We start from the raw sequence: 254250 nt of genomic DNA, 5'->3' as shown, positions 1-254250 counted from the left end.
AGCAATGGAGAGAGCATAGGCTGAATCTATTTTTAGGGAAATTTTGCCGGCACATGATGTTATTGAGAACTATGCAAGTCGTGATCTAGGCTACCATTTAAATACCGGGAAAAAAAGACCGTAGGGTCTCTCCCTACGGGATTTTCAAAAGGCCTCCACACAGATAAAGTCGCGGGCCAACGCTAGTAAGTACCTTCTTACTTGCCTGCCTATGAAATACATAGGTACAACTTACAAACTATACTTTTTTGTTATATAAGTTAATAAAAGATATTCACTGGGGCTTGGCCGTGGACGTAACATATTATCATGTGACTAGTGATATTATAATTTCAATTTTATGGAAAGAAGCTCGTGTGTAGGCAGAATTCCAGAGCCTAGCCGCTTTCTCCGTTCGTTCGTTTACCTAAGCATTTCAACTGTTTATTATTTCGATTATGTGTATAATTTTCATATTGATAAAATTTTCGTCAATGAATATTCACAATGTATAAGCAAATAGGCATAAATAACGAGTTATATGAAAGGCAGTATATATAAATAATTAATGAAGTAATTAAATAGATACAGCTTACCTATACTTTTAAGAGGGATCTCTCCGTCACTCGTTTCATACAATCGTAGTTCCAATTTCATTTGAATATTAAGCAACCAAAGTCCATGAAATTTTGCAGACATATTCTAGAAACTAATATCTATGTCTGTGGTTTTCCAGATTTCTGTTAAAATATTCGGTGTCAAAGTTACGCGGTCTTAAAAATTTTCATACAAATCTTTGAACCCCTGTAATTTAAAAACTACACATTTTTAGAAAAATCTAAAACACCACAGACACAGATATTAGTTTCTAGAATATGTCTGCAAAATTTCATGGACTTTGGTTGCTTAATATTCAAATGAAATTGGAACTACGATTGTATGAAACGAGTGGAAACGAGTGACGGAGAGAGCCCTGTTAATAATTATGACTCTATGCCTATGAAGTATGAACTTATTAGGATGAGACATTTAAAAATATATCAAACCCGAAGCCAATTATATTGTTTACGATACAAAATATACTTTAACCACTACCGCTGCCGGGGATACCTACTCTGTCAAATATAATTTAAAGGTAAGTAATTAGTTATTATTTAATATACAAAATACATATATTTTCACCACTACTTCAGGGGTACTCAGTCAAATATGATTAATAGGTAAGTAGGTATAATAATAATAATAATAATATAAGCCTTTTATTACTGAAAATAAAATTTACATTTTAAAATACAATATTATGTAAGTTATACATGCTTTTTAGGTAAGTTTACATAATTCGAATTTTTAATTTTATAATTACAGTAGCAACAAATATATGTATAATATTTCTTTCCATTTTTGTTTTCTTAGTGAACACAATTTATTACTATAACAATAACTTCTTAATTTAAATTTTGATTTTTAATCACAATTTATTCTAAATAAAAACTGTTTTTTAATGGAAAAGCTCATTACACCTATATCAATCACATGGTAGGTATACCACCTATTAAATTCCAGCAACTCACACATCAGTTGGAATTGAAATTGATAACGAGACAAGGCGTGAACTAATTCAAAGCACCTTATATTCGTGTGATAGGCTTCGAAGGCGTGATCGATTACCTCTTAAGACAATGATTACAAGACAACGCAACGATTGCAAAGGCTTGCGGTTAACACCTGTCTCCTTTCCTATATGTTTTAGCTGTAAGTTAAGACTCTTACCTAATACAAAGATATACATACATAATATTATAAGACACTATAATTATTTATCCTGCTATACTATTACAACTAATGTATACCTACTGATTGGATTCAGTGGTGAAGTCATTGATACATTCAACTGCAGTTCCTTCCTAATTTGATTTTTTTCGCCATGATTTGGCATGAATCATATTTATTGGGCCGTATCGATATTTTTTTAAAACGAGTCCCTCTCAATAATAATGCTTTTTACAGTAAAGACGTGTACCTAACTAATGTATTTACTGAGATAAAATGAATTAAATTTTTTTTAAAGGTGTCGGCGCATAGGAATATAAGTATACTAGGTAAAGAAAACAAGATACAAAGTTTAAAGCGACCTAGCATACAAAACGCGGCTTTATTTCTTGAAGCGATCCCCCCAGGCACCCTAGAAGGTAACTGCCTATCAGGCTATCAATTCGTTAAGGCCCCATAGTGATTTAACCTGCTTCGTGACCTGTTCACAAAATAAAGAGATCGTATCTGTTATAATTATTATGGACTCAGTTATGGCTTAGCACTCTGCACGACACAAGTTATGTAGTTTTTACGAGTCAATCTCATAATAATTATTGTAAGTCCTGCCGCAGGTTACTATGCTATCACACTAATATTATAAAGGAGAAAGTTTGTATGTGTGTGTGTGTGTGTGTGTGTGTGTGTGTGTGTGTGTGTGTGTGTATGTTTGTTACTCCTTCACGCAAAAACTACTGAACGGATTGGGCTGAAATTTAGAATGGAGATAGATTATACCCTGGATTAGCACATAGGCTACTTTTTATCCGGGAAAATCAAAGAGTTCCCACGGGAATTTTAAAAAACCTACATCCACGCGAACGAAGTCGCGGGTATCAGCTAGTTATAATATAAAAAGAGAAATTGACTGACTGGTGTATCAAGACCCCAAGATGCAGATAAAATCAAACCATTCGGTTTAAAAACTCGAGTTTTTGCATGTAAACCTACTCTATAACCTATACTCCATGTAGAAGAAGACACCACTAAGAACGAGATTTTTTAAATTCCAACAGGATTCTTAAAAACCTAAATCCACAAGCAGTAGGCACAAAGTCGAGGCAAAAAGCTAGTGCATGTACGCCGTACGGATACCATAAGATAGTTACCTAAATTATAAATCTCAAAACTTTCGCCAAAAAATTATAAGAGATGAACCTAGCAATCATCATCAATAATAATATCTTGCGACTACATTAATGTAATCATTTATGTGGGTAGGTACAGTTATATTATAATAAATAAATTAAAGCCCCTGGCCGGCGGAGTACCTAAGCTTTGAACTAAACGGTCTGGATAATTTAGGTGATTGGAGAATCGGACCAATCTGATCATATTTGAATCTACGAACATTTAAATAATCGACTATAACTAAACTTCCGGTTAGTTAAAAAGTTTGTTCAGATTGTGTTGTGTGGCCGCCCTTAGGCTGAAATCTTCAGAGCGTAGGTATTTTCACTTTGCTTGGACTTTGTTTCAGCTAAAATGAGACAGATTTATGCCAGCAATATAACGCTGTCTCGTTTTAACAATGTTATACGAATAAGTCTGAGCCAAGTCAAAGGACGCTATAGAACTCAGCCTTGGATTAATCATAAAATCGTGTGAGTCAGCCCTAAGTTTTACAACTAATTGATAAATACCCATGCGTACCCATGCTTTTGAATTACAAAATAGTCATAAAGTGACGCCCATCAGCTGACTAGTTCACCTTTGAATCACTGCGGCCAACTTGTCATAGGATTTATCACCTGACATTATAAGAACAAGTTCATTACTTGATATCACTTGAATATACTCGTACATCATAGATCATGGTGTGTTAATTGAGATTTTTATTACTTAGCAAGATTGTGTAATCACTCTTATTAGGACACTTTCATTAATGCTCTGATTAAGTAATTACCCAATCCAATTACGGTGTTTTAGGCAGGTTTAGGTAATTTACGTTCGAACTTTTGCGCAAACCTAGTTTTTATATAAGAGTTGATACTTAGCATAAAATGCAATTTAATTGCGAACTTATAATAGTGGATGCGTACCTAATAATATTTTATTTATGAGACTGTAATCAATAAAACCGGTCAAGTGCGTGTCGGGCTAAGCGCAGTGTAGGGTTCTGTATCTAGGGGTGCCAGCCAGGTAACCTCCCAGTGTGGCTGGGTGCTGCTGGTCCTTTTGGAGTCGTCCGAGGGGAAGAGCAGTATTCGGGCCGGTGCGCCCCTGTAACATCTCTAACTAATATTATAAAGGCGAAAGTTTGTATGTGTGTGTGTGTGTGTGTGTGTGTATGTTTGTTACTCCTTCACGCAAAAACTACTGGACGGATTGGGCTGAAATTTAGAATGGCAATAGATTATACCCTGGATTAGCACATAGGCTACTTTTTATCCCGGAAAATCAAAGAGTTCCCACGGGAATTTTAAAAAACCTACATCCACGCGAACGAAGTCGCGGGTATCAGCTAGTCTCTAATAAAATTTATCTTCGGGGATATTGTTGGCTCTTGAATCTAATTCAACAAAAATTAGCACTTTAGAGCTTAATAATTATTTCGCAAAATAATCCCTGAATCAAAATAGGTTTTCACACTACCTCATGTGCCCACAACATTAGATAGACGAGAAAAAAAAATTGACCCCACTTTACGAATAGGAGAGGCGAGGCACTCAAAACAAAAAAAAAATCTAGATTTTATTTTAGCGCTTTTTATTTTATTTTACCACGTTTTATTATTTTTATGTGCGTGATTAATACATACATACCCATGTCAAATTATAGCTTTCTAGTAAGTAGTTTCTAGTAAGTAGTTTATAGAGCTAAGCCGCGGACGGGCAGACAGACATGGCGAAACTATAATTATTATTGTTCCTTGTTTACTAATACGGAACCCTAAAAACGACAGATAATTCCTGGTTGTCAAATTGATAAATCGAAGACCAGTATAACACGTAACCTCTCAGAACGGAAAGTACTTTAGTTAGAAAGGTACGATCACGAGGAGCATTAATTTCACCCGCCATATCCGTAGCGACTTCCTTTCACGTCATTTCACGTACGATATCATGATTCATGCGATATGTATGGCTCTAACTAAGACTCTAATCTGACGTAGTCCAGTTTAAATTACCTACTACGTTGGTAGGCTTATGTAATTTTACTCTTAGGCGTCTAATTTACTATCAGGAAATTACTGGGAAGAACCAAAGTAACTACATAAAAGAAAATTCCGGTTTTATTTTGGTTCAAAAATTGATACCTACAATGATTCACTAATCTCAATACCTTACCGTATCTCTACATGCCACTCTTGCATTCATCAATTTACTAGTTTGTAAAACATAGCCTACGTCCATCTGAAATAATGTGGCACCTTTCAAATAGTGAAAGAATTTTTTAAATAAGTACGTGCAGTTGTTTCGGAGAATACTTGCAAAATTTTTGCTCTTTCTTTATATCTAGTATTATAGCTTTATTAATAAAAATGATTGAATGAATGGGATGTTGAAATATATGCGATACAAAACATTTTATAATTTTAATTGTTATTTCTTTTGTTCTACTTAATCAATAGGTCTCGTCACAGCTTCGCTTGTATGTCAGAATTAAAAGATAAGGCAGATATTAATTGGTGATACATAAACTTCAAAATATGACATGGCAAAAATTGTTGTGGTTTATTGTGAAACAATTTGACACAAAGGGTTCAACTTACAAGCCAACCTAACATTGCCCAATTCTCAACAGATTAGGCTAAATCTATCTAGGTATCTAAAACGGGTGCCTATTCGATCTTATCCGATGTCGGCGCAGAAACAAATAAGTTATCATGTTCGTTATCCACACGTATACGGTGCTGATTCGACCCTGGCCAGGTTTTGACAGCAACGCTTGTAAAGAAATCGTGCTGATTCTATCGATGTTTGGCCCATGAAAGACTCTTACTTCACTTCACTCTAAGCAAAACAAAAGAAACCAAAAGCTGCGGCTATTGCACACCATCGATTTGGAATACGAGTATCTAATATCATAGGTACCTTCATTACGTAGATATAAACTATGATTTATCAGTAACTAGATGATGTCCGCGACTTCGTTCGCTAGGTTTTAGGTTTCAATAAAAATTCGTTTGACCACTTTGAATTACCGGGATAAAAAGTAGCCTATGTCCGTCCCCGGCCCCAACGATGTAAGCTATCTTTGTATCGTTTGTAAAAATTGATGAAACGAATGTGCCGTGTATAGCTAGCAGACAGACAGACAGATACACTTTCACGTTTATATTTTATAACCGACAGTTTCTAAATCCCATCAGTTTTGGTGGCCTGGTCCTGCAGCACCAGGATTGAGGAGTTGGAATCCAAATTTTTTACGAAACAATGTCGCAAAGTGCTTCTATCGATTTAAAAAAAAATTACGCAAATCGGTTCAGAAATCTCGGAGATTTCGGTGTATATAGGTAGAAAAACTCCCTTTTTGAAAGTCGGTTAAAAAAGTAGCCTATGTTACTTCCTGGTCAATCCTCTACTTGTCTGTGAAAATCCCGTCAAAATTGGTTTAGCCGTTGCGAAGATTAGCCTTTCCAAACAGACAGACAGACAGACAGACAAAAATTTTAAAACCGGGTGATTCAGTTATGGTATCGTTCAAATAACCATATGAGCTTAATATGAGGTAGTTATTTCGAAATTACAGACAGACACTTAAATTTTATTTATTAGTAAGATACCTAATATTAGTATGGATAACGCGCGTGTCTAAAAAAAATGAGTCCTGGACTATAAAATATTATGTAACATTTTCAGCCTAGCTTAGAATAGGTAGGTACATCTAGTGAACGATTACGACAGGTGGGATGTTCAAGCGTTTTCCCGCTTAGTGTGCGGTTACCCTTTTTCACGTGAGACTTTTATTCGAGCCTAGCATTTTAGCAAGCCTAATAACTTAGTTATGCTATTAGGTAACATTTTTACGCGAATCGGAAGTTAAAGGAGGTTAAATTTAATTGAGGAAATGAGCTTTTTAGTAATTGTACCAAACTTTTGCCACATAATTAGAGTTTTAGTAGGTAATTTATTTTAGACTTTTATTAATTTCATTTAAGTGTTTTAGTGTTTCAGTAATTTATTTCAGTACTAAATAAAATTCACACAATTTGTACTTTCTACCTAGGCGGTCCCAGAATGAATTGGCCTAGCTATGAAATAGTTAAGAAAATGAGATGAAACCAATTTTATTTTCCTATATAATCTCCACTAATATAAACAAACTTTTAAAACCTGCGAACTAACATCTCTAAACCTTCATAAAAGTGATTGCAATCTTTGTCTTCAAAATGACTAAAAACAGCCGCCTGCAACTCTTCGTCGTTTGAAAATTTCTTTCCCCCTAAGCCCCGCTTTAAATTTGGGAACAAATAATAGTCCAACGGGGCCAGGCCTGGACTATACGGTGAATGTTCCAGCTTCGTGAACGTTTTCTCCACAAAAATCTAAAAATTCGGTGCACAGCGCATTCGCTCCTGTCTTTGCACAGCTGAAAGAAGTTTCGGAACTCACCTTGCACTAACTTTTTTCATATGAAGATAGTCATGGATTGCACGATGGGTGGTACTTTTAGAGAGCCTAAATCTAGCTGCAATTACTCTGATCTTCAAACGGCGGCCACTTAAAACCTCCTCTCCCATTAGAGCAATAGTTTCAGGAGAAAGCACTTCCACCAGTCGACCGTCATGGCCGATGTCTTCGACGGTTTCTCCCCCGAGGCAAAACTCTTTCACCCAGTTTCTTACTGTGCTGTACGAGGGGAAAGACTCCTTGTATACACCACCTAATCAATCTTTTATTTGAGCGGGAGATAAGCCTTCTTTAAACAGAAACTTTGTGACGCTTCGGTATTCGGTTTGCGACCTTTTCGAAAAACACGCGACTCTTGATGTTCAAAACACTGCTGAGCTGATACTACGCTTTACATGTCGATGCATGTTAGTATATAAAGTAACACGATAAACGTACTGTTCGATATAACATAACATGTATCGATATGTTGCTTAGAACTATATCAGGCCAATTCATTCTGGGACCGCCCACGTAAGTAGGTTTTGCATCTATCACCTGAAAAGTAGGTAGGTATTATTAAGTTTCTGTTCGTATACCTTATTACCTACAATTTTTTCAAGAATCTACTTAATTTCTATATTCCTTCAAGAAAAATCCTTCCATACTAATAATAGTACAAATGCAAAAGTGTGACTGTCTGTCTGTTACCTTTTCCAATTTTCCGCTGAACCGATTTTGACGTTTGGCCGTTCAACTTTGTGAAAATTTCTGATTTGACGTTTGGTACAGTTAAACTTTGTAAAAATTTCTCACAAATTTTAAAAAAAACCTAAATCCATGTAGACGAAGTCGCGGACATCATAATATGCCTATTAGGAATCTTTTAGGAATCTACGAAACAGATTGCCTCCCGGAGACGAATAATGGCTACTTTTTATCCCGGAAAATCAAAGAGTTTCCACGGAATTTCTAAGGCCTGACAAAGTCGACGATCAAGGCAAAGTAAGATCGTTTCGATTCGTTGAAAGTCGCGGGCATCGTCTAGTAACTTATAATTAGGAATCCTTGTAAATGTGTTTGAGTTAAAATCACTTTGACCTGAAAATCCCTAATTGAATTGAATGTATGGGCTGGGCCGTAGTGCCTAGTGTGGCTAAATGCAGAGCGTACAAGCTCATTTAGTCCATTACACGTTATGTTTTAATTTGCAGCGGCAGGCGTCCGAGCACGTTCGAGAGCGCATTCTTCACATTTTCTAACACGACCGTATTTGTAGCATCTAGACAAAAATGTAATGAATTTCAAGTCATAATTTATTGTCTTGGTTGATGACCTTCATAGCGCAGTGGTAAGCGCTGTGGTCTTATTAGTGCGAGGTCCCGGGTTCGGTTCCCGGCAAGGTTTGGAGTTATATAATTTCTACATCACTGGTCTGGTCTGGTGGGAGGCTTGGGCCGTGGCTAGTTACCACATTGCCGGCAAAGCCGTGCCGCCAAATGGTTTAGGGTAACGGTATGATGCCGTGTAGAAACCAAAGAAGTAGTATGGGTTTAATAAAAAAATTAATTTAATAAGTTAAGTTTCTTTCAAAAAGTGCCCTTCCAGGCTAGCCTACTGCCATCTTAGACTGCATCATCACTTACTGCTAGGAGAGATTGCAATCAAGGGCTAACTTGTATCTGAATAAAAAATACTAACTACTTAGTTATTTTGTTCAATTTATCCGTCAATAATGTTGCATTATCTTCAGCTAACTACCTAATTGCGTCCTATATCTTTATCAATCGAAAAGTGGTAGATTTTCATCAATCTACCACTTTATCTATAGGTATATCTACCTACTACTAGATATACGGAATCATTTAAAATATAATAAAAAGTAACTGACTGACTGATGGCGGGATTTTTAAGAAAATAACCTAATCCTACGGAGACGAAGTGGCACGCACAAGCTAGCTAATAGATGTAATAGTGCACGTGACTGGCAATTTTCAACTACATCCAAATATTCGATCGGACCCATTAATTTTTCTTGTAAAAACTCGCAAGTTATTTTAGAATACAATATTGTAAGTTATATAATATACTTATAAGAAATAATATTAGAATATAAGAATATAATATTATAAGTATTTCTGAGTGGCCCCGATTCAGAGCTTTCTATAAATATACGAGGTACGAATATTACTAATGCATACTTACTTAAGTGCAGTTACCTACATATTATGCCTAGCTTATCAGCTTAGAGAAACCTGCTGCTCTTAGTAGATGATTGATTGGCATAAGATGCCATCTAGTGACGAAGACATCTGTCACTCGAAGTCTTTAGAATCAAAGCCATAATCTGACGAGAAAGATCCCACGCGTACAGCCTAACTTTTAGGGTGCCTGTCCACGAAAGTGAGACGAGACGGTGAAAGTGGAGCGAGACGTCATATCATCTCTCAAAATATATTAGTCGAAGCAAGCAAGTTTCCTCTCCTTTTCATTCCGTTTCAGTTTTGATAGGTACCCTACAGCTGTAGGTAATAACAAACCGAGAACTACAAGAAGCGCGGGAATCAAAATTATATGTCAGGCGAGTAAGTCCTATGGACTATGAAACGACTCTGCCGTGGTGATATATCCCGGTCCAAGGGCCTGAAAACATCACCAAAGCATGACATCAGAGTCGTAGTTCTACGGCGCATTGCTGCTGAAGGTGATGTACCTATCTACCTATGTATCTTTCACGTCGCGAACGGGTGCGATCAGCGGCGTTACATACTTTTTGCCATTCGCCGCGCCTTGCTATTTGCTAAGCCTAAACTACTCGAATTTACTATAAAGCAGAATTTGTTGTGTGCAAGGCGACAATTTACATGTTGGCTCACAGGAACAACCTAGCAAATACTTACATTTTCACTGTCATCAGGACTTGATTAGGCCTTGTGTTTGCAAAGCTGTCCCAATTATGTAATTGCACCAAATAGCCAAAGCTAACTAGGTGCGCCCGCTTACGCACATGTACGTGCCTATCAAGTATTTTATGGTCAGTTGTTCGCGAGTAGCTCCTAGCCAAATCATGAGCTATAAAATTATTAAGATGACCAAAAATTTAATCTTAAAAGTGCAGGACTTTTTGTTGTAGCTGAAACTATAATCCTACTTAATATTATTATAAACGTGAAAGTTTGTATATATGGATGGATGTATGGATGTCTCTTTCACGCAAAAACTACTGGATGGCTTTGGATGAAATTTGGAATTTTTATCCCGGAAAATTAATTAGTTCCCATAGGACTTTTAAAAACCTAAATCCACGGGAACGAAGTTGCAGGCATCAGCTAGTAGGTAATTTAATAAGTAAGTACTTAGTACATTATTTATTCAAACTTATATAAAATTATACATTTGACAATGTGTGTTTTATATTATTATTTCAGCTATGTGTCCAGCTGCAGGTGAGACTGTTTCAGCTATAATAAAAATAATATGGAACTGTCCTACAAAATCTAAGATAATTGTTTTCCTTGCTTGTATTGGGGCTATAAAAATTATATAGGGCTTGACCTTAGCAGAACGGATACACAACTCATAATATGGCTCTAATGCTGGTAAAATAATATGTAGGAAATTGGAGCCTATGATTTTTATCAGAGTGTACCTAGATATGAAGGTTCATAATTTAACAGTAAAATAGGTTCATTATAAAGAAAGATATACATATACCTAATAGGTCTGTAAGCGCAATGCACATGGGGGGTGGACTGAAAAATATTTTTTAACTTTTTAATATGCTTAAAAACTTAACCGTACTACGGCCTATAGGTGGATTACCAATATAACATTAGTTATATGGAGTACATAGTTCTAAGTAGGTAGAAAAGGTGACTGACAGACTGATCTATAAACGAGCAGTTAAAACTACTGGATGGATCGGGCTGTTTGCCATTCAGATCATTCACAATGACGTGACATCTGCTAAGAATAGATTTGAGAAATCAACCCCTAAGGGGGTAAAATAGAGGTTTGAAATTTGTGTACTTCACATGGATAAAGTCGCGGGCATAATAATTTGCATAGTAGGTAGGTCCTAGGTACTGTTGTTGCGAAAATCCAATAGACAGAGCGCAATGAAAGCCAAGTGAGCTAACCAGTAATTTAACGGTATCGATTTATTATACCGATTCTAATCGTGACCAGAGAAGATTCGCTAATTTTAATGTTACAGATTTATATTGCGCAAACGCTTCAACCGAAGCATGGCAATAAAGTTAAACTAGATCACTCCCTTCTCTTCTGAACTTCACGACAACTACTAAGAATGTAACTTACATGGTAAAGTCAAGGAACCTCAATATACTTACACTTTGAAAAAGATATGTCATTCGCTATTTGCTTCTATAAGATATAACCATACTAATAATTTATAGTTTTACTCAGTAAAGTCTACGCGTGCTTGACATAAATATGTAAGTGCATGAAATCATATAAATAGATATGAATAGATTTATTATTATAACTATGACCACGTTGTAACAAAATTGTATACAGTAGATTTACTTCGGTAGTTAATTTCACGAGGCAAATATTATGCGGGATAACAAAAATTACTCTTACTGGACTGGATTAAAGTGCCATAGCTCTACAACATTTTAATAAAATAAGGTACCTATTTAAAATATATGCCTAATAGAATAAAAGGTGGATAAAAAATTTAAGAAATCTCCGCCTTGCTAACTTCAGCAAAAGTATGGGTAGCTTTTGCTGAAGTCAGCAATGGGTAAGTATTTATTAAATGTATACCTACATTTCCCACAAAGAGATCCAGAGAGAGAGTATCTATCAATTCCTAACTTAAATTACTTGAAAAGTCCTATTAAAAATAAGCGTAGATAGTTCATTTATTTAAGCTTTCGAAGTCACAACGAAAAGATAATTACTATATTTAGTTATAATAATATAATATAGTAAACTTGGTTAAAAATAAAAATAAACCTTAATTACTAGATAGTTTATGTAATGTAAAAAACCTACATAGCTGATGCCCGCGACATCGTTTCCGTGGATTTAGGATATTTTAAAAATCCCGTGGAACTCATTGATTTTCGGGAATAAAAAGTAGCCTATGTGTTAATCCAAAGTATAATCTATCTCCATTGCAAATTTCAGCCAAATCGGTCGACTAGTTTTTGCGTGAAAGTGTAACAAACTACATCTCGCGTTTATAATGTTAGTAGGATTATGTAACGAAGTATAATAATACTAGCCGATGCCCGCGACTTCGCCCGCGTGGATTTAGGTTTTTCGAAATCCCGTGGGAACTCTTTGATTTTCCGGGATAAAAAGTAGCCTATGTGCTAATCCAGGATATTATCTATCTCCATTCCAAATTTCAGCCAAATCCGTCCCGTAGTTTTTACGTGAAGGAGTAACAAACATACCCACACACACACACACACACACACACACACACACACACACATACAAACTTTCGCCTTTATAATATTAGTGTGATAGTGTGATATGGCATTTTAAATTCGCAAATAGAATGGCCTGGCATCCCTGCTAGAGCGGCCGGCCTTCGCAGTCACATGACTGCGAGCTTCATGATCCACTTTTCATAACTCCCACCAGCGAGGTTGCCCTTCATCAAGCGCTCTATCACTTCGTAACATCTTTGCACATCTATCTTACTGTAATGTGTTGCTATTAAGACAAGTGTTCGTAACGCCTAACACATGTTACACATTCGGTGGATGTCTTAATAAATATCGAAATGCTTCTAACGAAAAGTGACAGAGGTGACTTGGAGGAATGGGATTAGCTATTCGTAAACAAAGGTATTATTATAATACTAGATGATGCCAGTGACTTCGTCCGCTTGGATTTAGGTTTTTGAAATCCCGTGGGAACTCTTTGATTTTCCGGGATAAAAAATAGCCTATGTGCTAATCCTGGATATTATCTATCTCCATTCCAAACAGCCAAATCCGTCCAGTAGTTTTTGCGTGAAGGAGTAACAAACATACACACACACACACACATACAAACTTTCACCTTTATAATATTAGTGTGAATACTCCAGATTGGCAAAGCCCATACAATGGTCTTTTAAAAAGTGAAGACAAAGTTGTACGTTTGTTTGTGCGGCACATAATGTGTAGTAGCGACTCAGAGTAGGTACATAAATATTGGCGTACGCACCTTTTGACATCTTCGATCGAGCGTGCTTCAAAAATTGAAGAATGGTTGCCAATAAACTGCAACTCATGATAATATTATTATTTTAGTAGAAACTACAGTAGAAACAAAAACCATAACAGGAAGGTATATACGTACTAATACGTGATGATTAAGATTGACTTTACCTTTTTGTTTCGAGTTTTGCTATCCTAAAACTTAGGTAGTCTACTAACCAACTAATTTGGTGGTAAGTCACAACAAACTTTTTATGATGACCAATATTTTTAACTCAGCATGTTAACTCTCAATTTAGCGTTGTAACATTCAGCAGAACAATATTTTAAATCTAGGCTCTTCATTATTGTCAAGGTCGAGTTAAGGCAAATTCAATTGAACACATGTTGCTATGTTGCTCTAAATTGCTCAACTGTGATTTGGAGATAACTAGGTATGACGAGAATCACTCTATCGACAACTTGTTGACAAGTAAATAACGCAACCACACAGCAAAAAGTAGCTTGAGGTCGTAGACACAAAGAAAGAATGCTGACAGGTTTATTGCTGAAATTAAATTTGAGACATTTAATCTAAGGCGATCATACCTCTAACTACCTAACTACCTACACATCGTTATGATCTACATTAAAATTACTATATGATACTTCGAAAGATCGAATCAATATAATAATATGTAGGTACATACTTACCAGGGTAGCTATAGGTACGCGTTTAGGTGAAGAACTTTTAAGGTTTCAAACGCCTATTAATGTTTATTCATGTAATGATGGCTTCAATAGAACAAATCGATATTTATAGTTTGTCGTAAAATAGAACATATAATTTAGTGCCAGGCCTGTACGAATAGAGGCGTTGGGACATGTACCATATTTGAAATGCACATCCTTATATGTCTCTGGTTTCGAGACCCAGACTTGTAGGTATATTTTTTGTGACACTCTTATTGGTATCAACACTGTATGAAAAGACATACAGTAGTCCGACGCCTTGGATTTCATGATAAATGACGAACACGAAGACATTCAGCACAGGGCCCTAAAACTAGTAAGCCCAGGTCGCTTCTTCGTCCCACACTAATTAGGCACCGCACGATTGCTCTATTGGTGTGGCTCCACTGGCGAACATTCGGCAAACATTCGTTGATGGGGCCGGTGTATAATTTGATATTCACAAAACATTTGCCAAACATTCGTGTTGAGGCGGCAGTTTGGCCCGCATCAAAGAAAATTAGTCTAAGATCCAGCTACTTGAATCTGCAGGTACCGACCTGTTTTTAGATAAGCTTATTTTTTAAGTGATAAAATGATTACAGCAAGGTTGCCTGGCTTTAGCCGCAATTATCTTTGTCTAACGTGCCCAAACTCGAAACATTCGCGCAGTGGAGCCCCACGGTATCTACTTAGACGGTTTCGTTGAACCTCTGTATGTAATATCATATCCTTACTTTGTGGTATCGGTCACATACTGGTACTGGTAAATTAACATTGCTAGCACAACCTTAGAGCTAGTCCAAATAAAAATCATTTAGACGTAATAAGTAACTGCCAAGGTATTTAACTTGATAATTCGCGCTATTTTTTAATTAAAACAATACTATTTTAAAGTTCGTTAAGCTTTAAAGGTAATCTGTCATTTCGCAATAGTTTTACTTCGATCAGTTTTTGCTTGAATTTATTGCCGTAAAATATTTTCCTATTAAGTACCTAATACAGCGTACGTATTGTAAGGTATTTTATATATTTTTAATTGTGTGTATAAATGGTCATGTTTCCTCTATCACATTTCGTTTTATTGCACTATTAATTGACGTCCGCGACTTCATCCACGTGGATTTAGTTTTTAGAAATCACACTGGAATCTTTGATTTTCGGGATAAGAAGTACTTAACCCATTATAGCCTAGCGGTGCCACTTGACACCCAATTTCATATGTTTAGTTTTTTGCGCCCTGCTCTTGTAATAAGAAGTAAAATCAAGTGGTTTGTTGTTTATGCCATGCTTGAGAGAGGTAGAAATCACTTCATTTAGTTTGTTTTGACCCATACGCTTTTTGTGACCTGTACGAGCGTCGGTAAATCAGTGTTGTAAAATATCTGCCAATAATGGATGCAGTGTTCAAGTAAGTGGACCATATTTTAAATTATTTTGAGTAATGTAATACTTTTAAGCATTTAAACTTGATGCCAAGCCTTTCATTGACTTGCTCATACAATAAAACTGTTGTATATTGTTTTACTTTTTTGTTTTTAACATGTTAAAAGATACGGGTGCCGTACGGAACCGCTAGGTCGTTATCGTGTCTTTTCATATTATGTATACTACAAATCTAAATTATGTATCTTTATGTGTTACCATGTGTAATGGCATTTTTGTTTCAACAGGGGTTGTACATTACATGAGGCACTTGCCATACTTGAAGAAGACGACGAACTCGAGCCTCAGTTGCTTTATATTGAACCTCCAGACCCTGCAATCCTATTTGACGAAGATTCGGCCGACGAAGATGAGGGTGGTTTCATAAATAATCTCACAGGTCGGCAACTCAATGCTAGATGTGAAGTGGTACTGGCATCTAGATCTGAGCCACGAGGTGCTGGCCGTCCATCAGCTTCCAAAACATCCAGAACTGGCAATCGAGTCTCTGACAGCATACGTTATGACGGCAGGAATCATTTATTGGTACCCGGTGGGTCACGACGCAAGTGTGGGTTAGAGTCTTGCCATAGTCAGACTAGGCTGCAGTTCAATAAATGCAACGTGGGGCTCTGTGCGGCCTGCAACCTACAGTTTCACACAAACAATACGTAATTTCATGGAAATAAATATAAATGTTCATATAATATACTGGAACTTTTAATCAATTTTTAACCTTAAAATATAAAAGACTATATCCCTTAATAATTTTTATCAAATTGTGTTAAAATATTTAGGGAACAATCAGTTAAAAGGAATTTATGAGACATTTTGAAAAGACAAGATATTAGCCTAGCGGTGCCAGGCGGCATCCATGGTTATTTCCAGAAGTAAGGCTTGAACCAAAATTCTATTGATCAGATATGACTAAGAGGGTACATAAGAACAACATATCAAAGAAAAACTCAATTCTGAGACCTTAAAATAATTCAGGCTATAATGGGTTAACCTATGTCACTCTCCACATCTTTATGAGCTGTTTAACAAAATTGAGCTGTGCAAGTTTATAAACCTGCCAAGTGCGAGTTCTTCCAAGCACCAAGGGTTCTTTTCCTTGGAAAAATAGTGATATAATGACCTAGCCGATTTGGCTGTTTTCAATGGAGATAGCTTATATACCCTGAGTTCCCAAATGATTTAAAAAAAATCACGTGGAAGAAGTCACAGGCATCATCTAGTAATTAGTAATGGCTGTCCAAACTAATTCACTTATCATAAACTACGTTTATTCTACGATAATGAAATATCTCATAATTGAATAACTCAGCAACATTACAAAATTACTTGAACAACGTGGGCGTTAGGAACACTATTATAAATAACACACGCAGATTGCAATAGCCATGTTCAGACAACGTATACTAACAATTAATTTCGCTTTTTGTTAGCATTATTACCGAACCAGGTTTATCAACGAATATTTAATACCTAAGTTTATTTACTGGATCAGAGGTACAAGGATAATTAAAGGTTTGGACACATACAACGTGCAAGTTTGAATTTGGGATAGCTACGTATTGGTGGGATAGAAATAGAAAGATTTTCAAATAGACTTTTACAAGTCCTTCTGAATCGTCAAATGAATTAGATGACTGGTTCTACTGAGAACAACCAACAAGAAACCATGTGGATCAGTTGCTTTTTTAAGAAAAAATATTATGTCATGTACCTATAAGTAATTGCAGTCCCGCGCACTAAGCACAGCTCTCTAGTGCTTAGTGCGTAGAAGCAAGTCAAAAACACATTCGTTGATGCTGCGATCCGATTTCTCCCGTGTAAGGATAGCTTAAGAAATCTGCACGAAACAATTTAGAGGATATAAAATCAACTGCAGCTGTGGTTAAGAAAAAGGCCCACGTTCGCAGTTCGGTCCAATTTCATACTACTTACTTCAGGAATTCCGTTTGAATCAAACCGGATCGATATTATACTGACCGCTGGCGCAGGATTTTGAAATAGTGTATCTATGTGCGAATAAGTACTATTCCAATGAATAAATAGTCTACCATGAAGAAGTCTAAGTCACATAAAGTATTTCCATTGTAAATATAATATATCTAGGTACTTGCCCGTCCAGTATCTAAGGATGCTATAAGTTTGTTCGTATCCATAAGTCTTATTTCGTTAAGAGTATTATTATATTATTGTTAATTTAATTTTTGTTTGTACTTTATTATTCATGATTTATATAAAATAAATTTATTTTGTTTGTATTTTTTTATTGATTTATTTTATTTATTATTATTATTAGATTATGATGGGGCTTACATAAACTTAGTTACTTAATACTTTTTATTCCGGGAAATCAAAAAGTTGCCACGGGGCTTAGAAAAAACTAAATCCACGCGAGCATCATTATAATATTTAAATTATTTAATTTAGACATCAGTTATTACGTCTTACTTTAATAAGAATCAAGATATCACACATTCGTAACCGAAAAGCCTGATTGAATAAATTGATTTTGATTACAAGAAATTTCGTAAGCTTTTCGTAATCTCTGACGCAATCGTGATTACTTTAATTTTATGCCGAGTCATCGCATTATCGTATGTGATGTGACAGTATTCAAAAACCGTAATAAATATTTGGTTTACCACGTTATACATTTTCCATAAACAAAATTAAATCTTATGCAACTAGTATACGGCGCCGTCTATAGAAACGCTTGACTTAATATTATGTTTCATCCATACCGCGTTAGTTAACAGGGCTCTCTCCGTCACTCGTTTCATACAATCGTAGTTCCAATTTCATTTGAATATTAAGCAACCAAAGTCCATGAAATTTTGCAGACATATTCTAGAAACTAATATCTATGTCTGTGGTTTTCCAGATTTCTGTTAAAATATTCGGTTTCAAAGTTACGCGGTCTTAAAAAATTTCAGACAAATCTTTGAGCTCCTGTAATTTTAAAACTACAAATTTAAAAAAAAATCTAAAACACCACAGACACAGATATTAGTTTCTAGAATATATCTGCAAAATTTCATGGACTTTGGTTGCTTAATATTCAAATGAAATTGGAACTACGATTGTATGAAACGAGTGACGGAGAGAGCCCTGTTAAGCGTGGGGCTTTATTTCCGGAAATTCGGTTTTGGTCTATCTCTAGAGTTTCGCAAGTTTACAGGAGCCCTACCCGTACTCCTACCAGGTACCTCCCCATGCCACGTATCAGCCATCGCGACTTCTATAAAAACCTCGTCTGTAGAGTGTAGATACTAATCATGTAGTTTTTACGACATCTGTATAAACCGCGTCTAGTCTAATGCTAGCAACAAGACCCGCTGACAATTGCGTCAGTTCCGCAGACCATTGATAAATAATACCATGTAGTGCTCGAAGGCTAAATTCTCACGGCATCGAATTAAGGAAGGTTAAAGTCGAAGTAGGTACCTAATTGCGGCGTTGAAGTTTACGTAATACTTTTACTTTTAAGCCACAAATATTCCAAGCCTGCGCGAGAAACTTGATACGGACGCCAAAATTGTACTCAGATCTCAATTTTGAATGTAATAGTCGCTCTATCGCTTCTCGGTCATCATGTTAGTCAAAGAGACCGACTATAACTGTTTATATTTACACCAAGTCGAATCAATTATGAGGCTTTTTGAATACTGACTTATTCGTATTTTGTATGGAATATGGGCCTATACTTACCTCCATTAATTATTATTATAATCCCTATCATTATGCGATTAATGGAAGAGGTATAACCCACAGCAATGAGAAATATGATGCCAAAATATTGTTTTGTTTTATGAGAACCACCCACAGTAGTAGGTATACTGAAGATGATTGATTTACTTTAAATACACAGTCACAATAATATTTTTAAACAGGTAGTAAATATTTCACAAGTTTTAAAAATGATAAATATTAATTAAATAGATTATTATAATTTTTGTGACGGACAAAAAACATAAAAATAGCCTAAAAATAAAAAAAAATATTATTATCATTAATATAGCTTACATTTCAATAGTAGGCTGTTGTGAATCCGATTCACGATTGTTTAAACGATATAACTAAGTTTTTATGTTCAGTAAAAACTAAAATAAATTGTTAAACATACTATAATAACGTGTTATACAATTGTTATAATTCTCAGTGGTTAATATTACATTAGACTATTTTTGTGGTCTCTCAGTCTACAAGATTACCAAAAGCAAAACTGCTTCACTTCCATTTTACGAGAGACAATCTTGCTCATGTTTGGAACTGCTTAAGTGCTCAGAGGGAAAGACAAGCATAACAAAAGGTTCTTAAGTCTCGACCCGCGCTGGGTTCATCTTGCATAACATCGACGTTCTTGCTTATTAGTACGTTACTGTTTCACAATTTAAATATTCTCTTGCTAAAGCGATTGCAGAAAATGGACCAATAAAAATATAACAAAAAGCAAACTGTTGACGTAAATTTGGACGCTACCATTTTCCTTGACAAGTGGTAGTTACTCGTACTTATAATGAATTTGTACATTGATGTTTTGTTTGTATTTTGACCAAAGTAAGTTTCATTTGAAATCGGTGATGATATAAAAGTAAATTATTAAGACACATAATTGGAATGTTTTGAAATTTAATTTAAGTATCTAGTTTTATTTTATCATATCATCAGGAAAACTTGTGCCACTTATGATTTGTCTATCACCGGTTCGGAGTGCTGATTCTATTGAGAAGAGTTGGCAAAAAACTTGCTCTTTTTTCTGAAGATTGAATGTTACAATATCTAGGTATATATACTGCATATTAAGCATAGTAAATAGATATGTTTTCCAAACAGGGTGGTAGAGTTTTGATTCATCATTCAGTCACAAATTGGACTACATAAAATACATATTATTATTTTTGAATTTGAATGTCAAATACCACAGTCTTGGCAAAAAGCAAACAGAACTTTTAGAAACTAGTTTTGTGAACTGTACAGTTTTGTGAACTAATCAAGATTGCGTTATCGACTTTACTGGTTTAATAATAATTAATAATTTAGGCATTATTTAAATCCAAGTCATTTCCATTTTTGGCACGTAAAGTGCGAAATTTCAATACTTGTTACTGTTATTTAATTGGGTTATTAATTTTCAAACAACTCTCACAGTTATTTAACTATGAGCAAACAATCCGCCTACGTATGTAAATATTTCAAACTTGCACAAACTTTAATAGCAATAGCTACAGACCGTTTATCATTTCATTATAATTAATAGATAGTTTTGCGTGGTGTTTTGTGTTTGCACGTGTGAAAAACTGTGTTTTAAGGTAAGATATACTTCCTTTCTATATTATCTTAATCTTCATATTATCAATTTGTCGATGTTTGTGGTAGAAACCAAGTTTAACTCGCATTATTCTGGCGTATACGACGTCTCAATATTATGCACTTGACTTTTTATTGTTACACACGTGACTTTTTATTGTTACTATTTGTACTTAACAACGAATATCAATTCTTGTCCCCAACATAAATATCACTAAATAAAACAGTAAAATAATTTGATTTTCATAATATCATCATTAAATCCAATCAGTCGATATTTAGAGTTGCGTTTCTATCCGGTTGCTTGAATGTGACGATCAAGGAACCACACAGTCTTTGCCTTGTCATCAAAACACAAGGGTCCGCGAAGCTTTTACGTAATGAAAGCTCCATCAATGCGCACGAAATATTTTGCTTCCTCATTTCTAATGTTATCCGCCAAGGTATAGTCCTTCTCACGTCCTTCTCTATTGATAAAACGCTTATTGAGGCCTCGGTCCGCCTATTTAATGCAGAAATTATAAATTAAGTATCTATACCACAATTTGTTTGAGACCGAATTTTATCCGATTTTAGATAATCACCGTTTTTTTGTACTTATAGACTATTTGTTAATTTTATCGGTCGTTGGTTGGTATCAGTTGGTATAGCCTTCCTTTTCTGTACGGTAAAAGTTGTTTTTATAAATCAATTATTTAATATTAATAAAATAATCATGAATATTGAAACCTTAAGGTAGATTTGCGAAAACAAATTAAAAATATTTTAAAGTCGTCATAAAATCATAAATAATAGAGATTTATTTTCTAAAACAAATTAAAGATAACTTAATATTTACATTTTTATTACTTTAGAACTTTTAAACTAACAAACTATATCAACTTACTCGAAAGTTTAGAGTGCTAGATGATGCCCGTGACTTCAACCGCGTAAGTTTTAGTTTTTTTCAAAAAACCGGCCAAGTGCGAGTCAGACTCGCGCACCTAAGGTTCCCACCTCGGGTATTTTTTCCGACATTTCGCACGGTAAATCAAAAACATTTATGCATAAAATTTAATAAAAATCTGTTTTAGAATTCACCTTTCATAATATGATACCCCACTTGGTGTAGTTATCTTACTTTGAAAATTGAAAATACTAATTATTATTTGTTCATGAAAATATTATAATTTGTTAAATTCACGGTTATCAGCTGTTTTCTTTTACTTATGCTACAAGACCTACCTACCTGCCAAACATGATTCTAAGTCAATGGGAAGTACCCGATAGGTTTTCTTAACAGACACGATAGACGGCTAGACGGACAGACGGACAGACAGACAGACAAACAGATAGATGGACAACAAAGTGATCCTATAAGGGTTCCGTTTTTCCTTTTGAGGTACTGAACTCTAAAAATCCCATGGGACTTTCCGGGATAAAATTAGCCTATGTCCTTCCCTGGGATAAGCCGTGCAGCACCAGCAGACAGACAAACTTTCGCATTTACAATATTAGTATGGATTTGGATTTTTCGACAATTTCTTTGGTCTGAATATCTTTGCTCGGTTATAGAACTACAGTTGTGCAAGAGCATTGTCCCACGCCGCCCATTTCGGAGCTATCTCACATTTTATTGTGGCTATCTGAACAATGCCCGAGTACACGTGATGTCATCAAGTAGGTACCTACCTAATTCGCTAACTTCGTTGAGCAAATAATGGTTATGCAAAAAGCTGCTAAATGTAGGAAATGTCTACGCTCCAGTTTCGGAGATTCATCACTATGATATATCTTTAATTACCTACTGAATTAACTAGTTAACGGCTATTAATATAACAAAGTTTTGAGGTCCCGCAATAATAAAATGGAACTGTTTTTTGTTATAGTGTTCACACACTAAACTAGAGATTTTTTCCGCGTCTTTATTTTCGTACCTTCTTTAAGATTTATGGATCCCAATAGATATTCTCGTAATTCTTTCTTAGTGGGGTCTATGAATTAGCACGTCCCCAACGCTCTATATAGGTACAAGCGAACTGATTTGATTACCTGTTACTACTACCGAAGCACCGGTATGTCCGCACACGATTTTTGTGTGTGTGGGTAATGACTGAGGTCTGACTGAAGACTATTGAGTGGGACAAGGAAAACGCTATACGTAAGTAACATCAGTTGGTCCTTCTTTTTCGGGCGATAAGGTGAGAACCGAGTGATGCCAGTGCAGCAGTACCAGTAGCCATACCATTACGTTTCGAACGACTTATAAATTGGCGAAGGAAGTTAGTGTCGCTTCTTTACACAGTAGGTAACAATAAGGCTGAGATCTATAGAGCGCACTTCGATTAGACTTAAGACGCTGTTAAAACAGGACAGCGTTATACCGCTGGCATAAATCTGTCTCGTTTTAACTGAAACTTAAGTCTAAGCAAAGTAAAAGTGCGCTCTATAGATTTCAACCTTAGTATTCTGTGGTAATAGAGAGACCTGACATGTTAATAAACCCGGCAGTTCGAGCTGTAGATAGGTACATTGATGTGTCAGCTTAACAGATTCTCATTTTTTAATATCTATAGATAGATAGTTTTCATAGGTTCCAGTAGGCTCAAAGCTGGTACCATCTTTTCAAAACTTTTGTACATTGACCAGACATGATTCTGTACGAATATTATGTAGAGCTTCATTAAAAAGCACTTACAAAAAACGAGCTCTTGCACTACATACATAAGATTCTGAGACTGTTATAGTTGCAACTTCCAGTTTTGTCAGAATCAAAACATGTTATTCGACTACCTACAACTTTCAATTAGGAGTGCCAACACAGCACAATGCACTCTCTACGGCAAATGAAACAACGAACCAACATTTCAACTTAGCCAATCGACAATAATATGAGTCATACCTATTCCTATTAGCTATTACCGTATAGTTAAACTAGCTGATGTCCGCAACTTCATCCGCGTGGATTTAGGTTTTTTAAATCCAGCGGGAACTCTTCGATTTTCCTGGATAAAAAGTAGCTATGTCATTCTCCAGGACTTTAAAAATCTATGCAAAAAATCATGTCAATTGATCTCCATTCCGGCGTGGTTGAAGGACAAACCAACTGACAAACACATTATCTCATTTATAATATGTGTAGTGAGATATGGTTAAATAAATAACAATAATCAGAAAGTATCTCTAAAAACAAAGTAGTAATCCGCATTTGTGCTTATAAGTCATAAACTTTTTGCTGGATATCAATGCCATTCCATGCGGGTTTCTCCGTCATTGAGAACATTTCAAGAGAAAGTACAAAGGTGGATATATTAAACGTAGTAACACATTCAGTCTATGTATACGAGTAGAATAGATAATCCCACGCTAAGTATAGGTTATAAGGACGTGTAAGTAGAGAGATTTAGGTGATCTTATTATATACTTACTATGTAATATCATTTGCCAATCCATATCCATACTTAATGTCATAAATGCGAAAGTAGGTCTGTCTGTCTGTCTGCTACCTTTACACTGCCCAACAGTTTAAATGATTTTGATAAAGTACAGAGTAAGCTTACATATCCCGGGGAAGGACATAGGCTACTTTTTCTCCCGGAAAATCAGAGTTCCCAGGAGGCCCATCTGTTTAACTGATTTATATGAAAGGTACAGATATAGCTTACAATCCGGAAACTGACATATTAGACACCTTTTTACCCTGGGAAATCAAAGAGCTCTTACGGGATTTTTGAAAAACCTAAATCCACGCGGACAGAGTCGCGGGCGTCATCTAGTAAAACATAATTCGATGATATGTTTTACAAATAGTTGCTTTTTAGAGCTCCGTCTCGTTTATGGCGTGTTATACTGACATGATTATACGACACAAAAAAGTAATAAAACCAGGTGATTATTTTCAACCATTTAGCAACCTTCGAATGAATTGGGTTCGCTATTGGTATATGATTAACCCTACTGATGCAGATTTTAAACACTCCAAACTACTTAAAATTTATCTTATAACATCAATAACGTCGAACCGACCGTCCCACTGGACTTCATATTCATTATTGTTATTATTATTACAACCGGGGGCGATTTAAATTTCAATTTACACAACTTTTAGGTATACGTCGGTTTTCTTACTTTCCAGACACATAAATATTTATACTTAACTCTTCACTTAGTTTTTACTTTATATATTTTGGGTTATTTTGTATTATTAAAGACAAAAGACCTAAATACCTTTGCGCTTTCAATGTGCCTAAGTGAACGGCCACGTTCGTTAAAAAACTACATTCTGAGGCGGGTTAATTCAAATGACTCGTACACGAACGCAAGTAGACCGAGGTCGATATACTCGTATATTAGGCTCTTAAGCGTCGGTTTGTCTTATCAAGCCTGTCGCAATCTTTGTAGCTCCTGGCTATCATTAATTATGAAATCAATAAGCTAACGAACATTCCACGCCTTAAACGTTATTCAACTATTTGCTCAATTAGATTTTTTAAAGTACATATTATATAATTAAATCATCAACAAATCAATACGCAATGAACCCTTATAAGCATAACTATAGCATTTGTTAAAAGAATTAAACGCAGTCTTTACGTGCAATTAGATTCAATAATTAATTTTGCGCGTTTTTCATACTTACCCATGTTATGTAGGTAGACACTTAGGTAGACCAAAAGACTAAGTCAGTTGTGAAAACTTTAAAATAAACTTTTATATAGATAACCAAGAAATACCCTTACTTACTTATATAGAAACTTCACCTATAAATATTTTTGACTATTATTTATATTATTTCAACTTGTAGGACTGATTTAGTAGGTAAAAACCAATAACCAAGTTACTTACTTACCAATAATGTTACAAATTACAAATTCCGCTTATTAGAAAACAAAGAATATTTTCAGGATTTTTCCCATTCCAGTTTAAAAAAAATGACTTTATAAAACATTATTTATGTATACTTAGCTACAATTAATTAGAATTGGCGAAAGTAGATGTATGGCCTTAGAGCTATTTATACAAAAAATTCAATAACACATCGTTAGTTACAAAACTGACCTAGTTTCATGAAGTCATTAAGCTCAGATGACTTGTAAAACAATTAACACGTGTTAGGACATTCAAGGCTCATATTATTATTCATTTAATACAAGCAGGTAGATATGCTTTAAAGACTTTCACAGAGAGTCATGGAGGCGCCTGACGCTTCCTGGAGTCATTTGACTTTTGTCAGTTGATTTGAAAATAACTCCTTATATTAAAAGTGAAGGGAATAGATGGTGCCGGAAGAGCGTACCACGTCTTGGAGGTTCAAATTAGAAACGAGGAAGCAATCCCTTCTTAATTTCGACTAACGACTTCCAAACTAACGAAAAAAACGACTAACGAGGATCCTATTCGACATGTAAAAACCCTTATAAAATGAAACTAACATTTTAATTGAGACAGAGATTTATTTAATTAACATGAATATTAGACTTTCATTATATACATACGAAATAGTGTCACAACTGGTTGATTTAATTCGTTATTTGTTGCCCATATTTTTAATTTTAAAATACCTAATTCAACAATACAATTTAAATATATTGGTGTCATTTCAAATATTTTAACTAATCCTGTATATTTTAATTAAATCTGATAAGCTATAATATAATAAATTATAGCAATCTTTCAAAGCCTTAATTATAGTCAAAGTATTTTATGGTTGTAGAATGTCTTAACGATCGATTACACACCCGTACGAATGCCAGTGCTATGTGAGATACCTATTTGTTATGTACTTTAAATAAATCGTTCTTACTTACGGCATGCACTTCAAAATACCTAAAAAACAGGCATAGTCTCAATAATTCAATGAACCCTTTCTGTGATTACCCGGATTTCTTAGTCATCTTAAGCATGCAGCACTCAGTAAGCGTTTGTAATATATGAATCAGTCAATCATTCAGTTTGACCTAACATATATTGCTATACAAATAAAATATACTCGTGTGGACTACTGATACTAACCAATAAACTTTCACGTCGCCGTTGTATACAAGATCATTATGAAAATGCATTCTGCTGATCGATACCGGAAAAGCTACATCATCATTACAATCTCAATTGTTGTAACTGGCTGAATTTAAGGTACTCTAGTTGAAACTAAGGTACTGTTGTTAGCTGCAAACTACAGCCTCCTGGTGATCGTCACAATATTAATTTACTAGATTTATAACACAATTTTGTCGTTTCTAACTTTTCCAATACACATATCCGTATACACATATCCGTATACATAGGAAGTTACCTACAAAAATAAAACATGTCCTATACAGCAAATATAATACAAGATTAAGTAGGTCGCCTACTTGGCTTATCTATATTATGGAGCAATTTTAAATTTAATTATGCGTAAGCAGAATCTATAGATATCTGACGCGATAATCAACTCGATATGAGAGCAATTAGTGATTTGAACTTTATTAAATAAACATGCAACAAATAGGGTGACTTCACAATAATCGTACGGGCTCAAGCACCTGCCTTATGCGGCGTAGAGTATAGTTAGGGCGTAATTTATCTTGGCAGAAAAATCGCGAGGCACGTCTGTCTACACCAACCAAAAATTTTACTTATGGAGCTGCCGTGCGAGCCAGTGTAATGTGAAATGTGAGGAACCATCTGTCGTATTCATCATCATCACCAACCTGTCGCCGGCCAGGTCTCTCAGAATGAAAAGAGTTTGACCGTGGCCCACTGACACTGGCCAAGTGCGGCTTTGCAGACTTCACACACATATATTATAAGAGAACTTTCAGGCATGCAGGTTTACTCACGATGATTTCCTTCTCTGTTAAAGCATGCGATATTTAATTGTTAAAAACACACACACACACACATTACCCCGAAAAGATAGAGGCCCCTCAACCCCTTGAATAGGAGACCGATGTCTTAACCACTCAGGGTATCTTTCGTGTTAGTCCCATACAAAAACTAATTGCAAAAATTAATTTCCCTTGAAACAATTTTAAACCTTATATGCATTTGTGATTATTTATTGAAACTTTTATAACACACTGTGCGGTATTGTACGACAGTTGTTCACTTTGCCTTTCTCAGCAGCAAACTATTACTTATATCAATAACTCAAATTTAAAAAAACCCCGACAAAAACCTCTATAAGAAAACTAAAAAAGAGCTGCACCAATTTTCTTCGATTATAGCTAAGAACACTCTCAATCAAGCCACCTTTCAAACAAAAAAAACTACATTAAAATCGGTTCATTAGTTTAGGAGCTACGATGCCACAGACAGATACACACGTCAAACTTATAACTCCTCTTTTTGGGTCGGGGGTTAAAAATAAGTGTGGAATCGTGAATGAGTACTTTTTGACGACCAACAGCATGTTATAATCGTGTTCATCATAGATGTGAGCAGTTGGTTTTATACAATTTACATATTACCTGTGATATCTTTATTGTTTAAATAAATGTTGCCAGCTGCTGGTAATTACAGCACGTACTTTATCCAAATAAAAACATGCTAAAAACATAGACAAAGTTCTATTTTTGTGATGAAGCCGAAATTGCGAGAGAAAATTAACTATTAAAATTCACAAAAACCCGTTACCGAAAATGAATTTCAGTGTACTGCAACTCGCTTTATGAATTTGTACAAAAACGATGAAAAACCACACGGAACAAAATTTATTTTGGTTTCATTGTTAATGAAGTCATAATAGTTTGATTTGTTTGTTTTTTTTTTAAATATAAAAACAAAATCTATCATCCTATTATACTTCAAGAGTAATAATAATTAATTGAGTATAATATATTTATTTAGACTTATTTTATATATGAAATAGAAGTTGTGAAACAAGTCTAAATAAATTAGGAAGACCCACGCACTACAAGTAAGCTTGACTTTTCCAATACACATCTAGGTGTAGCCACCTAGGTCTTTATTGCACAATTTTCTTAATCAACAATGTTGTTTCAGTATCATTTAATGAAGCGTGATATTACTTTTAACCACTAAATTTTCAAATCTAATTAGAAATGTTAAGCAACGAAAGTAAAGTAATAGTAAAGTTTGATTAAATACTTATTACTTTACTTTCCTTTGCGTAAAACAAACTTAAGAGTCGTTCTGAATTTGTTAAATAATTTGTTTATGATTCATAGAGGTTATTAAAAGCTTTACAGAATGTGAGAGTAAATAAGTATATTAGTACCAAAAGGTTTTTAAGTAAATTTTTATCTCTACTTTTTAAAAAAATATAATTTACATAAAACGTGTACTTCAATTTAATGATAACTACTTGATCTTGATTGTGTATGCCTAAGTGCTTGCCACATTGTTTTTTGGTTTAACGGATTTAATCTTTGCTTTGCATATCATTAATTAAGCGCGTACCTATTTTGATGGATTTATTACAACACATTGGCTGACAGTGGGTTTGATAACAATCACACTAAGTAGGGATAATAAGTTATTGTATTTAGTAAGTATAATAAGTTAGCAAAGCATATGAAATAGAAATAGAGTGAATGGACAGTTCACATATTATTAAGTACCTAGTCTATTTAAATTATTATGATTTAAATAAAAAATATAACTTTAACATATGATATTTACCTACGATATGAGCTGAAATACTGACATACCTACCGAATTGAGCAGACCGATTCCTAGTGGCCTCGTCACACCCAGCCATAAACCAAACATTGGATCGACAAAAATATTTATTAGACAATAATAAAAAATACTAAATAGCATTTAAATATTTAATTGCCTTCTCTAATGACACAACGAGAAAGCCCATCGGCAATAATCAAGCTAGATACGCGTAAATTACGCACCAAGGATATTTATACCGATATGTCAGTTCAAATTAATTCTAAAACGGAACCCGTCTATCACTCTGCAATACCAAAGAGACTGAAATATTTAGGACAGCTTTGGCGGTCTTTTAGGATGTAACGCGCATAAAAAGTGTGAATACAGTTGCAGTTGTTGCGAAAAATACGAGCGTTGCATTTTCGATTCTCGTTGAGTAAAATTGGTGCTTTACTTGCACAACCTTATTTGTAAATGAACAAGAAATTATTCGACTCGCTCACATAATCGCCTGTGATGTCGACGTCATGGGTTTCGATTCACTAGATTTCGATCAGTCGCCGATGAACCGATAGATGTGTTGAAAAGAATGATGACATTTCTCATTAAATGTAGTTACACTCTGCACAAGCTTTACACTTGGCTGGTTATGTATAAAGAAATGAAACAGTTTCATTTCTATTCTTAATTTAATGTAATTTTGACAGTTTTTCTAAAAAATTGCTAAACTTTACATAATTGAATAACTATATCACAAAATAGGTGTAGTACTTTCATCTATCGACTTTCGGGGTATTGCATACCTACAATAGGAACAAGATTAAACTAAAAGAGAAATAAATAATTACAATAGGTATTCTTATTTGAATATGACTCATTCGGTAGTTTTTTACACAATATTGCCGTTATTATATTATTATAGTAACAATATTAGACATGTTTCAAAACAGATCTGAAATTAATAATTTATAATGCTAAACCTTCCCTCCCATATTATGTAGGTACCCATAGTTTACATACATAAGCAACAAAAAAAATATTCGTAAGTAGTACGATATATTACAGTACGTGTGACTAAAGTAGGCTATTATTAGAATACACGTATATGTATGGGTAAGTTTCTTAAATAGTCAGTAAACTGAACTACTTAAGTGCCGGTTAAGCTTTGATCAAGAATGGGATTAAGTGACGCAGTGCTATGAAATATGACAATATTGATGTTATAAGAACAGTTCCCTGGCTATCTAAGTTCTGTTATAAATAAATAAGCTATTCAAATGGCTTGACATCCCGTTTATTTGTACTGTTAATTAACAAGTAAGTGTTACTTTACGTAGAACGATAGGTATACTGGATTTATGGCATAACAACCGTTTCTGAGGTTCTTGAGCTTTCATTGTAGGTAGTAGTTGGCATTCAAATAAACTTTTATTTCGATATTGTAAGTCGTAGTCATTTCGAACTTTAAGTCGTTCAAAGTACACCGTAATCTATACAGTCATATGACTCGATGATGTAACAAGGCGAACTCGAAATGGCCTAGGAAATATTTTTTTTCTTTTTACAATTAAAATAAATAATTACCACATAAATCTCTCTTAATTATTATTGCCACACGTGATTTATAGAAAAGTGGTTTGAAATAAATGGGTAAATATTCTACTAATTACATAGCATCAAATCAATCTCTAAATGAGAACCAATTTATTAAGTCCCTCGTTTAACAAGTACCAACATAGCCTAGTAACTTATATGCAGTGATATACGTATGTGTACTTTTATTAAAGTGCTAAGTTACATACTGTGTTCCGTTTGTAGGTAAAGCAAACATTGTTATATTTACAAAATTAATTTTATTTATTTATTTTTTATTTGTACCAGAAAGTTGTAACAATATAAATAAAAAGAAAGAAAAAGTGGACAGGGAAACACGTATCTCTCTATAAGAGATCTCTACCAGTGACCCTTGGCAGTGCGAGAGGTTGTATAGGGAGTAGAATAGATACAGCACAGATAGACAGACATTCAGTTTGTAGGCTAAGAGCAATGCAGGGCAGAAAGGAGGCAAATGCAACGATTACAAGTACAATATACAAATTGCAGGTTCGTTTAACGTCTTGTATAATACAATGTATGAATGGACTCTGTATGAAGCGTAGAGCGAAAACCAGTATTATAATAATTGACCTAGGTGCTGTTGACGACAAGAATACGAAATATCTCAAATGAACATATTATGACAAGTACGCTGGAAGAGGTGTGCTATACAAAATAATAGTTATTTTTTGACCAATTCGAAGCGCTCCACTGAGAGTACCTACCGGGAATTAAAATTCACACTCTGTGTCAAATGGTCTTCGGATTGACACTTCGTTGACAGATTTCTCATTAATTTTAAGTTCCGAATAAGTACGCTCACATGACGCTCACTGCTATTATCAGCGCTAAAATGGCAATAATCAAGTTCCTCAGCAATAGCAAGTCCATCGTACTTGTATTAGTATAGAGGTCAGTGATACGAAACCCTTATTATGAGCGACTTATCCGATAGACAGACCAAGATCACAATACACAAAAAAAAAGAAAGGAAGGCCTTTGTGCATTTGCCCAGTACCTAGTATAACTTTGATAAATGATATAAATGTCATAGACAAACAAAAGTGTTGCTTAATGCTGATTGCTGACTCATAAAAATATAATAAGATTCTTAGCTTAATAATAATATAATTATCATGGTCTGAAAAACATGAACGATGTAAAAGAAATGTAACCTTGACCAACTAATATTAACTCTTACATTTTAAGTAGGTGGTTTTCGCAAACTGCTTAAAGTCTTTGAATTTGTACGTTTATCTTCAAGTTACGTGTGTTTTGAATTGCAATGAAAAAATTTACTATTTATGTCTTACATTCACTTTTACACCAAAACTTGTTTTCTAAATTGGTAAATCAGAATCAATTTTAATTTGTTTTGTTACAAAAATTTGAATTTTAAATCAATAATGGCATTATGTTTCTCATTAGAAAGTATGTTTAGTCCAAAAGTAGCTGGTATACCTACTTGTTTGTATAACAGCGTTTACACTACCGTGAGTTATGTTCATAATAAATAATACATATGTAACTTTGAGAAACAAATGAGAATCCTTATAGGATCCCGCGTGTGACTGACTATCTGTATGTCCGTCTGTCACAGCTAATTAATGTTCTCTGAATCTACTAGACCGCCTAAGTTGAAATTTAGTGCACATAAAAATTACTGTATGAACACGGATGTGAATTACTGATAGTATTTTTGCTTAAGGATTACAGGAAAACTCGTCGTAAAATAACATAATGAATCTCTCAATATCGTATGTAAAACTCCACGTCTAACTAACTAAACATCTAATTTCATAATGCACGCATTACGAAATTAGATGTTCACACGTGCAATTGATAATGAAATTAATTTATATTATTAAATCAGTGGCAACTAATTTAATAATATAAATTCCGCTTAAGAACACCTTTTGATGAAGTTTCTCTCGTTAATTTTAGATACATTTATCTGAAATTGCGGAACTGGCAGAATTTGCAAGCAACTGTTAATGCAATCTAGTAATCTGTATGTACCAGTGGCGAAGGGTGGAGATCTGAAAAAGGGAAGCCGGAGCAAAAAAAGTTCTGACCTAACAGAATATCAGCACCGTCGTCACTGATGTTTCTATGGTGCTTAAAGACCCAATTTTACCATTAATAATATAAAAAGCACTGACATTTTGAAAACCTCTGTGGCTTTGAAAAAATCTTTTAATGTAGCTGTGAAATACATCCATGCTTGCTTGCTTTATTAAATACGACCCATAACCCACACGGAATTGAAAACTATAATCATTTTAGTCTTTAGTTTAACACATACCTACACTAAACAAACTGAAACTAAATCACCGTTAACTTACACTTATTAGGTAGTTATTAAAAATCACTAACCCCAATTTATTATATATCAAAATCAAAGAATCACTAAACTTTAAATTCAAGCACGCATGTATGTTTCACGTAGGTAAACGAATGTATTAAATCACCCTTAAAAACAAAATATTAAAATAGTAGTATAAATAAATTTTTAATTTGGAGGTACGATAAGCCGGTGAGCATCGGCTTATGAACCATATTTATCTGACCTGTCAGAGAGACGAATTCGTATTCGTTCCGGGGCCACTTTAATTGGTGGTTCCATATTGGCGACCCGTAGAGTGAGACAGACTTAGTTCGCTTCATAGGGAAATGAAAGAGATGGAATGCTAAGTAGTAAGCCGGGATGGTTACGGGTTATCGAAGCTATTTTCTATTGATGATAGATTTTCCCTGACACTTATAAATTTTTAGGCGTCTTTGGTACGGTAGCATCATTCACTCTGGTAGCCTGCATGATAATAATCGAACTTTTGCCCTACATTTGTCACTAAGTACGTAGTGAGTTGTTACGTTATATTATACAAATTCTTAAAGGGAAGCCGATTGGAATCGGGTTACATGGACATTTCGCCACTGGTATGTACGTATGTATATTGTATAATATACATTATTGCACTACAAAACATAAATGAGATTAATGAAAACTTAAAGGCGGTCTTATCGCTAAATAGCGATCTCGTCCAGACAACCTTAACGCTAGGGAGAAAACGAACAAATGGAAATATAGTAGTATTTAAAATTATTTAGAAATTTCCTTAACACTATCATAATCGTCATATAAATAGTTTCTCTCGTGTTTGATTCTGTTACAATAGTTCTATGAAAGATTGTTGGCAATTTGGTATATGATTTACAATGGGCCGGCAGCCACGCCGGGGTCGTCACGTGCTGCTTTCTTGTTGTCTTCATGAGCGCTCGCCGTATCTGCCGCAGTGTTATCGCCGACGCTGCAGCGACAGCACGTCCTTCTGGTTCCGATGATGGTGGTGTTGTAAACTGACGTGTTACAGTGATAGTGTTATAAACTATTTGTGTTTTGTTCATCGGGTTCATGATGTTTTCGAGGTAAACCTTTGGATACTTTTTTATACATATTTTTTTATTTACACATATATTTTAAACAAAATCGAATAATATTTTATTAATTTTTGTAATATTACTGGTTAATAATACATAATTACATACTTTACAACTTAAATGAGCTTTTAAATAATAGAATGTCTTATACAACTCGAGTAGAATAAAAAATAAACATTAAAAAAATTAATTAAACCTTGTATGAAATAAAGAAATATTGAATAATAATAGCAAGTCATTGTAGTTAAAAATTCAAACATAATATTGGTAATTAAAATTAGTATTGTCAAGCGCTACTCGCAAACTCGTTGAACTCTTTTGTACGAGTACGATGATCTCCGTAGCGGCTACGCGTCTACAAACGTAGCACTTAGATTTCGACGCTTTGAACTGATTAATAATATTTATTTGAATATATTTCATATCGTAATAATATTAATAATGCTAAGTCCAGCCCCATATACATTCCGTCCCTTGAACCAAGACGCATTTCCAAAAGTATAGAGCTTAAATAACTGAATACCTGCGTTGGAAACTTAATTGGCGTAATAGCTTATTTGCATTAGTTTTTCTGTATATAATTAAACTGTACATTTTCCTATGCTTAAAATAAAATATTAGCTTATACCTGCGACTTCGTCCGCGTGGACTACTCAAATTTCAATACTGAGGGAGTAACTCTTAGAGGTTGAATTTTCAAAAATTCTTTTTTAGTAGATGTCTGTATCATAATGGCTATCGACGTGATAAATTTCAGCCCGACCCGTCTAGCAGTTTGAGCTGTGCTTTGAGGGATCAGTCAGTCAGTCAGTCTCACCTTTGACTTAAGAGGAGACTTGTCAACGAGCCCCCGTCGATTTCCTACGTATGATATTATTGTTCTTATCTCTATCTGCCCTGGTTCGTGCATTCTCGGTTCCTAGATCGGTACTTTTGTGATAACCAATTCAAATTGCTGTGATTGGCTGAATTTACCATGTTCTTGCTGCGACAGTGAGTTTGAGCCACTAGCGGAACAATGTTAGCCGGTCAGAAATGATTGCAATTAGTCAACCTGTTTGACGTCCGTGTTCTGTTTTCGATTACAAAAAAGCAAAAATTGTTGTTGCAATCATCAATTTTAGCAAATAGTGAAAGAGAGTCGGCCAATCAGAGGTCACAACTACCGCCACACTTTCTGTCAAACTTTGGCAGTAGGCCTGCCGAGTAATGAAAACAATTAATTTTTCATTCTGTCTAGGAAGTAGGGTTGCCACCTGCCTCTTTTTGATTTACAAGCTACCACCATCAAAAATACGGGGTTTAGATTTGTTTACGGGAGACATTGTTTCTTATTTATTGTTGTATTATTGTATTGTTTATTATTGTATTTGAAGAAATAGGCGGTGGTTCTCTCTGAAAGCTTATTAAGATATTTCAGTTTATTTGTATGTTTTGTATTTTTTCTCTGTATGTTGCCGGGTCTTGATTGGTGAACTGTGTTTGCAATGTGGTTTTAAATAAAAGATTATTTATTTATTTCAATAGCTTTTAAAAACTCTTCATTTTGTAAAACAAAATGTTATACATTTCATGCATACAATCTTTGCATGTTAACTTAAAATTACATTTAACTTGTAATTCCACCTTCAAAGTATCAATACCATGGCCGTAGCCAGGAATTGATTTCGGGAGAGGTTTTATCAGGGCCGGAACTGAATCCTGTCATGAGGAAAAACACGTTCGCTCAACTTTATGGGCTAATTACCTGGTTAGTTGAATTTCGCCTTTCAATTTGATAGTGGAATAAAATACAACAATGAAAAAGCGCAGCGCAGTGAGCGTAAGTGTTTTTGGTTCAATACAGAAAAAATTAAGTGAAAGGGAAACGAGTTTAGCCATAGCAAGATACTTCTTTACCAAAATTTTGATACTTACTATTCAGAGGTAACTTGCACCCCAGAAACGAACATAAGCTTTTTATCCCGGAAAATCCCCCACGGAATTTTTAAAAACCTAAATTCATGCAGACGAAATTGCGGGGCATACACCAAGTAATACAAATTCAAAACGCGAGTGAAGCGAGCGCGAAATGTTTGATATATTTCCAAAAAAAAATTGGTAAGCAAATGCAAGAAATAGTGTAAGGTATTATTTTAGGTTTAGGTTTTTGACGGTCTCCCAGGCGCAGTGGCCATTTCTAAATTTCTGGTCTGGTGGGAGGCTTAGGTCATTGCTAGTTATATGGTTAGTATGGCCCTACCGGCCAAGAAATTAGACTGCACTATTACCACTAGGAGAGATTAAAGTCAAGGGCTAACTTGTATAAAAAAAGGCTTAGATCCTAAAACCAACCTCCGCCTCTTTGGCTACGGCCATGATCAAAATCGAGTGGGTTTCGGCTACGCAGGTATTATTCTACGCATTGTCGCACAAGGAAAATATGTATTCTTTCTACTGGACATAACGTCAGCGTTTGGTTTCGCAAGCCAGCCCGGCTGAATTTGTAAAAAACCGGCCAAGTGCGAGTCAGACTCACGCACCGAGGGTTCCGTATTCGGGTATTTTTTTTCGACATTTTACACAAGAAATCAAAACTGTTATGCATTAAAAAAAATAAGCATAAAAATAAATAAAAATCTGTCTTAGAATGTACTGGTAAAGTCCTTTCATATAATAACCCACTTGATTTAATATTTAGTTACTTTGAAAATTGAAAATACTAATATTGGTTCATGAACACATGACAGACGAAGAGACGGACAGATGGACAGACAGACAGACGGACAGACGGAAAGACAGACAGACGGACAGACAGACAGACAGCGAATTGATCCTATTTCCTTTTTGCTTTTGAGGTACGGAACCCTAAAAATATTTAGTTTTATTTGCCCCATATTTTATTTTCATAATTACGGGTTTCTGTATCCTGAAATACCAACCAGTAACCAGTAAAATACGGGGCCTCTGGCAACCCTACTCGGAAATCACTGTCACATTCAAGTTAATGTCAAATATTTTGTTTTCGATTACAGAAAGCTGCATCAATCATTATTACAATATTTTATTTGTTGTGATTGGCTGAATTTTTGAGTTTCAGCCAATAAACAGACTGTTTGCCAATTAAACGTCATAACAATATAAATGCCAGAAAGTTTAACCAAATAAAACAAACTTAATGAGAACTTAGTGAGAATGCAAACGGCACACAATTTATAATACATATTATGTTAGTCGTATATAATAGATATTATAGTAGTCGTTCACTTTGGTAATAGTCAGATTGTCATCAGTAAAATTGATATTGGTTGATGTATCGTAAATTATTGTTTCGGTGACAAATATTTTTATAATCTATTTATCTTTGAACAGAATGGAATAGAATGAAATGGAATGGAATACAATGATAAATTTTTATTCCTGTAAACTTTTAGGTAAACTTCAAACTGTTTTTGAATGGTCAGAAAAATTTACCACTGGTTCGGAATGCCATTCCTACGATTTCTAGGGTTTCGTACCTCAAAACGAAAAACAGAACTCTTATAGGATCACTTTGTTGTCTATCTGTCTGTCTGTTGTGTGTGTCAAGAAAACCTCTAGGGTACTTCCCGTTGACTCAAAACCATGAAATTTGGCAGGTAACCTAACTGCGTAATTTTGGCTAGTTTTTTTAATCGATAAAGAAAGTTTGCGACATTGTTCAATAAAAAATTTGGATTCCAACTCCTCAATCCTGATGTTGCAGGGGACCTGACTACTAAAGCTAATGGGATTTAAAAAGTGTCGATTATTAATTGATATTGAAGGTATCTATACCAAGTAAATACTTTGTCGTTGACCTCAACCCTGATGCTGTAAGAAATTGCATTCCTAAATCCTGGTGATCCCTCGGGATTTGAAAAGGATCATCCGTTTAAATGTTCTTACGTGATACAGAAACAAGTTGCATCCCGGGGACGGGCTATTACGGAGAGGCAACTTTTGTTCTGGGAAATGAAAGGATCGGGATTTTCAAAAACCTAAATCCACGCGAGCAAAGCTGTGGGCATTAGCTAGTTGTAAATATATTTAAAAGCTACTATAAGATAATAAATAAGGTACTTATTTCCTTATATTTTTATTGTATGGCAGCGCGCGGTTTTAAATTATAAATTGCACGTCCTGTCCTTTTCTGTAATACATTTTTTCTCAATATCTATCGCTTTATCTCATAGCAAGAGTCCGTAAGACATAATACAGTGAATATAGGCAAAATATACAATTTTTGCAGTTTCCACGTCAGTACCTGTCGAATTTTTCTAACAGTGTAAGCAGCAGAGTTGAGTTTACCATCAAGTGTTGATATGTGGGTGTTCCATAGAAGCTTTGCATCTAACATTATACCGAGAAACACGGGGTTCTCCTTTATTTTAACATATGATTATTAATCAATGAATTTATGTCATTTAAGGTCCTGGTATTGGGCAGTGTGAATTGAACACACTTAGATTTCTTTGCATTTGGAATTGATTTGGAAGTAAATTGTTAGCAATAAATCAGAGAGTGACCTGTGATATGGCATTACATATAGTATACATTGTCAAAAATTATAATATTAAAGCTGTGCGTATTGCGTGAGGAATTGCGTATTGCGTGAGGAATAGGTGCAACTTGCAGGGTTTGATGCATGCGCTATTGTCAGCAAACATGAGACATATTTTTATCTACAGGCAACGTCTGAGTAGGTAACGCATACGTCTAACGCAAGTTGAAATGTACCAGTGTATTTAGTTAGACCTATCGACAAGTTTAGAGTCGGGTGTAGTTTAAATGTGGCCCGTGTGTTTAGACCAGTTTAGACTGTCAGTTTCCGCCCCCCGTCACCGTCGGGGGTTGGTCGTCCCCCGCACCTCACCACCCCTCTTGCAGAAATCGAGACAGCACGAAATTTTCAAGATTTCTGGGTGTAATTTCTGGTTTTCGTAGTTCCAACATAATTATAACAATATAAAATATATAACGATAATTTTTTTACTGCATGATATTCATTAAATTTTCTAGGTCTGTGGTTTTTCCAAATTTCATTAAATTGCTTCGTTGTCTAGAAAAACGAGCACAAAGTTGGGCCTTTTTTTAAAGAAAAATACAAATCTTTGAACCCCTGTAATTTTAAAACTACATATTTTTAGAAAAATCTAAAACACCACAGACACAGATATTAGTTTCTAGACTATGTCTGCAAAATTTCATGGACTTTGGTTGCTTAATATTCAAATGAAATGGGAACTACGATTGTATGGAGTAAGTGACGGAGAGAGCCCTGTTAAACGTAAGCACATGAAAAAAAAGATTGACTTTATTTAAATTTAAGTATAATTTTGTTCCTCACTACGCTATTCTAGACCTTTTAAAAGAAAATTTGTAAATAGTCATCGAATGTCCCAAAGTCAAAATCATAATCAAAATCTTAAAATTTCAAAATTCTGAAGGTGGTCATTTGTCATCAGCTTTTGAGGATTTACCTGATTACAAAGATATTCAAAGTTCTCATTACCTACATCATTCACTGTACCTTGCTAGGTGATTTGGGTTTGTCTAAACAAAAGTTTACCCCGTTAAAATAAAGCTTGCTGTCCAATTTATTAAAAAAAAAATTACTCAACACAAGTTGAAGTTTATCTGTACCTTTGCTTTCAATAACAGGTAATTCCTCCATCTTCTCAACCAGTTTAAACTAGATACTATCTATATAAGATTATATGTAATTACATATCCCTTTTAATAGACAGCGAAAGTGGAGTACATGCTAACATGTCTCAGGTCAAAGGTAAGCAATTATAACGCTGCAAAGGAAATGAGACTTTATTTGATGAAATTAAGATCGACTACAGAAACAAACTTAGGATGACATAACCAGTTATGTTTATGTTATTGTTGTGACTCTGAAGCAATTTCATAGTCATAAAAAAGCACGACAGACCAATTTGAATGTAATCGCGATTCAGTTTTACGCTTCTTTTCGAGATATGAATCAGGAAAATGATTTGTAGAGGTAAAATCTTTTGTAGTACTAACAAAACCTTTTGTGTGACCTAAATAAGAGATGAGACTGAAACTGAGACATACATGTTTCAGGCTTTCGAAAAATTTTGCTCCCGAAGGGGTTAAATAGGGGATGAGAGTTTTATCCATAAAGGTTGGTAATAGCTTTCGGTTAGAAATAAAGAAATTTGGCTTCAGATTTTTAGGAAAATTCCACCCAAAACGATTAAATAAGTGAGTCGATCATTTTTCAAGTTATAGTAGGTACATCAAATTGATACTTGGCTTTCGTTTAAAAATTTACGAATGTGTGTTTTAGAATTTCAGGAAATTCCACCCATAAGAGGATTAAAGGGAATAAAAGTTTGGAATTCTGTTTTAAATTATTATATCCAAAACAATACTATTTAATGATTTACAACGTGATGGTGATGAATGATTTACAATGTGCCGCTACTTAATGAGCAGTTATTTTTTACCATGCATGCATTATCTATTCAAGAGTCATCGTGTAAATAGCATTCATAATAAGCAAGTGGGCTTTTTGCCCTGATTGTATTAAATGAGGATTAACACATCATTTTGTTAATGGTTTTGCAATCGCACCAAGATTATGAAACTTACATTCATTCATACTAATATTATAAATAAGTCTGTCTGTTACCTTTTCAGGGTTTATCAACTTATGCAATTTTGACGAGGTACAAAGATATAGCATGCATCTTGATACATATAATTCTTTTAAACCCGGAGTATCAAATAAATCCCACGTGAATTTCAAACGCATATATGTACGTAGACGTAGTCGGGGCATCATCTTATAATAATATTTAAAAGAATAAACTAAGGGGCTTACATAATATAAAATGCACAGCTCAAATGCTAGGTCTAAAAACCTAAAATTTAGAGCATAGGTCCTCTCTTAATCATATCAACCCCCCAAATAATAAATGATTTTTCAGAATTTCCATCTGAATGAAGCCTATATCCATTGTCAGTTCATACTTCATGTTTATTGTTAAGATTTCTCTAATTAAAGTTAACCAAATAATAAAATATAATACACAAGTTATTATTAATTTTATGTAATAAGCATTAAGTGATAAGACTAATGTGAAATGCTTTAAGCTTTAATCTGATGTACCTACTATTACGTAAATGCTAGAAAGTTAGCACTCTCAATTTATTTAAACACTAGGTAGTCATTTCCTTGTAGCTGTATAACAAAAGTTCAAAAAAGGCTCAAAATTTTGATATCTTCATTTATTTTCAGTGATAATGACAAGAAATAATTTCAGTTTACAAAATAAATCGAATAGATATTTGATCAATAATATTATGGAGACTGTAGAGTTTTTTCATATTATAAACGTGATTTATGTGTATCATTAAGATAGCAAAAGAACAAAATACTTTAAATAAGAAGCGTTCGGAGTCAACGATCACTGGGTTAATAGACCCTAAAATATTCCACACCAATAAATGTTTATTTCAAAAATCATGGTTGATAAAAGGAAAATTATGACTCCGCGATGAATAGGAATTAGGAAATACGATAGGTTTACGATACGATTATTGAAAAAAGCGTAAATCCATACCACATAACATTATTAATGTGGAAATGTGTCTATTCGTCTGTTTGTCTGCTTATTTTTCCTGCCCCATCCGTTAATCAGAGTTTGATGAAATTGGTATTTGCAGAGATAGCTTCCTTGCATCCTAGGGAAGAACATACGGATTTTCGAAAAAAATAAGTCACACAAATGAATTGCGTCATCAATCCTCATACGTATGGCTAAGGTTTGGAATATTCTTCCGCGATCTGTGTTTTCTACAAATTACAATCCGGGTATCTTTAAAACAAAAGTGAATAGGCATCTTCTAGGTGAACGCGTCCCATCTTAGGCCACATCATCACTTTCCATCAGGTGTGATTGTGGTAAAGCGCTTGCCTATAATGAATAAAAAAATGAAGTCGCGGGAATCATCTATTTTGATACATTTAAATATCACTTTCTTTAACGGTGAAGGAAAAAATCGTTCTCGAGTTCTCCATAATGTTCTCAATGGTGTGCAAAGTCTGCCAATCCGCGTTTGACCAGCGTGGTAGACTATGGACAAATCCTACTCATTCTGAGAGGACACCCGTGCTCAGTAGTGCGCCAGAAATCGGTTGATCATGAAGTGCATAATTTAATTTAGTTAGTCACCTGATTAAAATCCAAAGTATTGCCAAGGTCAAAGTGTTACAAAATAAGAGTAGCATTAGGCTATCAAATCTCGAACATTTCACAAATGTGGTAAAGCGAGTACAAAAACGTCCACTGTGACACAAATTGCTGATCCAGTATGCATACTGCACTAACTGTATGTTTTTATATCCAACCAACGCTAACATTGATATAAGCTCAACAAGCTGACATCTAAAATATACAATGTTGTTTTGAGTTTACCTTTTTGTAATTCCATTACCAGTTAGCCCTTGACTGAAATATCGCCTGGTAGTAAGTGATGATGTTATCAAGATTGAGGCGGGCTAACTTAGGAAGAGTATGGCAATGTAATTAAATCCATACCCCTTACCGGTTTATGCACTGCGTCGTATCGGAACGCTAAGTCGCTTAATGGCACGGCTTTGCCGGTAGGGCGATGACTAGCTGCCCCACCAGACCAAACCAGACCATAGACAATACAGAAATTATAAATTCCCAAATTGTCCCTGCAGGGAATCGAATCTGAGACGTCCCACAGCGATCACCACTGCACTACACATTTCTAATATATCTATTATATACATATCACATATTATATTATTCAAAATAGTTACGTAAATAGAATACGCTTGCCCAGATGATATTCAATATTGCGTTAAATTCATATGTTCGTTCATTTAGTATAGAAAACAAAAATGGTATAGTGCGCACCATACCAATTTATAGATCACAACTGAAGAAGATACTATGCTAATAAGAGAAATAGTTATCGTCCTAAATAATATATATAATAAATTTTGTACTGAGCAGTATATGTAGACTATGGGATGGTATGGATCATTTCAGTTGCGTTGTAACCCCCGAAACCTAAATCAGTATAATAGACCTAGAATATTTATAACTAAATTATGTATGAATTTTAAATCTTTACTTCAAAATAGGCTTTACTAAAATAGGCAACACAAATTATATAGTGACGTAATACTAAAGCGGTTTTAATAAACATTTCAATGTAACACATAAATCACGGCAGTTTAATAACATTGCAACGCCAGCTGTACCCACAACCAATACTTAATAATTTATAATACAAACCAACGAGTATGGGTCACGATATAGGAATATGTTACAGAAACTCGTAGGACCTAAATTAAGACTAGATAGATAAGCTGATAGTAATTCATTGAACATAGTTAAACTTTAAATTCAACCACGTTCTATATTTGTCAGAATCATATTTTTCTCAAACATATAATAAAAAAAATATGGACTAAAATATCAATTAAATTTTTGATTTGTTAAAACAAGATAGATAAGTATGAGTCCAAATTGTCCAAAAATGTAATATTTCCAATTTTTATAACATTAATGTTGTGAAATATGCATGAATTTCGAAATATTAAGCACTCCATAAAATTATAGTTTTACCATACAAGCGATTCTGAATCAATTTACCTTGTTATGTTTGCAAAATTATCCACTTGGGTAATGTAATTACTTGGTACAGACTGAAGTAAATTATAATGAAGTAAGCCGTTATAACTTTAAAAATTGACCAAGTGCACTCCGCACCAAATTCGTCAGTCGCGCCACGCAAAAGGCACCTCTCTTTTTTAACATTTTGGTACAGAACCTTAAAACTGCATGTATATTCTTATGATTTTTAAAAGATTGTATATTTACCAAATGAAAAAAAGCCGACAGCATTCAAACCTGGGACGTTTATAGCAAGGTTGTTAAAGTAATTTATTATTAAGTTAATATTTTTATGATTAATGAATCTACCTATGTAATTCCGTTGACAGCGTTGACATTATCCTTTTTTAACAGTACAAAAAAACGAATGACGCCTCGATGTTAGGCGGAAAATATTGATACGTGGGAACACTTGCTTTAACGGTGAAGGAAAACATCGTGAGGAGTCCTGACAGCCTAAGAGTTCTCTATAATGTCTCAAAGGGGGGTGAAGTCTGCCAATTCACAAGCCAGCGTAAAGGATATAGTTTTTAAAGAATTTTTGTGCACTGTTGTAAACAAATTTAAAAAAAAAAATTGTCCAAAACCGTTTTCATTGACTCGTGAGACCCGTGCTCAGCGATAGCTCGGGCTGGCGATATTAGTTGATCATATTGATGACGATGGTGTACATATACATATTATGGTAAATAATAATATGGGATTATTTAAAATACACACTATTATCATTTAATACAATAAATTGCAAGGCAGGCAGGTGTGTAATGATTTCTTATAGTGCGTAGACCAGTCAAGACCGTAGATATATTTTCTAATAGCGTATGTTACACAAACTTATACTTAATTCATTAATACCAGATAAATATACTGGTACAATATCATACAGAACAAACGTAAGTAGACATACTACTCACTTAAGATTCAACCTCGGATAACTGTGTGTTAATTTTTCCATACAAATTTAATGGAACGGAAGGATATATAGGTACCTATCTAGAAGTCACTATAAAATATTGCTTCCATAAATGGTTTTATCTGTCGATGAATATGTACAAATAATCATCCTACTAAGTAGTTCGTGATGTTCGTCAGTTAATTTGCATCTTTTTAACCCCCGACCCAAAAAGAGGAGTTTTATAAGTTTGACGTGTGTATCTATCTGTGGCATCGTAGCTCCTAATCTAATGAACCGATTTTAATTCAATTTTTTTCTTTGAAAGGTGGCTTGATCGAGTATGTTCTTAGCTATCATCCAAGAAAATCAGTTCAGCCGTTTGAAAGTTATCAGCTCTTTTCTAGTTACTGTAACCTTCACTTGTCGGGGGTGTTATAAATTTTTTATTTAAACTTGTTCACAGGATTCGATGGTTGATTGTGTTAAGTCTTAAGACGTTTGGAGGACACATGATACCTACGTAATCATTCCAAAACTTACTGTTTTCTTTGACAGAATGACAAGTGAATCGTGATTGAATACCTCGGAAAGGATTCTATTACACGGTCATACGATATGCGATATCGCGAACCTGTATCCGGGAAATATTGATGGTATTGATAGTATCGCAATGTATAGGTACAGTTGTTCTTGAAAATCGTAAATCCAGTACATAATTTTAGTCCTTGAACTTTCACGGCGAACTAAACTTGTCAACTACACTTTTAAGATAAACGATATTGAGTAATAAAATAATTTTAAAAAGTGAAAGGCTGAAAACATAACTGATGACATTCTAAGACGAGGTCATCCAGTCTATATTCTAACGGAAATCGATGGCTAACCGTACTCATAGTATTAAAACTAATCAATGTATCCTGTATCTTTAAATAAGTAATTAATCTGTTAGTTATGGCAATAACGCTTTAATTTTTGTACAGAATTGATTACCTAAAAATAATTTGAATTCATAAGGCGCATACACACCCATTAAAAACCGCAACCCTTCAACAATAGAAAAAGAGCTCGTCGCATACAGGTATATCCAACGGTAGGATATTTTGAAAACATTTTGAACATAATAATTTGTTTGAGATATTTATGTTTACTGCTTTAGTAAAAAATATCTAAAACAAAATTAAACACACGTGAGACAAATACTACAAAAGTTTTAAAATTAGAAAATAAACCCCTGCGTATCCTGCATGCCAATTCACATCACAATATGACAAAGGGATTCTTAATTTAAATTTTTTTCGAGCACGAATTGCTCATGAAGTGGACAACCGTTGAACACGTTTACATCAACTTCATACACGGTGTTACCAGAACGCTAGCAAAAAAAGACAGGTGATAGTACTGATGATAGGTACCATAAATAAAACTAAGAAAAAGAGTAAAAATCCTATATTAATTAAAAGTTCACAATATAATACATATAAAACATCTGGCTGATGCTAGAGGTCAACGAATTTTCCGCAATTAGATTACTCAAAGTCACTGCCGCATCGTAGGTGAGGCACTCACCCGAGTTTTACACGCTATACAATGCGGGTTTAAAAAATACTAAATCACTAAAACTATAAGATAAGGCAAATGGTTATTGGCATTGGATTGTGTTAAGGTAGTATATTAATAACGCTAAGTGTTGGTTACACCCTGTACCTATACTACATACAAATATGTAGATGGTTAGAATAAAGTAGTATCTCTTGATATTTAATAATAGGGAACGGTTTCGCGCTTAAATTGCTAACCACGCGCAATACTTAGCCGACAAGTTTTGCAACGGTCAGGTGCAAGCTGTCGTTAGTACTGCTGGGTGCAATAAATTTTGGAGCAAAAAACCCTACGAGGAAACTAAGTCACACCGCGGGTTTATATACTTGTTTACTCCAAAAGGGATACTTTACCTTATTCACTTCCACTGCTGATTTATTTAAAACTAGAGGATGCCCGCGACTTCGTCGACGTGGATTTAGATTTTTATAGATCCCGTGGGAACTCTTAATCAAACGATTTTCCAGCATAAAAAGTTGCCTATTTCGATTACAGGGACGCAAGCTACTTTGGTACCAAGCATACAAATCGGTTAAGTGGATGGGTCTTTAGGAATCCCGCGGGAAGTTTTTGATTTTCCGGGATAAAAAGTAGTCTCTGTCACTCATCAAGGTGTTGAACTAAAACCGAGTAAAAAATCAGGTCAATTCGTTGCTACGCCACGGCGTAATTGAAGGACAAACCAAAAACTAACAAACAAACACACTTTCGCATTTATATGGGTAGTAATTGAACTGCAATGTGCGTACGCGTAGGTAAAAGGTGTATGTGAGGCGGGAAATAGCAGATATTTTTGCAGACTCAGTGTCTATACTCAGGTACTAGTGCTGGTAATGCGGAAACTTCGACATATTGTATAAGACAATCATCTCGATTTTAATTAATCGGACTCAAATAAAATTAATGAGACAGAAAAGTAACCTTATTTTATTCGAGTGCACGAAACAAGTTTTTAAGCCCGTTATATGTGAAGTGCGGAAGGAAGTTCCAATTCTGTTGGAATAAAGAACTATAATAATAATTTATTGGTGTAAATACATGTTTTATGCTGATCACACAATCCTTACAAGACACATGAGTCGCACGCGTCTCTTCTGATGCAACTGACGTCAGTCGCGTCTTTACCCGACTACGGCAAAGCCAAACGGGTTATAATTTTAGCAATCTATGTGTGTATACTGTATGTATATATGTTTTTACAAGATTAAGCAACTTCGTCTATACACTATACAAATTTCAAATCCCTATTTAACCCCCTGATGTCTAATTTTCAAAAATCCTTTCTTAGCGGATGTCCACGTCATAAAAGCTAAATGCATGCACAGCCTGATCCGTTGGTCCAGTAGCTGTGCGTTGTTAGGTCCGTCAGTCAGTCACTTTTTCCTTTTATATATTTAAATATGTGTTTCACCATAGTACCTAACCTATTGTGCCGATTTTGATGAATGAGGTGTCAATCTTTTTTTATTATGATTTGTGTGACATAGGGTACATTTTATGCAAAATAATCAAGCGTAAATATAGTAATTAAGTATAATATTATTAAAATAACACCAAGCACAAAACTAAGTATATTTCAACGTTTATTATATGGAGTAGGTAGGCAGGTAGGTACTTAGTCGGGTTTGAGTTTTGAACTTTATCTTGTAATGAAAAAAAAGGTTATGAGAGTGCACCTACATCGTGCGGTATCTTGTAATGTGTAATCAGCTTAAGCTCTCAAATATTTTAAACGTGACCTTAAAATCGTAGATTTATGATTAATTTAAAAAACGATTACTCCAGTTCTTTTTCTTATTAAATTAACTGATGTTGCCAATTTAATTATAGCGACCGGACATTTTGCAATAACTTTGAAGTTGTTAATTAATAGTTACCGTACTCGTAATTTGATTCACTATTTTGAAAATGGATTCGTGTTATATACATATTCATAACGCTTAATTTTTGAATCAGTATTGCATACAGACCTTATGAATACGTTGATGATGCCCACGACGTCGTCCACGTGGATTTAGTTTTTTTTTAATCTCGTGAGAACTGATTGATTTTCGGGGGAAAACTCTCGTAAATATTCGCTCCTGGGATGCAAGCCATCTCTGTATCAAATTGCGTCAAAATTGGTCAAACATACATGCCGTGAAAAGCTAGCAAGCAGACAAACAGACAGGCAGTACGACAGACAGACAGGCAGCAAGACAGACACAAACTCTATTTAATACTAGTATGGATATGGATCAATGGAATGGATGGAAGTATATAACAAAAAAAGCAAAAAAGAGATATTCACCGTTAAACTAATTGTTCATTTTGGCAGACCTCTGAGCTTTTCCAAAAAAGAATTTGGTTTGAATTAAGATATTATATCGTTGTAATTACGTAACATAGAAATAGATAATAGAACTCAGCAGGTGGTAATTACCTTGGCGTATCGAATTTATACAAACACAAAATTCATTTTGATTACGCAATAGTTATTAAATATTGGCCAAGAAGAAGTGCAATTGACCCCGATCGGATGCTCCGCATCTAGCAATAGTGTTTATAATAATTATGACAATATTCTCGCAACCGACTCCAAACTCTAGTATGAGTTTATTTTCGTTTATATTACAGATATATACAGATACTCTACATTTTACACATTTTCATTGTTGGAACCTAACAGTATAACATCAGAGTAAAATAGTCTTAAAGCACTTAATACTTTATAGTACCTTTCAGGTATGGAAGCTTACTCCGCAAAGATTTTTAAATAAATAGCAACTTTTGTTACCAGGCAATAAAGCGCTATCAACTTGCAAAACGTTGCGGCTTGAAATTTAATAAACACCTCTCTTTCTATGGTGTATACTCTCTCTCTCTCTCTCTCTCTGTGATAAGAGATGTGTGTGGTGAGAGCTACGCAAGTGTTAGTTAAAAAAAGAATTATGGACAAACTCGAGCCTCAAAATAAGGGGTCGAAACAAGCTTATTTTACTTTGTAGTCATGATATTTCGATACTCTAAATCAACAAACGTTGTCGAGATTTACAATCTCGTACGAAGCCTACCGATATTGATACCAAATCTATACTAATAAATAAAATTGGAGTGTCTGTCTGTAATTTCGAAATAACTACCTCATATTAAGCTCATATGGTTATTTGAACGATACCATAACTGAATCACACGTTTTTAAAAATTTTGTCTGTCTGTCTGTCTGTCTGTCTGTTTGAAAAGGCTAATCTTCGGAACGGCTGAACCGATTTTGACGGGATTTTCACAGACAAGTAGAGGATTGACCAGAGAGTAAGATAGACTACTTTTTTAACCGACTTTCAAAAAGGGCGTTGTGTTTTTCTACCTATGTACACCGAAATCTCCGAGATTTCTGAACCGATTTGCGTAATTTTTTTTAATCGATAAAGGAACAACTTTGTGACATTGGTTCTTAAATAAATTAGATTCCAACTCCTCAATCCTGATGCTGCAGGGGATCACACCATCAATATTGATGGGATTTAGAAACTGTCGGTTATAAATTCGGGACGGGCTTTTACGGATAGGCTACTTTTGTCCTGGGAAATCAAAAGTTCCGACGGGATTTCAGACCCTAAATCCACGCGGGCGAAGCTGCGGGCATCAGCTAGTTATTAATATAATTTAATGCTATATCAACGCTACGAGCGATCGAAGCTTTTGTACTACGTATTACGTAACTTGTATTACGAAGACATAAACGCGCGCTAGGCGCCTCTTGGTAGAGAGAAGTTGGAAAATTGCTTTTTTGCTAAGTATACTAATTATTACCTTTTATTTTTGGTTAATCCATAGGATTTTGTAAATATTTATGATCAAAGAAGTTTGTATTCTCGTGACTATTAAAATATGTAAGCAGATTTTTTTGTAAATGCATAACGTACTCTTAAACAAAGAGTCCCAAATAGATTTTTCTGTTATTCTTTTTTCTGAAAAGAACGTAGAGAAACAGAAGAATGAAATCTGATTTATTTGATTTTTTTTAATTCTACATAGATATAGATCTTGTAGGAAATATATATAAATAAAGAAAGGAAATCTGTAAATTTTGGCTGGTTTTTAAAAGCAAGGTTAAATACTTTTTATTGCTGAAAAAAAAACAATTTAGTTGGTTAATAAATACCACTACACCAGTTTTTGACCCATTACGTACTGGCGACAGTTTCTATCTAAGTATTGCAACGATAGATATAAGCATAAAGTTCGATAATGTTATGCGCTTGCAAAATGGACACACCCATTTCTTGACCGCACAGATACTGAATTATTGTAGGAATTTATTGCCAACGAAGTTATTCGTAATGCAACGATAGATTAAACTCTAGTAATAAATTTGTGTACTATTTTCTTGTGATGGCATCATATATTGTAACAAATGTGTTTGCCATTTTCTTGTTTTACAATCATCTATCAAAGTAAATAATTGTGAGCGTAGATCACTAACTAACAAATCACTATAGTTTCTCTACCTGAAAATGATCGATTAAATAACTTTTAGTCCAACTTAACAGGGCTCTCTCCGTCACTCGTTTCATACAATCGTAGTTCCAATTTCATTTGAATATTAAGCAACGAAAGTCCATGAAATTTTGCAGACATAATCTAGAAACTAATATCTGTGTCTGTGGTGTTTTAGATTTTTCTAAAAATATGTAGTTTTAAAATTACAGGGGCTCAAAGATTTGTATGAAAATTTTTAAGACCGCGTAACTTTGATACCTAATATTTTAACAGAAATCTGGAAAACCACAGACATAGATATTAGTTTTTAGAATACGTCTGCAAAATTTCATGGACTTTGGTTGCTTAATATTCAAATGAAATTGGAACTACGATTGTATGAAACGAGTGATGGAGAGAGCCCTCTTAAGAGTATTTTAAGTTATTACATTGTATCGTTTTGAGCTTGCGCACGTTTGCGAGGTTAACTGCACGGTCACGATGGTCGCGAGAAAGCTGTCGTGGATATTTCACTGATTCTATCAACTTCGAATTGGATAAATTGGTTTCTGTTATTAATTTGTGACGTGATGTAACTACAGTTTATTGAATATAGGTACTTATTCTAACTTGGAATTCGTTTTATTTCTAAATTTTCCGCCCAGTTTCCATTCCATCAGCCACAGTCCGCTGCTGAACTTATGCTTTTTCAGAGCACGTCACCGAAAACGGTCCACCGCCTTCTTCATCCACTACTACTTACTTCTTCAGGTCAGGTCGTCTATATATCTATAGGTACATGAGTTTCATGTAGTCCTGGCACGTAAACTAAGACAGCCCGTATATTATAGAGGTCAAATAGGGAATCTGCCGCTCCTATAATAATATAACAGATTTAGACATAGATATTTTTGATCATAGATTTAATAACTTTGTTAGAAAAGTAGTTTAGAAAATTAAGTAAAATAATAGAATATTGGTGCTCACATTGTTATTTCATCGAATTCTTAGGTTATTATTTAGATCGAGTATCAAGTGTTTATATTAAATTTACTTTATTAATATTAAGTAATAACTAAGCGTGCCTTAAAAACCATGGTCATGTTGTGCGACCATATAGGATTGCAATAAGGTCAAAATGTAGCAATTTAAGAATTAGGTGTAAGTTATTATTGTAATCTGTTTTGGTCGTCAATAAATAAATAAATAAATAAATAAATAAATCTTTTAATTTGGTATAAATTGCAAGTATGGCTAGGAATATTTTAATCTATACTCTATACTAATAAATAAAATTGGAGTGTCTGTCTGTAATTTCGAAATAACTACCTGATATAAAGCTCATATGGTTATTTGAACGATACCATAACCGAATCACACTTTTTTAAAATTTTTGTCTGTCTGTCTGTCTGTCTGTCTGTCTGTCTGTCTGTTTGAAAAGGCTAATCTTCGGAACGGCTGAACCGATTTTGACGGGACTTTCACAGACAAGTAGAGGATTCATCAGGGTGTAAAATAGGCTACTTTTTTAACCGACTTTCAAAAAAGGAGTTGTGTTTTTCTACCTATGTATACCGAAATCTCCGAGATTTCTGAACCGATTTGAGTAATTTTTTTTTAATCGATAGAGGAACTTTGCGACATTGCCCTATAAAAAATTTAGATTCCAACTCCTCAATCCTGATGCTGCAGGGGATCTGATCACCAAAGTCGATGGGATTTAGAAACTGTCGTCGGTTATAACTTGATATTGAAGGTATATTTACCAAGTAAAGACTTTGTCGCGCGGTACGGATAAACTACTTTTGTCCTGGGAACTCAAAAGTTCCCACGGGATTTCTAAAAACCTATATCCACACGGGCGAAGCTGCGGGCATCAGCTAGTTTGGTATATAATGGATGTTTTTCTTTGTTTTCAGAGCGCTCTTAGTAGCGCTATGTATCGTGTATGCAACGTCGCTGACGCCACTAGCTCCGCTCGGCGCCACAGCTGATGACGACTGCGCGCTCTACCTCACGGGGCCAGGCCGCTCCTCCGCCTATGACTACAGTCTCAACTTACTGAAGGGAAACTTGTGAGTACTTTCTGTTTTTCTATTACTATCCTCAATATGATCAACCCATCACCGGCCCCCTACTGAGCACGGGTCTCCCCTCAAAACGGATTTGGCCATAGCCTATAACGCTGGCCAATTACGGATTGGCAGACTACAGACACCTTTGAGTACAGTCAGCAACTAACCTAAGTTTGCTCCCGCCAGTACCTACAAGCGACTATGGTGCAAACCTAGATTTGTTGCTGACTGTACATTAAGGAGAACTTGCAGGTGTGTAGGCTTCCTCATATTTTCGTTTTACCGCTGAAACACTGAAATGAGAGTTGCGTACCTGGAATCGAAAGTCAAAACTTAGACCCCCGATTAGGAGGCCAATGTGTAGGTATATTATGTATAGAGTATATAGACCAATAGGCTATTACCGCTTTTAAATTAGCCAACCTTAGTAATTAAATATCGAATAACTAAAACGCATGTACACGAAGTGACAGCTGAAATGCCGATGTCAGGGCTCCGTGATAGGCCCAATGTCGCCGGCAGTAAGAGCGTGGGACATAATTACCATTGCATCATATACCCTGCAAACTTGACACACTTACTAACACTCATTACTATCACTTTCTTTATCTCACGCTGAACTCGGTCACGTTTTTGTTTCTCCGTTTATAAAGTGCCTACTTTATCTCTTTTTATCTCCGGTATTAATCAAATTGTGTGTGTGTATTATTGCACTAAATACGAGAATTTACGTATTTTATTTGAATAATTTAAAGCAAAAATTAAATATGTTACTATAATTAGTAGAAATAATTCGATTTATTAACCCCTACTAGCATGGATTAATCGCACCCGTGCCGAAGTAAATTTTTATCTGTAATTCCATATTAACTGTAATAAAACTCAAAAAAAAAATTGAAATCCATAGTAATACTAGTTTTTGCGGCCCATTCGCTTAACCGATTTTGACGAAATTTTGTGCAAAGATAGCTTATATCCCGAGAACGAATACGTACATGCTACTTTTTATCTTGGGAAAGTGAAGAGTTCCCATGAAATTATAAAAAACGTAAACCCACGCGAACAAAGTCGCGGACATCAGCTAGTAATAGAATAATCGCCACTATTTGCATATTTTACCCAGCGAGGTCATCGATCTCCGATTGGCTTAAATTCCTACTGTCTTCGATTTCTTTATGTTAGTAACCCAGTTTTTTGTTTTCTATTTCCGGTCACATGAGAGATTACCATAAATATTGTGTAAATGAAGATGAGTCGCTAAACGCGTACTGAATTGCTGTTGTTAGAAATCACTACATATGTAAATTCAGTCCACTTCGTCTGTCTGTTAGAAACGCTAAATCCAAAAAAAATGCTGGATTTTTTTTTACATAAATCGCCAATAGATCAGATTCCTGTTACAACAATATCCTAAGTTTAGGCTGCTTTTTAAGTAATGATGAAATTGCTTTCATTAGAACTAATTGAAATTTTAAAAAATATTGGTGCATTCTTTCATTCTTGGTGGTTGAATTTATTATGACGTAATTTATTATAAGTAGGTAAGTACGTCATTTCTATCTAACTTCTATTCTATTCTAACAACTCATACCTGTTGTAAAACTACAACTAACAAACTTTGTGAAAAATGTATACTTCCTGCTTAAATAAGTAGTGAGAACCATGAACCGGTCAGACTGCGCGGTAAGGATTCTCATGGTTGTAGACGTCTAGACTGTTATGTAAATACTAAGTGGAAATCAGGTTTATTTGTGCAACATCATAGCTTCATAGTGCAATTTCTCGCTAGTTGCATATTATTTCGCTTAAATAAAAATCAAACCTTAATATATAACGTTAAAAAATGATTATTATTTATAATACAAAAGACAAATAAAAGAAGACCATAGGCTGTGATAATATATTGTAAATCATTTTTAAATAAAAAATTGCGGAACGGCAGTATTCGTACAGATTTTCTGATTTGTGTTTTTAATATTTTGACTTTGTGAACGGTAGGTACTCCTTTTTTTTACAAATAGAAAGAAACGAAAAGTGCCGCGGCCGCCCAAGAACAACTTTCTGATAATAATTATTTTGGAATAATATTTATTAATGCCAGAGTACTTCCTGATCTTTCAAAAACCTTAGAGATGGAAGTTCTTACTTATTGGAGATGAAAATAATGTTATGTACAATTAATATACTAGTACATATTATTATACGAAAGTTGCTGTATTGTCATAACACTAAATTTAGATTTAACGGGTGGGCGTTTATAGCGAACTCACAAAGTTGAGGTCATCATAATGGCTAGAAAGTGGAGGAGGTTAGCGTAAAGGCGTTTATAAATTATTTATACAAAATCACCGTTTAGATAGCTAATGCGTTTAGGAACGGTATGTTCGATGATCGCTTGTGAAATACCTATGGCCATGAATATAGGTAGCAACCGGTGACCCCGCCGTACAAACGAAGGAAGCACAACTATCGACCCACTATCGACCAAATCTCTGTAATTACACGTCACGCACACAAACTCAACATAAATTCTACGAAACTGGCCACTTAACACCTTCCGATACGCATTTGACACAACGTAGTGATTATATTTTTTTGTTTGACACTTCAATGAAATAATTTAATTTTAAATCGTATCGTAATCGTGCTGTGCAAATTACACAACTTCAAATTGAAGTCTAGGGTTGTCAGAAAATAAATGGGGTAATTTTGCCTAAAAATGAGCAATTTTTTTTTCATTATATTTAGACAAATTTATATTTTATTTTTGATGACAATCATAATATAACTAAGCGAAAAAGGCTGTTTTGTTAATTAAAAGATTTTAAATTGATATTGAAATTTAACTAAAACAAAACTTATTACTAAATTGTAGTACATTTAATATACCAGTCTCCGTCATAATAGCTGCATGCCAAATTTATCATGAAGTACCTAGGTACCTACGTAATTGGTGTAAGTACGTTGGACAGATAAAAACATACGTTTTTATCTGTCCAACGTACTTACCATGTTGTCTTCTATGTTTTTTGTAAATGTATATGTTTGTGTGTGCAATAAAGAAATAAAAAAATAGGTAATCAAAATCTTACTACATTAATAATATTATTTAGTTATAGTTAGTCCATGATAGGTAGTAGGCACCCACCAAAACAACCTTAGCGACGAACGGAGGACTCGTCACGCGTGATGTGGTCAAAGATGGGACGCTATACGGATAGCTAGAATATTTATCTTTATTTAGGTATTTTTTAAGGTCATAAATGTCAGAAAACACAAGACAAATAAAATATGAACCCATTTTGAATAAATAACTTTGAATTTGGCTTAGAGAAAAAAAAACCGCTACCCAAGAGCCGCTTTGTGTAATTTGGTAAGAGATCTACGATATAGGGATGTAAACTTGCCCGGTGTATAACACCAAAAGTAGTGAATAGTCTACTAACCCTGCGAGATACGCTAAATAAAATCGCTAACTGGTACATACTTGGATTATTATTAAATATTTTTAGTGAATATATTGCGTTTTTACATTTGACTTTTTAACTTTTTTATTTTTAACTGTCAGGATACGATTATATAGTAAACATGGTGATGGGCACCCTGTTAAGCAGAGATTTTCAATAAGGCCAGAGGCCCTATACTGTAATTAATCAAAATTATGTAAAAACAGAGTAGGTAAATTTTAATACGTTGCAATCGATAAATTATTATTTTCTAGCATCGAACATCCATCGATTTGTAACTATCATAATAAAGACTAATCTAATGAGATCTCATTTTAAATAATCATCGTGAAAGGGAAAAATAGGGAAAAATAGGAAAATAGGCAAATTTTCATATGTGAATGGTATCATTCCATAACGCACACATACTCATCAACTGACAGTTCCCCTGCTTCATGTGACTTTTCGGAGCATACCATCCTGAGTATTTATTCATCCAAGATAGGTAGATGCGGCACTTCATAGTAACAATATGTTCCAAAGAACATCAGTGTTCGCACTCCTGTCAATCGAAACTCACTTTAGACGCGGTCCGTTTGTAAAAATGAAACTTGCGCTATAACTCTAAATTATATTCACGTTATCATATTTGAGTAGGTATAGGAAGCTTTAGTACATACCTAACTATAGTCTACTCTAATTTATCTACTTATCCTGAGTTTGATAGCAGACAGACAGGATAGTGCTTTCAAAGCGCGCTGGCTGTCTGCATTAGTTTGTATGTATATTAATTATTTTAACTAACATAAAATAAGTTCCTTACTTACACGTATTATTTGTACTAACTTAGATTAAGATAGTTAAGCTAACATAATATTCTGGGCCTTTGTTTTCTGACTAAATAAAGATACTCGTATTATTATAATAAGATTGACGGAAGTGCGGATACCGATGTTCGTAGGAGTATGTTGTTACTATAAAGCGCCACATCTAGTGAAACATGTATATCGCTGCCTATGGCGGTAATGTCGGTCGTGTGGACATAGTACATACGTTTAGAGGGCCGACCCGTTAGATGCACAAAACACTACTTAGTCGAGTAATCATCCAATAGGTAAACATAAACTTGTACTCGTGCAAAAACATTGTAGGGAATAATTCCGATATACTTGAATAAAATTGATTAAAAGTTATCTGGAGAACTTCATCCAAATATATTATTATTCACATATTATTCAGTAAATATATTAATCACGTCGAAAATAAAATCGTGACATTGATGAATTTGTATAAATTAACCAATTCAATGCTATTTAAACGTGTTGTTGATAAAAGTTGGATAAAAACTGACATTATTAACCATGTGGATAATAGATAAGTACGCTTTTTAATCACACTAGGCTATTTGTAGTACGACCACATTGCTTAATTTTACAGAGCAAGATTCCGGAAACGCCAGACCTTACTTATTTGCTGAGAAACAAAATGTGTGGGATAGAGTAATGTTATTATGTTCTATTCACGTGCGCATATATTATAGCACATATCTGCTAACTGGTGTCGTGGGCCAATTTATTAGGTATCAGCTGCTAAAGGCACCTATGTAAAAACATTACTCACTTTTCTTAAGCTCACGAAAAAATAACATATACCTAATAATATTACTTATAGAAGTAATCTTACTTATAGAAGTAATATTATTATATGTTATATTTTCGCGAGCTTTAAAGAGTCTAGTGAAAATGACCGCCCAAGGAAAGTATCTGGCAGTATTGAATTATTCCAAACTTTCTGTATAACATACATAAAAATTTACACTCAGACTTAAGTCGTAATTTGTAGGTATATAATAATATTTAGGAAATATACATAAAATCATAATGTTTTTAGGTACCTACCTTTAAAAATTGATACACACTATACACACTAACTCTACCCTACCACACACATTTCATTTCTCAAACAATAAGTAACGTCTGGCGACACTAGGTTTTTGGACCATTATGTAGATACATTATTAATTATTACAGTTCACACGCCCTGACCGATTGACGTTCCACTGAAACGGAAATGTGAGAATCTTGTAAAACGGTGCCGTATAAAATGCGTTGTGCGAGTCAGTGTGAATGCGGTTTTAAGTACAAAACCGATTTTCATTTGTTAAAATAACCTTCATCATCATCATATGATCAACCCAAACCCGCGGACTACTGAGCACAGGTCTCCTCTCAGAGTGAGAAAGGTTTGGCCATAGTCTACCACGCTGGCCAAGTGTCTATTGGCAGACTTCACTTTAAGGACATTATAGAGAACTCTCAGGCATCATCAGGCAGGCAGTTTTAATTGCTTAAAACACATACAACTCCTAAAAATTTGCGATGCGTTGGCAGGATTGAACCCGGAACCACTCAACTGAAAGCCCGATGTCTTATCCGCCAGGCTTTCACCGCTTTTTCAACCATGCCTACCTTTTACTTTGTTTCATCATACGGAAGTAAAACCTGCGGCTATCATTGTTTTAAAACTGGGTTAATGTACAGCTGTGGTCTGTTTGTTAAAAAATTGAGAGATCAAATCTCAGATGTTATCTGAATAGGTAAATAATATGTAGGTATACCATGTTGAGAAGTTTTCAAGACCGTATCTAATTAGTTGAACCAAAAGTATGGGTATTATTATGTTCAATTCTTTGTCTGCCTATAAACTCAACAATTTACTAATAGGTATATTATTAAAAATACGAAATTGTATCTGTTTGTCTGCTATCTTTTTAAGACCCATCTGCTTAATCTAGTACTTGCGTCCCAAAAAAGGACGTGGGCTACATTTTAGCCCGGTAAATTACAAACCCACGAAAATCTTAAAAACCTAAATCCACGTGAGCGAAGGTCAGGGTATCATCAGTTAGGATTTTTTTTTTATGAGTACAATTAAACACTCCTAAACCCAGCTTTACACAATTTAGTTTCATGAAAATCATATAATATGTATCTACCTACTTATTCTATGTTTACGTCATTTACTTTTAACTGCTGATAGCGATAGTACTATGATACATACTATAATTTTTGCCTTAGTTTACTTAAAAGCTAAGCAAGTAGCTTCATGCTGAAATGCGTACCTAAGAAACGCACTATACGGCCCACTGCGAACTGACGATGAAATTATGACACGAGGGAAAACCTAACTCCAGAAGGTCTAAAGCACCGGACGAATCGCATTGCTTACGCGTTTGTCCGAGAACAGTCCTGCGATTTGTTTATCTTTTAAGTAACTAAGGAAAATAGTAATAAGGATGATTAACATAAGCTAAGGAGAAAACGTGAGATAACTTCGACCGTTTCCTACAGGTACTAGTTCACGTTAAACCGGTCAATCTGATGTGGATAATAAGTGTGCGGTAAGCGAAAGGATTTTTGAAAGTGAGCGTGAATCCTGCGCTTACTGATCGAGTTGCCTAATCTATCGTGCACGGCGGTCCACAGACGAAAGCATTGTTGATTCGTATTACGACATAAAGAGTTTTAAAAAGAGTACATAGGTTTATGTATGAATCTGTATCCACAGCTGATACATTTTTTAGTATCTAATCTAGTAGAACATTTTTTAGTTCTATATTTTTGTCGGTGTGTATTTTCAGTCGAAAAAAAATTGCATTTTACAGAAAAATATTTAGGTATACATCAGCAGATATTGGCATTGGCAGTCTCCCAATCCGCACTTGGCCAACGTGGTATATTTCGATTTTGAATGCATGTTTGATAAGTTTTTGTTTTTGTTCCAGTGCATACGATGGCCAACACACTTGCATAACATATGAAGCCATAAATCAAGCTTACCTCGATGCCAGAAACAGAATTTGTAAGTAATCTTTACACACTTAATTTTAATAATAACGTTCACCCACGGCCTTGTTGGAAAAGTTGTACAATATTGTGCAATATTCCGAAAAGTCAGAAAAATCGCATACAAAAATCACAATACTGTTACGCTGTTTTTGTACGGGAAATCTTTTTCCTGTCGAGCTAAGAAAAATGTCTAGGTCATATTTTATGCAATTAGGTATAATTATGAATTTATTGGAGTTTAACTTATTTTTAGGGTTCCGTACCTCAAAAGGAAAAACGGAACCCTTATAGGATCACTTTGTTGTCTGTCCGTCTGTCCGTCGTGTCTGTCAAGAAACCTATAGGGTACTTCCCGTTGACCCAGAATCATGAAATTTGGCAGGTAGGTAGGTGTTATAGCACAAGTACAGGAATAAATCTGAGATCCGTGAATTTGTGGTCACATCATTAAAAAAAAATTAAAATATGTTTCAATTTTCAAAATAAGATAATTATACCAAGTATATCATATGAAAGGGTTTTACCTGGACATTCTAAAACAGCTTTTTATTTATTTTTATGCATAATAGTTTTTGGTTTATAGTGCAAAATGTTGCACAAAATACCCGAGTACGGAACCCTCAGTGCGTGAGTCTGACTCGCACTTGGCCGGTTTTTTTATTATTGTAACGTAATTCATATAAAAATGTACATAAATAATGGCAGGCAGTACCCTTGCCATTAAATACGTTTGTAATAATAATGTTAATTTTGGCTAATATATACAAAAGGGACTAGGGAATTTCTTCAAAGTTTACGTTCGGGCTTTTGGGTAGGTACAGTCAGCAACAAAACTAGGTTTAGTTACAAGAGACTATGGACGGGTGCAAACGGGTGACTTTATTGTACCACAGTGTGAATACATACAGTGAGATGAGGCCTTTAATGTTTGGGGACAAGCCAGCTGCATAGCCTTAACTTTTAACACCTACATAGTACATAGGTACCTACCTGAACGACAGATCTGCTACTGAGCAAATATAGTTAGGTTTGGCGACTTCTGCCGGTCGGTTTATTCCTTCCTCCGTCTCACACCTGTGATTGCTTTGTCTCTAAGACAGAGACAAGTTATCACTTGAGGCCGTGGTAGTACATATACCTAATATGAGCCCAGATATATAAAAATACTCGTTATTGCAATGTCATTGCAATCCGGCGGCAAAACAAGTAACTATTTTTTACGAATTAACGGTTAAGTAAATTATGTCTCATTATTTCGTAAGTATATTTTAAGTGATTGCATATGACCTGATAACATTTTACGTCCAGACTCGTTGATATTTTTATGTTTTATATTTATATAGGTATAAGTTATTTTATTATCAATTAATATTACATTTTTTCTGCTCAACAGTGGTTTCACAGCCAAAGGGCGACTGGAAAGCTGAAGACTTCGCAAGTGTTGGAGAACTTATTCTGGACATCTCAATTAGTTTAGCACGAACGTAAGTTTATTATTTTATTTAAATCCTAAACTGGAACCAAGAACTAATAAATATAATACTTCTCTATCTGCACCGTTTTTCTCATTGCTGAGGGTCCTTTCCATTACTCGTGTAGGTACTTTTTAGAGGTTTAAAAAAACGTCGGATGCTTTATGTGCTTATTCCTAGACACAACGACGCGCCGTTCGGCAAAATTAAATGAGTGACAAATGATAACAAAAATAAATCAAATATATTAATGTAAATATTCATATCGTAAAATAATTGAAATTCTGCAACAGCTAGACGTGTGACTACAGCATAAGCAATTATAATTAATACTAATGAATAAAATAACTAAATAATCTCAGTGTTAATCACGATACACCAAGTGTGACTTGACATTTGGAAGTCCAAAACCAAAACACTGGCCTTGTCACTGCTAGTCTAAATCTATTTCGTTCAACACGGATCGTTGATAGAGAATGATTAGTGCAAAATTACGACCACAAGGGCCAAGGCTGACCCGCCTTTGAATCCGTTCTTTTGTTTTCTAGATGTGATCATTCACTGCCATGGTCCGAGCACGACGCGGATAGAAACCAAATAAAACAATTTTATATTCACCAATTAATATCTGTCATTCCATATAAAAGCTCTCATATAATATTACCTTTATAAAATAGGCGTTAATGAATCATTGACTAGTTTTTACACGGTTCGATTAAAATATATATTATTTGGTAACTAGTTTTTATCAATTTAACTGCATTGATTAATTCATAGAGCTTAACTTTTATTATTAAATACATACGTATTGGAGTTGTAACGTGGAACTATACTTTCTGCTCTAGCAAGATAGGTAGATACCTAAGCAGAAAGGATTTCAAATTGTATTTAATAAATTATTTAAGTAGTTTGTAAGTTTTATATAGCTATTATGTGGTTCTTATCTGATTAGTGATCACGTACCTATAGCTCAAACATAAAAGTAATGAAGAGACTGAATAAACAGTATCTTCATTTCAAATTTTCTTTAGCTATATTATCGTAAAAGTTACTTTATGGAAGTAGAAAATACGTCCGATACGTCATGTTTATCTCGAAATTAATATGACATCTTCTGACATAATAATAAAAATAAAATGATGAAACTAATTTTCTTTCCGCATGTAGTGACTGGTAAACGGTATAGTTAATAAACATATATTTATAGTAATCTAAGTAATAAATAGTAAAAGCGCATATTGTGAAAGAACATAAAATTCTTACGACCAAGGTTTCGTAGATTGGTAAACAACACAAGAGGAGTGATCTATTGTACCTATGTTCCATTAAGTTATCATTGCGTATCATCGTGAAGGTCACTTGTACCACCGAAACACTGAATTGTTATCGCTTGTAATGATTGACAGATTTGGGTCTTGTATTGTTGGAGTATTGGCATGATACTCTACCTCACAACTAGAGACCCTTGTAAGACCCTCAATCCGCAATGTTTTGAGAAAAGTACCCACAGAGAATAACAATTTGCTCGTGCTCATGAACTGTCTCTAATAAACCCTTCTCTAATAATATATATTATGTGTATTAAGCACCTGGTATGTGGCTAATGTTACCCTACCAGGCTTACCTACGAGTAGGTACCTAAGTCACATTAAGGCTTTTAACGCTGGTGCTACATTACGCGACAATACTGGCAATCCAAGCAACAAATGTAAATAGTAACATTGTATTACATTATGTGATATTGTTTCAATAACATACTGGTTGCTCTGGCGTAAAACGGCCTTAAGAATTAAAAAAAATGGCACATAACATAAGAAAACACGTGTTACCTAATTTAATTGAAAGTATTTTGTGCCTTTCTAAGCCTTACACGAAAGTGTACAGTAAGTTTTGAATTTAGACTAATTAATTATCAAAAAGTAAAATATTTATTTACATAAAATTAACATTAAGAAACCATTTTATGCATTCCAGTTTTATTTCCACTTCATAAAAATCTAAATTGAAACCGTTAAATAGAATAATTAGAAAATTTTATTGCTAAAAAGTTGCTAAGCATAAATTGGAAATGTAAAAAATACTTACGAGATTATGTTAAACAGTTTGTCCTTGCTACATTATCCTCCCTACCCTGCTACATTTTGAAATTTTTAAAGAGGTGCCCGTTATTTATTACCTTAACACTCTAATAACACTGACCAATACGTACTTAGTTATTTTATTATGTTTCTAATTATAAAAACACTAAGTACCTAGATGATGGACCCGACTTCGTCGGCGTGGATTTAAGAATCCCGAGGGAACTCTTTGATTTCCGGGATAATAAGTAATAGCCTATATGTCAGGCCTCAGGATGTAAGCTACCTCTATACCAAATTTCATTAAAATCGGTTAAATTATTGGGTCGTGGAAAGCTAGCAGACAGACAGACGGATAGACAGACAGACAAACAGACAGACACACTTTCGTATTTATAATATAAAGTATATATATATATTTTTTTAATTAAAGATTAAAAACATAAACTCAATCATCTTATCTTCGTTAGGCACCGAAAACCTTGATCTACATTCCAAACTTATTGTCTTTGACCTCGATAATGAAAAAAAAATGTTTAAAATTGGACCTTATTCGCATACGAAAGTAAATTGGACCGGACCGGACTGCATAGCTCACATGCATATAACGGCTCGTTACGGTGATTCATTGGACAGCCAAGTTCTCAACTTCCATTTTACCCAATTTGGCCAAAGTTATGGGTCTGGTATTAAAATGTATCTAAGTTCTATACCTACACACATTTTGTACTTGTTCTTTTACGTGTGAAAGATTTCAACGCCCTGCACACCACAAACTCGCAAATCCTGCCGTACAATTTCGAAAAAAAACAGCTAACTACAAAAACATATTTGTGAGTTATAAGTACGCGACAGGTCGAGATAACAATCGGGGTATGAGGCGGGGGCGGGGGGACGCACCGCACACCCGCACGTTACCCGCGCTATCCCGCAACGGGTTAGCGCGGGGGCTGTGCGCATTGCCATCTCTACCTTGTCGCGTACTAAGTATAGGTATCGTCAAAAAACATGGGAATTCAGAAAACTTATGATGCTGCGTAGGACCAAACTAAAAACCTTAGTCCTACGTAAATACCTAGTAAATATTATTCTTATTTAGATACATCAGTTTTTGAAAATTTGCTTGTTTTTGGTGGCAGCTCACTTGTTTTTAAAGTTTAAACCGCGTTTTAGAAATAGGTGAGAGAACTATCTTTTAAAAAGTAAATACTTAATAATAATTTTAGTACTTACTATAAATTAATAAATTAATTAAAGACTTGTAAAGGCTAGCTGAACGGAATACGGATTCATGCCTTCATATTTTACTGCCACTATGAACCTTGACATTTTAAACAATGTTAATTTATTATTAATTACTTTTGTTCTTCACTAGGATTTGTAGATCAAAACGATAGCTGCTAAATTGAATTTCATCATAAAGTTTTGAATTTATTATAGTCAAATAATAACCTTTATAAATGATGCGTGGACAACAACCCCCACCCTGCCAGCCACAACTTATAATTTCCCATGAAAGGAAATTGTTAACCATGTTATCGGCTTGGATGAATAAATACTCGTTATCGGGGCAACATTTCAAGATTTCCATTTTTACCCGACTGCGGCAAAGCCTAAGGGAAGGGTCATGATTTTAGCAGTCTATGTATGTATGTTTGTGTCCAGATTCTGTGTGTTCCACTGTCGTGACTAAACTACTTGACCGATTTTGATGAATGAGGTTTCAATTGATTCGTTGTAAAGGTCCAGGTGACATAGGCTATACTTTACACGAAAATAATTGACCTAACGAATGTTATATCAAAAAAGTGAGGGTTTCCAAAAAAATTTATCACGAGTTCATGAATATAAATGTATAACAATATTAAAATATACCTAGCGAAAGAAAAACAAAGATGATCGTCGTAGTCGGGTTTTAGTTTTCAACTTTATCTTGTTGTACGATGCAGATGGCAGCCGAAACGCATAATTAACGTATTTTGCGCAACATTACCGATGTATGTCGGGCTTAATCCTACCATTTACAAAAATAATCATTTTTGTTGCAATTAGTTCCATCTCAAAGCGTTTTTCCACTTATTTCTAATGTACTAAATTATAAGAGTAGTAGCTTATGCCCGCGATTCATCCGTGTGGACTACACAAATAGCAAACCCCTATTTTACTGTCTTAGGGTTTAAATTTTCAAAAATACCATCTTAGCGAATATCTAAGTCGTAATAGGTAACTGCATGCCAAATTCTAGCCCGAGCCTTCCAGTAGTTTGAGCTGTGTATTGATAGATCAGTAAAGTCAGTCAGTCAGTTACCTTTTCCTTTTATATATTTAGATTTTTGTAAATGGGTCGAGAGGAATATTTAATAAAGTACGTTTGCCTAACGTCAATTTCTTTACAGGTATGGCCTAACATACGAAGAAATCGAAAAAGGTCTACCTCTGATCGACACGTCTCGCACGCTGATTCGCGAAGTATGTCCGCCGGTGTTCTCCCACGTGGAGTGTCGCGCCGGCAAGTACCGCCGCCTTGATGGACTCTGCAACAACCTGAAACACCCCACGTGGGGTGCTACCATGGCTCCATTCCAACGGTAATTTTTTTTAAATAAAAATAGCGAGCAAACGAGCCGGCGAGTATCATCAGTTAAGGTATATGAGACGGGTCTGCCCGCGAAATTCAAATTGAATTTGGTTTTTCGCAATTTGTAAACTAATACGACAAAGGCTTATGGCACATTAATTGCGCCAATAGCAGTATCATCCTCACAGGTTTATATAAAAATCTTTACTTGAAAGAGTCCAGTTTAAGAAATTATATATTAAGTTATAGTATTGACTAATATATATTATATATTATATATATAAGTAATAGTATCGACTAATTTTTGAGTAACTCGTGTCAAACTCATTATTTTGACTAATTTCAGTAAGTAAAGATTTTTGTGTAATCCTGTGAAGATGATACTACCATTGTCGGAATTAGAATGCCTTAAGCCTACTTTGTCGACTCGTCTCAGTGATTACCACCGCCCATGAACATTTGCAGCACCTACCAGAGGAACCGCCAATGCGTTACCGGTCTTTGGAATTTATATTTACCTGTATCAGAGACTAAACATAATAATTCTGACAGATCTTGTTATAGCAATTCTAAATAATATTTTTTCACAACCAGAGATATATTTTTTCTTCACTTTATTAATATTAATAATAATTTGTCATTTTCAAGGTTAATCGGCCCTCTATTCTCCGACGGCATAAACGCCCCTCGAATATCCCACTCCGGGCACGACCTGCCTCTATCCCGCGTGGTGTCCCGAACAATGCACCCCGATGATGGTTTCCACGACCACGCCGGTACTGTCATGGTGATCGCTTGGGGACAATTCATGGACCACGACTATACCTTAACAGGAACTCCACTTGGTAAGTCCTCTCATATCATAATATGATCCTGGACCTATACCGACTGCAATAGATGATAGCCGTGACGTCATCCATTTGGAATTAATTTTTAAAAATCCTGTGGAAATCTGTAGCCTATGATCATCCCCGGGATGCAAGTTATATAATGTCGCTTTAACGGGTAGGCTGTGAAAAGCAGACAAACACTTCTGCATTTTTAATATTAGACCATACTATCACGCTGGAAGTATGGAGTATCGAAAGGTGGACTAGAAAAGATTTTTCTTTAAAAAAGCGTCGCTTTTCCAGATCCGGTTCACCGCAACGATCCTGAGGAATGCTGCAAGCGACCACTGCACCTCAAGCACCCGTACTGCAATGAGATAATCGTGCCGGACGATGACTACTTCTACCGGCTGTTCGGAGTCAAGTGCATCGACTTCGTGAGAGGATTCCCTTCGCCGAGACCCGGCTGCCGTCTGGGTAAGCACTTTTAGCTTTTTTTATAGAATGTCGCATCATCATCATCATGATCGATTCACCGCCAGGTCACTACTTAACGCAGGTCTCCTCTCAGAATGAGAAGAGTTTAGGCTATAGTCTACCACGCTGGCCAAGTGCGGATTGGCAGACTTCACACACCTTTGCGAATATTATGGAGGACTCTCATGCATGCAGGTTTCCTCGCGATGTTTTCCTTCACTGTCAAAACAGTGATATTTAATTGCTTAAAACGCACATAACTCCGAATAACCAGAAGTGCGTGTCCGGGATCGAACCCACATCTCCCGTGGCATCGTAGAATGTTTACGTAATTGCAATGTCAATATTCGCCCCCGGCGGCCAATCTCCAAAGAGATAAGCCATCTGCGCGGGAAATATTAGGTATAGTACGCAAGTAGGTTTGTGGGCTTTCAATTGCAACTCAAACTGCAATTGGAATAGTCCCTCATTCTCATAGTCTGATGGGCCAGAAATCCGACACGACCCGAGAGAGATGAGGCGCAGGACCAACGACTTGACGTGCTCTCAGAAGCACGTGGGTGAAACACCGTCTACTTTATAACTCCGAGATAGTATCTACTGAGAAATTTTAAAGAAAAATCTTATTCAACTTGACCAGCGGTGGACTGGCCTAAACCCTTTCCATTCTGAGACGAGATCCGTGCTCATCAGTGAATGAGTGGGTTGAGATGATAATAATAAAAGCTTTTCCAAAAGTCAAAACTCAAAACACACATAGATTTAAGATTTTAAAAATCCCGTAGGAACTTCCGGGATAAAAATAGCCTATGTTACTCTCTGTTCTTTCAATTATTATTATTTCTATGCCAAAAATGAGGATTGGTTGCGTAGTGAGGGTGTGAAGGAAGGGCAAAAAAACAAACACATTTTCGCATTTATACTAGTATACTTAAATTATAACCAACCAAGGTTCCATGATAGTCATTTGTTTTGAAATTTCAAGTTGCAATGTGTAAATAAATAATTAGTAGGTATGTTTATCAAATAAGTCAAATCATAATAAATGATCTGCAGAACAATAAGCAATGTGAAATAAAATCACACATGATGTTCAAACAGCTAGGTAGGTACTCAGTATTTCAAAATCTGAATGTACGACCACAGACCGGCAATCGATCACTTGCGGTTGTTTGCATTTTATACGTTCGCACTGTATGATACATGACACCTTACATTGTTCCGCAATACCAATCATCTAAGATTTAAATGATATTGTGTCAGTACAAACTTCCCATGAATTAGGACCGAACAGCATTACTTACACATTACAAAAGTGCCTTCACTTTACTGTATATTCTGAATTGGGATTGATGATTACGTCAAAAATAAATTATTTCTTAGGAATTATTAAATAGAGGGTCTTCCAAAATTCGTAAAATCCCCGTCCGCTGTTTTGAGTTTGCTAACCATTTTTAATTATGGATTTAACTGAAAATAGTACCTATTCGTCTCGTACTTACACTTTATACTTTTATTAACAGAGTCGGTCTGAGATCCGTAGAGCGAACTTGTCTTTGCTCAGACTTAAAAGTCAGAGTTAAAATGAGGTAGATTTATGTAGAGATATAAATCTGTCTCGTTTCAACTGTGTCTTAAAGTATAAACAAAGTCAGAGTGCTCTCTTTAAGTTTCAATCTTATACTGATGAAGCTTTCAAGTGAAAGCTCATTGCAGGCACTCTATATCCAGCTTTGCTGATTTCAAGAACAGGGATCAGAAGAAATATTTTTTGTTTACGCTATATTTCATAAGTGGGCATAATGTCGGTTACAAAATGCGGACCACTTCCTTTAGAGCTTTTTTTTTCAATTTAAATTTTAAACTAGTTATCATAAGATCTTCATAATTTTAGAATGTATTAAAAAAGCAATCACGATTACGTGAGTGTTTATGAAATACTTATTCTATTTATATGTGTTATAGTATATCCATACAGTCACTCCATTCTCTATACTTACCTACATACAATTTAATGTTTTGTGACCGGTTCTTGACCTGTTCATCTGCCGAGTGAGAGGCGAAAGCAGTTCGTTACGTGTATAGATCCCTTGCGTAATGTAGTGCAAAAATTATACCGACCGATAAAACTACGTATATAAACAACACTATAAAAAACCTCTCACTTTTATTATAATCTAGATGAAACCTCCGACTTTGTCCACATGGATTAAAGATTATTGAAAATTACGAGCATTAATTATTATTATTAATTGAGCTGGCAGCTACCTCGGACAAAGAATTAGTCTAGCTGTTCAAAGGGGGAACGCTGCCAGTATCTTCGGAACCTTGCCTAAAGAGACTCCTTTTAATAATATATTTTAGTTATTATATTGTATTTTTTAAGGTTTTCAGTTTTAGGTTCATTGTTTTAGTAAAATATTTTTTCCTGGATAGAAGAATTGTACCGATTTTTATTTAAAGTTAGAGCAATAAAATTTTTGAATTATTGAAAATCACGTGGAAATTCTTTTAACTTCCGGGATAAAAAGTAGCCATCTGTCTCCGAGATGCAAGCTATACCTGACTCTGTACCAAATCGATGATGCCCATGGCTTCGTCCATGTGGATTCAGGTTTTTTTTAAATCCCGGGGAAACCCTTTGATTTTCCGTGATAAAAGTAGGCTATGTCTGTCCCCGGGATGCAAGCTACGTCTGTACCTTTAGTCAAAATCGGTTTAACGGATGGACCGTGAATAGCTATCAGACAGACCGACACACTTTCGTATATAATATTAATATGGATGTTGCTTTAATAATCTGGGCGGGTCCTAGATTTGAAAGCTTAAATATTTACTTATGATTCACTTACACCGGATATCTATCAATCAATGTTTTCTAATTTTTACTAGGCATTTTGAAGTCGGACAAGATTGAAACTTGTAACACACACGAAGTTTGAACTATTCATAAATAATTAAATATTAGTACTAATCTCTGCTCATTATGTAGGTATGTAGGTACATAATAGGAATGGAAAGATAGGAAAATTATGTATTAAGTAAAGTTTGGTTTACAGTTAAGTATGCAAATCTACTACCTATACCTATATATTTATTATTTGTGTACATGTATCCTTTAGGCAGAGAGGGAGGCTCTAAGATAGGTGTAAGAATACTTTAAGTAATAGTCCAATTTTTCCAGGTTCAAGAATTCCCTTCAATACCTTAACCGGAGTCATCGATGGGAACACCGTGTATGGTGTTACTGAAAAATTCGCTAGGTAATATTAAAATAGTTCATGAAATTGTCTATAAGCAAGGTAAGTGAGGGCGTACTCGATTCCTTTACCAACCTGAATACCGGTTCTTTAGGTAATCCGAACCCTTTGTAGCTACCTGATATTGCAATGAAAAAATAAGCGAAGTCTCTACTAGTAAACTGCCAGAAATCACCTCTGGCAAGTCACTTGCACTGTGTAAATACTCACAAAAAGGAAAATTTTGCGGGTTTTGTAATACCTACTAAAACTTGCAGAAATTAACTTGCTGTTAATGTTTATACAATGCAAGTGACTTACCAGAGCTGATGCAAGTTTTTTTGCTAGGGGATAATGTATCTACTTACTAGCAAAAAAACTTTACGATCTATTGGACCAAAAGTGTCAGAATAAAAAGCTTGACTTATACAAATAATATTTATAATAAAACCATTTTCTTTGCCTTTTAGAAAATTACGTACCGGATATGGCGGTCTTTTACGTATGAATCCTGTGTTTAAGGAGTATGGTCTTAAAGACCTGTTACCTCTTAAATTGGACATCCCTGATGAAGGATGTACGAGACCTAATAAGAATATGTACTGCTTCGAAGCTGGTAAGTTAAAAGATGATCCAGAATCTCTTAGTTGCTATTTCAGCTAAAATGCTAGGTATGTTGTATCTACAGAAATAGAAAAAGATTTTTTTATACAAATAAACTTTTACAAGCGCTTTTGTATTGAATCGTCAAAAAAATCTACCTCAGGTTCGCAATCCCATTGCTGTCGAGAAGAACTCGCAAGAAATTCAGTGGTTGCTCTTTTCAAATACTCAATTTGCAATGATATGTCCTAGTACTTAAGTAATTGCAATCCCGCGCACTGCTAAAGCGAGTCAAATTCACGCTTTTGTATCATTTACATAAAAAAATATATAATCTGCAATTGTTTGATATGTTTTTTTAGGAGCTTGCTTTTTAAACTCGTGTGAAGGTCATAATATACTTATACGTAAATTCCAGGTGAAATCAGAGTAAACGAGCAACTGGTCCTCACAGTGATGCACACTTTAATGGCTCGTGAACACAACAGGGTGGCAGAAGCTCTGGCCCACGTGAACCCCCACTGGGACGATGAAACCTTATTCCAGGAAGCTAGACGCATCAACATCGCTGAAATACAGCATATCACTTACAACGAATTCCTGCCTATTCTGCTCGGAAAAGACGTTATGGAAAAATTCGGTTTAGTCCTCGCAAAAGAGGTATGAATTTTTTATACATACCCATATTAGTTTGTTACATTGATTAGTTTATTATACGCACATAGACTGCTGCCTTTTGGCTTTGCAGTTTTATGTTAATTAAAAAAGAAGAAAAAGAAGTAGATTCGTTACATACATATCTAAAGTGAAGATTTAAAACTACGATACTTGAGTCACATATCTTGTAGGGCGCTGTATTTTTTACTCTCGTGCGTTTTTATCTTCTGAAAGACTCATCACCGAGCACAAATTTTACACCCCATGTAATATGAACGTAACATGTCTATATTATGGTGTAATGTAATTAGGGTACTACTTAAACCCTAACGTTTTCCTTATAAATCAATCAATAAAATTGTACCTGTCGTATTTGTAGGGTTACTGGGACGGTTATGACAAGGAAGTGAATCCAGACGTGATTGCATCTTTCGCATCGGCGGCTTACCGGTTCGGACACTCTCTTTTGCCTACTGCCGTAGAAAGATGGTCCAAGGCTCACAAATTCATTGGTAAGAAACTAATCAAAACTATCATCACTTATAGTGACATCAGACGGTTCATTCGAACAGAATGATCACTCAAGTAATTGTCCCATTTTGATAGTCACTTTCGATTCATTTTGCGTTTCAGACATTTCACTTCGAGTGAAGGATATCACTTCTGTATTTCATTGGGTACCTACCCCAATGAAATAGAGAAATGAATGAAAAATTAACCATCATAATATAAATCACCATAAGGACTTTCTCATATTTAAAATTATTTTTTTGCAGCATCAAAACGCTTATCAGACCTGATCCGAAGACCATATGATTTGTACAGAGCCGGTGTTCTTGATGAATATGTAATGGGACTAATGAATCAAGTGGCCCAAGCCATGGATGACTCTATCACCCAAGAGGTCACAAATCATCTGTTCAAGAAAGTAGGAGCCCGTTTTGGAATGGACTTGGTGTCATTTAATATGCAACGAGGTCGAGAATTCGGTATTCCTGGCTATATGGAATTTAGAAAGTTCTGCGGTCTGTCTGGTGCTAATACGTTCCAAGATTTATTCGGATCAATGCCCAATGAAACTATTCGCAAATACGAGTCCATTTTTGAGCACCCGATCGACGTGGATCTATGGTCTGGTGGAGTTTCCGAAAGACCTTTACGAGGATCAATGTTGGGACCAACTTTCGCTTGCATTATCGCTACCCAGTTCTCTTACTCAAGAAGAGGTGATAGATTCTGGTAAGTTGAAAGAAGAATTGTACCTATCTTCTGTAAATTCTAGACCTAGTGATACATAGAACGGAGATTAAATTCTTTCAACCGAATCTATTCTGAGCTGCCAGCTTGAATGCGATCTAGGAAATCACAACTGCTTTCTTTTCCGCGTCTAGGGACACCATAGGTCTGAAAAGCTTCCATTTGGAAACATCGTGACGAGAGTTCTGCAGAGTTCACTATAATATTCTCAAAGGCTTTGGAGTCTGCCACTTGGCCAGCGTGGCCAGATGAAGTGGGTATGACCTAAACCCCTCTCAACTTGACAGACAGAGTTCAGTAGCTGGTTGATGATGATTGATGATGATGACTCAGATTTTGATATTCAACTTAAATGAAATTCATGTTGAATCATACAAAACCACTGCGTATAGGATCTCTTTCGTGTGACAGCAATTTAATTATTTTATTTTACTTTATTGAAATTTTGCTGATACAAATTTTTCATTATATTTCAGGTTCGAGCTACCAAACCAGCCTTCATCGTTCACTCCCGAACAGTTAGTTGAAATCAGGAAGTCTCGTCTCGCTCGTGTTATTTGCGATAATACCGACATCATTGACACAGTACAACTTTATCCTATGGTGCTACCAGATCATGAATTGTGAGTTACAATAGACTTTTCATTGTATACTACCTGCTTTCTTTAAAATACCTACTCCTTTTCTAATCCTGCGTGAACTCTTTCCCGGAATAAATGTACCCAATACGTGTTAAGTCAGAGTATAAGCTATCCCCGTTCCCAATCTCTCCAAAATTGGTTCAGTTATAGTGGCGTGAAGGAGTAACTAACTCCAAAGTAAGTAGGTACATGATCGTATTAACATCACGCATACGAAATGAACGTTTTCCAGGTTGAAATTTTAAAATCATAAAGTAAATAACATTGCTTCAACAAGTAAACTTTATGATAGTGTGGATCCTCTAGAACCCAGATACAGCTTGAATCGCAATTGACCAGGCTCACGAAGTCGTGAGCAAAGCCCAGAATTTGACAATCTTTTTGATATGCTAAAACAATGTAACATTCCAAATATCTCGTATTTCTTTCAGAAACCCTCGGGTACCGTGTAGAAGTGGCATCATCCCTTCGATGGACTTTAGTAAATGGGCTGACCCGGTACCATTACTGGGTGGTGTTAAAGAATATGTGAGTAGCTTTACGTACAATCCGTTCCACGGCAAGAAGTAGTAGCACCAGCACCAAACCCCACAGTAAAACTAGATGTAGCTAGCGGAAGTAGTTAAGTATTGAAATGCTTGTCATTAACTTGTCCTGTCTTTACATGAAGGGCCTATTACCTCAGCACCAATCTGGTGATCATCGCAATCGTTGGTTTTAGTTCAATCTATGGCATCACATGAACGACGAGAAAGCGACTAGTTATTGACTATTTTCTTGCTCAAGCAATTTACAGTCGATACGATTCCATGTCAGTAAAAGGGATAAAATATGTGAATAAGTAGTTGATCGTCGAATGCGCACGCTATCAATGAGATCAATGAGAACTCTCTCACCACTGATTTGTCGCAGCGACAAGAGCTATTTAAAGAAGAACTCGCTCAGCAACGTGCTCTTGGCGGTCAAAATAGTAGGCGGCACTAATAGCGATTACTCGTTCGCATACTTGCTCATGGCCCAGCAACAAACCTACTACACACTCAACCACACTAACAACTACACACTTGCTTCTCGTTGTTCACCAACTCGTTTCTAGTTTTTAGTTCAACTTTATTCTCGCTAATCGTTGGCGATCGAACTACTTATGCCTGAAGCTGTAGACACATTACTGTGTTGTGGTGTGTTGCAACTTGCAAACGATCTACCAATCCAAACGCGCCTCAGGCGTCCACAATGATTGCGATTATCACATTGATCCAATGACCTTCTAAACAAAGGTCATTGCATTGATCAGATAAAAATTTGGTGCTAGGACGACTGGTCTGTAAATATTAGTAAAATAGATCAATTGAGCATTTTGTAAATAGCATACAAGAACTTAAATAACGATGTAAAGAAAGGACATGTGCTCAATAATTCATTTGTTTTGTAAATTTCCACTAAGTGATCATTAATTAGGTAGTTGTAGATTGCAAAAATTCGCGTTATTTCTACTTGTATAGGTACCTTGTACTGAGTTTACAAAAGTAGGTATGTAACGTAACTATAATGACAGGAATAAGTTACTTACTCGAGAACTTACCTTTTTCACTGTATATAATCATTTTGTCATTAATAAGTAAAAGTACTACCTAAGTCAAAAGTTCTACTCTTACTTTTGTATACTTTTAATAATTTAGTTTTATATTTCTTTATTGTTTGGTCCGTATAATTTATTAGATTCATTATATTTTATGTCAATTCTGAAGGTACCTACACAAATCTTTGAACTTTTAACTGATGGGTCTAAAACGATTGTCCTTTTTGGAATATTTCTTTCGGAAAAGATACCATTACTTTTAAACTTGTCAGTTAAGATATTTGAATAATTAAATAGCCTCTAATAATAATAATATGACTAGTACAGCGTTTTGCTCGGGGATGCACCTTATGTAAGAATAGTCACCCATATTATGACTGTTGCCATATTTTTGTAGATTAGGTACCAGTAAATTGCCGGTCCTTACCGTATTAGTAGGTAGGTGTATCAATTATGTAAATACTCATTTAAAGAACTATGTTTCGTAGCTAATGGTTTTATAAATTACAATTTGTAGGTATCAGTCATTGTAAATCGTCACGTATAGTCATCACATTAAATATAAGTAATAGTAACTAAATAAGTAAGCACCTATGGGTATAAAAATATACCTAAGTAGACTAACTTGATAATATTTTGTTGCAATAATTGTAATTTTTATTTATTCTGTAGCTAGATTAGTATGTAGTGTAGTGTAGTGTAGTTGTAGTTTATGTATCGCATGGTAACGTGTTTTATATTGTAAATAAAAGTATGAATGAAAATAATACTTTGTTTTTTTTTTCACATAAAGCACACCCTGAATCACAGTATGAAGCACCAAATTTTAAATATCTTCTAATTTCAAGCGTGTTAATTTTACAGCGTGATCTTATTTCCCAGATGACAGATGCATTTACGTCTACTGGCGCCACGTATCAAAATAACCAGACGGACCAGATTTGTAATAATATAAATGAAAACTGTGTTTCTCAAAATACAAATTCACTAGATCATCACAATAAGAGTGGCTCCACCATTTCAACGAAAGTTATGGAAGTGGATCACTTATGTTTGCATGCTGAAACTTGCATAAATGGAACTTCGAAACAGGACGAAGGCCTAGTCAACCAATTAAAAGAAAATACTATGTCGAAATATGTTAACAAAAAGGGTGATGATGGAAAGCCCTTAGAAAAATTAAAAGGTCATTTCAAGAATAGTTTGAAAAGGAAAAAGAGATCATTCAATAGGAATATTGAAGACAATGGCAATACAAATGTGCCTGGAGTTTATGATGTGATTAAAGCTCAAAATATAGAAAGAGGAGAGTTAAACTTACCAAAACTTGATACAAGAGAAATCATAAAGAACTCCGATATCGCTGACTTTAACATTGAGACTCTGCATAAGAGTGATAAGCCTGATCAAAATAAATTTCAAAAAGGGGAAAAAAGTTTTTTTAGCTCAATAAATAATAACCAATACTTTCCCAATTCTAAAGAAAAAGATCCAAATAACGAAAATGTATCATACCAAGATGATAAATATGGAACGTTTATACAAGATAAAATTCATGATGACCTTTCGCAAGAAAATCAAAGAGGACAAAGCCCTACATCCCAAACACAGAAACATCGTTACCTTAGTAATACCGACAGAAAACATTATTTACCTGAAACTACAGAACTTACTCACGAAAATGAGGAAACCAATACAAAAGAAGATAAAACTCAGGAAAGTTCTTCAGATCAAGATGAAAATGATGACAGATCTAACGAAAACTATCAAAGGGGTGACAGGATTAATCAAAATGCAAAAGCTCCAAATAATATTTTATCTAGAGGAAATATAAGATATTATAAAGACGGAAAAAATAAGAATCATATCTCTAAGCCTAAGAAACTAAATGACGAAAGTACTGAAGATGATTCACTGGAAAATATTAATGAAAATAGCTCATCGCTTGAAGAAGATGACGACGATCACGACGAAAAGTTTAAAGAAGTCAAAAAATTTGATGTAAATAGGGAGCGAAAACTAAAACCGATTTCACAGAGCTGGAAACAAGAATATCACGATGATAATGGAAAACGTACAGACAATGACAATTTATCATATCAAGAAGGTGAAAATGATGAGAGATCTGATGAAAATTTGCGTGAACAAAACGAAAGATATTATGATAATAATAAAAGCCATTTACCCGCATTTAGAAAACCTAATGAATACAATGATAAAACAAATAAAGGGAAAGATACAGAAAATAAATATGAAAACGATGAAGATAACGATCAGTCTCTTGGAAATTTCAAGAAAGATAAACAAACTACTGATGATATACTAGGGAGACATAATCAAAAATACAATGAGAATAGAAATAAATATTTCTTATCCGGGCTTAAAGATCTTGATGAGGATAATGATGAAAATTATGAAAAAGAAGATGATAATCCCAAAGAAAATTTCAAAAATGATAGAAATTTATATGGCCAGCCACAACCACCCAACAGTGTATTACAAAAATCAAATCAACCATATTTAAATGATAAAAATAATAAATATCAACCAATAAGATCAGCAAAACTTGCCAAAGATAATAATGAAAGGCAAGACAATTACAAAGAAAATCAAAATAGTGAAGATATAGATGAACCTGTAGAAAATTTTAAAAATGATAGACGCATACATGAAAATAAACAACCTGAAAATTTATTACAACCACAAAATCAATTATATTCTAACAAGAACAATAAATATCCCGTACTAGAATCTAAAAAATCTAATGAGGGAAGTAGTGAAAATTATGAAAGAGAAAGTAAAAATAAAGAAAATGGATATGATGAAGACAGTAGAGAACCTGTTAAAAACTATAACAGAAATGAGGGTTTACTTAGAACTACTGAAGAAACGCCTTCACAAAGCTATAGGTTTATAGATTTTGAGAGAGAAAATAGCGAGGAAAACGACGGTGGCCTAAAATATTCTAATCAGCCGATAAATAGCTACAGTGGAAATACTGGCAGAACGGATATTCGTACTAAACCTAATATTGATAGTAGTAAACAACAACTTTCAACGCCTGATAGATCAATTCCTGGCAATACAAAATTCAAAGAAAACTTTGGTGATAATAGACATAAAGAAACTGAAATAATAAACGATAATTATGAAAAAAACTCTAAAATACAACAAACTCTCGATAAACCCAAAGCTATTCAAGAAGTTGATTTCAGTGATTTTAGTTACGATAGGTTCAGAGGAGTAAGTGATGAAGAGAAACAGGAGCCCGCTAAGGACTCGTATGAAAACTATGAAACTGATTCCTTAGCTACAACTACTTCCACTCGTAAACCAAAAACCAAGAAAAAAATAAAAAGTAAAACTGCCAAAATCAAAAAGCCTAAAAATAATAATAAGAATGATCACATCAATAGAGGTAGAGCGAAACCTGTAATAGAGTTAAATAATGAAAATAATAGTGAAGAAAAGCAAAAAAATTCAAATGAAAACCTTAGCGGTGATTTTGAAACCACGATTCCAAATAGAAAAGCCAATGTTAAACAACAATTTGAGAAAATACCTTTAAATTACAATCACGCAGATTCTAATATAAATGATAATAATCCTTCTAGTGAGAATATTGAATCTGAGGGTACACTTGATACTTTATCTCCACCAAGCAACAAATATGATGACCATTTATACAATAGATTCGGCGATGTAAGTATTAAATTACCTGAAATTAAACTTCCAGAAGACATTTTGGTGTATGCCCAAGAAGCTCAGGGAAACAACAAGGATAAATTGAAAACTAATTATGTCAAATATCCTAATGATGATAATGCACAGTATTCAAAGAATCCCTTGCCTCAGGGAAATCCTGAAAATGTTTATCAACATTATGTTCCTACAGATACAGCGCAATATTCCGAACAACCAAAACCTAAAGATGGTAAACCTGCTGAGGAATACGATTTTTTCGCTTCATACATCAATAAACCTCATGAAGAAAGTAATATTGATGACACAAGCAACAAAAGTGACATTGAAGATGGCGAAGATTTATATGAAAGGTTTGTTCGAGAGAGATTCGGTAAGAAAGACTCTTATAAGGAAAGGTCTGAAAAGATACAAGAGAAGAATTCACAAGAGAATAAGCCCACAACAAAAAATAAAGAACTATATGAAAATATACAAAAGGCAATAAAAAAGGCTGAAAAGGTCCAAAAAGAAGCAGCGAAGAGTAAAGATCCTAAAGCTAGCTATCTGTGGACCTTAGAATATGGAGAAAAATTATAAGAATCGTTAAATTAATAGGTAGTTTTAATTCTTTGTATTATGTAGACGTAGCATAATATAAGTAGTGTATTGTCGCGGGCAACATCTCGTAGGTACGTAGGTGCCTATCCAATAAAAAAGAAATAGATATACGTTACAGTATACGCATCTAAAGCGAAGATTTAAGATACATTTGGGTCACTGTTGTCTCTCGTGCCTTTTGTAATGTACCCGAATTTTATACACCATGTACTAAATATAACTAATATTATGAACGCATGACGCAATTACCCTGGTAATGAGCCGCTAATCGCTATTTTCCGAAGCTCGTAGGTGTCAAAAGTTGCGTAAACCCCGCGCCAATTAATTATATTTTATCTTCATGTAAAGTTATGAACGTATCAATTATGGGTAATAATGGGTATAATAACATTGATGTAGGTACCTACCTAATATTCTGCATATACTTAAGTAATTTTTTATGTGATAATTTTCTACGATTGCCTACTTATTTTTGTGAATTTATGTTCCTATTGATAGTTAATGAAGGTACCTATATAATATACAGCGACGTAGCGTATAATTACCCATGTCATACCTACTTGCTGACTTGTATAGTACCGTCTACACTGCGGTGATTATAAACTACTAATACCTACCTAGTTATTTAATTTAATTAATAAAAATTTGACTGAACTTATCAATATATTTTAATTTAATGTAATTTTATTTTTGCACTTTAAGCAAACCTATTCAACTGTGTTCCAATCCATTGCCCCACCAAATTAATATGATACTACCTATCTGTCACCCATAATTTGCATACCTTATAGTACCTGGCGGAGTATGTGAAGGATCTTTGGTTGTTTATAGAGCGTACCGTACTTTGACTTTGCTCACACTTAAGTCTCAGTTAAAACGAAATAGATTTATGCCAGTAATATGATAGTATCTCGTTTTAATTGTCTTTAGTCCGAGCGTCTGAGCGAAGACAACGTGCGCTCTATAATAGATCTCAGCCTATACACAAGGATATTAATTGTATTAGTAGTATTGTTGTATTATTGTAATTGTTTTAAATGGGCCACTCACATCAAGGTTAAAAGTTCAAAACAAAAATCTGACTGGTTTATCCAGCACCCTACATCCCACATCTCAAGCTCCCTAATAGCATGTCAAGCTCGTATATAATCTAAGAATCGTCTCATTGTCATTTATCAACTTAAAAAAGTAGACAACGTACGCGTTCGCGCGGTTTTGTGCGGAAAGTTTGTGCCGCATGACAAAGTTGCGTTCGAAGTTCGAACTTCCCGCTACTTTCCAGAGACACCAACCAAAAAAGAAGACCAGAGACATAGATATAGATTATACAAGAATTATACTAGGTCTGTGGCAAAAAAAGCCATCAAAAAACTTTAAAAGAACTCTATTATCTATGAATAAGTTCACGAACACACTATCAATACCCGAAGAATGTTACGATTATTACCGATTTTATCACATTTTGAGGTGGGGAAAAAAATAAGGTTGGTCACCCTGTACGAGTCATGTCATTTGTCAATGTCACTGGTGACCAATCGTGAGATGAAAATTATTACGATTTGTTAATTTTTAGTGATTTTTTGTCCCAACTACCAAGTGCGATAACCACGCGATAACTTTGTGAATAAATAGGTCGCTATAAAAAGCAACAACACAACATCTGCTTTAAGTCTTAACGAATAATTTTATTAAAATGGCTGAAGAAATTCAAAAGAAACTACAAAAAGAGTTCGAACTGTTCAACAATCTAAAAAAAGAATATCATAAGGCAGTTGCACAGAAACAACAATTAGATAGCCAAATGAATGAAAATAAAGCTGTAAAAGAAGAATTAAGTTTATTAAAAAAGGATGCCGAAGTCTACAAACTCATCGGTCCAGTTTTAGTGAAACAAGACTTGGAAGAAGCAAGACAGAATGTGGCAAAACGCTTAGAATACATTAGTAAAGAGATCAAGAGGTCAGATGGAAACATTTCAGCGTTAGAAAATAAGCAAGAAGCTGTCCACGAAAACCTAAACAAACTCAAAACGAATCTTGATAACTTAAAGATAGCTGCATAAGAAAGTACTAAAATCTCTACCTATTTCTATTAATACATGACTTTTGAGAAATTACGCGATGCTTTTCTCTTTTTGCTTTATTGAAAAAATTTACATTTTGAACAATTTTTGCTAATACGATTAAAATTAACAATTTTAACAGTTTTTAATACTAGTAAGTATTGGATCATACTAAAACAAACTCGGTACAAGTTCCCTGATAAGAGCCATCAGTTGAGAGATAATCATCCAGACGTGGAGGGAAGGTTGACAGCATAGGCGGACAGACATGTTAAGAAAAGTTTTGCTGTGAAAAACTGAATTTGATCATTTAATACCAAAAAGCATTGCTTTTAAGAACAAATTTATAATTTATAAAACTAATAAAATCTGAATTTAAATTTTTGATTTTTATTACCTCCCTTAAAATATGCCAAAATAAAATTCTATTCTTAGGCTGTGCTGTGTTGTGTGAAACCACACATCAGATTCTAAATACCAGAGTACCACTTTGCAGCTTGATTTGTTTGCTCATTGTTTTTCAGTGGGCTCTGACCAGTTATTTGCAGCCATAACATTACACACAGCCCTATTTGGTTAATAATAATCATTAGTTACATGAGTCAGTGAGTTGTACATAAGATTGTGGTTTGTGGGTACTGCAAAAATAAAATTAGGCTGAGATCTAAGGAGCACACAGTCCGCTCAAACTGTTTCAGTTAAAGCAGGAGGCTCCAACATCCAAGCCTGAGCAAAGTCAAAGTACTCTCCATAGATCTCAGCTTTAGTGTGCAGTGTTGCATTGTGAAATCAGAGGCATGACCCAGTATATTATGATGGGTCGACCACTTAGTGAAACTGGAAAGGCCCAAGTTGAATGTTAGGGTGGCAAGCCGTCATGTTAGTACCATAGACCATAGAATTTGTCTGGTGTGAAAACCACAAATGTGTGCAAAGTTTTCTGGACTCCTAGGTTGTCACAACCTACTTGGCCGGACTACAGACACTATAATCATATAAAAATTAAAAAATACAATAAAAATTTATTTGTTTCAAATATTTTGTTTATTCATAAACTCTTAACATTAATGGCACATTTCAGCAAAATTTAAAAACAATAAATGGAATGTTACTGAAAAATTTTAACCCTACACTTAGTAATAGTAGTAGGATAAAAGATTTTTTTATAATGATTTAATCTGTTTGCTTTTTCTCAAATAAATGCAGTCCTATGAACTATAAAATATAATGTAAAATTCTATTTTTATAACAATATGTATAATTTGATTAACTACTATAATTATATTTCTATCAGAATATATCAGACACAACATAACAGAATCAGTCAGTTATTGGACTTTTTGTCATAAAAATTTGTCATTTTATAGAAATTCGATAATACTATCTACCAAAATATATTATCCCTTTATAAAAGTACGCTATTAAGGTTTTCACCCCAATGCATTCACATATATTATAGTAGCAAAACATACCCTTTTACCAGGCAATTATATTTTGGTACTGCTTGTGAAGGATTGTGTTTAAGGCATACAGGTGATATGATATCAGATGCCAATTTATTAACTTATACAAACTGATTAATGTAATTTTGTCAGATTTCTACATTTTCTAATTAAAAACCTCAGTAAAAAACTGTCAAATTCCTCAGATTGGAAAATTACACATCATCAACACAAAGAGAAATACTTAATATATTACAATTAAATATTGACACCACAAAATAAATGCTTTGTTAACACACTCTGTATAGCTATTTTTACTTAACAACTAAATTTTGTAAATATGTCACTCTTATCACAATATAAAATTTATATCAAAATATATTTTTCTTATTTTAATTAAAATGGAGTTACAAAATTGATCTCAGCACTCATTTAATTCTACTTTGTACACACGGTACACTACAAAATGGCATTTCTTGTTTCACAACAAACCGACCGCTCAATAAACTTTTGCCGCACATACGGCCCGAGCATATGAAGCACTCTGCATGCCAGTGCATGTTACTCCAGGACACCCCTTGTTGCTCGGGGCCGATGACACCGCCGCACGCGCGACAACGTTCAGCGTAGAACTGGTCATAACAAGTAAGGCAAATGGGCAGACCTGTTTTATCATCCGGAACATACTTTTTGCCTCCAAGCGGTGCATCGCAATGGTAACAACAGAAGTGTTGTACATGAAACGCTCTTCCCTCAGCGGCTGTATACGGCCGTGTAAAGATCAACTCGTCGCATCCAGCGCAACGCGGTATCTCCAGCACATTCGCCAAATCTCTGGCACAATAAATTTCCCCCTTGTAATAGAAGTATACAAGATCAGCCAACAGTTCTCCACATTGACAGCAAGTGAAACATTGTGGGTGCCAAATAGCCTCCTGCCCAGCTCTATCTGCTTTAACTGCTACTTCGCCAGCAAACATTGGTTTCTGACATCTCTGACAGGGCACTCCTTCATTGTACAATTTTCTGTTAAATTCCATTTCATCAGGACTGAGGGACATATCAGCGAATTGAGTAAGTATTGGCTCTAGTTGTTCAGTGTAAGTGTTCACTTGTATAGGATTGCCAGTATGGTCAAGTTGTGTATTGTCAGTAGAGTTGTCCCAGTCGTTACTTTGGGAAGGTAAAGACATAGCTCCAGGATAAGTATTGTAATTGGGCGCAGGCGGTGGATTATCTTCTTCGGAATGGGTCCTAAGATATTCCCTTAGAGGAGCAGTTTGCTGTGGTTCCACTTGATTTATTGGCTTCATCGTGGTAGAATACTGCGGGTTGATCTTGGTAGAGCATATAGTTCCACTGTGTTCAGGTGTTGTTGGTTCATGTTTCCAGCTCCAAATTTCGCCATTAGGAGCAAAGATAGTTCCCTTTTGAATCCTACTATCGAGTAATTTAGCTGTGCCCATGACATTGTTATTGCTGGCAGACCACAGGTCAGGCATCAGCTGGGCTCCCAAGGATTTATTTGCAAATTCAATGACTTCCTCCTTAAACTGAGGGTTCTTATTATACTCCTCACGAAACAGTTTAATGGGCTGAAGATATACATCATTAGATACTGGCATATTCAAATCATTCAGATTCTTAAGTAATTTATCGTACACAGGACCATGCTCCACAGCACTTTTAATTCTGTCAGACTCAATGTGCATCACATGAAGTTTATCTTTTACGATTCTGCTCAATATGGGACTTGATTTATAATCTGGTAAGTTGGCAGCACTGCTGACTACATTGCCTTGTGAGTCCAGCACAAGTTTCTTGTCTGAAGCATTCTTGGGAACAATATTGTACTTAACACCTCTTGATACATTTGATATCTTCAATGGCAGAGCATAGGACTTGGTTGCAGTGTGAGTTTTGCTGTTTTCCACACAGAATACATCTCCACTCTGAAGAGGACCCACTCTCACCACATTACCCATACCCACTACATGGTCTTTAATGCGGGTAATGTATTCCTGGAAAACAAATTACAATTCATCAAATGGAATATTCAATTTATATAATAAATCCATCTACCTATACATATTACGATGCCCGCGACATCACCGCGTGGATTTAGGTTTCTTAGTTCAGATACAACTTGACTATGATTTCATCTGGTGGTAAGTAAAGACAAAGATTAAGATAGAAGCTGGCAAATAGAAGGGTTTGCAATGTTATTAAACTCAAAACGCTTGTCAGATTCTACGCGACATTATACGAGACGCTAAATCACTTGGTGGTAATACTTTGGAAAGGGGTATATTTGACATGATAAGCAATAAAAAAAAACTTATATCTGAATTTAACAAAAAGTGTTGTCACTTACTGTGTGTTCGGACTTTTCCTGGTCGGAGGCGTGGTGGCGCGCCGCGGTGGCCACGTCGTGCGGCGGCAGCTGCGTGCGGAGCTGCGCGCGTCGCCGCCGCGCCGCCTCCGAGCCCGACACCGGCGCCAGCGCGCCCAGGCACGACATGTACTCCGATACCTAGCCAGCAAACACATCAAAAATTAAAAAAAAATCTAAATCTTTTTATTCAAGTAGACTTTTAAAAGTACTTTTGAATCATCAAGAGGCTTTCCACTGGTTCGGAATGCCTTTCCTACCGAGAAGAACCAGCAAGAAACTCGGCGGTTGCTCTTTTCAAAGATTTGATATACAATATTATGCCATGAATAAAAGTAATTGAAGTCCCGCGCATTGCTGGAGCGAGCTGCAGGTCAAATCCATTGCTACTAAAGTATTTTATTAACTCAGACAGGTTAAGACTTATATATTACTGCTCCGTAACTACAAGGCACATTAATATGTCGCTCATAGGTTTTTTAAAATCCTGTGCGAACTCCTAGAATTTTGATTTTCCAGGATAAAAAGTAGCCTGTACCAGTCGCTGAGATACAAGCTATCTCTGTACCAAATAGATGATGACCGCGACTTCATCCTTGTGGATTTAGGTTTATAAAATCCCGCGGGAATATTTTGATTTTTCGGAACTAAAAGTAGCCTCTGTTCTTCGCCGGGCTGCAATCTATTTCTGCACCTTCCATCAAAACAGGTAAACAGATGAGCTGTGACTAAGTATCACACAGATAGACACACTCATTTATAGTATTTCTAGGTACTTATAGATTTATTTCTATCCTTCTACACATTAAAAATTTGAAAATTATTACAGTTGATGTTAGTTAATTAAGTCTACAGCTGTTTTCACCAGACGCCAATAGTGGTGTCCGCGGGTTACTCAGCGAGAAGCTAAAGGTAGACTGAGGAACAAATCTTGCGGCAGTAGGCAACCCCTCCGTCGCTTCTCACTTTGTAATATGAAATAGATAGACAAACTCACATTGACCATTATAGATCAGTTCTTTTTTTCTGACTCCCAACTGTACATTAAGAGTTTCTGTCTCTATCTAAATAAATAATTTTCATTGCATTCATGATGAATGTTCTTATGCAATAAAAAAACTCATCATTTGGGTTATTACGGTTTGTATTTGAGTGAGTTTGAGTTATTTATATTTTCATTTATTTTGTAGGTACTTTTCAAGATTTAGTTTAGTGAGACATGCTAACTTTGCACTATGATTATTGTCCTAGCTCAATATCTTATCTATTATTTATCATTGAATACCTATATTGGTTGATTGATATGCAATCTAGTGTGATAAAGAATGACGAAAATATTGTAAGCAACATTTGAATACTATTTACCAATTCTGTAGAGGCATTTGGTGGCACCCAATCCAGTTTTACAGGCTTATCTGTCACTCCACGGATCTTGATTAGAGGCACTATAATTTAACAAAAGAAATAAAATAATAAATTACTTATTTAAGAAAAATTAAGGAATGAATCTTTTACTGGGTTGTATTCGTCATTGCTGAAGGTTGTGATCTCTTTCCATTATTCACATAATGGTAGGACTTTTCTTGGAATAATAATGTGGTGGATTCCAGATTCTTCCACTTAATATGACTTGATTAAGAGAACAAGATTTTGACAGGTTTAACGGCTATTATCAGATGATAATAGCTGGGAATGATAACTTATCACACTCTCTGAAGCATGGAGGAAACAAAAAGGCAATAGAAATTTATTGTTAAAAATAAGGCATTTTACAATACTTGTACCCAGAAGTCGGAAATAAGTTTTTTAAAAACCTGTATCTCAAGATTCCAAAGTGTTGTTTGTATGTGTTTAAATATTACGCAAAATCTCATGTTTCCAGATCCAGCTGTTTATACTGTATGTTGTTGTCAATCAATCAGTTTATAATCTTTAATTGATTAATTTAGATGTTGACTGCCTAGTTAGGAGACCCATACTTACTTGATGCTTTCTTAGGCTTTGCAGTACCGAGAAGTTCAAACTGTGCCCAACCAGATAGATCATCATCTTGCACATCATGCACATCCTTACTGCAGTGACAAGCTCTGCATACTTTCCGCCAGAAGTGTAGATCCAAACCTGGGCAACCTGCTCCTGTATCCAATACAAGAATTTTCATGTGAATCATACAGAAAAAATAAATAATAATTCATCAAATACAGCTGGTATGCCCCAGCTTAATCAGGTGGAATTTCTAAAAAACTCATCCTTAATGTGGAACTCTCTTGTATGGAATGTTATGAAAAGAACGTTATTATATTATTATTATCATCACATAATATATAACTTACTCTCACTAATATTTTCACATACAACAATTATAAATAAACTTACACATACATACATATTAACTGTAAAAGGGAGGATTCACCCCAGTAGGAAACCAGGTCAGCGGGGTGACAGACACACAACAAATTGGCCACCTATCTGATAGTAGGTACATCATAAATACAATATTTTTAAATTTTGATTTATTGAACACGATAACCTACCACAGGAGTTACAAGGCGCGCCGGCACCGCTATCATGTCCAAGGCGGGCTTTACTTAATTTCTCCCTTTGGCTTTCTAACTTGGATAACCAAGCTGGCGCCTCCGGTGTCTCTACACATGATTCACTCATCTAGAAAAATAATGGTTTAATTCAAGTGAGTCAAAAACAAAGGAAACAAACTTATGATACGAGTTTTACACTACGTATATGCACAGCAGCCCTCGAAAAAATACTAACTTATAGAGATTAATATATAAAAGTATTGAAAAATGTATACCTCTTCCAAAAACAGGCTGTAATCTGTATTTATTTAAACAAAAAACAAAATAAATAAAACTGCTCGTCAGTTCATTTGGTTCATGATTGAGACCATAGTGTTTATATACTCTTTGATTGAGACAAGACATACCATAGAGCACATATTATGTTATTGGTCTGTGATAGAGCACCACAGACCAGTAATCAGATAGAGCACAGCACAAACCTGAGACCAGTTATCCGGCACCATAGTCCGGTAATAGCACGTAATGGTCCGATAAAGCTCCACTGCCCTCAATCACAGACCAATAACAGGATAAAAGTAATGGTATGATTTATGAATGCCACAAGCATGAAGCGCTTTCATAACGTACCTACATATAAGACAATTTGTATTTTTACAGTTGGTAGCACTGCCGATCGTATAAATTAAATTTATTAAAATCTGGCAATGCAGCATCCATCTTTCAATGCATTTTTTTCTGTTTTGTGATTGAATTTTAGTATTTAATCCGTAATATAATAAACAAAAGTGAAGATAAATTAGTAATAATATAGCAAGTGTTTTATAAAAACATCTGAGTACAAACACCTGACATAAAGGTAGTATTTACCTTGTTTGGTTTGTGAGTCATAGGCTTCCTTTTATTTATCAATACGTTTACTCCATTAACTTCTTTTTAGATGTCTTCAGGAAGACCGATTAAATGTGTAGTGGTGGGCGATGGAACCGTTGGAAAAACATGCATGTTAATATCATACACCACGGATAGTTTCCCTGGGGAATATGTACCAACAGTGTAAGTCAGGAATCATATATTTAGATCTGCACTTAAAAAGCTAAAAGTTTAAGTTTACTTTCTTTCCTTATCGGAAGAACTAAAAATTTCAGAAAAAAGAATTAAATGTAAAGATAAAAATATAATATGACATTATTTTTCCTGTAGATAAATGAATAACATTGCTGGTTTCAGTTTCGATAATTATTCAGCACCAATGGTTGTGGACGGGGTGGCGGTATCCCTAGGGCTATGGGATACAGCTGGACAAGAGGATTATGACAGACTGAGACCTTTAAGTTACCCACAAACAGATGTCTTCCTTATATGTTTTAGTGTAACAAGGTGAGTGTATTTTGATAGGTAAGTGTTTTACATAATGTAAAGAATTTATTAGTAAGAAGTTGCTGAATTACACTTTATGAAGCAGTTGGTGTCACTTTACTTCTTCATTAGTTCTCATAGCTATTGCTAAAACTAAAAAGTATATTGTGTTATATGTGAAGTGATTGTTGTGTGTTTTAATATTACAGTCCATCCATATGATTCATAACATATGTTTATATCAAATTATTACTTTATTTCAGTCCATCATCATATGAGAATGTGACTTCAAAATGGTATCCAGAAATAAAACATCACTGCCCAGATGCACCCATAATCCTTGTTGGTAAGAATCTTCATTGAAGATTAGCTTTTGCCTGCAAATTTGTGTGGATTTAGGTTTTTGCAGGAACCCTTTTCTATCCCTACGTGTAGCTTTGTGTCCTTCGTCAATATTATTTATATTGCGTAGATGAGGTGTAAGGCAACAAGATAACAAGTAGATATACTTCTGGTTTTATAATATCTGTATTAGATTGTTGCTGTTTCATTTATTTTAATACTACTAGCTGAAACACCTGGCTTCACTTTGTTGAATTTATGAAACTCCAGCAGAATCTAAAAATCTGAAAAAACAACCACTAAGTTTTTGCCAGTTTGTCTGCTGGCATGTTAAAAGTATCCTTTTTACTAAGCCAGTAAACTGATCATCACTAATTTGCTATTACCCATTATGGGAGTTCCATTCTCCATTTCTTCATTAAAACATGAAACTTACCTGACAGAGTTGTGTAAAAAAAATTGTCTAAATAATTTATTAATTAATATACACATACAAGATCCCTCAATAGCTCAACAGTTAAGGAGCAGCTGAGATCCGAATGGTCAGCAGTTCCAACCAGACCCACCCGTTGCACTATTTGAACCTGTTAAGTGTTACCAAATAAGTTCAGTTAGTCATCACTACACTGATTTAAAGTTTTTAATGCTGTCACTGCATTATGCTTGTGCCAAAAAGTTATATTATTGTTCTTGGTTAATTTAATTATTGTTCTTGTTATAGGTACAAAAATTGATTTAAGGGATGATCGTGAAACATTAAGCCTGCTTTCCGAGCAAGGGATGTCCCCTTTGAAGAGGGAACAAGGACAGAAACTGGCCAATAAAATAAGAGCTGTCAAGTATATGGAGTGTTCAGCTTTGACACAGCGTGGTCTTAAGCAAGTTAGTATTTATTATTAGAGAAATTTCAAATCTGAAGACCTATGCAATGCCTTGAAATTCGATAGTAAAAAAAAATAGGTTGAAAAAAATAGTACACAGAAAATATCCCCTGTAGAATACCGACAGGCAGGCAGCCTTGCGCTGATGTTTCAAACTTCAAGCTTAAAATTTTTTGACCAGCGCTTTGTCGTCAATGGGTCTTCTAGCATGACAACCCATTGAATCCAATGCATCAAGCAGCAAGCTAGCTACTGGGCAGGGCCATCCCATAAATGACTGCAGTCCATGCGTGATTGAACTTGAGCTTGGTATAAGTTTAGATGCTTTTCTTGCATGAAGTACTGCTTAACTTTGTTGAGTATGCCAATTTTCATGCTGGAGTTTTAGCTTTGGTTTTGATACATTACCCGAAGTTGAGGTTGGAAGATGGATTTAATATGGCATCTTTATTTCTTCTCTCTGGACTGGTTTCCGCATTTAAACGTTTCCGTCTGTTTGTGTGTGCGTTGCCCCTCCCCGCCGAAGTTAATATGGCAAATAGATATTATAATTTGTCATATTATAATTTCAGGTATTTGACGAAGCAGTCCGCGCGGTGTTGAGACCAGAGCCACAGAAGAGACACCAGAGGAAGTGTTTGATTATGTAAATATGGCACACGTTGACACCAATATGTCACAAGCAGGAATCTCAAAGCAACAGTAATAATATGTTTCTAAACCAGTATTAGAACATTTCGAGTTTGTTACAAATTTTCATTACTAGCAATTTTCTTTTGCATTTTAATGTGCCATAATATAACTAATGGTGATATCTTCTATGTGAGACAAAATTGATATTATGTATCAAGTATCAACATCACAACAAAGAATTTTTATTTTATGTTTTCTGCTTGATGAAGCAAATGAAAATGCCAAAGATTTAAGAATAGATAGTAAGTTTCAATATTTTTAGTTGCATTATAGGAGAGCTAAGGTTGGAAACAAATTGTTACTGTTTATTTAAATTTGAGAATTTGTAATATTATTTTTATAATATTATGAAATATGACCTCAAGAATTTTGATGTTTCGAATTATTCTTATGCAACTTGTGAATAAGGACTGACAATTAGTATTGAAGCTAGTTATGTGAATTGCATACTCAAACAATAGTAATTTCTTAGTTGTGAGGGTGAATATTTTGTATTGACTGGCATTTATATAATAACCATCAGCATTTTATACCTATAGTTTTCCTTTATACATAAAACTACAATGTAGAGAATAACAACCTAGGGACAGGAAGAAATTTGTAGACCTAATGGACTAAGAGCCAGCGCCTGCCAGACATTCGTTATTTTATAAAAGCTGAAAGTTTCTCTGCATATTGTCCCCAACACAAGGAGGAACGATCAGTGTCTATATAGTTTGGATCTTGGTGACTTTGGGAGATAACAGATAATCTTACGTCAAAGTATAAAGTCTAATTTTTAAATATTTTCTTCTGAATAGTATTAGAAATCACGTCATGGATTGCCAGACACTGAATATTGTGGCAACCCCCAGAACCCCTTGAACTTTAAAATATATTAAGGGCATCTGGCAGCGGGTTGTCACGACACTTAAGTGTCTGGCATGCATGACGTCATTTTCTAATACTATTCCGCAGAAAACTTTCGTATTATACTTTGAAGAAAGATTTTTACACCTTTATTACCTGTTATCTCCCAAAGCCACCATGATCTAAACTACATTGTCGCTGACCGTTCCTCCCCGTGTTGGCGACAAATATGCAGACACTTTCAGCTTTTATAAAATGGACTGGCACATGCTAGACCTCTTTCTATAAGCTAGGAATAGCTAAAAATGGATAATTGTAATGCTATAAATGTTTTTGCCTTAAGATGTTCTCAGGGTAAGATACATTACAAAAAAGGAATTTAAACATTAGCAAAACTATAAGTTCAATAATACATTTTGGCTGCCAGTGTTGAAGAAAGATTATAAATAAGTTGTTTCATTGCACATGGCATTTCAGGCATGGCAGGTGAATTTTTATTTCACATTATGTAAAATGTTTGCTTTGATAATTTTTTTCGGTTTGGTTTTGTATTGAATGTTGTAATTTGGATTTTTCACAAATAATTTTTTGTCATTAAAATGGTAATGTGATGTAATCAAGTGTTTTATAGCCATTTTTAGGTCAATATTTTTGTATGTGAGAATCATATTAGCTTAAGATGACAATGATGGCATTTTTAGTGTGATTGTACCGCATCGATATTACTCGTGAATACTTTATAGACTGCTTTGAGTTACAGAAGACGCTTTGAATTTAATGTGTATATAAACTTGAATTATTTATGTTATAAGAAAAAATGCGCAATTTACAAATAAATCTTATAATTATTATGATAATAATAATATGTACTGCACTTTATAAATTATTGAATTATAACTGTTGATCTTTTATTTTCAGTTTCCTGCAGATGATTCGCTAATTCAGTGTTTAAAACTGAATGATATCAACCAAGCTCATTAATTGACATTCCTTTTTAATCCATTGAAGGATTTCTATGAAAAATTATTTTAGTATCACTCAGTGAAGAGCAATGTAGAACCAATCATGTCAAATGAGCTCAGGTGGCTATCATTCAGTGTTAAACATGAGTTAGCAAATCAGTAGGCTGGTTATATTATAATTAAAACAACCCTTTCTGTTATATAATTTAATATTAATATAACACATTAATTATTATGTCATTTAAACATTATAGTCACGATTTTTGCGATAAAACATATTTTAATAGTTAGAATAACATCAATCAACTGACAATTTTATTCGTCATATTGCAATTGCATTGCACTTGTGGGTATGGTATTTAAAATACAATTTTCAAGTAAATATAAATAACAAGAAATGCCAATTTTAATTTCTAACATTTAGATAAACATTAAGAAATATATATTATGTAAGTAGCAGATATGAATTATCATTTTTCTCCCTCAATTATGTTTAAATTTTAAATGTGTCATACCTACCTACATTTAAAACAAAGTAAAAATATTTTAAATTCAGTACCATAATTTAAAAAAGGTACTCGAAAAGTTCACCTTTAGAGGGTATTTTAGTCAACACCTTATAATAATACTTTGTGTAAGTATTTAATATTTATATTTTACACTCCTAAATTATAACCAGAACAATTGGCATTATATGTAAAGTAATAATGTTTGCTACAACTGGTACAATAGGCACCTGTATCACTAAAGTGATCAAAATGACTAGTTCCTATAGACTTGCCTGATACTTATGAGTACATCATAGTACATACAATATTACATTGTAGCATAGCAACTTGACTAAATCATACCTTGAGAAATACTTAGTTTACAAAGAGCAACTGTTAAATGCAACATTTTAGGACAACATTGATAATAACACATACCTAAATCCTAACTTCATAAGCTGTATTTGTAACAGAAATAATTTAGAAGACAGGTATTAATAGAATATTCAAAAAGAATGTGATTGGACTTTAATATAATTAAATAATTAAATATGTATATGACGGATTACACACAAAAGAAGGTATATAGTCCTCCACTAAGTTAGCAGTAATAATACTATTAAATATGATAAATGATCAAGTCAACTGACCAATTAGGTCCTTTAGAATTGATTGATGATTTGAATATACAGTCAAAATATATAACAACATTGAAAGGACCACAATTCACAAAATCCACTAGTTGTAAAAGTCAGTGTTAAGACTTTATATTATTACAAATAGAAGAACTTATATTTTGATTATTATAACCAATACATCATTATAAATGATGTTATAAACGGTTATTACTGTGTATATAAAAAAATTACTTGATTAAACATAAGAAAATGGGGACAAATATTTAATTTGGCAGACTTGTGAGCTGCAATAAGAAGACAGGACATAACGCTTAAAGAACTGCCTTATCAAACTTTATAAAATGTTTAAAAAGTACTGTAACATAACTTACACAACAAGCATAACATAATACAATATCATACAATATATTATGAAAATATTTACCATTATGAATTTCATCAGTATTTTGGCATCTACATAATATTAATAACTTACATTCTTTAATTTATATACACATGCAAATTTTTCTTAAACAGGACATTAGACTAATAAACTAACCTACAATCATTTGTGCATTTACATTATATACAGCAATTATTATAATAACAATAACAACTATTAATATTACTGGGTAAACTTTGCGTTCCTTCACAAAATGTTTAAAAAAAGGAAATTGAAAAATACTGTTAATTTCTTTACAGAAATACATATAACTATTCAGTATTTATAAACATTCAGAATAAAAAACGGCCAAGTGTAAGCCCCTTGGGTCTCACTATATTAGGCCTGCATATTATGAAAAATAGACTGTCAGAAAACGTTCCCATACGTTCCCATACTCTGCAAACATCAGAATATTATGTCCGATCTGGAAACATTCTGATAGTCTGCAGCATGAATTTATACAAATGTATACACTTGTGGCATTCCAGGGTAGGCATATTAGAATGTTTTTCTGATAATATGCAGCCAGACTTAGACCGATTAAGTCAAACATGATATTTTATTAGTCAATAGCTATTTTTCCCCAAGCTAAACATGGCAACAACCAGAAAGAAAAGAAAAACCCTAAAAAATGTTCATTTGTTTTAGTTGAATTTCTAATTTGAATTAGTCTGTCTACTAGCTAGAGATCTGTGACATGAACACACTTATTAACAGACAGGCTAATAGTGACATGAAAATAGTAACTATCTTATTTGAATAGTTTTTGAGTTGAATGAAAAATCAAAAGGAATTACTGCAACAGCTGAAATGATTATACAATATTAAATACTTAAAATACTAATAAAGTTCCATTATAGTATAGGTAATATGATATAACAGTCAGTTTCCTTATTAATAAACACTCACTTGTTCTAAAGCAATGTTTGCTTTTAGACTCAACCTTTGCAACATGTTTAATTATTATCATTACCTGGCACACCAGATTGATAATAATCATCAACCTCATATCACATGGCTCTGTATGGCCCTTGTGATTTAAGGTATTGGATGACCAGGGAGGGCCCCGACGACACAACCTCTGGTGGCAGAGATGTCAAAGGACAATTTTCAATGCTCATGATTTGTAGGCTAACACACAAAGCAAGTTCAAATGGCAGATTGCACAAATTTGGATTATCATTAAGATACAAGGACTCCAAGTTTTCTAGTGTACCAATTTCTTCAGGTAGATACTGCAAGTTGTTTTCACCGACACTCAAATATGTTAAATTAATAAGATGTCCAATGGAACGAGGCAGTGATGTCAACTGATTGGACTGCACTATTAACTTTTTCAATCCCTGAAGGCACCCTATTTCATTGGGAAGGACTTCTATTTTATTTTCCTCTAAATCTAATACTCTCAACTTTTTTAAATTACCAACACTAGGCGGAATGCGCTTCAGAAGATTATTGGATAATATCAATACTTCCAAATTGACTAGACTCTGAATGTCATCTGGCAGTTTAGTCAATTGATTTGTACCCAAATTGAGTTCCACCATGTTTGTCCATTGTCCAATGTCTAGGGGCAAGGATGTGAGTAAATTCTCTTTCATAATCAATTTAGTTAAATTTCTGGCTCTTGAGAATATTCCATAAGGTATTTTATCGATCTGGTTGTGTTCAAGATTTATAGCAGAGACACTTGTGAACTGGGCTGGACCTCCACTGGGATAGCTCATGAAGGAGTTGCGAGACAATGTCAAGCTAGTGAGCTCAGTCAAACTGCAGAGAAGGCCATCCGGCAGTTGGGAGATTGAGTTTCCCTCTACATTGAACTCATCCATATGCTTACAATTGCTCAGTGTTGCAGGTATGCCGCTGAGGCGATTGTATCGAAGACCTATTCGATTCAATGCATGAAGGTTTCCAATAGTCTCTGGTATATCAAGTAATTCATTATGTTGCAAATCCAGTGTCGATAAATTGACACAGTTACCTATTTCCTGTGGTAAATGCTCCAAATGATTATGAGAAACATCAAAGGTAACCAAATTGATCAGTTGCCCAATTCCAGAGGATAATTCTTTTATTTTATTCTCCCTCAAACTCAACATTGTTAAATTAGTTAGATTAGCTATTCCATCCCCGACTACTCTGATTCTGTTAAAGCGTAAGAACAAAGTGGTCAGAGAAGTCAGCTTATACACAACCTCAGGTATATCACTCAATTTATTATGCCGTAAATCCAAAACTTTCAAACATCTTAAGTTAGCTAGTGAATCTGGTAAACTTGTAAGTGAGTTCTCATTCAGTGCTAATGTTTGCAGGTTAGTCAGGCACCCAAATTCAGCAGGAAGGGCCACTAACTTATTTCCATATAAATAAAACTCCACTAGGTGTGTCAAATCCCTTACATTAGGTGGCAAGGATGTAATAGAGGATTTGCTCAAATCTAATCTTTTTACTCCCTCATCCCGACATCTAATAAATTCTTTAATGACATCTAGGTCAGCTTGTATTGGTTTGTTTTTTCTCGCTGTTGGCTTTGGTTTGTTGGACTCTGGATGTTTTACAGTCACCACTTTAGGCCGCGCGCCCTCAGTATTCGTAAGGGACGCGGCCGATAACTTTTTCTCTCTCATTCCGTGGTACTTTTCTCTCGGACTCACAGTGCCAATTGAATCCAATGCCTCAGAGTTTTCTCTAGACGAATTATTATCAAGATTCATTCCGCAGCTTATGCAGTATCTGATTAAAGTATAAATGTCTATTCACACAATCAGATTAAAGTGATAACATTCCCAATTAATTTCTCACAAGTCACCCTACTACCAAGAAAAACAATCAATAGTACCTATTTTCAGGAAAGGTATGCTTCGCGGAATAACAATTGATTTAAAACAAAGAAAGTCTCATCTTAGGTGTTTGGGTTTCACCTTATTAAGTATATATTCTCACTACTCACTATTTTTATTTTACACTTATTACTTTTATTTAAAATGTAAGTACATAAAAAATTCAGTTTTTTAAATTAGACAGCAAAGAAGTAAGAACCAACCAAACCAACGCGCATAATGATTTTTTTTAAATGCACAACATGGCAGCTGGCAGCACCGACCTGGTGAAAGAGTAGAGTAACAAACAGAACTTCGTCTGTGTTGGTGTTAGCTGGCGGGCGTGCTCTGCCTTTTTGGAGTGTTTTTTTTTTGTTAAAACTGACTGGAAAACGCTCTAAGGGGGTGCCGTACGTATTTCGGCGAGCCCGAGCGCCGGCAGTGGCACAGACGGTGTCCATCATGTGTCCATACTTGTAAAATGTAAAGTTTAACTAACTTGTTGCTTTGACATTACATTGGCTAATCTTTGTAAGTAAAACCCAAAGACCTTAGTAAAACCAGACGAGAGAAAACGTAGTGATTATATTCTCTTTGCATGCACACATGCACGCATTTTTTCTACGCATGTCGACAATATCTGGCGACTTTTCGAAGGCGTCATAGTGACAAACGGTTTTAAAGAGTTGGCAACTCTGACTTGTTTGCACTTTGCACTGCAGAATGCAGATGCTGATTCTTGAATGCTAAAGTTTACACCATAGAGTAGGATTATGATTACACTTTACTATCGAATTTCGTTTTGTGTTTTCTGAATTGGTTTTCAAAAGTATAACAAATTCTCTACAAAAATGGATAAAAGCAAAGAAAAAGAGGAACAGAGTATCATGGACAAATCCATGAGATCTGTTTTCGGTAAGTTGTGTTAAAATACTAACGTTGTGTTAAATTTTCAAACAGCGGTACAAACGCAGTGAAAAATGTATGTACCTATCGTTTTTCAGTTGGAAATATACCCTACGAAGCCACTGAGGAGAAGTTGAAAGACATATTTAGTGAAGTCGGCCCCGTTTTATCGTTTAAATTGGTATTTGATCGTGAGACCGGCAAACCTAAAGGTTATGGTTTCTGTGAATACAAAGATCAGGAAACCGCCCTTAGCGCTATGAGAAATCTCAATGGATATGAAATCGGTGGCCGTTCCCTCAGAGTTGACAATGCTTGTACTGAGAAGTCGAGGATGGAAATGCAAGCACTTATGCAAGGGCCACAAGTAAGTTTTATAAAAGTGTAAAACTGCTTTTGGTTTGTACTTAATCAAGAATCAGTTAATATGTTACTTTTTGCCCTCTTGACACAAAATAAATACTTAGGTAAACTTTACTACCAAATTTTTTAAAAAGGAGTTGAACTAAAGAGTTTAACTTGAGTTCATAGAGATATATGTATTATGGTTTAAACTGTACACTCCAGGTATTCCTGGGAACTACCTAGTCAATTACAATGTGCCAGCATTTTCACTTTGAACTATAACATATACTAGACCATTCTAGTAGTTATAAGATAATGCATTTTATATTAATTTATAGATTGAAAATCCTTATGGCGAGCCCGTAGAACCTGAAAAAGCTCCTGAAGCTATAAGTAAAGCAGTTGCAACATTGCCACCAGAGCAGATGTTTGAGCTGATGAAACAAATGAAACTCTGCATACAGGTAAATATTATTTCAAATATGAGTAGGCACACATAGGCAGTTAAACGACCAATTGTCAAATAGCCACCTAGATTCATCATGAAGCAATGTAAATTATTGCCACTTGTACAGAAGTATACTATAGTTGTGTACAAGTGGCAATTTTAATGTTTAATGTATAATTTTGTATGATAAAAGGTAGCTATTTATACAGGCAGCATTCACCTGCATACACAGGCATAGCGTAAAGATTGAAAAATCTCAGGTTACTATGGACACTGTTGTTTTATCCTGTAGCCTACATTGATATGTCAGTCTGTCAGTTTATCCTTTCATATGGCATAAAAATTATTCTCAAAAAAATAATTATTTAGCACAGTTTAGTACTACAATAGTGTTTATCCAAAAAATTATGAATTCTGCAGAATAATCCAACTGAAGCAAGAAATATGCTGCTACAAAATCCACAATTGGCATATGCTTTGTTACAAGCACAGGTCATCATGAGGATTGTTGATCCAGCCACTGCTGTTGTAAGTATGATGATGGTCAACATTTTAAATAATAAGAGTTTATATCAAGTAACAGGATTCATATTTTTTTTATATTTATGTACAGTCAAAGCCAGTAAGTCGTTAAGCACCTTAATTATCATATTCACCTGGCACGGTTATACATATATGCGTTAGGTGTGTGTGGCGTGTTTAAAGAAAAAGGTCATAAGTGCGACAGGATTTTGATGCAATAGTTTAGCGGAATTGTTACTCAAATTCTGAGGCCGACCATACATTCAATTCTAAGAATATGTTCTTTTTGTGTGATCCACTACTGCATGGATTCCACTCCACATAGCAGTAGTGGAGTCTGCTGCCTATCCATGCCCAGGACTCTGTTGGTGCAGGCTCTGACTGTTGCTCCTGAGAAGACTATTGAACATCTTTATGTCAAAATTAGATATTTTTAGGCTTGTAGGCTTATAGAAAAAGAATTTCTTTAGCTATTCCAAGTTTCAGCGAATCCTAGCACAACCTTAGTAATTTATCAAAGATGGCAGCAGATTATGTCAGTTTTTTGAATCAATTTAGTTTTCAAATCTATTTATGTTGGAAGTGCCCAAAGTAGAATATTATAATTGAGGTCCATAATAACTGAGGTTGGGGTTTTTAAAACACTGAGAGTTCTCTTTGTGTTGGACTAGGGTTGAAATGTATCAAATTTGGGGATCCATCATATAACATTTTATCTTGTTATTGTGCAGACCATGCTGCATCCTAGCAACCCAGTGCCACCGGTGCTGCAACCGGGAGATAAGCCTCCATCTAACCCTTACATTCCAAGCAATTCACAGGGTATGTTTTTGCCTATTTCAAGTTCGGCTTACCCATTCTATGTAAAGTGAATAAATCTTTTAATATAATTCATTTTTTTAGGACAACAGCCTCCAATGTTAAACAATCCACCACCTCCTCAAAATCAATATGTTCGTAAGTATTTTGTTGTACCTAAAATATACAGTTTGAAATGTTTATAGAAAATTGAGTTCCAAATCCCTATCCACAGCTACGAATCGTCCGCCCATGGCGATGCAGCAGAACATGGACGTGGACCTGCGCGGCTCCCGCGCGCCCGCGCCCGCGGCCGCGCTGTTGGACCAGGACATGCGCAGCCTGCCGCCCATGCCGCACCCCGTGCCGCCGCCGCCCGTGCAGCCGCCGCAGGACGGGTATGTGCTGCATCATTCTATATAGTCTATGACCGTGCCGCCGTTTGACCATGTCATCATCATTTGAGGTGTAATATCCTCAACATTTGCTGCATTCTGCACGAGGCGTGCATGGAAAACTGCGCGCCTCAAGGTGGGTATGTATTATAATTTGTACACATCATGAAGATATTATATATAAGATCGAATACTGGACAGCCGGACAAGGCAACAACTAAGACTTCATGAAAATCTTTAATTTACATAATGGTACATAATATATTATAAGCATATGGCGACCATATAAAATCTATGTGTGCACAATAACTTCTATATAACTTTAGACTTTAATTGACGACAATATGGTCGTGTCGCATAACGGAAGTCGCATGCCTCTGAAGTCTTGCACAATAACTTTCATAATATAACTTCAGGCTGCACTCAACGATAATATGGCCGTGTCGTATAACTTGTGACTGTTTTAAAAGTTTTTGCTGTGATTTCTAATACTTCGTGATATATTAAGCTTTAATAATTATGTATTTATAGCCGATAAGATAATGTAATGTATAATTTTTAAAGTCCTGCTGTGACAATGGATATACATGAAATGTAAGTGCCTTCCTTTGTGGCTAGATGTTTTGCCTTTAAATAAACCTCATTTGCACGAAACAACTAGACAAATTGTGTGTGCATGAAGAATTTAATTTCTGCCCTTATTATTTTTATAATAGGTATTATTTGTATAGAATCATAAAATTAGGTATCAACCTATTAGAAAGTCGTTTATTATAGGAGGTTGTAAATTACTTTCAATCGATAGTGGTCTAATTCAATCATACTTAAGTGGTGTCCTTGTCACAATGTTCCAATTTTTTTCGCTCAATGAGCGTTTTCGGTCTTTGGGTGCAAGCAACATATACCTACTCTGTAAAAGCACCAATATGATTGTTGTAATACTTAATATAATATCTACGTCTATCTAATGTGATTACTAGATGATTGAATTCTTCTATTTGTGAACTTATCAAATAATACATTGCATATTTTAAACTGAAAAATTCTAAACATTATAATTTTTAAACTGAGTTTTAATTACTGGTTTTTCATACAACCCATTAACTCAGTTCTTTTTTTCAAACAGTCTTACAGTTCTTTTAAATCGTTCATTAATACTATTCATTTTATTTTCTTTAGCTCACAAATTTATATATTTCAACTCAGACTAAAGGAAAAAGATAGACAGCGATACTTATCCACATGAGTGCTGTGTGCATATTGCATATGCAACTGGATTTTTTAAATTGATCTTCTAGGCCTCCGTCTATCTATTTCCTTAGTATGTGCTGCTAAATAATACTAGTTTTTTCGTCTGTCCAGTTCATTCCCTCGGGATCCGCGTCTAGCGGGTATGCAAGGATTCAACAGCGACCCGCGCGTACGTTCCAACGATCCGCGCAACCAGGCCAAGATGCCCACTCGTGAGTGTTGCCAGCTTTACTCTATTCTCTCTGGCTGCGTAGTAAACCTCGTTGTTGACGGTCGTGAGTTCTTTCCAAAATATACACATGGTATAGAGTTTTCTCTGAATATTCATTTTTTAGATAGATAACTAATGGTTGCACTAATTGTACTAACATTTTGTACTAATTTTGCGTGCCTGATCAATTATTGATCATGTTAGGTGAAACATTTCTACAGTGTAATATTTGTAATAACATCACATTATAAAAAATGTTTCTGCAAGTAAAGAATCTTGAATCTTGCAAACTTCCACTTAAAAAGACAGCATTACAAGAAGAAAAAATTTCTTATAGAAAGGCGTTATTCCATCTTTTAAAATAGAAATGTTATTTTTTTTTGTTCAGAACAAATGCCGCCGGGTATGCCAAGCATGGCCCAAGCAAGAACCATACAAGGTATTCCATCCGGTGCCTCGGACCAAGAAAAGGTGGGTTTCCTAAATTCAAATGTTTGCAAATAATTTTTAAATACATAATATCAAAAATTGCGGAACCAGCAAGCAAATGTTTGCATCCTGAAGATTCTAAAAAAGTATAACAGATCTCAAAAAAATATTAATTTATGTTCGATATTCTTTATCTATACTAATATTATAAAGAGGAAACCTTTGTATTTTTGTATGTTTGTATTGAATAGGCTCAAAAACTACTGGATCGATTTCAAAATTTCTTTTACCATTACTTAGAGGGATTCTTCCGAATCCGTATAGGCTATATTTTATCCCGGAAAATAGAAAAAATAAATGTCCACCCGTGCGAAGCCGGGGCGGGTCGCTAGTTGAAAATATAAAAAATATGTATAATATATTACAGTAGTAACGGGTAACATTGTTATAGTATATTGTTACTATTAGTACAAAATCGAAGTTTTTAACTTTTATTGATTGTAATTTTTGCAGGTGATTCCTTTTTTGTAATTTTTTGCCATTATTCGTAGCTGTCGTCGTTAGACACTTTTACAATGTTACCCATCCGATACGACTATAGGTAATACAAATAAATAATATTTTATAATTAGGTTCTAAAATTTCTCTTTCTCAGGCCGCCTTGATTATGCAAGTGTTGCAGTTGTCAGATGAACAAATAGCACTGCTTCCTCCTGAACAGCGCGCAAGTATTCTTATGCTCAAAGAACAAATTGCAAAAAGTACTCAACAACGCTAAAACAATGCATTATTTTATCGAAGTGAATGTATTGAGAGTTTTGATTTAAGCTAAATATAATCCTAAGACTTGAATTAAATGGCTTTTTGACCTCGAATTTTTATTTCATTTGTACTTATTATATCCGTTACGTGCATAGCCAGCTGTGCGTACCAATTAAAATAATCAGCGCAAAATTCATTCACCTTCGTGCAGCTTTCAAAAATGTAGTAAATAGTCCATTGACTTCAAATCTATGCTTAGGCTATAGTCTAGTACTTCACAGACTAATAACCAGTAATGACCTTATTTAAGCTTTTAAATGGCTAGAAGTCAGAGGAGTAAAGAGCACAGAGTATGTGTAGCTAAATTTATTTTGACAAGCTTGACTGCACGGAACAGAAAAAACAGTGGAAGTGCAATGCACCAAAATTACTATAGGAACCGCTGTCGCCAAACTCATACAAATATACCGATAAACATATATTGCACTACAAAGAAACAAACCGTTTGATTTGTCGTTTTAAGTTTAGTCAAAACTAGCCTACGTCACAGATTTGGAAACAAACCCTGACGTTCTAGAAATAAGATTTATTTTGCTTTAGCGGAAGAACGTACTTACGAGCTATAGTCACACTAGATTCGATTGTCCAGTTAATTCCCCTACTTGACCATAGATGGCGGTATTCTAAGTGGTAGCAATTATAAACTTAATAGCGTTGAACATATGGTTGACATTTTCGTGATCGGTCGATTTCTAATGCTACTCAGCCAAGGCCGCACCACGTAGCTCATTGAATTATCTATCGATATCGATAGATACGCGTTATTTTGTTCACTCGCTAAAATAAAATTAGAAAAAGGTAAATATAAAATTGAATAAAAGTGCTGGTATGTGTGCATGCCTTTTACAAGTATGCACTATAAATACTGCAACGTATGAAAATAGTAAAATTTTATTTATTGCCCTTGAAATAAAACATATTTGTTAAGAAACTGGCGTTTCGAAAGTCTTATTTTTAATTTTAATAAATGATGTATGCGAACATTTATATATTTTTCGACTATTGCCTTCATCAAATCGGTAACGTGATTGGACGCAAGAAATTCGCCAATTTGATGGGAGGCAATATCGTTAAATAAAAGAGTTCCTATGAACTTTCGCATTATTTGAGTTATCGCTACTTCTTTTCGAAAATCTCTGGTTGAAAATGATGTGTCACTAATGCGTCAACACAGACATCACAGTTTATTTTTTTCATTAACATTCGGGCAATGTAACCAGCAATATGGGCTATTGCTTTATTACTGAAATCAGAAAAGTGCCCTCCTAGTTCTTCAATTTCTGAATCGTCCTCAATTTGATCGTATTGTGACATATCTTGAGACATACTTCTGTTTATCCTTTCAACAGCTGACGAACAGTTCGGTTGGTATCCAATTAACTCTACTCGTTGCATCTATCCATTTCTCTTTGATGCTTGCATCTTTGGGAAACCTAAAAATATTTAAAATGAAGGTTAAAGGAACTACTGATGTCTATTTAGTGATCAATGCAACGTCTCACTCATTAATAAATTATAATTATTACTTTACTATTTATTTCCTTGTACCGATATAATCGATAAATTCAATATTCGACTTGGCCACATCACTACTTGAGTAGCGAACGAGCGCTATTGAATAGAATCAATCCAAAATAAACTTTATCTTAATGGTTTAAGGTTGATTTTGACTAACCGTTCTATTAAATATTAGTAAATTGAAATAAATTAAGATTTATTAGAAAACAATGAAAATCCTACTTACCGATGATACGAAATACCTCCATTTTTAAGATTTTTTGTCCTACTATCATTTTTACACTCCAAATACGGCATTGCTAGGGCAATATGAATTTGTCGCGAGACTACCAACTCTACGCGATGTTAGAACGCGACTGGGATCCGTTAAGCATAACGATGCTTAATTGTGGCACGCGTGCCACGCCTACTTAGCACTTCCACTGTTTTTTCTGTTCCGTGCTTGACTGACAATAACAGTGTTTCCAATTTTAGGGATTTCGACCTATTAAGGCGAAACGTCTTATTAGACTTAGGATTTTTTTGTTAGTTTGTTTAGAGTAATTTGGAGTAAAATCGAACTTTATGTGATAATCTTATTTTTATACCGACCTTTATATGACAGACAATATACATATATTATTTTCTATTTTTGTAGATTTATCAAAGGGCTCAAAAGGGCGGAATGAAAATCTTTTTTGCTGAGTATAATATAATATCGCATTGTTAAACATACAATAATTGGCTAGTTTTTGCTTTGAAAGTTTTTATAATTATTTAAAAATGGAAGAAAATGATGATCAATCAAAAACCTTCTTCATCTCAAAACTCAATATTTAGGATCGTAAAATGTTATTGAAAACATGATATTGAATATTGATTTAATACTTGTTAATAATAATAATAATAATCAGGGCATTTTGTTTGAATTTTTTTTAAGGGTAATTTAGGGTGGATTCCTACAGAAAATAGAGTTAAACCTAAATTGTATGTGGAAACACTTTACATCATACAAGGCTTTGACATTGAAGCTGACAGTGACAACGGCATTATGAAAATTGAAAAATATTCCCCATTCGAAAAATTTAATAATTCCGCGTCATTTAGTAATTTGGCGCGCTCGCGCACTTCCATTAGTGAAATCGGGAGCGCGTTTTGTTGTTATTTCCCTTTCCTGTGATTTTATTGTGATAATTTTTTCTAAACGTTACTAAAATGTAAGTAGATGTTTACATTTTAATATCAAATTATAGCTTTTTTAATACATATTTTGATTTTCCGACTTCTTTCAGAATTTATTATAACTAATGCATGTAATTATTTTGCGTAATAACATTCAAATGGTTAATTTTTAGGAAACTTAAATTTTTTTTTACTTAATTATTTATTTATTTAGAAGATTTTGCACAACTAATTAATACGTAGACACGTTTTATGAAAATAATATGTACCTAATGAATAATATTAATCATGACTATTTTTGATTCGTGTTTGTATTAAGTAAATACATTTGGCGCTGAAATATAAATTATTTATTTATGGCTCGTCTTATTTTTATGCAGCTACAAAGTAGTAAAAATGTTCGTTTTTCCTATGTTTTTATCGAAATCTATTATTGGATCGAGGAAAACTTTTAGGAAGTACCTACCTACTTTAATATCCACTAAATATATTTTTAAATACGTTTTCCTGTATAGTACACGACAGGTCGAGATGGCAATCGGGGTGGGGATGCCCCGCACACCCGCACAGTCCCCGCGCTAACCGGTGCGGGATATCGCTGCTGACGTGCGTATGTGTGGGGCGTCCCCCCGCCTTCCCCGATTGCCATCTCGACCTGTCGCGTATTATACCTACCCATCTGGTACGAGCATGTACACATACTTACGATATTTTGATGAGGTTTCAAACCTACGACTTCGTAATGTAGCTGTCCACTATCGCCCTTTGAAGTTGAGCTATTGAGACTTTGAACCTACTTTTACAAGAATAATAAAATTAAAGAATAAAATTAATAGATACTTATTAGTTATTATAGTTATTTCGCTATCTATACTTCCATACTCCATACTAATTTATTATTATAAATGCCAAAGTGTCTGTCTGTCTGTCTGTCTGCTACCTTTTCACGGCCCAACAGTTTAACCGATTCTAACGAAATTTGGTACAGGGTTTGCCTATATCCCGGGGACAGACATAGGCTACTTTTTATCTCGGAAAATCAAAGAGTTCCCACGGGATTCCTAAAACCCATCCGCTTAACCGATTTGTATGAAAATTGGTACCCAGGTAGCTTGCGTCCCTGTAATTGATATAGGCAACTTTTTATCCCGGAAATTTAAACAGTTCCCAAGGGTTCTATAAAAACCTAAATCCACGCGGATGAAGTCGCGGGTATCCTCTAGTAGATACATAAATGCAACACAATAATATTTTGAAAATGGTAATTATTCAACTTCTTTTTGTAGATCGAAAACATGTGGAGATTATTGTTTTTATCCTTGACACTTATGTACATTGGTGAATGTTCGCCGTCATACCACGACAAGCTTCAAACAAGATGGATGGGAACCACTAATGATATAGTAACGCATAAACCCCATCACAAAGTGCGCGGCCCACCTGATCACAACAAACTGGTCGCAATGGCGAGATACGTTTTACACAACTGTGGTAAGTATTTATAATTTTAACCCCCGACGCCAACAGAGGGTTTTAACGTGTTTATCTATCTGTGCCTGTCTGTGGCATGGTACCGCTCAAACGGATCGAATGATTTGAATTTGGTTTTTTTTATTTGAAAGCCTATTTAATCGAGACGGTTCTTAACTAGCTATGTTTAATGAAAATCTGTTCAACCGTTTGAGGAATGACAGCTGTTTTCGAAATTTGAAAAGGTATTTCGAAAGTCATCGAAATACCAAGTCCTTTTCAAGAGAGAAAGAAAGAAGGAAGTATGTACCTATAAAAAAACGTTTAGGTAGGTATTCTTGACAGTTTTGCAGCTATACATCGCCATGTTTGTTCATCCACTATGGGTTTGGTTAACGCCTCGAACACCCAAAAGCCAGAATAAACTGTGTCATGTGTGGCAAAATCTAGTGTGTATTGATGCATTACAGTTTTGCATTTTAGCGTCGCAATGTATTTTCTGTCGTGGTCATATGGTAGTATATCCATAACAAGTTTGTAACTGGTTGACTTTGAAATCGAGGAAGTGTTTTATTTTTACTTTTTAGGCTGCCTATGTGCAATGGATCCTATCATCGCGTTTTATCAAGAAAACAATGTTGGCGTTTTTAACATGAATAGTATTTTCTTTCCTCTCCAACTAAACATAAATCTTGTCGTGTCATCCGATAGACGTCCGTCCATTGGTGGACATAGGTCTCTTGTAGAGATTTCCAGACGTCACAGTCTTGCGCTTCGTAAAATTTGTGCTCGGAGTAAAATGTGAATCCAACGAATGAGATTTAAACCATTGGCGTTACTCCACTGCAGTCCAAACTACTTTTAACTACAAAAAACAGTCAAAACTAGTTTTATTAACGTCGTTGGCGCAAAAGTAGTTTTGACTGAAAAATTACTAAATTTTTCTGTTGATGCCCGTCTTCACGCAGTAGGAACTTTAATATGTCCCCTAACTCCTAACTTGTACTTATGCTGTTTTAAAATGGGCTAGTTATGCCCGAAAATTCGCTTCGTCGCCTCTTTTTAACCGACTTCCAAAAAAGGAGGAGGTTCTCAATTCGTCGGGATCTTTTTTTTTTATGTATGTTCCCCGATTACTCAAAGACACCTGGACCGATTTGGAAAATTTTTTTTTTTTGTTTGAAAGGGTATACTATGCAGGTGGTCCCATATAAATTTGGTGAAGATCTGATGAATATCTTCGGAGATGGAGAACAGAACTCCTCAATGGATAGGAGCAAATTGCTCGCGATCAGTGTAATAGCTTAGTAAACAGTAGGGTTTTAACTGGGCACAGCATATTATAGTACAGTAGGGCCACTAAAAATTGTGAAATAAAAAATTTTCAAAAGAAATATAAAACCGACTTCAAAAACGACAAACACTAAAAAGTAAAAAAAACTTTTGTTTAGCTACACGTGTAATGCACCTAGGTATGAAGTCGGGCGAGCTTCACTCTTGGATTTCTAATTTTGTTTTAATATGCTCGCTCGACTTCATACCTAGGTGCATTACACGTGTAGCTAAACAAAAGTTATTTTTTACTTTTTAGTGTTTGTCGTTTTTGAAGTCGGTTTTATTTTACTTTTGAAATTTTTTTGACTGTTTTTAAGGTTCCGTACCTCAAAAAGAACCTGTAGATATAGGATCACTTCGTTATTTGTCTGTCTGTCAAGACTTTTCTAATGATCGCGTGCAGGAATGTAATAAATTGATACTAGTAAATAGCGTAAGTGTAACTATTGTAAGAATATTAAGAATGTTAAATAAGCATGTCTGTGGAAGGAAAAAAGAGGAGAGGAAGACCAAAGAAAAGGTGGATGGATTGCGTAAAAGAGGGTATGTCTGTAAAAGGGTGGAAAATGCGTTGACTACAACAGAAGTAAGTAGAAGACAACGACATGTTGTGCCGACCCCACATAGCTTGAGGATAGGTAAAGGACGAGAACAAGAGGAGTGTACCTAATTAACTAATTTTAATACAATTTTTAAACTATTGTACAGATTGGGCATCAATAGCAACAATATCGATTCTACCAGCTATTGAAGGATTTCCCTTTTCTAACGTGAAGTCGGTTGTGGACGGCTCCATGGCGAACTCCACAGGGATTCCGTACTTTTACATGTCGCCCTTGGACTTCACCGCACGAGATTTATCGGTAAATGTAGTTCATTTTCATTGTTCAATTAAAAACTCCTTACCTTATCAGTTCATCATCATCATCATCATCATCAGCCTGTGGACGTCCACTGCTGGACATAGGCCTTCCCTAAAGAGCGCCACCACACCCGGTCCTCAGCCTTCCTCATCCAGCCACTTCCTTGTCAGTTACCTACTCCGAAATTTTATTTTACAACTTCTGTACCTAACCGAAATTACTTACCTATCTACTTATATGTAAGTAAATGGGTAGGTACGATACAGTTCGTTTTACTTAAAAATACTGCTGATCTTGTACCTGTGTAGAAGGTGATTTATCGATCTATTTGTTAGTATTTATCTTCCTACGACGGGGGCTATTCGGCCGCGCTTTTTTACTACCTACTCATGGCACTTCCCCTCTACTAACAATTTTTTTACGTGAAATGAACATGATAATAGAAGATATCTATACAATTTTTAAAATTATTAATTAGGTACCTATTGGTAGGTATATCTGAAATTACTAATTTTTTTTAGAAAAATAGTCGCGCCACAATTTTAGTATCACTCGAAGAAACGAGGTATTGTGAAAACCAAAAATATGACCCCGAAGACCCAAGATGCACAAGACTTATGCTGTCAGGAAAGATGAAAAAGGTAAATTTATCGCCTAGTCATGACCTAGGTCCTATAGGTACACCATAGCAGTACGCTTTAGTGATAGGTTGGATCCTCCTTTAAGCTAAATCCAAATTTTTTAAACCGATTTTTTAATTTTTCATGACGTGGATGATAGACGGACAGACTTATCGCCTTATAATAGGTAAACCAAATGCTCCGAATTTAAAAGCTCTAAAAACCCACTACTTACCTACTTAGATATTAAATAAAATCAATATATTTCATAAATAATATTACATAGTACATTGTCAGATATAATTAATATCAGAATATTGTGTGCACGTCTAGTTTATCGCCTTTATCGGAGTAATAACATGGATAAATGTAATCTTAGCAAAAATTAAACAATGATTTTAACTTTCTATAGAAGTGCGTCGCTAATAAATATTTGATGTCTCATTTCCTCTGCAACCTCAGTGCCAATGCATTCGAGTTCAATTCCCCGTTGGATTATTCATACCTATTCGTATGAATAATAGGAAGAGATTAAGACCCTTAGAAATGAGGAATGTATGCAGAGAAAGTATTTATTTAGACAAAAGATACTGAAAACAGTGGCTTAAGGATGATTTATGCTAGACCGTGCCGGGCTGAAATCGAACCCGGAACTTCCCACTGCACCAGGGAAGTATTCAGGGAAGGGTGGTAACTAGCCACTGCAGAAGCCTCCCACCAGACCAACGTCTGAAAATATCTAATGTCACTTACCAGCTGAGTACCTGGTGACTTATTGATTTCTGGAGCTAAGGAATACCTAATAGATAATAATAGGACAATGCTATGTGTATGTCTATATTGAATAATGACTGATATTTGCAGATCAAAGAGGGCACCCCGGAGTACTTGTTCTCAAAGGCGGCGTTGTTTGAAAGACATCCGGCTATGGCCAACTTCCCACCAGGTTCGTTACCTAATATATTTGAGTAGGTATACGAGTACCTACCGCTACATCCATACCAATATAGTGCGTGACACGTCGAGATGGCAACGGGTATGAGGCACGGGGGCGCACCGTAAACTCGCACGTCATCAGCGCTATCCCGCAAGGGATGCGTGGAGCGTCCCCACCCCAGATGCCAGTTCGACTTGTCCCGTATTATACATGATCTCTGGTGATTTATCTCCGGTCGTGTCGGATTTCCATCCCATCGGGCTATGAGAGTGAAGGAATAAAGAGTGCACCTGTGTTTGCGCATACACTTGTGCACTATAATATCCCATTTAGGTAACCACTATGGAGATTGGCCGCCGTCATAGGCCATAGCGTATCCTACGTCAAAGAATGAGCGAGTTTAAATACCTACTTTTTGCACACCTCGTAACTTTTCTAAATTAAGTGCTGAAATTTGCAATATCAGCGAACAAACAATGATCTTTTCAATGTCAACTATAGATAATATTCGCAACAAATAAAAAAAAGTCAAAACGGCGGACATGAAAATTAAAAAAATTAGGAAGTGTTGGTGTGTGGGGAAGTGAAGCTACGATAGTACGGAACTCTTCGTGTGCGAATCCGACTCGCACTTGGCCAGTTATTAAATATTCTCGATACGCGTGATCGCGTCCTTCAAACTGTTAAACAAAGACATATCCATGACGTAAGCGCAAATAAAAACGAGTAGGTAGAATAAGTAAAATCGCGACTCGCGAGACCTTTGACTTGTGGTCGCAAGGTCTCTTAAAATATTCTTATTAAATCGTAAGTGTAGTTATAATTGCCTCCTTATCTTTGGTTTAGTGATTGCTCTGTCCAGGGTTGGGTTGTGGTGCCTACATTCTTTTTAATAGACCATAGTTAGTTTTGTAGTTCCATACCTACTGAAGAGTGCCAAAATTAGCTATTACCTACCTACTAAGCCTCCGTCCGTCCGTCTGTCTGTCAGCGGGCTGTACCTCATGAACCGTTATAAGTAGAGAGTTGAAATTTTGTATGTATTTTTATTGCCGCTACAACAACAAATAACAATTTGTAAACATTTCAAAATGGCCGCCATGCGAATTAAAAAGTATTATTTCTTGTATGATGGTACGGAACCCTTCGTGTGCTCCAGATGATATTTTATAAAAATAGGTTTTTTACTTGGTACCTATCTTCAAATTCCAATTATGTACCTACACATAGATAGATACCCATACCTATTTAATTATTTTAACTAACATGTTAACGCTTTTAGCCTTGCCATGTTATTATTAAGCGATATAAAAAATATAGATAAAATAATAATTTTACATAAAAGGTCTGGAATAATGTTACAGATAAGGCGTTAGGTTCGACACAAAAAATATTGGCACTTTAGCGACAGGGTATAAGATAGGTAAGTATGATACGATAAAACAAGTCATTATAATAGGTCAAGGCATTCCTACTTTAGTCCCCGTTGAGACAAGGAAATAGGTATACTTACAGTAGCCTCACAATATAGTTATTTACAACAAAATAATTATTTTTGTTAGACAACATTCATAATTAAGTAGAAAAAAATGGTGATCTACCTACATACCTATGCGTAATAAGCAAGCTAGAAACCACAATAAGCTTGCGATTTCTACGGTCCGCCTCGGGAAAGTCCAAGTCATTTGTGGGGATGGGTATAGGTACATATCTATGGATGGGTATAATCTTAAATCATTTATAACAAACGTAACGTATTAATTGTGAACCTATTCACCGCAATCGTAATCAGTCGCTCCTTGATCTGTTGTGAAAAAATATGAACAGCGAATTCAACCAAAATTTACCTTTTCTGGTGGCTGTAACGCGCCGCTGCGCCGATCGATGGATCGATGATGATGGTCAGTAAAAAAAATCGTTTATGTAATGTGTATCCTCGTTTCCAGACCACGACTGGTTCATCGCAAAGATGAAGATCGCTCAGATAGCGATGGTGGATTGGTTTGGCGGCGCCAAGTACGTGCCCGTCCGGGACTACCTCGCGTACAACTACACCGGCGCTGAGATGTTGGACTACCACAACCGACGCGTCAAGCTAGACAAAGCCTAAATTCCTCAGACCGACTGACATAGTGCCGTGGAGATGGCACCTTAGGGTCACCTAGGGCGCCATCTCTACGGGTGAGAATATCGCGGCGATAGCTACCAAATTCTATACTTTAACTCCTATAAGGGCTAATCTCCACGACGAGTAACTTTTGAGGAGTATAACGTTACGGACTCGCCGCGTCTCGTGGCGATACTATTGTCTTGTCTTGCGATGACTCCGACGAGTCTTACGGCGATACCGCCACGTCACGCCACAGTTGACAGGCGCAAGAGGTGTTGCGGTCATGTCACGCGGCGATCCGTCTCGTGGCGTTTCGTTGCGGTCTCGTGGCGTTTCGTTGCGAGTCGCGACGACACGCTGCGGAATTATCGTTGTACGTGGAGATTATCCGACGATAGTAGGATAGTCTCATTGCGATTCTCTCATCCGTGGAGATGGCACCTAACACTATATAGCCGTCAGGTTTACCGGCAAGTTTGCAACGGACTTGAAGCGTCCTGTCAACTGAAACACCAACCATACACCGCACCGTCAAGTTTACTGGGCGCCCGTTTCAAGTACGCCGTCCTCAATTTTTTTTTTTTTTTAATTATTTTTTGTACCAGAAAGTTGTTACTGAATAGCTGTTGATATTTTAGGTTTAACTAGTTTAAAGATTGTACGGATGGGGCTGGCATATAGGTCACCTATAAAATATAATATATCACCATATAAATATATTAGTATTTAAAAAAAGTACACCGTCAAGTTTACTGGGCGCCGCTTCAAGTCCGCTGCTAACTTGATCATGTATGACTAGCGTAAGGTGACACATGTTATTTTTGTACAAAAGATGCTTGTATATTTTTTTTTGTAATAAACTTGGAAAAGTATAATAATCATTGTTTCTATTATCGAATCATGTCCTTCCCTATACACAAGTCATAGTAGTAATAGGTACATCTACATCGCGGTGCAGAGATGTTAGACTACCACAAAAGACGCGTCAGACTACACAAAGCCTAAACACTTCATCAGGCTTGGTGTGGCCCAAATGATTCATTTTTTGCACACAAGAAGATTGTATTTTTGTAATAAACTTGGAAAAATATAATCATTGTTTCTATTAATCTTGTTGGTACACAAATCATTATTATAAAATAAATATCGTCTGTTGTACGTGGAGTGTATAAAACTGACTATCTAACTCTCAGTAGGCATTAATAACTATTTATTCATGAAAGAATTGTCAGAATCGGATTATTAGTTCCAGAGTTACCGTCTACATACAAACTCGCCAAGTTTCGATAGAATATGGAGAAGTACTTTTAGGTTGTAGAAAAAAAAAACATATTGGTGATAGTTTATTTTATTGTTTCGTTTAATATTTACATTAATTACAACTTTGGAAGAATACTGGATAGTTAATATTTCTTTAACCTCATAATATAACAAACCCCATAATCAAAATTAACTTAAATTAATTAATTACAAAAATATAATGTTTTGCAATGAAATAAAATTAATAACTTCAAGAAATGCCTAATTAAAAAGTGATACAATTCATTTGTGGTTGAATTTATTCCATCACATCAATATAGCCTCGCCATTTGTATCATTGTACGAGTGTTTATGGAAAAAAAAATTATGCTGACTGAGCAATTTCTTTAAATTTTTGGAATAATGTTCCAGTCTTCTTTTATTTTATATTAGGTATGTGTATCACCTCCATGCCTCGGAGAGCACGTTAAGCCGTCGGTCCTGGATTTTTATTCTGATACAAGTTAACCCTTGGCTGCAATCTCACCTGGTGGCAAGGGATGATGCAGTCTAAAATGGAAACGGATTAACTTAGAAGAGGTATATAGTAGTGTCATTAAACCCATACTCTTGATTAGGTTGTACGCGGCATCGTACCGGAACGCTAAATCACTTTACGGCACGGCTGTGCCAGTGGGATGGTAACTAGCCATGGCCAACGCAGACCAGAGACAATTTAGAAATTATGAATTTCCAAATTGCCCCTGCCAGTAATCGAACTCAGGGCCTCCCGTTAATAAGACCACAGCGTTCACCGCTGTGCCAAGAAATTTTTAATGGAAAAGTCAAGATCTAAGATTGAGATCTATAGAGCGCACTTTTTTTTCTCTTCTCTGGCTTTACATAGATTAGCCAATGTCAAGTTTGTAGTTATTTACAAGTTAGGAAAACTATATAAGTATGGACTTCGTCTGTCGGCGAGCGCCGGCGCTTTAGAGCGCTTCCCAGTCAGTTCCACCACCAAAAAACACCAGAAAAACACAAAAACCGGCCACTTTTAACAAAAAAAAAACACTCTAAAAAGGCACCGCACGCGCGCCAGCAAACGTCAACACAGACGAAGTCCTACGCACGTTGACATTGCTTAGACTTAAGACAATGTTAAAACGAGACAGCGCTATACTGCTGACATACAACCGGCTCGTTTTAACTGAAGCTTAAGTCTGAGCAAAGTCAAAGTAGATAGATCTTAGCCTTAGTATTGAGGAATACAACGCAGAGAAAGAGATAGAGACCTGTGTATGGAAGTCGTTGGTTTATCATTATAGTAACTGGACCCTGCCGTTGCAGTGCACGCAGGCCGCGACCGGCGGAGTGGCGTTGCCGCTGCTGTTGTAAGCGCGGTGGACCAAAGCATTCACCGGCTCCTCATCCACTTTCTTTATGTCAAATGGCATTGCCATTACCTGAAATAGATACATTTAAAAGTAAACACTCCATACCAATCTGAAAGTGGGTTTAACACCCACTGTGGGTGGGTGGATCAGTTCAATCATTGAACTGATCATGACAAAAGGCACAGAGATTTATATTCAGGTAAATCATTATAGCTCCCACATTTGCAGATATTATTTATCTCATTTGCTGATAACGATAATTGATTGACCACAATAATAAGATAAGAAAACGAAATCTTTGCAAAAATATGGTTTGAACAGTGGAAACAATATTATTATTCTTGTTTTTGACTTACTATAATTTTGATTTATGATCACTAACTTAAGAAAAAAGACAGTCAGAACAAATTCAGTAAGAAAGCAAACCAATCAGGCTTTCCACTCTTGAATTTATTCAGAGCTCTTTTATTTAGTAAATTCGCTATCTTTTGGCTTTTGGTTTATAGTAGTAAATACATGCCTAAGATTTTTATTAGTCTTAAAAATTTATGAATTTAATACATAGTGCCCTTGAGATTATTTTTTCTATAACAACAATAGTATCTGATATGTGCCATATATCAACTTACCTTTTCGGCATTCATTTCTGCTTCAGTAGCTGTTGTTAATGTATCCAAGTGACTTATATCTTGTTTCTCAAGCCTACTGCTTATATTCTCGGATAGTTTCAAATTTATCGACGCCAAATCAAGGGCGTTAGCTGAATGGGGCATTGTTGTGGTGAAATTGAGTTTACCAATCGGTCTGTTATGTTTGCCTGAATATTCTGAAATGGCAACACTTTCGAGCCAGTTCTCATGAAGGCTGTACAGGTTTTTGTATGTACAAGTCAGCATATCCCTCACTCTGCACTTTTCCTCTAGTAACTGCTTTATTGCCTGCTGTAGAGTCACTGTTTTCTCACTAAGCACCTTTTTACACAGCGCTAGTTCTTCGATCATTAAGCTGGGAATAAATAATTATATATGAGTAATGCAAATTCACTGGCATCGAGGCATCAACACATATCGATGCGCGCATTGACTTGCAAAGTCTAGAATGCCATGACATCAACAATGGCCATGTTACATCAATCATAAATTGCTTTACTACCGTTAGGTTTAATGTCATTTGAACAACTAAAAGGCCTAAAAGTACATACCTACATTTACAAAAGTCTGAGCATTGTGAAAGATACAGTAGGTTGTTGTCAAAAATGGTAAAGCAATTATACAAAGTATGTTCATCTTTGAAAACAAAATAAGACTTTTTAGAGAATAACAATACATAAAAATAATGAATAATTTATGGGCATACCTGCTAGCTAAAAATTTGCTCCTCCAAACTTCGCATTGCCCAGCAAGCCATTCTGTTTGCTCCTAAAATAAAGAAATGGAAAATGAATTTAAGTAGGTAAATGTATATTTATACAAGTGTAAATTAAAAATTTATAACACCTCCGACAAGTGAAGGTTATAGTAACTAGAAAAGAGCTGATAACTTTCAAACGGCGGATTTTCTTGGATTATAGCTAAGAACACTCTCGATCAAGCCACCTTTCAAACAAAAAAAACTAAATTAAAATCAGTTCATTAGTTCGGGAGCTACGATGGCACAGACAGATACACAGATACACACGTCAAACTTATAACACCCCTCTTTTTGGGTTGGGGGTTAAAAAGGAAAAGCTTACTGATCTATCAATACAGCGCTCTAACCACGGGATGGATCAGGCTGAAATTTGGCATGCAGATGGCTATTATGACGTAGACATCCACTAAAAAAGGATTTTTAAAATTCAACTCCTTAAGGGGGTAAAATAGGAGTTTGAAATTTGCGTGGTCTAAATGCTTCTGATTAACTGAAAAAAAAAACCAGTGTTTTTTACAATCAACAATGCAATCAATTCGAGACATTTGGATATCTACATTATAAACTAGACTAGTTAATAATAAATTAATCTACTTAAATAATACCTGATGGGTTGACAAATGTTGGGCAGAGTTGACCAAAGCATTTGCCAAGTGTTTTTTATCCTCGTTCAGTGAATGTACTTGGAACTCAAGGTCCTCACCCATTGAAGCCACCAGCATTGTCTTTAATTCCTTATTTACCTGCAATACATTGCATAGTGTTGTTAAATATTATGTACTTCATAGATTCTGTATTGCTTCATTAGATAAAAAATTTCTCTTTGCATCATATTCCTATTTCCTGAAGGTTGTAACATACCACTCAGACCAAGATTAAAAAAACAACATCAGAAAAAGGTACATTATCGGAAATGCTAATGGGGCAGGATGATTCACTCATAAAATCTGTTTAAATGGAAAGGGGGAAGGGGGAGAGAATACTCAAATCCTAAACAAACCCCAGTTTGAAATCAGATCATTCATTACAAGGCATTATAAAGAATGATACTATTGTTTTTGACATTAGAAAAACTATTGTTAATTATTAACATAGTTTTTCTAATGTCTGAGACAAAAGTTAAGACAGCTATCACCTGTGCTTGTTGTTTAAGTTGCTCCTTCAAATTTTCATTTTCCTTTGTCAATTCATCAATTTTCTTTTGCATTTCTTTATCAACATTTGTATTGATAGGTTCACCTTCAGATCTTTCACTGCACGATGTAAGTTTATGCCTTGGTTTGAATTCATTAATATTTGTGTTCATTTGTGACATTTGGGATACTAATTTGTTTATGTCCATATGATTCTTAGATTTTTTGCTCTTCGAAGCAGAATGCAGTGTCATCGGCTTAACAGCACCAGGATAAGGTTCATAAGGAACGAATTTAGGGGTTTTTGAGTATATGTGAGAGCTTTTCTTCTCCGGAGTAACAAATTTAGAGGGATAAATCTGCACAAGGCGACCAGGCAGTAAGGCTGTTTTGCTATTGCTTTTCACAAATGTTGGAACTTTCTTATCTTCCGTATTCTCATCAACACGATCCTCTGACTCCATTCCATCGCCCGCAGTTCTTATTTTGCTCATAATTTCTGTAAAAAATGTAAATATTGACATAGAACACCAAGCTTATAAAAACAATATCGTATTTGAAAAACGCTTACTAGTATTAAAGGTAATTAGAGTATCCATATTAAGGGGTTTAATATACGATTAATTATATCACAAGAGTAAAAAACACCTTTATTTATTTTACTTGTTATTTTTATTGTATTACGTCTACTAAAAAAAAAGATCCATCAACTGTCAACGTCATCGGTGGTGACAAAGACAATCGACTTTTACTCGCATAGATTAACGCACTGAAAACGGGTAACTTTAGAAACGCGATTGTCATTGTTTTTATTAATTCCAATATAATTAATTATACACAAGTAGTTAGTAGGTATATTAGGTAGGATTATGGATTATGAAAATAAGCTTGGCTAGTCTGCTGGTCAACTAATTCCAAAAAAAAAAACGGTTTTGATAAAACTTTCGCGCAGGTAGCCAAAATGTCTATTCACACTTTAATAAATGTGATTTTCTCTCGAGTTCTTTGAAGATAGTACTCCTTTTTCAAATGATATATTATTACTCATATCTCTCCAAACCAAAGTTTACCAAAGATTTACTGAGTTGACGCCATGGTTGACGCAGACATAATATGGTTAAAAGCATGTTAAAAGTTTTTAGTAGATGATAGTCATAGATTATAATAAATTTTTATTTAAAAACCTTTATTAAAATAAATAAAAAATGAGCTACATTGTACTGTTAAGCATTTTTCAAGCATTTAAAGTAGACTCAAGTTCTCCATTTGCTAGCAGTTCTTTAATTATATCTAATCCTCCAATTAGTTCCCCCTTTACATATAACTGAGGGTACGTTGGCCAATCAGAATATGTTTTCAATCCTTGACGAACCTCTTCATCAGTTAAAATATCAAAAGTGTCATATTGCAACCTGAAAAAATATATTCATTATTTTATAAATACAAGCTGTCTTTGCACAGATGGCATTCAGCATTTGCATAGTTGGAATAATACTTATATTATTATTATCATAATATAAATTTAAGTACTACTTATTATAATAATAATATAATAAGGCGTTTTTGAGACAAATGCTTTTAAATAGACAGATACTACAGGCTGTATATTATAATTTTATTTTATATGGCTAGTGATAATAATCTATAGAGATCTTGGATGATGGGCATTCATTCCCTTTTCCTTTTACATCTATTTAGGCAACAAAGTTACAACCATTATCAATTAATATAATCGATTGAACTACATGACCTTAATTCAGATAAGGCTAATAAAATAAGTGATGAGAGTTTGAAATTAATTTCATTTGAAATACATCATTATGTAACTACAATTTCAATTTTAGATCAATTATGTCATCATCATTTCATCTGTTAACACACGTTCACTATTGGACACAGGTCTCTTTTAACCAGCCCCAACATTCTCTATTTTCCAACTTCACTCAATCAATGCCAGTTACTTTTTGAGTATAGTAGCTGCACCTAGTTGGAGGCACCCTACATTCCATTTGACAAGACCCTATCTTATTTCAAGAATCTGTGAAACTATCAATTTCAATGTTCATCAGTTCTTTGACAAACTATGAATAAAATGTTGTTTTTCCGTACTAATATTATAAAATTATGTGAAAGTGTGTGTCTGTCTGCCCGTTTGTCTATTTGACCGATTTTGACAAAATTTGGTATAGAGATAGCTTGCATCTCAGGGAAGGAGATAGGTCTACTTTTTATCCCAGGAAATCAAGTACCCACAGGTTTTTTTTAAACCTAATATTATGGGAATGAAGTCCAGAGCATCGTCTAGTATTCAGTATAGTTATATTAATTTTTATTTAAAGTATAATGTTCTTACCCAGTTCCATTAAGTATTTGAACAAGTGTTTTACTAAATCCACATCTTGGAGCATCTCTTGTTCCTTTAATAAAAACCATGATATTATGTTTGTTGATAAGAGCTTTCAATCTTTCCTCCAATGGCTGTTGAGGTGCTGCATTGTTCAGATCTGCTCTAACACCACTATGGGCTTTAACTTTAGATGTTATTTGGGCAGCATCTGCACCATCAACTCTGTCTATTGGTGCCCCATTTTTAAATAATATTACTGTTGGTACTGAATCTACCTATAAAACAAAAAATACATACAATACATATGTATCTCTATTTCTCAAAACTAAAATCTGCTTAGAAATGTTTTAATGATATGTATACTATACTATAATATTTTCTCTTCACACACAACAAAAAAGAATATATTGAACAGTTTCGTTTAAACAATAGTATTGTTTAAATAAAAATTATGTAAATAGTTCTAAAGACATTTATGCAGCTGTTTTGTTTCATGTGAAAATGGTTGTACAATAAAACAGTAGTTTGCTTTTACAATTCCAGAAACAATTTTAAAAGTCTATAAATATATAAAAGGAAAAGCTGATTGACTCTATCAATGCACAGCTCAAACTACTGGACAGATCAACCTGAAATTTGGCATGCAGATAGCTATTATGACATATTTTTGAAAATTCAGTCCCTAAGGGGCTAAAGTAAGGGTTTGAAATTTGTATAGTTTACGTAGACAAAGTCAGGTCAAAAGCTAGTTTACAAATAAAGTTAAAGTAAAACTTTTAAAAACTACCTTATATTTCAATGAGATTTCTGAAAGATTTTCAGCATCACATACACCAAATTTACTCCCACTGGATTGGGCTTCAGATAGTTTTGCCAACTCTTTGAGCACTTCAGTCACCTGACTGCACTGTTCTGCCCACTCAGCAGAAAAATGCACAACTGATAAAGCGGGTGACCTGAAAATTAGAGAAATATAATATTATAACACAAGCAGTTAATATCCATTACTTTGCCAAAGCTCACAATGCTAGTTAAAACATTCAGTCAAATCAATATTCTATGATGACATAAATACTACCAAGTATTAACATCCAACACACAATGGTATATTGCAAAATATTTGTTGATTAGGGGTATGGGCTCAATAAAATTGAGCCCATTTCCATCTTCGACATCATGACTTGCCACTGAGTCAGATAGCAGTAACTTTCAATATCACCAAACATAGAAAATGTGTTTGTATTTTTTTATTGAATGAAGTAAGAGGTTTCTGGTTGCTTTTAACTATAATTATTATGATAATTAATGCCAACAGCCAATAATCAATGAATAAAATATTTGAGTAATTTGATTGTTGTCACGCAATATTATCTATGTAATAAATTTGAAATCTAAGCAGTAAATTCATGTTTTATGGCTTTCGGAATTCATGAATCAAAATTTTCAAGGCGACTACATTTAACAATTAAATCACGAGTTTTTGATTGCAGCTTTCAAAATTACCTAAAATATTGTAACTATGGACTTGTATTATACAATAATATTAATCTAAATGATACATACTTTACAAAATTGATGAAATTATCAACAGAATCTATGTTCGTGACCGACATCTCGGATTAAGGTTATGTAGGCAGTGTGGAAGTTTATTGTATTTCCTTCACCAGAAAACTGTTTTAAGTATTTAAAACTGCTTAAATTAAATTAAGTTAGGGATAACACAATATTCACTACCTACAAAACAATGAACCAAATTGGTAGGTATTTGGCCTATTGACAATTTTAGAATGTATTGACTTTTGTTCAGTGTGACCATCTCAAAAATTGTGAATCTACCCAACAATAGCTAAAAATCTGCCAAACTCAACACCCGAAAATGCCAAAAATATGAAAAATATCAGAATCATTAAAGCATCTAAAGACATAGTCAATACATTTAAAGACAGAACCAACAGAATATTGGCTTTTAAAAAAAATGTAAATTTTAAATTTGTCTTTAAAAAAAAATGTAACAGTTGATAACACCTTAAGTTTTTTAAATTTTCATGGTGCATATTTTGAAATTGTTTTTATAGCGGAAATAGAAATTTTGTGAAAATTTAACCTATCTAGCTATTACGGTTCACGAGATACACGACTGCCTGACAGACCGACGGATGGATGGACGAACAGGGGAGGCTTAGTGGCACCTTTTGGGTACGGGGTTCTACAGTAAAGTAAAATATAATAAGTTTTCTTTTTTATTCCTAAAATTGTAAAGATTTTCTTGAATTCTACCAAAATCTGCCACTTTTTAAAATCATCAGCCTTTTCTGTCACAGTTATTTAGGAGCCAAATGTGCCCAAATGGCAGAAATCTGCCACTAATGGTCACACTGCTTTTGTTTTGACAAAATGACGTTCACAGACTATAAACTACAGACGTACTTTAATAACTGTAGTTTATTTGTCTATGGTCAAAAGGGTCAAACCTCAGGGTCAAACATGCTAAGATTCTAAGGTACCTAACTAGTATGTAAATGAACACGCTTTATGCTTGTGGCAAACAACATACAGACGCGCTTGACGCTTGTGGCAAACAACAAACAGTGGCAAATACCCGAACACCACAGAATATTGCTTTGGCAAATATGTAACGAAAATACCCGTTCACACGCTTACCAGTGCTTGTTCTTTGTCACAAACATGAAGCGCCCTCATAATAAATACTCTCTCCGGGGACCCCCGGGACCAGCTGGGATCGGATTAGATTGCCAAATAGCATTGAATCAGTAGGATTCTATCAGAAGGTAGGTACAGAAAACACAATTAACACTTAATGGACTATTAGTTGTTTTTTTTCGTAGTACAGGTTTTTTTAAATCTTTGGTTGAATTCTGACTTTGACCACAGACCAATAACATATTGAGTTTGTCTGTCACCAATTTTCTCTTGTCAATTGTCATGTCAATTGTGACTGTCAAAGTAGGTGCGTGCTTAGGTTATAATAATTATGAACTTGGAATAAATTCTATAAAAACGCTTATTTAATTGCTTAAACCTTTAAGGAAAGACTATTTTACTGAAATGGCTACAATATCCTCGGCCCCAGCGCCTGGCATGCACCAGATCGATTTGTCAAAACTAAATCTACACCAGTTGGCCAAGCTGAAGCAGCAATTAGACCAAGTAAGAATGTGCAAATAATCATAATTACTGAATAAAAATTGATGTGATTAAATATATTTTATATTTTTCTTGATTTTCAGGAACTAAATGTCTTTCAAGATTCCTTACAAACACTAAAAATTGCTCAAGGAAAATTTGTAGAATCGGGCGAAAGCGTTGAAAAAATAACGCCAGAAACAAAAGGAAAGACTATCCTTATTCCCCTAACCGGTTCAATGTACGTGCCTGGCACGATACTTGATACGGATAACGTCATAATAGACATTGGTACTGGATATTATGCACAAAAAGTGAGTATAGTATTTTGACAGGTCTAAAAATAACAATTTTGTACAGTACAGTGATCACAATACAAGTAGGTAGTCAAATCAATCTGAAGTTTGCAGCAGGGAGGTTTTCTTAGGTCATAGAGTAAGGATTAAGGTCTGGTTTTGTACAATGTGGAGTCATACCCCTCTCGGATAGGCCTACTTGTCTTGTGTGCACTATTATACTCTATCCAAAACATCATTAGTCAACTACACTCAATCAGTATCAAGAGTACTTTTTAAAAGCTTCAAAGATAAATAAGGGTGGTAAAGTCTACAACTGGAATGTTAAATATCATAGAGCAGGTAATAATAAACAGTTTTTATTTTGTAGGACATAGAGGGTGCCAAAGACTATTTCAAAAGGAAAGTACAGTTTGTAACTGAACAAATGGAGAAGATCCAAATGATGGGAATAGAGAAAACGAAAGTACGGGAAGCTATAATGATGATGATGGAAATGAAAGTACAGGCACAGGCTCAGGCACAGAAGGCAACCACATCATAACATTAGCATCTTTTGAATTTTCTTGCTTAACCACATAATCCCTCATTAATTTTAATGCAAGAATGTGCATTTATTTTTGCCCTGTATAATAATTGTCACCTTACTTATCGTTTAGGTTCAGTTGTAGTGACCTTACAGCTGTGAATTCTGTTACTTTAATTAATATTTCTGATCATCAAACAAGGGGTGCTTTGTCATCTCTATACAAAATTTCACTTAATTTGATAACTGAGATTGAAAAATCAATGCTGAGCTTTAAATGGAGAAGTGATTAATCACAATGTAACAGATTTATTTAATATCAAATAGAAACAAAATGGATCTTGAGAACAACATTAAGTGTTATGCATGGTAAGATTGACAGAGTATTTGTTACTGTTTTTTAAGAAAATGTCATTTTAATGCTGAAATTAAATTATTTGATTACTCATAATAACTTATTCTTTTAATTAGTAAGATAGTTTCTGAGGTTCCAGGGGCTGTGGTCTAAATTCTGTGTGAGCAAATTGCTCTTGCATTCACTAGCTGATGTCTGTGACTGTCCATATGGGTTTAGCTTTTTAAAAATCCAGTGGGAACTCTGATTTTCCAGGATTAAAAGTAGACTATATCCATGCAAAAAAACATGTCTTCTCTTTGTTTAAGAAGGTTTTCTTATAGCTATTGTAAAATAAATGCATACACATGCGACACCAAATTATTTATTTTTTAATAGGCCAAAATGATAGCGCTGATATCTACAATATAGTCGCTTAATAAACTAACTTACATAATATGTATCTACAATATGTATCATAGTCACAAAACAATATCAACTAAATAAGGCAACAACTATTAGATACTTAATTTTGTAAACAATATCTATGATAGGTATTGAGAAACAATAATTACGAATATTGCAATAATTTTCTTAACATGAACACGTGAAAAGGTATTTTAAATACACTGGGTATTTTACATAGATATTAAAAAATTTACATAATTTAATTTCTAGAAATTGTCGAGTGTTTAATAAATAATTGTAAAAAGTGTACAATGCATGTATATTGTATATGTATTGATTTACTTGTAAATATGGGGGATACCTTTGCGATCTGCAGGTATCTTCAATTAAAACAGTTTGATGATTTGCAAGCAACAGGTAGGTACATTTAGTCGTGGTAGGTACTCCTTGTCTTTTAAGAATTATTGTTAATTAGAATTTGCTTTATGTGGTCTGATACCTACTCCTTCAACTTTCGGCTTCACAAAATAGTGTGCAAAATATTTCAGAACATGCTATGATATTAAATGCAGATTCTTTAAGTATCAGATTAAAATAGGTAAGTTTTTCTAGGCCTGATATAGCAAAATAGTTTGTTGAAAAAGGCTTTTTGTTTTAGAGTCTCAGCCATCCTTCTAACAATTTTTTTCAAGTAACTAGAATATATTTCATTGTTTGCATAGGTAGGTACACATTTTTAAAATTGTTGAATTAGATAAGTATCCTAATAAAGTAACAATTAATTAGTAAAAGGAGATATTTATTTACATTTTGTTACAATATTACTGAGTATAGCGTAGCTTATTGGTATGTGAGTCGTATAAAGAGAAACAGGGCATTTAGCCACAATTTCACCGCCTCTGGCGATGTTCAGTTTCAAGTTTCAACACCTTAACCCTTATACTAAACATTTTGTTTATTTACATATTAATGAGCGTATCAAACGCATAATTAGAATGTTACACGAACAGATCGCTCGCCTGCTCGGCGAACTCCTTATCTCAAATGGTGTAGTATTCAGGAGCAAAGTCGTTCGCTAGGTTGCTCAGAAAGTGAAAGTCAGACGACGAATTGGAATTGTCATTGGTGGCTGGCGTCGCGTGTGTTGCTTCGTAGAATTGTTGGAAGGAGCCGTAGCTGTCCCCGCATTCACCGGCTCCACCGTACGCTTCTGCCGAGGCAGGACCTTGCCCGCCAGCTCCGTAGCTCCCGGCCGTTGCACTTCCCTGTTGGCTGCCGTACGAGTTTGTGTCGTAGTAAGCATTCTTTGTATAATCAGCGCCGTGAACATTCTTTTGTCCATCACTTCCGTAGTAACCATGTGTGTGCTCGTGTTGTCCACCTTCGTGATAGTGATATCCGTAGTGACTGTTAGGATAACCGATATGTTCACCGGGGTAAGCTTGGCCCTGCTCATAACTAGGATGCCCGTATGCAATTTGATCTTTTCCATAACTTCCATAAGGGTAGTTTTGGTACATTTCATGTGGGTAGGATTGCCTCGATCCTATCCCATTTGGTCTCGTAGAAGGAGATCCATCTTGTCTCGAATGATGCTGATTTCTGGTATAAACGTGTTGTTCTGTGCCCTGTAAGGCCGGCGCGTAAGCATCATAAGGCCTATTACTTTGAGGGTATTGAGCCAGTTTACCCACAAATTGTTTTGTGTCCATACGGAAATCCGGATGCGGCACGAACTGACCAGGTGGAGCATTTCCTCTTATTACGTAAGGAGGCATGGCGTTAGGTACAGCTTGAGGAAGAGGCGGCCCTGCCGGTGCATGAGGTGGCGACGGTCGAGGATAAAGGCCGAGAGGACTTTGGTGCATACTCGAAGGCGTACCCGGAGTGGACGATGGTGTCAAATTCACTGACGAAAATTTGCCACTATCTGGAAGGCCAGGCACACCAACGAGACCGTCTTTCGAAGAAGAGGGTGATACTTTGCAACCCGCGGTATCTAACGAGGGGGAGCGCTTTCTCGACTCCTGTTTAATTCTTTTAGCAAAACTTCTAGGTGCTGCAGTCACAGGGTTGACTGGTGGCAGACCTTCCCGTGAGTCTTCTTCCGCTAGTTTATCGAGCGAAGACGACGAAGCCACACTGGAAGCGCCATCACTTGCAAAGCTGTTATTATTCGTAGCGCTGGGAGTGTTATTGTTACGTGTTCTAGACGTCAACTCCGGAAGGTCTTCAGCTGGAGAGCATAGAGCACCCGGTGGCAGTTCGCACCCCTGACAACTCTTCTTACCAGACAACGGGCCATCGTCGTCGAGGAATTTTTCTAACCCTGTTTTAGAACTTTTGCCTCCTTCTGAGGTGGTAGAATCTTTATCATCTCCATCTTCGCTTTTGCTTATCGTTTGTCTTTTATGTTTCATTCGTCGATTCTGGAACCACACTTTGACCTGGAGGAAGAAAACAAAGTTTTGATTAAAATGTCTCAAATATCCTTCTGTAATTCTAGGTATCTTAGTATGATTAAAGGTTTGATTTTTACCTGTCTTTCTGTCAGATCAAGCGATGCGGCGATTTCAATTCTTCTGGGCCTGCACAGGTATTTGTTGAAGTGGAACTCCTTTTCTAGCTCTAGCAGTTGTGTGTTCGTGTAGGCGGTTCGTAATCGACGCGGCAGCCCATTTTCTGAAACAATAATTTCAAGCTTTGATACTAGGTAGGTAGTAGGCACCTATTGGTACTTAATCTATAGGTATACCTACTGCACAAAACTCACAAAAACCAGGAATCCTATACTTAGGTTATGAAGATAAGTAACTTGGTATTTATGTTTTCTTGTGAAAGTTGTAAAGTCGTGATAGCCTATTGGTTAAGAAGCCCGCCTCCTATTTGGGAGGTCGGAGGTTCGATCCCGGGTTGAGCCACACCTCGAATTGCTCATTACCCGAAAAGATAGAGATCTTATCGGGTAATGAGCAATTAAATATCACTTGCTTTAATGATGAAGGAAAACATCGTGAGGAAACCTGCATGCCTGAGAGTTCTCCATGTTCTCAAAGGCGTGTGAAGTCTGCCAATCCGCAATTGGCCAGCGTGGTGGACTATGGCCAAAACCCTTCTCATAATATGAGAAGAGACGCGTCCTCTGTAGTGAACCGGCAATGAGCTGATCATGTTGATGATATGTTTTTTTAATTCAGATACAAGTTAACCCTTGACTACAATCTACCCTGGTGTAGCGAAACTAAACTGCCTAAACTGGTGATGATGCAGTCTAAGGTGGAAGTGGGCTAACCTGGAATGGGTATTCCAGTTTTTATTAAACCCATACCGCTTTGGTTTCTACACGGCATCATACCGGAACACTAGATCGCTTGGCGGCACAGCTTTGCCAGTAGGATGGTAACTAGCCTTTGCCGATGCCTCTTACTCGGCCAAAAAACTATGTTAACTATGTAACATAATATAATATGTTATTCAACTACTTAGCATATTTAATTCCTAGTTTTGCATGTTACAGTATTATATTCCCTGAACTCTAAATATGTAGTGAGTAGCTCAGGCGCGCTTTCCTTTAATGTAATAACTTGATCGCATGTCAGAGTACCGCCCTTGACGCCATTGTGTCGAAACAGTTCTTTTTATTTTACCACAAATACGAATTGGAATTCGAAATTCAAATTACAAAAGGGCGGCGAATAATGGGGCGATCGCGTTCGCGTGACGATTCCGCTGGCTCTCGTGTGTATTCGCATTATAAATAGGACATTTTACTTAGTCCCTAAATCCATGTTATAAGGGCTATAATCCAATGCGTGAGCCAAATTCGTTATTGGGTGGTTCTTGATTGACGTGGCTCTTCAGAGCTCGCTGTTGCCATTGGGCAAGGACAGCTGTCAATCAAACGGTAACGCGGCTTCAGGTTTCGCATCGCTGCATTTCTCGGTCCTATTCAATGTAATAACCCTGCATTTTGTTATATATCTAACTCCGGTTGTACGCATACAGAGGGGTGTAGGGTGTACTTAATAATTTTAGCATAAAAGCAAACTTGAGTAGGTATAGGTAAATCTCCATACCTATTCAAAAATTATCCAAATAATGAGCACTCAACGCGTGTATAAGGTCGTTACATAATATGTTGGTAGGTATGTATGTAGATATATTCGCGCCGTAATTATTCTGGTAGCTGACCGAGGGCTATCGGCTTTCAACTCCAGTTAACTGATAATTTAGTTACCTATGCGGGTAGTTTAACATAGAAATGCACGGGTTTATACCTATCTGTAGGGCCGCTTTGGCAAAGTTTCATGTGTTCATTCCTGTTATTAAACTTTGAGTTATGGTAGCGTCATCGTGTGATTTTACGAGAATTTATCTAAAAATGCATCGAAGTTCGGCTGGAAGGACTGTCGCTACTTATCTGTCATTTTTATTAATATCATAAATGCGAAAGTGTATCTATTTGTCTGTCAGTCTGTTAGTTTTTCACGGTCCTGCCGTTTAGTAGATTCAGCGGATACAGAGATAGCGAGGAAAGACAAAGGCTACTTTTTATCCCGGAACATCAAAGAGTTCCCACGAGATTCCTAATCCACCTAACCTAAATCCACACCGAAGAAGTCATGTGCATCATCTATTTGGTACAGAGATAGATTGCCTATAGGAAACGGATATAGGCTAGGTACTTTTTATCTTGGAAAATCAGAGTTGGTTTAAAAAACCGAAAGTTAAACCAAAGCGCTGGAACATTAACTAGAGATTATGCGTAGACTGAAGTAATCTGTAACGTAAACCCCACTAAGAAAGGTTTTTCAGAAAATCCACACGAGCACAGTCAGCTAGGTTCCTAAGGTAGGTAAGTAGGTATAGGTACTCGTGAGTAAATCAGACTGATCTTGTATGCTGTTTATTTACCTTTGTATTAAACAAAATGATTATGAGGAAAAGTAGGACTTTCAGAGAACATTGACTTTTGCCCGCGAGGCGCGACGCTTCCTCGAAAATGGGATGCAAGTGAGGCAAGTTTTTGCACATAGCAAGCGATTATGCGAGCTCGAGAGGTGCCGCGTATAATGTTCGCATTACAGCTCTGTCCCCACATTGCCACTTACGCACTACGCTTTCCTCGATGTCGCCGAAGCCATTATTATTATTTTTTAGCTATTCTAATAGTTTTGCAATTTTTAAGTCTGATCGATCTGTATGTATGAAATAAGAGAACTCTATAAGGTATAAGGTTACTTTATATTACTAACGATTCAGGTTTCTGAGTTCTGGTTCTGTGGAATACACTGTCAAATCAACCAAATGACCTTTCTACCCTTATTTTTCCCACTCAATGCAGTGATTCAAGCCAAGCCTATAAGCAAAACTTTTCATCATAATATTATGTGACTGCTTTGGTCTAGTCTGTCTACTTTATCATACCGTCAAGTAAATAACTAAACTTTTTTATGTTTAGGAAAGGAGGAAAGCCTTTAGAGTAGCGAAATTTAAATAGATATACCTAGGTAGTTACAATCCTAACCTAACCTAAATCTAAGTAACTAAGTACATCAATTTTTTTGTTTCCGAAATAAAAATGTCGCGACCTCACAAAACGCATTACAATCATGTACGCTGTTATTCGTACAAATCCATTGTTACGTACAACAAGTAGGTAATAAATGGTGTTGGAGTCGCTTGTTTAACCCTCGTACGGCGCCGGGGTACCTCGGGCCGGCGGAAGATTTACTGCGGATTAAGGGTCACTTACATCGCTCAAGTCAACAGTCGCGATGTCCGCACTTAATTTGATAATATCTGTACCCCTGTTAGATTGAATTATTTTGCGGACTAGCTACCTGAAATGTAGGTAGATAGTCCGCAAGGGTAGGATATATCCTTCCAGTCTTTATTCCGTAGATAGGAAAATAAGTAGGTAGGTATGGGTAATGAATGAATGTAGCTCATCTCAAAAGAGGTGAAGAGGCGGGCATTACGAATAAGTTGGTATTAAAATTCTTTGATATCTACCTTCTGGCCTTTCTTTTCATTAGTTAATTTGACAATATTATCTACATAATTTTTTTTAAAGTGGTGACTTAAAATAAGATAGGCTATTTATTAGCTGAGCTACCGGTATTTAAAAATAAAAATAAATAATTAAAATTACAAAAAGTGATAAAAATATTTGTAACCGTGGAGCCACTCGTATTTATAAAATTCCTTTAACGACACAAGTGGTGTAGTTGTAAACAATTTGCGAAGTATATGGGAGCCCGGGTGGCAAGTTTGAATAATTAATCAAGAGCCCGGTAAAGGATTAATGCGGTGGCCAGTTGGCGGTTGGATGCCATTAGAGAGCGTTCGATGCCGCCGACTAAATGCTGCGGTCACATTATTTGTGTCGGGTCCCGGCGCACATGGCGAGGGTGCTTGAAAACTGCTTTAATTGATATTCTACAATTTCTTTACGCTGGAAAAGGAACTCTAGGTACCTATTACTGTCTCTAATAGTACTCGTATTTTGTAAGTAGTAGAAACTAGAGGTAATGGCGCGGTCACCATGGCAGACCACGTCTGCCCCATCGGCCATAGGTTTGCGACAGACGGCTTGCCCACTGCCACTACAACTGGCTAATTCGTTGAGCTATGTCGGTCACTTTGGTGATCCTACAGATTTTCTCTTCTGTAGTGAAGACCGCGTACCATCAAGCGCATTGTGGGACGCTCCAACTCGCTGGACTGAGCGTAGGTAGTGGGAAGTGGGTGGATGAGGAAACGGAGAACCGTGTGTGGTGGCGCGCACTTGGGAAGGCCTATGTCCAGCTGTGGATGCAAACGGGCTGGTAGATTGGTTGAGAGGTAGTTATGGGAAAAATATATCTACTTTTCGTCGATCAAGTAGAGATGAAGAAATATCTAAACAATAGATAGTTCAACATGCGTGTAGGTTAACTCGTCGTGATATAACACCAAACATTTATTTTGAACGTTACCTACTGCTGTTACAGTAAAACTTGCTAGGGGGAAGGTTTTTGGAAGAAATATTACGTTATGAGGTGTGAAAGGCATAAATGTAAAAATTCAATATTTCAAAGGCAAAAAAGTAAATTTTTCCGCAATTTCTTGTCGGTTACAGTCGTTTAGGGCGCCATGCGAGGGTTAAAATGATGTAAACATTTTGCAAATATTTTATTCACAGCTGTTGCCGTTACTAATTTTAATTTATACAAGTACTTACTGTTTTATAATTTCTGTAGAATACCAAAAATGAACTAAAAGAAAAGAAAAAGGTTTGGTTAGTAATCGGAAGAAAAAGAGTGGTAAATAGATAAAGTCAAGCTTTCTTCCTTGACAGTAGCAATCTCGTAGAACCCGTCGTAGACCTCTGTAAGTCGGTTTATCTTTCTGGCTGTCATGCTTCTATCGATCATGTTGTGGATTTGTATTTTTCCGATTATCTGTATCGGGGGCCTACTTGACATTCGCATCAATTATAAGCGCGGATTACGACCGACAGATCTAAGACGGTTCAATTTCACCCCGTACGGGGAGGGGAGGTTTCAGAGTTTCTATCGTAGCACCTGCTTTAGAGATAGTACAGAGTTTAGAAACTTAAGATTGTGAAAAGATTATTTACTCTATGTTTATATTCTATGGATGATATCTCAGATTCTTTTTAGGTAAAATGAAAGCCTGACAGCTTAGTGGTTGGCCTGCTAGTCGGGGGTCCGGGGTTCGATCTTGAGCACGCATCTCTTACTTTTCGGAATTATATGTGAATCTTTTCATTCTGAGAGGAGACCTTGAACCGGTGATGGGTTGATAATGATGAATATTAAAGTATGCTGATGAATCAATAGGTAAACGATCCATACTCACTATAGGTAGATAGGTAATCTTTGTACTCCCATGTGAAGATCGGTTCAGCGCTAACGTATGAACCGAGAAAGCGTAGATAACAGACAGACAGATGTACACACTTTTGCATTTGTAATATTATAATAGGTAAGTGAGTATGGATGACCGTTAGTGACAAATATCACAATTTTATTTAGCCCTAATTCGCACGAGCGTTAAAAAAGCGTTGCGTTAAAACCCGGCGTTGCGCTGAAAATACATCTCGTGCGAATGAGGCGAGTAGGTACCTACTACCTACCTATCCTATCTCTACAGCTGAGGTAGTCATCTATTAAGTATAAGCACATACCTATTGAATAAAGATTAATCTTTCGAATTTAGTAGGTATAGGTAGGTACAAGAATCGCAACCCAGTTGGTATCAACTGTTCTGCTGTAGTTTACTCAGCAGCAATGTTTTGCCCTAGCCCCTATTATTACAAAGTACAAAGTTTGGTGAAAATGTAACGAGTATCAAATCCCAAATCCATTTGGCAGATACGGAAGGTTATTAAAAGTTGTCGCGGCAGACGGCAAGTTTTGAGCACTTTGACAGCCCGGCCCGGCTGCCAGTCCCGGGGGACGCGCGTTCGATTCCGTCACCGAGGAAATTTCATTAATCCTTTCGGTATTAATGTCTTTGCTTTAACTGATTGCTTTGTTATGTTATTAAGAAACTTTGAAAGTATATCTGTACTGTAGTGTGTTAGATATAATATCTATGTATCTTGTAGAGGGTAGGTACTGGGTAGAGTAAGTAGTAACTACTTAGGTAGGTACAGTAAGTTATGATAGATTAATAAGACAATAATTCTATTGTCTATATAATATTATATCTACAAATATGTAGTTTTGAATTCTTTTGCGTTACCATCTTCGATAAAATACCTATTTCGAGTACATAATTCGAAAAATCCGACTTGACGTTGGTATCACCTACATATTAGCGCCTACGAAGCCTCAATAGCTCAACGGTTATAGGAGCGGACTGAAATCCGAAAGGTCGGCGGTTCAAACCCTACCCGTTGCACTATTGTCGTACCCACTCTTAGCACAAACTTTACGCTTAGTTAGAGGGGAAAGGGGAATGTTAGTCATGATTCAAATGGCTAATATTCTTTAAAAAAAAATTATAAAGGAAACCTATTTTTAAAATTTCAGCTTTCTGTACCTATGCTTTTTTTTTCTAGGTTCATGTGTTTGGGCTGGGCGTTGATCAGTCAGTGAGTGAATCGGAACTTTTCTTCTTATTTATATATGTATTTAAATAAAGACTTTATGTGTCTAGAAAATGTGAACTAAATTAAAAAAAAAAAAAAACAAATTAAAAATGCTCCACTACCCGTTACGAGATACGACCTTTGCTATCTCTATTAGGGTTGACAATAAAGACTCCTTGGAATATGCAAAACGCTTAAGACTGGCGGTATTTAATTGCCCTTGAAAGGGGCGACAAAAAATAAACGGCGGGATATAAATAACGGTGCACTTTTCATAATCGCAATTGTCGCCGGGAGAATATTTAGTGCGCAGTAAAATCGTCCCGATGCCCGTCCCCGGGGAGCGAAGAAGGTTAATAGTTGGAGTATGGGCTGTTTATGAGATGCATTTCTATTACTGATTTTAGGTCTTAGGTTCTTTTAACGTTAATTAAAGAAAATTGCATCTGATAAAAGTAAAACTTGCTTAGATTTTTTTTTTTCCTTTAGAAGTTTTGCTGTTGAATAAATAGAATAGATTAAGCTTTAATAGATTAAGCTTTTCTACGTTCATGATCATCATTATTATTATCGTCAACCGATAGACGTCCACTGCTGGACGTAGGTCTCTTGTAGGGACTTCCATACGCCACGGCCTTGCCGCTTGGTTCAGCGGATCACTGCAACTCGTTTGAAGTCTTAATGGCCTCCAATTCAATAGAAAAAATCTAAAAATTCTCAGTGGCTCTGATAGACAGTTAACCTACTCGAAACATAAACTTCAATGATGACAGCTACCTACGTAAATATTTTATTTTAGCAGCAAAACGAAATCATAATAAAACAAACAAAGAATCGCTAATAGGAAGCCGAAACCACAAAGAATCGCGGAAGGCATGGCTTTGGGAAATAAATTTTATTTATCAAATAAAAAGGATGGTGGGGTCGTTTTTCACCGCCGCGGAGACATTATCGCGTCTTTTAATTATTATCCCGCCGATATTTTTCCCGTTCACTTTGACAATCTTTAACCTGCTAGATAGAGGTATAGCTCGAGCATAATCCTTTATTTATTTATCTATAATATTCTATAAGTAGGTACATGAATGATGAACAAATAAAAGATGAAACTGACTGACTGATATACCTATCAACATAAAACACACACACATAACACAAAATAAAAAAGCACGACCTAGCACAACGTTAAAGCATTAGGTAGGTAGGTACTAAAAGCACAGCCTAAAGAGAGCTTCATCAATGCTAGATGATACCCGCGACTTCGTTCGCAGGATTTTGAAAATCCTAATTCATCACTCACCGAACTCAAAGAACTCATCGATTTTTCTTTAAGTATACGAAGTAACTATTTACCTAGCCCATGTTCGTCACCAAAATGCACTCTATCTTGTGCTCGTCCTAATTAGTTAAACGGATGGGTCATGAAAAGTTAGTAGACCGACACACTTTTACCCTGGATGAAATCCACGTAGACAAAGTTGTGGACATCATCCTGGAAAGGGACATAGGCTACTTTTTATCCGGAAAATAATAGAGCTACCACGCGATTTAAAAAAAAACCTAAATCCACGCGAACAATTTGCGGGCATTAGGTATTGTTAATTATTAAGTATGGAATGAACAAAGAACTGTACAAAAGTTACAGTAATCGTAATTATGTATATAAAAGCAGCAACGTTTTAATTCAGTGGCCGTAGGGCGCTGCGCCCGCCACGCGGCCTCGAGGAAATGAAGGAAAAAAGTAGAGCTGTAGCGAACCGTATGTATTCGTTACTGAGTAACGGGTGCGCCATCTAGTACCGAGTACCGAATCGTTACTCACAAATGCATCTCGTTACTCGCACTTTTCGTCGTATGACCGTTCCTACACTGTTTCGGTTCACGCAAGTACCGTAGATACGTGTATTGAAACGTTTGCTAACCGTATGTTTTACGCGCAGGCGCGCTCATTCGGTGAATTTAAAAACGTACGTTACAAAGGCCGATGTTTATTTAGTTTATTGTTAAAATTTTAAAAACGTATGATTCTGTTATGGTATCGTTCAAATAACCATATGAGCTTAATAATGAGACAGTTATTTGGAAATTACAGACAGATACTCTAATTTTATGTAATAGTATATAGATATTTAACATAAGCTCAAGCTCAAGGTTAAAATTTTTAATATTTTAGTAGATTCCGTCAACAGTTCATTTGTAGTTCTACACTTATTAAATCATACTAAATTGAGAATAACTTCACACACACGTCTGGTTCAAAATACGGAAAAGTGAGAAAATGCACCTTACGCAGCTTTGTATGTAATGTAGACCTAAGTATGTTTTCTACAGATTACGAATGTTGCGACGCCGCGACATCATACTGTCGTACGCAATACGACTCGATTCGTTCATCTTACGTGGTATCAAAAGTAACGAGTAACGATACGATAGTAACGAGTACTAATTGTTATAGTAACGAATGCATACGGGTACGCTCGTTTTCGTTACTTTTACACCTCTAGAAAAAAGCGGCGGAAGCCGGCTCCCCCCTTCCCCTCGACTGCTTGTGGCTTTATAAATGGAAATTTATTGTGAAACACTCCGTCAATGCGCTCCTAGAATTTTTGCCTAATTCTTCCCTGTGGATGACTGGGTGTGCAGTTCAAAGTAAATTTATTAGAGCGTGACATTTGAAAAACAAATCATAATCATGATCAACCCATCGCCGGCCCACTACTGAACACGGCTCTCCCCTCAGCATGAGAAGAGAGAAAAATATCGAAATATGCAGAAAAAAATAAGCTCTTTAAGATATCGATCCCACTGTCTACGTTATAGACTTCTATTGAAATATTGATGAGGCGGTATTGCATGGTGATTGGGTTCTTTGCTAAGAACGTTGTTACACGAAAACACACATTCCTAGCTAGTTTTTAGATATTAGTTTATAGTTGGAATATTAAAAAATGTAATGCTATGTAATAATCAACAAGTGTAAATTAAAAATTTATAACACCCCCGACAAGTGAAGGTTACAGTAACTAGAAAAGAGCTGATAACTTTCAAACGGCTGAACCGTTTTTCTTAGATTATAATTAAGAACACTCTCGATCAAGCCACCTTTAAAACAAAAAAAAAAAAAAAACAAAATTAAAATCGATTCTTTAGTTTAGGAGCTAAGATGCCACAGACAGATACACAGATACACACGTCAAACTTATAACAACCTTCTTTTTGGGTCGGAGGTTAAAAAGATTATTACCTATATAGATATTTCTTGACTTAGGTATAAGAAGAAGTAGGAACAATAAAGACAAGCTGAAAACCCAAAAATTACTTGCAATTTAATAATTTTCGCTTACGCTATTTAACTTTGTAGCTACTCGTGTTTCACTTTTGGATTCGTTTACGATAATTAAATAGCCACGTGAATAAGTAGGTACATAAAAAAGCAGCTAATAATAATAGGCAATCAACACGCATATCAAATTATGCAGTAAGGGTAACTGAACTCTTTCGAAACTCGTAAGTCCATAAAATTCCCTCCAACTGCAAAAGCTGGTCGCTTTCCCTACAATTGAAAAGCGCGAGGGAGCGGTGGCTTCAGATAGGGCACTTACTGTAAAAGTTAAGGCTAATTGCCCTTAAGACATATTTTTAATTTCATTGCCCGCTCCTTCTTTCTTAGTGTTTGAGTTTACTAATTCGTAGGGTAGCGTATAATTGCCATTTTTACGAGATAAGGTCGCCATTTTAAATGTCAAACATACTTTATGGTGGTATTTTCGAAATAATGCACTTTCGCAGATGATAATAATAATAACGACAAAGTAAAAGTAAATTATGTAGAAAATCAAAAGGGCTAGACCCCAGAGCCGCAAAGCCAAATTAAGGAAAGACACAGAAAGCAACATTTATTACATATTAAGTATGTATTCCTACAAGTATGCTGGAAGACTGTGTTTCACAAAATTTATTTTTTCCGCCGATTCGAAGCGCCCCACCGAGCGTACCGGGAATCAAAATTGACACTTTGTGTCAAATGGTCTTCGTGTTGGCATTATGTTGACAGGTGTCTCATCACCAACATTTAGTTCCGAATACGCTCACATGACCCCCAGGGTTTCACTGCTGCTATCAGCGCCAAAGTAGCGAAAATCAAGTTTCTTCAAAAAGAGGTCGGCAATCGCAGGTCAAGGGTTCAGCGTATATCTATTGATAAAGGTTAGTAAAGAAAGAAAAATCTTAATTTTTTTTACTCAGAAACGACTCTTGAAGTAGGTACCTACAGTCGAGTAAATAATATCCTTCAACATTTAGCTACTTTGTAAGTACCTCTAGATCCGTATCTAACTAGAATTAAAATTTAAATCATCAACAAAAAATGAGTTAGGTTTTCCTCCTAGCCTGGGTACGTTTTTCGTTTACGAAGGCCGAGACAAAAACTTCTAATGCACTCGGGCTAAACCACAAGCTTTTTCTCGTCATGACGTCTAAGAATTCCCATGAGTCTGAAGAAGCACGTGGCACAGAGCTGTGGCCAGTAGCCGCCGTCGCCTTTGTACTAGCTACACAACTATTCATTCTGTCATTTCATTTTGAATCATTCTTCATTTGAATCCGGGCCGGATTGTGAGGTTTTTTCTTTGCCGCTGACGGTCCGACCTGACCACCGCGGGGGTTGCGGCTTGACAGATGGTATTATAATCGCTTATTTTTATTTTACATTCTTATCAGTAACTATTGTGACTAGTTGCTGTTAGCCGGCTGCTAAGGAAATGAAAGGTGAAACGACTACGGGTTTTTTACCTTAGCTGACTATTTACCTACTAGGTAGGTACATCCTAGGCTCTGACTGACCTAGACCTAGGTAAGGGGGCCGTATTCGTATGTTTATGTAGGTAGGTACACAAAAATAGTATAATAGGTATGCAATCCTATCCCATCGTGAGAATTTTCTTCGAGATGCAATCTATCATTTGGTTAAAACTGGAATCGTTATACTAACTGAATAGGTATATATTATAATATATATTAATGTGGGCTGACTTACTTTGTGACGAGACGATTATCTAAGAATCCAAACAACCGAAATATACAACACTACTCTGTACCTATTGTAGGAAAACAAACTTTAAGTCAAACTTAACTAAACATACAAATAATAAATATCAAGTTAGAAGTTGTGTAGTTCATTTTTTATTAAGTTTAAAATAAAGTTACGATTTTGGCTTAGATTTGTCATAGAAAGATGTTTTATCCAGCGGGCGTGACATGGGAGTCAACTGTCAATATATGTCGCTGACAGTTCTGATGAATGAGGCCGACCGTTATGCGTATGCGCAGCGCAGCGCCACGTCATTAGCTTCATTCACGACGGAGATTAAAAGAAACAATGCGACCACTGTCGGCCTCGACAAACGGAAGTCTATACATGCTTTGGTATGCAACGTTTTAACTTTTATCTATTCTTATTCTTGGCTTTTCTATTGTTGGCGTAGAATTTGTATGAAATAAGCATGAGCGTTTAACCTTTTCGGGTGATATTTGAGATTTCTGAATCGAGCTTTTCAACAGACGTTTGGAAGAAGGACTTAAATGGAAACAAACGAACGCGGCGGCGAAACACATATCATGGCTGGGCAACGCGTTTTATAAGCTCATAATATGAGTGAGGGAAACAGTATGTACCTACAGCTTCGCTTCTGTCGGGTGTCCCACGACACTTTCCAGGATTTTTTTGGTTACATTGTCCCATACTTATCAGTGTAAAACTATTTACGTTGAAGATTACTCTGTGTCTGTAGGTGCTTAACCTATGTAAGTAGAAACTAAAAATATGTAGGTAATTTTTATTGTGAGAATTTTATGTTTAGATAACATTTAAATTAAACATTAATTTTCATTAGTGCTAAAGTCCATTGATTTGGGTCTCGTGCAATTTGCGTAGACAAACATTTTTTTACCTACCTACATTTTTTTTCTTTATTTTTATGAAAAATGTAATATAATTTGATACCTATACTCGTAGATAATCTATAAGTGCCTACTTATTCTCATGAAACTGTTGTATCCAACATAGTCACTGCCAACAATTATTTCGTTTTATTTTAATTTAATTTTAACAACGTGTCATCGCGAATATGTAGATACACTATGTTTGATGTTTTTGTTCCCGAACTTTATTTCTGTCTGTCATTGTCAGGGAGGTGTCGATAGACGCCTATCACAGTGCGAGTTTCAACTTCCAAGTTATTTTGGAATAAGTAGGTACCTACACACATAATATTATTATGTTATTGTATAGTGTAACATAATTCAAATTTTCAAATTCAAAATGTTTTATTCAATTAGACTTTTACAAGTTCTTATTCATATTATTATATTAGTTGCGACAACTTTAATAAATATACCTACCTATTAAACATACCCTAACAAGACCCTAACCTAATATTTATATACTTAACTTTAAAAATGTAATCATGGTTACCTACCTATTTCATATCCTGAAATGCCTTATCAAATGGCAGTGACTCTACTATAACGACTCTCCCAAGCGCTGTTGTTACCCGCAACACTCAGGCACACGAGGTTACCTGGCTGGGCCAGTGGTATCCATGATTTTCCTCACGAAAAAAAAAAGGTTTTCGAAACAACCCCTAGAGGAGGGTGACCATATTATTATTATATTTATTTACTTAATAAATTTTAGATTAGACAGTATCATTCGGCAAGTGTGTGACAACATTGTGTTTGCTTAGCTTAGCTGTGCGTAGTCGGCTAAAAACAGACATATCCGCCGCGTTTGACGCGTCGTCGGACGCGGTGGCGAAAGATGCGCGTGACATGTTCTTGCCCTAACATGTGCGTTCAAACATTTTGTCGACAAGAGAAAAAGATCGTGTTATTGTACTTATATATTTTTTTTGATTTTAATTTTACTTATCGATAACATAACTACGTCCTTATAAAATAAAAAGTATATTTATACGAACCTGACTGACTGACATATACCTTACATACCTACCTATCTACAGTCAAACCACTGGGTCTAGAAACTTGACAGGCGTGTGAGTTTACTTTGTATTAGATTATATCTACCCCCATAACAATTGGAAGATACTCCATACAAACGTAGTTTGATTTATCGAATACTTACTAGTTTTTCTAACCAATCAAAGATTTCACCGCAGTTAATATCCTCATCCGGCAAAAGAAGGGCTGACTCATTTTTTGCGCAAAGGATTAGCCTGGCTGTCCAGCGCGGAAACGCAGACCGTATTCTTGGCACCATTCCACGCGGGCATGATTTTATAGTAATTTAACAAGGTTTTATTGTAACACTAGATGATGCCCGCGACTTCATCCGCGTGGATTTATGTTTTTTGAGAATCCCGTGGGAACTCTTTAATTTTCCGGGATAAACAGTAGCCTACTTCTGTCCCCAGGATGAAAGCTAACTCTAAAAGTTCATAGCAAATTTCATCAAAATTGGTTAAACTGTTGGGCCGATAGACAGACAGACACACTTTCGCATTTATAAAACTGTGATATGATGTGATACAGGTTTTCAATGAATAAAAATTATTTTTGACAAATAAAAACTCAATGAAAGGCGCGTTCTTTAAATGAGAACCAAAATGCGTGTGTTTGGAGTGCAATACGAATAATCTCCTCTTTTGAGAAATTCCTTCCATGAGCAAAGCTGCGGCAGGTCAGCTAGTACATGCAATGGGTAGGTGGAGTGGTCGACGATGATTCTTCAGTACGATATAACTAATACGATACGACCTATGCGATATTTTAAAGACTACGAGCAGAATTGAAATCTTTCTAAAAGATAAAATTGAAATCTTTCTAAAAAATATCTTATATGTTTATTGTTTTGTAATATTTTTACTGTCAGCGACATATTTTTAGATCACGCGAATGTATTGTGACGCCCACGACCACATCGTCTATTCTAGTAGGTGACGTTTACAAAAGTTTCCTATTGTTGCCAATATTATTATAAACCATTAATCAGAATTTGTAGCTTTTTTTAAAAAGAGGCAGAGTGTTTTAGAAATTAAACTTTATTAGTGTCCCTCTTCTAACGTGAGAAAATCGCAATTCGCAAAAGTTTAGATAAGTACCTACTTAGGTATCTACAATAAATCGTTTTCTCAGTAGATAGTTGTACGAGGCCATACCGCTACCTACATAATGTGTTCTACTTACTTCTTACATAAACCGATTGGTAGTCTCGTTTTAATATTAGGTATGTCGATTTATAGTACTTCGGTCAGGAAAGTCAGGATTTTGCATGTCTTTGGAAGGGTCTTGAAGCTTGGTGAAATAACTATCTAGCATCATCCTCATATCAGTATAGCTTATAATGGGAAAACTTAGTACCGAAACACTGAAGTGGTCATCAAACCGCACTCAGATTGCAATAACTTAGCCTATTATCGTAAGTTTCGGGGCTTCATTAAGGACGATGCATGACCCGTGACGTATGTTGTCCAAACTAGGACCGTTATATGCAACTGTCGCACAATGGACTCTAGTTTAGGGTTGCCATCACTTGATAAGTTAAATGAGCACTGCTAAAATGTAAGATTTCTAGCTAAAATAAAGTTGAAAACTAAAACCCGACTGCGATCGTCTTAATAAACGCTGAAATATTATAGTTTTGTGTTTCTGTCGCTTGGTATATCTTAATGTTGTAGGAAATTTTTATTTTTGATGTAGCATCCGTTAGGTGAATTTTTTCGTATAAAATATAGCCTATTACAAAGAATCAATTGACACCTCACTCATCAAAATCGGTCCAGTAGTTTAGGCGCTACGGTGAAACACACAGAATGTGCGTGAAAACACACAAACATAATCAAATACATATAAACGAATGTGCGTGGTTGAATTTTACTATCAGTAAAATGGCGATACTCCAAAAAATACATTTGATACGAATTCTGATTCTGTACAAACTGAGGTCAAATCCAATTAAAGCCGAACAGATGGCAGCCCTACTTGAATGGTCAACTCCAACTTTCCTCTTGAATATTCCGTGTCTGTCCTTGTTTATGGACATAGCGGCAATTTCGCTGGTTTTGTGGCTTCGCAAACTTTTGCGCCCCGTTACTGTCGGATAAGATATACAGAATTTAGTCGCTTTACTAGCAAAGTTTGTGGTATCAACTTTTTATCGTAAAACATAGGTAGGATTTTATTTGTTTGAATGAACTAGGTTGGAGTGACTTTTATTTTGGACTTTCCTTTCATTTACATACAGACTATGCCTGCATTTTAAATGCGCTCAGAAAAAGCTCTTTCAAACCAATTTTATATTTAGGATTTTCACACCATTTTTACTCGACATTATTTCAACTATAGTACCTACATTTTATTAAATAAATCATTCAAATCAAAATCAAATCAAATCGAAAGGTATAATATAAGTACGGTGTAGCAATTTTGTAGTCGATTTTGGCAAAGCACTCCAAATTAGCCTTGCAGCATTCTTCGCAGGCAATGGGTTTTCTGCCCTCTATGAATATATTATGGCAATAGTATCTGGATTCAAATTATTTCACGATTGTCTGGCGAATCACGATTTTTCTATATTTGGTCAGGCTAATCTAGGCGGGGTAGCTTGGCTAGTTGGTTATGGAAATTGTTGGCTATCGATTTAGCTATAGATGGTTCGTATATTTTATACTGCATCATTTAATTACAAAGATCAAGCGCAGATTTTTCTCCAGAAAAGTGTAATTTCGGATTATCTTTATCCTAAGCAGGATTACCAGGCAAGTATAACGTTTAAGGACATTGTTTGTTAGGCAAACAGTTGCGCCGTGGGGTGGGGTAGTTGTCCATAACATCGGCGTTATTCAAAGGGCGGTAAGTGCAAGTCACTCATATCAATATCTGGGCCTCCGAACACCGCCGTTTTGTTTCACCAGTTCTTACTTCACTCCGCTATAACATCAAACTTTTAGCTCTAACAAATTGTTCTCTTGATACTTTGTTAATGTACCTACCTATTTGTTATGCTATTCTATTGTTTCAACTGTTTCAAGTAAATTGTTAATCAATGTCCATTGCCCGGATTAAACGTTTAACAAATAACTTAAATAAAAAATTGTGCCCAGATAATCCACGATCACACTCCTACTTGAAACTTTGTTGGTAAAGCACTCCAAGTTTTCTGTCCTAAGTCTATTCTATGATTTACTCGTAAACGTCTTAAGACTTTAGGTACTTTTTTGTGATGTTGGAAGAAATACAAAAAAAAACTTTGTCTTCTGATTTCTAAATATGACTTTATCAATTATTATTGTTAAAAAGAAAAGACAGAAGATGTTCTTTAAATCTACAGGGTGTTTGGTAATTAGTATATAATGACGACACGTACCCATGCTACTTTGATCTGATAAATACAATGCTGAAGTATAATGACGAAATAAAATTATAAAAATTTCCATACAAAATTTTAAATTTTTGTTTATGTCCAAGTTTTCATGGCCCTAACGTGCCCTAACTCACTGAGATCTTTGGCCTCGGCCTATCTAAAGATGGCCAACGATCTCAGTGAGTTAGGGCACGTTAGGGTCATGAAAACTTTAACATGAATTTTTTTTTAAATTTTGTATGGAATTTTTTATAATTTTATTTCGTCATTATACTTCAGCATTGTATTTATCAGATCAAAGTAGCATGGGTACGTGTCGTCATTATATACTAATTACCAAACACCCTGTATAAACAACAAAAAGCTAGCAGCAGTCCAAGTACAATCAGTGCGACAACTCTTTCTACATTGAAAAGCAAAAGCTCCAAGAAAGCGTTGCCTTGCCCTGATTGTGCTTGAGCTGCAGATAATGATTAAACGATTGTAGCTATGATTGTGTACCGTATATACTTACCCACTACAGACATTACAGTAAATAGAAAAAAGTGATGGGATATCATGAGATCTTACTACTAAGGTAATAGTAATCTCTCTGTGTAACCAGCTTATCTACGAGTAGGTACCTACAGTACAGTTACAGTATGGGAATGCATCTAAAAGTGCATCGGTGATATCATATTGGTAAGTACTTAAATAAAAAGCAAGTAAAAAATGTTGGAAAATCATGAATCAAAATACAGTGGACCCCCGGTAATCCGGCCCCTGTCTAATCCGGCATCCCCTGTAATCCGACATGTCTATTATTATTGAATTTACTAAATTTGACATACATAGTGAAGTATGATTTGTACTTCAGAGTATGGATGACATATGGAATCTTATCATTGGATTTGTAATTGTCGGATTACAAGGTACTCTTTTGTAAAAAAAATCCGGACTATAGGGGGTCTTAGGCAGTACTCTATAATCCGACAAATTCGATAGTCCGACAATGTTCTGCAAAACGTTTGACGGATTACCGGGGGTTCACTGTATTGATCATTTTAAGAACTTCATTGTCGTTCTTTGGTTTCAACTGATCGACATCCACTACATAATATTTTTATTATTCGTCCTTGTGTCCAGAGCGTCGACTCGCTTTTTAATATTCCCCTAGGAGGTGCTTTTTCCGGACTTTAAAACCTTTTGGTGTGTATCTAACAAAAATGCAAAGGATCTATTTACGGTTCCAAAGTCGGCACGGGAGATTGCAATTTGTGCTCAACCATCACCCTATTGTGGTATCGAGATCATTACATTAGCATTGCAACTGGTATAGTTAAAGAAAAAATTAGTACGTATAATATTTTAAAATAAATTCTTAAAATAATTAAATAAATCACTAAGATCACTACTAATAACATAAATGCTAAAGTGGATGTGTTTAATTGTTCGTTCGTTCTTCCTTTAGTCACGCCGCAACAGAGCAACGGATCAACATAGATTTTTGCATGGCAAGAGATACTTAAAGACCTAGAGAGTAACTTATGTGACTTTAATCATGGGAAATTATTAAGAACTTAAATCCATACGAACAAAGTTCCGCGCATCGCTTAGAACTACCTATATAAAAGAAAATCGCTAATTATCCTGTTTTTATATGTTTAAATTGATAAGTAAATATTGTATACAGCAGTCGTATATTTTATAGAAAGAAAAATACAACTTCTTGTGTTATACAATGTAGGTAGGCATTTACCCTAGTTTAGCAAACATAGCAAACATAAAGATGAACCAGAGCAAAAGAAGAAAAACAAACAATTACATGCACAAAATGAATTATTTGATTAACGCTCTCCATATTTTCTTTTTATGACTTGTGTCTGCGAGTGCCAGCTTTTAATTTTGCCCAGTGAACGACTTCGATTTTCCTACACTTTAAAAAAGTAACTTATCAGTTAAATAGAAAGAGACAGACTCTATAGTTATCGCAGGAGGGAAGAGAGGTACCATATTGAAGAATAGGGAACGAAAAATAAAACAGGGGAAGAAAGTTAAGCGTCCGTGACTTTCCAAGATTTTTTCGGTGTTTATTTTTTATTCTTTACGTTGTGTTCCTTTTTTGGTATAAAAAACGATTTTCCGATCTGTCTTTTGTTTCCCTTTCAAACTTATTCCATTTAATTTGATAGGGAATTAAAATTATTATTGTTTATACCTACCTACTAATTAATATAATATACAGGAAGTTAGGTATATGTCGCGATGCGCGATTTTAACTTTTAGGAGAGACGTTCCAGAAGCCAGCACCAAGCAATCGTTTTACCGGTCACCCTCTTTAAGATTTGATCTAAAATAAAAAGTGGTTAAATTATTATTCATCATCATCTTCATTATCAAGAGACGCCCACAGCAGGACACACGTGTCTTGTATAGACTTCCATACGACACGGTTTTGCGTCGCCTGAATCCAATGGCTTCTTGCAACTCGTTTGATGACGTCTATCTGTCTGTCGGTCCACCTTTCATGTCTGATCTGATAAAGTAGAGAAACTCAAAGCCTAGCTCTCTTCATCGCCCGTATCGGTTAAAATGATTAAGTAAGTACATGAAATACAAGGTGAACCTACTGCACTACAGTGTAAGCTCTCGCGGCTCAAAACAATAACACGGAGTGCATAGCAAATGAAATCTATATTATAGAATTATTAGTAATAGGTTCATAAGCAATAATGAAAGTAAACTTCCGAAGCGTCTAATTACGGTGGAACGAACGAAGGTAAATAGTGAGAAGGCGCCGTTCGATCATCCATCAACGATAGAGAGCCTCTTTGTGCCCACCGACCAATTACGAACATGAAAATTAAATTCACGAAATCTAATTAACAACAAATTGTTTTATTTATTATGATGCGTTGAGGTCATTTGTTCCTGTCGCTGCGGCCTCGGGGCGGGTCTTCCCATCACATCCGATACCAGTTTTTTGGGCCACAATTTGATTTTGGAGACAGGCATGTTACTGTAATAATTTTGCCGGTTCACCTTGAATTTGATACGTGATTATTTTTTTGCTTAGTCCCGGATGAATAGGTATTGTTATTTATTAAGAATTATGACGTAATTGCAACGTCATTTCTGTTGACATGTCAGAGCTGAGACTAAAATTTTTAACTTATTCCGTTTACACATCCTAAAACACCCATCCTAATTTCTCGAATGATGAAGGATGTATACTCGGAAACTGTGTGCCCCTATTCACCCCGGGCTAAAAAAAAATACCTATTCCGTGAATCAGGTGGATGGACACACGTTTCCATAACTTCTTTAACAAACTTTAGGCAAGTATGTACAGGATAGCCACTCGTAATGCGCGCTCATTTGTTATGTCGGCGAAATGGCAGAATTACGACTCGCCGACAGGCCGACAGCCGACACAAAGACTGACGTTTTATTGTCGAGATTGCCTACAAATGGATCGCATATATTCCACCTTCGACCCCTAGTCATAACATTCCGAACATCTTCCAGGATTTTGCAGGACAATAAATCAATTTTGCTGATTTGGTTCGTGGCTGTTTGTAGATACTATGACATTATGTTCTGAAGGTCATCACTAGCAGAAATAGGTACCTAATAAATTTTTTAGTGCTTTGTAAATTATTGATTAATTAATTATTCATTAAGTAATCAATTTGCAAAGCACTAAAAGTTTTCTTACGAGCTGCTATAGGTGCCTACACAGACCTAAGTATAAGTAGAGCTTTTATTGATATGTAGTTGATACGTTATACTTGACCAGAATCTATATTATGCAGATGTTAAATAAAGCTACTGTCTACGGGTTAACGTGTTTGTGGTAGGTAAAAAATATTTCGGAAACCTGGTAGGTACTTATGGTGATGTGGACTTCGTATGCGTATTCCCCGCAAAATAATGTTGAATATTTCTTATTATGGAAAACTCTGAATTACGTGTATTTTGACTAAATATGCTGAGAATTGGATTCAGTCTATTCTAACGATCGTTAGAAGTACGAGGTAAACATTTTTCGCTTAGATGTTCGTTTTCGCCGTAACATTTTTGCCAGAGCGGTTGTGATCATCACGAAATGACGTCTTTATATACAAGTGCAAATTAAAAATTTATAACACCCCCGACAAGTGAAGTTACAGTAACTAGAAAAGACCGATAACTTTCAAACGGCTGAACCGATTTTCTTGGACTATTTCGCGCCTACGATCCAAAGTATCAGAGTTTTCCAAAACATCATTTTCAAATAAATAATTATGTATCAAGGCAACGTCCATCTTGACAGCTTGACATTTGTCAATTGACATAATATTATGAACCTAATGGTTATGTAACCTTCTTTTCTACAAGAAAACTAGAAAAGAGCTGATAACTCTTAAACAGCTGCACCAATTTTTTTGGATTATAGCTAAGAACACTCTCGATCAAGCCACCTTTCAAACAAAAAAAACTAAATTAAAATCGGTTCATTCGTTTAGGCGCTACGATGCCACAGACAGATACACAGATACACAGATACACAGACACACAGATACACAGATACACACGTCAAACTTATAACACCCCTCTTTTTGGGTCGGGGGTTAAAAAGCAGATGTTATGCGCCCCACAAGCATTCACCAGTTCTCCCTGATCGCCAGCAGTCTAATAGACTCGTACAAGTGACCGCACTAGCAGACCTAACGATCCACTCATAGCGCTCTTACACATACAGATCGGAAAAAAATGTAGGCAGTAAAATATGCCAAAAACATAGTCCAAAAGTTTCCATAGGAGTAATAACTCTACAGTCAATATCATTAGCTAACAAACAGAAATGTAAAAGTACAAGGTTTAAAAAAATGTTACGTGGTCAAGAATTACCGCGTTCCTGATACCGTCCTCGTCCCGCTATCAATCATCGCGGCAGGCACAGGTCAGCACGGTTGAGGGTCGAGACCGAGATTTGTAGATTCAGTGACCTCGACAGATGATTAGATGCATTTTTACATGTTCTCACGTAGAATTTAGTAACAATCTTTTTTGCTGATATCTTTTGTAATTCAACATTTTTAATCACACTTTGAGAAACGGAAATGAATTTCTACATAATATTTTAGTTTTTTTTTGATACAAGATTTATACCCACCTAAAATTTTCAATCTGTTTGACCACGCAGTAATTCCAAGATAAAGTTATTAGACATTGTGGTTTGATAACCTTAATAACTAAAAGATTAATTCCTATAAAAAGTTTATTTTATTACTAAGCTCGGCTAAAGCGAGACTTCTACGTAACATATTATCTAATATGCACTTGTATCAATAAAAACTTGATTAGTGTGTTCTTGGAGCATAACCTAGCAAAAAGTGCAACCGTCTTGGGCAATGACCTAATTCAGCATGAAATTATTCTAAGATTAAATCGGTAGCCTCGGGCCGATGTCGTATTCACGCTCTGCTCCGGACAGTTCATTTTTAATAATAAATGAGACGAAATCAAGACATGACGAATAAATGAATCCAGAACTTGACGAATAAATGAATATGGAATATGATAAATGGAAGGCTCGGATCCCTCGCGAAGATTTTTTCTTTGGCTCCGGCCGAACGGAAGACGCTGGCTTTTTCCTTTTGTAGCGGGACAAGTTAAGCGTTTTTTGGACGACCCTGGCTGCCAGTGTGATATTTATCATTTCATATAATAGTTTGATTATTGTATTCCTATGATGTTTGGTCATACACAATTATCTGTTGGGTATCTTCGTCCTCTATATTCATATTAGTCAATTATTGCTAATTATGCAAGTACTCATTTGTAAAAATTAAAAAGAAAAGGAAAAAGATAACGGGTAGGAGATACGTATTTGAGCTTACTGGTAAACATATTACTTATACTAGTAGGTACCTAGTACCTACCTACTATTGTGCTATGATATTAAAGATGTGTAAAAACAGAATCAGGTGCAGTGAAGGTGGAACAATGGACAATATTATAAGACTGTTGATATTATAGGGTTACGTCTTTCAACTTCATTCGCGAAATGTGAGATTTAATCCGGTCTTCGTAATCCGCGACTGCACTAGTCACTGGCACGTGGTTCAATGATAAAGTACCCAAGCAGATTATGCAAATTCTTGAATTTCTATCGTCATTCTTTTCTACCCCATATTGAATGGTATGCCCGTCTCTATCTTTTTTGGTGATTCGTTCACCCCTATGACGGCGCGGCGGCTGATGGATGATGCGTTATTCCAATAACAATTTGGATATCGTATGTTATATTTTTAAAAGTTAGTATTTGATCTATGTTTTTATTTGTTGATGACACAATGATTTTAGCTTTCTTTTTATCCAGACCTTTATAGGTACAAACTATGAAAGTATTGCTAACGAAGTTGATTTGTCAATTTATATTAGGAATCTAACTAACCTCTTCTTCATAAACAAGTGTAAATTAAAAATTTATAACACCCCCGACAAGTGAAGGTTACAGTAATAACTAGAAAAGAGCTGATAACTTTCAAACGGCTGAACCGATTTTCTTGGATTATAGCTCAGAACACTCTCGATCAAGCCACCTTTCAAACAAAAAAAAACTAAATTAAAATCGGTTCATTAGTTTAGGAGCTACGATGCCACAGACAGATACACAGATACACAGTGTAAGCTTGGCCCATATTAATTATCTATAAAACGTGTAGAAGTTACTGATTAAATAGTTGGCGCCACTCAAATCATAACAAATCATAACATCATATTAGAAGGCGTCATTGATTGGCTGAAGTTTTCAACATCTGATCGATAAACGTACTGTATATAAAATTCTTATAGTTTTTAGTTGATGAATTGTAGCATAATAAAGGATAATATTTGTAATCAATATATAAGATGAAAACATCTTTATTACTTAGATGATTTGTTAAACGAGCTTGATGATTTGTATATTAGTCACTAAGTTTATTCATTGTACAATTTGGATTGGCCGATAACGATAAGATAAAAAGGGGAGTGGCTAATAAACGTGGAGAGGTTACCTGTAAGAGTGGTTTTAAAACGACGACATTCGAAAATATACTAACGTAAGAGGAACAACATTTATTTGACACAAATGTAAAAGTTAATAAATTTAAATATGAAATAAAAGTATAATAATTTATCATAAAGATTGTGTTTGTGATTTCGTCAGACCTTACCCAAAAGGTCAGAAGAGGGACATCAAGAAAATATAATATTTTCTTGTCACGCTCACGACTCAGAGAAACAAGTGGAAATATACAGAGGAACGAGAAAGAAGTGGAGGTCTAGTAGACCACAGACATTTTGGAGCACAAGGCTAATATTTGGGCCTCAATATATCAAAGTACCTAGTCATGGCATCAAAGGATTTCTGGATAAACGGGTAGGATCTTTCCATGATTTTATTTTTATTGATACCTATTAATGGTAATTTTTTTTTTTATTTGTGTGGGTTTTCGTTTTGTTTGTTCTACATTTAGTTATCATTTTGTTAAAAAGCTTTGCTCCGAGTTGGAATGGAAATTATATAACGTTATGATACCTAGAATTACCCACATGTTTATAATTCATCTTGTATATTGGTTATACAAATGCGATCGACCTTCAAATTGTGGTTTAAATAACATTGAGGTATTTAGAAGGCTTATTTTACAATGAAAAATGAAAAATGTTTATTTACAAAATTCAGTCTTGTACAATTTTCCTGTGTCTGGTGGTACCCGCACTAGGTTATCCTGTATCGTGGGTACAATGGAATAGATAGTGAACATAGTGTTAAACAATATAAAAAGTGTGGTTTACTTAATGATGGGCGTTATTGTTACTTTTAAATAGTTTTCAGGATGTATCTACTATGTCCTGCCGGGGTTTTATTTCTCATTAAATGATTTCACAGGTGAATATCTCACGGAACGTGGTATTTCAATCTTCACACTTGTAATCGTGTGCCGAATTAGTTTGGTTAAGAGTTACGATAGGGATTTATTTTCACATAGTGGTTTTGTTTTACGGAAGGTGAATTTCTGGATTTAGGTTCAATCGTTTGCTGCATTCATTGTATAGATAGATGTTTTCCTTTTTCTAGCATACAGTGACGCGATATTATCACACAGCACTCATTGGACATCTTGAATGTTGTTTTGTGAAATTATTATTTTTTGTAAACCGCTTTGGGATAAGGTAGAAAAAGTTACATGAAATAGCTTTTCGTTTTACGCCTGCCAGTGAAATAATCCGTCTCTACTTGTAATGGTTACTAAGTGATTGGGGATATAAAATGTTAATTGATAAAAATGAAGGTGATCCGTTGTAATAAAGTAATAGTGACCAGGGTTAATAAATTGAGCATTTTGAGAAATATAAATCCTAAAATGGGTGTAAAAGTAGGTTTATCTTATCTGGTTATTCTTTAACTAAATTTAAAATTATGGTAGGTAGGTAGTCAGATAGTTTTAAATACGGGGTGCATAAATAAGTGTTTTTTTTACAAAAGTGAGGAGAAATGTTTTCATTTATCTATTTTTACCACTTGAAACGCGTAATGTTTGAGTTTCAAACATAACTTTGCTGATAACAGCTCACCATGAACAACCCATGGCCGGCCCACTACTGAGCAACAAGTGTCTCCTCACAGAATGAGAAGGGTTTAGGCCGTAGTCTACCACGCTAGATAACAGCTAATTTACTTTTAATACTGGCACAATAATTTGAGTACTACGAGTAGTAGGTAGGTATAGTATATGGGCAGCGGGGTTTTTTTTTTTACCTGTATTCACGCAATTAACTGTGTACTGCCGCATTTAAATGCAATATGATTTTGTTTTTATTGGATTAACATCGCTTGACGGGTTAAATTCCTGGCAAATGTTCTATTAGAATTAGAGTAAGTTTTTTTTATGGTAATATACCTACAGTACTGCCCTTAGGGCAGGGCGCGATAATAAGTACCTACTACCAAAATACTATTTTCTTTGTTGTACGAAAGAAATTTTAGGCAAATATCTTTGCACTACGCTCGCGTTTGTGGCATGACATTATCCCAGAAATATATTTAAAAAAAAAATTCACGCTCGCTTGACTCGCTTCGCGATAGTTCAGTTTCGATATGCATTTAGTTAACAAAACTCTCAGGAAACCACGTTTGTTGTGCTCTCGAAATTGATCAGTCTGTTTGATAAAATCGAAATGCGGTGCCTTATAAATTTCGCTTAGGAGCGCCGGTAGTATCTCATGATAATAATATGAATATTGATCATAATTATTTTTTTAGGCTGATTAAGCATTGAAGGTTTTTCGGCTGGTCTGGCATTTCGCCTGATTTTATGTTTTTGCTTATTTAGAGCGTTCAGAAAAGCTTTGACAACGTTTTATAACATGAGTATATATTTTTTTTTTTGTTTTAGTTACCCAAACAGAAAAAAAAAGCATTAAAGATGTGGGACCGAGGGATAAATCTAGTGTGATTTTTGGTTGGATTATGAAGTTGTAGTTAGGGTATTTAAAATAGAAAGATTTCAATTGTAGGAAATGATGTAAAACATGTTGAGGATAAGTTGTGTAATAAAGTCGATAATTCACTTGTTGGATGTCACGCGATCTCATTGCGAGGAGGAATCTTTTTCTTGTCTTTTTTTTTTAAATACGGTGTTCTGACGGGTTTTTATTTACGTCTCGGATTATTGAATACTTTCGGTGTTTGATTGGACGGTTAGAGGTTGCAAAAGCAATCGCCCTCTAATTAAATCATTTATTTAGGCATTAGTTCAATTTGGATTAAATCTCGCGAAAAGCCACGGTGGCTGTCTCTCGCGCGTCTTGGAAAGACATTCCTAATGCCTGTTTTTCTGAGGGAGGGATGCATTATCAAGTGAGATGAGCTGCAATGTTTGCGGCTGATTATTTTGGAAAATTTGCAATCGTGGCAAGTGGAGTAAAGTTTGACTAAACTATTTAATGAACTAAGTATATAATGGATTTGGTGAATGGTTATATTATATAACATTTTGATAAATGGATGAATTTGAAGAGTGTATGTATATGGTTGATGCACATTTGTTTCATATTTTTACTTAAGTTATAAAGTATTACATTTGGTGAGTAGTTATTTATATTTGGTAGGGTAGGTTTGATAAACAGGTAGTTATCTTGATTAATAAGTGAGTTATCATTTTATAAATGCGTACTTTAATGTTTGATGAACTGGTATACTTGATAAATGTGCATATTTTCATACTTCAAAGACAAGTTGTACCTATTAGTTTCTTCAAGCTTTTAGTTGCTGATAATTATATAAACATTCTTTAGAGCGCATGTCCTATGGACGAAATCGTTTATACATACTTTCACTGTTTGAAATGTTACAATCATAAAGATATAGTTATGACTAGAGGGGGTCATAGCTTGTTGCCGCTCTTGTACATACATGTGTCAACTAGGTATTGTTATCTCAATATATTTCAGGGAACCTCCGTTCGGGTGAAAGCGATAGCTGTTGGATAAATGCTTGTTGGGTTATCAGAAGACCGTGTAGTCTTCGATGAGGTTACTTGTAAATATTATAGCGAAATAGTAAGTTTAAAAATAGAATGAGGCTAAACTAAAAAAATGAGACAAAGATAAAAATAATAACTTAAAGCATTGAAACAGCATAAAGTGAAATAGTAACTTACAAACTATACATACATATTTACGAATTATGTAGATAGATATAGTATTACTGGATTACGTATATCAAACAAGAATACTGTCAGCTCATGTTTTGTTTTCGGCGTGGTAATTTTACGCTTAAAACTCATAAGAGATATCATGAGGTTCGCTTTCGGTAAAAGTTATTGGCTTTAACAGTTAATTGATTTATTACATTATTTATTTATTATACACTCAACAAGTAAAAGTATTTTGTTTTGACAAAATCCAAAGAAGTACCTATTGGATTAATAAGGCAAGGTACGAAGCATTGGCTGGATTTTACAACATTTAAAGTTTCCTGTTGATTTTTATCATTGAGTTAATTTGAGGCGGAAGGATCCTCTTGAAAATTTTTAAGATTAAGTTATTAGTAAGAAAGTATATTTTGCTTAGGTTAGTTTAAAATGTACAGCCGGTAATTTAAAAAAATATATATATTTAATTTTACATAATAGGTGAAGCTGGTTGACGCACCAAAAATCGAATTATCATAGGAATTTAATTAAGCTAACATTTTTATTTATTATCAACTTCAAATATACAGTAGCAAACTGATTAGTTGGAATACATGCAGTGATTGGAATATTTAAGTTCCGATAGAAGAATCTATATCGTGGCTTGTTCCTTTATGGACAAGAATATTTTTTTTGACTCGTGGGACCACTTACACAAAATATCAACGTTCGGTTTGGAGGTCTTCCATGGCTATTCCTACAGTTCCATGACGTATTGAAGAGGTTAACACTTTGTCGCTCATCACATCAACCAGCACGGCATTTGGGTATGATGGATGGATGTAGATAGGTACACATTTGATGGGGGGGGGGGTTTAGTGGTTTGTATCAATAGGAACCAGGGGTTGAATGAGGAAGGCTGAGGACAGTACGTGTGGTGCTTACTAGGGAAGGTTTATGTTCAACAGTGACCTTATGATGATGACGATGTAGATGACGATGATGATGATGATGGACGTACGAGGATGAATCTTTTACGAAACGAATAAAGGAAAATCGAACAGATGCGGGTCATTACGGTTAACATATAAAATAATGTATAAGGTACCTACTTTCTTCTAATCTTTATGATCGATCAGCTTGTGATAGAGATCTTGATGTCGTAGAGAATAGAGATGTATCGAACGGAATATTTATTTCATTTTTTTTCCTGCTATTATGTTGATATCGCTTTCCTCTATGAAAAGGAATTAATGATAAACTAATAGGTATCATTCGGCGGCGAGTCGCGACTGTGTCGTTCCCAGGGTCGAATTTGGTATTTCTGCTTATGTTACTCGAAACGACAAAGTACGCCATATGGTGCATATTATGGCTAAAATAAAATATATAAGTATCATGTGAAATTATAAATCAAAGATTCTTTTTGTATGTAGATATTATATGGTTAAGAGGCACAAGTGACGCAACTACTGTACCCTGGCGTTTGTTTAACATTGTCCATTAGTACTTCAGAATGTGGATTTTGCTAGGAAAAAAAAAAACAATAGGTAATTGTAAGAAATATGGGAAGCGTAATCTGCATTAAAAGAAAAAGTTTGAATTGGAAGCAACCAGGCATAGGATTTTCATACATCCGTAATCACGTTCCTTTCAACTCTCTATCTATCACGGTTCACGATACGCCGTTCACGGTTCAGGCCGTGACGCACGTGCAGACGGACAGACGGACGGAGAGCAGAGGTTTAGAAAATAGGGTCTCGTAGGCACCCTTCGAGGGGTACGGAACTGGAGAAAACTAAATTATAATAATGATAATAGGTTTTCTAGGTTACCAAGTAAAATTACTTCCCTTAGGTCGGATTGTATTATGATGGATGCTTATGAAACAAAATTAAATGAACGGTCTACTCAAAGTGTTTTATGTTTGCAGGATCCAAGGATGTTGGAAATGAACAAATGAGGAAAAGGAAGACCCAAAACTAGGTATGGGTCAGGGACACAAAGTCCCAAGGAAGGAAAGCCCCGAGGTTACGGGCTATGGACAAAAAGTCCTATAGGAGGAAGGAGGTGGACCCTAGGATAAGGGTCATTAAAAATTTGGATCTGGAGGGAAAGGACCCTAGGATAAGGGTCATTAAAAATTTGGATCTGGAGGGAAATAAGGACAATCACATATGTATCCCGGTAGAAGAGAGACGCGCCAAGGCTCGGAATCCGCGATTTTCCAATAAGAAGGGAAGAAGAAAATATGTGCGTAAAACTATTGCGTTGAAAGTGTATGAAAATGTTTTGTGATTTAAATCGAGAACTGGCGGCGATTAACTTTAAGTTTAGAGAGTTTATTTTATCAAAAGGACAAGAAGTTCACTTACACATATTCATATTAAGAATCGCTCCCGATTCTAAATATAAATATAGAAGAAAACATAATCTTTAAAGGTATGGTGACTATACAATAATATAAAAAGTCAAAACACGTTATATTCGTTAACAAACTATACCTACATCTAGCTAAGATATCTATGGTGTTTGACACTGTTTGATTAAACTTTAAACTTTGTAAAAGATTTTTCCTCCAGTATGAGTTTCGGCAAGTACATTATGTAGTAGAGCTAGGTAGTTTACATACCGTAATTAGTCCTAGCTTTATGTAATTGTAGCATAATAGGTATGTTCGTTTTGTGTACCATATTTATGAGATTTAGCTTTAAAGTGATGCGTGTATGTACTGACTTTAATAGTATTTTCCTAACAAATAGACATATTTTGAATTTGTATAATTGACTTATATAATATAGTTCATCAGTTTTCTTATATAATTCTTTAGTGGGAAGGAGAGTCTAGTTGGAACAGAACTTTTAACAATTTATTTTGAGATACTTGAAACCCTTTAAAAGTAGTTTTTAGTAATTAGTTTTACATGCTCATCCCCAAATCTCTATTGAGTGTTCCTGTAAAATATTGGCTTGTGAGTTATAATTGATACTTCGGACTTTATGCATATACCTACCTTCTTTGATTAAATTGAGGCCTCCTTTAGTTGCTACTGGTCTCGCAATTTTTGATATCTTTATGATTTTTGAAAAAATTATTTATAAATTTAGAGTGTCTGCATCTTTTTATTTTAATATTAGCGGAAGAGAACAGAAAAATGAATTTTAGATTAAAGGCTAAATTTGAGTGCTACTGTAGACTGGCAGGTAAAGTTGCGAGGGTAAATAGTTTGGAATTGAATTGAGTTTATCTGCTATTTTCTAATTATATCGGATGGAAAGGGTTGCTGCGAGTGCTCTAAAATTAAGTTGCAATCATAATCAATACCAATGTATCAATAAAACTGTATATTCCTTCTAGTTAAGGTTAGCGAGAATATTAATTTAATTAATTACTATCTTAATTTTTTTTTGTTTTGTTGAACTAAGTCTTTGTCATTTTGGTTGTGAAGTTTACATGTTACTTAAGTTTTAATTTTTTTTTAAAAAGCGATGAGACTCGCTTAAAACAGGATGGCCGAGCTGTAAGCTTGGCCCATATTAATTATCTATAAAACGTGTAGAAGTTACTGATTAAATAGTTGGCGCCACTCAAATCATAACAAATCATAACATCATATTAGAAGGCGTCATTGATTGGCTGAAGTTTTCAACATCTGATCGATAAACGTACTGTATATAAAATTCTTATAGTTTTTAGTTGATGAATTGTAGCATAATAAAGGATAATATTTGTAATCAATATATAAGATGAAAACATCTTTATTACTTAGATGATTTGTTAAACGAGCTTGATGATTTGTATATTAGTCACTAAGTTTATTCATTGTACAATTTGGATTGGCCGATAACGATAAGATAAAAAGGGGAGTGGCTAATAAACGTGGAGAGGTTACCTGTAAGAGTGGTTTTAAAACGACGACATTCGAAAATATACTAACGTAAGAGGAACAACATTTATTTGACACAAATGTAAAAGTTAATAAATTTAAATATGAAATAAAAGTATAATAATTTATCATAAAGATTGTGTTTGTGATTTCGTCAGACCTTACCCAAAAACAGATACACACGTCAAACTTATAACACCCCTCTTTTTTGGTCAGGGGTTAAAAATAATAGGTACTTACTTGGGTAGACTTTCTTTGAATTATGTAAAATCTAGGTATGTCGCCTATGTAAATATTAACAGCAGTTCTGCTGGAAGTCTGGTTTCTTTTATGTTAATCACAAAACCGGTTATTAAGATTTGTATATTTCAGTACAAAGCTAGTTTATTATTGTCCGCATACGGACTACATGACGTAAACAAGTGTAACTAATAACGTTCTAGCCCGCGGTGCTCTAATAAGAGGCTATGTTACTAATAACTAGGTGCGTGTAAATAAATAGGTACATACTTCTCGCATATTAACCACTCAAGTGTATACTCTTATTTACCTTTATTCATAAATACCTACACGCAATGGTCGACTCAAGTAAGTATTTTTGAACGGGTCCGTGAAAATGTGCTATTGTATGGGAATGTCAGTTAAATACTTGACGGTAGATAGGAGAATGGGGTAAAGACTAAGGTGAAACAGCCAGAAGAAGTACCTAAGTAAAACTAACAACTTTCTTATGAAATCAAACCTGTAATGATACAGAAAAAATCTTTTTCGGAATTGTTTCTGAACTGGAAAATGTACAAAAAATGCAGAATTGAACCCAGATTATAGTAGCAAGTAAATGAAAAGTCATCAGGATTCTATCGAGGAACATAATATAGGTAACCTTTAAGAAATCTTAGCGATATTATTTAGTTTATAAAGAGTTCAAACGTATTCTTGTAGCAAGGGTTGTTATATGATATGACTACATGTGCTAAACAACAGTTTCTCTCGTGTCCATTGAGATTTGACACAGGGTAAGTGAGTCAGCAGTTTGTGTGAACATCGACTTTTGCCCTAACATATGCATACCCGACCGTGACTTGCCAGAACTGACGACGGGGAGATTTTAATTGGTCTTAAGTGAAACAATTCAATTTAAGTTAAACAGTGTAATCTACAATGCCAACCCTAGAAAAAGTTTATAAGTATAAAATAGTAAACTCAAGTTTCACATCCTTTTGATCGTGGAAAAACACTTGTGAAATGTTCTAAATGCATATACCTATTAAATGACAGCAAATTGTACAAACTCGTAATAATACTAGTAGGTACCTACTTTGAAACTCAAAGAATCTCTTACCTAAATGAGGCAGGTAAAATTTTCCGGCATGCAATGGAGAAAGGAGCTGCAAGTTGTAGATACCTTTCATCAAAAAGAAAATAGTGTACCGCGGAATATCATAAAAAATACAAAGTGCTGTCTGTGTGTGTTGAACAAGAGTGTGGGTAGGCAGCTAAACGCAATATAAAGTGTGGTTGTCGTGGCATGTACCTATACTGTATAGGTAGGTCGCCTCTCCCCGCGCGGTCATTAGGACGCCTACCCCGCGCGCCCGTCGAGGAGAAAGTATGATTTTACTCCTATAAAGCCGTATTTCTACTCCATACAGGAATTCGAATAGGCATGGAGAAGTTCCCGAGTTCCGAGAAAGGACATGTGGTGCGACAGCGGCTTGTAAATAATTCCCCAATTTGAACAATCTCAATATGGCGGGCGTGCGTTAATTTTGTCGACACTTACATACTTACATGTGATGTGTACGAAATGTTATAAAGTTTATAATACGTACCGTATCTGCATGAGCTGGTTTTGTTTGGGGGACTTACATGGATTATTTTATTTAACTAATTTATTCAAAAGTATCTCTTCAAAATCGAGATACGGGCAGAAAGCTTAAGTATTTGAAAATTGTTGTGAATAAAAATACTAAACACGTCACTATCCCAATTATGTATTCGGCTGAGAACATTTTTTTCATCGTTTTTGCCGTCGTCGTTTGAACTGATAACCGTATCCTACCGTTACCTACATTGCTAAAGATAGGTGTCTTGTAGAGATTTTTATTTTTTACATTAGATTGGAGTTGTCCTTCTAGTACTTATGCAGCTCCCTACAACTCGTTTGATATCTTGTATCCGACCAGACATATTTTTAAATTTTGTAATTATTTCAAACTAGATAATAACCGCGACTACGTCGTTTAAAGTTCGGCTTTTTAAATACAGTGGGAACTCTTTGATTTTCCGATATAAAATGTAGTTCATGTAGGTACTTCCCCGTTATGCAACATCTCTGTACCAAATTTCGTCAAAATCGTTTAAATAGATGGACTGTGAAAAGCTTGCAGACATATGGACACCCTTTCGCATTTATAATATTAGTATGGTTTAACGACTACTTATCTACCTATTGCATAGTTTTTAATAAAAACTAAACAGTTACATATAGAGCAGACATATTTATTAAAATGGAAAACTCACATTAGGTCGTCCCAGCTGAGCAATTAACTGCCACGTGTCCGAGGGGAATAACCGACCGACCGCTGAAAAAACGTACCTCGCCCGCGTTCACGTCGTGACCAACATTATTGTGGATCTTATATCTTCTATGTTGCCCTGAGACTTACCTGGGGTTTGCTACTAAGTATTCTAAAAAGGTTTTACTTACTCAGCCGTCGCAAGTAGGTTTTTGTCTTATGCACATCTTAGCGAAAATATCGCGGAAATATAAAAGAGAATAGGCATCTTCTAGGCAAACACGTCCTATCTTAGGCCACATCATCACTTTCCATTAGTTGTAAATTGTGATTGTTGTCAAGCGTATCATCACATTATGATGAAAAAAAAACCACAGTAATTTCTACGGTAAGTAGAGCAAAATTTGATAAAAAGATGATAGACTAATTGAATTAAGTATCTATACATATTCGAAAGATGGAAATTTTGAATGGTTCTCGATCCTTTCAAAATGTTTTGAATATTTCCATGGATGCCTGTCGAAGAATATCATTGGGGTCACGGCCATGCATGGTGTTACAAAATTAATGGCGTTAATTTATAATAAGAAATCAGGCCTCGAGCATAGCTTCTCTGATATTACTTATGTGATATTGTGAAATAGGTAGGTACTTAGTTACCAACAGAATTGAAGGTTGAAAATTCACCGACTCGTGAGTCGTAGTGAGTCTAATAAAATAATACTACATATTACTACTACCTACTTACTTATAGTGAGAAATTACGAAGATGTACCTACCTAATGCTGTACGTACCTACATCTTTGATTTTACGTAAATAAAATAGACAAATCTGCTGAAACTGAAGATCTGCTGAAATTGAAAACTATTTAATTAATAAGTAGACAGGAGTAGTTTAATTCTAAATATCAAAAAAATGCTAGGATGATTTCATATAAGAAAGAGCTAGAAAGATTAGGTATGTCTACGTAGGTACGAGGTACATAGGTAGTGTTATAGTGTTCAGTGGTGTCGGTGTAGCGCGGGAGTTACCGGAGTTCGTTGGCACATCGATTTTCGATTTGCTCTCAAGTCCCGGTGCATTATTTGGGTCAAGTGCTACCCAACAAAGATAATTGTGTCACACTTGAATTTGAATATACGAGTGTGACTCTCAAGAGAGGGTTTATGTGGATTAAGAATTTATTGATTTTTTACATAAAATTAAAAATAAAACTTACTTCATATCATAGTGTTTCTTTCCAAGCTATAGAAATTAGAATCCTTGGGGGCGATTCTGATTCACGCTTGATCGGTTTTTTTATTTGTTTAATACAAGTTAGACCTTTACTGCGTTGCCATGCCACCTCTGGTAAGTGATGATGATGTGTCTAAGATTGTAGCGGGCTCACCTGGCAGGGGTATAGCACTTATATTAAACCTATTCGCATCTACATCAGTTCAGTTTCAGGGTTTGAACTATTCAGCAAACACTTTACTAATTTTATTTACAGTAGGTTAACTGTTGTATAATAATTGGTGATTAAAGAAAGAAGAAAGAAAGAAAATTAATTTTATTCGATGGTAGCACGATGGTAGTATCAACAAACACAAGTTACAATACAATGTAACATCATCCGGAATGGGTGTACAAGTCAGCTTTCAGATAATCTAGGACAAAGATTTTCAGCTGTGACCTAGCTGATTGATGACTGACCATAATATTATATCACGAAAGTTTGCTTGCCTATTGATATTATTATCCTGTGGTCACTTTTTGTGACCAGTCACTTTTTAGTTTAAAAACGAAATAGAAAATTCGTAAGAAACTTTGAATTATTATTAGCTACTAGCTGATGCCCGCAGCTTCGCCCGCGTGGATTGGTCAGATCCCCTGCAGCATCAGGATTGAGGAGTTGGACTCCAAATTTTTTATGAAACAATGTCGCAAAGTTCCTCTATCGATTAAAAAAGAAATGACGCAAATCGGTTCAGAAATCTCGGAGATTTCGGTGTACATAGGTAGAAAAACACAACTCCCTTTTTGAAAGTCGGTTAAAAAGTAGCCTATGTTACTCCCTGGTCAATTCTCTACTTGTCTGTGAAAATCCCGTCAAAATCGGTTCAGCCGTTCCCAAGATTAGCCTTTTCAAACAGACAGACAGACAGACAAAAATTTTAAAAACGTGTGATTCAGTTATAGTATCGTTCAAATAACCATATGACCTTAATATGCGGTAGTTATTTTGAAATTACAGACAGACACTCCAATTTTATTTATTAGTATTAGTATAGATAAGTAGTAAGTTAAACGCATGTGTCTGTAAAATAAGTTATTGATACTGAAATGAGGAGTTTTCAAGTTTTCATTAGGGTGCGATCGAAGCAGTTAGAGCCCTTTTATTATCTGCTCGCCTCTAAATTGCCGAAAAGAAATTCTTCCCCGGAAAAAGGGGGAACCGAGGACAAAAACCCCGCACTAGAGACCTACCGATGGCGCACCGTTATTTAAAAATCGAACCCGATAAGAGTCGGAATGTTTTTATTTTTGTAAATGGGAGGAATTTATGAGTTTTTTAAAGTAAATATTGCAATCGATACCAGTTTTCACCGACTGACTGTTGATAAGACGTCTTTATATCGGGCGGGAGGTTCGGACTCTGGGTAATGTAGCGTTCGATTTTGGGTAATGGTCAACTGATAAGCAAATGACGTCATTATTGAGTTGAGCTTACTTTGTATCGTTTTGCTTTTTATGTGGAAGTTACTTCTGTTTTTTTGAATAGGTATTGAATTTAAATAATTTTGAATTTAATAGAGTTTCGAGTTGAAAATAATAGTATGATTTTTCCAAAAAAAAAAACTTTGATACATAAAGTATTTTGCTTTTAAAATCACGGATATTTATAATAATAATAATTAGACCAATTATTATTGTAATATCTTAGATTTTGAAAGGTTGGACAAGGGTGAAAAAGGCAAGGATTAAGTATCAAGTAGGTACGTACATAGGTACATACCTGCGTAAGTAGGTAGGAAAATATTGCAAATAAGCTTATTTTATATTATATTTAATACAATAATCGTTTTATATATATTTAATACAATAATCGTGTTCTATGAAGCTATTAAAATTAGTAGGCACTTAGGCATGATGAGCATCAGCAAGAAGAGTTGCAGCCCGCAAAAATTTGATTGAAATGACCTATCTATGCGTATCTACGTAAGCAAGGTATGGCGGGGCTGAAAGGTCCAATTTGACTATTTCGAATTATACTTGGAAAACTGAGCTAACTATAGGTATCAAACTATACAACATTAGTCAAATGATGCTATCTGACTATGTTTACCTCAATTTTTGTTTGAATTATCATAATAGAAATATGCGTAGAGGTGCGCACGCCCAGGATTGAACCCCAGACCTCCCGACTAGGAGGCCGACGCGACTTCTTAATCACTAGGTTACCACGCACTGTTTATATTGCTGGCTTGCTTTTGTAGAGTATTTATTAACAAATAACAAATAGCGAAGATAATCAGTTAGCTTTCGTCAAGTTATACATTACCGCTCCGGGGGTGAATCCCGGTAAATACAGATTCCCCCGGCACTGATAAAGAATTGAGGGTATTAAACGATTACAAATGCTTTGCGGTTCAATAAACCGCTTTTAGCCATTTTAGATGAATTAGATTTTATTCGTCTATCTATAAGTAAGCATTGTTTTTTGTTCTGACGCCTTTAATAAACCTGTACCTAAGTATTAAAAACTTATCTGTACCTATATAATAAAAAGAATAATTAACTGACGGACATAATATCAATGTAGAACAGCTACAGACGTTGGGTCTAGAAATTTGAGATTTTGGATCTTAGGTGTTCCCTATGACATAGACCGCCGCAAAAAAGTATTAGGTATAAGAAATTCCACCCAGTTCATCACTATAGCCTTATTATAATGCGAAAGTGTATTTATTTTTAGTTTGTTCTTCAATTACGTTCCAACGGAGTAACGAATCAACGTGATTTTTGCATGGATATAGTAATTATAGACCTGGACGGTGACACTGGCTCCGTTTTATCCCGGAAAATCAAAGAGTTCCCACGGGATTTTTAAAAACCTAAATCTACGCGGACGAAGTTGCGGGCATCAGCTAGTCCTTTTGTAAGTTTATATAGACACCCAACATAAAAACTTGAGACCAAAGTGCTCTGCAAGTCACATTCGCGTATTCAAAAGTGTTGTTAGGTGTCAAATGTTCACCGATAAGACACCTTCATCCACTCTTATTTATGTACCTCAGCTTCCGATTGAGAGCTCTCTAAGGCCGGCGACATCCACGACTTCCTATCTACCCCTCAAGCCTACATTTATTTCCGTGCGTACACTTCCTGCGCTTTGATTGTAAAGTGTAACCCCACCTTCAGGATACCTTCCACCGGAGAGTTGTTATGTTGCTAGAGTAACAATGTCCAGGAAAATAGACCAAACTATTATCAACAGTGATAATTTTTGTCACATTTAGTAAGTTTTGGTTTATGAAAATCCCTGGAATATCAAGCTATGTCTGCATGAAGTTTTGTCAAAATCGGTTCAACGCATGGGACGTGAAAGCCAGCAGACTGACACATACTTACTTAGGTCTTAGACACACTTTGGCATTGTAAGGAAAAATGGATTTTTAAAGGACCTGCTTTTAGGTAGTACATACTTGTTTGCTGTTTACCTACTGTTAATAATATCGTTACTTTTATCATACGACTTAACTGGAACGATTAGGTATTGTAATAGAACTATTTCAAGCTTACGTCTTTAAAATCATAAAATTGAGGCGTTTTTGAAGCCTGAAGTATGAGAAGTGCACCTCTATGATCTAACTTATCTAATACATTTTACAAACTCAACTTTGAAAATAGAGATTGCGGATCGTGGTTCACGCTAAGCACTTCGCTTAATCCCTAAATTCTGATAAATAAAATAAATGTATCGTGAAAGGAGGACAAAGGAAGACAATAAAATCGAAGTAGGGAAATATTTCAGAGCAATTTTTGAGCGGGGATTCGTAAAGTTAAATGAGTTTTTCGCGAGAGGTACCTATTGACTTTTTTGTGTTTTTAATCTGATAATATTATGATCTAGTTTATTTTCGTACTTATAATATAAAGTTTTATTATTTTATTTTATATATTGATATTTTTACTAGATTATATCCGTGACATACGTTCGTTCGTAAGCTCGCATCGTTCGCAATGATTTAGATATTTTAAAAATTTCATGGGAATCCCATACTTTTCCGGGATAAAAAGTAGCCTATATCATGTCCGTTTTGGATCATCATCATCTGACAAGCAGGCTGCCCACGACTTTGTACACGCGGATTTAGAGTTTTAGAAAAATTTTGTTGAAAAAATAATCTTTTGATTTTCCAGGATAAAAAGTAATTTATATCCATCTCCAAGATGCGGCTAAATCGGTTAAAAGGATGGGCCATAAGAAGGTGGCACACAGACACATTATTGTAATTTAAAAAGTTATGTGGATACCTATGGATATGGAATATGGATTATGGATTTATCGATTTATTTATTTTGTTATAAATACTTACAATTATTTACATAAATATTTATAAAAGCAAATCTCAGAAATTCATAATTATATTTTTCTAAAGTAAATCGTCACATTTCCTAAGAATTTAATAGTCCAAAGTGTTTCAAAGTAAACAAACACAAGGCGGTATGATAGCCCTCTGACGATTTTTATACTTCCGCAAGTCTATAGATAAGCAAATACGGGACGCGTGATGGATATTAAGGCACACCTTACATCATTTCGGTTATTACCGCAGGGTGGCTAAGACATGCTCCTTACAGGCGTTCTTACCCCCCTTAATATGCTAAAATCAAATTAGTTTCGACGCGGAGTGATTCCCGGATCGATGCCACTCTCAATATAACGATCACGAGGGAGCACATCGTTCTATTACATCGCTCTCCTTTTTTGTGACGGTAAAATTAAACCGCTTAAATATTTGAATAACTTTTTAAAAAATATTATGATCCGTCCTAAAGCTCAAGACTGTAAGTTTTTGAGTAAATATAAGTAGATATAACTTCTCAATTAGGGCGGCGTTATTTGGGTATATTCTTCAAAATTAGTTCACTACTATTTTTCCCACATAAACATAAATACTCATATTTTTCGCTGTCTCCAGCAAGAAGTTTTGATTTATGAGTTGAAGTACAAAGGCTTGAAGTTTCTAAAAACGTTGTAAGTTAATACGACATACTGATAGTAGCTACTAAATAAATTTTGGCGTCCGCCCTAGAGCTGTAGAGAGCACTGTGGACTTTAATTGGCAGAACTTGGGTTCAATTCCCGGCAACAATTTAGAAATTGAAATTGGCTCAGGTTTGGTTTGGACCCCAGAAGACCAGACTTTGGAGTGAGGCATCAGTCGTACAACCGAATTAGACGTGCCGCCAAACACCATCGTAGCAGACCAATATGTTCTGCTACGATGGCGTGTAGAAACTTGATTTTATGAAAACTGCTGCATTCCTTCCAAGTTAGCCCACTTCTATATTGTCTCTATCCACTAGGTAAGATCTTAGTCAGGTTCTAACTTGTCATCTAATAAAAAAATACTAAATGTATGTAATAACAAGAGTCTAGATAGCTCAATGGATGAGGAGCCGATTGAATTCCGAAAGGTCGGCGGTTTAAACCCCACCCGTTCCACTATTGTCGTACCCACTCCTGGCACAAGCTTTACGCTTAATTGGAGTATCAGTCATGATTAGCATGGCTAATATTCTTTAAAAAAAATTGAGTAGGTACTTATGCAAAAAGTTACTTGTAACTATTTCGCTGCAGTCTGTAGCTACGAGAAGATTGTATGCATTGTTATATAGGGAAGAAGTTCAAGTAGAGCAAGGCGTCAATTTCCTGCGAATTCCAGGCGGTTATCGGGCAGGGATCACCGCGGCGTTAGGCGCTTTCATTAGCACGTCTTAGAGAATTAGCACCCTTCACTGCTTGACGGGTTCTACGAGACAACGGGGGTTATCTGTAACTAGTACGAAATTGTCCTTTATCTTTGGAAAATTGGCTGGTTTACGAAAATGAAGGGCATTTTTCTTATTTAAGCGTTATTTTTGCATCCTTAACAGTACCGAATCTTAAGGCCGATTCACACCAAGAACGTACACGTGACACGTGCGTAGTGACGCGCGTAAACCCCTGACACACCGGGTTACGCATACGTCCACGCTTTACGCAAGCGGTATGCCATGTTTCATACAGTTCCATACATTACAACGCAATGGTACGCGCTACGTCTACGCTTACGCAGCCTGTGTGAACGAGCTATTAGTTTACGTATGCGTATTATAGTTACGATACGAGTGTCTATACCAGCCTTTGCTTATTGTAACGATAAAGTTGAGTTTTTCGCTCTCAAAAGAATGACGCAAGGAACGAATGTTCTCCTATGATTAAAATTTAAAATACCGTCTGATATTCGGATTCGTACGCCATAACGTTAATCATAGGATTGCTTGAAAATAATTATTCCATTTTAAAGGATTACCTTATAATGTATTTAAATGTAACATTACAAAATAAATAAAATTTATTCTATTTCTGTAGGTACCTCGAACGACAAAAAAGATTTCTTCAGACAGAGATTTCTTTGCGTCACACAGATTATGGAATTTTAAAGTTTAACTTACCTTAAGGAATAACATGTTCAGAATAGATAAGGATGATTGCAATAGTTTCTCAAGATGGCAGTGGTGTTCATTAGTGTATTATGGTCCAAGACAATTAACACCCTCCGAGACGAGCCGTGATCCCCAGAGCGTTACATTAATAGGAAGCTGACCAATGTTATACCTACCTAAGATATAAAGATAAGTAGGTACTACTGCTTATCTATGTACCTCAGCCTACGCAAGTTAGTGACAGACAGCGCCATTTTGCATAAGATTTAGTAAACTAATTATTTGGTCGTAAACACAAATTTTTTTTTTTTGTAATGTAACGGTAAAATTCACGGTTTTCGGATTTTTTCCTTTATTTGTGGACATTGCTACTTGCCAAATTTCATGATTATAGGTAGTGTGCTAAATAGTTGTTTCATGCTCATGGGGACATGCAAGGACATGGGGAGAAAACTATCCCAACACTCCCGCCGTGATAACAGTGCGTGGCCTTTTACTTTGTTCGCTTGCTCGTAACAAATAATTTGATATTACTGTGTGAATCGCCGAATGAGATTATCTATCGTATTTAATTTAAAAAAAAAAACTTAAGTAACTAATTGTTTTCATGGTATCTACTAGAAACCAGTGATACGCGGACAAACAGACAACAGAGTGACATAAATAGGACTCCTCTTTTATCCTTTGGGTACGGAACCCTAAAAAATAAGACGTTTGGTCGTCTTCGAAATACAGTTGTTTATGCAGACCCCAGTGGCTAAATGTTGCGTTGACGGAGACTAATGACGGATGCACTAATAGTTGTGTCGCACCGCTCGCCGCGCGCGCGATATATCATGCGAGGAAATGGGGAGAAAACCATCCCATCACTCCCGCCGTGATAACAGTGCGCGGCCTTTTACTTTGTTCGCTCGCTCGTAACAAATAATTTGATATTACTGTGTGTGAAGAATCGCCGAATGAGATTATCGTATTTAATCCATAAAAAAACTCAATTAATTTTTTTCATAGCACCTAGTACTTATCCATTTTACTGAGCACAAAAGGTGATATGAAGAGTATTATACAGAGTAGGAGTAGAGTCAAATATAAATATGATAAAGCTTCATAAGAGTTATTTTAACTGTGAAGCAAAACATCGTGAGGGAACCTGCATGCCTGAGAGTTCTTCATAATGTTCTCAAAGGTGTTCGAAGTCTGACAATCCACAATTGACCAGTGTGGATTGGCAAATTGGCAAACCCTTTTCATTCTGAGAGGAGATCCTTGCTCAGTAGTGAGCCAGCGATGGGTTGATCGGGATGTTTTACTGGAGCTTTTGGTTACCTTTATGCGTAAAAGGAAAACGTTTTTCTAACATACCTATAGACTTAGAATCCCACTAACAAAGGATTTCAAATGGATGATCGGTGAAAAGCTAGCAGACAGACCGACAGACAGATACTTTTACATTTATAGTAGTACTAAGTAGTATGGATAAAATAAACCCTTGAAATGATATTGTATACTTTTCTGTTTTTACACGCATAAGTACCTAAGTACTTACCTAGTTTTTGTATTGCTAATGTGAAACTTTTTTCTTGAGCTTCGATTTATATTTTGTAAAAAAGGGTTCATGTAAGCAAACTAAGTTATGTTTAGATATTGTGGTAACCCAGATCACGTATAGAAAACAAAAAAACAACAACAGAGAACCAACTACATTTTTATACGAAGTTCCCTCAAACATTTAGTTAAGTGTTGCGGGGAGTCGGCGTGTCGCTTCAAGATTAATACATCGGCGCTAGTGGTGCAACAATTTGTCTCTATAAATGTTGACTCAGCCGCATCGCCTCGGCTGCTTTGCGGCGGCTCTGCGCGATTAGCCCCAAATTTATTGTTTAATTCCAAAGGCGTTATTAATAACCGCGCGGGATGATTAAACGGGTTTCGCGGCCTTAAGATGCTCGTGATTTATGTTTGAGTATGTGTTCGTGGTTTCATTAGGATGTTTCGCTGTATGTCACGCGTCAACATAACCGTTAAGTAATGCTTCTGCTCCTCGTGCGTATCACTAGGTACCTATCTACCTACTCAATGCGAAAGTGTGTTTGTTAGTTACTTTGTTCTTCAATTACGCTGCAATGAAGCCACGGATCGACGTGATTTTTTGCATGGATGGTTAGATCTGGAGAGTGATATAGGCTACTTTTTATCCTCGGCAATCAAAGAGTTCCCACGGAATTTAAAAAAAATTAATCCACGCAGATGAAGTCTAGGGCATGAGCTAGTTAAATCATAAATGGATCCGATGTTTCCTTTGTGCTCAGTTCTTTATTTTATTTTTTCTTTTGATTACCAAGACAACAGAGAGGAAGAAGCAGTCTGCTTCAGTCCAATCCCAATTACCTACGAGTACTTACCTATAAGATTCTGAATGCAGATAAGCTAGTATGATTTCTAAGAAAATTTGAATTAAATAAACGAAACCAGCTCTATCTTATAAGAATTTCAGTTCCTTTTTATCGTTACTTGCATTCTGAAATAGTTATTTAAACAAAATCCATTACTAATAGGTATTAGGTATAGGTAAATGCAAAAACGCGTCTGTTTGTCTGTCGATTACCTTTGTACAGCCCATCCAATTAGTTAATTGATTTGAAGAGGCACAGAGATAGCTTGCATGTCGGGGACGAACATAGCCAATTTTTTGTTTCGGAGAATCAAAGCCTTCACAGAAGATTTTTGAAATCTAAATCTACGTGTAGGTATATTCCACAGGCATCGTCTACTTAGTACATAAATAGCTCGCATCTCGGAGCTGCTTTGTATCCTGAAAAATCAAACCTACACCTAAATCCATGCGGACAAATTCGTTAGCATCATTTAGAATCTAGGTAATTAGGTACTAAATAATTTATGTAGGTATACGACATGACTTGATTAAACTACATAATAGGTGTATAGTATATTCAAATAAGTAGGTATCTAACTATCCATATCTACTAGGAATAATTTTCATGCAAAGTTGAAACTTAGTTAATTACCGGCGATCCAGTGCCCGGAAACCGGACAACACGATACATGGCACCCTCGTCTCAGACAAGCTTCTCTATGTCAAGAACATAACAACCTAAACAGCTTATTCACCAGTACGTCCAAGGAAACATAATCTTTAACAGTATACTTATACGACGTATTTTGGGGTATACATTTTATGGTAAATGTAACATTTGCACGAGTGTACTTTGAAAAGATACTTTCAGTTATTCAAACGATTTTACATCCAATATGCAGAATGTTTAGAGTTGAGAATGTTTTGCAGAATATTTTCAGTGATAGAGGGTTTATGCGTGTAAGATGATGCTTGTTTGGAAGTCTCGCTGATATGATAAATCAGTTTACAGCAAACATCTCTCTTAAGGGTTGGGGTGCGAAGTGCTAAACAATCCCGCGTTAAATGAGAAAATCGTTCCATAAACAGATTTGTATGGTGAGAGATGATGTTATCTCCATTGAGTTTATACAGTTAAAATGATCATAATATTTAATGTAAGTACGTCTTTAAGTTTAGAGTCAATCGTTTGTGGTGTAAAGACTAAAGAGACATACCTATGTCCTAATACTTAGTTACTTAAACATCCTCTTACATTTCTTGGGACAGTTATTGTACAAAGGTATTTAGTATTTACATATTAATTATCTGCACAGTAAGCTTTATTAATCCATCCAAAAATGTATCCATCATAATATCATAAACTTGAAATTGTGTCTGTCTGTCAAGCTGCTAGCTTTTCACAATCCATCCGTTCAACCGATTTTACGAAATTTGGTAAAGAGATAGCTTGCAACCCGGAGACGGACATAGGCATTAGCTTTTATATCTCGAAAAATGTAACAGTTCCCTCGGGGATTAAAAAACCAAAATCGAAGCAGACGAAGAAGAAAACGAATCGGACAGATCCGTAGGCTGTTGGGCAGCATCCCTAATGAAGTCGGGCATGTCTGAAACACTGAGGTACCTACTTACATGAGCATTATCCTTGCCCGCACGCGGATAAAACTTAAAATATAATAATTATATCCCTTTTGATTTCAAAATACTATTAATATAAAAAAAAATATAATACCGGTTAAAAATACCCTTCATTGAAGGTTGGCTACAGACGTTCACAAAAGCACCGAGCCACAGGCCGCCCACACCGACGCTGACCGATTCATAATAGGATTATACCACAGCAGCAGGTAAGTGTCTAATTGCTGTAACATCGGTGCCGACAATGACGACAAAGGCCGGAATGAAACGGGCCCGAGCGGCGCCCGAGGGCAACGAAAGTGATTTATTGATTGGTTCTTTATGGCTTAGTCGGATTACGTGTTTGTTTGTTTGCGGCTCCTGTTGATTCCCGATGAAAGGAATCGGATACGCTAATTTAGCTTTATTGAAGTGAGTATAAAAGTGAGTGGAAATATTAAAAGTGTTTGAATCTGCTGTTCCTAATATTAGGAAAAGGATTTTTTTATTTAGAATCTAGAATTAGGACAGTAGAATTCGTATTTCATTTATTAACAAATTTATTTATACTAGAACAATGAATCTAATACTAAAAACCTTAAAAAATATAATATAATAACTAAAGTATATTATTAAAAGGAGTCCCTTACTAGGCGAGCTACCGAAGATACTGGCAGCGTTCCCCCTATGAATAGCTAGACTAATTCTTTGTCCGAGGTAGCTGCCAGCTCTTCTGTCTCCTGTGATGTCGACTAACCTTTTTGCTATTTCCATAAAACCAAGGGTCTCAACACCGAATATTATTTAATTAATTTATATTAATATTTTTTTTGTTGGCTGACAGGTAAACATACAAAAATCTTGAATGGAACTGAAATAATAAGATGAATAGATGTTAACACGTAAATCGTAACCGGTGTAGAGCAGTCTAACGAAATGTAAGGGTGCTAAGGGTTGGAAGTTACTGCCGCTCAATTGATTTATGTCCTGCGAAGGACTTTAGTTGAGGTGAATGTGTTACGTTTATCACATCGATAGTCAGATAGATTCGGACTATCGATGTGATAAACCGCTGTGTATCTGTCTGTGGCATCGTAGCTCCTAAACTAATGAACCGATTTTAGTTTAGTTTCTTTTTGTTTGAAAGGTGGCTTGATCGAGAGTGTTCTTAGCTATAATAAGAAAATCGGTTCAGCTGTTTGAAAGTTATCAGCTCTTTTCTAGTTACTGTAACCTTCACTTGTCGGGGGTGTTATAAATTTTTAATTTACACTTGTATTCTGTTTTACGAAGATCATGACAATGAAGTGTGTAGTAGGGAAACTACGAATACCTTTCTACAATAAAATGCATTTCAGATTGCCGAAGGAATCTAGAAATAGCTCTGGAACCTAGAAAGATACCTCTGTCGCGTAGGTACCTATAGGTTTTTCTTCCGAAGTTCCGAGCCGAGAGCCGCAGAATGGACGCTCTATTGATTTATGTCCTCGAAATGATAAAACGGGGGTGAAAGTGTTACGGGCGTTCATCATTTCGATGTATTGACAGCCAATGAATGCCATGATTATAGAGCAATGTAGTGATTTACTGTTCTAAGTTAGTTTTGTTGATTTATGTGGCATTTTATAGAACAATTAGGTACTTACCTTAAAAACATTACCCTCCTTGTGGTGCAGTCAGATACGTGTACTTACGTTGACTAGTATTTTTTTCATTAGCATATAAATGAATACAAAAATAAGACACCGTAAACTGTTTAATATATTTACCAGGAAAATGCAACGATTTTTTTCTTATTAAATAAATTTTCCACTTAATATTATGAAAAAAAGAGATAAATGTACTTATACGTATTGGCGCTTGTGGTGAGGCCCTAGCCGAAATTTTGCATGCGCCTATAGACCATCCCTAAGTTGCGAAAATAGGTCATGTGAAAATAAACTGAATAAAACATAATACACCGGTAGACTTTATATACTTAAAAGCTTCCAAGAAAACCCTGACGCATATTATTATTTTACACATAGTAGGTAGGTATGCATTATTAAAGCAATTAAGTAATTTCATCTAGCCGGTTGATACACAAACCTAGAGTTTAGAGCAATTTCAAAGATTGCTGACTATGTTCAACGCGTAATTGGTGGGAGACATTTATGATAGCCTCAGGACCCGCCCCGCGATGTCCGACCTAACCTCAAATTTACGGTCATTTTTCACATAAATCAAAGAGCGCCGGTCAAAAGATTTATTGCTCTGCGCCTATCTGTAGTGCTGTTAGAAAAAAGTCTACCTGTGTTATTAGAATTGGGGTTTTTTTTCTATGCAAATATTAATAGGTATGGATTGCGAAAATGAAAGTGTAAACACGAGTAGGTACCTACCTACCTGTTACAATTCCTTTGTTATACCTATTGTGTTATTTGTGCAACGTCTTAGGTGGGTAGAACAGATCAATACAACTACATTTTCACAAATGCTTCATAGTAAAGTTTAAGAACAATTTCTGTAGGGTGTCCATATTTAGGCTGCTTCTGAGTAAGGCTTTAAGTTTTACAAGGAACCACATGCTTGATTCGCTACAATCCACAAAAAAATGTTGTAGGTACCAAACAGATTTGCTTGTTTTGGCCTTATATCATTGCCTTCCGCAAAGTATCGCCCGCTTTTATCTAACACTTAGGTAAAGGTTTTAAATTTTAATCAATATTGGTTTTAATATAGTTATGCCCACAGAAGACAATACGTAGGTACCTATGGTTTAATAACCATAAACAAACAAAATACATTCAGGTAGCACAAATCTCAGTTATAAATTGTAATGTGGAATGAAAATCATTCTCTCAGTAAATTCCATGCATTTTATATGATTTATGGTTTTGATAAAAGTTTATTCCACAACCAATATTCAATAAGTTATATAAACATAACAAACGACAAAATTCCCAGCAATCATCATTACTCTAATGTATTCAAGTTACGGTGAATGTTTCACCAGTTTAGTTACAGACTATCTAGGCAACACGCGATTTCACTTCCATTGTGCATTTGTGTTTTACATGGATATTATTTAAAGCTCCGTTCAAGATTTCCATGAAAATTAACCTTCAAGAACGTATAAAATTTATGACCTAGCCGACTGATTCATCATCGTCAAGCTACTAGGGCTACCAACTATTTAAGATCTTTTAGGATGTCTAAGCTTACCAAAAGCCTTCAGAGGAAAAATTTATCTGTTTATTCTGCTATATTATACTCGGCGAAAATATGGATCTTCTTTATTCCCTATCCCGTGGGAATTTCGAAAAATCTGGCCTTTTCTTGTGCACATTATAAAAGGTAGGTACATAACTTTGCTTTCAACGTTCTAGGTGCAAAGGTTTGGACTGATTGCTGATGAGTCAGTTAGTGAGTCATTCTTTTTCTTGAGATTGGCATTAATCCTATAGTACAAGATAATTAATTTCAGTTTTTACTCAGCTGTAGGACCTATAAAAACTTTTGTTACTCGAAAACAGCTGCGTGTGTGCAAAATTACGTGCACTTTTTCCAAAGCTATTTTGATTGGAATAAAGCTTATAAAATTGAGTCGGTATCACACGTCAATCAACCGCGAGCAAATTGAGACAGTGTAAAAATAATGCTTTCATATTAAAGATGAATCGAAATGATCGATCGAGGCAGGGCGTTCGTTTTAATTTCGATTCCCGAGATAGGCCCGGAGGCGTGGCCGTGTGAACGATTTGTTTCATGTCCCTAGATGCCTACCTTTTGCAGAAGACAAAGGGTCTTTACTAGGAGACTATTCTGTACGACTGGTTTGGCTGGCTACGCAATTTTAAGTTGTCTATTTGTTATTAATCTTTTTTGCTTTTACTAATTTATCAGATGTTTTGGTTCCATAACATCTAACACTAAGTACATATTTAGGCAAGTGACCGCCCGCAACTTTGGACCTTATTCATTATCTAAAAGGAACCTCTGTGCTTTATTTCAGCTTTCTAGGTCTAAAGGTTTAGGCGTTGATGAGACAGACAGTGAGTGAGTCAGGACTTTTCTTTTCATTGTATGAAATGAACTAAATGAACTCATATCAAATACAAAGCACGAGTAACACTTTTATAATTCAAAGCAGATTTTGTTATGGTGCCTGACTCTACTTTCTTGACTTTGCATCTAAGATTGTAAGCAATTTCGAAGTAATTTTTAACTATCCGCGATAAATTCTCTTACTAAAGCAAAAACCTGATAAACCATTTAAATCAAACCCTATATATTTTTTATGCTCCAGTATAAAAACATTTAGAAATTGGCAATTTAATAATAAGTTTTTTCTCAGCAACACAAGCAAGCATTGCACAAAAAACATTACACGCAAAGAGACAAGGTAGAGAGCGAAAGTGTTATTAGATTACCTTACCAAACCGTATTAGCTTGTAACCGAAACATTGATGGAATATTATTCTTTGTTTGTTGGTTTATGGCAGATATTATGTATACCTATTGCTGGCGAGCTACTGGAGATTGTTAAAATTAAGAAGAGCAATTCAAAAGTTGGAAGACAAGAGAATCGTGGCAACGAAACGTCGCATAAGTCGCAGCCACATAAGAGAATCAGTCAAAACTTACTAAATCCAATATCCAAGTTGAACACAAAGCGTCTGGCTGCAGCGAGCGCCGTGCATCGCTCGATATCGGTGACAGTGACGGATTACCCCGGCTCACTGCTACCTCGCTATCTTACTATTATCAAAAGAATAGACCCGAATACGGATGCGCGAATTCTGATAGGGCTTACTCAAATTTTATGGATAACAATCATTTTTAATTGAGGATTTTTAGATTAGTATTTCGATCAGAAAAATTAACTCTACATAATCTTTTATAGAGTAAGGACGGCGAGAATCCGGTGTTTGACTAGTCAAATCAGTATCTTTTTATCAATAGTCAAAACACGTGCTTAGAATGCGAGCTCCTATGAAATACGGGCTGTGACGTCACAATGATTTGACGTGCTTTTTAAGTTTAATCGATAATTTAAAATAGTTGTACTCTTAAAACTTGCAAAGGACGTGGATTTTAGGTATTTCGGAAGACTCTCTAGCTAGTTAATAGTCATAGAGAATTAATTTGTTTTTGATATAGGCAAATATTGTATTACGTAGCTACAGGGGCAGTTTTAAATTCTTAGATAGTCACGATATGAATGTAAAAATGAAAGAAAGTCTACTTTATTTTTTAACAAATGTTTATTTACCTGAATATGTACCTACCTAGATTAAAATAAATTCGTCTACCTAGTCTTTAATAATATGGATAAAACATGGAAGTTTCAGTCATAAACTTATTTCAGTTTTAGCTATATTTACTCATAGGACAGGCCTGTTTCCGTTTTCCACAGCTATTGGGATGACAGACTGACGAGACGAGAGACGAGTTGTCAAATATTTTAAAGGAAAGTAAACAAGGAATACGTAAACGAAAGAAATTTCCTTTTGCATCACTCTTTCTATATGCCTATACTTGGATGAATTAATCCAAGTATAGAGATCATAGTGATATGGTATACCTACCTACCTACGTACGTACTACTATTTCTTAAATCTATCTAACTGTACATCTCTAGCATGTATGTTTTATTTCTAAAGAGCCTTTATACAGAGCAATGGCGTTTATTTCCTCTTGTTTGCCGCATCTGGCCAACGCTGGCCAGATTTGCAACTAATTGTAGGTGTTCATACAAATATCTAAAGGATCTTGGCTAAATAACGGTTACACATTCGCCGGTGGCATTTGGCGAATGCATTGGTCCATTGAGTCAGCATTATCATTATCATTATCAACTGATAGACTACTTATGCCGCCCGAATCCAGCGGTTCCAGGCGGAGGTCGCCATTCTAGTACCTTAGGACCTCAAGGTGTACCTACAGGGTTTTCGAATTATGTGCCCTATCCATTGCTTCTTCAGCATCGCAACCCGTTGCGCTGTCGCTTACTGTGGTTCCTATAGATCTCATTTCTAATTTGATCACTTAGAGAAATTCCAAGCATTCTTTCAATAGGTCTATAGTTAGCGACCCTGCCTCGAATCCATTGAGTATTGGAGCCTAAGGCTGAGATCTATAGAGTGCACTTGGACTTTGCTCAGACTTATAACACTGTTAAAACGAGACAGCGTTATACGGCTGGCATAAATAAATCAGTCTCGTTTTAACTGAAACTTAAGTCTAAGCAAAGTCAAAGTGCGCTCTATTTATTTCAAGACTTATCTTTATATGTAAGTAACTTCGCATAATAAAAGTATGTTTTCATAGTAGGTTCGGGGCATACCGCGCGTCATGCTAATGTGTTCAATACTGGAGCTCGGCCTCCCGGCGCGCACAGTGGGGTGCGGCTTCTGTCCAACACGGCGTTAATCGTACTCAAATATGAAAATATTGCTTCAACACGATTACAGAAGAAAAAACAACCATTCAAGGTGTTTATGGATCAAATTATAGGGAAATTGACGAGGCGTACGAGTGTGTCACCTTGTCCTACTTTTATGTTGATTACCTACAGACTATACTTTTATTTTTTTCTTCTGATCGCTTACAATTTTATTGGTACAAATAAAAAAAATTAACTTATGTGTATGTTTTTTCTCTTTATAAAGACTAACAGTTTTAAATTTTAACAATCTCAATACCGGTACAAACCATGGTGCTAGAACTAAGTCTTTGACAAATTCTTCAATCATTACGAGTAAACTGTGAATAAAAAACCACCGTTACAACCGCCTGTTTAATTTTGATTGGTATTGAGTAGGATTACTTTAAAAGGTAGGTATTTAAAGCCTAGGTAGTAAGGACCTAGGCAACTGGCAAGGAGTGCAAGCTGCTACGGGATGGGGATTTAATGTACCCACACATTAAAAAGCATCCATGGAATATTCAAATTACGTTCTAGGTTCCTTAAGTACCTACCTTAAAAGTTATTTAAAAAAAAATTAATTAAAGTAGTTGAACAATTAAATTTCCTACTTTAAAAGTAATTGAAAAATTAAATATTATACCCAGTTAAATAGTTTTTACAAGAAGTAGGTGCCTAATAGACGTTTAACATGACGTATGGGCCAGGTGAGGTCATATTCCCATGGCTGACGGATGATGATGGATCATGCCACTCGCGCTTTGTTCTGAATCGCGACAAATTTGGGGTCATCCCGTCTTTATGCTATTGTTTGATGTGTGATTGTGCAAAAATATAGGGAGCACTTTTAATGTAGATTTTTTATTGATTGGTTTGTTCAATTTGTGTCGAAGTGCTTAGTGTCGAAAAATAATTTGTTTTATTACTAGTGTAAATCTTGACTCAGCTAAAAATGCTCTGTTATTATTATTTATATTTTGCTATACCCTAACAGGGTCTCATATTATGTACGTCATGTTTCGCTTGCAAGTAGATACATGTGAAACACAAAAATAAAGAGTAAAGAATTAAAGAATGCAGTAAAATTGCCTTATGTGGTCGTGATGTCATAATTGACTAAATTGCCTGGAATTGAGAAATATTTGTCGTGTAAAGCGTACCTTAACTTATCTAGCACGTCAAATTTTGTCGTTTCCTTAGAATAATAACCCGGGTAGTAAGACTCGTAAGTATTACTTATTTTATTTCTAGTCTCAGCTTCAAACTTTGTTAAAGGATAAAACTAGTCTTGCTTAAAAGGTTTTTGCTGTAATATTCTTGAAAAGAGTAAAGTTTGCTTTAAAGTAAGTAGGTAGTACTTACTGGACGTATAAAATTATGTTCTAAAATGTTCTCACTTATAATTTGTGTTCACGGTGCATATCGAATATTCCGCGCCGTTACACGTCGCGGCGCGGCGGAGGTTGCTGGCTTGGATAATACCACCACGATACCACTCCCACACAACCGAAAACAGTTCAAGACACGAGACGTCGTCGCGCCATACAATTCAATAAATTTCGGAGTAATTTGATGTTCATTACAGAAACTCTGGGACCGTGAACCAGAATACAATGGATGAATGGCCATTTGTTGCTGCTGTTGAAAGGCACAATAATAATTCTTATGTTATTCACGCAGCAGTTAGGAGCACTTACAAAACGAAGCAGTCCATTCTACTATGAGAACTATGAATTTTGTTTCACGATCTTTTCGCAATTTTGAGATACAATACTTAGGACGAAAATAATTTCGTCAAATTTTTCCACTCTATGGAAACTAGGTATGAGTTATATATTCATAGTTCTCATATAGTTTTGTATTAAACTACTGTAGGTATATAAAAAGAGAAGGAACACCACTCACCTTGTTGACTACTTTTTCTAGTTGTTTTTTTCTCTTTCATCCAAGGGTACTCGGGGACGTTCAGGCCGCCACCAGGCGATGGAAGGTCCGGGGCATATCCGGGAGGTGTGTGCTGCGGACTTAATTCACCTCCTCCCAGCTGCGGCAGCGCCGTCATGAACTCCGCCATCGACGGTTGACTATTAATGAAACCAGTCTCTGTACAAGTTTCGAGCATAGGATGGGGTGCTCCGGCGGCGGTTACCGCTGCCAGCCAAAATCCGTTGCCCCCATGCTCCATCCGAGGATGGTCCTGTCCCGGAGCGGGCCCCATCGGCGGCGTGTTCCTCGTCTTCACCACGAACTCCTCTTCCATGTCATCGCGGACCCCCATTCCGATTCTTGCTGCTTGCTTTCCTCTCACGGGGAACTCTTCGCATTTTATTTTGCGGATCAAAGGGTTACTGTCAAGTGGCAGCGCGGTATTGCATATCTCTTGCATCGCTGCCGGTGTCACCCAATCGCGCAATCACTCATGTATGGATACACTTTTTCGTTTCGCAGCATGTGCTAGCATTTTCATTAGCATGAGGACTTGTTTTGTGTTTGTTGTCTGTTTAAACTAATGTGTATTGCACAGACCCGCAACTGCAGCATAATGGAACCTGGAATATGGGAAAAATGCTTGTTATTCTTTTTAATAAACCAGAATTCAATAAATCATCTCAGGACTCTCAAGTCTCTATATCTATTTAATTTTTCACCAGGTTTTCCTGCAGTTTACCATTTTTATTTTTGAAAAAAGTTTTTTTAAGCTTTGCCAAATACAACTTGAAGCACGATTCGTCAAGGCATCGCAATGAATAAAAAACATGTAAGATGTAAGAACTTAATCGTTCAATGTTTCAAATAAAGCTGTATTAAATGTAATCGGAGGAAGGCCGCTTCGTGGTTATTTCCATGTTATTTCCCAATTATTCGCGGACGTTCGACATTACAGCGGTTTTGTGTAGAATAATTTAAGCGCTCCAGCCGTGATGAGCGCGGGTAAATGAGTGCTTAAAATTGTTTATTGTAATTTAGCGACCATCATGGAGTGTATAGCACGTAATGACGACTCAACAATAAAGTTATTAAAATTGTCATGAACTCCACTTGGTATGAAACGACGAGTAGATACCTAATGCTCGACTGTTCCGATGAAAATATGCAAAAATTATACTGTTCAGCCTGTTCAGTTAATAAATAAATTTATGTTTTTGTGTTTGTTATTTTTATAATTTTAATTAAGTACTTAAAGTTTTTATATGAACTGCGCAACCTACTATTTTATTTAGATCGAGCTCTATTATTTTCTCTATGAGGTCTTCGCAGTATTTTTTTCAGCAGGGACGTTTTATTAGTCTGCTTGAGTCTTTATTAGACTTGATTATGATTTGCAGTGATTACATATTTTTACAACATGCAATTGATTAACCATTCACGTGAACATACAATACACCTACTTAACATTCTTTATACAACTAAAAATATAGTTTTCCCTTTTAGTTGAACATTCATGACCAGTTACCTACCTAGGTGTAGATCGCCGATATGTTGTACCCCTGTAACCCTAATAAAAGTACCTAGTGAATTCGGAAAATGTTTGCGAACCCACAGCTTCGGATGCTGAATGTCAATTAAAATTCAAACCACGTACGAAATACGATTTTTTCCACTGGAATTTGCGGCGCGCCCGCGAGGTATGGCGTGATCGCGCCTTTTTTGTTTTATTTTATTTTTTCCAAACTGGAACGGCTGGCGGTTAAACCTATTTTAATGTGTATGGGTTGCTCTTTCAAATTAAAATTCTCTGTACGTTTTTATGAATGGACAATGAAATGTAATTTCCTTTTGGGGGGATAATTTTTTTCGGAGTGTATTATGTTTGTTTCATCACTCATGTGTCTTGTTGGTATTATTTTGTTATGCATTGGTGTTGAAAAATTGTTTTACTGACTGTTTTTGTTTTTGATAAAGCTGGAACTTTGCACCTGCTTGGAAGAAGTCCATACTAGTTTATCCATAGAATTTTTTAGGGTTCCGTACCTCGAAAGGAAAAACGGAACCCTTATAGGATCACTTTGTTATCTGTCTGTCTGTCTATCTGGCTGTCTATCTGTCTATCTGTCTATCCGTCCGTTGGTCCGTTCGTCGTGTCTGTCAAGAAAACCTATAGGGTACCTACTTCCCGTTGACCTAGAATCATGAAATTTGGCAGGTAGGTAGGTAGCACAAGTAAAGGAATAAATCTGAAAACCGTGAATTTGTGGTTACATCACAGAAAAAATAATTAAAATGTGTTTTAATTTTCTAAGTAAGATAAACCAAGTGGGGTAGGTATACCAAGTGGGGTATCATATGAAAGGGCTTTACTTGTACATTCTAAAACAGATTTTTATTTATTTTTAAGCATAATAGTTTTTGATTTATCGTGCAAAATGTCGGAAAAATACCCGAGTACGGAACCCTCGGTGCGCGACTCTGACTCGCACTTGGCCGGTTTTTTTTGTGTTGCAAGGGAAAGTCAAAGGCACCAGAGAACGTGGCAGATCGTCCATGAGATGGACGGATCAAATAAAAGCCTCAATGAAAACCCCATTTCACGAGTGTGTAAGACTTAACATTTAGCTAGTATTCAATGTCGCCGCGTCGCGCAGCGCAGCTCAATAGTGCCTTGGGATCTTTATGTTAATGAAATCTATGAACTTAAAGGCCTTTGTAAAGTTTATATTACAGTTAATATTATGAGATTGATGTCAAGATTGTCCAGTGATCAAGCGTCAGCAAGCAGAGTTCAAGGAAGGCTATGATTAAGTGTCTATTGCGCTGTCCACAAGGCTGTGGTATAGGTAGCTACTTACCTCACAAGGTTTGTTATGTAATACATTATACCTACAGCATAATCAAGACAATTCAATTAAATTATGATGTGCTGCGTCAGATGATATTGATTGAGGAGTTGGCAACAAAACGATAGTAAATATATCACGAAACTAATTTTTACAGGAGGTGCAAAAAACTAAATGAATATGTACCGTACCTAATTGTATCGTTTTGATCGGAATCACAAACTTTAGGCTATTTTTAGCACTGTTTTAGGCCTTTTTGCTTGGAAATGACTTTAGGTTTGTATTCAGTGTGCCAAAAATGTCTGGATACAGAAAAAAATACTTTGATCAGAAGTGTAACTAGGTTACTAAGTATCTACCTACATACAGCATATTGTTCGCCTGCTCTTCGATTTGCCGGTTCGAGTGGGAAATTCCTATTGCTACCAACGACTGGCAAAATGTTCGAGGGCAAAAGTCATGGTTTTACCTCAAGTGACCTCAATCAATCTTCCGTTTAGTTATTTAATAGTAACACTATGTGTGATGACATTCTTTACATAAAAAAACAATGGTGATTAGTGGTTCAGTGAAGACTGAAGGAGGACTTCATACCTAGGTACGTTACACGTGTAGCTAAACCAAAATTATAATTTTTTACTTTTTAGTGTTTGTGATTTTTGAAGTCGGTTTTATTTTTCTTTTGAAAATTTTGTGACAACAGAAATCAAGATCTTGTAGGTACCTAGTTAATTCCAAATGAGTAGTAGGTACCTACAGTTATCTAAAATTCAGGTAAATTAATTTGAGGTAATTTTTTAGAAATCTTTGTCTGACTCCACGAGGTTGACACTTTAAAATTTCCCAAGCTGTGTAGCATTTCCCTCTTGTTTTTTGCAAGGGTGTGGGTTTACGCCGCGTTTCACTTTAGCTCCCTCGAGGGGGGCCTTTAAAAACGCATAAAATGGAGAACATAGCCTACTTATGAATTTGTTTATGGCTCCCACTTTCAGAACGACATTTCACTCAAATCTCGGAGCTTAGGAAATGACAATATTTCTAATTTAGTGGGTATAAACCTTTATTGATATGACTGTGAATGATTGAATGAAATGCGTAACTTTGGTATAAAGTTTTACATGTGTAGTAGTAGAGTAGTACTTAGTCCATAGTTATGGACGTACTGGCTTGTAGTGGCGGGCACAAGCCTAGCTTTGTTGCTGACTGCACCTAACATAAAAGTTATCTAGTTACAACAATAAACCCTATAGACTGTTCATTAATTTATTTGTATCTGGCATAGGTACCTTTAAGATAGAATAGATGATAGAAATATGAATTATTCGAAAATAAGAATTTATACTTGTATTATACAAAAACCTTTGACCTTGACCTCTAAATATGACGTCCAACTTAGAGTCTAGTCAGATTTGAGACTAGAAATACCTACCAGTTTTAGCCATCCCAACCTCAACCCATAGCTGTTGAGGCTTGTACCTACTACCTACCTTACCTACCTACCTACCTACTATAGTTGGTCCGCGTAAGTTTAAAGATCCGGTAGAAACTCTTTGATAAAGTAGGTGGTAGTAGAAAAAGCAGCTTAGGTACATAATATGTCCTACCCTGGGTTGCAAGCTATCTTTGTACTTTCGTTAGAATCGGTCAAACGGATGGGGCGTGAAAAGTTAGCATACCTTCAGACATATTATTAGAATGGAAGTATGGATTAGGTAACCTATCTATTTCAGTTAAAGTTACGTCACTAGTCAAATTAAACATGCCTATTTAGCATGAATTTGGTTGTTGAAAAGTTCAAGTAGGTAGGTAAATAACATCTGCGTGACAGTTCGGGTCACGACTGGCCGCCACAACTAGTGGTTAGGGCCCAATTTGCCCGTAACGATTTCCTCTTCGGGGAATAGAATGGCGTGCGGCCGCCCACTGGCTGCTATGTATATTTTACATAAATCAATAAGGTAGGTACGTATAAGCGTATTCTACGGCTTTAGTCTTTATAGAAGTAGGTATAGAAATGTACTACATGCGCACAAGGCGACCTACCTCAATCCCTTAGCTTCCAAATTAACAGGTCTAAATCTAAGAAGTGTTAATTATTCTTTTTTAACCCCCGACCCAAAAAGAGGGGTGTTATAAGTTTGACGTGTGTATCTGTGTATCTGTGTTTCTGTGTATCTGTCTGTGGCATCGTAGCGCCTAAACGAATGAACCGATTTTAATTTACTTTTTTTTGTTTGAAAGGTGGCTTGATCGAGAGTGTTCTTAGCTATAATCCAAAAAAATTGGTTCAGCCGTTTAAAAGTTATCAGCTATTTTCTAGTTTTCTTGTAGAAAAGAAGGTTAGATAACCCTTAGGTTCATAATATTCAAGTGTCAATTGACAAAATGTCAAGCTGTCAAGATGGACGTTGCCTAGATATACATAATTATTTATTTGAAAATGATTTGTCGGGGGTGTTGAAAATTTTTAATTTACACTTGTTGCAAGGAACAATTTGAAAGGATTGACAATACATTTAGACCTATTACCTATTCCTATTTCATTTTAGTTTGGGTACAATAAATAGAGTTAGGTATCTACTATTTAGGCACAATGTAAAATTTTCTACTGTAGGTAAATTTGATTCTTGTATATAATCTTATCTACTTATAAAATTTTAGAAGGCTTGATCGGAAAACATTTTATTACCTAATAGATAGATACCCTACGTTTTCGCAGCTCAAAAAAGCAATTTGATAACAAATTAATTTTCCTTGTATTTTGTACAACATGGAAAAACACTCACTAAGTATAGGTACACCTTCAATTCTAAATAGATATCTAACTTTTGTCTTAGTGAAATATCAAAAGTTAAAACATCGCTGTTTTGATTGTCTCTACCAAGAAATATAATTTGCTAACTGCAGGCAGTCACATAATGAATACGGTATCTGGAGTAGACAATTGGACATCGAGGAATTCTGCTGATAGAATCAGTGGCGCCAGCCTCATGTCATTGTCTAATACAATATAATTCCCACGCGATGCGATGGCCACATAAAGAGTAATCGTAACTGAGCTTATAACGCCTACAACATCCTTCAGTCGCTTACCTACGTTACAATAAACCCAAACATTAGTCAACGCCTATTTTAAAAGAGAATATTTTTTCTAACCAAAGGACCTTGAGTTATTTTGATCAAATTCCTCAAAATCCCTCAACAGTGTTTAAAATTATGCTATACTACAATAGATGATACCTACTCGCGACTTAGGTAGTCCGCTTGGGTTTAGGTTTTTTAAAAATCCCGTGGGAATTCATTGATTTCCCAGGATAAAAAGTTGCCTTTGTCAATTTCAAGCATTTCATCAAAGGCAAGCTATTTCATGTAAATCGGTAAAACGGGATGGCTCATAAGAATCCCGTAAGGATTCTTTGATTTTTCAGGATAAAAAGTAGCCTATGCCGTCACCGGGATGTACCTACCAAAGCTCACTCTGTACCAGATTTCACCAAAATCGGTTAAACAGTTGAGCCGTGAAAAGCTAGTAGACAGACAGACAGACAGATAGACACACTTTCGCATTTATGATATGATAAGGTTAGGATGATAACAGTGCTCCAATTTTTTTACATCTACCTACCTGGCTGACCCACCCCAGTTTCGCACGGAAATTCTCACACCAAAAACTAGCAGGGAGAAATTTCGCCGATTTCACAGTGACTTAAGTCTGAGCAAAATCAAAGTGCACTCTATAGATCTAACTTAAGACCTAGCGATTAGAGCTCTAGGTACGTTGATAGGCAGTTTCACTTTTTATTTAAAAAGATGATTGAAATATGGGAAAATTTTGTGTCCTAGGTAGAAAAAATAAAAAGGATAAAATATCTTAGTTTTCAAAAAGTTATAACAGTGTCGTATGCTTGAGGTTTCCATACTATGTAACATGTATCGTGGAGAGTATAAGTAAAACAAGTGTAAATTAAAAATTTTCAACACCCCCGACAAATCATTTTCAAATAAATAATTATGTATATCTAGGCAACGTCTATCTTGACAACTTGACATTTGTCAATTGACACTTGAATATTATGAACCTAAGGGTTATCTAACCTTCTTTTCTACAAGAAAACTAGAAAATAGCTGATAACTTTTAAACGGCTGAACCATTTTTTTTGGATTATAGCTAAGAACACTCTCGATCAAGCCACCTTTCAAACAAAAAAAAGGAAATTAAAATCGGTTCATTCGTTTAGGCGCTACGATGCCACAGACAGATACACAGATACACAGATACACAGACACACAGATACACAGATACACACGTCAAACTTATAACACCCCTCTTTTTGGGTCGGGGGTTAATAAAATGAAGTCCCGTAAATATCTAGCTGTAGCCTACCGATCACTAATGTACTAAGTAAATAGAACAAGTGAGATAGAACAAGGGAGGTGACCTATTCAAAATTAAACTTGCAAATGAGAATGTTCCATACGAAGAAATTAGTAGGTAGGCTTGAGACGCTTCAAAACACATTGCGCATTTCATTACGTTCTTATTAAATACGAGTTGGAATAATAAGTTTTCCATCTAAAGAGAAAATCTCCATATGTGAAGCCGTGGGCGCATTGGAAACTCCATTAGAAATTATCTCAGAGTCATCGTTGGAACTTGTATTTGTGCCTTACAATTAACTTTCTAATCTATCTCTTGCACCAAACAAAAACTGCATACATAATGCTTTTTATTATGTGTAGTAATTTAAAATATTAATCTCGTAATGTTAAAAGTACGCCTATTGGTGTGCTTTTTTTTTTCTTGCGAGTATAGTTTTACTGCATGGCGTTTTGCTTATTTTATTAACTTAACAAATGCACGGGTAGGCACTACCTATCGTGAATTATTTCTGCTCTACCTAATTAGGTACTTGTATAGGCAAACTTTCAAGATAACTCTGAATAGCATAAAACTAATAAAATCAGCAATAGTATTTTGGGTCATTAAGTCAGATGGCATCCCGCACAGTTTTCATTGTTTGAAAGAGCCAGTTCACCTCCCTAAACTAGCGGCACGCTATGATGGCCGGTTTGACGTTTGTCCGCTCATGAAGTTCCGTATTAATTGATAACGACTTTGAAGGAAATAATTGTATTACTTTATTGACGATAGTGATGTGCAGAGATTCATAAATTTTATCGAATGTAGTTTTAGGTTTAGGACTCAAAATTTATTTATTAAATTGATTTCTTAAATGTATACAAGTGTAGAAAAATCAGTTTGCACCATTTAAGGGGTGAATGTACTTGTGAATATGAACAATTTTCACTATGTGGACAAACCTCTGAAATCGCAAAAAAATATCAATAAATTTTTAAAAATGGAATCTAATACGATCGTCACATAGGATCGCTGGCTAGCACAACTACTACCTCCGACAAACTCGCGTCAATGCTCAATGCAAAACAAAGCAGTTTCGAATTGACGTTGCTTCGAAAAGTATAAACTGTCAGTGCAATGCGATTGTGATATAGTTTTGACCTGGCTTTGGATTTCAAATATTGATACTGCATTACTGTTGACCCTTGCTCGTTAATTTGGACTCTGTTCAAGCCCTTTGTTGTGGATTTCGTCGATATGACCGAACGTACGCAGAGAACTGTTCTAAATAGTCAGACACGTGAGTTCGTAATACGCCTTCGTAACTATTTCGATCGTGAAGCTCAAAATGGAGGGCCAATTTTACCTATAACGTCAGTGGTTGAACGCGTAGCTGATGCGCTTAATATTGGACAACGAACTGTTAGACGGATAACTAAAAAAAAATATGGCGAGACTGGCACAGAAGAAAATAAACTTCACACACCAAAAAAGAGAAAACGAGCAAAACCAGTCGTAGGCATCGATAGCTTTGATGCCGATGCTATCCGAAGACATGTTTACGGCTACTATTTACAGAAGGAATATCCAACAAGAAAAAAGTTGGTGCATTCACTGAAGGAAGCTGGATTATTCTTCGGTGGGGAAAGTTCTTTAACGAAGATTTTGAAGACCATTGGATTTCGATACAAAAAATGTAACAAACGCAAAATATTGATGGAAAGATTTGATATAGCGATGGCAAGGTATACTTTTTTACGGCAAGTGAAAGAAATCAAAAATTGGCAAAATGTTGTGTTCTTGGATGAAACATGGCTTAATGCTAACCATACTGTAGGCCGTTCTTGGAACGATGACACAGCAGCATCTACTTCCAAAGTTCCTGTAGGAAAAGGATCGCGACTTATAATTTGTCACGCCGGAACCATCAACGGGTTTGTCGAAGGTTCTCTCATGGCTTTTGCGTCAAAAACCACTGGAGACTATCATGAAGACATGAATGGAGAAAAGTTTACTGAATGGTTTACCTCAATGTTGTGTAGCCTCCCTGAACCATCTATTATAATTATGGACAACGCCCCATACCACTCGATGCAAATTGACAAGCCACCTGCCCAATCCCAAAAGAAAGCTGATATCGTCGCATGGCTTCGTAAAAATGGCGTAGATGCAAACATGAATATGTTAAAAGCGGAATTAGTACGTCTTTTAAAAGAAAACAAACCAACCAAGATCCGATACGTCATTGACGAAATAGCATTAGAACATGGGCACAGAGTTATACGGTTACCGCCTTACCATTGTGAGTATAATGCGATTGAGTTGGTGTGGGCTCAAATTAAGGGATATGCTGCAAGACACAATACAGAACCACCATTTACCACAAAAAAAAATGCTAAAATTATTAGAAGAAGCTTGTGAACATGTGACTAAAGGAGACTGGGAAAAGGTTGTGAATAGAACTGTTAAATTAATAAGGGAAGATTATGAAAGAGATGTGAAAATAGATAATATTATAGAAAACGAACATATAATTATTAATGTATGTGATGATAGCAGTGACGACAGTGAAAATAGTAGTATGGACGAATCTGATTAATTATGGCCTTTTGTGGCACCTTTTTTGGTATCTTTTGTATTCATATGTTTCTCGTGTGCATATAAAGTATGTATATTCATTTTCGTTCAAATATTCAGATCGTTCAAATAAATTAAATAAACATATACATTTTTGTTTTATTAAACCTATTTAATCAGGTACAAAAACAAAACTTAATTGTTTTTTGTTCGAGAATAAATTGACATTCCACATCACTATTGTAATGTGTCAAACCGGCCATCATAGCGTGCCGCTAGTGTAGTAGGTATTTTCCGAATTCCCATCACTACGTAAGTATAATTTTTTGAGCAACGATCTCTTTGTATTTTGTAATTGTAAGTGAAGTTAGCAACATGTCAAGTTGTATCTAAACATTTGACTTAGGGTAATTATTCTGATGACCCAAATACACAGTTAGTTGAAGTACGTACGTATCAAAAGGACGTGATATCTACCTACGTGATGGCTATTACCCAGGCTACGATCCACATGTACAATGTAAGATTGGGTCTAAGGTAGGCTACGATTCAAAATTCAAAATTCAAAATTCAAAATGTTTTTATTCAATTAGACTTTTACAAGTTCTTTCGAATCGTCAAAAGCATCTACCACTGGTTCGGAATGCCTTTCCTACCGAGAAGAACCAGCAAGAAACTCGGCGGTTGCTCTTTTCAAAGATTTGATATACAATATTATGATGACCATATGCCCATTGTAAGATTAAGGTTAATATTTCGAAGGCTACCAGAAGTTAGTATATACTTGCATAGAAATGTACAGAAAATAAGTAAAACACAACTGTATATAATCTTAGGAAACTACAGTTTAAGACCGTATTAAGTAAGAAGTTATAAACTATGAAGTTACTAGTAAGTAGGTACAGCAGCAGCAAGTAGGTATGTTCACTTGATTGATGGACGTCAATGGTCGTCACAAAGTTAATCAGTTGGTTATAACTTGTCAAGCAGCTTATTAACTTTCTACAGATACGGCCGTATAATAGTTTTTGCAGGACTACTCAATTTATAGAGAGAGAGCCAGTGCGTGCCAGACCTTCGTTATTTTATAAAGACAGAAAGTTTCTAGACGCGTATTGTCCCTAACACAGCGAGGAACGATCAGCGACTATAAAGTTGGGATCATGTCTTTGGGAGATACAACAGGTTATAAACAACAGGTAAAAGGTAATAAAGGTGTAAAAAATCTCACGTCAAAGTATTAGGACTCATTTTTTTATATTTTCATCGAAATAGTATTAGCCATCACGTCATGCATTGCATGCATGAAGAAAATATTAAAAATATTAGACCAAGTTATACTTTGACATAAGTTTTTTACATATTTATTACCTGTTATATTCCAAAAGCATCCTGGTTCCAAACTTCATAGTCGCTGATCGTTTCCCCCTGTGTGGGAGACAATACGCAGAGAAACTTTTAACTTTTATAAAATAACGAAAGTCTGGCACGCGCTGGCTCTTAGTCCATTAGTAGCCTTCTTATGCCTACTTCTATTTTTGTCTTTGCAAATACCAGTTTATGATAACGGATACCTTATTATGTTTTTTATCTGGGCAGTCAGAAAACCTTCACAAGCTCCAATCTCTTCCATCAAATCTATTCAATCTTCTATACAAAAATTTACAGTAGATACCTTCTTAGGTACCTACCTAGTGAGATGATGATTTTAATATTTTTTAACTTAAAAGTTAAATGTATTAAGTAATGAATTAACTTGAATTTCATGGAGGACAAACTTGTGTCTCCTAAGTCAGAACTCCCTGTAACGAGTTATTAGGTACAATATCTTTTGGGCTTACATATACATACATACTTAAGACGTAATCTGCTCTGCCTCATTCTAAAATGCCATAGGTAGGTAGGTAGGTATAGGCAAAGTTGAGAAGTCAATATTAGTAAATTGTCTAACTTTCTGACAGCAAAAGCAGATCTTAGTTTACTCGTTAGAGTCTCTACTTATATTATGAGTGCCCTATTGAAGCTCACTAAATGATAATTGCAGGAAAATGTGTCTTCTAGGCTTTCAAGGGTAAAAGTTTGATAGATAGTTAGTATCAACTTACCTAGTATCTACGCTAATAGGTTTGTATTACTTAAAATGTCCTTTTTATGACCCAATTTGTTGAAAAGCATGGTACATCTAAGTACAATATACTAAAGTAACAACACTCAACAGGTTTTAATTTTCTTGTTTTTATATTTGTAACGTTTACCTATAATATTTGATATTAAACAATCAGTGATGTAATTAATATCTGTGTAACTAATAAAATGATAAAGTATCTGAGAGCGTTGTAGCGGAAGATAAAAGCCACTGGAGTTGTAAAGGATACCTACAACAACTGTGATTCGTGCATAGTGATGGATTACTAAGGGTGCGAGATGTGACGCAAGAAGCTTCTTCTCTTAAACATATCTATCTAATACTGAGTATCTACCTAATGCACTTTGTTTATAGTATTTGAAGTTAAAATTTGAGTTTCTTGTACTTACCTATACTATGTTTGATGTAGGTAGGTATACCAAATTACTTACCTAACATTTGATAAAGGTAAGTATAGGTACCTAAAGTAGGTAGGAAATGTCAGTATATGGTATCGTATCGTATGGGTTCAATACGTTGACAAAACAAGATAGGTAGGTAAGTATGTCTAACAGTGTCATGATGGATATCTAGAGAGTTAAGACTTTTACTCCCTACTTAGATACAACAAGAAAAAGCAATAATATACAAGTGTAAATTAAAAATTTTCAACACCCCCGACAAATCATTTTCAAATAAATAATTATGTATATCTAGGCAACGTCCATCTTGACAGCTTGACATTTGTCAATTGACACTTGAATATTATGAACCTAACGGTTATCTAACCTTCTTTTATACAAGAAAACTAGAAAAGAGCTGATAACTCTTAAACGGCTGAACCAATTTTTTTGGATTATAGCTAAGAACACTCTCGATCAAGCCACCTTTCAAACAAAAAAAACTAAATTAAAATCGGTTCATTCGTTTAGGCGCTACGGTGCCACAGACAGATACACAGATACACAGATACACAGACACACAGATACATAGATACACAGACACACAGACACACAGATACACAGATACACAGATACACACGTCAAACTTATAACACCCCTCTTTTTGGGTCGGGGGTTAAAAAGCAAGCATTGCAACAGGGTTAGCACTTGCTGAAACATATCGCGTTTTACACCTAATCTAGGTACTTTTTAATTTACTTTTATTTATGGATTAGGTAAGTAACTAACATGATCCAGTTAAGGTAGCAGACCTTCTAGAAACATAACATCTGTAGGTAGGTACATGTATCTAAATATAAAAAGAGAAACTGACTACGTAGCTTAAGTTCTTACAGTTCAAACCTTGGTCCAGAAACTTGATATTTTGCAAGTAGATTTTCTCTTTTAGGAGCTCACTAATAAAATAATTTTCAGTCATTCTATAAGCATTTCATGTGAGGGAAGCATTGATATAAAATTAGAATCAATGGAGGGAAGCCAATGGCAAAAGCTAGTATAGGTACCTAACTAATATGATACTGGTGGAATTATTATGACAAAGTGTTATAGCGGAAGATAGGAGTGATTCGAGTCGTAAACGTGACAACAGCCGAGATTCGTGATGGATCGCGGAGGGTGCTGAGGTCGGGAAATATTTATTTTGCTACTCTATTACCCGTATTGACGATGAAAGTTTAATAAATAAGCCAATAAAGTATTTTTTTTAGGAGACCAGATTTTCTCTGAAATTGGAATGATAGAATCTCACCTGGTACCTATTTGGATTGACTTTAACCAAAATTCAGAGCCCCAACACGTTTTTATACAGGCAGGAGCCTGTTTATCAAAGCATGATAAACTTATAAGAATGGCATACTTTAACATCGTTCATTTTTTTAAACTAAGTACCTACTTACTTAGTGTAAAAAAAATGAACCTATTTAATAGGTCCCTAATCCAAGTTACTTAAATTACTCTGAAACCAATTGCTAGATACTGATATGAATACAGAATTGAAATCTTTTGCCACATCATTGGCTTAATTGATGATCCCATAAAATTTTATTAGGTAAACACAACTCAATTTCTGCCTACCATAACCATTACATACCTAGACTATCTTTCGAGGGTTCATTAACCCTCGAAAGATAGTCTACATCAACTCGATACATGGACCTAAGTACCTAAGTACCTACCCACCTAGCTACAAACACAAAACACTACTACTTATTTCTCTAAATATTGCAAAAATCGCCCTGTGCTTTCATGATCTTAGGCAGTGCCACCAGCAGTGCTCACTGTTCAGTGCTTTAGAATGGCGTAGGTAAGTACAATTCATTGAGGTACCTACTTACCTACCTACTCGTGGTCTGCTCAATTTAAAAACAAAAATTTTCATGTGAGTCATGTGAGTGAAAATGACGCACGATTACTTACCTCTTTTAAGTTAATTTTAAGGTATTAACTTATTCTTAATTTTATATTTACCTAAGTAGGATCTTGTCGCTATAAAGATTTTATCTTTTATCGTATTTAACGCACCTACTTACTTAGCTATTTATTTTCTAGTCTTTGGAAATCATAACCTATCTTTCGATTTGACGCATTTCTATACGTGCAGGTATGTGTTCTGTACATTTGACGATGTGGTGCTCCAAGTGCACCAAGTTATCGTAGGTGCTAGTTTAGTGTATTGTGTATTGGGATGGGCGTGTTCCTCGGCAATCCGCCCAGCGACGGAGGCGGGCCCGATACGGCGTATCAGTTGCTTGTAGCTTGAATATCAAACTTAACAACGCTATATTATGTTCCTATTAGATATCTTTACAACCTCCTATCTACGCTTTAGCTCTATCATGCAAATATCACACCAAACATGGGACGAAATTGCCATTAAGTATCACCTACCTACCTATGATTAACAATGAATTTTTGCAGGGTTGTACCTAAATTTTCAAAGCACCTATCAAGAAACAATTTTTTAAATCTTGCAGGTAAGTACTTAGATACTGCAAAAAACGGGAAGGAAAATATAATCAAGTAAAACAATATGAGGAAAATATTGTCTAAAGTTTTACATTTAAGTAGGTACCCTGAAAGACAGAAAAGTAATGAAGATAAGGAAACAATGAAGTATGAATAAATACTTAATTTGTACCAGCATATCAATTCAAAAAAAGAGAAATTTTCATAACACCTAAGTACCTAAGTACCTAAGTACCTATTTACCTACCTACTTAGATAGGTACTTAACTGCATAAGAGGAAAAGTCTGGTACTGGTAAGTAGTCAATTAAATAACTTCCTAAGTAGTATGGTAGTAGGTAGGTAATTACTTGGTTATAACTTAGGTATGCCTACTTACTTACCTATTTATGATACCTAATGACAAAATTCTGTAGGACTAAACTAAGTAGGTAAGTATGTTTATCAGTAAATTATAAGAACACTAGATACGTAAGTAGGCATGGGTTCCCATGGTAAGATAAAGCTGGATGAGTAAGAAATGCCTTGTGTGTTATCATAAAAAAGTAAGTATTTTTACCTTTTGATAACATGCAGGCAGCAAGCGATAAAATTTTTAGGTCCACTTCCATCATATCGCTTAGTTTCGATTTTATAGGGTGAAAAAAATATTTTGTGAACAGTGCAAGACTTTGGTTGTTGGAAGCCCCTAACAGATACCTATCCTGCAGAGGACGTCTATCGGTTGAAGAATAGAACAAAAATGCTTTTAACTAAGTTAGCATTAAACATGTTAAATGGGTTCCTTTAAAAACAGGTTGGGATAAAAATGTTAGGTCAACTTGCACCATATCGCTTAGTTTCAATTTTATAGGGTGGACAAATTTTATTATTTTGTACCGGAAGACTAAAGTCATCGAATAGGGAACCGCTGTATTCAAACAGCGCAAGACTTTGGTTGTTGGTTGCCCCTAACAGATATCCTGCAGAGGACGTCTATCGGTTGAAGAATAGAACAAAAATGCTAAATTTTACTAAGTTAGCATTAAACATGTTTAATGCTAACTTAGTAAAATTTAGCACCCATAGCAATTTAGGAACCCATTTAACATGTTAAATGGGTTCCTTTAAAAACAGGTTGGGATAAAAATGTTAGGTCAACTTGCACGATATCGCTTAGTTTCAATTTTATAGGGTAGACAAATAAAAGTCTTCGAATACTTAGTTCATGTTGCCAGTGATGATGCACAAATCTGGGACAATATGGTCGCTAACATTATGGACCTCATAATAATATTAAGATAAGCTCAGAATCACTCAGCGGGCTATGGAACAAGCCACCTTGGTAAGCTTGAAGTTTCTCTACGGTGAATATTTAGATGGCATCAAACGAGTCGAGCCTAAGAACTAATTCCAATAAAAATTAAATAAGTAGGTAGGTACCTACCTAAGTAAGTATTTAATTGTGAAAGTTATGTGACTACTTAGGTATTTCTCTCTTGTCGTAGGCACTTACCTAAGTACTTAGGTCGTAGATTATAATTTGATTATTATAAAAGTCTAATAAGAGGCCCTCAAACATAATATTTTTAAATAAGTATTTAGGTAAGTCGTCTTCTACCAGAGTTCAGACTTTATCCCATGCTACGTGGGGTCGGCAAAACATGTCTTCTTCTTTCACTCTCTTCTGTCATCCATCAACGTATCATTTACCCCTTTTATACGCATATCCTCTTTTACGCAATCCATAATCCATTCACCTTTTCTTTTTAGTTGAGTAGGTAGGTAAGTATAGGTACCTATTACCTATTGTAATAAATAAGTACCTGTCTAGTTATGGGTAGATGGTTAACGCTCCTAGATATTACCTCATACTTTACTAAAACTACTTAGTAGGTAAGTAAGTAGGTAAGTAGGTATCACTAAAAATCGATGCGGGAACTCCAAAATATAGACTAGGTACAGGTAAGACCTGTCTATTATGGATAATTATTTATTTAGCTACACCTAGATCCTACCTATACCTCCCTATATTAATTTGAGCTTCTTTGTATCAATCAATTTCGTTATCTAAAGTGATAAGGAACTTACGATAAAAATTGACAACAAATAACATTCAAAGTAGGCACGACCAGTCCAAAACACTTTTTGTCATTATTAACTTTATTCACCACACTTCACTTCACTTATAAAATTTGTTTATAAAAACTTCCTTCAATACACTTTGATCCGTCCATGAATAAACAAAACACTAGGCGGGAGAGTCAGCAAAAAATTTTTATCAATAGATATTTTGTTATCAGTGCTTCTATCGCTATGTCAATGTGGCGTGGCGACTGTCAACTGTCTACTAAACGAATCGTCACTGCTTGCTTGCCGCCATGCCCATTTCCATACAACCTCCCAATCCAAAACATAACAAGTATGAATTTGCCAGTAAGAAAACTTACGTTCTATTTCAACGGAGTACGTTTCAAAGTGATCTCATCCTCATTGTGGACTTAGTTCCGATACCATGGACTGCGCGCCTACAAAATATATTTTGCATCCTTGTCTCTACTATAGAGTCGAAATATTCTTTGTCTCTCTTTGTTTTCATTGCAGTTTTTGGTTGTAGGAAAATTTTAAGAAAATTAGTTATATTTTTGAAAAACTGAGGTATTTGAGTAAAATATTTAATTTTTTAAATGATATTTTTAGCATTGAAACTTTAATTTCATTGACACTAATCAATCGGCTTACCCGTTGATTAGTGCCGTCTCCCTCACTCATATATTTCTTGTTTGTTTCACGTAGCACCAATGGGCCAATGGCATTTACGGAGCAACCCACCTTACTGCAGATAAACTATCGTAGAATATTGTGCTCTATCACCTGCAAATAAAGTTTAACTTTTTAGCATATAATTTCGTGTTACCGGCGTTTGTCACGCAAGAGTTCTAATTTTAAATCAAGTGTAGGCGGAGCGTTCGTGTTGGTGCTTTTATATTGAAAAACAAAATGTCTTTAAAGAAAACCTGTTTTGAGAAAGTTAAGCCTTTTATGTACAGAGGATTTAAGTTGAGCCTCGGCCGCGACATAGTACCTTTTGCGTTTGGCGGCTCCAGTCACGCCGAAAGGAAATAAAAAAGTTTAGTAACCGGCTCGTCGGCATTTTCCTTTTGTTGTTTGATTTTTGTTTAGCGAACGGGACATTGCATGAGAAATGCAATGTAACAATATGGCGTCGCGACATCTTTAGCAATTGATGCCATTCTCGTGACTTATTTGAATGATTGGCATTCACATTTCGTAAAGTTGTAGGTATAAATGTCTACCTACTAAATAGCTCAGTTTTTATGGATGTTAGGACCTACCTATTTACTGCGCAACTAATAACAATACCTCTTTGAAAGGTATTTAGATTTACCTACTTAGGTAAATATTTTCTTTAGAACAGATCGTTTTCTAAAAAACTAGAAGTAATAATATAAAAGCTAAAAAATGCACATTTTTTGAGTTATGTCATGTCCTTTCTGCTGTTTCATTATTTTTGGGCTGGTAATTTTGTCATTTTTTTAACTTTTTCATAAGAATAATTAAGTAAGAAGCTTTTTCTAATGTGTTAACAGTAGGTACACGTACTTACCTATAGATAGGTAGGTACCTCCCCACCTACCTACCTACCTAAATTTTACCACGAATGTCCAAAATTCCCAAGAATAGACTGTGTTCGGTCAATATAGAAAAAAATATTCGAGCTCATAGAAGGTGTCTGAGTCCAAATCAATATGTTGAGAGTCGTAGCGCGACGTCGGGCTCGTCGGCGAACTCATTAGGGCTGCGGCTGTCGGTCAAGGCCTCGAGGTCGATGCGGTGGGTCGTCTTAATTACACCCTACGATTTCAGCTTTTTTCCTTCTATTGCATTGACTGGATGCTTTGTGATAACCTTATTTCATATTACTTACCTACTAGCAGTTGCCATTTCATAGTTGCAGTTGCTTAAACACAGGTTGTAACGAGAACTCTAGCAAAAACTTAGCGGTATTATCTATTCGGTATAGGTACCATCTTAAAACAATCCTATGCCAATAATCATTTGCCTAATCTTATACTATTAGTTATTTAATATTTTTCCATCTCGCATTGTAAAGCGTGCAAAACTCGGGTCAATGCCCCATCTACGACGCGGCATTGACTTCAAGTGACCTATTTACGGAATGTTCGTTGACCTCTAGTGCCACTCAGACGTTTTAATTAAGTAATTGCAATAAATTGTGAAATTTTAAGAAATACTGATTTTTTTTTAATTTTTTTCGTAGTTTTTATGGTATCTTACCAGTAGTGACCTTCCTAGGTACCTACTTAGGTAGGTAGGTACTATCATGTGTCTTCGTTTTTGCCAGCGTTCTGGTTACAACCTGTATAGCTCCGAAAAGCTAGAGATGCGTACCGGGATACGAATCCCAGACCTTCCGAATAGGATGCTGGCGTACCTACTATCCACCTGACTATCACTGCTTATCACACTTCTTACTTTCACACTTTTGGTCTTGGCATGAATCCACTTTTTGATGTCGACTGTCCATCTAGTGGAGAGTCTGTCAACAGTAACACTAGGTATTGGTAGAGGTACCTACTTTCCGGTGTGAGGTCGCCTTCTGGCATGTTGGGGCCCTAATTTAAAAAAGAATTAGGTAGGTATTCTTACCTTCCTACTTTCACTAAGTACCCAATGTGTTAGCTCTGTTGAACTTACCAAAATAACGATATTAAAGCTTTATATCCAGTTGTCATCAGGCGGCTTTGTATATTGTTGAATATTCACGAGGAGATTAAAAGAAAAAATTAAAATAAAGTTAAAAACTTATTTAAGTATTCCGCTTAGCGGTCGGCTGCCATTAGCTATTCAAAGTACGTTTTAGCCATTAGCTTTTACATATTTTTTTTTAATTTTCCCCTGTTAGATGTGTTCAGTTTTATCAAAAATATTTTGTCTTATAATTTTTTTTTTAATTAATTTAAAATTTTATTTTGAACGTCAACATGAGAGTTTTATTTAAATAAAATTAACTTACAAGTGTAAATTAAAAAATTTCAACACCCCCGACAAATCATTTTCAAATAAATAATTATCTATATCTAGGCAACGTCCATCTTGACAGCTTGACATTTGTCCATTGACACTTGAATATTATGAACCTAAGGGTTATCTAACCTTCTTTTCTACAAGAAAACTAGAAAATAGCTGATAACTTTTAAACGGCTGAACCAATTTTTTTGGATTATAGCTAAGAACACTCTCGATCAAGCCACCTTTCAAACAAAAAAAAAACTAAATTAAAATCGGTTCATTCGTTTAGGCGCTACGATGCCACAGACAGATACACAGATACACAGATACACAGACACACAGATACACAGATATACACGTCAAACTTATAACACCCCTCTTTTTGGGTCGGGGGTTAAAAAATAAAAATTCATGTCAAAATGGAGCTAACAATTTTAAAAACTAATCTACCTTCTAAGGACTCAAAGATGTTGTCGCACCGATGCAGGATGGACCAATGTTTAGTAAAGGATTGCCTAGACCCTCGATAACAGCACACAAGATAGAGTTAGTACTGTGTGTCAGTCTTCCCCAGAAGGAAGCCGTCCTTGCTCTGAATATGGCGAAGAAGACAGGGACCCTCGCGGCAGCAAACATGGCTTTAGCACTGCAGAAACGCGGATGCTTCATTAGGATGCGAAAATCATTGTTACGAGTAGGTATGTTGTATTCTAAGCGCATTATAGCTATGCTTGGTAAACCATACTTAGTTGGTAAACTTTGTATATAACTGACAGGTGTGAAAACACTGTCAGAAAGCTAGGTGTTAATGATTGATGCTTTTACACTTCGTAATGAAGATGGCTAATTATTAGGTATCACCTTGTAATATAAGCTTAATTATAGCAAGGCGCGGGTCATACAGCAAAAAATATTTTCCTTTATACGTATTAAAACATTTCTTGTAATTATGAGGAAGTGGATAATTAAGTGCAGGAAGTTGCAACAATTTTTTATTTTATCAATAAAAAAATCAGACTTTTACATGTAGGCACAGGATATTAGATAACATTGTAAGTATTTTTATTAGTCCAGAAGAAACTTTTGAAGTAGGTAAGTATGTTTACTTAGCACATTAGAAAAAAGTTGTGATTCTTTATAATACATTGGAGTAGGTATTTCTGATAGGTATATTTTTCACAGACACTCTGGAAACTTTAGGTCTAGGTATAAGAAAGAAATAATAGCTAGAGAGTAGTAACAAATAAAGTAGAAGGGAATATACCAATAGGACGTAGCTCTATGCATTGGTCAGATCAAATCAGCACTACACTTGGCGCACCTGTCCAATGTCCACGTTATTGTCCACAATGTACTCTTCAAATAAGTAGAAATAAGTACCTATTTACTTTTAAGATATCAAAATGGCGAAACATTGTGCTGGAGAATATGACGGCACAGGTTACGACTTACGACGCAGTGTCCAGGATGACGATACGCATAGATAGAGTGTAAAGGAGCTGTCTACTTATGCCCTGATTTTAAGCGCTTTTGGATACAGGATAATATTTTGTCCTAATCTACCTTATTCTACCATAGATGAGCATGAACCATAGACTAAGATTTTGAACTTTTGTACCTCGAAAGAAATAACAGAAAAGTCTATAGGTATATATTTCTTACTTGCTGGGTAGAATTTAACCATTTTAAAACCTTACAAAAGCTGAGTAATTAATTTTAGTAAAGTAATGTACCTTACAGTAAGTCGTAAATTTACTTAGAGAGGTGGTAATTACGCATTTTCACCCTTGACGTGTTAACGTTAATCTTTATTAAGAAAAATAGTTGGTTATTAATTGCACGTCCCATGAATATTTCTGTAAGAAAAAAACACAAAGCTCTAGGTAGACTTTCAAAGATATTTCTACCTAGGTAAAATTTTCATCTAACATAATAAGTATATTTCATCTTATATGTAATTTTATATTTATTTAGAAAAACATATATACCTAGGTAGTGCATTATTTCTGGGTAGGTACCTACTGTACATGGTATAGGCAGATACTACAATATCCAAGATTGTCCACGAAGGAAAGTCGTATGTTGGTTGCATCGAAATTAACAGGGCTCTCTCCGTCACTTGTTTCGTACAATCGTAGTTCCAATTTCATTTGAATATTAAGCAACCAAAGTCCATGAAATTTTGCAGACATATTCTAGAAACTAATATCTGTGTCTGTGGTATTTAGATTTTTCTAAAAATATCTAGTTTTAAAATTACAGGGGCTCAAAGATTTGTATTAAAATTTTTAAGACCGCGTAACTTTGAAACCGAATATTTTAACAGAAATCTGGAAAACCACAGACATAGATATTAGTTTCTAGAATATGTTCTAGAAACCGGCGACCACAGTCTGGAAATACGATGCCGTATTGAACAGGCAAGAAATGGCTTTACGAAGTTAAAAAGAGTTCTCTGTGACCGAAATTTAAAAATATCCCTTCGGATGCATGTAGCACGGTGCTATGTTTTCTCAGTTTTATTGTACGGGGTAGAAGCCTGGACGTTAACGCAGGCGATGAGCAATAAACTGGAAGCGTTCGAGATGTGGGTATACAGGCGAATGTTGCGAATCTCATGGAGAGATCGTGTTCGAAATACCACCGTGTTGCAGAGAATGGGGAAGTCTACTGAAGTACTCAAATGTGTGCAAAGGAGAAAGCTCGAATATCTGGGACATATAATGCGGAACTCAAAATATGACCTGCTGCAGCTCATAATGCAAGGGAAAATAAAGGGCAGAGGTAGACCTGGCCGTAGACGAATATCCTGGCTCAAAAACCTTCGCCAGTGGTTTAACATGAGTACGAGGTCACTGTTTAGAGCAGCGGTGAACAAGATCCAGTTAGCCTTAATGATTGCCAACCTCCGATAGGAGACGGCACTAGAAGAAGAAGAATATGTTTGCAAAATTTCATGGACTTTGGTTGCTTAATATTCAAATGAAATTGGAACTACGATTGTATGAAACGAGTGACGGAGAGAGCCCGGTGCAATAATGTTACTAGCAGTGTTGCTATAAACTCCAAATAATCTGATAATGGATTGTTTCAAAAGCAAAAGTTACCATTCGATTCAGGGATCCAAAGATATACTCCAAAAACAGTTCAAGAGGAGGCGTTTTGAGTAAAAAAAGAAGCGGTTTCCAGAATTACATATTGTGCCCTGTGATAATGTATAATTTAGCGTCGCCTTGCACATGTTGCAAAGGGTTGGGCTCATTAGTGTCAGACGCGGCCTGAGGATTGACAGGGGGTTTTGAATTTGTAGAGTGTCAACAGTTTTTATGATTGGCCTATATTTTGATAAGACAAAATACTAATCTGTCCTGCTACGAGTAGTACCGATGCCTAAACACATTTTTTCCCCCGAATTCCGATACAAACCCTGCGATATCATCTGGTGATAAGTGACGATGCAGTCTAAGATGGAAGCTAACTTGGAAGAAACCCGTACCTACTTCTTCCTGATAGGTCTCGTTTCGACGCGGCATCGACTGGAACGCTATTGCTTGGCGACACGGCCACATGATCAGTCTAGAGACAATTTAAAAATTCTCATAATATTATGATCCCTGTCGTGAATCGAACCCAGGACCCCCCACTTATAAGACTACAGTGCTCACCACTGTGCCAGGGCTGTCGTCAATTTTCAACGAAAGCTTGATGAATTTCGTTAAGTAGTTACGAACAATTTAGGTAGGTAGATACTTATAGAATTTGAAATTTAACCTAGTTCTAGGACCCATTTTCAAGGTATTCTCAATATCTCAGTTTCAGATTTCAGTTTGAAAAGTTAACTGTTGTCTACTTGAGATCAACTTCGGTATTTTGAGAGATTGCTTGGTTTCTTAAATGGTGGTGAGCTAGTAATAACTTGTTCTTACTTACTTACTAGGTATTTCGATAGGTGAGCAAACTTTATTAAGGGGATTCAGATACTTTTCTTTTGCGTTTAGAAAGCTTATAATACTTACTAGCTCGATACATATTAGTATAATTTATGTTAGTTTACCGGGCTATATAGCACTTTGGTATACCATGAGATTTACATTGTTAGAATATCCAGTTGTACCTACTGGGGTACCCTGGTAAAGTACGTATACAGAATGTAACAAAATTAATTTACCTCGAAGTAGACACTTGATATAAGGCTTGCCTAATGACAGGTCGCGTCCTGCATGGCTATTCTGTATCTTTGAAAGTTTTCGTTAGACACTGAGTCCAGTTAGAAATCCATGAAATTTAGGTCACGTGTTTTTCTATTCCGTATCGAATGCGTGGCTAACTAATTACGAGTATCTAACATTTGGCAGTTGGCCAACATTAACATAGTAGCGTATTTTATCGACTTTATATGGCCAAATTAAATATCTCTGCCTGACAGGTAGCGTAGTAGAAATGTAAGACTTTTCAAATTGTACGACTTCGACTAGTTTTTAATTAATATCTATGAACATTTGACATTGACATTACATCAGTTTGAACTTTGACTTGAATTTAAACGGTTTTGTGTTTTGCATAGATTAGTGTTTTGTAGTACCTAACTTTGAATTATGACTATAGAATGACTATAGAATTACAGTATTCTTGAGTGCTTTTATTGTGTACCTACCTAATTATTCCTTCAGCACACAATTTGAACGAAATCATGAAGCATATTTTGTCTATTTAGATGCCTCCAAGAAGAAAAGTCTCTGTGCGCCAATTCGAACTCTTGGTCGAGTTTGCAGAGACCCATCGCGATATTGCGATGGGTCATCTCATTGGATCAAACATGGTTGGGACATCGTATTGAAGATAGTTGTCCCCATTGGGCGCTGATATGTACCCGTGGCATAAAAATGCAGAGCTGCTATGATCTGCAATAAATATCAAATCCAATTTTTGTGTTAAATTAATCTCAATATTTTCTTCCTCAATATAAATATCAGAATTTTATTTTTATTTGTTATTTTATTTTGTACCAGAAAGTTGTAACAATTAAGAGACAAAGAAAGTAAAAGTGGACAGGGAAGCACTCTATAAGAGATCTCTACCAGTGACCCTTGGCAGTGCGAGAGGTTGTAAAGGGAGTAGAATAGGTACAAAGATAAAAATAGGTACTTTAGTACCTACATGAGACACCTTTAGTTCAATACGAACAGCTGTCCTTCGTCGAGCGGCTTGGAGGTGAGGCCCGAGTTCCTCTAACACCTGCTGGTAGCCAGCCTTGCTCAAACGAAAGTTCGCAATGAACTCTGTTTCTGGCAGCTCCATTGGGTTATACATATCGCGCAGCCTGCGCCTGTGGACCCGTAGCGCCTTTTGTTGGCGCTGCTCTTCAGCATGCCCCATCAATACGGCACGAGCCATATTTTTTTTAAATTATTATCTACTAGATGATGCCCGCAACTTCATCCGCGTGGATTTAAGTTTTTTGAAATCCCGTGGGAACTCTTTGATTATCCGGGATAAAAAGTAGCCCATGTGCTAATCCTGGATATTATCTATCTCCATTCCAAATTTCAGCCAAATCCGGCCAGTAGTTTTTGCGTGAAGGAGTAACAAACACACACACACACACACGCACACACACACACACACACACGCACACACATACAAACTTTCACCTTTATAATATTAGTGTGACAACATTAACATAACTACAAAATATAGTACCTACTTGCTTACAAAATAACAATAATTTAACTCCGACGAACCAACCTTACTTTATATTACTTACCTTTTTACAACTAATAGGTAAGTACCTAGGTACTAGGTATCAATTTTTTATTATAATATATTTTTCTGAAAAACCGAGCGGAATTCAGCCGATTTGTAATTAATAAAAATCCTTCGAAATTAAAACATCTCTACATTCGTTGAGATTGCTAAAAAAATATTACCTCTATAAAACGGACAGATTATAGTGGCGAGTCGTAAAACACTGGTCCCGACTAGTTGTTAAAACGATCGTAGCCACCTAATAAAGTTTCTAATTACAAACTGTCATTTTTGCTTAGTGAATAGAGTTTTAAAAACTATCGATACGAAAACATACGTGAAAAACCATTTCCGGTTTCTATTCCATCCCATTAATGGCTATGATCGAGAGTCATTGTCTATGACGTCATTTTGGTTAAAAACTGACGTTAGCGAATAGAAAATTTGAGTTTGACATTTAATTATTAGAAATTTTCACGAAATTAGTGTGCCACTGAGATACAGCATAACCCTGCTGGTCACTTCAATTCAAGGTAAGTTAGTCGCTCAATTTATAATGGTTTCCATGTACCTATTACGTGTATTACTTAGTACCTACATAATATTGCGTAGAGTTTTTGCGCTCAATTGAAATATGTGGGTGAGCCAAGGTTAGAGTCTAGGTCTAGTGTAATATTATATTATAGTTCTATTTTGATGTTATAATAAACTCGCTATTTTAGTTTTCTTTTGTACCAATTTTTTAATAGACGTTAAATGTATGAACACCATGGAAAGGTATAAGGCACCAAGTGTTTTATTAGGAAGTCCTATTGTTTTGAGTGTGGCTCTATAATCATCAAAGTGGATCTTATTCATAGTCAGGGGAAGATTTTGTTTGTACTTACTTACATTTTATTTTGATGAACGAGAGCTGCTGTTCTCCATTCTCTACGTCCCGTGTCGTCAACCAATATTTCCTACCTCTCTGAAAAAGCAAGTAGGTACCTACTTACGTTTTTTTTGCAAAATATTGATATTTTACTGCTTAGACTTTTTTGAAAGTGGGTTGTAATTTCATAAAGCGTTACTTTATCTGAGTAGGATATTTTTTGAAAACGATTTAGCTCTAGGTATACCTAGTAGGTAAAGACGTGTGCGAATATACCTACATCATTAGATACTTATTGTAGGTACGTGCTCTATTACTTACCTATAGCTCTAAGGCTTGTTTCTTCAGGCTTAGTAAATTCAGACAAGTTTAAGATAAATAACTTAGGTTACAACGGTACATTTGTTCGATTTACAACACCGTTTGATATTTCGCAAGGCGGGCGGAGGTTGCTAATTAGGCGGTTTCCTGTAGATTTGCTTCCACCTGTCGCTGGCTCTGACGTACCTATCGAAATTAATTACATTTTATTGATTAATACCCCCGTGCCTACCTAGCTTTTTAGGGAATCCTGTTTTAGCGTAATAACCTAGAGACAATAAGAACACATCCTTACTTTCTTATAGTGGTAAAGTCAGTATTTATTTTCTAGAGATTATTATAGGTATCTAATTTTAAACTTAGTTATGTGGCTTAAGAAAATTGAACCATTTTATCCAGCTATTTTATTAGTCGAGATATCTTGCTTACTAGCTTTTCTAATAAAGTACCTACTTAACAAATTGAACGTTATTGGTGCACTCACTTTGCGGAAGTCTATGATACCAACAACTAAGTACCTATTTGTGTACATCCCATATTGTGTGAACGACTGCCCAAAAAAAAAACAAGAATGCTATGTTTTCAGAGTTCATGTAGGTAGATAATATGTCTACAGTGAGTTTTTTATTCCACCATACTTACTTACTTAACTTCTAAATGCCTGATTTGAGATTTGGATGTATGGGGTATTGTTAGAGTCTGTTCTTACATCACCCTGAGTGATGTAAGAATATATATGTAAGGCTATACCTAATTAGGGTTCCGTACCTCAAAAGGAAAAACGGAGCCCTTGTAGGATCACTTGGTTGTCTGTCTGTCTGTCTTTCCGTCCGTCGTATCTGTCAAGAAAATCTGGGTACTTCCCATTGACCTGGATGAAATTTGGCAGGTAGGTAGGTCTTATAGCACTAATAAAGGAAGATTTGTGGTTACATCACAAAAAAAATATTAAAATATGTTTATGAACAAATAATAATAATAATTAGCATTTTCAATTTTAAAAGTAAAATAACTATAGGTTATCATAATATAAAAGGGCTTAACCTGTACATTATAAAAAAAGATTTTTTGTATACCTAATAGTTTTTGATTTATCGTGCAAAATGTTGAAAAAATACTCGATTACGGAACCCTCGGTGTGCAAGTCTGACTCGCACTTGACCGGTTTAAATATTTTTTTTTTTTGGCTTTATAGCGCCTTTTCAAATGCGATTTTTTTAAATTACGTAAGTTTTTACTGGAATGAAGCACTGGAATAATTTAATTAAAATGATATCCGTAAAAGTACAATGTTCACATAACTCTTGGCGCGTTAGTTGATAAGCGCTCAGTTCACTGCACCGGCATCGCTGCACGACTTTTTGTTCGACTCGGGCGCTACGCTCACCCGCTTATTTGCGATCATTAATCATTATTTCGGCTCTCCGTACTGTAGCATTTTGAGAAAATAACCCTTTTTTATATTTAAGCCGGTTCGCAACAGATCCTCTGCTCCTCGGAGCGTGTCGTATGCAATAATATTAGCCAACTTTTTAATCGGAAGCTTTTTAAAGCTTGCATGCCGGAGAATGGAAAGGATACTTTTTAACCCTGGAATATGGGAACGTTTCTATGAGATTTTCAAAAATATGTAGATAGATATTCCAGTGCAACTTTTCTAGTTACGTAAACTGTGCGTAAACCTGTTGTACCTAGTATTAGGTACGGACGAAAAAGGGATGGCAAAGGAGATAAGTATTCTATCGTTTTAATATGGACGGAAAAGTAGCTAAGTATTCGTTCTTTTTCCTATTTATACTAAATGACAGATTTACGCACAGTTAACGTCAACTTTTCAAGACACACACAGATAGACTGGACAAAATTATGATAAAGGTTTCTTATTTTACTACGGGACCTTAAAATCACTTTTTACTATTTTCCCTCCACAACCGATCCTTGACTCCTCAGAGCGTGTCGTGTGAAATGATATTTTCAAATATTAAATCCAGGCCTCATAGTCTACGTGAACAAAAAAATAATAATTTTAGTTTTGATAAAGGTAAGAATAGGTACATATCTACTACATACTTTATATATGTAATTTCTAGATATTTTATTTTATTTTAAATGTAATAATTTATCAATCACACTAATATTATAAAGGCGAAAGTTTGTATGTGTGTGTGTGTGTGTGTGTGTGTGTGTATGTTTGTTACTCCTTCACGCAAAAACTACTGGACGGATTTGGCTGAAATTCAGAATGAAGATAGATAATATCCTGGATTAGCACATAGGCTACTTTTTATCCCGGAAAACCAAAGAGTTCCCACGGGATTTCGAAAAACCTAAATCCACGCGGACGAAGTCGCGGGCGTCAGCTAGTTAAGAATATTATATTGTAAAATGGCATTGTAATGTATTATATTGTAAATCATAAATCTTAAACATCTGCTTGGTAACCAACATACCTATCCAACATACCAATAAGTAAATCATAGAGAAGACAGCTTATCAGTAGACAAATTTAACAGATTAATACTTAGTTAACATTTAAAAAATGTATGGATCAATTCGTTGAGTGCTGAGGCCTGAGATGTCGGAAATAGACACGCAGACAAAAGAAAGAACACTTATGACACCCATTTTCTACCATTTTTCTTTCTGTTGAGCAGTAAAATTAAAGGAATATAAGCTTTAAATCGAGTCATATTCATAAATTGAGTCTATCTTGAGCAATCTACAACGGTTGGACACCCTACGCTATATTTAAATTATTCCTCGCTTTATGGATACCTATAGGTTTTGTGTGTTCAGTTGTTGTGAGATCAGTATCGGTTTTGATGTTGAGGACTTGATTATTATAATTGCGAATGATAAAGCTGAATTATGTAATTCATGGAATTTATGGATAAATAATATAGTTATTATGTAGGTATTTTGAGGTGAATAAGGCTATAAATCTAATTCGAAAATATACTTTTGGTTCAAATACGATTATTTCCATTTCATTAAATTAAACTTAAGTAGGACAGCAAGTACCTAGTTATACATGAGCTGTAAAAGCTAATTTAAACAGATGTAGGGGCACAATTTCAAAATCAGAATACATGTAGAAAAAATGAAAATGTACCTATTCATTCTCTTGTACTTATATACCTACTTATCTACTTACCTATTTTAATATAATTAAATAACTCTGCCCAAACTGAAAGAGCTGCACCAGTGTAAATAATATGATGTACTGTACCACCAGTATCTTACTGTAAAAAAAAAAAAAAACAATTCTTGTGTAATAATACATTTTTTATTATATTTATTAGAAAACTGTAACAATGATAAATAATATTCCTGCTAGTACATTATTATATTTATATGCGAGTTGTTCAAGGAACTTGAGTGTATATTTGCGAGGTGAAGCGCAGCGCGGGACGGTGACAGATGCGCTGCATTGCCGACGCGCCAACTCCACTGGGGACAGGGACGGACTGTGAACAAATAAGAAAAAAATAAGCTTATTTCACGGTTTAACGACCTGTTATACGTAGATAATAGCGAACATCCTCCATACTAATATTATAAGTGCGATAGTGTGTCTGTCTGTCTGCTACGTTTTAACGGCTATGATAAATGGAAAAGTTATTAGTTTTATCTAAGAATGTATAGATAACTAGGTAGACAGGTAATGCCCGCGACATAGTTTACGTAAGTTTAGATTTCATAAAAATCCCTTATGAACTTGCGATTTTAAAACACAATGCTTGAACAGCAGTCGAAGTTGAAAAGTCGACATGAAAATGCCGAACACTTTAAGGCCGATTCACACCAATTGCGTATGCAGCACGTACACGTGCGTAATGACGCGCGTAAACCCCTAACACACCGGGATACGCATACGTCCACGCTTTACGCAGGCGGTGTGCCATGTTTCATACAGTTCCATACATTACAACACAATGGTACGCGCTACGTCTACGCTTACGCAGCCTGTGTGAACGAGCTATAAATTTGAGAACCAATCTAATTTCATAAAACTATCTAGTGCCTCTTCAAATACGGCTCTGCCGCGGGGAGCGAGGGAGAATCGATGACAAAATACAAATTTTATTTTATTAAATTCAAAAAAGCGTCTAATGATTGATAGGAGCGCGCCCCCGGTAGAGGACCTTCGTAACTGCATAACTCTTGCTATACAATAAAATGGATCATTGCCTTTGAACCAAATATTGATGCGGGTGACGGGTGAATATATTTGAGCTTTGAATAGTAGGTACCTACCTACGCAATGACTGGTTTTATGAAAAATATTTAATGTCGAGTTCAAATTTTAAAATAACATCAAAATGGACCTACTGCCAGATAAAACCTATTAAAGAGATAATAAGTAGTTAGGTACAAAATAGGTACAAATAAAAAAATCTAAAAGGTACATTAGGTAGGTAATACAAAAATAAATAATGGTAAGTGTCTGTTTATTCATTACCTAAGCATCGTTCATCCGATTGAGTTGAAACTTTTTTAGAGTCTTTGCACACTACGTTTTTTAAACGCACCGTTGATGCGCGATTGTAGCGATACAATCGCGATACGCCCGCGAGTCAGACGCAGCCTGTAGACCTTTGCACACCTCCTGTGTAAATTCTAACTCGAGTTTGAATCGATACAGACGCGCGTGTGTAGCGATTCGTCTATCCGTCTGTCTGTCGCGGGCTGCACCTATCTTGTAAATCATAATTATAGCTAACGAGTTGAAATTTTCACAGAGTGTGTATTTCTAGTGTCGCTATAACAACAAATAGATAATAAAAATATCAAAAAGGTCGGCATGAAAATTAAAAAAATATTAAAAAGTGTTACTTCTTGTACGATGAAACGGAACCCTTCGTGCGCGAGTCCAATTCGGACTTGACTGATTTTTTTTTAATAAAATTAATTATTTTTAATTTAGACAACAATATTGTTCTTGGAATAAGGCCAATATCATTGAAAAATAATAATTTGTGTGAGACAATGTTGCACGAAGGGGGAAAAGGTTTAATGTGGGTGCTGACCGCTCTAAGATATATCTCCGACTTGTTTACAAGAACACGACATAATGGCCCTATAAAATATATATGGAACTTTTCACTTTGCACCTTGGGGGATAACGGTTAGTTAAAAAAAAACTTAAAAGTTACTTAAAATAAGGACACTGAAAATGTAGGTAAAAGACTTCAGAGAGAGACTGTAAAAAGGAAGCTTTGAAATTGTTTCCAATGAATTAGTATAACTACTACTTATCGCTATTGAAAATTCTATCGATATAGAAAGAATAAAGGTAAGCTAAAGTTTTATTTGTAAACAAAAACTACATACAATTTTTGACCATGATAATTTTATTGTCTCATATAAGATTGGGTATTGGTATAGTGGCACGGACCCAAGTAGAATAAACCATTCCACCTCGGCATAACGGGGCAGCGTTCGTATCCGCACTAGGGATGCTTTACTTTACACAGTTAATTTAAAATTCTCATTCGTATAAATAAGGAGGGGTAACGTTTGCGTTTTATGGCTTACGATGTGCGAATGCATTGTTTGTGATGCTCCTTTGCGGCGGGCGACGTATTTTAATATCGTTAATTAGGTGTTCCCGGCTTTTGGGAGCATTTGCTGCTCGTTTTATGTTCACCACTATGCTAAAATATTAGGTGTGTGAATTTATTGTGGGACTGGGAATCTTTGGCTTGTCTCTTTTTGTAAGGAAATATTTAACAAATTTGATATTAGAACAAGTGTAAATATAAAATTTACAGCACCCCCCGACAAGTGAAGGTAACTAGAAAAGACCTGATAACTTTCAAACGGCTGAACCGATTTTCTTGGATTATAGCTAAGTACATTCTCGTTCAAGCCACCTTTCAAACAAAAAAAAAACTAAATTAAATTCGGTTCATTAGTTTAGGAGCTACGATGCCACAGACAGATACACAGATACACTTGTCTCTGCCAAGAATCTAATCCGGGGCTACCCATCCAAAAATGCTTGGCACTGCACTTGACACTCACAGAGATGAGAAATTTCCTACACAGCGTAAAATAATTCTAAGTGTTTTTTTTTTAAAGAAACATCGCTGGTAATTTAAGATTCCTTTCCTTTTATGATTAGTTATACTTACTTAGGTATCTAAGTGTAGGTTCAACTTCAAGTTAGCAACTTTCCATAGCAATAGAAAAATCGAAGACACGGTGATAAACAAAGGCGCACCGGAATGGAACGGAACTTTCTTACTAATTAATTTAATCCCTTCGAGCCCTATCCCATTAGCCTAATTGAACTGCGGTGTACATGTCAATTCTTTGGTTTTACTTCAAGGGTGAATTTATACGACTCTAAACTCTATTGGATAGGGAAATAAGTCTAATTTGAATTATCATCGTTGTGGTAAAACTCAAACGACGTTAATGATATAAGGGGCACATTTTGTCCCGTTTTGCATAAGTGTTGCGTAAAACAATCCTATTAATTTTTTAAGTAATGAGTTGGGTTATTTACATAGGTAACCAAAAATGTTGAAAAATACCATGTCATATTAATTACCAGTTGGTAAAGTTTCCTCTTATAAATCATAAGCATATACAACATAGATTTTACAGGTTTCTGCAAACATTGATCTAATTCTAAGGGCTATTTAAAAAAAAGCTTCGTAGAATACGACTGTGAAGCTGCCAATATTAATATTATGAAACTGTGCATCAAGTTGTAAGCCAAACGATTTGTAGCATGCAAAAGTTTTGACCATTCAGTATGACCCATCTAGTGCGTAAGTATACGTGATAGTACTAGGATTCGTTCACAAAATGAAAAGAAAAGTAAAGAACTTTAAAGAACTCTCAAGTGGCGTTACTTTGCACCAACCCGATGTTAGTGATTCCATATCTAAGTACTGCCGCCCACTAGGCTAGTAGTGGCGGCCACTATACGCGGCCTCCAGTTGCAGCCACTAGTCCATCGTCCATTTCCGGAGTGACAAGACTGGACGAGTGGGCATTGGAAAGAAGCTGGTGACCGTGGTCGAATGTGCGCGGGAAGCAAGTTACAATGTGGCCACAAGTAGCTGACCACTCCCGCAGCTTGTGGTTCGCACGTGGCCTGTCGAGCGCTCAGTTTGCTCCTATGCCATACAAAATGTATGACAAATCTTTTTGTGGCCACCATTAGTGACCTAGTGGGTGGTAGGACTGGATACGTATAAACACCACAAGTGGACGTAGACTTCCACAGAACGTCGCGCCCACCCACCTAACAAAATCCAGAGCTCTGCCTGTGGCTCTGTCATCAGTGGTCGCACCTCAGTGTGATTCTTATGCATTACCACGATGCTTTGTGCGTTGTCTAAGATTTTTACGATGCGAACGTCGCACCGCAAGTAGGTATGAAAGGGCCCTTAGGGCCCTTATATTTGAGGTGTAAATAAAGACATTTGCTTTTATATTCAGTAAATAAGTAACCTACTTACTTGATGAAATTGATAAAGCAAAGCAAATATAAAAGTTATTGGATTGACACAAAGAAGTTTCTATTAGCAGGTATAAAAACGATTTCTTATTTGTTAAGCTATAAATCTACTTTTAATTACTTTATGTAACTTAAGGTTCATACCAGAGTTGTTTGAAGATACATATTTTTATATTCAGATATTATACGAACCTATCTCTACAATCAAATTAACATTTTGCAAAAACCAAGCGGCATTTGCCAATTGCCGCATAAGGTCCTGAGCGTACACGATTCGCGATCAACGAGTTTCATAGCGTCTGCTTTTCGCTAGCAGCAGTCTTAAGCTGCCTCATAATTATTTAGAGCGTGATATGCCATAGCCAGGCCAGAGTCGCTGTGACGATGATTCTCACAAGCGTGCGAATTGAAGCACGCAGTCATAACTTTCGATACAATCACATTAAAATTCAAGTTTGTTTTAGTTTCCGTAAAGCGATTTAATCGCCTTTTAATTCTGCTAAAAATGTTGTGTGTGCTTTGGTCTTATTAAGACTTTAAAGAGATCTTTAAATCACTATTCAACGATGATTGGAGAAATGGACCAAAGCTATTATGACTGGACGGGAAGTTAGGGATGGCTCAAAGAGCAAAAGGGGTAGGCAAAGGAAGGTGTGAGGATATAAAGCAGACGGCTTTTAAATGAAAATAGTTGAAGAAGGTTGTGCTGCGAAATTTCAATGAGGTAAGTGCCTACCCATACCTATTAGGTATTAAATGTGGAAGTGTGTTTGTTTATCCTTCAAGCTAGAGTGTCGTAGGTTACTTTTTATCCCGGAGGAAATAGGCAAAGGGTAGGTATTTAGATTTCATCTAATAATTAATGCAAGTATTTTTGAATAGAATAACGTTATTTTGTTCGTATTTCAAATTTCAATACAAATTGAGTGATTATCAGCCATCATTCGTATAAACATAAGTTTTGTTTGTTTAATGGATAAACACGCACGCCCGCCAACAGGTAAGTAAGTACTTACAACTTTATTTAAGTATCCTGTTTATTATTTATCATTTATTTTAATATTTTCTAACAGATTTTTGAGCAAAGTCAAAGTATCTATGGTCTATAAAATATTTAAGCCTTAAATGTGTGCGTAAAACTTATGCGTGAGCCATATAAATGCATTCAAAGAAACAATAGTATTTTCAAATTAAAAGCTATTTTTGTTCTGGCGGCGACATAATGAAGCATAGGGCATAACAAACTTCCGTGAAATGGGGTAAAACTAATTCCGCGGACACCACGCCATGTGGCGGTCCCCGGTTTGATTCCCGGGGGGGGTGACCGAGGGCACTAATGTCACGCCTATTATTCGTCGATACATCTCTCAGTGACGGTAATATTTTTATTTTTGGTCAGTTTCGTAGGTTTGGGAATTTGATGATACTTTATTTTGGGCTCTTGACCAGTATTGGATGGGCAGGATGTTTTTCAAAGGGTTATCAATAGTTAAAGAGAAATTAAAAAACCGTTAAAATATTTTTATGGAAACTTACGGTTAAAGAAATTTTACAGGCTGTACCTGATGATTGAAACTAAGATTCTCATCTAATAATCACTGCAAGCTCTAGTAAAAACATATCTGAAAACTGTACCCGCATCTTAATAATATGCGAAGGCGACCAAGCCATGCATCACCGTCCAAGGGTACTAGACAATTTTATAAAGCACTCTGACTATTACACGTCAGGACCCGCAAGGCCCGGTCATCCTTTATTCAAATAAACCCTATTTTTATGGAAAACCTGCCCTTTCCGCATCAATATCAATTTCCGAGCGATTGTTGCAGAAATAAAGGGATGACCCTTAAGGGAACGCCGGCCTTAGGTTATCTACTAACTTTATTAGACAAAATCTTTTTCGGACAAGTACCTGCGTCACTCTTTATTTTGTGAGGAAGGCTGCTTGAGATAATTTGAAGGATGTATATAAAGAAAACCTCTTTTTAGCCTTGTATTATTTTTATTGGCAGCCTTTTTGCCTGCGTCTTACAAAACCTACCTCATCCCATCAATTGTCTTCTGTCTCTACCTTCACCAAATATAGTTTCATTTCAATCTTAGCTTATACACCATAAAGTCGACTATCGTTTCGCGAAAAACACGAAATAAGTACCCGTATTATATTCAATTACTTTTTTCAAATTTTTGAACATCAGAAGCCAAATAAAATTGGTAGGTACCCACCTATATGCCCAAATACCATTAAATAAGTCAGAAATCGACTTCCACGGCTCGCACTGTGATTAAGGTCGATTACGCCGTCACCGATCCTGCATTCGGTCCCCACTTAATATAATAAGCCTCGCTGAATCCTGCATCGAAAACGATGCGATTACATGTTTCCATTTATAATCAGTACATTACGTCCGAGGAGCCAGCGACGTACTGCCTTCGGGGCCGCCCGGTAATCGCCCAATTATCTATAATTTTCTACCATCAGTCTTTACTTCAAGCTAGATCCTTGCATCCCTAGTGGTAATGTTATGACTGGTTATCGATCTAATTGGTAAATTATGTATGGCTCATGGGAGGTGCTCCATTTTGCCTTCGCTTTACAGAATGTGCCTGCAGCTACATTGTTACTTAAGTGTAGCTTTAAATACTTTTCGCCTAGAAAAGAGTTTAAAGTACTTATTTGTAGACTGAATAAAAATTGGACTTTGAATTGAACACCTATTAGAATTAATTTTTAGGCTCTTCCCAGCTTCTATTTTCAATGAAATTAATGAAAAGAAAAGGATTACATTAATTTTTAAATTCAATTGCATTCTTAATTGAAATTTTCATAAAGGCAGCTGCATGTCCAAATAAAAAGATATATTTTACAGATAAATTAAAAACAAGAACAGGTTGTATCAAAACTCAAGCTGCGGTGAACATCCGATCCGCCCCCAAGACGCGATGCGTACGCGCAGGTTTTTTGTATCTATTTTTGTTGAACCTTAATAAACTTTTTCCTATTGGCCACAAAGAAATTATAGTTCTCTCGGAATAAAATTTATAGCAGGTGCATCGATAAGAACAAGGTATCGATTGCTATCGCTCATTGTGATTGGTTGGGGGAAATCCAATCGGGTATCGATTTCTTATCGATTCGTGCAGACCCGACTATAATTTTAGTTTTTACTGATAAAATTTATGTTGCCTGACTGTCTGTCAGCGGACTGTATCTCATGAACCGTAATAGCTAGTTAGAGAGGTGAAATTTTCACAAAATGTGTATTTATAATGCCGCTAAAATTTCGAAATGGTCACCATATAAAAAAAAGTACATACCTAATAGTGCTATATTTTTAACCCCCGAACCAAAAAGAGGGGTGTTATAAGTTTGACGTGTGTATCTGTGTATCTGTGTGTCTGTGTATCTGTATGTGGCATCGTAGCTCCTAAACTAATGAACCGATTTTAATTTAGTTTTTTTTTTTGTATGAAAGGCGGCTTGATCGAGAGTGTTTTTAGCTATAATCCAAGAAAATCGGTTCAGCCGTTTGAAAGTTATCAACTCTTTTCTAGTTACTGTAACCTTCACTTGTCGGGGGTGTTATAAATTTTTAATTTACACTTGTGTATAATTGTGACCAGTTTTATTTTATTCAAGTAGTTGTCTATGAAAATTAGTGCTTGGGCTTTCGGGCAAAAATGAAGAAGTGTTTCAGGAATTTCGAAAGTTCCACCCTCCCACCGATTTTTGAAAATTCCATTCTATCGAAGCCGGGTCAGCTATAAAGGCCGATTCACACCAAGCACGTAGACGTGACACGTGCGTGGTGACGCGCGTAAACCCCTAACACTCCGGGTTACGCATACGTCCACGCATTACTCAAGCGGTGTGCCATGTTTCAGACAGTTCCGTACATTACAACGCAATGGTACGCGCTACGTCTACGCTTACGCAGCTTGTGTGAACGAGCTATAGGTAAGTAATTGTTCATAAAAATAACAAGGGCTATAAATTATTTCTAGTGATCGATATTTAGTTTGACAAAATGTGTTTATCATTGTGTATACTAGTATTTCGTGTAAAAAACTTATTTATCGTTGGACTGTTCTGTGTTTAAGGCCGAGTAAATTCGGTGGTATTCCCAAACGCGATCTCGCGTGACTGGTGGGCGTGGCGTGCGTTTACAATTAAAATATTGTTCGGTGCTCGGCTGTTCCAATGCGTATTTACTATGTACAGCCAACATCGATAAACTGTGGGCACGCTCGTACCATTCCGGTGTAGCCCTTTTTGATTTTATACAAAGCTCTAAATAATTATTTTTATTTATTTGTTTAATATTTTAAGGTACGCCCACGGCATGTTCACAAACCACTTAAAAAAATACAGTAGGTATAGTCTTTTTCGGTGTGACACGCCACTTACGGGCACACACAACTTCTGCAGGGAAAACAGTGTAATATATATGACCGATCGCATAATATCGCTATCCACCACACTGGGATATATATAGGTACACGCTTAGAAGTGTGGTCGTACCTAGCTTTGTTACGTTTTTATACTAAGCTCTGTTTTTTAAATATTCCAAATTAAATATTTAATACCTAGGTATCAAAAATTGTGGGACCAGCAGGGAATGAACCTACATCCTCAGGCTATCGTGGCCTTGGAGTGCCTTTGGAGTCCATTTAGACAACGTCCCTTCACTGCCAATGACGAAATTTTATTTTACTACTGAGCGACTGGTAGTGACGTTCTAATGATACGTTACAGTTGACGATCTACTTGGCCCATGTCACAGTTCACGACAGTAGGGAACTTCTAACAAAACGTCAAAGCTTCGACTCATTGGCAGGCGTCAAATGTTAGTAAGTACATATTTTGACGCAGGTAGCCTTATTGTAGACCTATTTTTCTATGATTTCACGTCCCCATAGCGTAATATTTGACATATCGTCGATTTAGGATAAAAACAGGAGTTCCCTGACTCAAGTTTACCCTGCCCTGCTTTGCCATCACATTATAACTACAAAATTGCATACATTATCAATTCCAGCTAGGTAGATAGGTATATCGGTAAACTTTCAAATTTAAAATTATTTTGAAAATTGTCGAAATTATTACTCCATTCAATTCAGTAATCTGTTTCAATATTCTTATTGGATTTCGACAAGGATACATCGATGACTAGGTACTTACCTAATTAAGTAATTTGTTTATTTTTAACCCCCGACCCAAAAAGAGGGGTGTTATAAGTTTGACGTGTGTGTCTGTGTGTCTGTGTATCTGTGTATCTGTGTATCTGTGTATCGGTGTATCTGTGTATCTGTGTATCTGTGTATCTGTGTATCTGTCTGTGGCATCGTAGCGCCTAAACGAATGAACCGATTTTAATTTAGTTTTTTTTGTTTGAAAGGTGGCTTGATCGAGAGTGTTTTTAGCTATAATCTAAAAAAATTGGTTCAGCCGTTTAAGAGTTTTCTAGTTTTCTTGTAGAAAAGAAGGTTAGATAACCGTTAAGTTCATAATATTATGTCAATAGACAAATGTCAAGCTGTCAAGATGGACGTTGCCTAAATACATAATTTATTTATTTGAAAATGATGTTTTGGAAAACTCAAATACTTTGGATCGTCGGGGGTGTTATAAATTTTTAATTTACACTTGTTAAAATAAAGAAGTGTTTGGAAGGACCTTCATAAATTTTGACACAAAAAGTGATGCGCGTTCCAGTCCACGAGAAAACAACAATAAATAGCCATTACATTAACATATTGTTTTGACGCCTCACCTAATATCCGTGTACGAGCGTCAGTTATCACATCAAAGCGGCCCGGCTGGCGGTTGGTTAATTTGGTTAGAAACAAATTAATGATAACATTAGTACACGTCTCGCGGTACGTTCGTGACAAAATATTGACACATACGAAGCACAGGTAATAATAGAAGGCAAGTACGAATCGTTGTTCAGCGAGGGTTCCTTGCTCAATCCTCAAATGTTCTTATTAAAATAGGTAACTTACGCAGGTGTATCGTGTATATAGAAGATACTATAATGAAAAGATATTACAGGATATATAGATAGATAGATACCTACTAAAAAGTAAAGTTACAGGAGATAGATACTAAAAAGTAGGTAGGTACCAAATGAAGAGAGATTTTCTAACGTGCCCCAATAAAGTTGGGATGGTGTTTCTGTGTGCACAGAGAAGAATGCAAAGTGGCAAAAGCCAGATTAAATACTCAAAACTAAATACATATTATCAAAACAGAAACAGATTATACCCGACCATTTACAGAACCCTAATAACTTGCATTAAATGGATTATAATAAAATATGAAAACATGAACTGTCAAGCAACGCATTAATCTGTGGAGCGCGGCTAACACGGTTAATAGAGCGAAGTAAAAATTGGGGTCCTTCACACCTCATTATATTGAAAATCGTGAATTGGAGATCTCGCAACATTTTATAAGTACCTACGAGTAGGTAGATATGAGAACGAATTCTTCAAAACCTGAAGTTCAACCACTATGCATCAGGCATCACCATCTTCAGCCCAACCCTTTGTCACTCTAAGGGATCGTGTCCTCTCAGAATAAAAAGGGGTTAGGGCGTAGTCCACCACGCTGGCGAAGTGCGGATTGGTAGACTTCACACACCATTGAGGAGTGTTATAGGTCTATGAGATGCCTTTGAGAAGATTATGGAAATCTCATTTTGGCTCACGATGTTTTCCGTCCACACACGATTTTTGAAACACACGATTTTTTTAATTTATAGTCTTGCTTGGCTACATTCAGATTTGCTGGCATAATCACAATCATAATCATAATCACTTATTTGCTCAAATGCACAGTTAAATCAAGTTATTATTATTTAATTGCATAGGCATATTATTGTAAAACTTTTTATCCTACAGAAGTTGGCATTTTGCTTTGCTAGATTTCGAAAATATTAGGTAGAGAAGAGAGATCAATAATAATTTATTTAAGCAGTAGAAATGAATACAAAAATCTGTCAACAATTGTATTACTTATTAGGTTTTACAACTCTGTAGTTTAACGGTCTCTCCTCTCATCCCTATCTTCACAATGATGACGAAAACAGTTAGGTATTCACTCACTCAAGGTGAAAGGCGAAACTATTTGATTGAGAAACCCAGTCGATATATCGAGCTTCACGATCCGAAACGTTTAATTCTATTAAATTCATCCGACCTCATTAAGAGAGGGTTAATGCTCGCGCCCGGGACGCGTATTGATGGTGACCATACGTCATCGCCCTTCGCCCGAATGAATGCCAGCCTCGTTCTAATACAATAGGAGGTTAACGCTGAGACAGGTAGGTACGGTCCAACACAATATCTAAACCACAGAATGACTACTAATATTATAAATGCGAAAGTGTGTTTGTTTGTTGGTTTGTACCGTGATCAACGTGAGATTTTGCCTAAGTTATTTATTAAAACTATCAATTCTTTGTAGCGATTTTGGTAAGTTATTTTTTTCAAAGCGTAGCGTCTATCCCACTGTGGCACGGTATTTTACCCTATAGTAAAAGATTCTATATAGTTATTTATGTATTAGGTATAACTCACTAGATGATACTTAGATGATTCCCGCAACTTCGTCCGCCCAGCTTTAGGTTTTTAAGAATTCCGTGGAAATTCTTTGATTTTTTGGGATAAAAAGTAGTCTATACCTACTTATTTTCTTTTTTGGGATGCAAGCAACTCTGTAGCAAATGGATAATGCTCGCTTTCTTTAGTGTGGATAAAGGTTTTTCAAAAATCTCATTAGAACTCAAAGCATATAACTAGGTATGTCCTTCCCCGGGTTGCAAGCTATCTCTGTACTTACTTACCAAATTTCAAAATTGGATGGGACGTGAAAAGCTGACAGACAGACGGACACTTTCACGTTAATAAAACGGCGGCACGGCTGGAGAGAATATCGTGCGGGGCGCTGACGCGACGCGCAGTTCAGCTGCAGTTCAGTTCGAGTGCGTGGGCACCTCAATACCTATGGATTTATATGTAAAGTGTGCAGGTAAAACGGAGCATGTTGTTATATCTTTTGAGTTTTTTTTTTTCAGCAAGTGGTCGACATGGAATTCACTCGCACGAAACATTTTCGCTAAAAGTGTAGGTACGAACCGCTAAGGTGCGGAATGCCCTTCCGGCGTCCGTGTTTCCTGCCACGTACGTACAATGTAAATACCTTCAAAACAAGAGTGAATAGGCATCTCCCAAGCAAGCGCGCTCCAACTTAGACCTCATTATTGCTTTTTCTAGCATGATTGTCGTCAAGCGCAAGCCAGTCCAGTCCAAAAAATCTTGTGAGGCACTTACTTAGTTGTAACTTGTGAGAACAAAACTTCTTTAGTAAACCTATTCCCAAATGATTTCCCGCCTTTCACATACCAACGATTTCCCATCTATTGGCCAGTATTGTTCGTGACCCGTAGCATGCTATGCGGTCAGGCTCGGGAGGGCTAGAGGAAGGCCGGGGGAGGAGGGGGGAGGCTAGGCACCACGGGCGGCGCCGCGTTCTCACGCCTCTGGCCTCTGAGGTCACGCCTTGCCTTTGTATCGCCGCTCAGCATTAGTAACTTATGTAGGCACTAGGCACTGCTTGATGGAAGTGGTTTTGGAAAATCCTATGACACGACTTACCTAGAGCTTTTTGTGTTCAATGACTTGTAAATTTTAACTATTCTTATTAGTTCTGAGGTGTACTTAAATCTTCCCACTAAGTTATTATTATACTAGCTGACTAGTCCCGGATTCGCTCGAGTGGAATTATGAAAATCGGCAAGGTATTATTTCGTAATGTTAAAAGACAGCCCAAACCAATTTTCATTATAATTGTAATATGACGGACGTTCACACAATTTTTTTAATCATCAATAATAATTATAATAACATAATAAATTTTTCTAATATCAAAACTAATATTATCTTCAAAATATTCTTATGAAAACATTTTATGCAGATAAACACATTATATTATCTGTGTAGAGTTAGGTAAGTCTGTACCAACTCTAAATACCTACCTATCTCAGAAAAATAAATATCATAAGAGTAGTCTTAAGCCTACTAAGGGATCGCTCTCATAATTCAGCCACGTTTAGAAGGTTTGTTTATGGAGGCTGGAAATGCTGGATATGTTGAAAATGTCGGAATAAGCAACGCGCAATCACAAAGCCGCGTTATCCCAGTTGAGCGCTCTCGTGCGTCGCTCCGACAAACAGATAAACTTAATGAGCACATGTCTGCTCTACACAAAGCTGCTGCTTCCCCACATAGGTACCTACAGGCTACAACACGACATACCTTACCAGAGTGAATTACTTGTACCCCTAGTATGAATTTTCACATTTCTAGGGTTCCAGATCTTCAGAAAAAAAAAAGAACTTTGCCTCGTTCATTCGTTAGGATCACTTCGTTGTGTGCCTGTCTGCCATGTCCGTCAAGACCCGTCAAGGGCTTATAAACCTATAGGGTACTTTAGAATCATGAAATTTGACAGGTAGCAATATTTTATACCTACAAGTAAGGGGAAAAAACTGAAAACCGTGAATTTGTGGTTATATCCATACCTAGACTTATTGGGTTACATCAATTTAAAAAGTATTTTTCTTGTACGATACACATACATACATACAAACATACGATTGTTTGGACCAAGTCGGACTTGGGCTCTGACACAATGGATTGGTATCTATTGTGTGAGAGCCCAACTCCCATTTGGCCGGCTTTTATTGACTAGGGCTTGGCTGCAATCAGACCTATGTACTTATATGAGATTAGTTACTTACCGTACTGAGTCTCTATCTGGTAGGATCTAAAACTAACTACGATCGTTCCTAGTTAGGTATAGGATAGGGTGGCTATCTTATCCGCGTGTCAGTTCGCACCCGCGCTTCACACCACCGCACCGTGACTTAGCAGATCTCCACAAAAATACCTTCCTTCCCCAATTCACGCCAAAGCCTCGTTGAAATGATTCAAATCAGAGATTTCAGTACGATACCCGTTTGTATTATTCCGCTTTCCTAACCAAAAATCCAATTGTACTCGGATCCCTTTCGCGAAAATTCTGGTGTCCTGCAGAGATTGCCTGAATCGAACCGGGCCTCCGTCGTGGGAAATGAATAACCGTGAATAATACATTGTCATTCGCCCTTATTATCTCACAATGATACAGTACTTTTACGATAAAAATCTCAAATAATAATCGGGAACTAGCTTCAACCACTAATGATATTTCAAATAAAAGAAGATATCACAAAAAAAAATTATGCAATCATGTGTTATTTGAACAATTATAACAATGTCTTTATCATTTTTAATAGAGTTGTATGTTTATATTATTTTCATGCGTGGAAAATCGTTTTAAGCAACCGGAACTGAAAATGGCTTAATCGGGTTATGGAGGTCATTTTGAGTGATTTCGATTTGTGAATTGGTAGTTAAAACAATTCAGACAGTAGATAGGTAAGTAGATCTGCAAAAAAATATCAGATGCTTGGTGAGTTGATAGTCAGAAATTTTCGTCAATTTTCCAAGGAAAATGATTGTCCATAGATCCACTTGCGTGATATTTTTTTTTTTTATTTATTTACTGACAACTAAAACAGATTACCATAATGATTTAACCTAATTCTTAAATTGTTACATTTTGACCTTATTGGAATCCTATATGGTCGCACATGACCATGGTTTTTAAGGCACGCTTAGTTATTAATTAATATTAATAAATACAATTTAATATAAACACTTAATACTCGATATAAATAATAACTTAACAATTCGATGAAATAACAATGTTATTCTATTATTTTACTTAATTATTTTAACTACTTTTCTAGGCGATTAAGTAACGGTTACCGTTAAAGTTTGACCGACAAAGTGGATTGCACGACTTTTTCTCCTAACTACTAGGTAAGTCAGCAAATGCTGAGTTGTGCAATCTGTTTTGTTTTTACTGGCGATAAAGTGTAATCATATCATAACCATACGCTTTAACTATCTGTCATGCAACTGGGCATTCTTCAAATTGCAGAGAAAGTAGATATAATAGATCGCAAATCGCAATGCAGATAATTATACCTAGAACCAAAGAGTTCTGCAAGAAACAGTAAAAAATTATTTTGCTATAATCCGCCAACACTGTTGGCGGATTATAGCAAAATAATTTTTAACTGTTTCTTGCTAAACATGAACTTCCGCAAAGTAACGCCTGATTCTATGCAATATCCAAAGAGTTCTAATAAGAAAATAGGTACTTAGATTTAGAAAACCGATACAAGAATGCTGTCAAACTACGTCAGGCTTACGTGAGATGATGACGTCACAAAATGTCCCCGCTTCGGTAGACAAAGGAGCTTGGAAATTAATGATGAGTCGTGCCACTCTCGAAATATTCTGCCGTGTCTTAAAACTTATGATTTAATTTGCATGGGCTACTGATTCTGGGTAGACCGATAGATTGGTATCTATTCGTGATACTATACATATTTTTTCTTTACTTCCTTTGTACTTTTTATTATTTTATTTGTACAAAAAAAACTATAAGTACATACCGAAGAAAAAAAGTGCGAGTCAGACTCGCGCACCGAGGGTTCCGTACTCAGGTATTTTTTTCGTCATTTTGCCCGATAAATCAAAAACTTATGCATAAAGAATAAAAATCTGTTTTAGAATGTACAGGTAAAGCCCTTGACAGACACGACAGAGACAGACAGACAGACAATAAAATGATCTTATAAGGGTTCCGTTTTTCTTTTTAAGGCACGGAACCCTAAAAAAAAAAGCACAGAGAAGAATGCGAAAGGAGAGAGGAGCATTTATTTCTAAGTACAAGAGATCTTTACCTGTGACCCTGGGCAGTGGGAGAGATAAATAAAGGAAATAGAAAAGGTACAATAAAGATAAAAGGTGGTGTTATGAAAATGCTTAAATAAATAGGTATCATAATATTATTATAACAATATTTAAACTCACATAAACGTGAACTTTTGATTCTAGTTGGAATCAGTTTTCAAATGATCCTATTGGAATACCGTGTTTAAGACTAGGTTTTGTAAAACTGCCTTCGCTACCTATATTTAGCTCTTTGTACATCCTGTGGTAACATTTTTTGCTGACCTCTGGTATAATTTTTTAGGTTTCTTGAGAATTATACTGGTTTATTGTTTTTTGAATTAATACACTACCTACTTAATAATCCTTGTCCCAAACGAATAATCTTTGCTATGAATTCTTTAAAAATATTTTTGGAAATAGCAAAGTTATGTAAATTGTAAATTGTATGTAATAAAAATATCCTCAACTCATAAGAACTGACTTTATTTCATCGCTATACAATGCATGATAAACTTTAACTTTAATTATAAACTACTAACTTCTTTAAAACATATTAATAAATCCCAATCTTTTCTGCTTCGAATCAATATCGACCGCTTTTCTTGCCGCCATTTCCCATCTCCCTCTCCTTGTCTTTTCTTTTTTTTAATTCAACTCTAGGCAAAGGTAAAATCGCTAACAGTCGGCCATTCTGACCTCATGTCTGTCCTCAGACATTCAATAGGCTCCATTGAAGCAGTTTCTCATTCCATCAAATTCATAGTTGATCAGTTTTAAAATATCATACAAAACATATCTTCATCAATCAACAACACGGCTTCATTACCTCAAGATCCACAAGTACAAACTTAGTCACTTACCATAACGAACTAGTCAATGCTGTAGACGCTGGTAACCAAGTTGATGCTGTTCACATGGATTTTGCAAAAGCATTTGACAAAGTATGTCACACGGTACTTCTTAAGAAATTAGCTGTCTATGGGATAAGCGGCTCCATCTTAGATTGGTTTAGGTCATATTTACAAAACAGAACTCAATATGTAGTAGTAAAAGGATTTAATTCTGACAGTTACACAGCAACTTCTGGAGTTCCCCAAGGATCACATCTTGGGCCCTGGTTATTTAATTTATTTATTAATGACATCATAGCTTGTATTAACCATAGTAGTGCCTATCTTTTTGCAGACGATCTTAAATTGGCTAAAACTGTTAGAAGCTTAACAGATAGCACTTTACTCCAAGATGATTTAAATGCTGTTACAAATTGGTGCAGTATTAATAACATGACCTTAAACGCTAAAAAATGTAATTCTATAATATTTACTCGAAACCGAAACATTATTCAATCTCAATATCAAATTAACGGCACAGTCCTTAATGAATTATCAGAATTAAGAGATCTTGGTATAATATTTGATAGCAAACTAACATTTATTCCGCAAATTGAGAATGTTGTCACCAAAGCGTCAAAAATGTTGGGGTTTTTAATTCGGAATAGTAAGATATTCAAGCCAAGCACAAAGATAAAAATTTACAATACTTATATCCGAAGCATTCTGGAATATTGTAGTGTGGTTTGGTCACCTAACTATAATACTCACCAGTTGAGGATGGAACGCGTTCAAAAAAGACTTCTGAGACACCTAGCATATTCGTGCAAACTACACAAACGACTTCCTAACTATAATGACAAACTGAAATATTTTAAAATGACTAGCCTAGTGACTCGCAGAAAACTCCTCGACATGACATTTCTTTATAAGACTCTAAGAAGTATAATTGATTGCCCACCACTTTTACAAGCCTTCCAGTTAAAAGTCCCACGCAGAATTCCCCGCCACGCTACCGGTCTTTTACACCAACCCATAGCCAGAACTAACCTCAAACAATTTTCCACCATATCCAGATTAGCTAAAACCTACAACACAGTCAGTAAAGGGGTTGACATCTTCCACAATACACTACCAAAATTCAAGAAACAAATAATAGAATTGTTAAGGACATAAATCGGTTCATATTACATACTATTACACATTACTTGTAGTCAATTTTCACCATTTGTTCATTAATAACTAGTTAGTATTTTTATTTTACTTTATTTTAAGGCATAAATTTTATACATTGTAAACTTTTTTATTGTTTAATAATAATTATTTTTTATTTCTTTTGGCACAAGTTGTGACACCTAATTAATAAGTTATATATTTAATAATGTGTGTGTGTGTATATAGATTTAAGAATGTATTAATATTATAATTTTCTGGTGTCCTAATAAATAAATAAATAAATAGCCTTATCACCAACTTTTCTTTGATTTTTCTTTGGTTGATTGTATGCGAAGAATTTCATCTTTTCTTTACAGAGTTTCTCATTCCATCAAACTCATAGTTTTATCTTAATCTGATGATTACCATCTTTGCTTTAACCAAGCCACTTCTTTGATTAATTGTTGCATTCGAAGAATTTCATCTTTTCTTGAAAGGGTTTCTCATATTATCAAATTCATAGTTTTATCTCAATATGATGATCATCATCTTTGCTTTAATCAAGCCACTTCTTTGGTTGATTATTGCATTCGAAGAGTTTCAACTTTTCTTGAAAGAGTTTCTCATTCTATCAAACTCATAGCTTTATCTCCATCTGATGATCACCATCTCTGCTTTAATCAAGCAACTTCTTTGGTTGATTGTTGCATTCGAAGAATTTCAACTTTTCTTGAAAGAGTTTCTCATTCCATCAAACTAATAGTTTTATCTCCATCTGATGATTACCATCTCTGCTTTAATCAAGCAACTTCTTTGGTCGATTGTTGCATTCGAAGAATTTCAACTTTCCTTGAAAGAGTTTCTCATTCCATCAAACTAATAGTTTTATCTCCATCTGATGATCACCATCTCTGCTTTAATCAAGCAACTTCTTTGGTTGATTGTTGCATTCGAAGAGTTTCAACTTTACTTGAATCATCTAGCTATGCTAGCATCAAACTCATAGCTTTATCTCCATCTGATGATCACCATCTCTGCTTTAATCAAGCAACTTCTTTGGTTGATTGTTGCATTCAAGAATTTCAACTTTTCTTGAAAAAGTTTCTCATTCCATCAAACTAATAGTTTTATCTTAATCTCATGATCACTATTATGGTCTTTAATTAAACCACATCTTTGGTTGATTGAAACATTCGAAGAATTATTTCGTTTCGGCCATCCTTTTCTTAGAATGTCCTCATTCTTGTATTTCTTGCTTCTTATAACTTCTCCTAATCATCATCTATTTGTAGACATCTTCTATTCATCGACATTAAATATCAACAGCTTTATGATAACTAACGATTCCTCTTTACATGTTATCTAAGCTCGCTAGGCTACTTTGTGTCATGGCGACACGCTCACCCACATGATCACAACAATCTTATTAACTTTATTATTTCCACCATAGTGGCCCTCTCATCAACTTATTGGTCGCAAACTAATAGTCTCAATCTCTTTTTGTAATCGTCATCATATCATATCATTTACGCCATGGCAGCCCGTTCACAAGCTTATTATTACTTGACATCATTGTTTAACTATATCATTTACGCCATGGCAGCCCGCTCACTAGCCTATGGTCGTAAACTTAATAATCTCATTCTCTTATCAACATCTTAATCATCATTTTAATCATCATCTTAATTAACTATATCATTTACGCCATGTTGGCCCTCTCACCAACCTAATGGTCGTAAACTAATAGTCTCAATCTCTTATTGTGATCGTCATCATATCCACAACGTCATGACATCAGTAAAATATCCATGATCATTATGTCAATGATGCCTGAAAGGAACAAAATAAAAACAATTAAGCAGTATCTGAGTTTTTTAAATAAGTAAATGTAGTGCAACTTTAGAAATATACTCACTTATTATTAATTGACATCATTGTTTAACTATATCATTTACGCCATGGCAGCCCGCTCACTAGCCTATGGTCGTAAACTTAATAGTCTCATTCTCTTATCAACATCTTAATCATCATTTTAATCATCATCTTAATTAACTATATCATTTGCGCCATGTTGGCCCTCTCACCAACCTAATGGCCGCAAACTAATAGTCTCAATCTCTTATTGTGATCGTCATCATATCCACAACGTCATGACATCAGTAAAATATCCATGCTCATTATGTCAATGATGCCTGAAAGGAACAAAATAAAAACAATTAAGCAGTATCTGAGTTCTTTAAATAAGTAAATGTAGTGCAACTTTAGAAATATACTCACTTATTATTACTTGACATCATTGTTTAACTATATCATTTACGCCATGGCAGCCCGCTCACTAGCCTATGGTCGTAAACTTAATAGTCTCATTCTCTTATCAACATCTTAATCATCATTTTAATCATCATCTTAATTAACTATATCATTTGCGCCATGTTGGCCCTCTCACCAACCTAATGGCCGCAAACTAATAGTCTCAATCTCTTATTGTGATCGTCATCATATCCACAACGTCATGACATCAGTAAAATATCCATGCTCATTATGTCAATGATGCCTGAAAGGAACAAAATAAAAACAATTAAGCAGTATCTGAGTTCTTTAAATAAGTAAATGTAGTGCAACTTTAGAAATATACTCACTTATTATTACTTGACATCATTGTTTAACTATATCATTTACGCCATGGCAGCCCGCTCACTAGCCTATGGTCGTAAACTTAATAGTCTCATTCTCTTATCAACATCTTAATCATCATTTTAATCATCATCTTAATTAACTATATCATTTACGCCATGTTGGCCCTCTCACCAACCTAATGGTCGTAAACTAATAGTCTCAATCTCTTATTGTGATCGTCATCATATCCACAACGTCATGACATCAGTAAAATATCCATGATCATTATGTCAATGATGCCTGAAAGGAACAAAATAAAAACAATTAAGCAGTATCTGAGTTCTTTAAATAAGTAGATGCAGTGTTTAACTTTAGAAATATACTCGCTTATTATTACGTGTCATCATTATTTAACTATATCATTTGCGCCATGGTGGCCCTCTCTCCAACCTAATGGTCGCAAACTAATAGTCTCATTCTCTTATTGTAATCGTTATCATATCCACAACGTCATAGCAGCATTCTTATTTTGGTATAATATCTTCTGATCATTTCAATAGCTCATTTGTTTCTTGTAAGTCATTAATCTCTCTATTAAACTATGATCTTTAATAAGTCGTTAATTGTAGCGCATTTATGCCTTGATCATCATTATAGATTGTTGCTGAAACAGAAAGAAAACACAAAGCAGCAACAAAATCGCAATTAAACATTTATCAAAGCATTATGGTACCTGATTTTTGTTTACTTTTAGTTTTACTAATGTATAAAATAAAATGAACTTTTATGTATCTACCCAATTACATTAAGACTTCAGAATTTGAATTAACTAGCATTTTTATAAAGGACAAGAACAATCTAAGCCTACGGATTTACATTCTAGACCATTTTAAAACAATCGATTATTCATATGAATCTGTGTTTGTATTAAATTCCTCACTAAATTTATCATTGGTTGGAACTGAAAATGTTATTCAAGGTTTCATTTTCTCAACTGTCGCTATTATATACATTTGTATTGAGCTTAGTGTACTATCTACACTGCTTACTTCATTGCGGTCATATCCTAGCACTTTGTCATTATAACCTATGGGAAACTTTCCATCGAGCATCACGCAGTACTACCATTATGCTGCTGTATTAAACATTTTTAAAAGTCTGTATTCAATATTATATAATATTCTTGTGCTTTGAACCTTATACATTGCAATTTTTTGTACGTCATAATAATAATTTGCCATTTATTTCTCATCGGATGCAACAGCCTCAGTGTTTTCAATGCAAGCTTTACAAGCAAGATGATGAAATTTCATAGTCAAGATATTCTAATCTAGTCTGGTGAAATTAAAAGTAAGTTTAGGTTCTCTAAGCATTTCTAATGCTTGTTGTTATTTATCAATGCCTTCGTCAATAGTTTTAAATAAAATAATATCACCCATTAAGCTAGAAGGAACTGTAAGTATCATTTCCGGGACCATATTTTGCACCTTCACTGCGTTGGCGCTAGACTAAGACTTACTGCCAGTGCTGTACGAGTCATATATTTCTCGTAGCAAGAATGCCAGCTGTGCGTTACGACCTTCATTTTCCCGTATCAGGTCCTGACTTCAAAGGTCCTTGGAGACATGGAAACTCATCGCAAGTACAAAATTTTTGAACGAATCGATAGGTTATATCCTTGTGTATATACAGTTGGCGTCGCCCGGGATTCCGTACGATATTTTAAAAGTTATAGGCATTTTTCAAAATCGGTGATTTTACGGGAAATTACTTCCCGTGCCGCGTAGAATAGATAGAACGCTAGTGATGAGGTACACTCGTAAAATATGAAAAGGCGACATAAACTTGAAATAATATTTATTAATATTTCAACATGCATAATTAACAAAATAATAATCATTAAAAACAAAAAGAAAATAAAACAGTATTACAAATTCCTGTTTTTTAAAAAACAAATATAATAGGAACTTAAGATCAGACTTAGTTATTGAGATCAATTTACTAATCATAAGCATGCTAAATCAAAAAATATAGTGGAGAAACTATTAAACGAGAGCAAGCTAACAAATTATATTAGTCTTAAGTAAAAAAAATAAAAACAATACAATTGAGAAGATTAGGAACAAAAGGTGACATTTACACATAGCCCAAATATATAAATCTCACCTTCTGTTCTTCACCTCCTCAATTATTAGTAAGTATGTAACAAAAAAAATCTTATTCAATTATAAAGTCTTGCTTAATTGGACAAAAAAATTAAGTACTTAAGTTTTAAAAATTATGTTTTTGCTAAGTATTTAAGTATCTAATCAACTTTTAATTACTTTTTTTTTAACTTTATTAACATAATTTTTTTTAATTTAATTTTAATTGCTTATTTTACATGTGCCTCATTAAAATAGTCTAAACACATTGGTTTTTGGCAATCGTCAGGATTGATGACAAGAAAAATAATAAAGAAATTATAAAATGAGAAATAAAAACAATTATCTTTATGTATGTAACAAACAAAATATTTTCATCCTTATTTTAATCATTAAATTTTACTTAATTAACAAAAGTAGTAGATACTTAATATAAAATAATATTTTCATTAAGTATTTTAATAACCTTTTTTGTAAAAATCACAGAATAAAAGGAACTTAAACATCGCTCTTAGTTTTTGAGATATTTCTTACTTTTTATATACCTATTTTTCTTTAATTTCTTAATTTACAAGTAAGTATTTTATTATAGCACACACATTGGTTTTTGGTTATCCTAACAATGACAAAGAATATATTGAAGTAACTTTGAGAGTAAGAATAAGAGTACGATCGCATATTTAGTCTAAATAAAAGAACAAAACAATTACTATTAAGTACCTATGTAACAAACAACATATTTTCATCCTAATTTTAAAATTTTGCATGATTGACTAAAGTATTAAGTTATGATATGAAATTATATTTTTATTAAGTATTTTAACTATCACAAAAATATAAGGAACTCAAAGAACACTCTTAGTCATTGAAATGTTATTTTTTTTCCATACATATATGTATAATCTTTTTTATATCTTCATTTATTTATTTTTTTATTTTATTTTTTATATTTTATATTTTTTTATTTTTTAAATTTAATTAAATGTAAATGATACATGAAATGATAGGTATGCTATGCTTATTTGTCATGTACTTTATTATAACAGTCTAAGCACATTGGTTTTTGGCAATCCTGGCAATAAGTGCGAACTTTTTTTACCTTTTTATCACTCTCACGGCTGCTAAATTCTTTTCTCAAATCTTTATAACAAAAATGGCATTTCTTAAATTTTTCTGCTTTTATTAAAGTGTGAGCTATTCGCTTTTTTGATTCGTTGTTGTGCGAGTCAGTAAAAGATATCTTCGTAAGAGATTGAATTATAGACTCCAGGAATGTTAACAGTGTTATTTGGTCCTCATTTTTCATTTTATGTATAAGCCAAGCATTCACTAAGCAAGTTCCAAATAACAGACTCATCATCAGCTTGCGAAACCATTTTAATCCTCTTAAGAGAGTTGAGTAGTAGGCGGTCATTTGGTCACTAAAATCTACACCTTTTTTACATTCATTGTACATTATTACACACGCTGGCTTCATGATTGGCTGTTTAGATACACGTGATAGTTTTCCAGTATCTTTTAAAGTAGCACTGTGCTCTTTGACGGTAGTTAACATTGTAACAGGACGTTTGTCCATCCACTTAATTATTTTAACGCCTTTTTGGTTCATGCATCCAATAATTTGTCCTTTCTTTAATTTTGTGCTTATGAATGTCTTTGGCAGTCCTTTCCTATTAATTCGCACAGTGCCACAAAGAAATGTCTTCTTTTTTAGTAATTCTGCAGCTAAAGTAATTGAAGTATAAAAGTTATCTGCTATGAGAGTTCGGCCTTCTTCTAATAAATTCTTAGTTAGTTTTAATACGACATCATATCCATGTCCTGATCCTGATTTTTCGTCATCTTTTCCCGTATAAATAATTACTGAGTAAGTATAACCCTCAGGTGTGCACAATTTATATAACTTGATGCCATATTTGTGAGCTTTGTTTTTAATATATTGGCGAAATATAAGGCGTCCTTTCCATGGTATCATTGTTTCGTCAATAACCATAAATCTTCCAGGCTTCAATACTTCAGTAAATGATTTCAACAATATATCGAGTACATTTCGTATCTTATATAATTTGTCTCCTTTATCAACATTGTCACTGAAATGCCAGAATTTCAAAAGTAGCAAAAAACGATCTCTAGATATAAGGTTTGCTATATACTCATTTCGATAGCATTTCTTTTTAGACCAATACAAATTCACTTGAGGCAATTTAGTGATACCCATTACCATTAACACACCCATAAACTTTTCCATTTCTTCAAAAGTAGTTGGCACCCATTTTTTTACGCGAGACTTTGGCTTAATGTCATGTGAACTTATATATTCCGCAGCATACTTATTAGTTTCCACCACCATTTTTTCAATAAGTTCTTTGTTAACAAATAATTTATAGTAATCAAGGGGTTCATTTAGTTGTATATTTGGTGGAATATTTATTTGGCTTCTTTGTAAATACTGTTCAAAATTTATTGCATTTGTATTTGAAATATCAACCCATTCCTCAGACCCTTCATTATCAACATCTTCAATAGAAGCGCTTGATTCAGATTCACTGTCATATATTTCATCAAATGTATCAGAACCATCCTCTGAATCTAAGTTACTATCTTCAAAAGACGAGGATACATCAGAAGAAAATTGCTCAATTCTTACATTTACTTCAAAGCTGGGTGGTTTGTGAGTTTTATCTCTAATTTTAGGTGAAAGAATTTTTTTATTAGTTTCTATGTTTTGTGTGTTCTCTGTACTGGATTGATCTAGTTGCTTCTGCTCTTCATAAAGTTTTGTTTCTGTAGTAATAAATGGGGTTTTTTTCTTTTCAGGTAGATGTTGAGTAGTAATCAAGTTTTTTGTTTTTCTAGGTACTTGATCGAATATTTCTTCATCAGATTCTTCGTCAGCTGCAGTTGAAACCTTATGTTGTATTAGTAAACTTTCAATGTCATCATCACTTCTAGGCGATCTTTCGTTATGTATAGCCGGGTAACATATATCATCATAGTTGTTATCTGATCTCATTTTTGTGAATTTCACTTGCTTTGGAGTGCTCGGTGAGTTTACACTGACATTATTGGAGTTATCGTCATAATCTCCAAATAGAACGCCCTTCCGTTTTGTAGACAACGTAGGTGTTTGGTGAATTTGAATGTTTCCATCCGTATTTGTGGGCGTGCAAGACGATGGTGTATTAAACTGTGAAAATAGCTTACTTGTTTTCTTACTTTTGGGTGTCGATAGCAGTTCAGTCATAACCTTAGAATTCATAGGTGATTCTAGAGGTGGTATCAAATTACTTATAGAAATGTTGTCTAAGGATATCGAATCAGCCTCAGTGATATCATTTTCGTTGGTTTGTACCTGTTCCAAAACACAAAATTGTTTACTTGTCGAAGGACTTGTGAAAATTGAGTTCGATTTCTTGTGCATTGTTTTCTGAGTACAAGTCACCTCCGGATCACTAATAAGTGAATCAAGCTTCTTGTTAATTGTCACACTATGCAAAACTTGAATTTTTTTTTTCGCTGGCGATGGATTTTTTGAAATCGGACTCGGTTTTTGAGAACTAGTCAGACTGGAACCACTACACTGGACAACATTATTTCTAGCTTCTTCACCTTCTGTCTTTATTGCTGTACGCATATTAAGCTTCCTACGTGATCGTTTCATTTTCGCACTTCGCGCGTGACAACAAATAGCAACGTGGAGACGTCTCAACTACGCACCGCACTAGTGCAAACTGGAGCGCCGCGTGCGCGCACGCCAGTGCGGTACGGGGTGGAGAGGTACGTCCAAATAGTTCCCGTGCCGCATCAGAGGAAAATAATTTTATTTCTACGCGTTACGCAAAAATACTTCCCGTACATTTTTTTATAGAAAACTGATTACATATAAAGCAAGGATGTCGGGAATATAGTTATCTCTTTTGTTCGTGTATGGGAACTTAGTTTATCCACCCGCGCACCAGGCGTAAGACAAGGACAATTAGCTGCCGCACAGGCCGGAACTCAAATACGACAAAATACTTCTCGTAACGCAGGGAACGTGTTAATTAGCCGTTGAAGAAGAAGACTGAAGTAGTGCAAATACCAGAGAGCATTCAGTTATACCTAAAGTGGCTTAGAATTAGGTACAATTATGTAAACAAATTATTGTGTCTGGAAGTTCTGTCAAATCTTCTCATGTCAATATATTGAAACCTTTTGGTAATAGTAATTGAAGCATAAGTTAAGGGTTTGGTGTGAGTAAGTGAGCCAGGGTAAGTAGGTATGTATAACATAAGCGTTTATAATTTCATTTACCTACTGAGTTGATTTTTAGGGTTCTCTGTATCTTAGCAGTATGCTATATAATGCATTAGTAAACCCTTTAATATTGGCCATTCATCAGTGTGAATTTTAGAATAGGTAAATCTTTATCGCATTAATTCTCTTATTATGTTGTGACTTGTGACCCGTGGCCATAAAGGACTTCCTGTTCTCGCTGAGTTAGAAGTTAGTAGTTAGTACCAGGGTGCTCAAACTTAGTACAAAAGTAGGGAAATGTATTCCGTATTATACTGCAAAATTACATAGTACGCAAAATTCTGCGTTCTTATACTAAAATAACAATATTTTAATTTGGCAGTGTTGTAATCAAGTAATTTAACGTCCAAGTGACACTAGAACTGCGTATGTTTTTTAAAAAAATCTTCAATAAATGGCGGTATGTGGCATCTTGTAGGTGTATCAGCTCATGTAAAAACTACTAAAGTGGTAGCTTTTATAAAATACTTCATTTTTTATAATTTTAATTTTTATAAAAGCAATTATTAATTTTTTTTAAAAATTATTTTCTTGTAAAAATTAGATAAGACACTAACTGTCACGTTGTTTTTGCACTAAATTGTTATTGCCTTTGAGTTAAGCTATCATTCCTGCGGTCAAGTTCATCACAGTGATATATTTTGAGCAAGTGAGTTAAGAATCTTGTTCAATAAGTAATTTGTTAGTAGACAAGGACTTTTGTATTTATATAAAGTGAAAGTATATTAATTATAGTATAATCAGCAAAACATTTTAGTTACGATTTTAATGATCAATTTTGTTTTAAATAAGTATAGAAATTATAAATCATCCTAAAAATATTCCGGGCAGATATTTTGAATGGTCAAATAAAATGGACGCATAAATTGTCAAACATCGAATCCCTTCCGTCACCTGGCCATTGAAAAATCGGCCCAGAACTTACAAACAAACAAACAATACAATACAAACCTTAAATTATAGAAAAAGTACCTAGTATAATATAATATTTATGCGCCATCGTAGGCACTATAGCTATAATACCTATATACGCACGTATAGATTCAACTACCTTAGCTGTAAATAATATAATAGTGTAATTGATAGTTCCAAATTTGAAATCTAGGGCACTAGTGATGCATTTCCAAATTAAGGCCCGTAGTTTGGTCTCTATTTCCTATATTTACAAAGTACTTTGTGGTTAGTACCAATTGTTTCAGCAAAGATGATTCCGTCTTTCTATTAGCACTCGAAGTAGACGAATTTGATGTACTTGATAACGAACGTTGTCGTTTGCGGTTCTTTGGCCGCTTTTAAAGCTTACTCTAGTGTTAATCTAGTGTTAGAGTGTTAATCATTTCAGGCATAGTCCACGCGAGTTGAGTAATTCCAAATGTTCATTGAAAATATTACAATAAAACTAAAAGTTAGCCTTTTCTAATTACTACTGTACAAATCATGCTCGCGTGGAATGGTGCCAAAAATACTGGCTACATTTCCGCGCTGGACATCCAAACAATTGTTACAAATGTTTTATAATATCTGCACTATTGACCCATATTCGAATATCCATCGTGTGCTACTGCGCTAAAAAAAATGCCTAATGCATCGTTTTAGTAATCTAAAACCATCTTCGCATTATTGTCTTTCTAATGAAAATGGTTTGGAGCATATCGGTTGGATGGTTTCAAAATCTTTAACGGACGCATGTAAAACCATTTTTTTTTTACAAGAATAAAGAATTCTAAATTTGAATTGAAAGCTTCTACGAAATAATGAATGAGTATTGAGTAAGAACATTCAACTTTTAGAAGTAAAAGATTTTCGCTTATAATTTTCCCGCGCACATATTTCTACATTTTTTTTTAAATGTACGAATACTCTATGGTGGTTGTTATGGTGTCTCCACACTTGTAACAGTTCAGTAGCAGACAGTAGTCAGCAGCTATAATTACCCAACAAACACAGACCTACATGCATGCGTCTAGAATAACCATTACACTTTAATCTTATTAATTATTTTATTTATTTAATTTTTTCCAAAAACAAATATTCAATAAGTAGATACATATTTAATTTTTTCTTTGACTAAAAAAGAAAATATTGAAATTAAATCCCAGAAAAATAAAACCTGGCTGTACGGTCTACGACCTTTGCCTTTTCTGAAGAGGATAAATTAAAAAAAACTATTGCTATTACCAACTAATTAAATATTTTCAAACATATATGAAAATAATCATATTTACTGATAATAGTCACTTGTAATCGAAACAAAATCAATTAATTACTCAATAGAAACTCTTGAATTACATTAAATGAATAATAAATAGTATACTCACAAAATTGTGGGCGTTGAGTAATCTTCACTTCGGAACTAATAAAAATATCCTCAACTCATAAGAACTGACTTTATTTCATCGCTATACAATGCATGATAAACTTTAACTTTAATTATAAACTACTAACTTCTTTAAAACATATTAATAAATCCCAATCTTTTCTGCTTCGAATCAATATCGACCGCTTTTCTTGCCGCCATTTCCCATCTCCCTCTCCTTGTCTTTTCTTTTTTTTAATTCAACTCTAGGCAAAGGTAAAATCGCTAACATATGTAGATAACCAGATACCTTTCATATTCACCACCGTGTTATCAGTGCGGCGAGGAGTTTACGAGCAATCAGCGGGGCAGATAGCGATATGACGTCACTTCCGCTTCCCTTTCTCATCCGACCTCGGCTCGTACTGCACTTGAGACGGTAAGCACTTTACAGTAACGCTCTCTTTTTCTCTCTGTCTCGTATTCCTCATTGCTGAGGATCGCGACCTCTTTTATTCGCCTAATTATTAGTCACATAATGGTAGAAATTTTCTTGGGATAATAATCCGCATACAACTTGTTTAAAAGAACGAGATTTCAACTCTTGCGTTTTGATCGGTTGACCAGTCATCAGTCAGATGTTTTATTTGCAATACATTGCCTACTTTTAAAAGTACAGATTTTTAAAAAATTCGCGTTTTTAGGGTTCCGTACCTCAAAAGGAAAAACGGAACCCTTATAGTTTGTGTATCCTATCAGTTTATTAGGTATCAGTATCTACTATCGCCTATTTTGCTACCGTTCTAATTACATCCTGTATATCCGATCACTGTCTTTAGCGACATCTAACAGTAAGCATTAACGATTCGTAGCAAGAATTGAAGCATTGGCGAGAGATGTCACTACAGACATATCAAATCTATTATGAAAAATTGAAGGAAAGTGCGAAGGGGGGAGTACGTTCCGATTACTGAATTCAGAATAGGTGTAGAAAGGCCAAAGGAAAGCACCAATACGTGTTATATTAAAAAATATACAAATTTGGATAGTACCTAGATGTTAAAGTTTATTTTATTTAGCTCTTACATTATGTTACTAGCCGATGCCCACGACTTCACCCGCGTGGATTTAGGTTTTTCAAAATACCGTGGGAACTCTTTGATTTTCCGGGATAAAAAGTAGCCTATGTGCTAATCCAGGATACTATCTATCTCTACTCCAAATCTCAGCGAAATCCGTCTACCGTCAGTTTTTGCGTGAAGGAGTAACAAACATACACACACACATACACACAAACTTTCGCCTTTATAATATTATAGTGTGATAGATAATAATATTACATAATAGGTATATGCTTCCAAATTATTTCAGTATTAGTTGCAAAAAATCTGCAAAACGCTGTCTCGGTATGAAAGGCAGCAGATATTTTTCATTTCTATTAGCTTGTTTAGCATTCCGTGGATCGTCTTTCGTTTACTTTCGTAAAATTTTGTCCGCAATTTCCAGCAATTTCAGTTCCGAATATTAAAACGCATCGGATTCACATTATCAAAAGAAATGAACCGAACTTACGTGCACATTTATTTACGTATCACTGTAATTGTTTTTCGTTGGAAAAGATTTCCATAAATATTCATGCGGTATTAGCATGGGGAGGCTCCCGGGATGTGTCTGTCATTATATCGCCATTTGCCACAAAAAGCTCGCGCCGCGCCGCTGCAGTATGATTTAAGATTGTTTACACGTATGGTATAAAAATGATGCCAAAATATTATAATACTGGTAGGATATTCACGTTGCAAATTAGTGGCATTTCGAGATTGTTCAACAACTTTTATTAATTATTATCCATATTAAAACGTCCACGTCCACGAACAGATTAATTACTTACTAGGCTTACACCTAGTTCTTTTCGAACCCGCTGCAGTGTAGGTACCAATAGCTCAAAAAAGGTCTCTTTCTGATTTTCGTTTTTATTTAGGAATATTTACGAGTTGATGCCCCTAACTTCGTTTGCGTGAGTTTTGATTGTTTAAAAATTCCGTGGAAACTTTGATTTTCAGGGGCAATTATAGCCTATGTGCTTTCTCGGGACGATAGCTATTTCTGTGAATGGATAAGGTGTGAAAAAAGCAGACAGACAGTCCACTTTCGCATCTATAAGTAATATTAGGGTGGATTTCATGAATTTCTTACAAATGTATAAGTTCCTTGGCATCGCTATTAAATAGAATAAATTTTAGCAGCCATTGTACTAAGCTACGAATACATTCTTTAATCCTTAAAGCGGGTTTCTCTCAACTGAATTAATAAAAAGGCTCTAGACGCCCACCAACGAAGGGTAAAAGAAATTATAATCCTTTCTTTTAAAATGCAATGAGGTGATTCTTAAAAAGGTTTGCGGCAAATCTTAAACGGCTGCTCCGGCAATTAGTGATCCGGGTGAAATTAAAACAATGAAGTAAAGGGTTAGAGGCACGCGACCAATTGTAAAGTTTACAAGGAAAGGGACTAGGTACCTACTAGGAAAACATAAAAGTCCGTAACAAAAAGAAAACTGTTTGTAAAATTTTAATTCCTTTAACTTTACTAATAGGCAATGGCTACTACTTACACTGGTAGATTCACTTGAGGATTCTAAAACTTTTACAAAATTTATTTGAATAAAAAATCTTTATATGTACTTCTATATCTTTGATCATTTTTTTTCTTGGTTTAAGAATATTCTTGCTATGTTAATCATGACTAATAATCCCCTTTCCTCTCCAAATAAGTTGATCTGCAACTTGAATAATTCCATGTTGAAATCTTGTGGGAACACCGCCGAAGAGAGTTGGTTTCACACTTTACAAGTGCATGGAAAAAACGGGTGGTTGAAATGCACCATAGGCACCAAAGCGGTGCAGTTAAGGCACCCAGATTTATTGAAAATACTTTTAGAATTTCTCAATTTTGTTCCTAGTGAGGTTCATACATACCTACCTAAATCACGTAAGTATTACCTACAAAATTTCTTATTACTTTCAGGATAAGTACCTATCTGTTTTTGTAAATGTAACTTACCAAAAAAAAAAAAAAAATTAAACGTATAAAAAATCCAATAGGTATTAAACAATAAGCAACCAGTGGAAGGCGAGGGGTTGGCAGGCGGCAGGATTTAAAATTTAAATTGCGTTTCTACCTAACAAGTGTCACTTGTGCAGTTTGATAGATCACCGATAGTATCGCACGATATAAGCACTGTATCGCGATACCACGTCCTTATACCCCAAAGAAATTCGTCTGCGAAAGGAATTGTGATTTGTGATTTTTGAGAAGATTTCTTTGGCGCAGTGGTAGCCCCGTGGTTTTATTAGTGGGAGGTCCCGGGTTCGATTCCCGTCAGAGGTTTGGATAATTTCTAAATCACTGGTCTGGTCTGGTGGGAGGCTTCAGCCGTGGCTAGTTACCACCCTGCCGGCAAAGCAGTGTCGCCAAGCGATAGAGTTCCGTTACGATGCCGTGTAGAAACTAAAGGGTTTAATAAAAACTGCCATACCCGCTTCTATCTTAGACTGCACCATCACTTATCACCAGGTGAGATTGCAGTCAAGGGCTAACTTGTAATTGAATAAAAAAAATTGGTAGGTAAGTAGGTATGTATCTCCGTGATGTTTTTAAAACTTTTTATAATTACGAGATTCACATTGAGCAAGTTATTTGTAGGTTTCTTCTCAGTACTTAGAAGGTCATTAGTGGTAGAACTCTCTTTTCACTCTCAAGTAGCAAAAGAAGGCATTTTTAAATAAAAATCACCATAATAAGAAAGATCACAAACAAGGCTAAAATGTGTGGTGCTGCATAGGTGCCATCCAATAATTCTGTATTAAAAATTTCCACTTTATTTCCTTAATATTAGCGGTTCTGCTATTATCATACATAGCATTAGAATTACAAATGAGGCCTGACTATACGTGAACCGCACCATGACGGCGAATATTGCAAGAGCGTAACTAAACCCATGATTCAAGGATAATATATAATAATATTCCCTGGAACTGTTTTCTATTCAGACGTGGGCTTACCGTGAAGACGAGTAAATAATAAAATTGTTATCAAGATTAGTACCTTAGTTATTCATAAACGCACACAATTTGTTCATTTTATGCTATTATTTTGCACTTGCAAGAAATGTGAAGTCTGAATTTTACTGTAATTGGATTAACTGAATACTGGGTGTTCTCCTTATAAAGCCAGCAGAAGCAGCTGGAGGATGGAAAATGTAGACAAGTAGGTATGTGGCTATACCTTGGACACACAATCCACCCAGGTAGAGCCAATTTCAAGAGATTATCGTCGCCGAATCCAAATTTGCTGGGTCACTTTCGGAAAGCTTCGAGATGTCTTCTCATTAAAAAATCCTCAGAAAGTAAGTATTTGAAGACCAAAGTCTTCAAGCAGTATACGTGCCTCTGATGACGTATGGATCCGAGAAATGGTCGCTAACAATGAGCATCAAAAAAATTCAGAGTCTTCAGCAGATTCTGTACATAATCAAATCAGAAATTTTGAGATCCGTAGAAGAACCAAAGTAACCGACATAGCTGAACGGGTTGCGAAGCTGGAGTGGCGATGCAAGGGTACATAGTCCGATAGACGTAGGGGTCCCTAGGTGCTAGAATAGCTACCTTGCACCAGAAAGCGCAGCGTCGGAAGCCCTACTAGGTGGACCGACAACATCAAACGAGTCGCAGGAATCCACGCGGCGCAAGTCCGTGGCGTGTACCTAGAAGTTCCTACAAGAGATCTATGTCCAACTCAGCGTCTATCGGTTGACGATGATGATGATGATAATGAATTAGTCATTTTAGTCTTTATTAAAATCGTTGATGAGCCCTCAGTTGTTAGTAAATACGAGTACGATTGCTATTCTCGAGCAGATACCATTTTACTTACAATAATCTACATAATACACAAATTCTAACATATAATAGAGCTTTTGTAAGCGAATCTAATGTTGTTATTGTGCTTAATATGATGATCAATTTCATTGCATAATTTTATGTTTGTTTACAGAAAGAACTGTTTCCTAAAGTTAACTCTTGAACAAAAATAGGTCAAACAAAGAAAGCAAAAATGAAAACAATAATTTTAAATGCGCATAATATGGACGGCAAGCCGCGAGATAGCTAACAGACGGAAAATATTAAAGGGAACTTTTCTTACATTTTTAAAGGAAGTTTTCTTTATCCGACGAATAAATCGAAGGTGGGAGGGAGAAGTTGCTCGGCGGAAGTAGAAATCTGTTGTTTTATTCATGAAAAAATAAAGTAGGGAAAATAAAGAACGCCAAACAATTGCTCGCTCTAAAACTTGCTTGCTCTTACCCGGGCACTTGAACTAACAAATCTTTTACTACCACCGCTAAGCAGTATTTTCCACTTAAAGCACAAAGCTCGCGCTACGCAAGCTGATCTCAGTTTAAAATGAAAATATCAAATTCTATTTTGTACCAGCAACTGTTGTTCTAATTTCGAACGTTTATTAACTTGAAAATATTTGTAGCAAAGTTTGAGCAAACAATCAATCAAAATCAGCGAACAAAATAGCAACACGAACTAAAGCAGCGGAGTTCGTGACAAATCCTCACGCACAGTATCCATTAAATAATGCAAATTTCTTGTAATCCCTACTCGGCGAAACATCTCAAAGCCGCTACGAGTGAATTATTTAATTTTCATAAAGTTGGTGGGTGGGTCTGGGTAGGTAGGTATAGGTAGGTACTTCAGGCAAATAGGTACGTCGTTTAAATAAAGATATACCTAGAGGTATTCATGCCGCTTTTAATAAGTAATTTTATACATTTTTTAATCTGATATCATGGACGTATAAATACTCTGATATATTTACCGGGCTTCATTAGGTGACCTTTATAACATGCCAGCCCCATCGTAATGCATTATATTAAATACATAAGTGAATTGGGAATGCATTTGACACAAAATTGATAGCATCTAAAGAATAAGGATTTTACTATAAACTTTCGATTATTATTATTTGTTTCATTTTTCATTAATAGTTTATTCAAAGCTCGGAAAAAGTTGTCACGTCATTTACCTATTACGTTTCTCGTGACCGTCATTTTGAAACAAACCCGATCGACAATTGTCTCGGTGCGGCAGTTCGACGGGAGCCCGACAGCAAATTTGCATATCACCAATATTATATCGTCACGCGAAAAACGTATCCCTTACGCCTGTGTACACATGAATGACGCGTGATGCTGCCGACCTTCCCTGACGTCATCCATCATTCGACGTGGCGCCTGCACCTAGACTCGTGACAGCGACGCGACCGGCGGGGGTGTTGACGAATTTCAAATGCAATTTTAAACTTTACAGCTTACAATTTAAAGCTGCTTTTAAAGAAGCAACGAAGCTCGGAAGGTGGCACTCCACCTCCCCGCGGGCTAGGGAGGATCCCTGTCAAACGCTGGCGAAGAGTTTGACAGACGCGGGGCGCGGAGTATTTGACATGAAGGGGCTTGTTTGATACGGGGTTGAGCTGACAGCGGGGAGGGGGGCAAATTCTGCCCGGTCATGAATAGGCAATGGGTTCGGTTTATTTATAAAGATTGTTAGCCAAACATGAGCAGTGAACTTCTGTTGAAATTAACACATCATCGCTTCTGGCATACCTACGAGTATCTGCTCGTCGAGTTATATGTGTTCAGTTTCGTTGTACTTATTATATGAAAAGTAGTCCACAGATTATGAGAGCAGATAGTTAAGTAGGTACCTATCTACTTCATTAAAATATATCATTTTAGAGAGTTAAGATAATAATTTCGTACCCTTTTCCCCATTTATTATCTATTGTAAGCTTCAACGGGAAATAACAGAGCGCGCGAGAGGACTTTATCAACGACAATTTAATTCAAGCAACCGCAACGAAACCCCGAGCATCTTGTTAGGGGGAATAAAATCCATAAAAGACACGGCAGTGGCATGAAAGTTGAAGGCAACGTGGAGAAGAAAATTTGATTATTCCGCGAGGTTGGCCTATCGCCAGCCTTTGACTATTTATCACGGGCTCTCCTCGCTCGACGGTTTACAAGGATACTAATCATCGATAAAGGAACTCTGAAGAGCTGCTATTACGATGAACGTTGCTTAAGAATTTAGGGAGAAAGTATTAAGATGAACGGGAATTCATAAAATATATTTATTTTACGAAATTGTAAAAAAAAAACTACTTGTTTGTTATATTATCTGTAATGGTATCTACAGCGACCCCTCTTGTTTTTATCCTAAGTATCTACCTAGCGGATTTTGGTCACATTCGCAGATATTACTTAGGCCATCAGCCATCTTTTCTAGTGTATCTCAGTGTCTTACTCACTAGTGAGAACAAAATTTTATATGTCCTATGAAAGTAACAAATCCATCCTACCTAATTAATGTTCTAAACTTAAATAGTTAATGAGAATAGTAAAACTGTGATTCGATTTCACGATCTTTTATGATAATAATTCTGACCTTTTGAACTATTACGACTTATCTATTACGGATTATAATTTCTAGCTGTTTAAAGCTAATTATAATACCTATTGCAAATGAATAATTAGGAAAAATCTTCATTCATTTAATTGCTAAGTACCAATCTAATTACTCGCTAGTTAGGTAATGTTTAAAATGTAAATGGCCCAATGTCAATTTGATGTAACTCGGTTTTTGGAAATAGATATTTGTATACTAGTTATTATTATAGTAGTTCATTTATTTAATGAAACTATGATTCATGAAATTGATAAATCAGTAGCTTTTTATTTAGATCTTTGAAATTAATCTTAAATAACCAGTAGAGTAATAAGTACCCCCGGTCAAAGCCTCTTGCTAGAGTAGACCTGAGCCAATGAAATTAGATAGATGATGAAAATTAGATAGATGATGAAATTAGATAGATTAGAAATTAGATATTCCTAAATTGACCTAGCTGGGAATCGAAGCTGGATCTTACAAGTAGGTAGGTACCTACCTACATTGTAAACTTAAGGCCACAACGGATACCGCCACAACAGGAAGCCGATTTTGGCTGTATCGTATTACTATTGTTAGTATGTAAGTACCATATTCTCTAATAAAGAGAGGGGCCGCTTTAATAAAACAAAAGACAACATGTTGACGCGATGCTGCCTCCGATCGTCTGTCAAATAATGACACTCATTTGTCAAACGCGATCGAATGCCTATAGTTTAAGAGCGGATACATGCTACAGCAGAAAGTTAGTGACTCAGTTTTTTAAGTAAAAAATTTATTTAAGCGGAATTTACATTAAGAAATTAGTGGTGCGAATTGCATCTAATTTCATCATGCATGGGTCACGAAATTAGACGTTTACACGTGCAATTAATAATGAAATTAATGTCGTGAAACTAATTTCGTGCCACTAATTTCGTAATGTAAATTCCGCTTTAGGCGCGTTGGGCGATTTTGGGGTGGTTAAAAAGTTCAAGGTCAAGTCACCGACATGCTAATATAGGTAAATAGTGCTCGGAGTGCCGATAATGAAGTTTTGATGGTTTTGATAATAAAATTGTTTTGAAAATCCAAAAAAGAAACTACTGCTATTTCATAGTTTTAAGTTTTTAGGCAGTCCCCCACTGACTGCCAATTTTTATCGCAAATGTTAAGTAGTAGGTAGGTAGGTACTACACTAGCGGCACGCTATGATGGCCGGTTTGACACATTACAATAGTGATGTGGAATGTCAATTTATTCTCGAACAAAAAACAATTAAGTTTTGTTTTTGTACCTGATTAAATAGGTTTAATAAAACAAAAATGTATATGTTTATTTAATTTATTTTATTTAGAATAATCCAGCTTCCTTCAGTGAATGCACCAACTTTTTTCTTGTTGGATACTCCTTCTGTAAATAGTAGCCGTAAACATGTCTTCGGATAGCATCGGCATCAAAGCTATCGATGCCTACGACTGGTTTTGCTCGTTTTCTCTTTTTTGGTGTGTGAAGTTTATTTTCTTCTGTGCCAGTCTCGCCATATTTTTTTTTAGTTATCCGTCTAACAGTTCGTTGTCCAATATTAAGCGCATCAGCTACGCGTTCAACCACTGACGTTATAGGTAAAATTGGCCCTCCATTTTGAGCTTCACGATCGAAATAGTTACGAAGGCGTATTACGAACTCACGTGTCTGACTATTTAGAACAGTTCTCTGCGTACGTTCGGTCATATCGACGAAATCCACAACAAAGGGCTTGAACAGAGTCCAAATTAACGAGCAAGGGTCAACAGTAATGCAGTATCAATATTTGAAATCCAAAGCCAGGTCAAAACTATATCACAATCGCATTGCACTGACAGTTTATACTTTTCGAAGCAACGTCAATTCGAAACTGCTTTGTTTTGCATTGAGCATTGACGCGAGTTTGCCGGAGGTAGTAGTTGTGCTAGCCAGCGATCCTATGTGACGATCGTATTAGATTCCATTTTTAAAAATTTATTGATATTTTTTTGCGATTTCAGAGGTTTGTCCACATAGTGAAAATTGTTCATATTCACAAGTACATTCACCCCTTAAATGGTGCAAACTGATTTTTCTACACTTGTATACATTTAAGAAATCAATTTAATAAATAAATTTTGAGTCCTAAACCTAAAACTACATTCGATAAAATTTATGAATCTCTGCACATCACTATCGTCAATAAAGTAATACAATTATTTCCTTCAAAGTCGTTATCAATTAATACGGAACTTCATGAGCGGACAAACGTCAAACCGGCCATCATAGCGTGCCGCTAGTTTAAGTAGGTATGTAAAAAAATGCCAACCACTAAAAGTATACATATAATTCTTAATAACCACAGATATAAATCTATGCTATGCTTAGCACCTGTAAATTTTGCCTTAATTTTTGGGTTCAATTAAATTATTTCAGTAGGTAACATAATAGTATGAGTATATCCTATATTATTTTTAGTATAAAAAGTGTTTGGGTACTTACTTTAGTAGATAAGCACCCAAGTGTTTCATTTTGCAAGATGTTACAAGTCGCTATTCATCCACTGTATCCAACAGTTTTATTTCACCGCAATAAAAATACAGCCTCGCGACAGTAATATGTCAAAAGGCAGCATATGGTTATCATACCGGCATGGCATCCTTATTCTAAACGTATATAAACAAGGAACACGGAATATGAGTGGGTCTCTCCGTCCGTCGATCCCGTCATATCTTTTATATTTTTTCATCAATGTCACACGTGACGCCAAAATGTCATTTTCATGCGACGAAAAAAAATTATTAAGACGCGCAGCTTACGCCGCGATATTACAATTTTCCACTAGTGAAATATGGAAAGTGATTTTTTACGAGAAAATAACAAGGTGAATACGACGGCTGGATTAAAAGTCGCTATTAAGAAGGGTTGAGCAAGATTTATTAATATAGGAGCCGTCTTATGCCTGCTACATGTATACAACATTTTGCCTACATCATTAGTTATTATTAAAATAATAATGTAGAACTTGCTTTTGTTTCTTTTAAAATCCATTTTCCAATTGGGGAATCGGGTTTAATCCGTGACTTCATTTGCATGGCTTGGTTTAGGAATAAAGATTCCGTGCTGGTCTCAAAACTCTCAATATCCTTTTTTAGTGAAAAATATAACTTACTGAAATAACTTATTTAAGTTAATGCAAAATCTCCTAGCCCGCCGCTGACTAAGTTAGACTCTAGAATAGCAGCTGGGCTTGAGCTGCCTACGTACGTTGTTACGTGTTGAAACAGTCAGTCAGTTCCAATTTGTAGGCTTCTAAGACGTATTAAAATCTCCTCATTTTAAACTCTACTACTTTTTTAACATTTTCACTTCGCTAGCAAAATATGAGTAAAATACTAACTTGAATTGAAATTCGTCGAGTAAAGCAATTTAATTAGACATACATTTGCCCATTCAAATTAAATCTAATAATTTAAGTAGAAATTTTCCCTCGTTACTGATTACTTATATAAATTAGTCACAGTTAACAAAATAGGCCTACTTCAATTAATAAATATGCAATTATAAATTAGTAGGTAACTACCTAATTCCAATAATTTTCTCATTATTAAATCACTTTCAGTTACATTGATTAGTTATCATAATTACCATTGCTTATTACGTAAACTATTTTGTAATAAGTATACTTAATAACTCTAAATTAAGAACTTTCTTTACCTATAGGAAGAATATTAGACTTTTATTTCGTATTGGTTTAATAACAGCTGATATGAATTGTAAGAACTCAAGTCAGGCATGCAGATTTCTCTACATCATTGTTTCAAATTCAGAAAGTGTACAATACTAGCCAATGTGAAAAAATGAACTTGACTTTGATGTTGTCCTACACTTTTTTAAAGCAAGTGATACCTATTAATTGCTGACAATGCACATATTATCTCCGAAGAGTTAGAGGTGCGTGCTCGGGTCGAACCCAGGTCTCTCCGATTGGAAGGCCACTGCACTATTCGCTAAATACCCCTGCCGTGAATGAAGATAATTTTATAATATCTCTAAATAAATAGGTAAGTTATAACCCCTAGAAGCCCTTTGAAAAAGGGACAAGC

At 35.4% G+C, this 254250-nt stretch overlaps 13 protein-coding genes and 2 long non-coding RNA genes across 20 annotated transcripts; 9 read left to right on the top strand and 6 right to left on the bottom strand.

Moving 5' to 3' along the window:
- The first annotated feature begins 15418 nt into the window (after positions 1–15418).
- Positions 15419–16371, top strand: LOC123868711 (piggyBac transposable element-derived protein 3-like). Its single transcript, XM_045911274.1, has 2 exons — positions 15419–15650; positions 15913–16371. The coding sequence occupies exons 1-2, from the start codon at positions 15634–15636 to the stop codon at positions 16337–16339; spliced, it is 444 nt and encodes a 147-aa protein (XP_045767230.1). The 5' UTR covers positions 15419–15633; the 3' UTR covers positions 16340–16371.
- An 18146-nt stretch (positions 16372–34517) lies between these two features.
- LOC123868891 (peroxidase) lies at positions 34518–75225 on the top strand. The gene is made up of 14 exons (XM_045911551.1): positions 34518–34597; positions 53173–53328; positions 60559–60635; positions 62016–62106; positions 66569–66760; positions 67399–67595; positions 67884–68057; positions 71242–71320; positions 71767–71912; positions 72318–72559; positions 72936–73068; positions 73333–73795; positions 74290–74436; positions 74886–75225. Exons 1-14 carry the CDS (start codon positions 34584–34586, stop codon positions 75022–75024), a joined length of 2250 nt encoding a protein of 749 aa, XP_045767507.1. The 5' UTR covers positions 34518–34583; the 3' UTR covers positions 75025–75225.
- Positions 75226–76915: 1690 nt separating this feature from the next.
- LOC123869098 (protein PFC0760c-like) lies at positions 76916–80314 on the top strand. The gene is made up of 3 exons (XM_045911835.1): positions 76916–77426; positions 77517–79361; positions 79617–80314. The coding sequence occupies exons 1-3, from the start codon at positions 76916–76918 to the stop codon at positions 80312–80314; spliced, it is 3054 nt and encodes a 1017-aa protein (XP_045767791.1).
- Positions 80315–81853: 1539 nt separating this feature from the next.
- Positions 81854–82777, top strand: LOC123869184 (prefoldin subunit 6). The gene has a single exon (XM_045911962.1). It carries the CDS (start codon positions 82029–82031, stop codon positions 82395–82397), a length of 369 nt encoding a protein of 122 aa, XP_045767918.1. The 5' UTR covers positions 81854–82028; the 3' UTR covers positions 82398–82777.
- A 645-nt stretch (positions 82778–83422) lies between these two features.
- On the bottom strand, positions 83423–89153 carry LOC123868860 (testin). The gene is made up of 6 exons (XM_045911502.1): positions 89044–89153; positions 88766–88895; positions 88215–88367; positions 87597–87676; positions 86214–86372; positions 83423–85860 (listed from the first exon to the last, which is right to left on the bottom strand). The coding sequence occupies exons 2-6, from the start codon at positions 88893–88895 to the stop codon at positions 84268–84270; spliced, it is 2115 nt and encodes a 704-aa protein (XP_045767458.1). The 5' UTR covers positions 89044–89153; the 3' UTR covers positions 83423–84267.
- A 303-nt stretch (positions 89154–89456) lies between these two features.
- Positions 89457–92545, top strand: LOC123869121 (ras-related C3 botulinum toxin substrate 1). The gene is made up of 6 exons (XM_045911866.1): positions 89457–89627; positions 89709–89824; positions 89999–90148; positions 90391–90473; positions 91191–91351; positions 91923–92545. Exons 2-6 carry the CDS (start codon positions 89709–89711, stop codon positions 91998–92000), a joined length of 588 nt encoding a protein of 195 aa, XP_045767822.1. The 5' UTR covers positions 89457–89627; the 3' UTR covers positions 92001–92545.
- Positions 92546–93431: 886 nt separating this feature from the next.
- Positions 93432–107505, bottom strand: LOC123869115 (leucine-rich repeat protein soc-2 homolog). The gene is made up of 2 exons (XM_045911854.1): positions 107495–107505; positions 93432–98356 (listed from the first exon to the last, which is right to left on the bottom strand). The coding sequence occupies exon 2, from the start codon at positions 98119–98121 to the stop codon at positions 96415–96417; it is 1707 nt and encodes a 568-aa protein (XP_045767810.1). The 5' UTR covers positions 98122–98356; positions 107495–107505; the 3' UTR covers positions 93432–96414.
- Positions 98698–115969, top strand: LOC123869119 (protein CREG1). 4 transcript variants are annotated; one of them, XM_045911861.1, is made up of 7 exons: positions 106878–107067; positions 108319–108523; positions 110546–110700; positions 111222–111341; positions 112185–112266; positions 114204–114340; positions 115346–115969. In XM_045911861.1, exons 2-7 carry the CDS (start codon positions 108328–108330, stop codon positions 115370–115372), a joined length of 717 nt encoding a protein of 238 aa, XP_045767817.1. In that variant the 5' UTR covers positions 106878–107067; positions 108319–108327; the 3' UTR covers positions 115373–115969. The 4 variants fall into 4 exon arrangements, with proteins under 4 accessions (XP_045767819.1, XP_045767817.1, XP_045767818.1 ...); XM_045911862.1 differs by lacking the exon at positions 115346–115969 and adding an exon at positions 107421–107430 and having other exon boundaries at positions 106878–107056; positions 114204–115242; XM_045911863.1 differs by lacking the exons at positions 106878–107067; positions 115346–115969 and adding an exon at positions 98698–98709 and having other exon boundaries at positions 114204–115242.
- On the top strand, positions 99011–104407 carry LOC123869118 (cleavage stimulation factor subunit 2 tau variant). The gene is made up of 10 exons (XM_045911859.1): positions 99011–99141; positions 99231–99499; positions 99816–99941; positions 100346–100453; positions 101179–101269; positions 101351–101404; positions 101481–101643; positions 103003–103103; positions 103491–103573; positions 104187–104407. The coding sequence occupies exons 1-10, from the start codon at positions 99078–99080 to the stop codon at positions 104307–104309; spliced, it is 1182 nt and encodes a 393-aa protein (XP_045767815.1). The 5' UTR covers positions 99011–99077; the 3' UTR covers positions 104310–104407.
- A 150-nt stretch (positions 115970–116119) lies between the features above and the next one.
- Positions 116120–120257, bottom strand: LOC123869117 (golgin-45). 2 transcript variants are annotated; one of them, XM_045911858.1, is made up of 7 exons: positions 120118–120257; positions 119549–120045; positions 119019–119156; positions 118360–118421; positions 117633–118008; positions 116902–117072; positions 116120–116176 (listed from the first exon to the last, which is right to left on the bottom strand). In XM_045911858.1, the coding sequence occupies exons 1-6, from the start codon at positions 120143–120145 to the stop codon at positions 116929–116931; spliced, it is 1245 nt and encodes a 414-aa protein (XP_045767814.1). In that variant the 5' UTR covers positions 120146–120257; the 3' UTR covers positions 116120–116176; positions 116902–116928. The 2 variants fall into 2 exon arrangements, with proteins under 2 accessions (XP_045767814.1, XP_045767813.1); XM_045911857.1 differs by lacking the exon at positions 116120–116176 and having other exon boundaries at positions 116836–117072.
- Positions 120258–120711: 454 nt separating this feature from the next.
- On the bottom strand, positions 120712–123712 carry LOC123869120 (glutaredoxin 3). The gene is made up of 4 exons (XM_045911864.1): positions 123457–123712; positions 122681–122849; positions 121900–122168; positions 120712–120958 (listed from the first exon to the last, which is right to left on the bottom strand). Exons 1-4 carry the CDS (start codon positions 123504–123506, stop codon positions 120781–120783), a joined length of 666 nt encoding a protein of 221 aa, XP_045767820.1. The 5' UTR covers positions 123507–123712; the 3' UTR covers positions 120712–120780.
- Positions 123713–124832: 1120 nt separating this feature from the next.
- Positions 124833–126313, top strand: LOC123868849 (probable prefoldin subunit 5). The gene is made up of 3 exons (XM_045911493.1): positions 124833–125061; positions 125142–125351; positions 125704–126313. The coding sequence occupies exons 1-3, from the start codon at positions 124960–124962 to the stop codon at positions 125875–125877; spliced, it is 486 nt and encodes a 161-aa protein (XP_045767449.1). The 5' UTR covers positions 124833–124959; the 3' UTR covers positions 125878–126313.
- Positions 126314–126329: 16 nt separating this feature from the next.
- Positions 126330–200309, bottom strand: LOC123868847 (homeotic protein proboscipedia). The gene is made up of 4 exons (XM_045911492.1): positions 200072–200309; positions 183144–183787; positions 129141–129283; positions 126330–129048 (listed from the first exon to the last, which is right to left on the bottom strand). The coding sequence occupies exons 2-4, from the start codon at positions 183622–183624 to the stop codon at positions 127642–127644; spliced, it is 2031 nt and encodes a 676-aa protein (XP_045767448.1). The 5' UTR covers positions 183625–183787; positions 200072–200309; the 3' UTR covers positions 126330–127641.
- LOC123868850 lies at positions 129611–149531 on the top strand. Its single transcript, XR_006796740.1, has 3 exons — positions 129611–129783; positions 146917–146920; positions 149521–149531. It is a non-coding gene; the product is annotated as an uncharacterized LOC123868850 (long non-coding RNA).
- Positions 200310–232871: 32562 nt separating the features above from the next.
- Positions 232872–235129, bottom strand: LOC123868892. Of its 2 annotated transcripts, none has more exons than XR_006796756.1 (3): positions 234357–235129; positions 233017–234206; positions 232872–232906 (listed from the first exon to the last, which is right to left on the bottom strand). It is a non-coding gene; the product is annotated as an uncharacterized LOC123868892 (long non-coding RNA). The 2 variants fall into 2 exon arrangements; XR_006796755.1 differs by having other exon boundaries at positions 233017–234867; positions 234956–235129.
- Positions 235130–254250: the final 19121 nt, after the last annotated feature.

The sequence above is a fragment of the Maniola jurtina genome, chromosome 10, assembly GCF_905333055.1.
Source record: "Maniola jurtina chromosome 10, ilManJurt1.1, whole genome shotgun sequence".
Classification (NCBI taxonomy): Eukaryota; Metazoa; Arthropoda; class Insecta; order Lepidoptera; family Nymphalidae; genus Maniola; species Maniola jurtina.
The sequence above is the reverse complement of the archived record's forward strand: the minus strand, read 5'-3'. Positions and strand labels throughout refer to the sequence as shown.

Bases quoted from the DNA above. Each gene is read 5' to 3' on its own strand.
- LOC123868847 (XM_045911492.1), bottom strand. From the start codon at position 183,624: ATGCAAGAGATATGCAATACCGCGCTGCCACTTGACAGTAACCCTTTG. The intron at 129,284-183,143 runs GTGAGTGGTGTT...TTATTGTTTCAG, and splicing joins TAGAAAAAGTAGTCAACAAG to AAAATGGGCTGCCGCGTCGA. The intron at 129,049-129,140 runs GTAAAAATCAAA...TTCTTCCTCCAG, and splicing joins TTGATCTGACAGAAAGACAG to GTCAAAGTGTGGTTCCAGAA.
- LOC123869098 (XM_045911835.1), top strand. From the start codon at position 76,916: ATGACAGATGCATTTACGTCTACTGGCGCCACGTATCAAAATAACCAG. The intron at 77,427-77,516 runs GTGATAAGCCTG...CCAATTCTAAAG, and splicing joins CATTGAGACTCTGCATAAGA to AAAAAGATCCAAATAACGAA. The intron at 79,362-79,616 runs GTAAACCAAAAA...ACAATCACGCAG, and splicing joins AGCTACAACTACTTCCACTC to ATTCTAATATAAATGATAAT.
- LOC123869120 (XM_045911864.1), bottom strand. From the start codon at position 123,506: ATGTCGGTCACGAACATAGATTCTGTTGATAATTTCATCAATTTTGTA. The intron at 122,850-123,456 runs GTATGTATCATT...TCTAATTTTCAG, and splicing joins AATTTCATCAATTTTGTAAA to GTCACCCGCTTTATCAGTTG. The intron at 122,169-122,680 runs GTAGTTTTTAAA...TTTGTTTTATAG, and splicing joins AAATCTCATTGAAATATAAG to GTAGATTCAGTACCAACAGT.
- LOC123869118 (XM_045911859.1), top strand. From the start codon at position 99,078: ATGGATAAAAGCAAAGAAAAAGAGGAACAGAGTATCATGGACAAATCC. The intron at 99,500-99,815 runs GTAAGTTTTATA...ATTAATTTATAG, and splicing joins CACTTATGCAAGGGCCACAA to ATTGAAAATCCTTATGGCGA. The intron at 101,405-101,480 runs GTAAGTATTTTG...CCCTATCCACAG, and splicing joins TCCTCAAAATCAATATGTTC to CTACGAATCGTCCGCCCATG.
- LOC123868849 (XM_045911493.1), top strand. From the start codon at position 124,960: ATGGCTACAATATCCTCGGCCCCAGCGCCTGGCATGCACCAGATCGAT. The intron at 125,062-125,141 runs GTAAGAATGTGC...CTTGATTTTCAG, and splicing joins TGAAGCAGCAATTAGACCAA to GAACTAAATGTCTTTCAAGA. The intron at 125,352-125,703 runs GTGAGTATAGTA...TTTATTTTGTAG, and splicing joins CTGGATATTATGCACAAAAA to GACATAGAGGGTGCCAAAGA.
- LOC123869117 (XM_045911858.1), bottom strand. From the start codon at position 120,145: ATGGATACTCTAATTACCTTTAATACTA. The intron at 118,422-119,018 runs GTATTATTTAAG...TCTTTATTTTAG, and splicing joins AACATTTGTCAACCCATCAG to GAGCAAACAGAATGGCTTGC. The intron at 117,073-117,632 runs GTAAGTTGATAT...TATCTATTTCAG, and splicing joins CAGAAATGAATGCCGAAAAG to GTAATGGCAATGCCATTTGA.
- LOC123868891 (XM_045911551.1), top strand. The intron at 62,107-66,568 runs GTAAGTTTATTA...ATTTCTTTACAG, and splicing joins TCAATTAGTTTAGCACGAAC to GTATGGCCTAACATACGAAG. The intron at 68,058-71,241 runs GTAAGCACTTTT...CAATTTTTCCAG, and splicing joins GAGACCCGGCTGCCGTCTGG to GTTCAAGAATTCCCTTCAAT.
- LOC123869115 (XM_045911854.1), bottom strand. From the start codon at position 98,121: ATGAATCTTGATAATAATTCGTCTAGAGAAAACTCTGAGGCATTGGAT.
- LOC123868860 (XM_045911502.1), bottom strand. From the start codon at position 88,895: ATGAGTGAATCATGTGTAGAGACACCGGAGGCGCCAGCTTGGTTATCC. The intron at 88,368-88,765 runs GTAGGTTATCGT...TATTGGATACAG, and splicing joins CGCGCCTTGTAACTCCTGTG to GAGCAGGTTGCCCAGGTTTG. The intron at 86,373-87,596 runs GTAAATAGTATT...TTTGCTGGCTAG, and splicing joins CAAATGCCTCTACAGAATTG to GTATCGGAGTACATGTCGTG.
- LOC123869119 (XM_045911861.1), top strand. From the start codon at position 108,328: ATGTGGAGATTATTGTTTTTATCCTTGACACTTATGTACATTGGTGAA. The intron at 111,342-112,184 runs GTAAATTTATCG...TGATATTTGCAG, and splicing joins TGTCAGGAAAGATGAAAAAG to ATCAAAGAGGGCACCCCGGA. The intron at 114,341-115,345 runs CGACGCGTCAAG...GACTACCACAAA, and splicing joins AGATGTTGGACTACCACAAC to AGACGCGTCAGACTACACAA.
- LOC123869121 (XM_045911866.1), top strand. From the start codon at position 89,709: ATGTCTTCAGGAAGACCGATTAAATGTGTAGTGGTGGGCGATGGAACC. The intron at 89,825-89,998 runs GTAAGTCAGGAA...TGCTGGTTTCAG, and splicing joins GGGGAATATGTACCAACAGT to TTTCGATAATTATTCAGCAC. The intron at 90,149-90,390 runs GTGAGTGTATTT...ACTTTATTTCAG, and splicing joins ATATGTTTTAGTGTAACAAG to TCCATCATCATATGAGAATG.
- LOC123869184 (XM_045911962.1), top strand. From the start codon at position 82,029: ATGGCTGAAGAAATTCAAAAGAAACTACAAAAAGAGTTCGAACTGTTC.